Here is a 258437-nt window from a genome sequence, read left to right as displayed (position 1 = left end):
ATTCTATGTTGATCATAACGTCAGCCTAACGTCAAATGATCAACGTTTTTAAAACGTGCAGTGTGCACTTATCGTGGCATTGTGGAAACCGCACGCAACATCTCAGAACATTGCAATGTTCACTCCTTTGGGAAAATCTTATATATAAACTAGCGGTTAGTACCCGGCGTTGCCCGGGCGAAAAAGGCAGACACACACATGGACTTACAAACAGACATGGACCCATACACATAGAAACCCACTGACTTAGATGCATGCAAACACATATGGACTCACACACACAGACATCGACTTGAGAGACACATGTAGTTACATACACAAATCGACTCAAACACACAGAGTCACACATACATACATAGCCTGAACAACAACAACCGCCATTCGCCACTAAGTGGCAGTGACATCACCACAACGCTTGCGCCAGGCTATGTGCACCTTGAGGGCACGTGAAGTGTCGAACACCTGCTGGCAGGAGGTCACGGGGCAGACCCAGATGGCACAGGTCGACTGAGATGACTGGCAGATGCACCACCTGTGCCCTGTACCCTGCTAACTTGCTGTGCTTTAGCCACACGGTGCACCGCTCGTTCTTGTGAGCGTCGCTCTTCCACCCTCCGTTGTTGTTGGAGGCCGACTGCCTCCAACTGGCCTGTAGCGTCCTTCACGAGGCTCCTCCACAGATACCGACCTTGACACCACTGGTACCAGTCATCGACAAGTCCACTCAGCTGCACATCGTCCTGTAGCACATCACTCCATCTCTTCTCTAGCCCGTGCCGCGCCCGTTTAGAGACCTCTATCTAGCGGAACAAAAGTTGTTTAGTCATGCGGTGGCTGGGCATGCAGGCTACATGGCCCAGCCAACGCAGCCTTGCCTGGCCATGCAGGCTACATGGCCCAGCCAACGCAGCCTTGCCTGGCGTAGGAGGTCACCAATGGGACTTTGTCCAGATCCTTCAAGTATTTGTGAGCTCATCACATAATCCAGCTTGGTTAAACCCAGGATGGATCGTAGGCAGGCCAGCCTAAATGTTTGTAACCGGCGAAAATGTTACATTAGGGGGGTCCAAGTTTCGCAAGTGTACAGAAGGGAGGGAATGACCGTGGGCGAGACGATGTGGAGCTTCGTGCGGAGCGAGAGACCAGGTAGCTTCAACACAGTGTTACACAGCCGATGAAAAGATAATGCCGCTCAACTGATTTAGAGTGAGACCTCTGGTGTTAAACCGGAGCCGGTCATGAGTACACTGGGCAGATATGGGAAACTCTCCACTCTCTCCACAACTGGGCCATCACCAATTGTGAGTTATGGGGGTGGATTGTCCGATGGTATAAAATACCCAGGCAGGTGCTTAGTTTTGGTGGGCCTGATGGTACGGCCCCACCTCTTAGTGGCAAGCTCCAAGTTGAGCAGCAGCGCGTCCAACTCCTCTTCTGAGTGAGCATTAATTAGCAGATCATCGGCATACATAACGTGGTTGACCAATAGGGAGCCATCGATTGACCGCACCCGGGCATCGATGAGCCTCCCATTGTATCTGTACCAGATGTGAATTCTTCCGGTAGAGGCATTGAAGGCTTAACAAAGTACATGGTCCAAATATATGTAAAAGAATGTGGGAGGCAGTGGACATCCCTGTCGCACCCCAAGATGTACAGGGAGTGGCTCTGATTCACAGTCACGTAGTTTGATGTGGGGCCGCTCACCATCATGAAGGTCCTTAAGGTACGTGAGCAGAGGGTCAGGGACTCGAAAAGTACGAGGAGCAACCCAGAGCCCAGGCCTAATGATGGTATCATAGGCCCTGAGCAAGTGAATAGAGCACACATATGGACTAACACGCACACATGGACCTACAGGCACGCAACGAAATGGACTAACACTGACTAACATGGAGGCACGCACACACAGCGACGAACATACATGCACATGGACTGACACACACATATCAAGGCACACACACACATTGACTTAAACACACACACATCGAGTGACACACACACACGTACATAGACTTACAGAAACATTGACCTACGCACACACATATGGACTTACAGACACACACACAGGGACTTACACACACACACATGGACCCACGCACACACTTCGACTGACAGCCGCATATCGACTCACACATACATAGACTCACACACACAGACATGAACTTACACACACACATACATATTGACGCAAACACACACATGGACTGTCACACATAGACACATTGCCATACACACATCGACTGACACACATAGACTCCCACACAAACATACATGGACTGACACACGTGCATAGAGGCACACAAACATGGACTGAGACACACACATGGACGTACGCACACACATGGACGTACGCACACACACACATGTACGTACAGACACACACACATGGACTCACACGCACACATGGACCAAAAAACACACACATAGAAAGAAATGTACTTACACTGACTGACATGGAGCGGCGCACACACACACATTGACTCACACACACATGGCCGCAGACATGCACATCGACCCACACACACACGGACTTAGACGCAGGCATTATTACTGTGAAAGAAGTAACTTAATTAAAAAAGAGTAGTTTTCTACACACACACACCACGCACACACATTGACTTACGCACACACATACATGGACTTACGCACACACACCACGACGGTATGCACTATGACTACAGCAGTGCCTAGTGACTGTGGTGGAACCTGCTATCACAAAGGCAGTGCATACTGACAGTGGTGGTAGCGGCTATGACAAAAGCAGTGCATACTTACTGTGGTGGTAGCTGCTATGATAACAGCAGTGCATACTGTGGTGGTACATGGTTTAACAACAGCAGTGCATACTGAATGTGCTGGTACCTGGTATGATTACAACAGTGCATAGAGTGGTGGTACCTGCTTCCCCTGCAGCAGTGCATGTATACTGTGGTGTAAGCTATGATTACAGCAGGGCAAGCGACAGTGGTGGTACCTGCTATGAGTAGAGTAGTACATGCTGACTCTATAGCAGTATATATCGACTGTACAGTGGTACATGCTGACTGTATATAAGTATATTTAGTGACTCTATAGCACAAAGTTCACACGTGACAGAGTGCCGTGATGTGGCCGTGAGCTCGACTGAACACGCATCACGTGACAGGGTCCGTCCCTCCCACGCAATTGGCGTCAGTTGGTACGGTCGAGCTCGTGAAGTAAATAAATAATTAAAATAATAATGGCACTAAATCGCTAATTAAACGAATTTAAAGTTGACGGCTGGGAAAACGGAATAGCCTATAGCAAGCAGGGGGCTCGGGGCGTGCCACCCGGCAATTTTTTCCGGACTTGAACCCCACCGTTTGAGAGCCAAATCCCCCACAAGCGCGCGCACGTGGAGACTTCTTATATATGGGCTTGTAATTACCAACACGCTGTTCCGGCATCGGCGCATCCACACAACATCATGGATGCATGCCGGGTCCAAGCAAGAACATCTGCTGGACTACATAGTGACGGACCAGCGGATGCGAGCCCATGTCCTTGACACCAGGACCGACCGTGGATCTGATCTGCCCTCTGACCATCGACTAGTCATCTGTAAGATGCGCCTGCCATTCTTCCACTCCGGTGGTGGGTGTACACCCAGGACCCCATTCCAACCTAAAGTGGCCTGGTCTCAGTTATCTCATGAAAGTTGCAAACGAGAATTTCATCATCGCTTGCGGCTGGAATTGGCATCGTCCCCGACTCCTCCTGATGTCGAGGGTAAATGGGCGAGGTTTAGGACTGTGACTCATGCAGCTGCAATGGCTGCTTTGGGTACGCGGTCCAGACCTCCCCAGAGACCCTGGCTGACAGAGGAGGTGTTCAGGATGGTTGAGAAAAAGTGACAGGCCCACTGTCATTGGCTACAGAATCCCACGTCAGAGAATGAGGAGGCTTACCGCAGCCTTCGCTCGGAGGTTCGGAGAGCTGTGAGGCGCTGCAAGGATGGGTGGTGGTTGCGGGTTCCTGAGGAGATGGAGTCTGCCTCAGTGGCCCGTGATCACAAATCTCTATTTAACTCCATCAAAAAAGTAATCTGCAGCACCACACCTATTACCATCATTAGGGGAAAAAACGGTGATCCAATCTCCGACCCCCATGAACAGGTTTGCAGATTTGCTGAGCATTTCTGTGAGGTCCTGGGGGAGGGAAAATCCCTCAGCCAGGAAAACATCGTGGCACAAAGTGAGGATGACCCTGCTGAGGCTGCGGTCCCTCAAATATTGGAAGAAGAAGTCACCCCCTGTGAGTGGCTGGCTGAGGTGCCATCTGTTGAGGAAGTACTGAAGGCGATCCGGAGTCTGAGACCAGGAAAGGCAGCGGGCAGAGATGATCTCCCAAGCAAAATGCTGAGGGAGGGTGGCGTTTGTGCACAGACTGCCCTGTATGACATCATAACAACAGTCTGGACCACTGGACGGATTCCGCAGAATTGGAAGGATGCCCTGGTGGTCCCCCTTTTTAAGAAGGGGGACCGCACAGACTGTAACAACTACAGGGGCATCTCACTCCTCAGTGTGTCGGGAAAGGTCCTGGCAAGGATTATTCAACATCGCCTTGCCAGGCACGCTGAGGAGAGGCTTGCGGAGCCCCAATGTGGTTTCAGGAAAGGGCGGTCCTGCACAGATGCCATATGTTCTGTCCGTCTGCTACACCAGAGGTGTAGGGAATTCCAACAAGACCTACATCTCTGCTTTATTGACCTGGTCAAGGCCTATGATACCATCAGTAGGCCTGGGCTCTGGGTTGTTCTTCTTGCTTTTGGAGTACCTGACCCTCTGCTCACGATCATTAAGGACCTTCATGATGGTGAGCGGACCCGGGTAAAACTACGTGGCTGGGAGTCAGAGCCATTCCCTATACACCTTGGGGTGCGACAGGGATGTCCTCTGGCTCCCACATTATTTAACATCTATTTTGACCACGTAGTTCGTGAAGCCTTCAATAGCTGTACCGGGGGAATCTCCATTTGGTACAGATATAATGGGAGGCTGATCGATGCCCGGGTGCGGTCAAGGGATGGCTCCCTATTGCTCAACCACGTTATGTATGCTGATGATTTGGTAATAGCTGCTCATTCAGATAAAAACCAACAAGATCATCACAAGTTCGACCCCCCTAATCGACCCAACTAAACGTACCTCCCTAAAACCTTCTGCTGCAAGACCCCCTAGATTATATGGTCTTCCCAAGATTCATAAAGAAGGCACCCCACTACGACCCATCGTATCCACGATCAACTCCCCTACCTATAGACTAGCCTGTTTTCTGTCAGATACCTTGCTGCCTTTCACTGGCAAGACCACCTCAGCAGTACTTAACTCAGCCCAATTGGTCTCTATGGTCAAAGACGTTGTACTGTCCCCTGACGATATCCTTGTCTGCTTCGATGTGGTCTCTTTGTTCACCAAGGTCCCAGTACCTGATACCATTGAAATAATTGAAAATTTGGTCCAACATGGACTAGACCCCGATACACCTGCACTGGTTAGGCACTGCCTCAACAATACCTACTTTACTTAGAATGGCTCCTTCTACAAACAAAATGAGGGTACCCCCATGAGATCCCCCTTGTCACCAGTGATAGCCAATATTTTCATGGAGAAATTTGATTTAGACGCCATCCAGACTTCCACCCTCAGACCTTCCCTGTGGAAGAGATATGTAGACGACACTTTCGTCATTTGGCCACATGGCCTTTTCCTAGACCACATTAATTCCAGACACCCTGCCATCAAATTGACCATTGGATGTTCTTTTTGAGAGGAGACCTGATGGCTCATTGGGACATTCTGTCTACAGGAAACCCACCCACACAGATTCCTACTTGAAACCTGATTCCCACCACCACCCGATGCAAAATAATTCTCTCATCAAAACGTTATACCACAGGGCTCATTGCATTTCTGACCAACACCACCTGACCAGTGAATTAAAACATGTGCATCTGGCCCTCAAAAGGAATGGATACTCTGACCGTACCATCCGCCAAGCTGTTTCTCCCTCCATACAGAAACAACCACTTGATACTCCGATCAAAACCATCACACTGCCATATATAGCAGGCGTTACTAAAAAGATCTCCAAAATTTTAAACAAACACAAGATCTAGGTCCGGTTCAATACAGTACACAAATTCCGTGACCTGATCCCTTCCGTGAAGGATGTCATTCCTGACTTACAGTACCCCAGAGTTTACAGATTGATCTGCACCTGTGGTGACTGCTATATCGGGGAGACGAAACGACATGTTTCTGACCGAATTCGCGAGCACAAATCAAATTTGAAACACGGCAGAACGAATTCTTCTGCCGTAGCTGATCACTGTTACAACGCTGTGGGTGATCACGATATAATTTTCTCCGATACCAAGGTTCTTTGCAAACCCACGGGTTTTTATCAGAGATTTGTTCACGAGGCAATTCAGATTTACAAACACAGACACAATTTCAACTGAGAAGATGGTTTCAAATTGAGCAACCATTGGAAAGATGTTATAAATCGAACCAAACATTAAACTAATTTTCAATGGTACAGTATATTTTTTCAAGTAGTGGTATCCCAAACTTTCGCAGCTGCTTAAATTCCCTTTTCACACCATCAATATGTAAACTCCCCCTCCCCCCCTCGCCGGTCTGCACATGTTTCCCCCTCTCTACACCGTTCATCATGCTAAGTCCGCCAATTAAATGCTAATTTTTATGCTAATTCCTTTGTCAAAGCGCCTTATTTCCTCTCACACAGCTTAAAGGTCGCGGTCTGAGCTTGGCTGTGTTCACTCCAGCCCTGTCCTCGAGACAGTCTGGTCCCTTCACCTGATGAAGGCCACTTGTGTTGTGGCCGAAACGTCGTGAATTTTTTTGTTGTTTCATACTTTTACGTGACTTTACTGAATAGAACCAAATAGTGTGTGTGTGTGTGACTTGATATGTGTGTGTGTGTGTGTCAGTCCATGTGCATGTGTGTTCGTTGCTGTGTGTGCGTGCCTCAATGTTAGTCAGTGTTAGCCCATTTCATTGCGTGCCTGTAGGTCCATGTGTGCGTGTTAGTCCATATGTTTGCTTTATTCACTTGCTCAGGGCCTATGATACCATCATTAGGCCTGGGCTCTGGGTTGCTCCTCGTACTTTTCGAGTCCCTGACCCTCTGCTCACGATCCTTAAGGACCTTCATGATGGTGAGCGACCCCACATCAAACTACGTGACCGTGAATCAGAGCCACTCCCTGTCCACTCCCTCCCACATTCTTTCACATATATTTGGACCACGTACTTCGTTAAGCCTTAAATGCCTCTACCGGAAGAATTCACATCTGGTACAGATACAATGGGAGGCTCATCGATGCCCGGGTGCGGTCAATCGATGGCTCCCTATTGGTCAACCACGTTATGTATGCCGATGATCTGCTAATTAATGCTCACTCAGAAGAGGAGTTGGACGCGCTGCTGCTCAACCTGGAGCTTGCCACTAAGAGGTGGGGCCTTACCATCAGCCCCACCAAAACTAAGCACCTGCCTGGGTATTTTGTACCATCGGACAATCCACCCCCATAACTCACAATTGGTAATAGGCCAGTTGTGGAGAGTGCAGAGTTTCCCATACCTGCCCAGTGTACTCATGACCGACTTCGGTTTAACACCAGAGGTCTCACTCTGAATCAGTTGAGTGGCATTATATTTTCATTGGCTGTGTAACACTCTGTTGAAGCTACCTGGTCTCTCGCTCCACACGAAGCTCCACGTCGTCTCGCCCACGGTCATTCCCTCCCTTCTGTACACTTGCGAAACTTGGACCCCCTGAATGCAAAATTTTCGCCGGTAACAAACATTTAGGCTGGCCTGCCTACGATCCATCCTGGGTTTAACCAGGCTAGATTGTGTGATGAGCTCACAAATACTTGAAGGATCTGGACAAAGTCCCTTTGGTGACCTCCTATGCCAGGCAAGGCTGCGTTGGCTGGGCCATGTAGCCTGCATGCGCAGCAACCGCATGCCTAAACACTTTTTGTTCCGCCGGATCGAGGTCTCTAAACGTTCGCGGCACAGGCTACAGAAGAGATGGAGTGATGTGCTACAGGACGATGTGCAGCTGAGTTGACTTGTCGATGACTGGTACCAGCGGTGTCAAGGTCGGTATCTGTGGAGGAGCCTCGTAAAGGACGCTACAGGCCAGTTGGAGGCAGTCGGCCTCCAACAACAACGGAGGGTGGAAGAGCGACGCTCACAAGAACGAGCGGTGCACCGTGTGGCTAAAGCACAGCAAGTTAGCAGGGTACAGGGCACAGGTGGTGCATCTGCCAGTCATCTCAGTCGACCTGTGCCATCTGGGTCTGCCCCGTGACCTCCTGCCAGCAGGTGTACGACACTTCACGTGGCCTCAAGGTGCACATAGCCTGCCACAAGCGTTGTGGTGACGTCACTGCCACTTAGTGACGAATGGCGGTTGTTGTTCAGTCTATGTATGTATGTATATGTGAGTCGATATGTGCGTGTAACTCTGTGTGTTTGAGTCGATTTGTGTGTGTAACTACATGTCTCTCAAGTCGTTGTCTGTGTGTGTGAGTCCATATGTGTTTGCATGCGTCTAAGTCAGTGGGTTTCTATGTGTATGGGTCCATGTCTGTTTGTAAGTCCATGTGTGTGTCTGCCTTTTTCGCCCGGGCAACGCCGGGTACTAACCGCTAGTGTCACAATAAAATGCAACCCTAAAAATAACGCCAATTCCTTACCTGCATAAAATTGGTCATTAAAATAGATAATGGGAAAGTGTTTTTGTTTATATATTATTTACACATCTATTTAGAATACCCATGTAACAATACCAGTACTGTATAATTAATAATAACGATGACGATAGAAAATTATGGATGCCGATGACATCAATAAATGGTGAATGACAATGGATGATGTGAATGGTGGTGGTGAGAGCTTGCGGCGATTACTACAATTTCTCGCTTGAAATTGTGATTCCATTCTTGGAACTGAATACGAATCCTTGTGGGATTAATCATAGGACGAGTTGGCCTGTAACTACATCTGCAGCATTCATTGTTTTCCACTTGCGTACTTATTTTATTATATGCAGTTGTATCCTTTCATTATTCGGGAAGCATATGGTTGAACCACTTCTCAATATTCACATTTGGGTTTTTTTTTATATAACAAAATCACTACAGTGTGTGGGGCCTGCAGTATGTTGGGCGCCACGGTGGCGGCATGTTAACTAGCTTCCCTAGTATACAGGAGGTTGTGAGTTCGATCCCGACCCTGATGCCTGTATATTTGGAGTTTGCATGTTCTCCCCGTATATTTGGAGTTTGCATGTTGTCCCCATAGTCCATAAACTTTTCTCCGCGTCCTCCGGTTACTTCCCTCCACATTTACAAACGTGTGTTTAGAGTGTTTGCTGTCAATTTCCACATGATACGCCACTTCATTGAGATATCATTTTTGGTCAGATTTCTTCTGCAAAATAAAGCTAAGTGAGTCTTACCTAATAAAATAAAAATTAGTTTAGTTCATAGTTATATGGAGTAATTATGTTCTTCTTGGTCTCCCTGCCTCTGCCGTCACTCCCCAACAAATAAAAAATGCTTACACACAAGTTATTTTTAATCTCCCCTTTAATTCTCACATTTCACCTCTCCTTAAATATAAGGTGGGACATTGTCCCACCTTATATTGCTTCTCTCATCTCATTCCAAGCCACATCTCATTCCCAATCTTTTCTGTCTCTTTCTGTCCCTCCTTCTGCCAGTGCCCAATCCTGTTTCGGTCCAATTCCCCACCATAGTACCTCTCCACTGAAATAAATTTCCCATGTATATTAAGCATTCTCCCTCTTTAACCTCCTTCCATTCCTCTCTTGCTCATTCTCTTCCCTCTCCTCACACCTCCATTCCTTCCCGTTCCTCCCGTACCCTTTTGTGATCTCTTAGTAATCTCTATCACTGTCACTCCTTCCTCAATCCATGTGTAGTGGGTTCACTTGAGAGACACACTGATTAAGGAGGCAACACCATTTGTTCTACAACCACAACGGGGTAACTACACAAATGGGTCAGGTCTGTCGGCATACTGCCTGACCCACCATGCCGAGCACGAAGACCGAAGAGAAGACGTAGCACGGCGGGTTCCATTCCAGCAGACAGCCCCGATGCAGCCCTGGGACCCCCTTTTTATGCCCCTCAGCATGGCCCCGCTCTGCCCTCGGACACGCCCCCTTGCAGAACCTACTAGAAGGTTCTGGGTCACCTTCCACGTGTCCATTGCCTGGCTCCGCCCTTGGCCACGCCCCCTTCTGGAACTCACCAAAGGTTTTTGGGCCCTATAACGTGTCCCCTCTGTCACCTTTGGCCTACGTTCCATCACGCGCCCCTGCTGTCCAATCAGGCTATTACGTCCTCGATTCCCCCTACTCTGCCAGCCCCAGGAAGCTCTTCCACGACATCATATACTCTGCTGGCAGAGAGGGTTACCATACCCACTATTACTCTCTCTGTCAGTAGATGGCGCTAAGCACCGTAGTCACCAATTATATGTCACTGCACATGTGTAGTGGGTTAAATACAGGCGCACACTGGAACTTGGGAGGCAACACTATTTATTATGTAACATAACAATTAACACTTAACATAACAACTTAAGGTGATAGCCACCTTCCCAACTTAACTAACACGAGGATATTACATTACTGGACAAGGACAGCCCGACACGCTGCCTGGTCCACTAGCGGAGACCGGAGAGCTTCATCTCAGACTTGACACAGCAGAACAGCCCTGCTCTCCGTCCACACACCGCTTATATCCACTCTGGGGTGACCGGCCGCGCCCCAGGCCACGCCCCCCTTCCCGATCCTTCAGGAAGACCCGAACCCCAACCCTGTGACTCCCCTGGGACCCCTGGCCCCCCTTTATCCGGTCACGTGTCCTGTTGGGTCCATGCAGAGTGTCACGGCCTGACACGACCCCCGTGACACCTGCCTACAGCCCCCATACCGGCCCAATACAGGAGTGTCGTTCTACAACACATCACCCCCCGCCCCATGCAACACACAGCCATCCCGGCTGTAACGCAATCATTAAAACATTGAAAGGTGTGCCTCCAAACAAGCAACGTCAATAAATAACCGACGATCGATTATAAATACCGCAAGAAACATATGTACACATACCGAGAAGGGGGGAAGGGAAGAACGTATGGAACGAGGGGAACCAACAATAACCACATATACATCAAGAAGAACTGGTAAACCCGCTTACCCCACATAGGAATGTGACTGTTTGAACAACGGTGTAGGTAATCAACAAGGTGTGAGAGTCATGTACAGCGGCCAGCCTTCGAACGAGTTCACGTGGCCGAGCCCCCAGGGCAGGCGAGCACGCTCTCCCTTGAGGTCCTGGGCGAACTTCAAAAAGGCCCAAAAATGGCACGGCCCCTCCCCAGGAGTTGGGCAGCAGGACGAACAGGAGTGACGGACGGGCGCTCCACTCCCCCCTTCAAATCCACATCCGGTCAGCACAACTGGCGACTCCAAGGGTGGCAGGTGCAGGAATCCTGTGACGAGAAGAAACCAAACCTCCTGAGGCACAGCACCACGAGCCCACGCCTCAGCTCGTCGGACACGACAGCTACCCGGCCCCAGGGAAGTGGAGATGATCGTATTCCGCCCGGCAGAAGAAAAGAAAAACAAAAATACATAAATTCCGACGCGTTGGATGCACAACGAACACCCGTAATTGAACCGAAATCACACAACCACCCCATGGATGGCAGGGTCCCACACCACCCCGCCACCCTCCCATACGTAAGGTGGTGAGAAGGCGAAGACCGACATGTCATGCACCCATCCACACACACCAATTAATATTCCGGACGTCTATCTATGCCCCGGGTCGAGAAGTCGTACTTCAGGGTCGACCCATGTACTGGCTCGAGGTAGTCATGCTTCAAAGTCGAGGCAGCATGCTGTACTCCAAGGTACACCTCTGAACGTTTACAACATCCCGGGTCAAAGAAGTCATGCTTCGAGGTTGACCCATGTACTGGGCAAAGAAGTAGCACTTCAGGGATGCCCCAGTATCTACATTTTAAAGAAATATATATATATATAAAATTGACATGACAAAACAAACAAATCTGCCTGCTCTTGCCCAGAAATGGCGGCCGCACGTGCGAACCGCATCTCCGAGGTTTCCCACGCTCGCATCTCAGCATCCCTCCCTTGGGGAGCTCAATGGACATCATGTCACCTGTTCACACCCCCCGCCTTTCCGACGTGTCACCGCAGCCCATCGCATGCGTCGACCGTATCAGGGAAAATTTAAACCAGTCTCTCTCCAAGACTTGCGTTGCAGCAATCAGCTGTCCCAAACGAGCTGAGAAGACATATCGCTCACACATTCCTACTCGCAATGCAGCCTCTGGCTGCATGCAATCCAGCAGAGAGCGACGCCATTTGGCAGCTATTTACTGCTCCACACACCCTTGATCTACATAGAACCCAAGGGCCACCCTCGCACAAAAAAATTGTTTTTTTCGTTTGTCGAGCAACAACAAACAGGAACCGACTAGTAAGTTCAAATCATACTGGTCCTGTCAATCAAAAATCCGTCACGACATCAATCACGGGATTTCCACAGGTCTCAACACCCAACTCAGAGCAAAACACCATAAGCTCCCTGAGCCTCTGGTTCACTGTTTCAGACGCGCCTAGGAGTGTCTCAATCTCCGGCCGTCAGGTAAATCCCTTGAGCCATGTGAGCATACAGCCCACTAGGCTAGATACGCCACGGAGTGTCTCGCCTCCGGGCTGTCAGGTCAAGCCGTCAGCCATAGCATGACGGGACCACAACTCTCCGAGCCATGTGAGCGCACAGCCCACTAGGCTAGACATGCCACGGAGTGTCTCGATCTCCGTGCTGTCAGGTCAAGCCGCCAGCCATAGCATGACGGGACCACAACTCTCGCGTTAAACACGCAACACTCACAGGGCCATCCTGGTCAGGATCTGCGCCCCAAGATAGGCGACAGCCAGCATCACAACTCCAAATTACTGGCAGCATGTCACCATCTCAATTCAAAGGCTCCGTACCAATGATGGCAGAGCCGCAAACCAAGCAGTCATCCCACACACAATCGCAATTTCACACCATCACAACCCATACAACCTTGAATTACAATCCCCCAATGAATCGATCCACTTCAGAACCGGCACGCACAACCTGCAAAGTTCCCGAATGCCCAATGGTCACAACACTGCACCTCACAACCCGTATCTGCACAGAGAGGGACAGTTCATGGAGTACATGCAGTCCGTCCCCCGCACACACGAGCAACAAAGCTCCATACGGTCCGTACATTGGCAACAATCACGATCAAAGTTTCCCACAGTCACACATTGACAACAATAACGATCAAGGCTCCATACAGTATAGACAATAACAATTGCACTCCGCAACAACAAAAACGATGTAACAACGCGAATCTTTAACACGGCAACCCACGGGATATTAACGAAGCTCGGGACACCCACATAACCGAATTAATCATTAACTGCCCTCTGAAGATAATGATCCCGACGCCGTAATTAACAAGAACCAATGTTACAACGTCCATCCGCCACGCACCCAACCGGACTAACACATTCCGCAACCCAGCGAGTACAAGAAAAATAAAACACACACAACCCGGCACACGCAAGATGGGTGAAGTGACAAAGGCCGGGTTTATGTCATGTCACGACTCGCCTGGGAGGCTGTAAGGAGCGGAGGACGGCAGGGTGGAGACTTGAACACCGAGAAGGATCTTGGATGGTGAGCGCGGCATCCTCTTGTGAACCAATCCGGCTTCCCGCACTCGAACAGAAGACGGAGGCGCCACCAAGATGGCCGAAGATCTCCCTCCGCAGGTGTAGAAAATGGCGGAAACAGCATTTTGGCGGGAACCATGTCCCGACCGGCCGCGCGAATTTCCCACCCAGGCACCAGCAGCAGTAGCGGCGTCCTTTCCCTGCAGCTTCGGCGCTCTCTCTCTCTCGATAGTGGCGAAGCAGCGGCGTGATGTTCGTCCCGCAGCCCCGCCTGCAGTGTCATCTCTCTCCTTCACCGGGGCTGTCTGCCGCCGTCCCCGTCATGTGAAGACGTCCAAGTAAGTCGTTGTCTTCGTGCGCATTTTATACTAAACTAGAATAATACCTAGCAATTAATTTCCGCAACTTCTGACACCAAATGTAGTGGGTTAAATCCAGGTGCACACTGAAACTTGGGAGGCAACACTATTTATTAGGTAACATAACAATTAATACTTGACATAACGACTTAAGGTGATAGCCACCTTCCTAGTGTTACTATCTCACTAGGATATTAGGGGCCGTCCATAAATTATGTCACGCACCTGGGGGCGGGGGGGGTCAGACATTTGTGACTTTGTGTGACGAGGGGGGGTGGTTGAGAAATGTGACGTCACGTCAAAATGCGTAACTTTAAATAAATATAGACAACACGTTCTACTTAATTAAATAGACTTTTTAATAAATGTTTTCTCCTATTTCTCCTACAACATCAGAGTGCAGCGCCACATTAAATGCGCACTACAATAACAATAGTTTAAAGCAATTTGAAGCATGTTTTATTTGGGGGGGGGGCAGAGCTTTGTGACGCCATATTTCAGGGGGGGTCTGACCTTTTGTGACGCCATGTGACGAGGGGGGGGGGTTAAAAATCGTCCAAAATCGCGTGACGTCATTTATGGACGGTCCCTTACATTACTGGACCAGGACAGCCCGACACGCTGCCTGGTCCACTAGTGGAGACCGGAGAGCTTCATCCCAGACTTGACACAGCAGAACAGCCCCGCTCTCCGTCCACACACCGCTTATATCCACTCCGGCGTGTCCGGCCCCGCCCCAGGCCACGCCCCCCTTCCCGATCCTTCGGGAAGGCCCGAACCCCAACCCCGTGATTCCCCTGGGACCCCTGGCCCCCCTTTATCCGGTCACGTGTCCTGTTGGGTTCACGCAGAGTGTCACGGCCTGACACGACCCCCGTGACACCTGCCTACAACCCCCATACTGGCCCAATACAGGAGTGTCGTTCTATAACACTACACATGTATGCCCCTGACATCTAAATAATTATATTATGTCTCCATTTTTTAAGCTACGTCAAGCACCTTGGGTGAAAGTGCTCTGGTTTAGATTAGATGATCAAATGTGCATTCTATACCACCACCTTCCTATAATCTGGCTGGATCCATCATGATGGGTAAAGTATGAATAAAATAAACTCTTTTTTGCGATAAAATTTGACTTCAAACTTTCGTGACTGCAGGAATTCATATTCTTGTTTTTTTTCGGTAAAGTCACGTATATAGTAAATGATTTGTTTTTTAATAATAAAAATATATATTTAAATTTTACATTTTTATAGTCTATCTACGTGACTTTACCGAAATAACCGAGAATATTTTTTGCGATGTTGCTGTGCCCATTTTTTCTGCACTATGGGTTTGGTGGTGACACTCTTTATTTTTTGTGCTTTTCATAAAGGCAACGTTTTGCTCCAGTCATTATTCCATTTATATTGAAAGCTAACAGGAATAGTCAATTTTAGAGTTTGAGATTAATAACTCAAGGCCAATGGTTTATCCTTTTACCATCTTTCACCTAAGCACTTTAATATGTTGGATACAGTTAGTTTCATGCCTTTGCCCTAAACCTAACCAGATTGTTCATTCAGTGCTTTTTAATTCCAGTGAGATTTGCATTGGGACATCTTGTCAATTCAGGAGTGGATAGCTAACTCTTATGTGGCTTTTTAGTTAGCATCTGAGACACTAAATGATAACTGCATGCTTAGTAAAAATACATTGTCGACCACTAATCCCCACTTTGAGGTGCAAAGCAGTGATGTCTCGAGTGTGCCCTGGTACTGCATTCAAATTCACTCTTTTTCACCTACTTTCCTGAAGTGATGCATACAAAATACTCTCTGGGTTTGAAAAATTGTAAAATCGGTTACTGGATGCTCATTAACTTAAAAATGTACACTGAAATCCAAATTGGACGAAGTAGCTATTTTCTGCAGCAAAAATAGAACTCATTGGTGGCCATTTTGCTAAATGGCTGTTAACTTGGAATTCCTCGTGGCTAACATTTTTCGGAAAAGTTACACCATTGTGAATATCTATAGAAAGTGTCACGCTTGCATTACAATGTGAACGATTCCTGTTAAAAAAGCACTTATCTGCCTCACAATGAGCAGCTTTTTCTTTCCAAGCACTTCCAGACTATCCTGCTGACAGCCATGGCAACCCTACCTTTATTGGTAGTCCCTTGTGCAATAACTCCTTTACTTTACGTATTAAATTGTTATTAAGTACGATGTACCAATTAATAGCTGTTTATGTCTAGTTGCTTTGAAGTAATAATTACGCAAATAATGTTAATGTATACTTTACCAGCAGCTTGTGTCAATGCCAGCACGGCAGTAGCTAGACTTTACAGGTTATTTCGCTCTACGCGATAGTAGATGTGTTCCATTAATAGGGCGCACAAAACAAAACCGCACCAGGAGACCGCATTCACACATACCCCCTGGGGGTGCGATATGCACCTTTTTGGGGGTGCGAGACATGCCAGATTTTTTAGAATGTAAATCATTGAAACACAAACTAAGCACGGACACGTAAGTACAACAACTTAATTTCATAAAACCTATGTATGTATTAACATTATACATTCTTTAGCGATTGAGAACCAAAGGGGTGCAATGCTGCAGTAATGGTTGAGTACCACTGCTTTACACACACACACGCGGTTTACTCACCGTCACCAGCCTCTTCCATTCACCTCCACTGTGTGGCGCTCATTGGGTTTGTTATTCTTACCGTTACATGTTGTGGCTTGCCTCTCCAACACTTGGCCCTCCAACACACCGGTGTGCTGTACTAGTGACGAATTGGCATGTTCTGTTTACGTGACAACCCTCACTAATTGGCTGTGTCGGGTGTCAGCGACTTAAATGACACATTTATATATTTACGCGATCTAACTAAAAAAAAACTCTATTATGGAAATACTAAACTATACACTCATGTATTCCTTAGTCATTCCACAACAGTGCACAATATGTCTATGTGTCAGGACCAGAACTTCAGGAATGGTGTAAACCAGGTGTCGGCAACCTATGTCTCGCGAGCCAGATGTGGCTCGTTTGATTACTGCATCTGGCTCGCAAATAAATCTTAGCTGACATTTCTTAATATGATAAGTAATAAATAATTCCGCTGACATTAAAGTAAAACATTACAGAAATCACAGTGTTAAAAAGAACGTTTAAAATATAAAACATTCTCATGCATTTTAATCCATCCATCTATTTTCTACCGCTCTTGCCCAGGGTTGCAGGTGGCTGGAGCCAATCCCAGCTGTCCGACACCAAAACTCTATTTTTATTGGATAATGCGGTAGCCTACGGGTCGTTGTGAGGTCAAGAAGTTAACTTCCGTCCTTTTAATCAAATAGTTAGCTAGCTAATTTAGGCAGAGCAAACCCTTTTGATGAAGAAGATGGCAAAACGAAAAAAAAGATGAGGAGTACCGCACATTTCAGCACGAATGGACAGAAGAATTCGCCTTTGTGGAGAGAGCAGGTTCTGCGGTGTGTCTAATATGCAATGATAAAATTTCATCGATGAAACGGTCAAATATAAAGCGGCACTTCGACACACGCCATGCTACATTTGCATCGAAATATCGAGCGGGGGACAGCAGAAAGAAGGCATGCCAAGAGCTACTGTCCAGAGTGCAAGCTAGTCAGCAGCAACTCCGTGCGTGGACCAGACAAGGTGACGGGAATTCGGCTAGCTTTGCTGGTTCTTTAGCAATTGTGAGGAACGGAAAGCCATTAACAAATGGCGAGTATGCCTAAACATTCACGCTTGATGTGGCCAACGAACTTTTTAACGACTTTACGGATAAAGACAAGATAATCAAACGAATAAAATACATGCCTCTGTCAGCAAAAAACTGTTCACGATCGTACCATAATGATGGCAAATCAAGTGGAGGAAACACAAGTGAAGGACATAAATGCAGCGCCATACCTTTCCCTTGCTTTGGATGAGTCAACAGACGTAAGTCATTTATCCCAGTTCAGTGTGATTGCAAGGTATACTGCCGGTGACACACTGCGTGAGGAAAGTCTTGCTGTTTTGCCAATGAAAGGGTCAACAAGAGGGGAGGATTTATTCAAGTATTTCATTGAGTTCGCTAAAGAAAAAAATCTACCGATGGATAAGCTTATTTCGGTGTGTACTGATGGTGCTCCGTGTATGGTGGGGAAAAACAGAGGATTTGTAGCGCTTCTTCATCAACATGAAAAAAGACCAATCCTAAGTCTTCACTGCATTCTACATTAGGAGGCGCTTTATGCTCAAATGTGTGGCGAGCAGCTTGGTGATGTGATGTCACTGGTCATTCGGGTGGTCAACTTTATTGTTGCCCAAGCTTTAAATGATCGCCAGTTTAAGACACTGCTGGATGAAGTTGGGAATCATTATCCCGGTCTGCTTTTGCACAGCAATGTGCGTTGGTTGTCAAGAGGGAAGGTGCTCAGCCGTTTTGCGGCTTGCCTGAGCGAAATCCTGACTATTCTTGAAATGAAAGATGTTGAGCATTCTGAGCTAGCTAACACTGAGTGGCTCCTGAAGTTTTACTATCTTGTGGACATGACTGGACATCTGAACCAGCTCAATGTGAAAATGCAAGGCATTGGAAATACAGTCTTATCCCTTCAACAAGCAGTGTTTGCATTTGAAAACAAGCTGGAACTCTTCATCATGGATATTGAAACTGGTCGTTTACTGCACTTTGAAAAACTGAGAGAATTTAAAGATGCGTGCACAGCAAGTGACCCCGTTCAACATTTTGATCTCCAGCAGTTAGCTGGCTTCACATCTGATCTCCAGCTGTCATTCAAAGCACGCTTTGGAGAATTTCGTGAGCACACTCGTCTTTTCAAGTTCATCACTCATCCATACGAGTGTGCAATGGACAAAGCCGACCTGAGTTACATCCCTGGTGTCTCCATCAGAGATTTTGAGCTGGAAGTTGCTGACCTGAAGGCCTCAGATATGTGGGTGAATAAGTTCAAGTCACTGAATGAAGATTTGGAAAGACTTGAACGACAGCAAGCAGAACTGGCGAGCAAACACAAGTGGACAGAAATGAAAAAAACTTCAACCCGCAGACCAGCTGATTGTCAAAACATGGAACGCGCTTCCTGTCACAGACCACACACTGCAGCGTGTGAGTATTGCTGTATTGACCATGTTTGATTCTACGTATTCATGTGAGTAGTCGTTCTCACATCTAAAAAACATCAAGACCAACCTACGATCCCGTTTAACGGATGAAAGCCTCAATGCCTGCATGAAGCTTAACCTCACCACGTATCAACCAGACTACAAAGCCATCAGCAAAACCATGCAGCACCAGAAGTCGCATTAATGGAAGGAAGTATTTTATTTATTATTGGTTGTTTGTATAACAACGTTATTAAAAAGGATACATTCAGAGACATATTCTAAAATTGGTCTTAGTTAAAAATACACGCATTTAGTTGTATTCAGTGTTCAAAAATATTATATTGCTCTCACGGAAATTTATTTTAAAATATGTGGCTTTCATGGCTCTCTCAGCCAAAAAGGTTCCCGACCCCTGGTGTAAACTGTAAAGTGAGCTTCACAGAATATGTAATACAAAACATATTTGGAAAACAAGTGTATAGGTGATAGTGAATTTTGTAGAAAACTGCTAAAACAATGAGTCATAGGAAATCGGTATACATAAAATATACACTTATTCACACCTTGCAGTACAAAATAGCGATAGAGTATTTGGGAAGATCTAACCAGACTTTGGATAATCAATTGAAGTGGGAACACAAACACAAATTCACATGTGCCAAACATTTTCATATATATTTAGAATATCAGAATTATCTACCATTATTTATTTGGATTGAATCACATTTTATAGATCAGTGATTATATTCAATCATTCAGGCCATAAAATAATTAACATTAGGTGTAGTTTCATTCATGTTATTCTTTACAATATAATCACAATAAAATCACCAGGCAACTTCACAATTTCAGTGCTTCGCGCATCGCCCGTCGCCCCCACTGATGCCCTCTTCTCCCCCCCCATGTGTGCAGATACTACTGACCCTATTGTTTGTACAACTTTTTACCCCCACATTTGGGGGGGGGGGGAGTCCACTTTTTATAACTGACTCAGGCCTTCTAAGAGGCTCTTATAATTTAGTTGACTGACAGATGGACAGATAGAACGCCGGGATTTTATTAAAGATTTTGCCAGTAAAATATAGAGTGAGATAAAAGTAAATGTACTGTAAATGGATCATGATTATATAAAGTGAATGTGCAAACATTCATCGGGAAACAGGAGACATTGACATGCTTGTTGTTTAAAATTCAATGTGGACGAACGCAGGACCAACATGCCAAGCAGACAGTGACAAACACCACTTCTAAACTTGTAATGTTTGAGTGAACACTTTATTTTTTTTATAACACAGCAAGGTTTGCAAAGACATTTACAAAAGAGGCAATGTGAGGGAATTGCAAAAAGTGCGTGGCAAAGGAAATGTGAATATTCTTTGCATCAATATATAGTTGTGAACAAGTGAACTTGGCCAATACAATAGGCTTAAAATAAAATATACAATACTTCGATATGCCGCTCATCTCAGTTACCAGAATAAAATATTGTAAATGTAAATGCTGTGGATTTGCTCTCCAACACACCGATGTGCTGTACTAGTAACGAATTGGCATGTTCTGTTTACGTGACAAACATTACTTAATTGGCTGTTTGGGGTTGTGGCGAGCTTTAACGTTTATATTTACGCGATCTAACCCCACAAAAACTATTTTATGGAAAATAAAATATATAGACCCGTTTGCTAATCTCCAATAGGACCTTGCTTTCTAAATTGAATATTTTTCAATCTGAAAGTGTGCTTGATAGAGACCAAGATGAACAATCATATCCACATGGTCATACCAAAACAGCGCACAAAAGGTGTGTGTGTGTGACGGGGCTGATTTTTCATCGTGACCAGGTAATAGCAGAGCAGGATCGTGTGTCAGGCGATCATTGAGCATCTGCAGGGCACTGTGCAGCACTCCTCTCTGTCATGCACCTGCCGCTTTGACGCACGCGTCTCCACAGCAGCACTTTGAACCCTGCAATAAGGTAATCCGTCAGTACAATTATTTAAAAAAAAACATCATACCTTGTGTGTGTATGTGTAAATGGTTTAGTGTTGACCTACTCATTTACAAAATGGTTGTGCAGAATGCTGCAATTTGATGTTTAAAGCAGATTACTGATGCGGTATACATTATAACCACGGGCCAATAACATAATGTGTGTATACAATTTACTTTTACGATGTGTACTTTTGATATAAACTTAATAACTATTTTTTTTATATTCTGTGTATACTATAGTGAACTTGAATATTGCATTGTTATTCTGCGATGCAGTGTGATGTAAACACAGTCACAGGCTAATCGACTGTACTCTCTAGATGTAACTGGTACACGGTACGTACACCGTTAGATGCAATGCAGGGACCTTTGCTTGTTCAGTTCCACTGAAATCAGTGAGTGAAGCATTTACAGTTGAGGTGATTCGAAGCCAAATCCTTTGTGCTATGCTCGCATGGGCGTGCTCGTAGCGGTAGTAGATGTGTCGCTTGCGGAATCGTTTCTCATGGGACACTGTGCTCAGTGTACGTGTTTAGAGGTTTGCATCGTCGGTGAAATGCGAAAGGGAAAACTGGTGTCGCATTTTCAACTTCGCAGAATTCATACAAAAGGCTTGTCAACACGAAGTTCGTGTTAATTCAGAGTTGTAGTCTCGTAACATCCGAGCTGTTCGTCTAGAGCAGTGGTTCTTAAAATTTACTGCAGCCTTGCATCCCTTTGGTTCTCAATAGTTAAAGAATGTATAATGTTAATAAATACAGAGGTTAAATTTTGATTTAAAGCTTTCGTGACTGCAGTAATTCATATTCTTAGCTCTTTCGGTAAAGTCACGTTGAAGGGGAACAATAAAATAAAAAAATATATAAAACAAAAATTGTGTATATATTTTATTATTTTATTGTTTCCCTTCAACGTGACTTTACCACGTTGAAGGGGAACAATAAAATAATAAAATATATAAAGCAAAAATTGTATATATATTTTATTATTTTATTGTTTCCCTTCAACGTGACTTTACCGAAAGAGCTAAGAATATGAAATACAGAGGAGGTTTTATGAAATTAAGTCGTTGTACTTACGTGTCCGTGCTTAATTTGTGTTTCGATTATTTACCTTCTAAAAAAAGAATCTGGCCATGTCTCTCACCCCCAGAAAGGGCATCTCGCACCCCCAGGGGGTGCAGCGTGCACCCCAGGTTAAGAAGAAGAAGAAGAGCCACTGCTCTAGAGATAACTTGAGCAGTTTAAAGCCACAGCTGCGTGCGCTCTATGACTCGCCAGGAATGCGCGGATCTCGCCAGCTGAGCCTGGATAGTGCTCGGCGACCCAGCGTGGAGTTGTAATAACAGGTGCTGTAGGCTGCTGCGGGGCTACATTCGTCTGCAGCACGCTCCATTGTTGTAACGTACTGCCAACTCTATTTGCTCCCCACGTGTTCTAACCCGCGCTGACCGTGGCGGGGAAGTATGGTCAAATCGTCCCCCCCCAAGACCTACGCAGCAGAGTGTTTAGGGATGACCTCATCCAACAGCGGTTTGACAAAACGGGCTGTACATATAAGTGTACTGTGAGTGTTAAGGCCTTGAGATATTTGAATGGTGATGAGGTGGCATACGCGAGTCCGCAATGCGCATGAGCGCTTGGCTACAACTGTGAGTCGTGGCAAACGATGCAATCCCTTGTCTGTGTGATCGGGGTAACGCGCGCGTCCCTGCAGCCTCCGGTGATGGCAGTCGCAGCACGGAGTGGAGAATGAGAACGGGCGTTGAAATTGAATCAAATCTCGAGTCGAGTGAATGGTTAACATGCCGAATGGCCATCACTGTGTGTGGGAAGTCAACAGTGGTCCATGGGGGATTCTTCAAGTCTCTAAAGATTTAGATTATGATGCGCTTGGCCCAATTGTCCCATTGAGCAAGCTAATAATGGTCAACTCTCAACTTTCAGTGTGCTGCTGTTCAATCAGCTCTCAATGATCCTGCCTCATTGGGGGAGATAAGTCAGGATTAAAGCAAGCACGGATACTGTCAAGCAAAACACGGAATTCATCTTCTTTGGTTCATTCGGTAAAGTCACGTAGAATGAGAATAAAATAATAAATTGATAAAATAACACAATAATATTCTCACGACGTTTCGGCCACAACACAAGCGGCCTTCATCAGGTGAAGGGACGAGACTGTCTGGTAGGACAATTTATTATTTTATTCTCATTCTACGTGACTTTACCGAAAGAACCAAAGAAGATGAATCCTTGCAGTCACGAAAGCTTTAAATCGAAACAAAACACGGAACTTCGCCTTGCATCCCATCCTGCCCCTCCACCACCACCACCACCCACCCCCTCCCCTCCACCACCACCACCCACCCCCTCCCCTCCACCATCGCCGCCCCCCACCGACCCCCTCCACTCCTCACCATCACCCGTCCACCACCCCCGCCCCTCCACCTCGCCCCCACGGTTGCCCTCACCTTACAACCTCACGGATGCGTGAAGCTCGTAGCAGCTACGTGTACCCAGTGAAGTCCATAAATAAACCCGAACTGCATTTCGATATCATATCTACTTATAAAAAATAAACTACCTAGTTTATTTTAACTCCTGATTATTTTAAATATGTATGTACTGCAGTTTTGTGCTCCAGAAACGTGAACCAGCCATTCTCAATTTATTACGGTTTACTCTTGATTTGATTTATTACAGTTTGTTAATGTTTTCATTAAATTGATTTGCAATTGCAAACTATTACATTCTTTTTTTTTCTGACACGAATTCATGAAAGATATTTACATTTTTGACTTAGAACTTTCGTGACTGCAGGAATTCATATTTTTTGGTTCTTTCGGTAAAGTCACGTAGATAGAAAAATAATAAATAAATAAAGTGAATTAATATAATCAAAATAAAAACAAGATTATTTAATATTTTATTTTTATTTCATTTTTTATTATTTTTATTCACTTTATTTTTATTATTATAAAAATAAAATGTAAATACTATTTTATTTTGATTATTTTTATTCACTTTCTTTTTTTATTATTTTTCTATTAACGTGACTTTACCGAAAGAACCAAAGAATATAGATGTTTAAAATGTCTCATTTGTTTTTAATTATCTTCACACAGTTGTGGTATTTTCATTCGCGTTCGGCATTCAAATTAAAATACATGACAAGGACAAATGAAACTCCCCTGAACGTTGTGATGGCAATCGGTCTGATAATTAACCTAGCATGCACGGTACAAAGTGTGAATGAGCACAGTTACTCTGCAACTCGAATCATCCGCCCACAGATAATCAAGAGCCATAAGCCTTGAGCATTAATGTCGATGCTGCTGATGACCGTCATTTTATAATATTGCAAAAAAACCCGTTCAGTTGTTATTCCTATCAAAACAAGTCGGTATAAATAACATATTTGTAAACGTGACAATCTTTTTCAGGTGTTGGAAAATTTTGAAATAAAACGACCGTGTGGCCTCAGGCAAAACTGATCATGGATCACGTGTGCATGTACATTGCTTGTATGGGGCAATAACGCCAAGGACTGGGTGGAGCCTGCCTCTGGCAGGGAGAGCTTGTTAACTCCTCAGCCACCCACCTCTTGCCAGGATGAGAATGGCAGTATTTTTTCCCACCATACAGTAGCAGGGAGTTTATGGCATAGAGGACCCATGGATCTCACCAGATATGCTACCATATCCCACCCTCAGATGTCCCTGGCCTTACACGTCCGCTCCTTCATTCATGAACTATAAATTATGGAATTAGGCCATAATGGGCTGTGAATCAACCACTGGGGGGGGGGGGGGGGCACAGAAAGGCTTTTTGTACGTGCACATTGAGTTGCATCAGTTGACTTGAATAAGCAATTAAAAAATCTAGGTTTTGGAATAAAGGGACATGCGCATAATTGGAGGATATTTAATGATGGATAGGGTAAGATACTTGTAAGTTTGGAATTAAACGTGTAAAAATGTTGTGGAAGTGATTAACAACAGGAGGCTGTGGTGGATGGCATGCATGCAAGATGGTAAAAAGACAGTAGAGTGGACACCCGTAGGTGGACAACCAGGGGTAAAGCTCACGATAGAGTTTATCTTAGACTTGGTTTAACTTTGCAAAAAATATCGTGAAAGGAAGCAGTAATGAGATGAGGTGGCCTCGTACCAGTGACTATGTCACCGAAGACCTTGCCTTCAACAACACGTTTTCATTTTGAAGCAACATACATCAACCACTCCTAATCGGAAAGGCAAATGTCGTATACAAACTTTATCCTCCTGATAAACTGCAGAAATGAAAGCTAATGTCATGCTGCTGCACCGTGTTTTACATGAGCACTTGTCTGAAATAGTTTTTTTAAGATACAATTTTACACTCACAAATGTTATCACTTTTATGCACAGTTCAGGAGTAAGAAATGTTGGTTATTTCCAACACCGTAATTAGGTAAATACTTACATAGCCGCATAAAATATAGGTTTGAGAATATAATGATTCGTTTAGTGGCTAGATTTTGGGAGGCAATGAAACGTGATCTCCAACCGGAAACAAGAGACTCGGACAGAAGCCTTTTAGTGTATTTGCAATCTGATATATTTTGTTCTATAATTTAAATTATGGAGACAGTGTACAGCGGTCAACGGAACTGCGAAATTAATTTTCCTTTTTCATTACTTGTGTTTTGTTTTAAATCTATACATTTGACTCCATATTAGTGGATGTTGATAAAACCTGTGCTACAGTGATTATTAACATTGCCTCAGATTGTACAGGGAATATAGAATTGTGCTGTAAGGGTGCGGCCCTGAAATTACTGTTCCCACCACTGCTGGCAGACAAGCCAGCACGAGAGCGAGCTCTGGAGAGTATTTGGTCTACTATTCCAAATTGACCAGACGTGTTGGAAGAGCTGGGAGTATCGACACTTTACCACACGTGACCTACAGGTTGACTAACTGTAAGGTACCAATTTATACTGCTTGGTGGACAGAGGTGGAGGTTACAATTAAGAAACTTGCCTCAATATTTCAACTGCTGCAATTTAAGATAGATCGAACTAGCAGTCCAGAGGTTTGCTAGTCCAGTGGGTTCACCATTACACCACGGCGGATGCTGTTGTGCCATGTTACAGCTATGAGTTAAAATTAAAAACTCTCCAGTGTGCGAGTGAGGTCATCCAGAACAGACCATGCAACTTATAACAACGCAATGCCACAAATATGAAGAAGACATCACAGCGATGATACGCCCCGCTGCTCCTGACGCGGTTGTCTGACCTGACCACTTAAATGTGAAATTGTTGCTGTTGCTCTGCATGTACATCAGCCACACGAAAGAAGAAAAAAACAGCTGATCAACAAAGTTATATTTTTGGACATTGAACTTCATATCTGCTTTAAAAAAATGGTTACTGTTCAAAATACGTGGTTTTAATTATATTAGGCGCTATGGAAAGCAGCAATGTCGAGTATTAGTAATGCAATGTTTAAGGCAGAGTGTGTAGGTCATGCAGACTACATCATGTGAGATATCCACCCACAGCAATGCGGTGCCTGAAGGAGGCAGTACAGCATGAGAGTTGCTTTCCCTTGAATAATGAACGATATCTCCTGATGAGCGCGGATTTGTTTTTTACTCCACTTTACTTTTATATCCAAATACACTCGAGGATTTGGCCAAACATACAAAAAAGGACACACGAGAAAAGAATTCGAATTATAACCTAAACTGTTAGCAAATAGTTTAACACCGCTGTCAATGCAAAAATAAACAACATAGCTTTCAGTGTCCCTTATTGTATGAAGTCGGTGCTTAGTGATGTCGTTGCATAGAGGCCACCGGATGACTCAGGTCACATTTGACCATGTGAACACCAGTAGAGGCTTTACAGATATGACTACAGGTGGGATGTAACCGGAAGAAAGTTAATTAAGCGGGCGTCATGTTTAATGTTCAAGAATGACTTGTACACACACACACACACGTGAAAAAAGATCCTTGCTGTCACACACAATTGGTTTCCATGGTTGTGAATTCATAACAGCAATGGGATCGGCTATTCACTTAACACTGGCCCATTGTTAACTTTCCTTGTTCTCGTTACCCCTACATGTCAAAGGTTGGATCTCCATCCACCTTCAACAATTGTCCTAGATATGCGTATTCTGCTGTGTTTTTCACTTAATTTTAACGCAATTTAGAGTGCGGCACAATATTTCACAGACATAAATGACAGTGACTCTGAGGCGTGGAGCAAAGTTCAGTGTCACTTGAAAGCCGGGGGGAAATAGTTAGGGCATTTAAATGTCTCTTCAAAGTCGGTGGTGTCGATTGAATGCTGCTGACAAATTTGCAGGGGAATGGTGTTTTAGATGGCAGGAGAGGAAGAGATTCGTGATTCATGCTGCTGCAGAGAGTTCCGCTGTGAGCTATAGTGGGGGTGACAGGAGCGACGAGAGATACGGTGGACGACCGAAAGTAGAGGCACGGTGGCACAGGGAAATAGTCTGGTAGCTGGCCCTGATGGTGATGGTGGATAGCCAGTGGAGAGAGCAGAGGGAGGTGAGGGAACCTAGCCAGGGATGACGGACGCCGAGGACGACACCAGGGTGTGAGATGTTTTTACAACAGTTTGAGTTTACTTTATGAGGATCGAACAAGGACTGAGTTGCAGGACTCAAGGCGAGACCCGACTACGCTGCAGCCGAAGGAGGCCCCTGAGTTGTGTTTCAATTACAAACATATTCAAATGTTTTTGTACTTGTACATTACTTTTGTTTGCTCATATTCAACCTTAACCCACACGGGTGACCGTCTTTATTAAATGATATCATTTCCTGTGGTTAATTCCTATATCATAATCATTGGCATGAGAAAATATGAGATGGTTTAGTAGTTTCTCCATTTAGATTCATGCTTTTATTTGTGCAATCCAGTTATCAGAAAACATCGTCTAATATCGCTATGAATACATTTTTCCGAATGTTTGTCTTCATGTCTGGTAATTTCTTGAGGTAATATAAGTGTAGCTTTTCCATGTTATCTTTATAAATGTGTTATGATACTTAAAATATATCTTTCAGCCTTGGTTTGTGAAGCATGGATGGCTGCATCAACTTCTACTGAGTAAAATAATTTTAGAGTCTCCAAATGCTTGGCTGTTGATGAAACTAAGTGACATCAAAACTAGTCTGGGGTTTTACTATGTATAATACAATATCTATTCAGGAAGAAGAAGTTGAATACACGAAGACGGGGTGCCATGGTGGCGAGATGTTAACTACCTCACCTGGTATACAGGTCGTCAGTTCGATCTTGACCCTGATGCCTGTATGTTTAGAGTTTGCATGTCTCTCTCCCTGCAATCGCATGGATTTTTCTCCGGGTCATCCTGTTTTTCCCTCTAGAAACATAGAGTATTTGGCTGCTCTACATTTCCACATGATGTCACTTTGTTGAGCTATAAATTGTGGCCAGGTTACTTCTGAAGAAGAGCTATATAACTCGGTGGGTCTTACCTGGTAAAATATTTGTTTTATAAATATAGTTTTAATTTTTTATTGTTTTTGACATGTGGCCATGTCAGAATATGACTTTGAAAAGGACATTCAGACCCTCAACGTTGAGAAAAGGAGAAAGAGGGAGAGCCAGTACGAGACACGGTAAGAAGTTGTCATGGAAGACACGAGGCGTTACCGTGGAGATGGCGTAGAATTGAGGGGGGGCGGTGGACTCAGAAAGGGGACCCCACCTCGTGGCACAAACGCCCAGAAGAACAATTCCCCATAATGACCAATTTGTAACAAATTAATACCGTACCGTGAAATGCGTTGTTGTACATACATGCTGATGTTTGTTGAAGTTATGCAAATAATGTGGCTTGGGGCATGTATGTGATAAGATAATATTAGCTTCAAGAATTATACCCTTTGTGTGTTGTTTGTATCGTGTGTTCAAATAGGAATACAATGCCCTCGGCTTCAGCAGTGCCAAAGCCGGAGGAGGCCTCCAACGATGGGAAGGAGGAGGAGACGCCGGGCCTGAAAGACAACAGTACCGGCGTGGTGAGACATGCGACTCGTGCAAACAAAAAAAGATACTCATTTATTCCTTGCAAAAGGTATCTATTTGGTGTTTGAACATCTTAACACCTCCTGTTTTGTTGTCAGAAAAGGTAAAACCTATTCTTATTTTTCATATATACTTATTGAGTCTGCATACTGTAGATTAATACATTGTGCTAAACTTTATGGTCTGACTGGAAGCTATCACAGAAATGTATGGATGAGTAAGACGAAACCTTTTTTTTAAGTATTACGTAGAAATAAAAATCCCATGTTACAAGAGTTCAGAATGTATATATTCATACGTATATCTGATTTTTTAAAAGCAATGTAGTGGTGTAAAACAACTTAAAGGAATGTTTATATGGAAAAATAGTTCAAGTTTGCACAGCCATTGTTTGTTTACGCAGATGTTTATTTAGTAAGCATGCACAACAATAGAAGGAGTTGTTTTATACCAAGGCACATGGATGATAGTGAAAAATGTTGTGTTATGTCAAACGGCTGACATGGAGTACTGAATTTATTGACTAGAAGTAATGAACACGAATATAAAATGTAAAAACAATCTGACAGAGAGTTATTCCACTTTTTATTTTTCACACTTTTCAACTATGGTCCTACTGTAACTACTTGAACAGGGGGTCGTGATAATTATCGTAAAGATGATCCAATATAAATAAAATCGTAGTCTAAACGTATATATTATAAAATGTTTTATTCGGCTTCTGACATAATAAATTATCGCTGAGTAAGACGCTACTCAACCTCGAGTTGCCACATTCCTTCGTGCCTCTTCGCTCTCGCACTACGCTGCCTGTCTCGCTCTCCCGTGGACGGGCCGTCTTCACGAGCTGCCCAAACTGCAACCAACCACCCCGTGTCCTCGCCCTCACTTGACTTTTTGTATCTACCTCCTCCTTTCCCGGTATTGTTTTAGAGCGTTCTGTGTCCCGGCCTGACCTGGTCATCGTATTGCTCATGGTAACTCCCGCCATTCAGTCTTTTGCAAAATGTGTCCGTATGGTAACTCGGATATTCTCTCCGCAACATTTCCCTCCCGGCTCCTACACCTCCCCATCGCCCTGCTGTCTCGCTGCCGCTAACCTGCTCGCCAGCCCGGCTGTCCACCATTTCTTAGCAGTCGCTAGAAATGTATTTGTTTTCAGTCCTGTATTTTTTTCTGTTGTGATGGATTTTCCCAACATTTAACAGATTTACACAAACAGGGTGAAACTGAGCACTAGTTACTTCTCAAACTTTAACCCTTGATCCCCATCTAGTGTATTCCCGTGCGTGTGATTGGTGTGTGCTATGAAGATTGCAGAGATTTCATGTCTGAGTGGTGCGAGACCGTGAGAATGGCTCGCAGATCCTTTTCATCACCCCCCTCCCCCCTTCCTTGAGACAGAGCCGTCCTCGGCTCAACAACTGTGCGCCTCAGCCGGTCAAAGCCAACCGCGGCCGGGCGCATGTAATTTACACAAACAACAACAAAAAAGTGCAATGAAGGCAAAATTAACACAACGAAAATGTGCAATAAAGGCAAAAGAAACACAACACAATTCCCCCTCCGTCCCCTTGTTAACAAGTGTGCCGCCTCTGTCGCAGAATTCCCCCACGATCCGACCCCTCGACTGAACACAACAGGGTTGCAGGGATGCCCGTGTCCACAGCTGCGATGAGGCGGCGTGAGCATGAGCGGGTTAAGGGTCCCCATCCTGTGGCCAAGTCCTCGGCCAATGCTGCGGCTGCATCTTCAGCCACGAACGCCGATGGATCCGGTGCTGGCGTCCCGGTCACCTGTAGTCCTGCAGGGTGGACAGTGGCTGCGTTGTCAGTCAGACGCGTAGCAGGCCACGAGTGTGACAACCTCCTCCCACCCAGCCGAAGTGATAATGAAGGGGCAGCTCCGCCGCGACGTAACGTTTTAGCCTAGAGGGGTGAACGTACCACCTATATTTTCCCAACTGAATGCGAACACATTGAGGTCGCAATACCTGCACCACTGTGACCGGGCCCTGCCAGGGCTGGTGCAGTTTCGCTGACGTACATAACAGGACCTGCGGGCAGTGCAGCCAAGCCAGGTCACCCACTGCAAAGAGATACGCGACCGGCAGCTTAGCCCGCAAGCACTGGTTCGTAGCTTGCGCAGACGTGGATGCTGCCGAGGCCGCCACGCAAATACTTGAGCAAGTGGCGGAATGCAGCTGGCCAATCTCCCGAACGCGACGGGACAGGGTGCAACTGTGCCTCAATCGGACGGCTCGGCTGATGTCCATACATCAAGAAAAAGGGTGAGTATCCCATTGATGCATGCGGCGCCGAGCGATAGGCCGCCAAAACCACAGGGATGTGCAAATCCCAGTCTCTCTGCTGGTCATTGACCAAGTGACGTAGCATCCCCGAGATGGTGCAGTTAAAGCGTTCTACCATCCCGTTCGTTTGTGGGTGGTAAGGGGAAGTCCACACCTTCTTGACACACAGCATGTCACACACCTCCTGCAAAAGCTTGGAGGAAAAGTTTCTGCCCTGGTCCATCAGCAGCCGCTCAGGAGCCCCCTTGTCAGTGACATAACCATTTATAAAGGTGTCCGCTATGGATGCCGCAGTCTGGTTGGCCAACGGGCAGGCAAAGGGCCAGCGTGTAAAGTACTCCATCCCCACCAGTAGGTATATACTTCCTCGAGGAGTGGCGGGGAAGGGGCCCAATATATCTAGGGCCCCGAGTTCGTTTACCCGGGAAACTTTAATGGACTGCAGGGGAGCGCTTCCGACAGTCCGAGCATGCCGACACCCCATGGCAGATATCGGCAGACATGCCTGGCCAAAAATAGTGATGGCATAGCGTAGCCTTGGTGTTATGGCTACCTATATGGAGCAACTGTCGGGCGTGAACATTGGAGCATAGCTGACTCCGCAGGGAAGAGGGCACCACCAGGATTTTACGGTTCACAGTTGCATACCAGCGCATGAACAAGCCTTCCCACATGAGGAAAAACTTCCCCGATGTGGGGAGATCGTCAGCGCATGCCATCTCCACCAGGCGGTGAAGCGGTGCCAAAGCCGCGTCTGCCTGCTGCCGGTCCCTCCATTCCTGCAGGGTGAGCCCCAAGTCGCTATCAAGCAATACTGGTGGCCCCGCCCGGTCCATGTCCCTGGCGGACACCGGCGCCACGATCTCGGGTTGCGCTGCAGCCGGCGGTCTACAGCACGCAGATCCGTCGCCGCAGGCACACTTAACGGGGGCTGACAGTCTGGACAATGCATCTGCGTTCGTATGCCTGATTCCTTTCCAATGCACCACTCTATATGTGTACTCTTGCAGCCGCTCCAACCATCGGGCCATCTGACCAGTCGCTTGGTCAATGCGGAGTGAGTACGGCAATGCTGCATGATCCGTCTGAACAGTGAAGTCGCGGCTGTACAGGTAGGGCCGAAACTGCTGAACAAAGTGGACGACGGCAAGCAGCTCGTGGCGCGTAATGCAATACCGCTGCTCAGCCTGCGACAAGACACGACTTCCGTAGGCAATGACAACCTCTCTTTCCTCCTGATTCTGGGAGAGAATGGTCCCGATGCCGACGTTGCTAGCATCCGTATCCAGCAGGAAGGGAATCGAAAAATCGGGGTATGCTAGGGGTGGCGCTTCTGTCAGATGCTGGCACAGTGTCAAGAACGCGTCGGTCTCTGCCTGGCCCCAACGAAACGACTTTCCCTTCGCCGTGAGCGCATGCAAGGGCTTGGCGATGGCAGAAAAGTTCTCAACAAAACGGCAGTAATAGGATACAAACTCCACAAATCTGCAGACTTCAGGCATGGATGTGGGTGTTGGCCAATCACGGACACACGCCATTTTGTGGGGATCTGTCGCGACCCCCGACGCATTAACGACATGACCCAAGTATTTTACGGAGGAGCGAACCAGATGGCACTTGGAGGGTTTTAACTTGAGGTTTGCATCACAAATTTTTGAAAACACCTGTCGCAACCGGGTTAAGTGGTCCTCGAATGTGCAAGCGAATACGATTACATCGTCTACATAGATGAGACATTACTCCCACTGCAATCCCGCAAGTACCAACTCCATCAATCGCTGGAAAGTGGCAGGAGCCATCTGTAAACCCATCGGCAAACAATTGAAATTAAAGAGACCTTAAGGCGTTCTGAAAGCAGTTTTTGGTCTGGATTCAGCATCTAGTGGTAGCTGCTAGAATCCTGCCAAAAGATTTAGTGTGGAGAACATTTTTGCTCCTGCGAGTGCATCCAATGAGTCATCTATGCGCGGTAGCGGGTAGACTTTGTTGAGCCGCCTGAAGTCTATGCAAAACTGCAAAGATCCATCCGATTTCTTAACCAATACAACCGGCGCCCCATATGGACTTGTAGATGGCGATATGGTGTCAGACTCCATCATCTCTTGCGCTGCCCTCTGCACATGCTCCTTCTCACTAGGACCCATCCTATAGGCATTCTGCCGAATGGATGGCGCATCGCCCGTATCAATGTGGTGCTCCATCAGCGTCGTGTGACCAACATCGTAGGGACCCTGCGAAGTCACGCAACAAAGTCCTGAGCTTCCCCGAATCCTTTGCCGACAGATCGGTGTTTTGTGCCAGGAGCGCGTCTATCCATGACATATCCTCTGCGCTGACCGATGGACCATCCAAAAGCACATTGTTGACGGTCTGCGCCTCAGGGTCCGAATGCATGGGACTGACATTTGCAAACAAGGTCCCTTCCTGAACTGTAATGGGTGTGTCAGCCGTGTTAAAGACCTGCAAGAACAGTGGCTGATTCCTGCACACGAGCGTGTCAGCTGCTGCTAGGCAATGGCGACCAACTACCGACGGCACCGTGGAGACAATGAGTGGTGCATCCGACCGGGAAGTGACGAGTGGGGTGCGATATCGAAGCGGCACCAAGGCTTGCACACCAGGCGGGATCGAGACCATAGTCCCGACCAGCACCTGAACTCACAGAAGCTGCTTCCATTCCCCGTCTGGACTCAAGAAATACAAGTGACCCCCCGACGGGGTTTCGATGCAGCCTTCGTCCGTCAGAATGCGAAGGGGCATGTGATTCAACAGGTCCGTGCCCAGCAAGCAGGGAACCGTGAGCACATTGGAGACCAGTACCGGAGCCCGTACCTCCAGCTCCCCGATGCGGACCGGCACTACCACTTGGCCTATTTCCCCCATACTTCCCCCATTTGTGGCTATGTACCTTGCCTGAACTAGTGCGAGATGACCAACAAACCGAGCCTACCAACACGGACGTCCCAGCCACCACCCTTCTGGCCAAACGACGCCACTTATTAACCGTGTCCGGCCTCGGGCCCGGACCGTCAGCGGGAATTATAGCCGCCGCCCCGAGGAATGAGATGCATGATGGGGTGAACCTGGGGTGGATGGTTCTGGCCGGGTGTCCGAGGTGTCAGCACTCGCCTGAGTTGGAACGGCCGCGGACCGAGGCTGACAATCCCGGCAGATCGTCCCCGGTGCACTCATCTTGCTGTGGTATCCGTGGGCGATGTGTCCCTCACGACCGCAGCAATGGCAGATGACTTCTTCCGTGACCGAAGGATGCTCTCCTGCCTCGTGAGGTGCCCAGCGCCGGGGTCGGCGCTCCGCTTCCCGCGGGATCCTTGGATACTGCCGCAGGGCCGCCACCATCTCTCCCTCATCCTCCTCCACTGGCGGCGCGTGTCTGGTTGGGGGCCGTGGCAGCCCCTCGACATCACCGTGATTCTATGCGACGTGTGCCACACTTCGCGCGGGTCCCGCCATCTCTTCGTAAGCACAGAGATGTCATGCAACCCATAGCAAGGTGCAGGCTTCCCCCTCCACCACCGTCAGCATCACTCCCGCCTTCTGTGCCCTGGCAAGGAGCCGCTCCACCACCAGCGAGTTCAGGCCCGGCTCGTTGAGCTGTGGGAATGCGGCTTCTGGCAGCGTCAACAATTCCATCCTGAAGACCAGGAGCGATTCGGCAGCTTCTCGCTGGTGGTTTTTAAACTTCTGGTGCGCGCCGGACGGATGGTCGAACACCTCCACCATCTCCTTGTAGACACCCTGCAGGGATCCTTTTTTTGCAGGCGGAATCCGGTCGAACACTGCCAGTACAGGGTCGTCCAACACAGTGGGCAGCATTGTCAGGGCTTGTTACTCCGTCCACTTCATTGCCCGGGCGGCCGTCTCGAACCGGTGGACGAAAGCGCGCCATTCTCCCGATATGAACGCGAACCTCTGTATCGTGCACAGCTGGCGGCGCCATCCTAGTCCTCCCTCTGCGGGCTGCCTCGGCTGAGTTTCGGGCTGAATCTTGCTCCCGACCTCTGCCCTTTCCCCTTTCCTGGTCAGCTGCTCTCTGTTGCGCTCCAGTCGTTCATGTCCCCCGGTTGCCCATGCTGTCGGTGGATATCGGGAGGACAGGCCAGGGTCGGTAGCGTCGCTGGTGCTGCTCCATCCCCTGTTAGCTGCTGCGGAGTGCCTGGTCGGGAATGCTGACCGTGGCACCCGTCCCCTCGCTGGGGAGGCGATGCGGCTGAAGTTCCCCCCCGCTCGTTCGACCTCAGGACTCAGCAGGCGAAGCAGCGCGGTTACTGCCTCAAGAAGCTGATCCATCCTCCGATCCCTAGAGGATGATCTGTAATATGTTACTGAAATTTGTTACTGAATTTGGAAAGGGACGATGGGAAGGAATTCCAAAGTGGACCGGAGCGAGGGAAGCACAAAGAGAAGCAGCGGTGTTGGCAGAGCAGCAAGCTGCTACTTTTTACGTCCACCATCGGGCTCCAACACATGTCAGCCCATGGCGTGGCCGATGCTCTGTTGGGATGTGCCCTTACCTCTTCACAAGGTCGCTTCCCTTACAGTGCTTATTTAAAATCTGTTTCTGCAAGATGCCTTAGAGAGGGTTTTTTTGTTATGGTGGCTGAGCACAGGCTCAAAGGGCCAGAACACTAAGCAGTCAGCAACAAACAGCACTATTAAAATGGCATTAGATAAAATTGAACATGTTTGCATACATGTCATTACATCCTTGCGAATGATAATATCCCATCTCAAGACATTTTCCAGGTGAAATGTTACTGTAATATGTTACTGAAATTTGGTACCGAATTTGGAAAGGGACGATGGGAAGGAATTCCAAAGTGGACCAGAGCGAGGGAAGAAGCACAAAGAGAAGCAGCGGTGTTGGCAGAGCAGCAAGCTGATACTTTTTGCGTCCACCATCGGGCTCCAACAAATGTCAGCCCGTGGCGTGGCCGATACTCTGTTGGGATGTGCCCTTACCTCTTCACAGGTCGCTTCCCTTACAGTGTGTAACAAAATGATATACAACTTATTCACCAGCCACCCAGAATAGCATTAGACGTTGGTATACCCCCTTATTTTGCAATATATTACACGAATCCCCGTAAATCAAGGATTATCGGTGGTTCGTGACTGTCGCTATAATCCGTGGCACACTGTGGTGGATTGAAAACGCCTGGCAGACTGTAAACTGCCACAGTGTGTAGGGCCTAACGGAGAGCTGCAGAAGCGAAGTTGCAGGGAAAACGGGGCTTGCTATTTTTCCTGGTTTATGTTGCACACACGAGCCGTGCTGACACGATGTATTGAATATCAAGTCTTTATAATGCAATATATGGTTTAACATAAACCTATAGGCAGATTTGTGCCCATTTGGATCTGAGACAAAAATAACCACTCACTTGCCACACTTCCCCCGTCATCTGTAATTGTTTTTCTTATGGAGCCGCATGGCTAATTCACACCGCGTCGGCATGGAACATTTTTCACCGATTATAATTCTAACGTCCGCGGTGCGCCACAGATTGCAGAATCCCCAATATGGTCCCCCAATGTCAGACGTGGATCTTTGGATTCAAAAGAGCTGCTGTAGCTGCCTTTGGATATTGTCGTCACCGCAGCACGCTGGGCATGCACTGCAGTACGCTGGGCATGCACTGCAGTACGCTGGGCATGCACTGCAGTGAGTTTCCCGCGAGTTGCAGACCGGATTGCCTGGCAACTTCCATTTATAAATGGCTGCCAATTTATAAATACACTTTCGGGTGCCACGCAATATGCAAGTGGATGTATTGGCGGTACACCGGTGGTGCGTGGTATAAAAATATATGAATAGTTATTTCCCGCGATTCGCAAACCCTGGTCAGAAATATTGTGGGGTGGTGATGGTGCGTCAAAATCAGTTCTCGTGATGTTGAAGCAGTTGAAAGACGAACGTTTATGAGCTGCTGAACACGAAGTCTCACAGTATGTTGCCAAATAGCAGCAGCCAGCGCGATGACGATTGGCTGCTCCGTGTTCCAAAGGCAGGGTTGACTCCTCGTGCCCGAGACTTGGTTGGACGGTTCCTCAATTAATTTCCGGAATAAATTATTGGCGGACGGTGGCATGAAAAGAGTATGACTTAATAACACACGTTCGAATAGGAAAGCAGCTGCTGAATCTAAGGCAACTTCTGATGGAGAGTCTGCAGCTCACTCGAGGGGCAACAGCGACATCGTCAGACTGCTTTATGAGGACCTCGGTGTGTTATGCTGCACCGGTGGACCGCCAATACGTCAATATGGAAAAAGTGAAGTTTCAGTGCTATTGGGTGACACCCTCCTCTCAATTTGTTACTTTTGGTGTAAAAGTCATAAACTGAGAATCTCGTTCTACCCTGTTCAGAATCACAGGTTGCTCAGCGTCTCCGCTTCTTCTTCTTCACTGCACCGTGACTGTTTATTGGCTCAATCTTGATTTGAAGCTTTTGTGACTGCAGAAATCCATACTCTTTGGTTCTTTCAGTAAAGTCACGTAGGTAGAAAAAAAATCAATAATAAATTACGGCGTTTCGATCGCAACACAAACAATCGTCATCAGGTAGAAATATACAGCTGTAGAACTGCGATCGAAATGTCGTAATTTATTATTTATATTTCTACCTATGTGACTTTTACCAAAAGAACTAAAGAGTATGTTTATTGGCTGTAGTATATTTTTCACCGCCGCTGTGCGGCCAGTACATCCTGTGGGATTGTTTTTAAACTCGGGCAAATAAATGAAACGACGAGTCCGTGACCTTGAAACCAACAAACTTTAAGTTTGAGCGGCACCAAAATACTTACGTTTATATTTGATCATCACGAACTCTTTTTCTCCCCGTTTGTTGTAGGACTTGTTCAACTACACAACACAGATTATATGAAAATTGTACTGAACGTTATTGCTGACATTTGTCACCAACTTTTCCCAATTATCTCTCATTGCTTTCTGTCATTGTCTTAGTCTTTGCATCAGGTTGCTCAGTCGCATAATGTTGGACAGTCAACATGGCACGTGCAGCACGTATCACGTGCAGTGGGTGTGGGAAAAAGGAGACACGGTCATGTTGGAATTCAGTGGTCTGTGTGTACGCTACCTTGCAGGGCATGAAAAATCAGGATAACAGCTTGCTGATGGTGCCCCCGATGATTGCGTTGGAAACTGTTGCGGACTCTATCCAGGAAAGTGACAAGGACAAGGATATCCACCGCACCTTCTACACAGGCCTGCAAGTAAATACCGCACGCTCACATCGAGGACCTGAGTGCAAAATTAAACGCTTCGAAAGATGTGAGAGCGACGAGCACATGCAGAGCTGGGATAGTTAGAGTGCTATGAACTGCATGTAATCATTGGGAGCCCTTAAATTAATCACTGGCTCAAAAACATTAGCGTTTCAGTGGGGAGACAACTTAACTTTTGAAGATCTCAAAGGATCTGTGGAAAAGACCAAGACAGGGTGTGGACTAACATATAGCCTCGTGCTGAACATTATGCTGACGAGTATTGTAAGACTGATCACGCTCTCATCTCGTGAATTGGCATGTCACACTTGATATGAATAACAAATATAAATACTAAAATATTGAAAACTGAAATGAATACCGTCCCATTCGATGTGTTGATTATTGTCTTCATTGTTCTAAAGTCAAAGTTATTTCCTGATGCTCAAACAAGCATTGAGGCGGTGCTCATCTCCTGTTTACAGTCCTAAGCCAGTGTTGGGAAATCCACATTTCTATGGCAAGGTGAGTCTGTCCTGAGGAAAACCGCCATTGACTTCTCCACAAAGTGGCACTTATTTTATATCAATATTGGAGAGAAGATGGGCTGAGTCATTCGTCCCCCTAATCAGGATTTGAAATTTGTTGCAACCTTCCGCTCTATTGCTGAGCAACCTCGTCGGCATATTATTTGAGCGGAGTATTGTCTCTAATCTCATAATTGTTCAAGCGGAGGCTTTCTTTTCACTTTGCAGGTTTTAAATAACTTTGTGAGTGATGTAATGGACATCCCAAAGGGAGGCCCTTACATGCGGGATGGAAAGAGGCGGGTTGACTTCGTGTTGGCGTACCACTTCAAGAGGCACAGATCATTTCCTGGGAGCCCAACAAGTGAAGAAAACACTGCAACAACTTTGGAAGTCATCACTGCTCCAGCTGAGAAGTTGGAAACTGAAGACGAGTTGACCAAACGCACACGTTCCAGAAAGACGTCCGTGTTGGAGGAGGGCAGGGAGATGGGACTCAGCAGCCACCACCTTCTGGAGAAAGAGCAGATGATTTGCCGGGAGGAATTTGAGCAAAACTTAATGGATGCCAGACTTGAACTGGAATGGGATGAGGAAGTAAGTGTTTTCGTTTACACGAATATATTGAAGCATTGACGGTGGTTGATGATGTGTGCCAAACTTGCTGAACCAAAATTATCGTTGCTCCTGCCAGTTGTGAGGCTACCACGTTATATCCTCTGTATCACAGGTGTGCAATTTTATGCATAGACAAAGACCCCCCCGTATAGCCTGTAACAGACTGTTGGGACAAGGACTGTTAGCGGGCATCTATGAAGGCCGTAACGGCACACAAATACTCATTTGAGGCTGAGTCGACCTATGGGAGGCCCATGACCGGTTCAGATAATCGTCGCCAGGTTTGTAGCACAGCGCACTGACCTCTGCGCTACATGTAAGACGGGCATGCAACTGGGCGTGTGTGTGGATGTCGCTCTTATTAGGACCAGGCGGAGGGACATGGATACCTGCGGATCCATGCACCCTGGTTGGTCCTCATCAGGGAGGCCGAATTCCTCAAAATCAAGATGCCTACTAAGAAGGTGCGTTAACCAGCCTGTTCATAGACAGCTATAAAAAGAGATCCAGAGTTTATATGGTTCTTAGAACGTGACAAACCGATCCGTTAATTGGCATGTTCTGTTTACGTGACAAAACTTACTAATTGGCTGTGTTGGGTATTGGCGGGTTTAACGACAAATTTATATTTACGCGATCTAACCATAAAACCTGTATTATGTTTGATATTGGTCGCGAAAGCCTACTTGTTAAACCGTCTGTGTCATGTATATTTTATATAATGCATTTTGAATGTCGACTAAAAAAAATCGATATAAAATCCCACCAATATATTTTTAAATCAGCTCAATCAGATCGTCATTTTTTCTGTGAACATCCAACCTCTCACCACACGCTTCTGCGGCAAAATTCATGAATCGTTAATTTAAGATTTTTCTCGGAAAGTTTGCAACTCAAGAGCCTCGGGAAAATAATCAATTCCCGCCAATTCATCGCCACCCTTCGGGGCCAGAAAGTTGTGGCAGGAGGGTTAAATCCAGGAAGAGCCTCTTACGACATCGGAAAATAACTACGAGAATACTTCGTATGGTAAACACAACACGATAATGCAATTGCTGTGTTGTGGCACTGTGCATCCAGGTGTTTGAGATGAAGCAATCGTCGGGAGTGCTGCACGGGCTCGGTGCAAGAATCAACCATGCGCTGCAGCCCAACGTGCCTCATTCGCAGGAGGCTCTGTCCCAGAAGAAGCTCTCGTTCCCTTTCTCCAGAGACAAGCAGAAGCTGTGCGTGTGACATCATTCATAGTTTGCACGACCAAACATTGCTGTATTTGTTGAAGAAAATGTATTCTAAGCTCCGGATTAATTCTACGTTAAGTGATCCCAATATCTCTGCACGGGATGTATCGCCTTGTTTCAATAGCCACTTGCACGTTTATTAAATTATTGGAAAATTGTAAATACTTAACGGAATCCAAGCAAAGAAAATACAAGCTGCAATTTTTGGGAAAACAAATCCAAGGCCTGGCTTTCCTGTTTGTGCATTTAGTAGCAAATGAAACCTGAATTTGGCAACGTTATGTAAACACTCCAAAAAGGCAATACCGATCGGCATGTTTCAACATTGGATACATTTTAATTACATTCAGAAAGTTCACCATGGGCTTAATGTGGTGGTTTTAGGCTGTTATGTGAATTGGTCGGGATGAAATGTATACCATAAGTTTTTCAGGTCAGGAACTTCCGGTTTTGAGATATGTCCACTCTAATTTATATCTGATGAGGATTAATTATGCTAAGGTATATATCTATATACTGTATCATATTAACTTGCTTGTCTTTATGCAATGTATTTAACATGGGGTTTTTGTTGTTGCAGATTTGATATCAAAAGTGAAGATTCATTCTTTGACAGTGCCACGCGAAGCCGCATTGTAAGTTTTCAATGGTGTGAACCAAACAAAATTGAAAACAATTAAACATACACCTTATATGAATAATTTAAGTAATTTTAAGCTTACATGTTTTTGATCAGAATATTCTTTATCCCGGAGAAATCCGATGACCGTTGAAGCTCTTTTTCACAGCTGTCCAGTAGGGGGCGGGTCAGAAAGTTACAACAAACATGTCTTAATGTATTATTGAACATGACAGCAAAAACATGACGTAAGTCTGACCTTTATCACATGCTTTATTTTCCTTCACAAAATACTTAGTATTCTGTTTGTAAAAGGTTCTTACTTGAGCCGAAATATTATACCGAATGTTTAGCAGTATTGCTGGTTTTAATGAGCAAAAGCGTTGCACGGTAAAATATCAGACTAACATTTATCAAAGCAGTTATGACTCAAATTTATACATTTTTGTCTAGTGACATAGTATAATGCATCTCAAGCAATGAAAATCGAACAGTTAGGTTTATATATTATTCTTATTAATTTGCAGTTAATTCTTTTCTGGCATTTAACAAAAATATATGTTCACCATGGGGGATAGGGATCCATGTTTTTTTTCCAATCAACCAGGAGGCCTCATTGGTCGCTGCGACAGTGACTGCGGGAAATGCAGGGATGAGTAAGGGGCCAGGAGATTGGCCAATTAATTCAAAAGGGAAAAAAGTGGGAAAGGAAGAACGGGATCTGGAGGCGAAGAAAGAGAAAGAGGTGAAGAGAGGATTGGTGATTGAGGGAGCTAGGGTGAAGGTTAGGAGTAATTTTAGAAAGTTCAGGAAGGAGAGGAGATGTATGGGCGCGTTTCGTGAGCACGGGGATAACCAAGGGAGAGACGTGCGGCGGAATATATTGGAGGACGAGTGCACGCATGGTGTTGAGTACTATTGGGTGAATGTAGCATTCATGGGAAAGCAATTTAATGTGACACTGTGATAGAACTGCATTAGTGTTTTAAACTTTTATCTCACACGTGCAACTATTACAAGTTAAGTTAAATCTCACCGATAACTTTTCCTAGACCCCATGTAAAATATTTGGCAACGTTTATTGTGAAAACAGCGACAACATTGCAAATGTACATCTGCAGTCATGTGTTGCAAAATGTAAACTCACAAATGTGTCGATACTGCTCCTGTCTATCTCACAGGTCTTTGAAATTCTGAAAAGGGTCAAATGCACCAAAGGGCCTTACAAAATGGGTGAGTTCGTGTCAATATTGGCCATATCTACGTAAATTTCCAAAATGTTTCAAATACTGATTAATTTTAGCTTATAGTCAAAATTAGTCAAAACCTGTTCCAGGAATCATTATTCGGCAATCACTCTATTCGAAATAGGGAGGAGACAAACCCGATTTGAAGGATTACATGCCCACCAGCCTCCTGTCACGCACATCATTCACATGTCTCATGGAACTGAATGATGGATAAATGTTGAGGCCATCCAACCAATGAGCAAGCTGGAGTTAGGTTAAGGTCTTTTCCACCAATTACCACATCCCATCAATCAAATCCTGCACAAGACATACATACCAAATACTTTTATGCCCAGCTTATCAATTGAGAAAAGCCATTTGGTTCAGTGGAAGAGTAAGCCCAGCTCAATGCCAAAACAATTTACAAAACGGCACGGCTACGTTGAGGTCGCATGAAGAGAGTGGAAAAATACAAACAGAAAGTGAAGTCGGGCAAGGAGATGTGCTCTTACAAAGGTTTAGTCTTGATTTGAAGCTTTCGTGTCTGCAGGAATCCATACTCTCTGGTTCTTTCGGTAAAGTCACGTAGATAGAAAAAAAAAGAAAACACGATGTTTCGGTCACAACACAAGCGTCCATCTTCAGGTGAGAAAAAAACTTTACAAAGGTTATTTACAACCGCGGATATTTCTCTACAATGTAGAATTAAAGGTTTAACAAACACGATTGAAGAAATGTTCTGCTAAGATTAGCCAATGACACAGTCGTTGTAAAAAGTAGCAAACATTAATGACCAATATTACTTCATAAACACGATGTGGAGCGAGGGCACTACTTTCAGGCAGTTCTGGTTGGAAACAAAATGAGTAGAATAAAAGCAGGAAGTAGTGCCCTTTGGAAAGTTTAACATGTTAATGAAAAGGAGTGTGCGATAATTTGTTCAAGCAGTGCACACTGCATGCCATGACATGCGGACACTGACGGAGAAAACGAAACAAAACTGAAAAGTGCAAAGAATTCATGCAGACACACGCTCGATATTATCACTGAGAGACAAAAAAGGGGAACACGTGGATCGGTGAACACGCCCAAGGCAGAGACGTCATGTTAAGGAAAGTGAATGGACTTGGGCAGAACACATCGCTAGATGGGATGATGGTCATTGACTGATAGAGCCGATGGATTAACAGCCAAAGGTGAGAATACTTCTAAGAGGACCACTGCCGAGGCAGATGCAGTGATGAGATCCGTTCGTGTGCAGGAGTGCGATGGATGGCAGCACCGCTGGTCTGTGAGGGATGACAAACAGCTTGGGGAGGTCATCATCCAGCAGTGAATAGACAATGGCCGGTGATGGTGAATCTGTCTTTTTTTCATATTTTTGCAGGCATCACGAGTCTTATCGCCAACGGAGTGTATACATCTGCATTCCCGCTGCATGACGTAAGTAAAGCCGAGTCTCAAGCAGTGCATGTCGTTAATGCAGACATGATTCCTTGCAAAGGTTTTAGTTTGGTGTTTTAACATCTTAACACCTGTTTTATTGCCAGAAAGGGGAAAACCCTATTATCATCTCCTGTGGAGTATCTCATTATTCGGCAATTTACTACAAAGCTGTGCCACAGTACTGTCGTTTCTGTTCGAGGCATGGAAACATCCGGGATTTGATTACCAGTTGTCATAGCCCACCGTCGTTCTGCGTGCGGTCGGCATGATGCTCAATATTTATCTTCATGAACTGGGAGGTTCGCGCTTTTTTTTTCAATATTTTTTTCTAGACGAGCTTGATTTAAAGCGCTCTGGAAAGAGAGTATGTTTGCTGATCTTCAGGGATAGTTCGTGATTATAGAATGCCTTCCCCAATGACCTAAATTTACTTTGATTAATGTTTATAATCCACCCCGTTTTTGCACCGGGGTGTTATGCGGGATATTATGTACAGCAATTGAAGATGCCTTTGTATCCAGATACCGTCTAGACTGAAATTAATATTGATGTTACTTCTGGAATGCTCTGCGTGGATGTCTGACAAACCAATAAATACGTAGAGTTTAACGCACATGCTGTTTTTGCACAATTGTATCTGCTGCCCTATGAAGTTGTTTGGATTATACTGTAACTACACGGTACTGCAATAGCCTGTGCTATAGCATACGAAGTTATCACAATTGAAGTATGGTATGTAAGTGGGTCATTGTCCTATTGTCTTGTTCCTGGCTTATGTAGAGTCCTCTATTGCACTGGAGTGATGTTGTAATATTTGTTGGTGATGATTGCAGGGAGAGCTCCATGGCAGTGAAGTGAACGACAGAAAGGTATTGTTGCGTTTTTGGGTGCCGTACATTTCTGGCGAGTTCTCTGCACCTCCAGCCGAAATCCCCATTGCAGCTTTACAGTCTGTTCTATAACGCCGTAGTTGCGTTCCTGAAGAATATCGCGTTATAATAAATAATATACTCTATAGGGTAAATAAATAGTCCGCGATAACACGTGAGATGCGTATGCAGGCTGAACAAAGACTGCGTAGCATCTACAAGCATGCAGCAGCATCCCACAGCCCCGTGTGAGTCTACGCCGAGGCAGCTGCTACAACTGCTTAGCTCCACTCGCGCGACGTACTTTACATTCACTCGATCGCGTTATATCCAATTAGCATCCGCGTTATAAAAAAATGTGTCCCTAATACACTAATAGATTAACGTTATATATCCAATTCGCGTTATAAAACACGATATAGGCGAACAGACTGTATCTGAGATTTTGTGTGAAAGGTCCAAGGTCTTATGGCCGCACCGTAACACCGACACGTTAGAGAAAAAAAACCTCCAACTTTTTGAAAGAAGTGATGTCTTTCACAAATTTAAACTTTTGAAACCTATGAATAATATCGACTAATGTTGAGGTACACTGCATGAGTCAGTAGCGATGTCCTTGTCCGCTCATTGTGTTAACAGTCATGAACACAGATACGACTGTATTGTATTCATAGACGGTTAATACAGTCGCTTTACTTTTTCAGTACAACGATGACTTCAGAGCGTTTGTAAGACTGGTTTGCATTGATGTACAGTAGACCCTCGATTATCCACGCTAACGACGGGGAGGACGGCCGCAGATCATTAAAAATATATAAATTTTCTGCAGATCTCTATACATAGGTTTACATTAAGAACAAATACTAACGATCGGCCGATCGATGCACGTGCTCATTGGTAACACTTTCCTGCGCATAAGACTGCCCACTAAGTGGACAGCAGCAGAGCCACGCCAATAAACAGCAAACTCTGCCCACTTTTGTAAATATATTTCAACTACTGTACTGTAGAGGCGATCACGTGTATTTTGGATTAGCCGGAGCACATATTTGTTTAGTTTAAGCACTGTGTGACTTGTAATAGACATTTCGAAGAATAAAATTGTATAACTTTTAAGATTATTCATTTGGGCTGAAGGGAAAATTCGTGAGTTATTAATTTGTCAAAATCTCAGGTGTGCGGTGAATCTGCAAATCGAATAAACCACACGCGGATAATCGAGAGTCGACTGTAATTGCTTTAATTGTAATAGCACTTGTAATAAACCAGTGCCGTAGTGTGGATATTTGCAATTGTGCCGGAAATCATGTTTTGAGACGTGACCAAACTCGAATATGATCAATGTGCTCCTGTGCAGCTGCTACACGATGAATGGGCCAGCTATAACAAGTTCTACAAGTACCAGCCACTTGAACTCATCAAGTAAGGGTTTTCTTTGTGCCATAGCGGCTGTTTATTTTTGTGCATTTGTTTGCAATCCGACAAATCACACGTGCAAGATACTAAGGTAGACAGAGAGAGAGGGTGGCATTCGTCCCTCTTGTCATCTCTGTGATGAGCAGACCAATGATTACTCTATAGGAGTAATTTGTTGACCCACGCTCCATCAGGGAAAAAGATCAGTGATTTGAGTTTTCATGTGGACAAAATAATTACAGTGAGAAAATGTTACAGATCCAAATGGTATCGATATTATGTTATCCCTCATCACTATAGTTTTAAATCTTTGCATGTCTTGGCTTTCATACCTAGCAAAAAGTATGATTTTAAACAGCAGTCAGCAGTAGCCAAAAAAGGTTGAGAATGGCCGCTGTAGACAATCTGAGCTGGTGTGGGGTGGTGCAGGCCTCTTTATTCAAGCACTTTTAGAAGCGGGGGGGTGGGGGGGGCTGAATCAACAGAAATTGCTGCAAGACCCAGACACCCCGCAGTGCGGTGCCAAGGAGATGGCAGGACAACAAGCAAGCTGCTCACCGATCTGAATAAATGTTTAATTTTATCTCCATTCATGTGTTTATTTTGTTTCTCCTAATATGTCAGTTTCCTCCACGATGCAAAATGACTTATATTATTGGGCAAACATTCAATGTGCTAAAAATAAGTCTTGAGAGTCATTTTTTCAGTAAAGGGGTACTGAGTTACTCATGATTAAGAATCATCTTTCCTCGGTCAGTTGAGACCTCACCTATCACATGACGAACACGCATGATATGGCAAAGGGTGATATCACCTGCAATCAGGAAGGGATTTGCACGTGTTTAAGTTTAGGTGAGCAATGTGACCCATGTTTTAATTTCCTATTTTAGTTCATGGCTTTTCAGTTTGAAGTTCAATTCAATTGCGGAAATAAGATATTTAATTTTATAATGATGTTGGGATTGATATTCATTCTCCAAGTTTTACTTTTTATTATGCCTGATTGTCTTCCAGATGGTTAAAATGTTTTCACATTTCAGTCACTCATCACTAATGCTTAACGGTGAAGAGTACACGTGAATAATTCTGATAAAACATGAATAATGGAAAAGGGCATGTTTTTATTAAATTAGAATTATATGATTGTATATGTATGACACAAATATTACACATATCAAGAAATGCCTGGGTTTGATCCTATACTAGGGTGCCTTTCTGTGTGGAGTCTGTACGTCCCACCCTTGTTATCCTTTTGTCTCTATCGGTTTCCTCCCAGATAAAAAAAAAACATACATTCTAACTGGTACTGTCCAAACGTCCCAATGCTGAAAAGTTTGCCTGCACATTCCTCAGTTGGGTTTACTCAGCAACCCCGACTCCAAAAAACTTGGCAGGACTCTCCTGAAATAGTGTTGAGACTAGGTGAGGCTTTCCTGGGTAAACAAACAAAATTATATTAATACAAATATATAACGTCCACTACATTAATAGAATAAGTATTCAAATGCATGAGTTGCCACATTGTTGAACATAAAATTGTGTCTTATTATGATTCAGGAAATATTTTGGAGAGAAGATTGGCCTCTACTTTGCCTGGCTCGGAGTGTACACGCAAATGCTTATCCCTCCTTCCGTGGTGGGAATCGCGGTGTTCTTGTATGGCTGGCTTGCTGCTGAAAAAGACATTCCAGGGTAATTACATCTTATATTTTCACAATCTTGCAAAGGTGTCTTTCTATTGCCATCAGGTAAACTCCAAAACAAGGTTCGTTGTGCACTTAATATTTATCACCCATGGGCTTGCAACAGGATCACCATCACAGTCATTTCTTATACATTTCCGATAAGTTTCCTGCTGGGCAGATGTGTTTTTGGCAGTGAAATGTTACTGTTGTAAATGTACATCTTGACTCGACTATTCATTAAAAAAACGAAAGTAAATTTACGTCTTTTAAAGTGTTATGGTTTCGTTTTACTCAGTAGTGCTCTGTTTACCCTCCGGTAATGCGATGTCACGTGACAGATTCGAGACCTGTGTGATTGGCCAGAACATCACAATGTGTCCCACGTGTGACAAACTGTGCAAATACAAGCGCCTCAGTGAGAACTGCGATCGAGTGAGAAGTAGCCACCTGTTTGACAACATCACCACCGTCTTGTTCTCCATCTTCATGGCCCTCTGGGGTGAGCATATTTCAGAATTTTCACGTAAAAATGTGTTGTTAGTTTTCACTGGTATTCATACTCGATTACATCAAAGCATGCTGATTTGTTTTATGGAGGCCCTGTTTCATGTGTTTAAGGAAAGGTAATTTATCTTGATATTTTGTACAAAAAAGGTATTTTTTTACTATTTTGCAATTACGTGGTCATTTCTGTGCCAACAAATAGACAAACCAGTTAATTCCCATACTCTTTGGTTCTATTCGGTAAAGTCACGTAGGTAAAACAATGAAACAACAAAAATCACGACGTTTCGGCTACAACACAAGTGGCCTTCATCAGGTGAAGGGGACCGTACTGTCACGAGGACAGCGTTGGAGTGAAGACAGTCCAGCCCAGGTTGTGTCCTTTTAAGCTTGTGGTCGCGGCATCTTTTGAGGAAGGTCAGCGTTTCGATGAGCTGTGACTTCTTGTCCCGTTGTCTGTTGAAAGCTCTAACAGATAGGTGAAAGCCCTCCCCGTAGAGGTTATCAATTCTAGATTTGCAGCTTTTTGACTGCAAGGATCCATACTCTTTGGTTCTATTCGGTAAAGTCACGTAGGTAAAAATAAAACAACAAAAATCACGACGTTTCGGCCACAACACAAGTGGCCTTCATCAGGTGAAGGGGACCGTACTGTCACGAGGACAGCGTTGGATTGAAGACAGTCCAGCCCAGGTCGCATCCTTTTAAGCTTGTGGTCGCGGCATCTTTTGAGGAAGGTCAGCATCTATGAGGAGGGCTTTCACCTATCTGTTAGAGCTTTCAACAGCCAACGGGACAAGAAGTCACAGCTCATCGAGACGCTCAATGCAATTGGGAAATGTAAACCAGCTTCTCTTTTTTTCGTGTGATAAAAATCGTAACATGTGTGGTATATTAATGTCTCGCGTTACAATGATTAATGGGCCCTCACATTCGGGCGAAGTCTTCACCAGTAAATGTTACTCTCAACAATCTGTCTTATAAAGTGTTATTTTTATCTTTACCAATGTATTCTTATCCCCTATGATAGAAAATATTGCTTGCATTTGAATAACATGGCCGAAAGCCATGCCTCGTTTCAGGTGTATTTTGTGGCTTGGCTTCTATTCCATCCGTAACTTTGGCTTTCGGCCATTTTATTCAAATGCAAGCAATATTTTCTATCATAGGGGATAAGAATACATTGGTAAAGATAAAAAGAACACTTTATAAGACAGATCGTTGAGAGTAACATGCACAGGTGAAGACTTCGCCCGAGTGTGAGGGCCCATTAATCATTGTAACGCGAGACATTAATATACCACACATGTTACGATTTTTATCACACGAAAAAAAGGGAAGCTGGTTTACATTTCCCAATTGCATTTACCTAATTTACGTGATAAAATGCAACAAAAAAATATTCAAATAATTAATGTACATTGATGAGTGTGCAAAGAATTAGTAAACCCAATCGCCAATTGTACCAAGTGATCAAATGTTAGTGGTACAGGTGGTCATTGGTGTTGTAGCACACTGGTCATGCAATACAGAGCATACACGCATCATTTTACCTTCTGTTCTCATCTCACAACCCGTTGCTCATAGTGGATACCTTACATAGCACACAGCGTACACAGTGTGGACATGAGATATGGGCTCAGCCTTCATGCCAGAGTGGTCACACTAAAGTGGTCCTGTATCAGCTTTCTGCCTGCCTATCGATATCTGCAACTTTTGAAAGGAGGCCCTCTAGCGAAAACATAGCTATTGCAGCATGAAGCTCTATAGCTCTGGAAAAGACCAACAATGAATTTAAATTACCATTGTACCTGGCCATTGTAGACTATAAAAACACATTCAACTCCCAAGAAAAACATAAAAAAACATTTTTAACAATGGAACAGCCACACTAAGATTTCATGATGAAAGTCTCAACATGCATATTAAAAAGGGAGACAATATCTTTTCAGAACATTGGATTTGAGAAACAAAGGCATACATATTAATGGAGATAACAATTCACAATCTTAGATTTGCTGACGTTGCAGTCATTATAACGTCCAGCAGGAATGAACTGCAGGTTGGTGAAAAGGGTTGTAAGTGGGCAGGATCTTTTCCTATCTTTTTCCATTTATATATTTTATTTCAAACATTTTGTTGTGCAGACATTCTTGTTTGAAAAAAAAGAGGCTGATGCTAAAGGTTACACAGCCGTGGCTGGACAACACTCACACAAGTGAGAGTGTACCCCTGCATTGAAATTACAGGGACTCCTCTACTTACTCACATTCTACTTACGAACTTTCAGAGATACGAACAAACCTGTGAGTATGTCCAGTTGCCTGTTCGAAGAGAGTAGAGAGGAAACACGAGCACCAAAGGGAATTTGATTCTACATCTATAGAACATAAAGAACCAGTGGCATCTACAGGAGATTATACAACTTTTCAAGCCATTCTCCGTGTTTAGTGTAAACGTCGTACAACGTGTTTGGAATCGACAGGAGTAAAGTTGGACTTATGAACAAATCGTCTTACGAACAGAATATTGGGATCTAACTCGTTCGTAAGTAGAGGAGTCCCTTTAATGAACACGTGATGGTGCTCATCTCCCTTGGCAGTCCTGCGCCAGTGGTGGAAACTGCACAACGCAGCACTGTCATCGTTTCAAATACGCTACGATCATAAATTGTCACAATGGCCTGAGAACAATGAATTGAGCCCCCACCCTGTCTGTTTAAATGTTAAAGATGCAGGTCACAGCAACCCTGGTCTCCATGGTTAGATAACGCCACAATGAAAACACAACTCACTTAACATCCACACGTCTTTGCGCCCACGACGTCCATCACGTCACCAAATTGAGAATGTGACTTGTACAGCTGGTTGTCGTCGAGGATCGAGTTACCGCGTTGCACTCGCAGGCTGAGTGCGTTGGCAACAGTAAGACGTGTGTACACATTTCAATCAGAAGCACAGAAAAAAAGCTATTGATGATTAACAAAGACAAAAGAAGACTGTTATATGCAATATTTTTACATTTATTTTGTAATGACGTTGTCTAACCCTAAACGTATGTTACGTTTATTCATCATTGTTTAGGGGGATGTCTGTGCAGTGTATGATATGTTGCGAGCTGTACCTTAAGATGCATCACGTTTTGTCTGTTCTGTAGCAACCACTTTTTTGGAGCACTGGAAACGAATAGAGACCCGCCTCAATTACACATGGGATCTCAATGGCATGGAGGAGAGTGAGGTGAGATCGACCTGGTGGCGAGATGTTTTAACTACCTTGCCTGGTATATAAGAGATAGTGGGTTCGATCCCGACCCTGACGTCTGCTGTATATTTGAAGTTTGCATGTTCTTCCCGTGGTTGTGTAGATTTTGCTCCGGTTTTTCCCTGCGTTTATAGTATTTGTCTAATATAAATTTCGACACGATAAGCCACACATCTTTGAGCTATCATTTTTGATAGCCAGGTCGCTTCTGAAAAAGAGCTATATAGCTCAGTGGGACCTTACCTGGTAAAATAAAATAGAAACAATTTGTGTTTCTGCCATGTAACCACTGAGTCCATACTGAAACACACGATGGCCATATTTAATGGCAGGATTCGGGAATCCCCCCTATAACGCTGGATGATCCACGTTTCTAACAATCCCATGGTTCCATTAGCATTGGATCCCGTGCCAAATACTGATTGGTGAGGAATGATGGGAATCGCCCAGCACTAACCAGCATGCTAAATTGAAAACAAGAATAAACCATCCATTTGATAAACGTTGGCATTGTTTTATAATAATAGGTTATAATTCCTAGACTTGATTACATGCTATTTTATGTACAATCAGGTTATTATTCTTTTTGGAGGTTGTTAAAATAAGTAGCATTTTCTGGGTAAGTGGTTATCTCTTAAGGGAATGTGTAAATTCCAATAGTGGCTCATTCTTTCCATTGGAATATGCAGGTCTTCGGATTTCCTGTATAAATGAACCATTAACATGTCTTATGAACCCACGTAGATAATATGCAACGCTTTGGGCAAAGGCCCTTCTTCGTAGCACATCATAGAGAGGATAAGAGACTGCATTTTACACCATGGAGCCTCGTAAGAATAATGTTTAAAAATGTTCTGATGTAAAGTTTTTATTGATGAGTTTTTTGGTTTTTTATGCTTGTGCACATCTTCCATGACAATATCATCAAATAATGTTTCCAATATATTTACAATAATACATATACGTACACTCTTACACAGGGTTGATGGTGGGTTTTTTTTTGCACCCAGTCTAACTAGCCGGACCAGCCTGGCTCGCCGAGGTTTTGCTGTGTTATCATCCGTAAGTTATATTATAACCACAGGCTGCTTGCGTTATTTTTCCATCAGCAACAACTTCGGCCGGAGTATGAAGCCAAGCTGCTGGAAAAGAAAAGGAAAGTTGACATCAAGCTTGCAAAAACACAGGTCGGTCAAAGCCTATTTGTACTCATTTAATTGAAATACTTTGAGATGAGAATAATTAAACGTCATCATCATTCTCCTCAGCAGCTGCCAACAGTTCACTCCTGGGTGACGGCCACACCATGTCCTAATCAGCCTTCATCGTCCAGCTGATGCCACTATTATGCCTTGCTCCTCCAGACGAGCGCCCATCGCTCCTTGTTCCTCAATGGTCATGCTCTCCTCATGCATGTTCACTCTTTTGGCTGCCATTCCATCACCAGTCTCGTCCGTTGGTCATCTTCTTTCATTACGTATGCGATGGGTGTACGTCGAATTTCTTTCGCACCGCCGTACATAGCGAGCCGTGCGAAGCGGAGCTGCAGTGTTGAGTCGATGGGAATTGTTGAATCTGTGAGTAGCGTTATTCTATGGGCAGTATGCATGTATATATGTGTTGAACTTCTTTCGCGCCGTGCATAGCCAACCGTGCGAATCAGAGGTGCGGCTGGCTACGTACGACCAAAGCCTATTTACATCTCTTTTTATCCGTGTAAATCACAGCACGCATCTATGCATATTTGTATTCCATTTTCCTGGAGTAAATGTTACATAAATGTCACCTATTAAGAAATTTCAACACAAACCAAAAGTAATGTATAGTCATCTTTGGTTCTTTCAGTAAAGTCACGTAGAATGAGAATAAAATAATAAAATTGATAAAATAAAATAACACAATAAAATTCTCACGACGTTTCGGCCACAACACAAGCGGCCTTCATCAGGTGAAGGGACGAGACTGTCTGGAGGACAGCGCTGGAGCAGACCAAGCCACGCTCAGATCGCGACCTTTAATCTGTGTGAGAAGAAACAAAGCGCCTTGACAAAGGAATTAGCATAGAATTTAGCAATGAAATAGCTGAGTGATTAGCTTGTGACTGGTCACAGAAATGGCTATGTTAAAGTCAAAGCATACACATCCACAGAGGCACCCCTTGACAAAGGAATTAGCATAGAATTTAGCATTGAAATAGCTGAGTGATTAGCTTGTGACTGGTCACAGAAATGGCTATGTTAAAGTCAAAGCATACACATTCACAGAGGCACCCCTTGACAAAGGAATTAGCATAGAATTTAGCATTGAAATTGCTGAGTGATTAGCTTGTGACTGGTCACAGAAATAGCTATGTTAAAGTCAGCATACACATTCACAGAGGCACCTAGTACAAATCTTAATACCTCTCAAATCACGGTTAATGGTATGGTTTACAACATGGAGTATAACAGCGCCTCGCAGCTGTCTCTCTCCCCCTCCTCCGTTCCGACCATGGATGAACTCGTCCGTCTGAATGGGGCCCGTAGCTATCCGTGGTGCTAAAGTTGAGGGTAAGAATCCACCCATTTTTTCACCATATTGTATTGTGATATATAACGACTTATTGTTGGTAGCTTAGCTGATTGGAGAATATATAGAGTTTATTGATAACATTGAGGTAATTTATATTTTAGTTTTTTATTGGTTCACTATATAGTATTCATTATATAGTGTAGTGTATACCCAGTTACTGTCAATAGCTCAGATGTGTAGGCTTTGACTTCAACATAGCCAATTCTGTGACCAGTCACAAGCTAATCACTCAGCTATTTCAATGCTAAATTCTATGCTAATTCCTTTGTCAAGGAGTGCCTCTGTGGATGTGTATGCTTTGACTTTAACATAGCCATTTCTGTGACCAGTCACAAGCTAATCACTCAGCTATTTCATTGCTAAATTCTATGCTAATTCCTTTGTCAAGGCGCTTTGTTTCTTCTCACACAGCTTAAAGGTCACGATCTGAACGTGGCTTTGTCCGCTCCAGCGCTGTCCTCCAGACAGTCTCGTCCCTTCACCTGATGAAGGCTGCTTGTGTTGTGGCCGAAGCGTCGTGAGAATTTTATTGTGTTATTTTATTTTATCAATTTTATTATTTTATTCTCATTCTACGTGACTTTACCGAAAGAACCAAAGAAGATGAATCCTTGCAGTCACGAAAGCTTTAAATCGAAATTTAATGTATAGTCATTTATATTTTTAGAAGCTGCAGGAACCGTCAAAAGACTCGCACAATAACCGCTGGAAGAACAAGGCTGAGACCATCATGACGGGCAGCAGGATGGTGAGGAGTATGATCCGATATGTAGGATGAAAGTGATGCAGCATAAAACCACATTTCATTATCATTGACTTGAAATGTTACGTGTGTAATGATGTGTGCATGTCTGAGTGTGTATGGGCCATGTGGAGTTAATATGCCAGCCCTGGCAGAGACTGTATTGTCAGAGACTCAGAATCAGAATATTTATTCATATTGGAGGAATCCGATAAGCTATACAGCCCTTTTTTACAGACGTCCAGTAGGGGTGGATCAGAACGTTACAACAACAAACAAAAAAACACGACAGACGTTCAAAGTATAGGGAAGGTAAACAAATCACAAAGAAATACAAATAAAACGAAACTATTTTTATTTTACCAGGTAAAGATCACTGAGCTTTTAGTTTATTTTTTAGAAGCTACCTAGACACAAATGATAGTTCAACAAAGTGGGTTACCATGTGGATATTTATAGCATCCAAAGAATCTAAATAATCTAAATGCTAACTCTATGCATAAGTTAAGTGGGCGTGTGTATTCGTGTTGTGCGAGTACATGTATTATATAAAGGAGATCTCCATTTATCCGTGAGCATTGTAGGGTTCATGAAAACCCATATTACCCGCAACCCTTTTCCTATTATCCACAAATAGGGTTATGATCTGTTTGTGTGTCTTTGCGTGTATCTATGTCTTTGTCTGTCTCCCTCTTTGAGTGTCTCTGTGTCTTGTCTCTAGTTCTGTGTATTTATGTCCCCATCGTTGTCTCGCCTTGTGACAGAGAGACTCGGATATACAGAAAGACAATATTAGTAAAAACAGCATGTTGTGTACATGCTGTGCTTCAAAGACCCATTGCAGTGCAACTCCTATTACTTGTGATATTTTTGCGGATCATTATATCCACGGTATTGGTCCCCCATATCAAAACGAACAAGAGCAGTTCTGTATATGTGTATATGTGTTTGGGCATGCACTTGCCAGGACCTCCTTACTCAGCCGCACGAGAATGTTAGGCAGCCCCCTCTCCTCCACCACTGTTGGGGCTATGGTTGCCACCCTCGGGTTTGACCTGGGCAGTCTGGCAATTGGTATTTGTGTTTGCGTTGCAGAGATGGATTTGTAATGAGATCTGGTGGTATTGAGTTAAACTGTATTACAGGATGCTGCACACTTTTGATAATAGACCTAGCCTGAGAAATACTAATACGTCTGGGTTTGGTCTACAGTGGAAAAAGTGGTGACCCTATTCAGGGCCATACCCTCATCTGCACCCGAGTTTAAAGTGCCACTTCACAGCAACGGTTGAGGTGGAGTGGAATGCGAACACCCAGTGGTGAGAGCAGCTGCTCATGAATGATAAATGGTGGAATTTGGCCAATACAGGCCAGGATTATGCCACAACCAGACACATTAGCTGGTGTAAATTGTCTATGAATTGTGCCCTGTGAAACGTTATCTTACATATGCAGATACACGTCTATGCTTTTGTAAAAACACTTTTTTTTTATATTTATGACATTTGACAACAAAACTGTGTATTAATGACAGTTTTTAAAAGTGCACATCTGCAGCTTGACATAGCCAGATTATACAGAATTCTGTGCTCGTCCAAATTAATCCTGAATGAAATAATGTCATAACTTCCTGATCAACATTACTTGCAAATCAAACTCTTCAGCACAATGTCACATGAGGGTCAGAGCCATCCCTAGGGTATGGCGGATCGCGGCGACCGCCCCAGGCCCCACACTTTAGGGGGGGGGCCCAGCGACGATGTCACGATGTCAGATGTAATATTTCTGGTTTAGTTTGAAGGCATCGGGGGGTGGGGGGGGAGGCAAGCAGTGTGATTTGCCCCAGGTTCCACACCCCCCTATAGACGGCCCTGAGTAGGGCCCACTGCCCGGTTTATATACAAACAGTGCTAGGATCCCCTTGAAATGAGGTACAGCACAAGCCAGGACTTTAGATATCTGAGGTTTACCCATGAGCCTCCTCACAAAAGCCTCGCCACTCCCACGTGAACCACACTAAAGCATTATGTGTGTGGTGCCGATTGACAGACAGAGGAGTACGGGCTCAGTTGGAGAGACCAGCTCCCGAGTTTCCTCATCAACTGTTCCTGCATTTTATTCATGGTCAGTGACGTTACTTTTTATTGTGCACACATGTTTCCTTGTTATGTATGTGCATGCTCGGCCAATGAACGCTTTACGCACGTGCAGTGCCTTACTATTTAAAATTTTCATTAATGTGTCTTGTGTCCATATGCTGATCCAGTTACTATATAATGTGTTACATAAAATATTATACAAATCATAAGATAGGCATTATAGTCATCAAACTATAACGCTTGATCACCCGTGGTGGAATCGCCCTACATCATAGTTGGTGCATTAAAGCTCATAAACACCGACATGCTATGCATAGTATGTGCATTCAACAACAACAGCAACAACAAATCAACAGCAGCACAAACAAGAGCAACAACAACAGCATCAACAACAGCAGCAGCAACAACAACAATTGCAATAACAGCAGCAGCAACAACAGCAGCAGCAATAGCAACAACAGCAACAAAAAACAGCAGCAGTAGAAACAACAACAAAAATAGCAACAACAAAACAACAGCAGAAGCAACAACAATAGTAACAGCAACAACAACACATTTGCGATGGCGACACTGTGACATCTGCTGTTGCCCGACTGCTTGCGGCCAGGGTCCTGGTCTCGCGGGTCTCCGGCTGAGTTAGCCGAGCGGTCTGGTTAATCAATGACTGCCCCTCTTCCTTGGAGAACTTGAGGCCATATCGGGAACTTCTCTTGGCTTGCTGATTGGCCAAATTTCCGGTTCAAACGACTCGAGTCCCGCACCCACTATGCTACGATCTGCTGTGGAAATACCAACCCCGACCAGCCCGTATTCGTCACTTGTTGCAATTTCTCGCACCATGCTTGCGCTGCAGATCTAGTCAGTTCTTGTTCCGCCCTACATCCACACCATTGTGGAAGAGCGCCTTCATTGCCAAACCCTGGACCAGGGCTCCTCTTAACTTTTGAATGCTCTATCGTCAACAAGACGGCGCTGATCCACGATCTCATCAACAATTGTGGACTCGACATATTTGCCATTACCGAAACCTGGGTATATGATGACTCAGACATAATTAAGCATGAGGCTACACCTAAAGCATACACTATTGTACATCAGCACCGTCATGGGAAGCCTGGCACCGGCAGTCCACATTGTGGAGGGATCGCACCGATTCACCATGAAGTCCTGAGCGTCTCATTAACAATCACGTTACTGGAGCTGCTCCTTGTGAAAATAACCAATAGCATGCGGGGGCTTATGATCGTTGTCATCTATCAACCGCTGTCTTCACAGCTGTCATAATTATTTTCTGAGCTTTCCAATCAGCTAGACTGTGGGTCACTTGGCTCTCGCTACATAATCTGTGGTGACCTCAATTGTCCCGGACCAACCGGTTCTTATGGTAAAATCAAGAGTGATCTCACGGAGATTATCGACAGTCACAGTTTAACTCAGCACGTCAGCAGCGCGACATTTTGCGCTGCTGACGTGCTGGAAATATACTCAATCACATCTTCACATCCACTGATGCCGTAACTGTGACTGACGTTTTCAAAGATGTGGGTGTTTCAGATCACAGTCTCGTGACTTGCAAAGTGGCATTGCTGATTATACGCCCACCTGTCACAACGGTATCATACACAATGCTTTCCGTCAGAAGATCCGATCATGGTCCGTGTTTAAATCTTGGATCGACGGTCAATTAATTTGCAGCTCAATAAAAAAATTACATCAGTGCTGTTCTTGATGAACTCGTGCCCATCCAAATATGCACAAAGAGAACAGGGAACATGCACAGTAATTGGCTCTCACCGAAGGCGATCGCAGCGAAGCAGATATGGATGAGGCTGGAGTGTCTTTGGAAGAAAACTGGTTGTGAGACTGTCCAACTCGCTTATAGAGTGGCCTGCAGATCTGCCAACTGATTCATTATTGAGTCTCACAGATCGTTCTATGTTCTTCGTGTCAATGAGTCGACTGGCAACCCCGTGCTCCGTGGCGCGTCGTGCAGGGCCTGCTGCAGTCCGACCGCCCATCAACTAGTCAATCCGGTCTGTGCACAGTACTTGCAATGTTCTTTGCCAATAAAATAGTGACGGTCAAAACGGTAGTTTAAAAATTGAAGGCAGCGCATTGTCCCGGTCTGGCATTTGAGTTTTATCAACCTGAAACCAATGCAAAACTCGAGACCCCAGCATCAACATTGGTGGTAGAGGTGTCGATGTTCATCGCACAGCTGCCAAATAAGACATGGCTAGTGGACTACATTCACACGTCAATTCTCAAATCATGCTCAGAGCCTCAGACGTCCTTGTGCTGCTGATTGTCCACCTGGAAAATCTTTGTTCAGCGAGGGCTGTTTCCCAGACTGGTTAAAAATGGCGGAGGTAACACCACTCCTGAAAAAAAGTTGTCGTGAGCCATAGTAACCCCGCAAACTATCGCCTGATCTCAAATTTGAGTACGATTTCAAGGGTCATTGAGCGCCTTTGTCTGTAGCGGTTACTTCTCCACGTCACAACAATGGGCAGATTCAACCCATTGCAGTCAGCACTCAGACAGCTCTTCTAATTATCACTGATGATCTCTACAAGATCATGGATGACCGGTACGCCGCAGCATTGGTTGCCCTCGATCTCTCAGTCGCCTTCGACACCATCGACCATGAGATACTCATTTGGCGGCTAAGGGCAAGGTTCAGTGTATCGGGTATGGCATTGGGGTGGATTGAGCCATACCTACATGGAATATGACAGTTTGTCAAGCTTGGTGGCGAACAATCATCCCCTATGCCATTCCAAGTTGGCGATCCACAGGGGTTCCATCCTTAGGCCATTCCGATTTTCAACATACTGCTTAATCCAAGAAAATCGGAGGTTCTGCTGGTTGGCATTCAAGGTCAGGTGAAAAGATTTGTGGGAGGATTAGGTGTGGTGGTTGCAGACTCCAGGATTCAGTTTTCTACTCAACTAAAGAGCCTCGGTATCATACTCGACCAGAATATGTAATTTAATTACCACGTGCAAAATATAGTCAGGTCCTGCAATTTTCATATCAAGGCTTTACGACACATTTGGCCACTATTAAGTCGTGACATATCCAACATGGCGTGTAGTATAATACTCTATGGGACGTCTGGCAAAAAACATGACCAAGCTGCAGCGTGTACAAAATTATTTGGCACGTGTCATGACGGGTACTGAAAAATCCGACCATGTCTGTCTGGCGCTAGCCGAGCTGCATTGGTTTCAGGTTGCCAAACGAGTACATTATAATTTCGATTTAAAGCTTTTGTGACTGCAGGGATTCATAAATAATAAAATAATACAAATAAAAACAATAAAATTATCATGACGTTTCGATTGCAACACAAGCAATCATCATCAGGTGTGAAAACCACAGCAAGAAAATTTGAAAAAAGTGGCGTTTTTTTCTTAACGTTAGCACCACTGGCGGTTGTTCAGACGGACGAGTCCATCTAGACTGCCAGTATGCTCACCGAGGTTAGGAACCAGGCTACAGTCTACATTATAGACTGCCAGTACACTGATCCAGGTTAATAACCATTGCTACAGTCTACATTATAGACTGCCAGTACACTCACCAAACTTAATAACCTGGTTACAGTCTATATTATAGACTGCCAGTACACTCACTCTGATTAACAACCAGGCTACAGTCTACATTAGTGTTTTTATTCACTTTATTTTTAATTTTTCTATCTACGTGACTTTACCAAAAGAACCAAAGAATAGTCACGAATATTTAGCTTCGTAAAAAATTGGTATCTGAAAATATAATTTAAAAACTAATTACATTTTGCATTTGGTTTTATAAAGTCCAGCACCATTCAGATGTTTAAAAATCACCAATCTATTCATTTAATATTCCATACAGTAAAACAACAGGAGCATATCTCTTACAGATATGCATAGTTTGCCTTTGATTTACGTTGTATTCTTGTTTACATTTTGTTTTGCAGGTTTTACTTTCATTTGCAATCGTGGTTGGAATGATATTTTACCGCATTACCATGAACGTGCTTCTGGCCAACAGTACTGACCCCTACTTAAAATCCAACCGTTCAGCTATCATCATGGCTACAGCTTTCCTCATCAATCTCGTCATTATCCTAATTCTGGATGAGATTTATGGCTCCATTGCACGCTGGCTCACTGTCATCGGTATGTAACCCACACGCGAGCACAGGTTGACACTTAGGGACAGATTCACATTTTCTACTATAATGAGCCAAGAATATCTGTGTGTCCCGCGTGTGATGTCACTCCACATCAGCCAGCCCCCCTCGTTAATAATCATGAAGAGGTGATGTCCTGACTTAAAGTTTCCGTGACTGCAGGAATTCATATTATTGGGTCTTTTGGTAAGGTCACGTAGATATGTTCAAAGAAAATAACAAAAATAACAAAAAAACTACGACGTTTCGATCGCAACAGAAGCAATCGTCATCAGGAGAAAAAAGATCGGGAAAGCTGCTGAGGCAGACTGTTTTAAAGTTTTGAAATGGGTATAGCCCAAGGGTCATGAACGAAGTGGGCGGGGCTAGTGATGTTAAAGTGAGAAATTTGCATGTAAATGTAAGGTCGGAGAGCTACCTCCACGACGACGAAGACGCGGAGGTGGCCATTGTATTGTGAGAGATTAGCATGTAAGATTGCAGAGCCACCACCACACCGAGGACAAGAGCGATGGTGGCTGTGTTAGTGTGAGACATTTAACCTGTTAATGTAAAACCAGAGTCGAAAATCAATACTGACATCGGAAGGTAGGATGGAAACATCACAGCCAGTTATGACTTAAACTGGTTAATAACGTCCTTCCAATGATTGATCAGTTTGTACCGGTTGAAATTGTGTCTGTGTCTATATATATATGGATGGCTTCATGAACGAATCTTTGTTGATAGCCAGTGGGCTTGCAAAGTACCTTCGTCTTAGAGAAATAAATTTCGTGTGAGCCCACCGCATTAATACAATGATCAGCCACGGCCGAGGTATTGGTCCTACCGTGTTTCAGATCTGCCTTGTGTTCAAAAACACGGTCCAGGACACGTCACTTAGTTTCCCCAAATAAACTACTGCCGCAGACACAGCTTAGTTTGCAGACGCCGGGGTATTGCATGCTAGGGATCACATCCTTCACAGGTGGGATCAGATCACGAATTTTATGTACTGTGTTAAATCGAACCTGGATATTGTGTTTGCTCTTGATTTTGGTAATCTTTTTAGTGACGCCTGCTATGTATGGCAAGGTGATGGTTTGGATTGGGTCTTGAGATGGTTCTTTCCCAACGGTTGGGGTGATAGTTTTACGGATTGTGTGGTCTGAATATCCATTCATCTTAAGAGCTTGGTGTACGTGTTCCAGTTCACTGGCAAGGTGATGACAGTCGGAAATACATCGAGCTCTATGGTGTAGAGTTTTGATGAGGGAATTCGTCTGGGATTGATGGTGGTAGGAGTCAGGTTTTAGGTAGGCATCCAATCCATATGGGTGGCTTTCTTGTAGACAGAGTGTCCCATTGAGCCATCTAGTCTCTTTTCAATTTAAACATCCAAGAATGGTAGTTTGCCATCCTTTTCCACCTCAATGGTGAATTTGACGGCTGGGTGTATGGAATTGATGTGGTTGAGGAATTGGTTCAGAGCTGGTCGGCCATGTGGCCAGATGACGAACATGTCATCTACGTACCGCTTCCACAAGGACGGACGTAGAGTGGATGCCTGGATGGCATCTGTCTCAAATTTTTCCATGAAAACATTGGCTACAACTGGAGATAAGGGAGAACCCATTGGGGTACCTTCAACTTGTTTGTAGAATGTTCCATTCCAGGTGAAGTAAGTGTTGGTGAGGCAGTGTCTCACCAGGGCCGGTACATCAGCATGCAGTCCTTGTTGGACCAAATCTTCAATGATTGCAATGGTGTCAAGCACATCAGCTTTGGTAAACAAAGAGACCACATCGAAACTAATGAGCAAATCACCTGGAGATAGTGAGATGTCCTTAATTAACGGTACCAAGTAAGCTGAGTTGAGTACAGCTGAGGTGGTCTTACCAGTGAATGGTTGTAATGTCTAAAGCAGAAATCGGGCCAGTTTGTAGGTGGGTGAGTCAATGGTGGAGACGGTAGGACTAAGGGGTGTCCCTTCTTTATGGATTTTTGGTAAGCCATACAATCTGGGTGGTCTAGCAGCATAGGGTTTTAAGGAAAACCGCTTAGTTGGATCGATCAAAGATGTCGAATCAGTGATGATGTTGTATGTTTTCGTAACGAGGTGGATGGTGAGATCGGAAATCGCTGCAATCCTCAAAAACGCTAAGACACCTATTAGCAACATCAGTAAAGATGGGCACTTTGAACTTTCTCAATTAAAAAAGAGATGACATCGTCATCCTCTCAGCCGACAAGAGCAATGCCACAGTCATCATGGACAAAACCACATACAATAACAAAATTCAGGACCTACTTCATGATGGTAGCTATACCAAAATTAAATGAGATCCCACCAACCGCCTCGTTACGGAAACCAACAATATCATCACTGATTCGACATCTTTGATCAAACCAACCAAGCGGTTTTCCTTGTTACGGAAACCAACAATATCATCACTGATTCGACATCTTTCATCGAACCAACCAAGCGGTTTTCCTTAAAAACCTCTGCTGCTTGACCACCCAGATTGTATGGCTTACCAAAAATCCATAAAGAAGGGACACCCCTTCGTCCTATCGTCTCCAGCATTGACTCACCCACCTACAAACTGGCACGATTTCTGTCTGAGACCTTACAACAATTCACTGGTAAGACCACCTCAGCTATACTCAACTCAGCTCAATTGGCATCGTTAATTAAGGACATCTCACTTTCTCCAGGTGATTTGCTCATTAGTTTTGATGTGGTCTCTTTGTTTACCAAAGTTCCTGTGCTTGACACCATTGCAATCATTGAAGGTTTGGTCCAACAAGGACTGAATGCTGATGTACCGGCCCTGGTATGGAACATTCTACAAACAAGTTGAAGGTACCCCAATGGGTTCTCCCTTATCTCCAGTTGTAGCCAATGTTTTCATGGAAAATTTTGAGACATATGCCATCCAGGCATCCACTCTACATCCGTCCTTGTGGAAGCGGTACGTAGATGACACGTTCGTCATCTGGTCACATGGCCGACCAGCTGCGAACCAATTCCTCAACTACATAAATTCCATACACCCAGCCATAACATTTACCATGGAGGTGGAAAAGGATGGCAATTTACCATTCTTGGATGTTTTCATTGAAAAGAGACCAGATGGGTCAATGGGATACTCTGTCTACAGGAAAGCCACCCATATGGATGCCTACCTAAAACCTGATTCCCACCACCATCCATCCCAGAAGAATTCCCTCATCAAAACTCTACACCATGGAGCTCGATGTATTTCCGACCGTCATCACCCAGCCAGTGAACTGGACCACATACACCAAGCTCTCAAGATTAATGGATATTCAGACCACACAATCCAATCAAAACCATCAGCTTGACATACATATCAGGGATCACTAAAAAGATTTCCAAAATCATGAGCAAACACAAGATCCAGGTTCGATTTAACACAGTACATAAAATTTGTGATCTGATCCCACTTGTGAAGGATGTGATCCCTGACATGCAATACCCCAGCATCTGCAAACTAAGCTGTGTCTGCGGCAGTAGTTACATTGTAGAAACTAAGCAACATGTCTCAGACCGTGTTCGTGAACATAAGGCAGATCTGAAACACGATAGGACCAATACCTCGGCCGTGGCTGATCATTGTTTTAATGCGGTGGGCTCACACGAAATTTATTTATCTAAGTCGAAGGTACTTTGCAAGCCCACTGGCTTTCAACAAAGATTCGTTCATGAAGCCATCCATATATATAGACACAGACAGCTTCAACCGAGAAGATGTGTACAAACTGAGCAATCATTGGAAGGACTTTGTTAACCAGTTTAAGTCATAACTGGCTGTGATGTTTCCATCCTACCTTCCGATGTTAGTAGTTATTTTGGACTCTCTGGTTTTACATTAACAGGTTAAATGTCTCACACTAACCCACCCACCGTCGCTCTTGTCCTCAATGTGTCGGTGGCTCTGCGATCTTACATTGACATGCTAATCTCTCACAAAACAATGGCCACCTCCGTGGCTTCGTCGTCGTGGAGGTAGCTCTCTGAACTTACATTACAATGCAAATTTCTCACTTTAACATCACTAGCCCCGCCCACTTCAATTATGATCCTTGGGCTACACCCATTTCAAACCTTTAAGACAGCCTGCCCAGCAGCTTTCGCGATCTTTTTTTTCCTGATGACGATTGGTTGTGTTGCGATCGAAACGTCGTAGTTTTTTGTTATTTTTGTTATTTTCTTTGACCTTATCTACGTGACTTTACCGAAAGACGCAAGAATAGGTGACGTCCTCCACATGGATCCCCCCTCATTAATAATCGTGAGTGGGTGACATCACTCCACATGTAGCACCCCCCCTAATTAATAATCATGAGCAGGTGACATCACTCCACATCGAACAGCTTCCCTCATTAATAATCATGAAGAGGTGAGGTCTACCAAATGGACACCTCCTTCCCCCATTAATAATAATTAGCGGGTGACATCACTCCACATGGGGGCGAGGCGCCTCCTCCCCCCTCCTCAGCGTCAGCTTACAACCCTCACTACAAAGGCAGAACCCTCACGTCACGTGACCTCCGCAACGCTATTGAGACATAGAAGTAAAAAGGACGTCATGATGAACAATATAATTTAACCTTTAATGAAATAAATCTGTCTAACCGCAGCCTTACAAATTGCACACGAATAGCTGCAATTAATATCACGTCGTGATCTGCTTTTCGCTTGCAAGTTTCAGATTTACTGAAATACACCCGTCCTTGGACGGGCAAAAGGCTAATCTTTACATAACGGGCGAACATGTTGCCTTGGCAACATGTCTTAAATTTTTGGCAGTGATGACACCAGCATGCTTGCACCAAAATTAGAAGAGACATTTGCCACACATGTGATTTGAGCTGTAGTTACACCTGGACGCCTATTTTTCAATGGTTTTACAAATGAGAAAACATTTCATGCTCTTTTCTATTTCAGTCTATTCCCTGTTGTCTTGTTCGACATTACATGGCATCATTGGCTATGAAACGTTTTATTTTATTATATAAACAATTATTTAAAAAAGCACACTAGCTACAATAATTGTTATGCTACAATTCAACAATTTTCCATTTTAAACCTTCAGTTTAGACACAGCACACATTACTGTATGAAGTTACCTTCTTGAGAATAAGCTTTAACTAGTTCATTTTCAAGAAGGTAACTTTATACTACCTCAACTGGTATACAGGAGGTAACTTTAACTGCCTCACCTGGAATACAGAAGGTCGTGGGTTCGATCCCAACCCTGGTACCTGTAATATTTGCATGTTCTTCCCGTGGTCGTGTGAAGTTTTCTCCGGGGCCTCCGGGTTTTCGCTCCACGTTTAGAGTATTTCGGTGCTACAAATGTCAACATGATAAGCCACTTCGTTGAGCTATTGTTTGTGGCCAGGTCGCTTCTGAAAAAGAGCTATGTAGCTCAGAGGGCCTTACCTGGTAAAAAAAAAAGTTTAACTTGCACGTGAACCTTAAACACGCTGTGCCACTGTCCTATGTTTGATTATACACGCATGACCGCATCATTCATTATTATTCATTCTTAATTATGCGCTCATGCGTGTACAGCTCCTTTGTCAATCCACTGCTGGATGAGGGTCTCCTTACTCTGTGTAAGTCGTGGGGGGTTATAGCCATGTCCCAGCTTGCTAGCGCTTTCAGTGATTTCTGGGTGCACTACCCAGAAATAAGCTCAAAGTGGTTCGATTAAATGTCGTACGTTTGGTGTTAGATTCGGTCGATAAAATGTTTCAGCCACTGCTGGGTCTTGGTCAGCATTTGATCATTTTAAATAGGCACGTATAATTAATCTATTGAAATGTAACAATCTTGTAGGGTGGTGGAGGGTTAATGACAATATATTTTGGCATAACACTACTACGTGGTCTAACCCACGAACACATATTGATGTCATTATTTCAACAAATGGATCATTGTATTGTCTACGGAAACCCACATTGCAAGCAATTACAACTGTACGACGATGACGATGGTGGTAGAACTGTGTTCACACTGATGGATGTGAATAGTCTTCAGCATTTGTAGAAGACTGCCCCCTTAATTTCGCTCGCAGGGCCTTATGGATAATCTCCGCTCAGGGCCGGCCGTCCATATAGGCGAATTAGGCGGTTGCCTAGGGCGCCAAGTTAATTCGGGCGCCAAATTCCAGGGGAAAATACAAATAAAAAATATACAAATAAAATAACGAAGATGTGATTATTTCAATTCCCGTGTGCTTACAGAGGGAATATGCATTATCATTCATTTCTCAACTTTTATGATATTTTATTGGACAGATGGACGGATGGACAGACAAACCGAATAATTATGCCTCTGTTTAAAAAATATGTTTACAAAAAACATGAAATGGAAAATAAGGGCAAAATGTTTCCCAGTTTAACAAATCTCAGCCTAGAACTGCCCTTTGGGTTTGGGAGTGTGGGGGAGCCGATTGCATGGCTCGCCTAGGGGGCGCCAGTTGCTGGCAGCTCGTGTCGGGCTGTCCCTGTCCCCGATGGCCAGATGAGCCCTGTGGACTCTCCACACCATGGCCACAACCCCAGCGTCCTGCGACTTTCATCTCTTTCCAGAGGTTCCAAAAACGGAAGAAGAATTTGAAACCCGGCTAATTTTCAAGTCCTTCATGTTGAAGTTTGTAAACTCCTATACCAGCATCATATACGTGGCCTTCCTCAAGGGCAGGTAAGTTGCAAAAAGTCAAATAAATATTGCGTTATTTTGTCACAGGTTTTATTTTAAACAAAAATGATCAACATTCATTTGAAGTTCATACATCGTCCTTATACAGTACTTGAATGTAGGTAATTGAAGAGGGAAATTGCTAAACAAATCGTTTGTAGTTGTTTTACATATTTGCTAATATTTTAGGCTGCGAATGTAGTTATGGCAAGAATTTAAAGATTTCAACAAAATAAATGAATTTGGTACTGATCATTGAATAATTTGTTCATGCGTTTGTGATATTGATAGCAGTACATCATACATTACAGGACATCTTCCAGTGTATGATGTTTTTTTTTACTTTGAGTTCGTTTTTAAGACTGTACAGTACTTTATTCACGTGTCATACTTGCCTCTGTTACAGAATAACCGGTTATCCCAAGAAATACTACTACATTTTACCTAATTATCGCATGGAAGAGGTATGAAATGTCACCTAATATTTTAAAGAGTAACTATCAATAAAATATCATGAAAATGCACACAGTTTAATATTTAACACTGAGGCAGAGTCTTTATATATTTGGTTAGGGATCTGTATCATCATCTTATTTGTTCAACACATTACCTACAAATATATGCATATGAAATGGAAGCTCTTGACTTATAGTTGTCAAATATTTAATTTTAAATCATTCGGATATCCAGTTTCCAAAAAAATTATCCTGATTTTCCCAAAAGTATTTGATTAACCAAACGATATCAGGTTCACACCACAGAGGATATGACAGGAGGGTTGATACCAGCACAAACACATTACGGATTACAGTGCAATGGAAACCTGTCTACACCGCATGTTTCAATCAACTGTTTCAATAAACTCCCCAACCCGCTGCTGTCTGCTCTGATACCCCTTTAGGAGGAGAAAAGGGGGGGAGGGGGAGAAGTGCCTAAATGCCCTCATGAATGCTCTTAAAAATCAATGCCCACTAGAGGAGAGGTAGTGAATGGGTTCCATGTTTGGTGGTAAGCCTCCTACCTGCCCCTTAGTTTTATATCCTCTAAAGCGGGAGTTTCTGAAAATGTATTGGCCCATTCCTGTAGTGTTCGGGGAGCATGCTCTTTCCATTGGTTATAATGGTGGGTTACATCATGACATTAAAAAATTAGGAATATTGTATTTTCCTCCCTGGAAAGGCCTTGAGGTTTTCAACCCCAACAGGGACGTTTCTGGTGAGGGTGAGACAAATCCTGATTTTTTAAAAATGTCCCTTGTAAAAAAGGTGGCGATTTATTCCGCGTGACAGACTAGTGCTGCTCAGGAAGTTATTGGCACGAAAGGCAGTGAGCACTCAATTTATATTGGTCAGTTTAAGAGACCGGAGAAAAGCAACACCTTCACAACCGTTGCGTTTAAGAACTGTGTTGCCTCGAGAGTTGCTTCAGTCGGCAACCAAAGGAACTTATCGAAGATCCTAAGAGTAGTAGGAAAAACATCCCAAGCTGGTAATCCCACTACTGTACAGGATTCCCTTCGCCGCAGTGTGCACATTCAGCAACTAGAACACAAAATGCATCGGCCACAGTGTTCTACGGTCATAACTAAGATTGTACACAGCATAAATGTGTAGTGAGTCCAACTGAGTTGCAGACGTTGTCTTGGGAGCAACACTATTTATTACACCAACTCAACACACGCATGGTTAGTTGGGCGTTGAACGCCCATCTAACCACGCTACGGCAGAACCAGACACGGTTCGCTATCCCGGTCCAGACCACGAGCTGGGTCCCGGATCACGTGGCTAGAGGCTTCTTCAACCCGATGTAGATCTTCACACTCTTTGGTTATATTCGCCCACCTTCTAGATCTCTCGAGCTTCCGAGAGCTCCTTTATACCATGTGACCACCCAACGGCCCCCGTCCACCGGTTGCCCCCCTCCAATATCATCCGGTCATGTGTCGGCAGGTCAACCGGCGTATCATGCCCCAACGTAACCCTGGCTGGCTGACGCTCCCTCTCGCTCCCCCACTGGGAGCCCGCACTGCACATTGTACGTGGTGCCACCGCGCTGACCAGTGCTCACCCAAGCCCTGATAGGGCTGGTACTACGCCCAGTAAGCGGGCTGCACATAATGACAACATCCGCCGTGGCTTTGCAAGCCTAGCACCACACAGTGACATTCACAGTCACTACAAAAGTATAAATTATGTCGTAGCCCCTTTCTTGATCATGTTAAACTTTCATATAGAAACTGTGGTCATGGTAAGTGCGATCATTGCAGAAGGAAAATAGTATTCATTCATTGTTTACACAAAACAGCATGGCATGACCTCAGGACTCAGGATGGGGTGGGTGTTATTTGCACAGCGTTGGTATTACCAGCCTTCTCAGTAATGAGTGAACATGAACTAATTATAAACTGGTGTTGCAGATAATGCAGTTGAACTCAACCTTGAGACTGTATAAACATTGGCACATACATTTATGTCCATAATAAATAACATTACAAAATGTTACTGTGTGCCTCACGAATCACTTTAGTAGAGTTACAAAAGGCCATATGCAGTCTCAATCCAGTGTGTTGCTAAAATTAAACTAAACTTTAGTTTTTTAAAATTAAGAATTAATAATAATGAATGATGCGGTCATGCGTGTATAATCAAACATAGGACAGTGGCACAGCGTGTTTAAGGTTCACGTGCAAGTTAAACTTTTTTTTTTACCAGGTTAGGCCCACTAAGCTATACAGCTCTTTTTCAGAAGTAACCTGGCCCCAAATTATAGCCCAACGAAGTGGTTTATCATGTGGAAATTTATAGCAGCCAAATACTCCAAATACAAGCTCCTTGTGCCCGCTATCAGTATTATTATTGTCATTACACTTGCTTACCAAGTTAAGATTCCCCGAGTCAGTGGGATGCCGGGGGGCGGGGGGGTCCTGCTAGGTTATTTTGCAGCAGAGGGTGACGAATGGTGTGTTTCCTAGTTGAGTAAATCACTTTCAAACGTGGACCATGATGCCGGCACACAAATGGGCCTACTCTTCTTCGAATGTCCTTGGATCTTTAACATCGACTGTGAATCAGATGCAATAACTTTTTATGGTTAATATACACCACAGTATTAACCAGGGTAAGCTCCCATAACCAAACTGTGATTCTCTAAAAAAAAGCTGCGGATGGAGTGAGTTCTGGTTATATTTATATATGTAACTATCACTTATAGCACTGGCAAAATCTAGACGAAAATTCTTCCTTGAAGATATTATTTCTGATGAACACCCACTGAGTGGTGTATGCTGTCCACAGTGTGCCCCAGGTGGATGTCTTCAGGAGCTTGCCCTGCAGCTCTGTATCATCATGCTGGGAAAACAGCTCCTCCAAAACAACCTGTTTGAGGTTGGCATCCCGTGAGTATGAACTCTGCGTGTGCACTTTTGCAATAAAAAATATTTGACCAGAAATCTCAAAAAAATTCCACCAACTTCATGTATTATTTATTCTTTATTGCAACTATATTCAAATAAAAGGTCGTTGCGTGAATGTGTATACAAAATGTGTTTTTAAAATGCAGGTTGCAAATTTTGGCATAATTTTATGACCGTTCTGAACCAGAGTGCATAATTTAATCCCCAAAACGATGCTTTGTAACTGTAATCAGGGTCAGAATGGTAACATTGGAATGTGTACAAAAAAAGCAACAAAGTAAAACAAATAACGCTATATTGTGCAACATTTGAGTTACAAAACGTTGCATGTTGTAAAGTTGCACCCTCTAAGCTTAGCTTCAGTGTAGGTTTGGCTATCCCCGCTCTTCTGAACAGAAAAATTAAGAAGCTCTGCCGCTATCTGCACAAGAAGGATCACCACAAAAAGGCGAGCCACCTAAAGGAAGAGGATGGGATGGAATTAGGATGCAAGGACTATGAGCTGGAGCCATTCACTGGGCTCAATCCAGAATACATGGAAATGGGTAATCAAAATGACTTACATACACCAGGTGGTATCCAATACACCTTCACGTTATCAGTTATTGATCTACAGCAATAGCTGCAATGTCACCCGCAGTATTCTCACAAACGTTGCTGCTATATGAATCAATTATTCAATGCATGTATCGTGCATGAGGTTCACATCATCAATGATTCAATGCATTCTCATATGCATTAAAACTGGTGCCCAAGGTAGTTGCTAAGACAAGTAAGGTAAAATACAACTGCGTTAATCAGCTAAGAAGAACAAATTCACACTCGGAAAACTTTAATCTGTATTTTTAAGCAAAACTAGAAATCTACATTTCTAATTCTGACTCTGATGTATTCAATGCATACCTGGTAACCCCTTATCAGTGCCTATCTTATTACATACCAATTCAGACCTATTAGTCACTCCGTGCTCTTATGCATGTCAAAGTTCATCCTACAAAGTCTCATCACAAGGGAGAAACACAAACACATAGACAAAACAATTTCCCCGTATTGAAACGGCTGATCGCCGTATTTCCCTGTACAAGAATACGTGTAAACCGTATGGATTGACAGCTATGTCAATGTAGTAATATTATGAACAAAAATAAATACTTAAAGAAACATTGGTGCCACAATACCAATTGTGATATGGGGACCCTTTCCACAAAGACGATCTGTAGGCAGGTGAAAGCCAAAAAGCTCCTATCACAGAAAACCAGCAAACAATGTCATAATGCTTGTACACATATGTACGGTATATTGTATACAAGAACCACTTCAAGATGTTCAACTCTATCTTTGACCCACATAAATTGTAATTGCTCATGGTTCTGACATGACCTCTACTTTTTTGACAGTATATTATTTGTGTGGATACATCCAATGGCGGAGCCAGGATTTTCAGAAAGGGGGGGCATCCCCTCCAGCAATGAAAAATGATAGGAGATGTTAGTGAGTAAGGACTTGTCCCTTGCTTTTTATTCGATGCGTGTGCGGCGATGGCGCAGCCATCGATCGAGGGTCGATTTCGAACCGTGTGTGATCGGCATCGCGCTCGCTGAAGGTATGCCTTTAGGGAAGTCGTGTACTATATACGCAACTGCGCACAATTCTATGAGTCACTTATAACTGATTTGCCGTTACTTATTGCCAATTATGGACTCGGACTATTGTCCTATCATCTCATAGAGTCTCTGGCACATAATAATATGCTACACAGTGGCAGTGGGGGTCGCAAAATGCCGATTTATTACTAATAAACCCCAATGATTCGAAAAAGTGATCCGATCGAAATTAGAGATTTCGATCGGATCATTAGGAGGGCACGTACCACCCTCCACCACCCCCCCCCCCCCCCCCCCCCCCCACTGGCTCTGCCAGTGGATACATCTTCAGTTCCTTGTTCGGTGATTTTAATTTAAGTGATGTTTTTTTACAATTAATAATATGGCAGACCTTGTGTTTTCTTGACCAGATTAAGCCTGGACCTAGAATTCCCACAAAGCTAGAAAAATGTATTCATCAAATGTGTAGAGGATGAGAAAAAAACGATCAAAACCATGTTTTTTCATTTTCAGTCGATCCGAGTTAAATTCGAAATGCCAAAAAAACAAATGATTCATTTTTTTAATTAGCCCCTTGTTTAAAGAAACAATAGTGCAGGCCTGGAAACTGTAACTTTCAAACCACACAAACACATGTAAAAATCACTCAGCCTTTGTTCATTATAAAAAAAGCCATCAGCAGTTCCTGAATATGTGTATTATGGTTCAGTCTTAGGTCACCACCAAAATACCGTACCTGTAAATCGGTCATATTTGCTCACAATTAACGTTTAGGGTGACCCAAGAGGACCACAATGCACTTCTTCAGGAACTGCTGATATTTTTGTTGAGTAATGCATAAACATGTTTCCATACAATTAGAATTGCGGGCTTTCTGCATCCCTCATGTTTGCCTTGTGCTGTGTTTCCAGTGATCCAGTTTGGCTTCGTCACACTGTTTGTGGCCTCCTTTCCACTGGCACCCTTCTTTGCGTTGTTGAACAACGTAATTGAGATTCGTCTGGACGGGAAAAAGTTTGTGACAGAACTGCGGCGACCCACAGCCGTGAGAGCCAAGGACATTGGTAAGTCATTTTACCGAAAATAATTTTAAGACTTCCAAGTGCCTCTGTTAATAGTAGGCTTGGTAAATGACTAAACGATGTGCCACAGAATGGGTACGTAAATAAATGCTCCATAAATCGTTAAATGATGGGCGAAGTTTCTCTTCCTCTTTATCACCTGCCGATTTTAGCCGCACGAGTGTGCGTGAGAATGAACGGAAAGGTACTGAATAACCAAAGTTACTGGAGTACAACATGAAGTAAACAGTTGAAAAAGTGTTAACGTATTGTAAAAAATACCAATTTAAGAAGGTATTTGAAACAAGGTTAGGAACAAAAAATAACCCAGATTAAAAAATACGGCAGACAGTATTGAAACACAATGTATTGAAAAGTAAGAGGATAGGATGCTGCATCGTGTACATGACAACTTAAAATCGTAACGTTTATGCTGCTAGGCCATCATGAGCAACCGCCAAAGGGGCTTGGGTTGGCCTTCATGTCCGGAAATAGTTTGGCAAATGGCAGTTCAATAATAATTTAAATCTACGGATATATATTTCTACATAGTGTGTGTATATATGTATGTATGATACCTCAGTTACTCTTTGTTTTTTTTCGGTAAAGTCACGTAGAAAGAGAAATGGGCATGTCAATGAGAGATTTGGAGTTTTCGTGACTGCAGGAAATAATAGAGCAACAGCACGAGGGGAGACAAAGAGAGAGAAAACACACAAATTTGGAAATGCAATGCAACACAGAGTCTTTGTGTTGCATTGCATTTATAAATTTTACTAAATCTCTCATTGACATGCTAATTTCTTTACCCCCCCCCCTCTCTCTCTCTGCACCCTCTCTCTCTATCTCTCTATTTAAGGCCTCGACACAGAGGTGTTGTTTCTCTGTGTGCCTATGTGTGTGCCTCTCTCTGTGTGTCTCTGTGTTATCTCTCTCTGCTTATGTGTCTGTCTATGTGTCTCCGTGTCTGTGTTTTGTCTCTTTCTCAAATGTAGCAATCTTTGGAAGAATGTAATCAACCAGGTAAGGTGTTGACTGTTATGTTAGCCGACTCTCTGTGTTGTATTGCATTATATTTCTAAGTTTACTAGGTTTGTTTTCTCTTTCATTTGTACCTGATGATGATTGCTTGTGTTGCAATAGAACCGTCGTATGCAATTATTTAATTTATTATTTTCTCTTTCTACGTGACTTTACCGAAAAAACCAAAGAGTAATTCCTGCAGCCACGAAAGCTCCAAATCAAGTTTGATACCTCAGTTGTTAAGTCTGGGTTTATATCCTGCAAAGGCTGGTGATGAATGTGGCTTTCATGTGGTATGCATATTTAACTTATTCACCTCGTTTGAAGTGCATGTGCTCTACGCATGTTTATTGAGTGGGTTTACATGTTGTGTATTGCAGGTACATGGTACGTCATCTTGAATGGAGTAGCCAAGCTGGCAGTGATCATTAATGTGAGTGCTCACCACAACCATGTAAAAAAACCCCATCATTTTCCATGATAATTCTGCTCATGTTATATGAATATAATAAACAATTATATGATCCGAAAATGCATTTTTACATTTGCATTGCCAATATATGTACGGTTAACAAATCTAAATCAAATTCCCGTGCTTTCTATATCTGGTTTACTTTTATAGTTAAAATTCTGAGATGTGATGTACACTGATGCCTATTTTACTGAGGGCGACATTGGCACGTAATATAAAGATTCATTGATTGACGGATGTGTCAGAGGAAGGATGTCTGTATCTGTTAATAGCCAGGGCAGAAATCAGAGCGACCTTTGTGAAACTCCATGGGAGTGGTTTGATTCAGCCACTGAGATGCCGATATGTACAATTAATTTGCGTGGGCATTTTTGGGGTTAATTAATTTTGAGTCTATCTGAGTTAAATTTGAAATGCCAACTTTGTATTTATGAACTCCTTTAAAGGAAAATAAATTGTATAAGTAAATGTTTCAGAGCTCAATTTTAAGTGGCACGCCACTTGCAACTGTGCATACTAGGCAGCCTCCACTGCTCTTCATGCCGTAGATCACTAGCACTGCCTCGTATGCCTAAGAAGCAGTACTTCATTTTTTGCTATGGATTAAGGTGCAGTCTGTTCTATAAAGCGCTAGTTGTGTTCCTGAAGAACACTGCGTTATGGAAAAATCGTATTATGGTAAATAATATGTAACATAGGGTTAAGCACAGTCTGTGATAACACGTGAGATGCGTATGAAGGCTGTACAAAGACTGAGGCACGTGGGTAGCATCTAGAAGCATCCAGCAGCATCCCGCTCCCATGTGCAATGCCACATCGAGTTAGCCGCTACAACCGCTTATTGCTACTCGCGTGTCGTAGTTCCATTCACTCACAGGCATTACATCCAACTAGCTTTTTGCCTGTCCAAGGACGGGTGTATTGCAGTAAATCTGAAACTTGCAAGCGAAAAGCAGACCGCGACGTGATATTCATTGCATCCATTCGTGTGCAATTTGTAAAGGCGTGGTGACACAGACCTATTTCATTTAATAGTTATAATCCCTTGTTCATCATGACGTCCTTTTTACTTCTATGTCTCAATAGCGTTACGGAGATCGCATGACGTGAGGGTTCTGCCTTTGTAGTGAGGGTTATAAGTTGACGCTGATGCGCCTTGCACCCTCCATGTGGAGTGACGTCACCTCCTAATTATTATTAATGGAGGACGGAACCTGTTCATGATTACTAATGAGGGGGGCTGGTCGACGTGGAGTGACGTCACGCGCATTACACACTGACATTCTTGGGTAAATATAGTAGTACATTTTAATCCGCGTTATAAAAAAATGTGTCCCCTAATACATTAATTGCGTTATGTCCAATTCGCATTATGAAAACAACATGTAGCGTTATAGAATAGACTATTTCACCAGGGTTAATCCCTCGAAATAGACCATCTTGTTTAAAAGGGTATCTGATATATTATTTTATCAGGCAACAGTTCTGGGATATGAGGGAGCAAGCGAGGGCTTCACCATTCTGGCGAATTGCCGATGATGCTGGATGTAATTACCAGCGGAAAGTCGTACTTAAACTGTAAATGTTGTGGATTCACTCTTCAACACACCGGTGGGCTAAAGTAGTGAACTATTTTGTCTTTTGTCAACGTGACACTTTTTTGCTGATTGGCCGTGTCGGGTGGTGGAGGGTTACGACACATTTATTAATAACGCGATCTAACCCAAACACCTTTATTATGAAAAGGGCAATCTCCTGTTTACTATGGGAGTTCCAAAAAATACAATTCTAAATATGAGACCGATGGCACAATTGGAATATAAATAGCAAAGTACGCAAGAAAAAATACGGGCTACATTACAGGAGACCCTTGAATATCGCAGGGGTTACATTCATGTAAAGTGCCGGGAAATCCAAAACTGCGATAGCCTTACCTCAATAATGAATTTCGGTAAACGGTAACCAAAAATAGTCATCACAATTGAAATAAGTACTGCGTTGTATTACAAACAAACAAAACATAAAAAAATTCAAATAAACACAAAGACCCTTTACAAAAACATTCTTAAACAATAAATAGGAGTATAAATACTGAATACTGTTCTTACCCATGATGATCACCCAAAGCGGGTGTGTGTGTCTTCTTTGGTTCTTTCGGTAAAGTCACGTAGAATGAGAATAAAATAATAAATTGATAAAATAAAATAACACAATAATATTCTCACGACGTTTCGGCCACAACACAAGCGGCCTTCATCAGGTGAAGGGACGAGACTGTCTGGTAGGACAGCGCTGGAGTGAAAAAAGCCACGTTCAGATCACGACCTTTAAGCTGTGTCAGAAGAAACAAAGCGCCTTGACAAAGGAATTAGCATATAATTTAGCATTGAAATGGCCGAGTGATTAGCTTGTGACTGGTCACAGAAATGGCTATGTTAAAGTTAAAGCATACACATCCGCAGAGGCACCCCTTGACAAAGGAATTAGCATAGAATTTAGCATTGAAATAGCTAAGTTAAAGCATACACATCTGCAGAGGCACCCCTTGACAAAGGAATTAGCATAGAATTTAGCATTGAAATAGCTGAGTCATTAGCTTGTAACTGGTCACAGAAATAGCTATGTTTAAAGTCAGAGCATACACATTCACCAAGGCACCTAGTACAAATCAAACAAGAGAATTTAGCATTGAAATAACTAGGCGAATTTAGCATTAAATAACTGAGTGATTAGCTAGTGACTGGTCACAGAAATGGCTATGTTGAAGTCAATGTCTACACATCTGAGCTATTCACAGTAACTGGGTATACAATACAATGTATAATGAATACTATATAGTGAACCAATAAAAAACTAAAATATAAATTACCTTAATGTTATCAATAAACTCTATGTTCTCCAATCAGCTAAGCTACCAACAATAAGTCGTTATATATCACAATGCTATATGGCGAAAAAATGGGTGGATTCTTACCCTCAACTTTAGCAACACGGATAGCTACGGGCCCCGTTCAGACGGACGAGTTCATCCAAGGTCGGAACAGAGGAGGGGGAGAGAGACAGCTGCGAGGCGCTATTATACTCCATGTTGTAAACCATACCATTAACCGTGGTGTGAGAGGTATTAAGAGTCAATGCTGGTGAAAGAGCTGCGGTCTGAAGGTCATTGTAAAATACAATTAATTAAGAACGTAAATGGTTTAAAACATCTTTCCAATGGTTACTAAGCCAGAATCCATCTTCTCGGTTGAAATTGTCTCTGTGCTTGTATATGTGAATGGCCTCATGAACGAATCTCTCATGGTAGCCGGTTGGTTTGCAAAGAACCTCCGTCTTGGAGAAGTCAATGTCATGTGTGTGTGTCTGTGCGTGATTGGGGAGCGGTAGTGCTACAGTTATCGTGCTGCGCTAGGAACCCGGAGACCCGAGTTTGATTCCTGCTCTCGCCCAAAGACCATTGACGATGATTTGAACCAGTCTTGGGCCTCCTCTAGCTCGGTTCAGCCTTAAATGAGTACCCACTGCGATGTGTAAATGTCGCCACTTGGGAGACAAAAGCGGGACCCGGGCGTAGTGCTGGCCACCCATCCCTTTGTGTTCTGTGCCAGCCATAATAGGTGCTTGCTAACAGCATTTGCCCCAACAGTCTGTTAATAGGCTATATGGGGGTCTTTATTTCTGTCGGCGAAATTCTTGCACTGCAAAGGTTGAGGTGCCATCGACTGTCTCGCCCACCCCGCACCGCCCCACCCCACAGTATCAGCCAATGATACCGTAATTCCGGGTACAGTATACCCACAAAAGGCCAAAACTAACCCCTGCAATAGCTAAATTGATATACAAAGAGGTTGCCTACGATCGGTCAAAACAATGAAAGATAAACCGGCCATATACAAGGATCTCCTGTACTGTGGATTTGTGTGTATGGTGAGCATTTTTTGCATACCTGTTCTCTCTCGATTCTCATGTAATCTACTCTTGTGTTCATGTTGCAGGCCCTAGTCATTGCCCTGACTTCAGATTTTGTGCCACGGCTGATCTACATGTACTTCTACAGTCCTGATGGATCGCTGAGAGGCTACGTCAACTACACATTGTCTTACTTCAATGTGTCAGACTACGCACCAGGCATTATAATCGAGAGCAACTACACACTGTGCAGGTACAAATAATTCTGGTAATTGTGGAGGATATTAAATATAACGTATAGGTTCTGTACTTCATTGCGTTTTTGTATTGAGTTTTTCTTGAGAGAAAATTTTACTCTTGACTTAAAGCTTTCGTGACTGCAGAAATTCATATTCTTTGGGTCTTTCGGTAAAGTCACGTAGATAGGTTCAAAGAAAATAACCAAAAACTATGACATTTCTATTGCGACACAAGCGTTCAACATCAGGGAGAGGGAGTTAGCTTCTAAAGGTAAACTGTTTATAAAGGTTTGAAATAGGCATAGCCAAAATGTCAGCAGCCAACGTTAATGTAAATGATGGGCAGCGACCACGACGGTGGTGGGTTTTCCCACCAATCAAAGGGCTGCCCAGTAAAAATTAGCATGATAATGTAAGATCGTTGAGCGGCCTCTATGGTGGCTATGTTAATGTGAGAGATTAGCATGTTGATGGGAGATTGCAAAGCAAAAACCTCGAGCTCGGTGAGCAAGGTGGCTGTGTTAGGGTGAGAAATTTAACCTGAATAGAAAATTTAACAGCAAAAATTCTGATTCACGATATAACCTGAAGGAAATAAAAACATTGCTTTATTTTATATTAACATTTGTATATACAGTCCATTCTCCTATAACGTATGTTTTCATAACGCGAATTGGATATAACGCGATAAATGTATGAGGGAACACATTTTTTATAAAGTGGATGCGAATTGGATATAATGCGATTGAGGGAACAGAACTACGTCGCGTGAGACGGAATAAGCGGTTGTACAGCTGCCTCGGCAGGGGGGATGCTGCTGGGTGCTTCTAGATGCTACCTACGCACCTCAATCTTTGCTCAGCCTTCATATGCATCTAACGCGTTATTGCAGACTATGCGCTACCCTTCTTCCCTATAAAGGTCATGTTTTGGCTGTTTGTCTGTCTGTATGTGTGTGGACACACCTTGTGACGCATTTAACTACTGGCTTTACGTTTGAACAAACTACACACGTACGACGTGATAAGCCCACCAACCGACAAATCGCGATTTATTTTTCCCATCTGTCAAATGTAAAGTAGTTCAATTAACCATTTATTCCTATGTATTATTATATTACTACGCTGAGCGCACACCAAAGCACGCATTTACGCATGCGCAAGAACGCTGACTCGTGGTTCCTATAGCAACGCACACACGCGATCGGTGGGGGAGGGGAAAAATTATCATTCATGTAATAAATGCAAAAAAAATACACAACGCTGAGGTAAATTCTTCACAGTGTGATGTCCTCTTCTCCCCCCCCACCCCAATGTGTGCAGATACTACTTTAGATACTACTATAGTCAGTACATACTACTGTAGAGCAGGTGGGGGGATGGTGCCACCTCGGCCGGCTGGGCAATCTCGGCAAGGCCGGGGTCTCTGCACGGGACTAGGCCTCACCACGGCACTATTAACTTAGTACTGCAGAGTCGATATATACTATTATAGAGTCGGTATATATGACTATAGAGTCGGTAGCTACTGCTGTAGAGTAGGTAAATACTACTGTAGAGTTAGTATATACTCCTATAGAGTCAGTATATACTACTGTAGAGTTAGTAGATACTACTACAATCAGTATATACTACTGTCGAGTTAGTAGATACTACTACAGTCAGTATATACTACTGTAATGATAGTAGACACTACTACAGTCAGTATATACTACTGTAATGATAGTAGATACGACTATATAGTCAGTATATACTAATGTAGTGATAGTAGATACTACTACAGTCAGTATATACTACTGTAGTGATAGTAGATACTATATAGTCAGTATATACTACTGTAGTTATAGTAGATACTACTATTCAGTATATACTACTGTAGTAATAGTAGATACTACTATATAGTCAGTATATACTACCGTAGTGATAGTAGATAGCACTACAGTCAGTATATACTACCGTAGTGAAAGTAGATAGTGCTACAGTCAGTATATACTCCTGTAGTGATAGTATTACAGTCAGTATATACTACTGTAGTGATAGTAGATAGTACTACAGTCAGTATATACTACTGTAGTGATAGTAGCTAGTACCACAGTCAGTATATACTACTGTAGTGATAGTAGATATAACTACAGTCAGTATATACTACTGTAGTGATAGTAGATACTACTACAGTCAGTATATACTACTATAGAGTTAGTAGCTACTGCTATAGTCAGTATGTACTACTATAATAAAACACTTCCACGACAACTGTTGACTGACATCCTTTTTATTAACTATTGCACAGCTCCGCTCTCTCTCTCAGGATGGCTTCCCTCTCTCTCTACTGCCGTGACACGGGCTCTCCCTCTTCCATCGTCGCGGCGCGTCTCTCTCTCTCTCCACACTCGCCGCTGGCCGGTGGCGCGCTGGGAGGAGAGAAGGCTTCGCTGACAGAGCCCGCCACATGGCCGGTGATGAGTAGAGGTAGGCGATGATGCAGTCCGGACTCCAGGCTTCCCACACCGACCTCGAGTCCTCCCACTGCCTCTCCTTATATTCCGGTCGGCGAAGCAAGCTCCGCCTCCAGCCACGCCCCCTTGTGGAACCTTCCCAAAGGTTCCCGTACCTTTGGCCCAGATGGAACCCTACCGTCTGATTGGGTATTAGTTACCCAGTGGTGACTATGCAATTACCCCTCGTCTTCCCTTAGATGGCGCTCTCCCATTACATCACCCCTCCCCCCCCCCCCCCCCCCCGTAATGAAAAGACTAGCCATCCCGGCTATGAATGAACCCGAACAAGTAATGGGAGAGCGACATAACCCAGGTGGCAACGAGCACAAGAGCACACGTACAAAGAAGAGTTCATGAACGACCATGAATACAAGAACAAGGAAGTAAGGTGAATATCCAACACAGGCAAAGGCACATATGAACATTAACGATATCGGGGCATCTTTGAACGGGTCCGCGACGCCGGACCATCCCTTGCATCCGTGTCCAGCCTTGCATGGGTCGGGTAGGCAGAAGTCAGGGCGGTCAGCGGAAGGGTGGTGGAGTCCGTCGCTGCTGGGCTGGATCGTGCAGGGTCGGCGTCAGCAGCAGTAGCAGTCAGGGGCTCGGCAGCTGCATGGGAAGATGTTGGGCCGTCGGCAAAGGAGTCAGAGCCGGAGCAGCAGGCGGAAGTGGCCAAACCGGCCACACCTGAAGCATGTGACAGCGGCCGGCGAACTGCCCCGTCGTCACCCCGACGTGGGCCGTTGAACCCCCAGCAACGTTGAACGTTGCCCCGACGTCGATCCCAACGAGGAACAGCCACCGCAAAATCACCCCCCGCAGGCGCATTGTCTGGATTGTGGACGGCTTTTGCTGGCGACCAACCCTTTGGCTCACCGTCGCGAACAGGATCACCCGTCCATGCAGCCATCTGCGTCCAACATTGTAGGTTCTCGTGCACGTTCAGGCATCTGGCGGCCCATCGAGACGTCTGCGGCTAATGACCGCAAGCAGGCAGAACCACCCCCATGTTCCTTGCCAAAGCCAGCATTCTTCCCATCATCAGCGAGTCGAGGACTTCTTGCTTGACATCGGGGTAGGCGGCCACAGCCAACACCATCAAAGCGCTACGGTAGGCAAGGGGGGTTTCGGAACTCCCCCGCCTACGCTGCATGAACTTTCGTTGAGTATTAGAAGGCGGTTCATAGACCTTTGCCATTTCCGCCTACACATCTTTCAACGTTTTCTTCTCAGGAGGAATCGATCGAAATACCGCCAGCGCGTCGTCATCCAAAACGGTCGGCAAAGCGACCAACGCCTCTTCCTCCGACCAGTGCACTGACGGGAACGCCGCCTCGAAGCGCCAAGTGAAAGCGCTCAAATCGACGCCTGCAGCGACGAATTCCTTGACTTGAGGAAGACGACGACTGAGCCCTGCTCCGTTCCGTCCAACAGCAGCAGCCTCCACCGGCTGCACACCACGCGGCTCCACAGAAATGGCAGACTCCAACCATGCCTCAACAGCGCCGCGCAAGATGGCGGCATCCTGACGCGTGGTCTACATAGCGTGTGTAATGGCAGACAGCTCTCCCGCGCCTGCAATGGCGACCGTCGACTCCGCAGGGGGACCCTCCGAGGTTCCATCCCAAAGCCTCTGCTCATCACCCCTCGGCAAACCCTTCTGTGGGGGCCCCGTCACCATAGACGACGCGACAAGCGACACCAGCTGGAGAAGCACCGTCTGGAGCGAGTCCAGCTGCTCCGCCACCTGTTTCCAGCTGTCCTCTGCCCATTGTGACGAAGATGCCGCAGCTGCGCCATCCGTCTCTGACATGGTGATTTCACCAGCCATGGTTCCTGTAACCGGGATCATGGATCCCGGGGTCGGCAGGTCCTGGGTCCCTGCCTCGTTGTCGTCAGAAGATGCCACAGGTGGGCTCTTCTTCTTGAGATGCTTGGACATTTCGCTTTCAGTTGTACTCCCTTGTCTGTAGAAGGACCACTTCTGACTCCAGTTGTAATAAAGCACTTCCATGACAACTGTTGACTGGCGTCCTTTTTATTAACTACTGCACAGCTCCGCTCTCTCTCTCCGGATGGCTTCCCTCTCTCTCTACTGCCGTGACGCGCGCTTTCCCTCTTCCACCGTTGCGGCGTGTCTCTCTCTCTCCACGCTCGCCGCTGGCTGGCGGCGCGCTGGGAGGAGAGAATGCTTCGCTGACAGAGCCCACCACATGGCCGGTGATGAGTAGAGGTAGGCGATGATGCAGTCCGGACTCCAGGCTTCCCACACCGACCTCGAGTCCTCCCACTGCCTCTCCTTATATTCCGGTCGGCGGAGCAAGTTCCGCCTCCAGCGGTATGTACAGGAACCTTCCCGAAGGTTCCTGTACATACCCACTAGCTCTGCCCGTTACCTTTGGCCCAGATGGAACCCTACCATCTGATTGAGTATTTACCCAGCGGTGACTATGCAAATTCCCCTCGTCGTCCCTTAGATTGCGCTCTCTCATTACCCTACTGTAGAGTTAGTAGCTACTGCTATAGTCAGTATATACTACTGTAAAGTTAGTAGCTACTGTTATAGAGTCGATATATACTATTATAGGGTCGGTAGAAACTACTGCAGTCAGTAGAAACTACTGTAAATTCGGGAGATACAGTGAGGGAAAAAAGTATTTGATCCCCTGCTGATTTTGTACGTTTGCCCACTGACAAAGAAATGATCTGTCTATAATTTTAATGGTAGGTTTATTTGAACAGTGAGAGACAGAATAACAACAACAAAATCCAGAAAAACGCATGTCAAAAATGTTATAAATTGATTTGCATTTTATTGAGGGAAATAAGTATTTGACCCCCTCTCAATCAGAAATAATTCTGGCTCCCAGGTGTCTTGTATACAGGTAACAAGCTGAGATTAGGAGCACTCCCTTTAAGAGTGTGCTAAAAGGCACCTGTCCACAGAAGCAATCAATCAATCAGATTCCAAACTCTTCACCATGGTCAAGACCAAAGAGCTCTCCAAGGATGTCAGGGACAAGATTATAGACCTACACAAGGCTGGAATGGGCTACAAGACCATTGACAAGCAGCTTGGTGAGAAGGTGACAACAGTTGGTGCGATTATTCGCAAATGGAAGAATCACAAAAAACTGTCAATCTCCCTCGGCCTGGGGCTCCGTGCAAGATCTCACCTCGTGGAGTTGCAATGACCATGAGAACGGTAAGGAATCAGCCCAGAACTACACGGGAGGATCTTGTCAATGATCTCAAGGCAGCTGGGATCATAGTCGCCAAGAAAACAATTGGTAACACACTACGCCGTGAAGGACTGAAATCCTGCAGCGCCCGCAAGGTCCCCCTGCTCAAGAAAGCACATATACATGCCTGTCTGAAGTTTGCCAATGAACATCTGAATGATTCAGAGGACAAGTGGGTGAAAGTGTTGTGGTCAAATGAGACCAATATGGAGCTCTTTGGCATCAACTCAACTCGCCGTGTTTGGAGGAGGAGGAATGCTGCCTATGACCCCAAGAACACCATTCCCACCGTCAAACATGGAGGTGGAAACATTATTCTTTGGGGGTGTTTTTCTGCTAAGGGGACAGGACAACTTCACCGCATCAAAGGGACGATGGACGGGGCCATGTACCGTCAAATCTAGGGTGAGAACCTCCTTCCCTCAGCCAGGGCATTGAAAATGGGTCGTGGATGGGTATTCCAGCATGACAATGACCCAAAACACACGGCCAAGGCAACAAAGGTGTGGCTCAAGAAGAAGCACATTAAGGTCCTGGAGTGGCCTAGCCAGTCTCCAGACCTTAATCCCATAGAAAATCTGTGGAGGGAGCTGAAGGTTCGAGTTGCCAAACATCAGCCTCGAAACCTTAATGACTTGGAGAAGATCTGCAAAGAGGAGTGGGACAAAATCCCTCCTGAGATGTGTGCAAACCTGGTGGCCAACTACAAGAAACGTCTGACCTCTGTGATTGCCAACAAGCGTTTTGCCACCAAGTACTAAGTCATGTTTTGCAGAGGGGTCAAATACTTATTTCCCTCATTACAATGCAAATAAATTCATAAAATTTTTGACATGCGTTTTTCTGGATTTTGTTGTTATTCTGTCTCTCACTGTTCAAATAAACCTACCATGATAGACTGATCATTTCTTTGTCAGTGGGCAAACTTACAAAATCAGCAGGGGATCAAATACTTTTTCCCTCACTGTAGTACTGCAGAGTCGGTAGATGCTACCATAGAGTCAGTACATACTGCTATGGAGTCAGCAGATACTACTATAGAGTTAGTGGTTACTATTATAGTCAGTAGATACTACTATAGAGTCAATAGATGCTACTATAGATTCAGTAGGTACTACTATAGTCATTACATACTACTGAAGAGTTGGTAGATATGACTATAGAGTCGGAAGATACTATAGAGTCAGTAGATACTACCGTAGAGTCGATAGATACTACTATAGTCAGTAGATAATACTACAGTCAGTAGATACCACTATTGTCAGTATATACTCCTGCAGAGTCAGTATATACGACTAGAGAGTCAGTAGATACTGCTATAATCAGCAGATACTGCTATAGAGTATGCAGATACTACTATGGAGTCAGCAGATACTACTGTAGAGTTAGTTACTTCTATAGTCAGTGGATACTACTATATAGTCAGTATATACTATATAGTCAGTAGATTCTACAGTCAGTATATACTACTGTAGAGTCGGTAGATACGACTATAGAGTCAATAGCTACTGCTATAGAGTCAGCAGATACTGCTATAGTCAGCAGACACTACTTTAACGGTAATAGTTACTACTATTGTCAGTTGATACTACTTTAGAGTCAATAGATACAACTATAGATTCAGTAAATACTACTCTAGTCATTAGATACTACTGTAGAGTCAGTATTTACTACTGTAGAGTTGGTTGATACTACTATAGAGTCGGAAGATACTACTATTGAGTGAGGAGATACTACTGCAGTCAGTAGATACCACTACAGTCAGTAAATACTGCTACAGTCAGTAGATACTACTGTCGTAACATCGGGGATGTCACTCTTTGGTGCCGGCCCGGGAAGGCCGTGGCATGCAATGTACTTACGTCGCGGACAGCACCAGGTCGGGGTAGTACCAGCCCTAGCGGCGCTTGGTGAGTGCTGGGATAGCGCAAGCACCACGCATAGTGTGTAGTGCGGGCTCCCACTAGGGGGAGCGGGAGAGTGTCAGCCCAGGGACAGGTTGCCCCGGGCCATGGCACTCTGGTTGACCCCGTAGACACGTGATCTGGATTGTCCACAGAGGAGGCCCCAGGTGGGGGGGGGGGGGGGGGGGGGGCTAGGGGGTGATCACGTGTCCAAGGAGAGCTTTCGAGAGGGATCAAGAGGGAGCTAGAAGGCTCAAGAAGGCGGGCTGGGCTGAGGATGGAGCAGACCCCAACCCGGGGGGATATAAGGTGGGTCCCTAAGAGGGACCGGGGTCTCTTCGTTCTACAAGCTGGAAGCTCCATGTCGACAAGCTGGAAGCTCTACGTCCTACAAGCCATCAACACGTGGCCGTGACCTTAGTGAGGGTCCGACCCTTCGTAGCTGTAACTCTTACGTATAGTGTAGTTAGCTGGGTGGGTCACCACCCTAGACTCTATCTGGTAAAGGGGCAGTTACCTCTTTGTATATACGTGTTACAATAAATGTGTTGCCTTTAAAGAATAACGTCTGCGACTCAGTTGGACTCACTACACTACAGTCAGTAGATCCTACTACATTCAGTAGATACTCCTATAGAGTCAGTAGATACTACTGTAGATTTAGTAGATACTACTGTCAGTAGATACTACTATCGCAGTAAATACTACTACAGTCAGATGCTGCTATTGATTCAGTAGATACTGCTGTAGAGTTCGTAGTTAGTACTACAGGGTGTTTAAAAGTTATGGACCCGATTTGAAATCGTTATATATCTGCAACCACGAACCGCCTATGAATGAAACTCTTACCACTTGAAAGGGCGGGGAATAGAGTTTTAAATGATTACTGCTAGATGTCTCTCTCAGCGCAGGAACAGCCCCTAGCCTCAGTCATTCACAAGATGGTGACCCCGCAACACAAGGCGTTCTGCAGTTCAGCAATTCCGAATCCATAATTGCAATGCAGCGTGCATTTCAATGGCGTTTTGGCATTGATCCGCCAATGTCAAAGAGCATTCGTCGTTGGTACCGACAATTTGAGGAAACAGGATGTTTATGTAAGGGGAAGAGCACAGGGCGACCACGCACCTCAGAGGAAAATGTGAGAAGAGAGGCGTTTGGGACGAATTCAACTATCGTCTTGATGTCCGTACAGCAGGTGGAGGGCACATGGAGCATTTATAAAATGGCTAGTAAATTTGATAACTCATTAAACCGTTTGTAGTAACATGTTGCCATCGTGAAATATACAGCTTTGAAATTGGGTCCATCTTTTAAAAAAACCTCTGTATAATCAGTGGATACTACTATAGTCAATAGTTACTACTATAGAGTCGGTAGATACTACATAGAGTCGGTAGATACTACCGTAGAGTCGGTAGAAACTATTATAGAGTCAGTAGATAATACTCCAGTCAGTAGATACAACTATAGTCAGTATATACTGCTGCAGAGTCGGTAGATATGCCTATAGTCAGTAGATACTGCTATAGTCAGCAGATACTGCTATAGAGTATGCAGATACTGCTATAGAGTCAGCAGATACTACTATGGAGTTAGTAGTTACTACTATAGTCAGTATATACTACTATGGAGTCAACAGATACTACTATAGATTCAGTAGGTACTACTATAGTCATTACATGCTACTGAAGAGTCGGTAGATATGACTATAGAGTCGGAAGATACTATTATAGAGTCAGTAGATACTACCGTAGAGTCAATAGATACTACTATAGTCAGTAGATAATACTACAGTCAGTAGATTCCACTACATTCAGTATAGACTGCTGCAGAGTCAGTAGATACGACTATAGAGTCAGCAGATACTGCTATAGAGTCAGCAGATACTACTATAGAGTTAGCAGATACGACTATAGAGTTAGTAGTTACTACTATAGAGTTGGTAGATACTACTGTAGGATCAGTAGATACTACTACGGTCAGTAGATGCTACTGTAGGATCAGTAGATACTGCTACGGTCAGTAGTTACTACTACAGTCAGCAGTAACTACTATACAGTCAGTAGCTACTACTATGCTCAGTTGATAAATACTGTACAGTCAGTAGATGCAACTGCAGAGTCAGTAGATACTACTATAGAGCCAGATACTACAGTAATGCCAGATACTACTATAGAGTCACGAGATACTACTCTTTTGTATGTAGGGTGTTTCGGTATATATGCCTAGGGGGGGGTAAAAATATTTTTTGACGGGGGGGGGGGGGGGGGGTAGGAGGTCGACAATTTTCGGAAACCTTTTAGATCACTTTATATTACTTTTCGATTCAGGACTTCTGAAAGCCTCTTATAATTGTGTTGATGGATATATGGACAAACGGAACGCCGGGCTTTCACAATAGCTTCGTATTTGTGTATGTACATGTTATGTTTTTGAGAGAAGTTTTTAAATATATTTCCCCCCGGGCAACGCCAGGTACTTCCTGCTAGTATATTATTTATTACAACGTGATTTTACCATAATGCGGTGTTCTTCAAGAAGGTAACTACCGTGTTATAGTAGAGCAGACTGTATATGCCAGATTGCAAATACGGTTTTCCAAATACAGCAGTGTTGCACAATTGCAAAGCATCTTTTTATAATAAAATCACGGTGTTCCATTTGTCAACTAAATTATAAAAGCCTTTCAGAAGGCCTGAATCAAAAAGTTATAGAATGTGAACCTCTCCCCCACCCGCATCTCCAGATGTGGGGGTAAAAAGTTGATCCTACACGTTTACAAAATTTGTCGACCCAAAAAAAGAATTTTATTTCGTAGGCAAATATGCCTACACACCCTATATACAATAGTTAGTATTATCTGCACATATTGGGGGGGAGGGGGAGAAGAGGACATAAGTGGGGGCGACAGGCGAGGCGTGAAGCCCCCCACAGCACTTAGGCCGCCGAAATTCTAGTGTGTTAAAACGCTAATGCCAAATGTATTTACCCGTTTGGTGGCACTCTAAAAAAATGCTCGTGTCACAATCGGAGGTTTCTGAATGTAAATCCTAGTCTAAGTGCAGCTCGGCCTATCCCTCGGACGGTGGCCTACAGATGGTACCACTTTGTGGGAAGAAAATTATTGTCTTTCGGAGGTACTGGCATCCACCACAGGAATGTGGAATATCCATCGTGAACATAATCTTGAGTTTTAAGTACACGTTCCTTGTCATCGTGTCGAGGAAATTGTATAAACAGAAGCTGCATCAATAAAATACTTCACACCCTATTTTATCAATTCACAATATATTCTTACTTATTTCAGATGAATAGTATAAGTAATTCCAGCTTTAAGGGAAACGAAATGAATCCTAATGCTGTTGCAGAGACCATTTAATGGAAGGGCTATAATAGATATACAATTTTAACGTTGCCAAAGTGTTGTCTTATTAAGTTCTGCTGTGAATATTAAAGTAGAGTGAATTGCTTACTTTGCCACGAATGCTCGGTTGAAATGTGATTGAATTGGAATGTTTTTTTGTTAAAATTAATATTGGTATATTTTTCAGGTTCAGGGACTATCTAGAGCCACCCTGGTCTGATCACCCCTACCAGTACACCAAGACATATTGGATAATTCTGGCTGGTCGGTTGGCGTTTGTTATTATTTTTCAGGTGAGTACACATTCAACGTGCATATGGAAGAGTTAAGTTTCACTTTTCCGTGATTGCACCTTATTATCAATTTGTTGTTTTATGTATAAAAGTCAACAGCAGAGAATCTCGCTCTACTCTCTTCATGGATGCCGATCCTATTGACTACGTTGACCGTCATGAAATATTTTCAACTCCATTGAGCAACCAGTAAATTTGGAAGGGTTGTCTTCAAACTTGCAGTGCTTCAGTTGACCAGGCAACTGAATAAAATCAGGAGGCGTGACCTTGAAAATAACACACAAGTTTTGAGTGGCACCCATCTTGGTTGCGGCCTTGATGGCTAATTTATTTTAATATAAAGTAGCCGGCTTAACAACTGTTTATACAAACAAGTATGCTAGAATTTTGATTTCCTAGATGTCCAAAAATATATCAAACATTGTAAAAAAATGTGAATCACAGAGTAGTTTACACTGCATGGTTATGTGAAAGATAAAGTATATAATGAAACCCCAGAAAGCTTGAGCGCGATCTTCAGCAGCACAAATGTCTTTAAAACAATAGAAAACTGGGTGTGCTTTTCTTAAACTTGTATACGTAGGAAATCTTTTGCATGCGGTCATTGATGGAGCAGTGAAGGAAGCAGGGCATTGGGAATTCAGAAGGGAGTTTATGGTATTGCATTGAAAATATAGTTTTGGTTCCTGGAACCATGTGGTTGGGTTAGAATAAAGGTATGTTCGTTTTCCTGTAAGAGCAGATTAACAGGGGTTTACCTGAGTCTTCCACATCTGAATTAATATTTTCATAACAATCTGTGGTTTAGAGACTTTCATGACAGTTGATAACGTTTAAAAATCACAGCCTGAGGTGGCTGGAGCTGCTAAGCTGTGGCCCCACAGCGAAGTGTTTTGTTCATGTGTTGTCCATATACATTTGCCATCGTAGCATATTTACCTAGCAGGACAAAACTAGGACCCAAAATTATTCTTGTTATAGACCTTGTGATGTTTTTAGCAGCTCACTTGAAAGCCACGAAATGTCCATGAGAAGCCCTTCCCTAAGAAACATTATGAAGTTGTTGTTTTACAGAATCTTGTAATGTTCCTGAGTAACATGCTGGACTGGATAATTGAGGACATCCCGTCAGACATCGAGGACTGCATGAAGAAAGAGAAGCTGTACTTGGTCAATGTCTTTCTGAAGGAAGAACAGGATAAGATGCAACTGCTCGAGTCTTTGATAGGCAAGAACAAGGACAACTGCAAGAGCAGTAGCAGCACTCGAAGCAGCGTGAGACAACTGCAGGAGGTCCAGCAAAAGGAGCGCAGCAACTCCCACAAGTCTCTCCATGGCTTTCAGCTGTCCAAAAGGATCTCCAAAGAATGAGCACAACACACAAACACACACACGTGGTAAATTTTGATTTAAAGCTTTCGTGAGTGCAGTAATTCATATTCTTAGTTTTTTCGGTAAAGTCACGTTGAAGAGAAACAACAAAATAATAAAATATATAAAAAACAATAAAAAATTCTCACGACGTTTCGACCATAACTCAAACGGTCATCTTCAGGTGTGTTGGTTTGCATAAAATTGTCTCGGACCGCATTCGTGAACATAAAGCAGACCTTAAACACGGTAGGACCAACACCTCGGCCGTAGCAGATCATTGTTCTAATTCAGTAGGCTCACATGCCATTGACTTTTCCAAGACAGAGGTTCTTTGTAAGCCATCTGGCTTCCATGAGAGATTCGTTCATGAGGCTATCCACATATACAAGCACAGAGACAATTTCAACCGAGAAGATGGATTCTATCTCAGCAATCATTGGAAAGATTTGATAAACCATTTCAGTTCTTAATTGATTGTTCACGCTTACAGTGGCTTTCAGACAGCATACATTATAAAAAATTTCGTCTCCCCCCTCCTCTTTTCAAAAAAAATATAGATGGACTAGTCCTGGGCAAACTGCCAAATCGCTGCGCGTGACGCTAACGTTTTTTTATAAATAAATAAATGCGCCGTTTCAAAATAAATTTATGCAAACCAACACACCTGAAGATGACCGTTTGAGTTATGGTCGAAACGTCGTGAGAATTTTTTATTGTTTTATATATATTTTATTATTTTGTTGTTTCTCTTCAACGTGACTTTACCGAAAAAACTAAGAATATACACACACGTGGTGTTTTGCAAATTGTAAAATTATATCCCTGGACCTCAGTAAAATTATACGCTTTTGAGGGCACGCTTAAAGGAATAATTTTAACATAACCCCAGAGGTTTTTACAGACAAAATTATAATTCGTAGTTGAATTTCGTTGAGGCTATGTAACGATCTGCGTTGCAAGACCCTTTTCAGTCGTAAGACCCTCCACCACCAGGTATTGCCCACTGAGCTATGTAGCTCTTTTTCAGAAGCGACCAGGCCACAATTGAAAGCTTTACGAGATGGCATATCATGTGCAAATGTATAACGGCCAAATCCTCTAAATGCATGTTTCTAAATGTGGAGGGAAAAACCGGAGGATTTGAACAAAAAAAATCCACGTGACCACGGGGAGGCAAACATGCAAACTCCAAATATGCAGGTGTCAGGGTCGGGATCGAATTGTTCTTCAACTTACCTGTTAACTAGATAATAATTTCACTTTAAAAGCTTGTACACATACGTTTCAATTAAATCTGTTGGGCTATGTCGGGTGCTGGAGGGTCTTAAGACTGAAACTTGCATGACCGAACCCAAAAATCTATTATAAATCAGTAATTGTTTGAATTATCCCTCTGATGCGACATGACCAAAAATTATTGCTTAAAGTGGCTTATGTGGAAATTTATAGCAGCCATATACTCTTAAGCACGTTTCTAAATGTTGCGGGAAACACCGGAAAAAACGGAGAAAATGCCACACGACCACGGGGTGAGAGAGACAAGCAAACTCCAAATATACAGTAGGCGTCAAGGTCGGGTTCGGGATCTAACCCACAAACTCCTGTATACCAGGCGAGGGAGTTCACATCTCCTCACCGTGGCGCCCAGTTATGAAAAATAGAATTCCAGTGCATTAATGTAGATGGGCGAGACAACATTTTTATTGATAAGAAATGGGTTGAGTTTCAAATTCTAACACAGCAACAGTACGTCCGAGTTCTTGATTGGTGTTTTATATCGTAATCTTGTTTGAAATAAGGTTGTGCTAAATGGGCCCCCATTCTGTCTGTATGATGCAGTTGCATGTTTCCTTGTGCTTACCTGACAAGTCCATGCTTTGGATAAAATGTATCAATCTTGTTTTTGAGGAATATGTTTGTGTATGAATAATGGAACGACTGGTTACGTGCAAAAAAATATATATACGGTTCCTATGCGTGTCATATTTCATATTATCGCTGTGTTTAGTAAGAGGAAAGTGCATGTATTGAGGTTTGAGATATTAGACCTAAGAAAGTGTTGTTTTTGATTGTTAATGTTTTCAATCACCATACTCTTTTATCAGCATTATATTTTATAGGTAAATTAACACACGTATAGAGGTCGTGTCAATTTTCCTGTTATTGGGAAATTTTTGCAATTAATTTTGCACTTGTTACTGGATATTTTATAACTTTTTAGAAAATGAAATGCTCAAGCTTGACATGGATTACTGTATTTTATTACCTATGAGTGTTTCAAAGGCACCGTATCATATGTTTCTGTCACATCTTTCAAAAACAGCAGTATACATTTGGCATACATAGTACAGTGAGGGAAAAAAGTATTTGATCCCCTGCTGATTTTGTAGGTTTGCCCTGACAAAGAAATTATCAGTCTATAATTTTAATGGTAGGTTTATTTGAACAGTGAGAGACAGAATAACAACAAAAAAATCCAGAAAAACGCATGTCAAAAATGTTATACATTTATTTGCATTGTAATGAGGGAAATAAGTATTTGACCCCTCTGCAAAACATGACTTAGCACTCGGTGGCAAAACCCTTGTTGGCAATCAGAGGTCAGACGTTTCTTGTATTTGGCCACCAGGTTTGCACACATCTCAGGAGGGATTTTGTCCCACTCCTCTTTGCAGATCTTTTCCAAGTCATTAAGGTTTCGAGGCTGACGTTTGGCAACTCGAACCTTCAGCTCCCCCCAAAGATTTTCTATGGGATTAAGGTCTGGAGACTGGCTAGGCCACTCCAGGACCTTAATGTGCTTCTTCTTAAACCACTTCTTTGTTGTCTTGGCCGTATGTTTTGGGTCATTGTCATGCTGGAAAACCCATCGACTACCCATTTTCAATGCCTTGGCTGAGGGAAGGAGGTTCTCACCCAAGATTTAACGGTACATGGCCCCGTCCATCGTCCCTTTGATGCGGTGAAGTTGTCCTGTCCCCTTAGCAGAAAAACACCCCCAAAGCATAATGTTTCCACCTCCATGTTTGACGGTGGGGATGGTGTTCTTGGGGTCATAGGCAGCATTCCTCCTCCAAACACGGCGAGTTTAGTTGACGCCAAAGAGCTCCATTTTGGTCTCATCTGACCACAACACTTTCACCCAGTTGTCCTCTGAATCATTCAGATGTTCATTGGCAAACTTCAGACGGGCATGTATATGTGTTTTCTTGAGCAGGGGGACCTTGCGGGCGCTGCAGGATTTCAGTCCTTCATGGCGTAGTGTGTTACCCATTGTTTTCTTGGCGACTATGGTCCCAGCTGCCTTGAGATCATTGACAAGATCCTCCCGTGTAGCTCTGGGCTGATTCCTCACCGTTCTCATGATCATTGTAACTCCACGAGGTGAGATATTGCATGGAGCCCCAGGCCGAGGGAAATTGACAGTTCTTTTGTGTTTCTTCCATTTGCGAATAATCGCACCAACTGTCGTCACCTTCTCACCAAGCTGCTTGGCAATGGTCTTGTAGCTCATTCCAGCCTTGTGTAGGTCTACAATCTTGTCCCTGACATCCTTGGAGAGCTCTTTGGTCTTGGCCATGGTGGAGAGTTTGAAATCTGATTGATTGATTGCTTCTGTGGACAGGTGCCTTTTATACAGGTAACAAGCTGAGAATAGGAGCACTCCCTTTACGAGTGTGCTCCTAATCTCAGCTCGTTACCTGTATAAAAGACACCTGGGAGCCAGACATTCTTCTGATTGAGAGGGGGTCAAATACTGATTTCCCTCATTAAAATGCAAATCAATTTATAACAATTTTGACATGCGTTTTTCTGGATTTTTCTGTTGTTATTCTGTCTCTCACTGTTCAAATAAACCTACCATTAAAATTATAGACTGATAATTTCTTTGTCAGTGGGCAAACGTACAAAATCAGCAGGGGATCAAATACTTTTTTCCCTCACTGTAGTAACTGATTAAGTAAAAAAACATGTTTTGTCACATGAGGGTAGATTCCAATATTTTGGCGAATTTACCCTTCTGAAGCAACACTTAAGGTCTTTACATAGAGTGGCAAATGTAAAACATTCGACGTAATACGAGCGCACATGTATTTTTTCCCCCTGAAAGTGTAACACATCAACACACGATCAAACGTCCTTGCATTAAACTTTTGCCTGTGAAATACACAATATTTTCTGACCTGTGTGTAATATGGTCAATGGCAAAGTATGCCTTGTATCCACATGTGTTTTTAAAAATGTCTACATCTCATCGCTGACCACTGCGTTGAACAAAATGTGCAGGGCACATTGACTTTCTGGTTTTCTCCTTTAAATGAATACGCTTTTTCACATTCCTTTCAAAGACAAAATATATTTCGAAATAAAATAACGTCAATGGACTATCTACAACAGCCTCTTCTTTGCACAGCACCCCCATGGAAAATAACTTGGCAAGGACAACGTTCCAGTTATGAAGCAGAAGGAAGTTTACTTAAGTTTTACAACGAAAAGTTGTACGCAAAAACGCTCTGCAGTTTTCACACACACGCAAAATGTTAAATCGCACCAGAGAAGGTCGGCGAGATGGTGAAATATATTTACAGTGTAAATACATGTGAGGTGGGTCAGTCTTGACTTTCGCCTCCAGGAAGGCAACATTCGAAAACTTACAAAATTCCAAGACCAGATTTCGTCTAGGAGGAGGTGCAAGTGCACCGGCACTGTCACAACTTGTCTTGTCAGAAATTTGTTTTCATCCTCACCCTTGTAACATTTTACAATGGCTTTAAATAAAACACACGAGTTGGACAAAAGTCTGGGCTGAATTTATCTTGGGCAGTGGATGTGACGAAAACCAGATTCCAGGGCAAGAGCCGGAGCAAGGAGAAATCGAGTAAACGGAGTCGCAAAGAACAACGCAATGGCGTATGCAATGTTTTTTTAGGGTTAGGAGGCAATTGAAACCAATCCAAGAGTAAGACTAAAGTTAACTGCAGTCAAAAGTACTTGGTTAGGTTATAAAAAAAGCAACACTACAAGGATTTAACTCAAATGTAAGAGGAAATGCAAGGTACCAGTCAAATATCAAAGTTATTTGAAGGCTAGATCAAATCAAGGAAAAGGCACGAGTAAAATCTTAATCCTGATTCCAGTTAACCCAGATGCCAGCCTAGAGCTTGTGAAGTCTATCAAAGTCTAATCAAGGGCAGGGGGCTACGTTGGTCACTCTTTGGGGCTAGTTTAGATGCAGTATCCTGTAGCAATACATTTGGAGTGCCAATATATTATCTCCTTTGGTTCTTTCGGTAAAGTCACGTAGAATGAGAATAAAATAATAAAATTGATAAAATAAAATAACACAATAATATTCTCACGACGTTTCGGCCACAACACAAGCGGCCTTCATCAGGTGAAGGGACGAGACTGTCTGGTAGGACAGCGCTGTCCTACCAGACTGTCTGTGTTGTGGCCGAAACGTCGTGAGAATATTATTGTGTTATTTTATTTTATCAATTTATTATTTTATTCTCATTCTACGTGACTTTACCGAAAGAACCAAAGAAGATGAATCATTGCAGTCACGAAAGCTTTAAATCGAAATATATTATCTGTCTAGTGAGTAATTTTGAATATCTATTGCTCATTGCCATGATGCTAAAACTCTGCACACTTTACATATTTTAGCGTACAAACCACGATTTTAATACGTAGACCAAATTTCAAGTGTTATTATTTTCATGCAAACACTGCATATAGCACTAAAGGTAATGATTATGCAATGGAAATCAGGCAGCATGCAAAAACCAATGTATTAATCTAATGTGATTATTCTATTTCAATTATTTCGTAAGGCTGCGTTAGTCGTGGCACACAAACGCAATTAACGTAAAACTCACATTCGTCAATAACAGTGCCTTGAAATACAAATAATAAATGGGCAACTTATATAATTGCCCGAAATGTCACCTGTTATATATTGGTATGTGTTGTTGTTTTTGTATGATCTAATGACCTTGTTTATTGGCCATGTTCACTGCATGCCTTGGCCCACGCTGCTTTTGGTCCATTCTTGCATTGCTACTCTCCCTTTATTAAAAGTAGATCCGTGATGTTATAAATTGGTCTGATACGTTCAGATGGGAGCATTTGAAAGACCGCTCGGGACTATGCTGCCACCGGGGGAGGTCGGAGTGTCCTCCGTTTCCGAGCACAGCCAACTCTGGTGTCACGGTTTTAAATCCGTTCACGCCAGGCCCTGAGTGCAGATCAGTGCAGTCCACTACGGCCAGGGTAGTCTACAAATACCTATACTTTACTTACTGCAATGGCAGCAGCATCATATATAAGTGTACGTACATGATTAGGCATGTGACAATTCTTTGATTCATGAATAAAACTCAACACTATCGCCCTAAAATGAAAAAAATATATAAAAGGCGACGTTTCAAGCAATGGCCCTTCTTAATAGTACATACGTGTTTAATGCACTTTTTAATCAATGAACATTAAATACAAATTGTATATGGATTATATGCTAATGTGCACCTTTAGATTATTTGAGAGAAAATAACGTATAAGACAATACAAGCAAGTAAAACATTACATTAAATAATTACTGGGGGGGAACGGTTACATTCCGTGTAGCCCAGTATGTTTACTACATAGTATTGACTTTCGCTGCAATATCAAGAAAAGTGTGATGCAGGAACAAGAATGGAGGGAAGTAGAAAGCACGACAGGAGGTGTGACGTGGTTAGGACAGCATCAAAGGACTGACGGAATTATTTAGATGTTAGAGTGTCCGTCTATTATGTAAAATGTAAGGTATTTTAGAGTGTGCACAAACTCGAGAAGTGAAGGTAAAAGAGAGAGATCCAGGAAAGGCTGATCTTTAAATATATCTCAAGCCAAGAACACAAAAGCACCAGTAGATTGCATAACTTGCACGTGTGCGAGATGGAGGAGGGCTGATCTCCACGAGACTGGTGACTAAGGGGAAGACCTCATGAGACCAGATGTGGGAGACTGTCGCAATAGATGTTGGAGGTCACGCGTAGCGGGTGAGGTGGCTTTAGCAACGACGACATCTCTTAATGTCCTTGTTTTTTAGATTATAGAAGTATTTGAAGTTCGAAACAATGACGGGTACTGGTAGAGAGATGGTGAGCACTCCAGTGATAGCACATAGCGCACCCACGATCTTGCCTCCCACCGTCATGGGCCACATATCTCCGTAGCCAACCAACGTCATTGTGACCACCGCCCACCAGAAGGCGTCTGGGATGCTGCTGAAGTGTTTCTGCGGGTCGTCAGCTTCCACGTAGTAGATCGCACCGGAGAATATTACCACAGCGACGAAGAGGAAAAAGCTTAGCATGGCCAACTCCCGCAGGCTGGCCTTCAGCGTCAGCCCAAGGATTTGCAGATCTTGGCAGTGACGAGACAGTTTGAATATTCGCAAGACCCTTACGAGGCGTATGATCTTCAGCAAAGGTTGCCGGGTCTGATCTTGCTGTTGCATGATCTCCAAGACAACCGTGATGAAATATGGCATTATTGCCAGGATGTCGATCGCATTCATGAAATCCTTCATAAAGGACGTCTTGCTTGGACAGGCGTAAAAGCGAACGGCAAGCTCAAATATGAACCAAACAACACACGCCGTTTCCAACATGAAGAAAGGATCGAGATTGTAGATACTTGTTCGAATGCTGAACTCGGTACGATTGGCATGGACTTGATTATCTTTGCGAAATTGTGGCAGTGTCTCCAAACACATGACCGTAATCGACAGTATAGTCGTCACAAACGACATGAGGGATAACATCTTTGCAGCGATGGAACCGTCTCGCGATTCAAACAAGCGCCATACGTGCTGCTGAAAGTCTTTTCCGTGCACGTTTTCCTCTTCAGGGGTGTCGAGTGTATTCTCTCCGTACTTTGCAACGGCTTCTTCTCCGAGTTCGTAGAATTCTACCTCCTCTCTGAAGACATCCGAAGGCACGTCAACAGGCTTGCAAAGCCTTCCCCCAGACTGGTAGTAGAAGAGGATGGCATCAAAATTGACGTGGCTTCTGTCAAAAAAGTACTCGTTTTGGAGTGGGTCAAAATATCGCGCTCGCTTGTCCGGGTGGCCCAGGAGCGAGTCTGGGAACTGGTCCAGCGTCTTCAACTGCGTCTCAAACCGTTCTCCGGACACATTTATTACCACTCGCTGCAAATCACCACGCGGAGGTGTGACCGCACCCTCATTCCGCAGACGGGCGAGCGGACTGGCCCCATTGGCACGCGATGCCGCTTTGTGCTTCACCTTTGGCTTGCAGCGGCCGAAGGTCGCAGGCACGGCCCCCGTTCCCTCGCCACCTCGCGAAGCGAGGGCATCCCCCTCATCTACGCGCATCGTTCTTGCCGCCTTCGAAGTCAACTCACAAAGGGCCCCCCCTTTTTAGCAGCTCTCTCAAGCGGCGGCTGCAGATGTTGGTAAGCGGCAGCAAGCGGTTTTCAACTCCCTCTGCGTACGAGAGCAGTAAATCGACATGCTCCTGGAGAATGCCTTCTATGACCGGTGAGGTTTGTGGAAGGTTATACGCTGTCGACCTGGGCAACATATGGCAGGTGAACAGTTACTATTGTGCCCCCTTGTAAATAGGCATGTGAATTATTTATGTCTTGATTGCTGGCTATGGGTGTTGACATTCAGGGTAATTATCCCTGTAAAAAGTATTGAACATACAACCAACATGAAGCTAGAATGACATGTACAATTTTACATGCAGCACTTGTACTCGCATACTTTTGTATTTTGATAAGGTGTGCCAAAGTGGTAAATACAAACTTTACAATTATCGCTTTTCATGGAACATCCACGCAATTTCACCGTAAGAATTTTACAGCTCTACAATACGTTCACATTTTCATATTCTTTGGGTCTTTCGGTAAAGTCGCGTAGATAGTTTCAAATAAAGTAACAAAATAACCTATCTACGTGACTTTACCGAAAGACCCAACGAATATGAATTCCTGCAGTCATGAAAGCTTTAAGTCAAGATTTACATTCACATTATCACAAGTCAGCTGTTTCTTTAAAACTATTTTTAAAAAATGTACACTGCATATTTTCTCAAGTATTTATAAACATTACCCTTTTTGCTTTACACATTATATATGATTTAAATTATCAACACAGACGATGCGGGTTTGTCCACCTGGATCTTTGTTTGGGCATTTTGACATTTAGTTTGCGAGGCTGGAAACTTGTGACCGTGAGGTGCACTTTGATAAAATAACGCTTTTTGGCTGCGATCAGCAGTGGCACAGTTACAACTGTAGATGTCATGGGTGTTCGGACTCATGACACTCACAGTAGGAGCTTTAGATGTGGCTAAGAGACGCATGTTGCAACTCTGGTCAGCGCACACATTTGACACGCACACACATTCCCAGTTAGGCAAACATACATTCACGTAGCACATTCAGCACACATGCACATACTGTCAGAACAGTCACAGTCAGAATATAGTCAGCACACACATGGTCATCATGCATATTCAGTCAACAACCACTGCACACAACTGCAAATTATATTACACACCACGCCACTGCCACGTGCTGCGAAAGCCCCTTGCAATGCCTGCTTTTTATCATTTGATATCTTAAATGCATTATTTTAATGAACTTACACAGCAGTAGATTGCATTACACAGGGTTTGCCAGTACATCGCATTCTGACAACAGTAACCAATGAAAGCATTCGCCAATAACGGCTCGCCGTAATCTTTGCAATAAACAATAACCACCCGGAGCCATTGCCTCCTCCAGGGGTTGGCAACCTGTGGCTCCGGAGCCGAGTACGGTGGCGCTTTAAGGACTGCTGCTTCGTGACGTTAATTATTAAGGAACCATCGTCTCGTATTCACCAGTGCTCTTGAAATAGAGTTTGTTTTACCAAATTTGAGAAAAATAGCTCTTCCTGTTATTTGGGTTGCCAACTCCTGGGCCTAGTCAATGACCCCCCCCCGACTTCTAAATTAAAACTAATTATTTGGTGATGTTGCTTTGGCAGTGGTGCACAAGCACAAATACAAAGAAGAGCGCAGTGCATTAACATGTCTTTAATACAAATACAGGCCTAGTTCATAATTAACAATGTAATAACAATACAAACAAAATGTTCAAACACATTATTCATATGAAATCCATATAAATTTTACATGAACATATTTCATTCCTAATGCGTGTAACAATGCACGTAAATCTTTCACTGGTTTCACACTTTGTTTTTACATTTTCTCTAAAAAAAAGCTATCTGAATAAAAGCACACCCTTCCAAATTGCCAGTTTTTGCAGTGTCTAGGCCACCATTTGTGGGACACAAAGAACTCTTGAGTTCACCGAGGCATCATAAATAGCGCCAAGGGGCAAGTGAGATGTCCTCCCGTGAGGCCAAGGCCTCACTCCAAAATAGCAAGCTCACGCACGCTCTTGGTTTTTTGCCGCTTAGCCTTGTAATCTGGACGAAGCACCTCCAACTTCCTTTTCTGCGCCTCCACCTTGTTCTTGTGCTTCTTCATCTTCCTCCGGGCAGCTATTTCCGGATTTGCAACAGCCTTCAGGGCACACCGAAAACAATAAAATGTCATCACACGCTATGAAAGAAAACGGGTTGGAGTGACTTATTCCGCTCAAGCTTTCTTTATATTGCGGAGTAAATAATTTGAAACATTATTTTAACATTTACAATAAGCCAGCAATAGTTTTTTTTATAATAATGTAAATATTATTTATTAGATAATAGTGCATCACAAGCCATTGATTAGCATTTCCATAATTGTGGGGCCACCTGAACCGTTGTGTTGGGGCCACTGTGGCAGCGATTCACCGCGAGGGAGGAGAAACTGAACTTGCGTGGCCAAAACGATATTTGCTGGTGCAGGGGACCAGACCCCGCTAGCGCGAGGGCATGGACTAAGAGTCAAATAAATTCTAATGTAACCCTTTCACATTCTGAATGTACAATAAAGATTAAACGAAGATAAAATAAAAAAATATGTGTGTCGAACAAAAAGCTGTCACTACGTTGTTTTTGTGCTGTGTTTTCAAGGCAGCTGGCCCACATTGCTGGTTTCGGACTGAGCAGCTAGCCCCTGACAGGCGGCAGCTTCGTTAGCCAGGGTAATGGGAGTAAGTGGTGTACTTGACGTGTTTGCAGTCACGTCGGGTCCAAGTCATGAGCGAGAAGCAATTTATAATTAAACTAGTGGGCAAATACATTTATTTTAGATTTAGTTGTGCATGGTTGATCTGTAATTCAGATAAAAGAAACAACTGAAGAATAAAGTTTTTGTTATACTCATCATGCACTTAGATTATTTTAGGATTAGCAGCCCACTGGTCCATCCATCTGGACATGAATAAACAATTCTACTGGCAGCACTGAGCCAGTGGCTTTAGTTCAAAATTCCTATTATGGAAGCCAATATCTCCACAAAAAAGTCAGTACAGTCATCCCTCGCCAACCAGGAGGGTTAGGTAGGCAAATCTGCAGTTGGTAAAGTTCAAAGCCTATGGGAAATAGGTGGTTAGGGGAACCATGGCCGTGGTGAGACTCGCCATAGCTTAACGAATAAAATACAGTACACTACACAATAACGTAAAGTGTGCAAGACGTTCAACGTGCATACATACATAACATAAATATTACATTAAGTTTACATACCTTTAAAATTAACGATGTTGACGATCACAATGAGATGATGGGGAAAGGGGTGGTTTAGAAGGAGAAGGGGCTCAGCGCACTTAGCACCTCTTCCTCCGGGTCATCAATGACCAATAAACAAAAACAAAGTATGCGGTTGCGATGCGACGCGGTCTGTGTGCTACGAGAATCGCAACAAAACAGATGGGACAACTGATGAGCTACGCAGCGCCACGGGTGGCCATGGGTGGCGCTGTGACGCGGAGGAGAACCACACGGCCCCATGAAATTTGTAAAACGAGAGTTGCAGACTTCGTGCTTACCCGGGGATACTCAAATTTCCAGGCCGCGGTTGGGTAAATTTGTATACAATGCTAAAAGCATGAAATCCGTGGTTGGCAAGGGATTGCTGTTTATGCTTCCGACCAAGTGCTACATATTTTGATAGTCCCGGAACTCTGACCAAAATTTGAACTCGGAGCCTTCCGATGGCGAGTCAGGGAGCCTGCTCAAATGCCAAGTAGTAGCATTAATGGGATTTGCGTGGTCTGCCAACCCCGTCCATGCACGTAGGCATTCCTGACCTGTTGAGCCCGCTGAACTTTGCGCTCCGTGCGCTTCTGGTTGGCCTGCTTCTGGACACTGCTGTAAGCCAGTGAGAACTCCTCCACCCCCACCAGACCCTTCAGCAACTCGATGATCTCCTGAGACAGGGTCTTCAATGTAGGATCTGTAAAGCATGAGTAAGTCAGCACCTATAATGTATAGTACACAAACAAGATGAACTAAGAGATTAGGTTTTCCACTTTTTTTCTGGCAACAAAACAGGTGTAAAGATTTTGATTTAAAGCTTTCGTGACTGCAGTAATTCATATTCTTAGTTTTTTCGGTAAAGTCACGTTGAAGAGAAACAACAAAATAATAAAATATATATAAAACAATAAAAAAATTCTCACGACGTTTCGACCATAACTCAAACGGTCATCTTCAGGTGTGTTGGTTTGCATAAATTTATTTTTAAATAAATAAATGCGCCGTTTAAATAAATAAATGCGCCGTTTAAAAATAAATTTATGCAAACCAACACACCTGAAGATGACCGTTTGAGTTATGGTCGAAACGTCGTGAGAATTTTTTAGTTGTTATTGTTTTATATATATTTTATTATTTTGTTGTTTCTCTTCAACGTGACTTTACCGAAAAAACTAAGAATAGGTGTAAAGATATATTCTTAGTTTTTTCGGTAAAGTCACGTTGAAGAGAAACAACAAAATAATAAAATATATATAAAACAATAAAAAATTCTCACGACGTTTCGACCATAACTCAAACGGTCATCTTCAGGTGTGTTGGTTTGCATAAATTTATTTTTAAACGGCGCATTTATTTATTTATAAAAACGTTGGCGTCACGCGCAGCGATTTGGCAGTTTGCCCAGGACTAGTCCATCTATATTTTTTTAAAAGAGGAGGGGGGAGACGACATTTTTTATAATGTATGCTGTCTGAAAGCCACTGTAAGCGTGAACAATCAATTAAGAACTGAAATGGTTTATCAAATCTTTCCAATGATTGCTAAGATAGAATCCATCTTCTCGGTTGAAATTGTCTCTGTGCTTGTATATGTGGATAGCCTCATGAACGAATCTCTCATGGAAGCCAGATGGCTTACAAAGAACCTCCGTCTTGGAAAAGTCAATGGCATGTGAGCCTACTGAATTAGAACAATGATCTGCTACGGCCGAGGTGTTGGTCCTACCGTGTTTAAGGTCTGCTTTATGTTCACGAATGCGGTCCGAGACATGGCGTTTGGTTTCTCCAATGTAACTACTACCACAGAGGCAGAGACTTTTCCAAGACGGAGGTTCTTTGTAAGCCATCTGGCTTCCATAAGAGATTCGTTCATGAGGCTATCCACATATACAAGCACAGAGACAATTTCAACCGAGAAGATGGATTCTATCTTAGCAATCATTGGAAAGATTTGATAAACCATTTCAGTTCTTAATTGATTGTTCACGCTTACAGTGGCTTTCAGACAGCATACATTATAAAAAATGTCGTCTCCCCCCTCCTCTTTAAAAAAAATATAGATGGACTAGTCCTGGGCAAACTGCCAAATCGCTGCGCGTGAGGCTAACATTTTTATAAATAAATAAATGCGCCGTTTAAAAATAAATTTATGCAAACCAACACACCTGAAGATGACCGTTTGAGTTATGGTCGAAACGTCGTGAGAATTTTTTATTGTTTTATATATATTTTATTATTTTGTTGCTTCTCTTCAACGTGACTTTACCGAAAAAACTAAGAATATGAATTACTGCAGTCACGAAAGCTTTAAATCAAAGGTGTAAAGATGTTAAAACACTCAAATGAAACATTTTACAAGGAATCATGTCTGCATTAACCACAATACTTGTGGTCAGAATGCAAAAAAAAAACACTGATAATATATGCATCGTCTTTTAAACTGATTGGTCCACACCAGAGACAGCTTTCTTTGGAGCCTCGTCTCAGAGGACGCCACTGCATTAAAAGGAACAAATGTATACACAAGTTGATGGCTCCAAAGAAAGCTGTCTCTGGTGTGGACCAATCAGTTTCAAAGACAATGCATATATTATCAGTGTGTTTGCATTCTGACCACAAGTATTATGGTTAATGCAGACATGATTACTTGTAAAAGGTTTTTTGTTGCCAGAAAAAAGGGGAAAACCTATTCTCATATGTTGGTACTGGCAAAGGAGGAATATTATTTCACGTGATGACGATTGCGTGTGTTGCGATCAAAACGTCGTGATATTTTTATTTTTCTATCTACGTGGCTTTACCAAAAGACCCAAACATTATAACATTAATTACTCTTATAAAAAAAACTCCCAACAATCATGAATAACACTGCATTAAAAGGAGCAAATGTATACACAAGTTCATCTTGGTTCTTTCGGTAAAGTCACGTAGAATGGAAATAAAATAAAACATAATAAAATAAAATTCTCACGACGTTTCGGCCACAACACAAGTAGCCTTCTTCAGGTGAAGAAACAGGACTGTCCAGAAGACAGCGCTGTCAGTCCTGTTTCTTCACCTGAAGAAGGCTACTTGTGTTGTGGCCGTAACGTCGCGAGAATTTTATTTTATGTTTTATTTTTATTATTTTATTTCCATTCTACGTGACTTTACCGAAAGAACCAAGAAGATTAATCCCTGCAGTCATGAAAGCTTTGAATCGAAAAATATACACAAGTTGATGGTTTGGGAAATGTCCCTTTTTCATAGCACATAGGTCAGTTGATGTTATTTGTTTTTGTGCACGATTGTCAATACAGCCACCAAACTTTTTTGTAAGTACTTAAGCTTATTATACATGTAAGTTATATTTAATTCTAACATAGAGGATCAGAGCCCCAAAGCCAAGACTAGAATACCAAAAAATCAAGGGTAATGCCATGGCTATTAAAACATATACCTTAAGGCAGAAACTTCCCTATTAGAGGAAAACATCAAAATAATTGGAAAAATGTAAATGTACTTTTTGTAATTTTCTTGTAAAGCACATCCTTACATGCATTTGTGCCAAAGTTCAGATTTCTAGCCTTTCTAGAAATCACACCCATCGTTTAGGCACCACTGTCCTACTTACAAAAGATAAACAGCAGACGAACCACGTAACAGACTGTTTGCACTCACCGTGCTCCACGTATGTGCTGTGCAGCTCACGGTGGAGCGGTCTCAGAATTATCGCCAGGAATGGAGTTGTTTTCTCTTTTCCCAAGTCTAAAGCAATCGCCGCGAAGAACTTAAACACACACGTTCTCTGGAACAGGAGAAGATTTAAAGAGATTTCCAACAACATTACGATATTGCTTTAAAATGGTGTAATTCATAGAAATGAGACCTTTAAAATGGTTAAAAATCAAATTAAAAAAATACTAAATACAATCACACTTAAACAGATACATAGAGTACATTAAATAAATTACCTATCCATACCTCTAAAGTTAAAATCTCAGAATACTGGCCAAGTGGCCTTCCAGATATGTTAAGCAGCGGCATGTCAAAACTGACATCTCTGGACCAGTTTCAAACTTCTGGCGCTTGTCAGCAGCCAGACATGCCAAACAATTAACGCTGGTTAGTGAGAACGGCAAGCTCAAATATGAACCAAACACACACGCCGTTTCCAAAATGAACAAGGGATCGAGATTGTAGATGCCTGATTAAACTTATGCATGTTCCCGGACTTTGGTAAAGCATACCATGACTTACAACTGACCCTTGCTATATAAGATGCAGCACTGGAAGCATTGACAGCAGTGGGCAGCTGTTGATAATCCAAACAAATCCATTTTCCATGGAATACTAATGATCGACCGATCGATGCGCGTGCTCAGTGATAACACTTTCCTGCGCCCGCGCAGAAGATTCAGTCCACTAAGTGGACAGTAGCAGAGCCACGCCAATCAACATCAAACTCCACACATTGTTGTCAAGAAATGCAACTACTGTACTGAAGTGGCGATCGCGTGGATTTCAGTTTAACCGGAGCACATATTTGTTCGGTTTAAGCACGTGACTTTTAATAAACATTTCTAAGAATAACAATGTAGAACTGTTTTTAGATTATTAATTTGGGCTTAAGGGAAAAATCCATGAGTTATAAATTTTTACCCTCTCAATACTCTGCTCTCAATACTCTGATAGTGCGCTGTTTTTGAGTTGTACGCCTTTTGGAGTCATCTGGTCCAACACCATTGGAGACTAGGCTCTAAGAAAAGCTGTCTCTCGGGTGTGGACCAATCAATTTCAAGGTCAGTGTATATCATTATCATAGTTGTCTCTGTGTTTGCATTTTGACTGCTTGTGTTGTGGTTATTGCAAACATGATCCCTTGTATAAAGGTGTCAGTTTTGGTGCCAGATAAAAGGGTAAAAACCTATTAATATATCTTGCTACTGGCAAAGGAGGTCTCATAAAGTTACTAATTTATTTCAAAATATCAGGTGCATGGTTAATCCACAAATCGGATAAACCGAATTCAGATAATAGAGTCCACTGTATATCAAATAAATCAGCTGGAGCTTTGATTTTATAATATTGTGAACAAAAGACAGGTGTTAACTGCAGCGTCACACACCTTCAGGGACACTAGTGGGGTGTTGGCAGCCTCCTTCTTGGCCATGAAGCACAGCCTCTTCATAAGCCAGGTTAAACAGGCTTGGTTTTTCTCAGTGGTTTCTGAAACAACAGCAATTGTTAATTAAATGCAGCGATCAACATATACGCTAAATAATGTACACTGACATTGTATTCTGCCTATGAGAAAGCATTGTGCCCGTTACATCCATGTATGATGTTTTGGCTGCTTCAAATAGACTTGAGCTTTACTTTTTTTTACTATTTTCATTTTACCAGGTAAAGCCAACTGAGCTCTATAGCTCTTTTTCAGAAGCAACCTGGCCACAAATGATAGCTCAACGAAGTGGCTTATCACGTGGAAATTTATAGCAGCCATACTCTAAAGGCATGTTTTTAAATGTGGAGGGAAAAACTGGAAGACCTGGATACAAATCCATGCGACCACGGGGAGAGAGACATGCAAACTCCAAATATACAAGAGATGTTAGGGTTGGGATCGAACTCACGACCTCCTGTGTATCAGGTGAGGTAATTCACATCTCTCCACTTAGGCCTCATGGTCAACAGACAGGATCTGATCATATAAACATGTATTACAGTAAATAATAATCGCTTAACCACATGCAACAAATTACATTTCTGCTCATGCTAGAGGAAAGTCTCTCTCTCTCTCTTGTTCGTCCATCATAGTTGATGATGACCATGGCACGTTTGTCATTTTGTTGGGTATTGATGAGTGCACAGATGGCTGAACAGGCCAATCCGAGCCCGGAATTCTCTGTGGCACACTGGACAGGTCAGGCAGGATTTAGTGCTCTGAGGTGCAGCAACAAGTCCTTCCTTGGTAGATTTGCGCTGCTGCCTCCTCAAGATAGCCCAGGAGCTTCTCCTGCTCTCACAGAGGACTGCACCATCTTGTACTTTTCTTCTCCAGGCAGGTCGGTCCTGAGCTAGGGGTTCCCAGCTTTTCAGGTAGAATCCAAAGCTCTTCAAGGAAGCTTTAAGGGTGTCCTTGTAGCACTTTTTGGGGCCACCTTGCGCTCGCTTGCCATTCTTCAGCTCGCCAAAGACGACTTGTTTTGGCAGTCTCGCGCAGGGCATTCTGGTCACGTGGCCAGTCCATATAAGCTGTTCCTTCGTAAGCAAGGTGTGGATGCTGGGGATATTGGCCTTGCTGAGGACTTCCGTGTCAGGGATTCTGTCTTGCCACTTAATCCTTAGCAGTTTCCTCAGACAGTTCAAGTGGAGATGGTTCAATTTCTTGGCATGGTGCTGGTAGACTGTCCAGGCTTCGCACCCATACAGAAGAGTTGGTAAGACAACAGCCTGGTAGACCTTCAGTTTTGTCTCCTGCTTGATGCCAGTCCTTACCCATACCGAGTCACGTAGACGTCCAAAGGGTGCAACTGGCCTTGACAATCCTGATGTTAACTTCATCATGTGTGCACAGCGCGAGACAGAGTACTACCAAGGTAAGTAAACTTGTCAACGGCTGAAAGCTTTTGCCCATTCACAAAGATGGTGGGCTCAGTGTAGGGTTTCCCAGGGTCAGGTCGGTATAGGACTTCAGTCTTCTTTGTGCTGATTGTTAGGCCGAAGTTGTTACAAGCTGATGAGATCTGTATTTGAGCCAGCAGCCAGAGCACAGTCATCAGCAAACAAACGTTCTCGAACAGTGACTTCCTCCACTCTAGCTTTGGCTTGCATCCTCCGCAGATTGAATAGCCCATCGTCAAAACGGTAGATGAAGCTAATCCCAGTGTTGTGGTTCTGAAATTAGTCTTGCAGCATGGCAGATAACACCATGCTGAAGAGCATTGGCGCTAAATTGTAGCCTTGCTTCACCCCATTTGTGATTGGGAATGGATCAGAGAGTTATTGCTGGTCTCTGACGCTAGCCATCATGCCATCATGGAGTTTGCGCACGATGCCAATGAACTTGTCTGGACACTCATACTGGCCATGATCTTCCATAGGCCCTCCCGGCTGACTGTGTCGAATGCTTTTGTTAGATCAACGGAAGCCATATATAGATCGGCATTTTGTTCCTGTAACTGCCGGGCAGTAAATACCATGTCAGTGGTTCCGTGGTCTTTTCTGAAACCACACTGACTCTCAGGTAGCAGACCCTGGACTAGATGGACAATTAGGCGGTTCAGAAGGATTCTTGCCAAGTTTTGCCAGCGATTGATAGCATGGAGATGCCTCTATGGTTGTCGCAGGCCTGCCGATTGCCTTTCCTCTTATAGAGATGGATGATAGAGGCATCCTTGAACTTTTGGGGAACGGATTCTAATTTCCAGAGACTGGAAGAGGTCAGTCAGTTTTTTGGCTAAGCGAGGCCATACAGCCTTGTAGATTTCTGCTGGAATGGCATCGGATCCTGGAGCTTTGCATGATGAGAGGGGGCTTATGGCTTTGCTGGTTTCCTCCATGGATGGTAGAACAGCAAGGGACTGGTTTATTTCAACTTGAGGCAGTCTCACAATTGCCTCCTCATTTATGCATGATGGCTGGTTGAGGACTGCGCTGAAGTGTTCAGCCCACCTTGCAAGTATTTTGTCTTTCTCTGTGAGGAGTGTTGTTCCATCTGCATTCAAGAGAGGTGAAGTTCCTGAGTGTTTCGGACCATAGACCTGCTTGAGTGCATCAGAGGCACTTGGTGTTGTTACGGTCAGCGTAGGACTGAATCTCCTCAGCTTTTGCGCACAGCCAGGTGTCTTGCATGTCTCTGAGTCTCCGCTGGACAACCCTGCAAATGTTGAGGAAGGTAGTTTTCTTTAAGCTTGAGCTGCTGTCATTCAGATAGACTTTATGCAGGCGATGTTTTTCGTCAAGGAGTGCTTGGATTTCTGCATCGTTCTCATCAAACCGATATTGATGTGTACGTATGGGAACACCAAGTGATTCAAGGGCTGTAGAATGCAGCACGGTCTTAAGAGCAGTCCAGTCTGCCTCAGCGTCTGTATGCTCGAAGCTTAGAGACTCGAGGTGATGGTCTAGAGCCTCAACAAAGGCCAGTCTGGTGTGTTCCTGTTGTAGGCGAGTGATGTTAAGACGCTTGACGTCTTTTTCCTTGTGGGCGTCTGGGAGGCTTAATCCGGATATTAAGTTTGGAGATGATGAGACGATGGTCAGTCCAACATTCAGCACCACACATTGCCTTGGTCACCCTGACATCGTGCCGGTCACTCCTCCTCATGACGTAGTCAATCAAGTGCCAGTGGTGTGAACGAGGATGCGTCCATGAAGTTTTCTTGCGCTTTGATAGTTGGAATATTGTGTTGATGATGAGCAGGTCAAATTCAGAGCATGTTTTCAGCAGCAGAAGGCCATTGCTGTTACATTTTCCAATGCCATGTGCACCTATGACTCCATTCGATGATTGATGGTCACTTCCAACTCTGGCATTGAAGTCACCAAGTATCAGGAGTTTGTCAGAGCTGGCTGTGGCAGCAATAATGACTTCCAGGTTATTATAAAACTTGGTTTTGATCTCGTCAGAGTTGGTCATGGTAGGGGCATAGGCACTGATGATGGTGGCCTCCTTTTTACCCATTAGATGGAGCTTTAGGGTCATTAAACGGTCGTTTATACTCTTGGGTAGGCTTGCCAGTTGGTTGATCAAGTGTTTTTTTTACTGCAAAACCAACACCAGCAACACGTCTCTCCTACTGGCCTCTTCCGCTCCAGAAGAATGTGTAACCTGCACCCACTTCAGTCACCTGTCCAGTATTGGCCAGTTGGGTCTCACTAAGGGCAGCAACATCCACATTATATCTGGCTAGCTGCCCACGAGGGCGGTGCGTCTCTCAGGTCTTTTTGATCCGGATGTGTCCATCAAAGTGTGCACATTCCAGGCGCCAACCGTGAGTGGTATCACTTTGGTCTTTTTCATTTTATTTGTTTTTCGACTGCAGGTATCCCCCGCCAGCTGCGGTAGGCTGGCCAGGATGTTTTGAAGCAGGCAATGTTTAGGGTACCTTTTCTAACCCTTTCCTCACTATGGAGGTGACAGTATGATCCTGAATAGGGCCGTCAGTCACTCAGGGTGCTGCCAAACTTCACTGCTGCTTCAGTCCAGTGAGGGAACGACCAATATCCTGAGCCGCCTGCGTGCAGGTTTGCGGCTACAGCTTCCAGCATATCCGTGCCTGCTGCTTCGTCGCTCACCCATCGCCACAGGACTTGGACGATGGTAAAAAAGTGCCATGACTTGCGCAGAGAACTTGGATTTAAGTGAGGGTGATTTGCGCAGCGTCAACCTCACTCTCTTGACCAGCCCCATCTGTACCGAGTGGCAAGACGTAATCAAGACGACTGGAGATGGTCCTGGTTGCAGTGGAAGGTCCAAAGACCCTTTTGGTGGAATTTCCAGCACCAGGGGTTCCACACGCCCAAGCTCAGACAAGCTGAGTTTTCCGGGTTCGTTAACCGCCGCCCGGGGTTCGGCATTGGCAGCTGCTGACTGTACCGACTCACTAGGGATGTTGAGCCTGGTGTGCACCTACGGTAGCAGCTAGAGGGCTGGCCCAGATGGAACAAGCCTGAGGCACAACTAGCTGGTCAGAGAAAAGTAGGTTTCCTCTCATGTGCGGGGTGGGTGCTTGAATGGATTAAATTATCCATCCCAATGGTGGAGACGAGTCGCCTCCATAGGACCACCACCCGCTTGCTTCCCAAAGAGTGGAACCCAATTTGTTGCCTTTTGCAGAATGAAGAACTGCGTTGACCCACAACCGAGATTTGTTGTATTTAAATGTAGGTGTTGAATCTCATTGCGTCTTCAGGCGCTTTCTCTGGCGGGTCCTGCTCTACCCAATTCCACTAATTAACCTTTTGGGACGTAGGAAAAACCACACAGGCAGATTTAATCTATTTCTGTACTTGCATCTGCTGACCACCTCGCATATGCGAGTCGTTTGCTCTAACTAGAGTGCCACCATTTTGTTTCTAGTCTTCCTAGATCCAAGGGCTGGCCACGAGTTAGACTCTCCTACACCACAGGGCACCGACTTCTGCAGTTCCTGCGATTTGTCCCACGCTGAGCCCTGTCCAAAGCAACGTCATCAATCCAAGCCCTTCTGGGTCTGCCTTGGCCTCACTTACCCAGAACCAAGCATTGAATTACCATCTCCAGGCAGTCTCCCAGGTTCTCTCAGTATGTGCCACACAATATTGCATTTTGTATAGGACTATGTGTAAACTAAATCTTTTATTTTACCACTGAGCTATATAGCATTTTTTCAAAAGTGACCTGGCAATCACAAATGATAGCTCAACGAAGTGGAAATGTATTGCAGCCAAATACTCTAAATACATGTTTCTAAATGTGGAGGGAAAAAACCAGAGGGCCCGGAGAAAAATCCACATGACCACGGGGAGAGATATGCAAACTACAAAGGTACTAACGTCAGGGATGGGATTGAACCCACGACCTGCTGCATACCAGGCGAAGTCGTTGGCATCTCACCACTGTGGCGCTCCAGTAACCACTGCTATAATGCAAAACCAGGGATACACGTGCCTCCCAAAGTTCAAACAATAACCCAAGCAATACTTGCATTTATAAAACTTGTTTAATTTATGCTTACCCGCTTCTTTTCCTCCATCTCCTTCCTCTGCTCCGTCCTCTTCCCCATCCATGTCCATGTCTGTCCGCAAGTCTGTCCTGACCGCCGTGGGTGGTGTCAAGTCGGCATGCAGCAGGTACATCACTCGCGAGAGGAAGATCAGATTCTTCACCACCTATAAAAAACAAACAAACCTTCAGGTAAAAGATCCACATTCTACTACATTTTTATTTTTAATCAAAATGCAATACTATCACAACAATCAGAGCTTTTATTCTTTATTAAATACATATATGGCTGTTTGGAATGACTACTTGGTGACAATGTCAAGGTACACCGGCTGATGTTAGAAGCAAGAGCTTCTTGACAACAGTGGCTTGGTAGTCATCAAGACTAATACTACAGTGACAGTCCCCAACTTACAAACACCCGACTTACGAATCAGCTTCCATGAAATATATATTTAACATTGACTTAAAACACGAACTCGCAAACTTAACCACGGAACTATTTTGTTCAGTGGAGCGATCCTCCATGAGATGTAATGAGTCAGCTTCGCACTGAGAGAATGTGTATGAAGGTTGAGTGTGCACGTGTGTACGTGCACGTGTGCGTGTATATTTTTGTGCGTGCGTACCCCCATGTGTGTTTGTGGGGAGTGGTAATGCAATGATTAGCTTGCTGCGCTATGAACCTGGCGACCCGAGTTTAATTACCATTCACGGCCAACACTGGTGACTCGCCACCGGGGAATCAAAGGCATTGTGGTAGCCACCCACCCCCTCATGTGCCATGCCAGCCTTCATAGGTGCTTGCTAAAATAATGTTCCCCAACAGTCTGTTAAGGCTACACAAAGGATCGTTGTTGTGTGTGTGTGTCTGTCTGTGTGTGTGCAGAGCCAGGAGACTGAATCCTTACCCCTGGGGCTCCTCCAGAAACAACGGTGCGGCAAAAACAACCCCCTACCTCCTCGTTGGTGCCGGATGGCAACGCTGTGGTGAGCAGCGCCGTGGGGAGCGGGCCAATTTAGATTGGCCATTCGCGTCATGGCATTTGTAACCACCACAGCAGCCAAATGGGGGCTCTGGATGGGTGCGAGGGGCTTGTAACCCCTCCACCTTCAATGAAGTACCACTAAACCACGATTTAAAACTTTAAGCTTGTGCCGGAGGCCCCGGGGGGACAGGCGTCTATGACGTATCCTGGCCAAACCCCATTTGGCGCAGCCAGGAGACTGAATCCTTACCCTCGGGGCTCCTCCAGAAACAACAAAAAACCACTACGTGTGGCCACGTGAAATATTCGAATGTTCACTGCGGAGCAGAGGCTGCCACTCCTCTGTCAGGAGCTGGACCGGAACCGCCTGGACCTCTGTGGTATTCAGGAGGTCCAGTGGACCGGCTCTGGCTCCTGCCACCATGAGGGGTGGACAGTCCTCTTCTCGGGGCAGGAGACTGCCAAACAACAGGGAGTGGCTCTTCTTCTGAACAAAAGAATGAAGGGGGCGTGGGAGCGTGGCGGTGAGCTGTGGGAAGCTGTAAACCCTAGGCTACTTTGGGCTTGTCTTCCCATCAACCAGAGGCGAGGAGTGGTGGTCGTGGTTACTTATGCTTCCACCGAATATGAACATCCGTGAAGGGGTGCAGGCAAGGCCGATGAGTCAGATGCCTTCTATGACCTCCTGTCACAGGTGCTAGCTAAAGTGGCCCCTCGGGATAGAGTCATCTTGTTGGGTGACTTCAATGTCTGAGTTGGTCATGATGCTGGCACCTGGTCTGGAGTGATTGGAAGACATAGGCCAGATCAGCTCAATAACAACGGTAGGAGGCTGCTATATTTGTGCAGCCCATGGGCTTGTAACTACCAACATGCTGTTCCGGCATGGGTGCATCCACACAACATCATGGTTGCATGCCGGGGCCAAGCAAGAACATCTGCTGGACTACATAGTGACGGAACAGCAGATGTGGGCCCATGTCCTTGACACTAGGACCTACCATGGAGCTGATCTGCCCACTGACCATCGACTTGCCATCTGTAAGATGCGCCTGCCATTCTTCCACTCCGGTGGTAGGTGTACACCCAGGACCCCATTCAAACCCATCGTGGCATTGTCTCAGCTAGCTGATGAAAGTTGCAAGAGATAATTTCATCATCGCTTGCGGCTGGGGTTGGCATCGTCCCCCACTCCTCCTGATGTCGAGGGGAAATGGGCGAGGTTTAGGACTGTGGCGCATGCAGCTGCAATGGTTGCTTTGGGTACACAGTCCAGACCTCCTCAGAGACCCTGGCTGACAGAGGTGTTCAGGCTGGCTGAGAAAAAGCGACAGGCCCACCTCTCATCGTCTACAGCATCCCACGTCAGAGAATGAGGAGACTTGCCACAGCCTTCGCTGGGAGGTTCGGAGAGCCGTGAGGCACTGCAAGGATGGTTGGTGGTTGCAGGTTGCTGAGGAGATGGAGTTTGCCCCAATGGCCCGCGATCACAAATCACTCTTTCCATCAAAAAAGTAACCTGCAGCGCCACACCTATTACCATAATTAGGAGAAAGAACAGTGATCCAATCTCCGACCCCCAGGAACAGGTTTGCAGATTTGCTGAGCATTTCCGTGAGGTCCTGGGGGAAAGGAAATCCCTCAGCCTAGAAAACATCGTGGGACAAAGTGGGGATGACCCTGCTGAGGCTGCGGTGCCTCAAATATTGGAAAAGTCACCCCCTGTGAGTGGCTGGCTGAGGTGCCATCTGTTGAGGAAGTACTGAAAGCGATCCAGAGCATGAGACCAGGAAAGGCACCGGACAAAGATGATCTCCCAAGCAAATTGCTGAGGGAGGGTGGCGTTTGTGCACAGACTGCCCTACATGACATCATAACAACAGTCTAGAACACTGGATGGGTTCCGCAGGATTGGAAGGATGCCCTGGTCGGTCCCCTCTTTAAGAAGGGGGACCGCACAGACTGTAACAACTACAGGGGCATCTCACTCCTCAGTGTGCCAGGAAAGGTCCTGGCAAGGATTACTCAACATCGCCTTGCCAGTCACGCTAAGGAGATGCTTGCAGAGCCCCGAATGTGGTTTCAGGAAAGGGCGGTCCTACACAGATGTCATATTTTCTGTCCGTCTGCTACAGCAGAGGTATAGGGAATTCCAACAAGACCTCCATCTCTGCTTTATTGACCTGGTCAAGGCCTATGATACCATCAGTAGGCCTGGGCTCTGGTTTGTTCTTCGTGCTTTCAGAGTCCCTGACCCGCTGCTCATGATCATTAAGAACCTTGATGATGGTGAGCGGGCCCTATTGCTAAACCATGTTATGTATGCCGATGATCTGTTAATTGCTACTCACTCAGAGGAAGAGTTGGAGGTGCTGCTGCTGAACCTGGAGCTTGCCACTAAGAGGTGTGGACTTACGATCAGCCCCACCAAAACTAAGCACCTGCCTGGGTATTTTGTACCATCGGACAGTCCACCCCCACAACTCCCAATTGGTGAAAGGGCAGTTGTGAACAGAGTGGATTGTTTCCTATACCTGCGCAGTGTGCTCATGACTGGCTCTGGTTTGACAACTGAGGTCTCACTGCGAATCAGTCGAGCAGCATTATCTTTTCATCAGTTGCGTAACGCTGTGTGGAAGCTACCTGGTCTGTCTCTCCGCACGAAGCTTCAGGTCTTCTCGGCCACAGTCATTCCCTCCTTTCTCTACGCTTGCGAAATGCAGACCCCCCTAATGGAATATCTTCGCCGGTTAGAAACATTTTGGCTGGCCTGCCTACGATCCATCTTGGGTTTAACTAGGCTGGATTGTGTGAGGAGCTCACATATCCTTGAAAGATCTGGACAAAGTCCCATCGGTGAGCTCCTCTGGCAGGAAAGGCTGCGTTGGTTGGGTCATGTAGCACGCATACCCAGACACCGCATGCCTAAACATCTTTTGTTCGGCCGGATCGAGGGGGCTAAATGGGCACGGCACGGGCTAGAGAACCGATGGAGTGATGTGGTATAGGAGAATGTGGAGCTGAGTGTACTTGCCGATGACTAGTACCAAAGGTGTCAAGATCGGCCTCTGTGGGGGAGGCTCGTGACAGGCAGTTGGAGGCAGTCGTCCTCCAACGACAACGGAGGAAGGCTACTTTGTGTTGTGGCCGAAACGTCGTGAGAATTTTATTTTATTATGTTTTATTTTTATTATTTTATTTCCATTCTACGTGACTTTACCAAAAGAACCAAGAAGATGAATCCCTGCAGTCACGAAAGCTTTAAATCAAAAAATGCTCCACTTCCGACAAGCAAGCCAGCGTCAGGACTCAAGGCAAGTGAAAATACGTTTTTATGTTACTTTAATTTATGTTTTATTTACTATACAATCTCTATTCCAGTATTATATGCAAATGTACAATATATATAATTTACGAGTTTAACAGTTCTTCACTTTTTTGTTGAACCTCAACATACTGTATAACACTGCCCCCGCATGGACATTTAAAATACAGTACACTATTGTGTTCTGACTTACGAATCGTTCACGACTTACGAACGGGCCTCAAGAATGGAAGTCGTTCGTAAGTCCAGGACTTCACATACATTAATACGCTGCATCTTACTTGGGACTGTGTGTCAAAACAGATCAGCCTCTTAGAAAGCAAAATAGATAAGCAGACATGTATCCTTCGTAAAATTGTCTCTACATATCAAAAACACAAGTTATTACAAAACCTGTCGGCTGCACAGCTGAGAGTGCATACATTCTTACAAAGCAGGCTGATGAGCAGACAGGTAAAAGGCAAGGGAGTGGGAAGTGACGGACATTTGGAGAACAGGAAGGAACATTTAAAGTGAAAGTGTTTGGGGACGTATTAATTGCTTATCAGAGTTATGTTTTTTGTTTGCATTTCGACCGCAGTTATTGTGGTCAATGCAAACATGACTCCTTGTAAAAAAGGTGTCAGTTTTGTTGCCAGATAAAAGGGTAAAAAAACAATTAACATACGTATATTTATGCGATCTTACCCCCAAAAAAAACTCTATTATGAATAATATTGGTTGCGAAAAAGCCTACGTGTTAAACTGAAATATTAATTACTGCTTTGCTGCTTGGTCTGATCAAGGAAAGTTAATTTTGCTGACTTGCTATGAACTCAAAAGAGTTTGTTCTACCTTATAGTGGGTAGGAGTGGTGGCTCAGTGATTAGCACACCACGCTATGAACCTGTTGACCTCAGTTTGATTGCCGGCCATTGCTAACAATCTTAGCAAGTGAGATCTGAAGAGTTCCCGAGCACTCCCAATGAACAAATGCGCACGCGCTAGCACGGTGAAGTATGGTCAAACAACCCCCACAACCAAGAATGTGTAAGGGAGGCCCTCAATCAGCAAAAGATTGACCAAGAGCTGTATATTTCGCAACATATATAGTCTTCTTGGTTCTTTCGTTAAAGTCACGTAGAATGGAAATAAAATAATAAAAATAAAACGTAATAAAATAAAATTCTCATGACGTTTCGGCCACAACACAAGTAGCCTTCATCAAGTGAAGGAACAGAACTGTCGGGACGACGGCGCTTCAATAAACACTGCTAAGCTTCGCAGCGTCTTTTATGCTGGGTGGGAGGAGCAGTGCGCCTTGACAAAGGAGTTTACATATCAACAGAAAAATTTAGCATTGAAATAGCTGTGTTAAAATGTTGGATTAGCAGGGTGTTAAAGTCAGAAATTAGCATGTAACTGGGAGATTAGCATGATGTTAATGTGAGGGATTTGCATGTAACTGGTCACGGAAGTAGCTATGTTAAAGTCAGAGTTTACATATCAAGAGGCATTTAGTATATTGACGCTAAAGAACTGCAACTACCCAACTATCATACAATAAGCCGATGTGAAAGAACTAAGTATAAACTACATCAATATAATAAACGTACTCAATATATTCTTCAATAAGTTGAGCTATTAACATAGAGTAACTGGGTATACACTACACTATATAATGAATACCATGAGAGATTCGTTAATAAGGCCATCCACATATACAAACACAGAGACAATTTCAACCAACAAGATGGATTCTGGCTTAGTAACCATTGGAAAGACGTTATAAACCATTTTGGTTCTTGATTGATTGTATTTTACGGTGGTTTTCAGACCACAGTCTATTCGCTGACACTGCCTCTTAATAATACCTTTCACAAGACGGTCAATGGTATGGTTTATAGCATGTTGTATAAGAATTAATAGTATAACAGTATAATGTTTAACATAATTCATAAGGCAATATATAGTATCGTAATTGTATAGTGAATATACAGCAGTGTGGTATACAGTAGGGTTGGTAGAATAATACATAGTATAATATTACAAGTCTAATAATTTATAGTCTAAAGTATAGGGTAGTGTATAGTAACGCATTGTATAATCCAAGGGTGGGGTTTGTCTATGGCAGTGTATATTACAGTGTATAGTCGTGTAATGTAGAAAAAAGTTTAGTTGGAGACATATCAATATAATGCATAATGTTAGAGCTTACATTGGGCTGTGTATACGATATTATACAATGTAGTTTTGATTGGAAGGTATAACATTGTAATGTATAGTAGTCTAGTTTATAACATAGTTGTAACGCAACACAGGACAGAGAAGCGCATCGTGGCTGTTTCTCCCCCCTCCTCCATTCCGAGCATAGATGGACTCGGCCGTCTGAACAAAGCTCGTCGCTTTCCGTGGTGCTAACGTTGAAAAGAAAAAAAAAGCCACCTTTTTTTCGACACAGAATTGTAATGTATAACGTCTAATTGTTAGTAGCTCAGCTGATTGGAGAGTATATTGAGTTCATTGATAACATTGATGTAGTTTATATATATTGTATCAGTTTACTATATGGTATTCATTATATAGTGCAGTGTATACCCAGTTACTTTATGTTAATAGCTCAACTTTTTGAAGAATAAATTGAGTACATTTATTATATTGCTGTAGTATATACTTAGTTCTTTCACATCGGCTTATTGTATAATAGTTGGGTAGTTGCAGTTCTTTAGCGTCAATATACTAAATGCCTCTGTTGATATGTAAACTCTGACTTTAACATAGCTACTTCCGTGACCAGTTACATGCTAATCCCTCACATTAACATCATGCTAATCTCCCAGTTACATGCTAATTTCTGACTTTAACACCCTGCTAATCCAACACTTTAACACAGCTATTTCAAAGCTAAATTCTTCTGTTGATATGTAAACTCCTTTGTCAAGGCGCTCTGCTCCTCCCACCCAGCTTAAAAGACGCTGCGAAGCTTAGCAGTGTTCATTGAAGCGCTGTCGTCTCGACAGTTCTGTTCCTTCACCTGAAGAAGGCTACTTGTGTTGTGGCCAAAACGTCGTGAGAATTTTATATTATGTTTTATTTTTATTATTTTATTTCCATTCTACTTGACTTTACCGAAAAAACCAAGAAGATGAATCCCTGTAGTCACGAAAGCTTAAAATCGAAACATATATAGTGTTATGCAACAAACCTTCTATTGCTTTTGTTCATGTGGGATTATTACATGAATGATTTTAAATGGGATTTCGGTACTTGGGTGATGTCAGAGAATGGTACAGTGCAAAGACTGCCAGTTACCTGCTCTCCAAGGTCTGGACTCAGGAACTTGGACTGGAGTTGGAAGCAAAATGCTTTGACAAGCTCCTTCACCTGTGAACAGACACGGCGCATGAGCTGAGAATCATGACCAAGAACCACATTAACATGAAACGTCATCTTCAAGGCGGAACTGGTGGACACTTGTGAAATGGGCATGACTCCCTCCCAATCGTATCAGAGACAATTCCTTAGATTGGCTTCCAGAGTGGGCAACTGCTCAACAGGTAAGACGCATATTCTTTGGTTTTAGTCGGTCAAGTCACGTAGATAAAACAAAATAAAAGAAAATAATTAAATCACGACGTTTCGGAGGCAACACAAGCTTCCGTCTTCAGGTGGAATAGTCACAGCAAAAGATCTGTGGAGAGTACACAGCTCTGAGACGATCGGGTTTATATGTAGAACGAATTCTTCTGCTGTGGCTGATCACTGTTACAACGCTGTGGATGATCATGATATTGTTTTCTCCGATACCAAGGTACTCTCCAAACCTATCGGTTATTATCAGAGATTTGTCCACGAGGCCATCTAGATATACAGACACAACTTCAACCGAGAGGATGGTTTCAAATTGAGCAACCATTGGAAATATGTTTTAAATCATGTCCAACGTTAGCTGCCTTTTAATTGTACAGCAATTCTCAGTGGTGGTATACCAAACTTTAGATGTTTCCTCCGCATGTGGTGGCAGTCCACCACAGCCTTCCACTCAAACCCCCCGGCTGCTTAACAATAAGGCGACTTGACTCAGCTCTCACACCCACCCACACCCCCGTTCTAACTCCTCCCTCCACCCCCTTTACCTCCACATGTGTTGGCAGTCCACCACTGCCTTCCACTTTTGTCTCAGCCCTCCCACCCACCTACCCCCCTTTCTGACTCCTCCCCCCCACCTTAACCTCCGCAGTTGTTGGTAGTCCACCACAGCCTTCCACTTTAGACTCAGCCCTCACACCCACTAACGCCCCCTTTCTGACTCCTCCCCCCCCCCCCCCTTAACCTACATATAAACCCGATCGTCTCAGAGCTGTGTACTCTACACAGATCTTTGCTGTGACTATTCCACCTGAAGATGGAAGCTTGTGTTGCCTCCGAAACGTCGTGATTTAATTATTTTCTTTTCTTTTGTTTTATTTTATCTACGTGACTTGATCGAATAAAACCAAAGAGTATGAATCCTTGCTGTCACGAAAGCTTCAAATCTAGAGGTAAGACGCATGTTCTCACGCACATATTCACCTCGCTGGCTGTGCGTTCCAGCATGTACAATGAAAGTTTGACGCTTCATAAATACTAAAAATACTTTAGTTGCAGTAAAGCGCAAAACACCACAACAGAAACATGGTCTCATTCAAATGTACGCCTGACATCACAGTGACATCAGTGTGCTATGGTAATGCACTTGTGTCCATAACTTCAAAGTCTTTATCTCATTAATGCAGATTAAAATACAAATCAGACAGCCTGGAAAACATGGCCTAAGTATCTAAAGCAAGCAATTGTTTTTTGGATCTTGTTAATCTCCCCAATCTCTCTCCCTAATCTCTCATTAACATAGTGCTAATCTCCCATTAACACTACTGCTATGTGTATGTGCGGAGACAGTACTCTCATGCTACTCTCTCTCCATAATCTATCCCTAATCTCCCCCATTAACACAACTGATGTACTTGCATGTGGGGATGGGACTCCATTCCAGCTTGCACTACCCCCCTTTAAACATATATAACCCTTTGTAGCAGCTCTCTCGCTGTGTTCTTCCTAGTTCTGCAGTTCTACTGCTGGGTTCTATTTCGCATGATGATGATCGCTTGTGTTGCGATTGAAACGTCGTGATATATTACTTTTATTTGATTTTTCTACCTACGTGACATTACCGAAAGAACCAAAGAGTATTATGATTCAGTATGAAAGCAAAGTTACCAGCACAGAACAATACAGGCATCACACCCAAAGAGTAGGCGCATAAGATTGGGGTAGGTCCTACCAGACAGCTACACTCCACAAGTTATGCACTGTCACAAAGGTTAAGCCTAATAAAGTCCTCCAGCAAAACGCCTCCATCAAGGGAGTTTCCAAAAAAGACCAACACTCTAGCAGTCAGAAGAATGCCTTTGGTCATCAGAGGAATGTGGGAGTGCATCAGAGGCTACAACGTTCTTCAGCCATGCACTTTCCAATGGCGGTGTTGGTCTGATCTATGCCGAGTGTTCAAGTGCCCAACGGACTTTAATGCTTTGAGTGATATTGTTGCTGTGCCGCAAATCTACAATAGTTTTGTCAGATATTTTCCCAGAAAAAGCTCAGAGTTACAAGACTCCAGTCAGCGTGGGTCTCTGCAATGGGAAGCAGCTGGCGTACCCGGCCACAACTCACATGCGCACACACGGATAACACCCAGATCTCTGCACAGATAGCTTCAAGAAATGGCTTGTTGTCCTGCCAGCTGAGTCCTGAGCCATCTTGGAGAGTGTAAATGTTGCATCCAAATATTAAATAAACAGATTCTGCAGCAAATAAATTATTTGTCACAGATTTTAGAAAATGGAAACTGACATTCATTGCAAATATGGTTTCAATAAAAAAAAACATCACGAATAACAAAACTCCACCCCATGAAGACGAGCCGAATATTTGCAACTTTTAAGAAAGCAGGGTTATACCTTGGTGTTCAAATCATGAACAATGAAGTCCTTTTTGGATGCCGATGCCGTCTCCAGTTGTTTAGCTTGTGCGACGAGTTCTTCGGGTTTCCACGCAGCAAAGAGCAGTCCAAAGAGCTGGCACGCGGCCAGGCGAACCCAGGAGTGCGGCTGCTGCAGGTGAGCCTGCACGCTCGCTGCAGGTCCACAATCGCCAGACACATAACAAAAAACCCAGGTTACTGTGCCTTACTTTTGATTCATCAATGACAAACATTCTGTCGGGTGGCTTGCACTTTTTTCATAACTGCACCCGGGATCATGGATTTTTGCTTGTTCACCAGCGACATACTTGGGCTGCACTGTACTTAACTGAGGATGTGCTCAACCCTAACATAGACGGATAGATCGCTCTGGGCGTCCAGGTGCCATAAAAACCTGGCTTGCAAGAAGGTGATACCGCAAAATTGCAGACTGACATCATGTGTGCCTTCTGCAAGGGTTTTTTCTCTGTGTACCCATTGTCTCTGACATGTATGAACACTCATTAATTAACTGAAAACATCTTCTGTATTGAGGTCTGCAGAGCTTGGGCAACTGTTGGCACCGACAACAGTTGCCCAAGCTCTTCTCGCTCGCCTGTGGTTCCTTAGATTTCGAAATGCAATTGCATGAATCTGATATATAAAACTAGACATTATTATTGTAAACATGTCAGTGTTTTTCTGAATTATTATTGATAACTAGCGGTTAGTACCCGGCGTTGCCCGGGTGAAAAAGGCAGACACACACATGGACTTACAAACAGACATGGACCCATACACATAGAAACCCACTGACTTACACGCACGCAAACACATATGGACTCACACACATAGACATCGACTTGAGAGACACATGTAGTTACACACACAAATGGACTCAAACACACAGAGTTACACACACATATCGACTCACACATACATACATAGACTGAACAACAACAACAACCGCCATTCGCCAGTAAGTGGCAGTGATGTCACCACAACGCTTGTGGCAGGCTATGTGCACCTTGAGGCCACGTGAAGTGTCGAACACCTGCTGGCAGGAGGTCACGGGGCAGACCCAGATGGCACAGGTCGATTGAGATGACTGGCAGATGCACCACCTGTGCCCTGTACCCTGCTAACTTGCTGTGCTTTAGCCACACGGTGCACCGCTCGTTCTTGTGAGCGTCACTCTTCCGCCCTCCATTGTTGTTGGAGGCCGACTGCCTCCAACTGGCCTGTAGCGTCCTTCACGAGGCTCCTCCACAGATACCGACCTTGACACTGCTGGTACCAGTCATCGACAAGTCCACTCAGCTGCACATCGTCCTGTAGCACATCACTCCATCTCTTCTCTAGCCTCGATCCGGCGGAACAAAAGGTGTTTAGGCATGCGGTGGCTGGCCATGCAGGCTACATGGCCCAGCCAACGCAGCCTTGCCTGGCGTAGGAGGTCACCAATGGGATCTTTCAAGTATTTGTGAGCTCATCACACAATTCAGCCTGGTTAAACCCAGGATGGATCGTAGGCAGGCCAGCCTAAATGTTTGTAACCGGCGAAAATGTTGCATTAGGGGGGTCCAAGTTTCGCAAGTGTACAGAAGGGAGGGAATGACCGTGGGCGAGACGACGTGGAGCTTCGTGCGGAGCGAGAGACCAGGTAGCTTCAACACAGTGTTACACAGCCGATGAAAAGATAATGCCGCTCAACTGATTCAGGGTGAGACCTCTGGTGTTAAACTGGAGCCGGTCATGAGTACACTGGGCAGGTATGGGAAACTCTGCACTCTCCACAACTGGCCCATCACCAATTGTGAGTTATGGGGGTGGATTGTCCGACGGTACAAAATACCCAGGCAGGTGTTTAGTTTTGGTGGGGCTGATGGTAAGGCCCCACCTCTTAGTGGCAAGCTCCAGGTTGAGCAGCAGCGTGTCCAACTCCTCTTCTGAGTGAGCATTAATTACCAGATCATCGGCATACATAACGTGGTTGACCAATAGGGAGCCATCGATTGACCGCACCCGGGCATCAATGAGCCTCCCATTGTATCTGTACCAGATGTGAATTCTTCCGGTAGAGGCATTGAAGGCTTAACGAAGTACGTGGTCCAAATATATGTAAAAGAATGTGGGAGGCAGTGGACATCCCTGTCGCACCCCAAGATGTACAGGGAGTGGCTCTGATTCACGGTCACGTAGTTTGATGTGGGGCCGCTCACCATTATGAAGGTCCTTAAGGATCGTGAGCAGAGGGTCAGGGACTCGAAAAGTACGAGGAGCAACCCAGAGCCCAGGCCTAATGATGGTATCATAGGCCCTGAGCAAGTGAATAAAGCACACATATGGACTAACACGCACACATGGACCTACAGGCACGCAATGAAATGGACTAACACTGACTAACATGGAGCCACGCACACACAGCGACGAACACACATGCACATGGACTGACACACACACACATATCAAGTCACACACACACATTGACTTACACACACACATCGAGTGACACACACATAGACTTAGAGACACATTGACCTACACACACATATGGACTTACAGACACACACACAGGGACTTAGACACACACATGGACCCACGCACACACATGGACCCACGCACACACATGGACTCACACAAACATAGACTCACACACACAGACATTAACTTATACACACACACACATACATAGACGCACACACACACATGGACTGTCACACATAGACACATTGCCATACACACATCGACTGACACACAGACTCCCACACAAACATACATGGACTGACACATGGACTGAGAGGCACACAAACATGGACTGAGATGCACACATGGACGTACGCACACACATGGACGTACGCACACACATGGACATACGCACACACACACGTACAGATACACACACATGGACTCACACACACGGACCAAAAAACACACATAGAAAGAAATGTACTTACACTGACACGGAGCGACGCGCACACACACACATTGACTCACACACACACATGGCCGCAGACATGCACGTCCACCCACACACACACATGGACTTAGACGCAGGCATTATTACTGTGAAAGAAGTAACTTAATTAAAGAGTAGTTTTTTTTTTATACACACACATACCACGCACACACATTGACTTACGCACACACATTGACTTACGCACACACATACATGGACTTACGCACACACACCACGACGGTATGCACTATGACTACAGCAGTGCATACCGACTGTGCTTTCCCTGCAGCAGTGCATGCATACTGTTGTGGTAGCTGGTATGATTACAACAGTGCATACAGTGGTGGTACCTGCTTTCCCTGCAGCAGTGCATGTATACTGTGGTGTAAGCTATGATTACAGCAGGGCAAGCGACAGTGGTGGTACCTGCTATGAGTAGCGTAGTACATGCTGACTCTATAGCAGTATATATCGACTGTACAGTAGTACATGCTTACTGTATAGCAGTATTTATGGACTATACAGTAGTACATGCTGACTCCATAGCAGTATTAATGGACTGTACAGTAGTACATGCTGACTGTATAGCAGTAGATATCGACTGTACAGTAGTAGATACTGACTGTATAGCAGTATTTATGGACTGTACAGTAGTACAGGCTGACTCTATAGCAGTATTTATGGACTCTACAGTAGTACATGCTGACTCTATAGCAGTATTTATAGACTGTACAGGAGTACATGCTGACTGTATATCAGTATATTTAGTGACTCTATAGCACAAAGTACTCACGTGACAGAGTGCCGTGGTGTGGCCGTGAGCTCGACTGAACACGCATCACTTGGCAGGGTCCGCCCCCCCACGCAATTGGCGTCAGTTGGTACGGTCAAGCTCGTGCAGTAAGTAAATAATTAAAATAATGCCACTAAATCGCTAATTAAACTAATTTAAAGTTGACGGCTGGGTAAACGGAATAGCCTATACCAAGCAGGGGGCTCGGGGCGTATCACCCGGCAATTTATTTCGGACTTGAACCCGACCGTTTGAGAGCCAAATCCCCCGCAAGCGCGCGCACGCGGAGACTTTTATATATAAGAGAAGATGTACGCAGACAACACCACCCTCATTGGGCTGATCTCTGGTGGGGATGAGTCTGACTATAGGTGGGAAGCTGACAACCTGGTGACCTGGTGTAGCCAGAACAACCTAGAGCTAAATGCTCTAAAGAAGTTGAGATGGTTGTGGACTTCAGGAAGACTAGTCCCACTCACCCCCATCACCCTGTGCGACTCCCCAGTCAAAACTGTCACGTCCTTCCGCTTCCTGGGCACTATTCTCTCCCGGGACCTCAAGTGGGAACTGAACATCAGCTCCCTCACCAAGAGAGCTCAACAGAGGATGTACTTCCTACGGCAGCTGAAGAAATTCAACCTGCCAAAGACAATGATGGTGCATTTCTATACAGCAATCATTGAATCCATCCTCACCTCCTCCATAACCGTCTGGTACGCTGCTGCCACTGCCAAGGACAAGAGCAGACTAAAGCGTATCATCCACACTGCTGAGAAGGTGATTGCCTGCAATCTACCAACCCTCGAGGACCTGCACACCTCGAGGCCAATGAGGCGAGCGAGAAAGATTGTGGCCGATTCCTCCCACCCTGGACACTCTCTGCTCCAGCTACTCCCCTCCGGCAGAAGTATATATATTTTTTCTTTTCTGATTGTGTGTTAATCTGTGTTTACCCCGGATATTTTAAAGATGGCAATTCTCCTGCGGTGTATCATACTGCTGTCCCTCCCCGCCATATCTAATGCCACAATCAACTCTACAAACGGCTACCCTCGTTACTTTGCGTCCATACTTGTTGCTCGAATTGCCACTACACCTGCAAATGAAACAGCTCAAAGACACTTCTACACTCCATCATTGTATCCTTTTAAACCCTATCTTTGTCCCATTACTTCACCAGCACTCCTTCCAAACTTCATTCTGCTCTTAAAAATAACACCATCTGCGAGCTGCTGCCATTCGTCCAAGGTTCGCCGCTCTTCATCCTTTCACAGAAAATACTTGTGCAAACTATTAATTCTACTTTTCTTATTTCTGGATGGTATTGAGCTTCATCCTGGCCGAAATGTAAAGAACTCGTATACTTCTGTAGATTTTTCTGGCAGAAAAGGTGTTGGTGTTCTACATGTCAACATCAGAGGGCTTGTGATTAAATTAAGTCAACTAAAACTAGAAGTGCCAAATCTTGACCCGGACATTTTTTGCCTAACAGAAACATTTCTCACTCCTGCCGTCAATGACTTGCAGATTACGATTGACAAGTACAACCTTTTTCGGCTTGACTGAGGATCTAAAGGAGGTGGAATTGCCATCCATGTTCGTAATACTATTGCATGTTCACCAGCTCACTCCTTGTTTAAAAAATGTTGCTTTGAAGGTCTGGCTCTCAGAATAACTCTCCCAAATAATCAACAGATATTGGTAGTGTGCTGCTATAGACCGCCTAGTGGGAAGGATGTTGCAGCTGCATCTGCACTGAGAGAGCATTTTGGGGGCCTCCCTCAAGGTGAAATAGTTTTAGTGGGTGATCCAAATTGGAATTGGCTAAACCCGCCGGCCGTGGCCACAAATTTTGCAGATGAATTTAACCTGCTTCAATTAATAAATGTCCCCACAAGACCCAACCTAACAAAATCTGGGACAGTCATCTCTGCTTGACGTCCTATTGACAAATGCCTCTCACAATTTCGCACTGACTAGTGTTCTGGGTAATAACCTTAGTGATCACTCCTTCATTTTTGGGGTGGGATCATCAGCCAGACCCAAAGCTCCCCCTAAATTGGTTGAGAAGCACTCTATGAGACACTTCAGCACTCGGGCATTTACTAATGATATGCTTCACTCGGATATTGACAAGATCTGTGATATCCCCCAACCTGACTACGGCTTGGGAGACCTTCAGGTACACGTTTCTCCAAATTCTTAACAAACATGCTCCGTTGGTTAGATTTAAAACTAAAGGCAATCGCCCACCATGGTTTGATCCTTTGATTACAAAGCTCATGAAAACTAGGGACAAGGCAAGGGCATGTGCTCAGAAAAGTAATTTGGTCAATGACTGGCTAGAATACAGGATTTTAAGGAATAGATGCGTCAAAAAAGATACGGCATGCAAAAAATGCCTACTTTTCCTCCACTCTCCTGGAATCACGTGGAAATGCAAGGATTTTTTGGAAAATAATCAAATGTATCGAAAAGGCATCCAAAACGGATAATCTGCCCATTGAGCTTAACCGAAATGGGGAATATTTTTCAGATCCCAAAAAAATAGTTGACAATTTTAACCTTCATTTTTCTGAAGCTGGTAATCTTTTTGATAATGTATTGGGAGTCACCCCTGCTCATGCAAATTCCTACACCCCTGTTCAAACATTAAACGAATTTAGTTTCCAGCCAATCCACGAAAGTAATGTTCTGAAACAACTGTCCTACCTCAAAGGGTCCTCCTCTACCGGAGCAGATAGTATTCCCGTCTTTGCTCTACTAACTGTTGGTCATTTAATATACAAACCTATAGCCCATATTTTCAATCTGTCCATCAAAGAAGCATCAGTTCCTCTAGAATGGAAACATTCCTATGTCCGTCCACTTCACAAAGGAGGCCCCCTAAAGATGATCCAAATAACTACCGACCTATCTCAATTTTGTCCCCGATGATGAAAATTTTTGAAAAATTATTGAACTACCAAATTAGCAGTTTCCTGTCCACCAACAATCTATTACATCTAAAACAATCTGGGCTCCGAAAATAATACAGCACCACATCTGCTGCATTAGACTCTCTGAATCAAATTTACAGTAGCCTTCATAATAAGCAGTACTGTGCCTGTCTTTTTCTTGACCTGTCCAAAGCTTTTGATGCAGTAGACCACAACACCCTGCTTAGTAAACTAAGTTGCCTTGGTTTTTCCGAAAACACAGTACAATGGTTAAAAAATTACCTCTTTTCTCGCACCCAAACTGTATTCACAGATGGTTGGAGGTCAAACAGTTTTAAGATAACAAAAGGGCTTCCACAGGGTTCCATCCTCGGCCCCCTCTTGTTCTCTCTTTATGTCAATGACTTGGGCACTGACCTGGATCATTCCAGGGTAAATCTTTTTGCAGATGACACGATACTGATTACTGCTGGCCGCTGTCCGGATGATGTGATTGCTAAGCTCCAGGGTGATTTAAACAAACTACAACATCAGCTAGTTGCTCTTAAACTAGTCCTGAATACCTCCAAAACCAAGGTCCTATGCTTCTCACCGGGACTAAAGCAGGAAGTTATTTTTCCCCAATTACATTCCTTAAATAATTATCAAATAGAGCAAGTCAAGATCTATAAGTATCTTGGGGTCATCCTGGATTCAAAACTGAATTTTGAAGATGACATTGATTATATTGGTAAAAAGACAAAAATAAAAATTGGTTTTCTGTATCGACACAAGCACTGCTTCCCCCCACTGTTCCGTTTGGAATTGATAAAAGCTACCATACTGCCTCTACTTGACTACTGTGACATCGTGTATAAATCAGCCCGAAGTACTGTACTGAAGAAGCTTGATTCCATCCATCACTCGGCCTTAAGATTTGCATTGAACTGCCCATATAGGACTCACCACTGTGATCTCTACATTGGGTCAAACTTAACATATCTTAATGTTCAACGGCTTGTGCACCAGATCTTATTTATTCACGATGTACTTACAAAAAAATCCGCACACTACCTGCTGGATCTCCTCTCTGTTTCAAACAACAAATTTGACCTCAGGTCTTCGCTCATTTACGAGCTTCACATTCCCTATTTCCGTACAAAAACTGGAGGAGGGCCTTTGCTATTGATGCCCCCAGGGTCTGGAATGCTATTGCCAATAAACTGCAACTTGAATCACTACCAATGAGATCGTCTCTCAAAACTGCTCTAGAGGAGTTGTACACCCCTAGCTGTCACGTTGCAAGTATGTCTTTATTTTTTGGTGATTTCCAAAAGTTTTTGGTTTGGACGTGTGTTTTATTGTAGTACGGAGTTAGACTGATGGCCTTAATCTAAGTTTTTTTGTGGTCTTTGTTGTTATTTGACTTGCATCCCACTGGGATCTTTTGCATACAGCATTGGTGTATGGTACTTTTTTTTTCAGGAATATTTTGGCTGTTTTTTCATGGATTTTCTGTTTGCACAGTCACATAGTCAATTTAAGATGTTTTCTTGTTCGTTTTTTGTTTGTTGTGGTTGCACCCGATTCAAGAACTGAATGGCTCACAGGGCTATACCAAAATAAAGAATAAATAAATAAATAAGAAGGCTGCGGTCCATCAGGACCAAAACCTCACGACAAAAAAACAGTTTCTTCCCATCGGCTGCTGGCCTCTTCAACAAGGCCAAGGGCTTACACTAACATTTTATCTACAAAATGACACCTTGCCATCTTTAGACTGTTACCCTATTTGTATTTTTAGATTGTATCTTACAGCTACTTTATATTAAGATTTAAGATTCCTATATGTTGAATGTATGCACCTTTCTGCCAAAGTAAATTCCTTGTCTGTGCGAACTTTCATGGCGAATAAAACCCCTTCTGATTCTGATGACAGAATATATTGAAATTTATATGGCTGCTTATGTTTAAAAATCAGATAAATATGCTGACCATAAATGCATCATACTTTGCTGCTACACTTTAAAACGTGACATTGATATTTCTTAACTTGACTTTTTTGTGGAAGAGTAGGCCAAAGTGCTCTCGAGAGGCACTCTAGAGCTCACTCGTAGAAGCGCTCCTGCAATCAGTGGTGTAATAAAGACATTGCAGGGCTGTCCCCCTTTACCAACGGTATTTTACAAGATAATAGGGTTTCCCCTTTTTTCTGGCAACAAAACAGGTGTTTAGATGTTAAAACACCAAACTGAAACCTTTTACATGAAATTATGTCTGCATTAACCACAATGCTTGTGGTCAGAATGCAAAAAAAACCTCTGATAATATATGCATTGTCTTTGAAACTGATTGGTCCACACCAGAGACAGCTTTCTTTTGAGCCTCGTCTCCAACGGTGTTACACCAGAGGACGCCAAAAGGCGTACTTTATTTTACATCTTGCAACAGCTTTTCTTGCTAGAAACCGTGAGAATTGCCACGACACTGTTCTCATTTTCCAATTGTGTGAAACGGCAGCAGCACCCCCGGTGTGAAACCGCAATGGGCGTGGACATCAATGCATAACCACGCGGACTGCAGAAAACTACGTGCACGCAATACAGCTACTGCGCTCTGCAAGGTACCACACATCGCAGAATCTGCAACATGGCAACCTCGCAACACGTCTTGCATAATTTACCTATATTACTTTACCGAAAAAAACAAAGAGTATGAATCTTTGCAGTCACGAAAGCCTCAAATCTAGAATTAATGTCCCTTGTGTCAAGGCACCCAAAACTGGGCTCAAGAGAAAATAAAAGCACTGAGTTCGTTCAAACATCGAAGGGCCACGGCAACACCCTTCTGGATCGTGACAAAGCTCACCGGGTCCAGGGAAAGTGGAGAGCTCTGAAGTGAAACTGGTGGTGATGGTATCATATGTCATAAACAGAAGCATGTCGACTTACTTTGGTTCAGTATGTTTTGAATACAAGAAGATAATAGATGCACCATGCCATTGTAAGGCTAACTATACCAAGCATACCAATGCTATAAAGCCATCTGTCTTTCAAATACCTGAACCCAGCCACAATCTCCGTGACACTGACTTCTGTTAAAACATAATTTAACACAAGACACAGTGGCTTTAGATTGATCCTTATAACAATAATCATTTGAGTGTAAATTTGATATCATGAGTAACAAAGCCGCTTCTCGCCACAAACCCTGGCGTAGAGTCATGTTCGACAAGGTCTAGGACCGACCGCTCTCACCCCAGATGGTGTTCATATTTTTCCTGTGCGTTGCCGAGGTGACCGCAGGGCAACCCTTTAGGATCTTGGACAGAAGCGTCAGAAGGGCAAAGAGCAGGTGGTCGGCAGCATTTTCCTGCGTCTTCTTTTCCACCTGAACAAAAACACGCAGAAGTTGCTACTGATACCATCCAAGCAAATACATATACGACAAAATATCACTTGTATTATGGCCACAAAATGCATATGTTGAAGAGATATTTAAATCTACACAGGCACTTTTCTAATTCGATTCAACTGCAGAAATGAGTAGGGGTGTTCGAAGGAAACTAAAATCGATGGTTCGAATGAAAAGGTCGACAGTTCGAATGAAAAGAGTAGAAACGCAACACACATGAATTACATGAAATAATGGGACAAAAGCTGAAGGAAGGGGTTTACAGATTTAAATTAGTTGTTAGAACACACCTTTTTCTCAGGTACCCACAGGAAGAAAAGTAAATGCTTACATTCTCGTGATTGCTGGGCTGCAGGTCTTGCGCTATGCAGGGCAGCAGCGATGTCAGACGACGGTCAAATTCTGCGCCCTCCACCTCCACAAACAGCCCACACGCGTGCGCTGCCAGTTGCCGCATGGGCACCTGTGTAGACGTGAACGCGTTTAACACTATACACCAGTGGACACTTATTTATGCAGGAGTCACACTGAATGGCACAACTCTTTTTCAGGATGGTCCTGCATTGGGTTTTTATTTCAAGATTTTTAAGCCAATTTGTCAGCATTTATACCAGTTGGCGGAAACCGGAGCACCTCGAGAAATACACAGCATGCAAAAGTGCAACACTCTATCCCTGTACAGATGGAAACAGATGGTTATGAGTCAATTTGTTGTATTTCCTTCTCCTAGCGAGCCAGGGTATATGTATGGGGGCACTTCGATGTCCATGACAAAGGAGTTTCACAACGTTTATGCGATCCACCAACATAGGCATGCATAGCCACCGCTGAATACAGAATGCATAACTACATTAAACAAATCGAGCGACTGCTTAAAAGGTTGGCCACATGGAAATAGATAAACAATAACATGACAGAAGCTACCATAAAAAAAAACCCGTTTACTAAATAATTCCAAAATGTATAAGCAACAGCAAGCTGAATATGAAAAAACAAGAAAATATTGTTCTGACCTATTCTTGGCATAAAAAGGTATTCCATGATATAGCTGCTCATCCCAAGTAGTAAATGCTCTCATAGTGGCATTGCCTTTGTACTGTTCACCTTTTGGCGTTCTCTGGTCTGACACTGGTGAGACTAGGCCATAAGAAGGCTGTCTCTGGTGTAAGCCAATCAGTTTCAAAGACAACACATTAAATTTGATTTAAAGCTTTCGTGACTGCAGTGATTCATATTCTTGGTTCTTTCAGAGCATGTTGGTTTGCATGTGTGTGGTTAATGCAGATTTTATTCCTTGCAAAAGATATCTATTTGGTGTTTGAACATCTTAACACCTAATAATAGGGTTTTTCCCCTTTTTTCTGGCAACAAAATTGAAACTTTTTTACGAGGATTTATGTCTGCATTAACCACAATACCTGCAGTCAAAATGCAAACAAAAAACATACTTTAATAATATATGCATTGTCCTTGCAGGTATTGTGGTTAATGCAGACATGAATCCTTGTAAAAAGGTTTCAGTTTTGTTGCGAGAAAAAAGGGGAAAAACCTTATTATTATATTTTGGTACTGGCAAAGGTCTAATGATGTACATCTTAACACCTGTTTAATTTCCAGAAACGGTAAAACCTATTCTTATTTTTCATATATACTGAGTCCGCATACTATAGATTCATACATTGTACAAACCTCATGTTCTGACTTTTGCAAGCTATCACAAATGTATTTTATGGATGATAGTGAGATAAAATCCACTACCTTTTGGAATAAATCTGAGTGTAAATTTAACAGAAATGTATGGATGAGTAGGATCAAATCTTAAAAAAAAAATTCACGTAGAATCTTAAAATTGTATTTTCTTCATACTTTAAGACTGGCAAAAAAGGTCTCATGACAGAGCAAGCTGAATGTTGAACTACAAGATCCTTATCCTCACCTTCCAACCAATCCACGGCCTAGCCCCTCCTCTTCTCCCTATCTCTCTGACCTTCACCCAATCACGCCCAGCCCACTCCCTTCACTGACTGTGGCCTCCCCCCCTCCTTGATCCCAAGGATCTACTACGCCGCTAAGGGATGGCTTTTCTTTGTTAGCCACAACACCCCCACCCCACTGGAACCCTAACCCCCAAGAAACTCTGCCTGGTCCCCTATTTGCTTACACGTCTCTCCTCGAAACGTTTCCTTTGTGACCTCACGCTTTCAGACCCACGCAATTGGTTCTTTTCTCTCACTCGGTGCCTTCCCATTCCCACCCCGTTCTCGTCCTGGGTACTTCTACGCTCTCAGACGCTTGTTGCCTCATGGCTGGATTACAAAATGTAAGTTGTTGTTGAAAAGTTGCAAAGGAAAGCTGTGTTGTCTCTCTGCTTCTGTGTCTGTCTGTGTGTCTCCGTGTCTGTGCTTTGTCTCTCTCAAATTTAGTTATACCTGATGACGGTTGCTTGTGTTGCAATCGAAACGTCGTACTCTATCATTTAATTTATTTTCTTTCTACGTGACTTTACAGAAAGAACCAAAGAGTAATGCTAAATCCAATTACATGTCAAGCAAGTATAAAGGAGTCGTGAAAGAAATAAAGTTGAACAGGACGGCAGTAATGATGCAAGGAACACGTCACAAGCTGCTTCAAGGGCAGAAATTAGATTAAGTTGTGGAAGGCAACTGCAATAATACAGACCAATGCATCGTCACACCTCATATACTAACCTTCTTTCTTTTAAACCAGGAGGTTGCAAGAGAGAAAAGTGAGTCGCGCTTCTCTGCACTGATCTTGGCGAGCAGCGTGCGGGCAGCCAAGGCCGCCATCTTGCGGCAGCGTGCCGAGGCGTCGTTCACCAGCATCAGGGCGAGTGGCAGGAAGAACAGACTACTCGACTCAAGCAGCAGTTCCTGCGGGAAACTCTGGAAGATGCTGACGAGCATCTCCAGGGCAGAGTCGCGGCCCGACTCGTGTTCGTACCTGAAACGCAGAGCATGAAATAGTTGTAAAGGGCACAGTCGAACCTCTGCACGAACCCTCACAGTAGACATGCAGACGGCAATACAACACAAACTCAAGTTTTGTACCGAAGTTGTGTGCTAAAAATGTTTATGTTCTTAATTTTTTGTTGATTGCAACATCGCCAATAACGGGGATGTGCTTTGGTAAGTTGTCATCATGCAAATCTGGTCATTACTATTACAAACAAATAACAAAAGTTTTAATAAACACTATTGGTGTTAAATGAAATTTGGAATTTTATATCATATACTGCTTCTACCAAATGTTAATTTCCTTTGTGAAATTTTATTTTATAGTGTACACACGAAAGTGGAATTGGGCCGCTTTAAACATAACTGTATTCCTGCATGTCTAAATTCAGGTGCAAAGCAAGTATCTTTCTGGTACTATTTAAAATAATGTTGTATGTATGTCAAACTTCTTTCGCACCATACGCTGCCAACCGTGCTAAAAAAACAACTCAACTAGTGATACATATTGAACACTTAAGTGCCATTAAAAGAAGCCAGATTATACCCTTTGGTTCTTAACTGAAATAACTGTGTGTGGACAACACTATCTGAAAAAAAATCATTTCAACTTTGCACATTACCACAAAATTTATATTGTCTTCAGAAATAAAATAAAAACTCGTAATAAGGGATGGCTCATCCACTTTGTATTAAAATTGGTGATTAACAAAAACATACGTGAGCTGTGAAACGATGAACTCCAGGTGTTCACCAAGCTTCTTCCCCAAGGGGTAATCCATTATGAATGTCAGGTACACCTACAAGACGTGTGACAAAAACATTCAAAACCATTAAACAGCTGAACGCAAATAATGTAACCTCTCTACGCAAGTCAACCGGGATGTTTTGGCTTAAAATTAATGCAGTTAAAAAAAATACGTCACTAGATGAATAAAAAAAAATATCCATTAAACATGGAACTGCAAGCAAAAGGTGACCCTGCACAAATCATACAAAAGTTAATCGAAGCATGGGTAATGCTACTGCATGAGCGGAATGCGTTCACTGCACGGTAGCCGCCTTTGCAGGGAACCACCACCACCGTGCGCACAATGGGGTCGTGTTTCTGTCAGAATCAAAATATTTGTTTATACTGGAGGAATCTGATGAGCTATAAAGCTCTTTTTCACAAATGTCCAGTAGGGGCACAGGGTAAGAACGTTCCAACAACAGTACAAAACACGATACGAGTGTAAAGTACAAGAAAGGTAAACAAATCACCCAAACACATACAAATACAACTAAACCATCCCCATCCTACTAGGGAAAGCCCACTGAGGTATGAACTTATGTTTCAAAAGCAACATGGCCACAAATGATAATGCAACAAAGTGGCTTATCATTTGGACATTTATAGTCTAAACGCATGTTTCTAAATGTGGATGGAAAAACCGGAGGACCCGGAGAAAAAATCCACATGACCAAGGGGAGAACATGCAAATTTCAAATATACAGGCGTCCGGATCAAAACCCCAACCCTCCTGCATACCAGGCGAGGAAGAAAACATCACGCAACCATATATAAGTTCAAATTGCATAATCTATTCGGAAAGCTTCGGAAAGGCAGGAAAACAATAGCAAAAACAGTTCCAGACCATACCAAGACAATGCACAGTCCCTTAATTAAAACATTTACATTAAAATTGAACTCTCAATTCATGTTAAGGATTCATTTACAAATCACATTTTAAAATGTGCCTGTATTACTGTGCGCCCCACCTGCCGGCACTGTACGCGCACCGCCTCCGCCTGGTCCGTGATGGCCAGCTCCGCAACTTTCGTCATCACTTCGTGCATTTCCGGAACCATGAGCCGTCGCTGGACAATGGCCTGTGTGCAAAAGGGAACACGGGGGAACGCACGAAAACACTTGCATTTACGGCAACTCCCTCCTCGGGCACTGTGTCGCGACTAATGCCATTGTCTAAAAACCAAAAATATTTTTCAAGTTGTGACTTGCACAGTTTTAATTCTCTCTCGGAGAGAAAGAAATAGGGTATAATGATTCAGCAATGTGGGAAATCAGACAAGCGGGAAGGGAGCCAGAACAATGATTTCGACTTTTAACGTGTCTCACAGCAGTATCTTCTCGCTCTCCAAGCGAGAGAACGGCTCAAGAGGCCCAAGGAACCACAGACGAGTGGGAAAGGCAGCGGAGTCACAGAGGGTCCACCAGCACCCATTTCCTCCAAGCTCTGCGGTCCTCTATATATTACGGTGTCATCAGTCAATGAATGATGAGTGTTTACTTGTAGGTGCTAAGAAACCAGAGCATCCGGAGAAAACTCACATGTGCAAGGGGGGGCAACACTATCCCATACAGACAGAATAAGTGTTCCATATTTGTTGTACCGCCTCCTCCTGGCAAGCCAGCGAAAGGCACCTCCTCGACACAACACGGGAAGGGGGTTGACAAACACGACGGAGAAAACCAGAGTGCCCGAAGATAACCCACATGCGCGAAGAGGGTAATAACAATCCCAGTACAGATGTAAATGTATACACATGCTGTGCTGCCATTATACCCTGACAAGTCTTAAATTGTCTCCCCACACGTTCACGGACCAGTTGCGACAGCGCAGCACTGCGTGAGGAACAGTTTCAGATGCTATATGAAGAGATCACAATGGTTCATGAGTGCCACGGCCCTGCAGACCACAACTTAAAACGTTATAATATACAGGAAGTGCGTACATTTGCACACCCTACTGAATTACAGCTCATAAATATAGTACATTTCTACGGTTTGCTTCATTGCCACTACTTCACTTGTGTAGTGACATCGCGGGATGCCACTGTGTAGTGCCCTAGGGAGGCACGGCATGCGGTGTATTGACATCGCGGATACCACTATGGTGTGGGTGTAGTACCGGCCCTAGAGGGGCTCGGTCAGCGCTGATTGAAAGCGCTGGATAGCACCATGCTTGGCGTGCAGTGCCAGCCCTACATAATAGGGTGTGGATGTGCCGGCTGAAGAAATGAGGTCATTATCGGCCATGGCACTCTGGTTGACCCAAGAGGACACATGACCGGTTAAGTCTACAAAGGGGCCCTAAGTGGGGCCTAGGGGTGGTCACGTGGGCAGGGTCCTGATCCTGCTCGAGGATTCTGGAAGATGGTCATGGCCAAGGGCGGAGCCAGCCACGCCGCAGAGAATATAAGCCGGGTCCCCCAGAGGGACTGGCGTTGGTGTTCATCCTGAAGAAACCTTCGTCTACATTCTACGTTCTACCGAGTCTCCAATAAGTGGACCTGGACCCGAGCTGTGGTCCAGTCCGTAGTAGCTAGTTACGTTGTAATTAGTGTAGTTAGCCTGGTGGTCACCACCATAGGTTGTTATTCTGTTAAAGGGCAGTTACCCTGTGTGTTGGTGTTAAATAAATGTGCTGCCTCCAAGAGTACGTCTGCAACTCAGTTGAACCTACAACTGGTGTCAGAAGTGGCCAAACGTTATTTTATTAGTAACATAGCCGAGTTAGGTTATGTTTACGTGACGCAGACAATATACCAGGACGTCGGACGACGAAGACGAAATTCCTCAAACAGCCCCGGGGCTGGCGACCCCGGAGAAAGGGAGTGAGGCGCCGTCGGCAGAGCATCGCGTTGCCCATCCAAGCGACAGCTCATCGCCGTCGGGGAAGGAGTACCGCAGAGCCCGCTCCCGCCTCGCTGAACTCCTCGAAGCCGTGGCGTCGATCGTCGCGGAGCTCGACCGCGAAGAGCCAGCGGTGGAAGAGAGAACACCGGAGCTGCGCGGGATCGAACATCCCGTTGCTGTTTCCCGCCAACGGGAAACCTTTGTGGTGCAGCCAGCGCAAGTGGCCGCCATGTTGCTCGCGGAGCGGAGTTAAGAGCTCACCAAATCTGTGACTGCGTCGAGTTCGCCTTTTGACATTCCATCTCTCAGGCGAAGACTGCCCTTTGTTAAACAATTTTCCGCCGCCAGAGGCGACTGGGTGGCCTTCAAGCGCAGATTCATGACAAAGTGACTTGGCGGGGTGGACGGAGGCAGAGGCGCTGAGAGCGCTGCCCGCCGTCAGAGAGGGCCACGCGACATCAAGCATTTGCTCAAATGGCGTCAATCTATGAACCGCCGTCAAATGTGTGGCACAAGTTCGCTGCGCGGGGAGGAGGGAGGCCGAGACGCCTTCCGTAGCGCACTATTGGTGCTACGAAAGGCTGCCTTCCCGAAAATGGACCACGATGGAGTCGACTCGCTGGTCCTCGAGAGATTGTTGACGTTGGCAAAGGACCCCCACATCGTACTGCCGGCCATCGACGAAGACGAGTTGTCTTCTCTCAAGGTTGCAAGATGCATCCAGGCACACCTGCTCTTGCAACAACATAAGGAGTTGTCGGCACACGATACGCCCGAAGAAGTGGAGCCCGTCCAAGCCAGTGCATCGACCAAAGGCGGCGGCTGGCGAGGGGTTGGCATGGTGCGACGATATTAACAACTTTGACGGCGAAAGACCTCTCCACACCCTGGGAGCGGGCTTGTCATGTGCTACAAACAAGTGCGGCCTGTTGGGACATGTCTCGTTGGGCTGTCGCGTGCCACGACGACGCCTCCCCGGACCACCGCCGTCGTCCGCCCGACCGTCCTCCATTCCACTACACCCGAAGGCGAGTCGCGACACATCACAGACTCGGCCCCTGAATCCACCTCACTCATCGCGTTTAGTCGGTTTTCATTCCCATTGTGCATCGGTGCGTGAGGGTTCGCAATTTGCTCGGGCTGACTGGCCCCTCCGACCGTGTCAGTGGTCGGAGTTGGCTCATAGAGTGGCTGCCGCGACCGCAGGTTCATCCTCCGTTATCAGATTGATAGAGGGGGTTGAAATCAGAATGCTCGTCGATACTGGTGCGTCAGCGACTATCATTTCCGAGTTTATTTTTAACATCTCGCCCCCTAAAAGTCGTACCCAGTGCTCCGTCGGGGCTCCGTGCTTTGCCGCAAACGGTGGCTCATTGGGCATCATTGGGAAAATAACAGCGGAGGCGTGCATTGGAGATATCAAATTGACGGGACCAGTTCTTGTATCGAGGTCCATTGCTATTCCTTGCTTGCTCGGGACTGATTTTTAGGGAAGATGACCCTGAAAATGTTGATCAATAAAGGGTGCCTTGAGTTACCATCGGGCCGTCGAAAAGCCTTTTTGCCTTCTCCCACGCAATTGTGCACGGCCAACACTACCGTGCAAGCACTTGCGAGTAAGACCGTAAAGATTCCCCCTGGCGCGCAAATGTTGGTTCCTTTACAATTGCGCAAGACGCTAGACCAAGAAGCGACTGCGGGAGGAATCTTCTTGGGTTCCTCAAATAAAGCCATTCGTGGGTTGACGTTAGTAGGGGCCCAGACTCTGGTGTCCAATGATCAGGAACCGTTCATTCAGGTCCTTAATGCAGGATTGGACACGTCTGTCATTCAGGAGGGCACCGTACTAGCTCATGCGTTGTCCACGCTTCACGAAGGAAGCATTGTTGGCAGTGTGGAGGTCGTGTTGAATATGCGGCCGCAAAAGGATTCTGATGAGAAGTGGATGGATACGCTTTGTTCCGAAAATGCGGAATTGTTCGAGTCCCAGAGGGGGGAGCTGAGGGCGCTCTTGCGTGAATTCTCAGATGTGTTTAGCAAGGGAAAATTGACATCGGCCACACTACGCTTTTGAGTCACCACATCGATACGGGCGACGCCGCTCCCATCCGGCAGAACCCTTACCCGGTTGATGAAATATTGGCCACCAATATCTCGCCGTCCACCAGCCTGTGGGGAGCCCCGATTGTTCTTGTTAAAAAGCAGGATGGTAGTTTGCGCTTATGTGTTGACTTCCATAAGCTTAATGAGATCTCTGTGACTGATGCGTACCCTCTTCCTCGAATGGACGATTCCCTGGATGCTCTAGCAGGAGCACATTATTTGTTTACTTGTGACCTATCCTGATTTAGGCAGTTGTCACTAGATGAAGGCTCTCAGCCCAAAACAGTCTTGAATACATCACAGGGCTTATTTGAATTTAATCGGCTTCCGATGGGTCTTCATTCCGCGCCAGCTACGTTCCAGCGATTGATGGAACTGGTTCTAGCTGGCCTCCAGTGGGACTCGTGCCTGATATATCTTGACGATGTTATCGTTTTTAGCCGTACGTTTAAAGAACATCTCGAACGGTTACATGCTGTCTTTCTTAAAATGCGTGCGGCGAACCTCAAATTTAAACAGCAGAAGTGTCACCTGCTCCAAAAATCTGTTCGATATTTTGGCCACATAGTCAGTAAATAAAGGATAGCGACGGACCCGGACAAAACCGCGTGTGTTCGTACTTGGCCGACCCCCACGTCGGTGGGGGAGGTGCGGAGTTTCATAGGATTTGCGTCCTATTACCGCCGTTTTGTCGCCGGGTTCTCCACTATCGCCAAACCTCTCCACACAATAATGGCAAAGGGTCAGTTCCATTGGGGGGAGGAGGCCACATTTGTTGCGCTCCAAGACGGCATGGTGAACGCCTTTCCCCTCCGCTACCCCGACTTTGCCTTGCCGTTCATCCTTGATACAGATGCTCGTAACACCGAATTGGCACTGTTCTGTCTCAAGTTGTTAGTGGCGTCGAGAGTTTTCGCATATGGCAGCAGTGCTGTTTCCGGCCGAACAACGGTGCCATGTCACACGTCGGGAACTTTTGGCTATTGTTTTTTTTTGTGCAACAGTATCGCCCCTATCTTTATGGCAGATGCTTTGAAGTGCGTTCTGACCATGCAGCGCTACAGTACGCACTGCGTACTGAGCAGCCGTCTGGCCAACTTTCACGTTGGTTGGAAGTCCTCCAGGACTATTCCTTTACTGTTTCATATCGCAAAAGTACCCGACACACAAACGCAGATGCCCTGTCGCGATTACCAACGAGCGACGGGTGCGCATGTTTTTCGGGCTCGTGGCGTTGTCAGGCGCCTGCTGAGGACTCGCCCCCTGCACTTGTGGCGTCGGCCGAGATTGACACCTCTAGGAAAGCCGATGGTCCCGTGGCGCGTGACACCATTATTGGCTTGGACCATGCGGAGTGGGGGCGCCTCCAGGTTGAGGATGCTTCCCTGCTTAAGTTGCGACGCCGTGTCAAGGAGGCGGAGGGGGATGGGGATCGACGGGGTGTAGCCTCTGTCATCCTCAGAGGCGGATTGCTCATGCATTGGGACTGAGGGTTGTGCCATTACGACATTATCGTGCCCACTGCCCTACGGGGTAGTTTTATCTGGGCAGTGCACGAGCGACTGTTGCATAAGACACTAGGCACACTTAAGCTCGATTTTTTCTGGTCTGGCATGGCAGAAGATTTTGCTAATTTGTTGAAAGGGTGTGTGCAGTGCGCGCGGCGGAAACCCTCGTCTGAACCCTGTTGTCCACTGTTGCAATCCATTCAGGTCTCCCGCATAAATGAGGTGGTTGCTCTTGATATCCTTGGTCCATTTCCCACTACACCTTGTGGGAATGCGCGGCATAGCTGTCTCGATGTTTTAAGTAAACGCGACTATTTTCAGCTCGCTCTTAAATATAAAGCAGAAAATACATCTGTTTGTGTGAAGCAGAAAAACTCTGGAACGCTGAGCTGTGAAGTGATGACATTTGCACAGCTAATGTTGTCCGGAAATTCTAAGGGAACGCGACAATTTTCAGCTCTAACGTCATACCCTATCCGAGCGGCCTAAATCGTTTAGCATACTTCCAAACATGCTACAAACTTGAAATTTGCCATGTGGGTAGCTTCCAGACTGTACACAACGCTAAAAGTCTAAAAAGAGACTTTTGTATTTTGGGCGGGGGGCGCAATAATCTCCATATATATAAAAGGCAAAGTTGTAAATATGTGTGTCTGTTCAAAATGTTTAGCGTACTTCCTGACATGCAAACAAACTGGAAATTTGCCATGTGGGTACTTTCCAGACTGTACACCATGCAAAAATTCTAAAAATACACTTTTTTGGGGGGGGGGGGAGCTCAATAATGCATATATATTGCATGGCAAGTGAGCTGTGACGTCAAATCTGTCATGTGACCCGCGCATGCGGAAGCGTCGCGCAGTGTGCCTGCTCACGTCACGCACCCCCCCCCCAACCCTCCGCGAGTAAAGTGCCATACAAATGTGTTGCAGCTCTAAGGCATTCTTTGCGCACTGGGTAGTAAAGCTAGTGCATGTAATATATTGCACAGCAAGTGAGAGGTGACATCACATCTGTCATGTCACCTGCATGCGGCAGCGGTATGCAGTGTGCCTGCTAACGTCACGCATTCCCCCCCCCACGCTCCGCGTAGGCCGTGTATTAATCCAAGACAAGAATCCAAGTGTCGGGCGAAGCCGGGTAGTAAAGCTAGTATATTACATTCTAGAGTATGTAGCATGTACAATATCGATTGTATTTAGAATTTTTTAGCAATTTAAAATTGATTTTTAATTAGTCAACCTGATGCAGCCAAATGCAAAATCTTGTGAGGCGAAGTTTTACTAATGCTCTACAACTTTAAGCAATAGATTCCTGCACAATTTGATGCATGCATCATGAGCGAAATAATCGATGTGAATTGCTGAATTGGTCTATCATTACATGCCTGGTATTCAAACTGTTTAAGAGATCCGAAGCATTCAGTCCTAGTTGGTTAAGATTTGACATCCTAGCCCATTGCAAATATCAGTCACATTGAATTGCATCCCTGCTCACCACATAGGCTACTCGCCGGCACTCGTCCCCTTCTAAACAGTTTCTGGGCATTGAATTTCTAAATAATCTCAACTCACAAAACCTGTCCATACGTCGTTGGTGATTAACTGTGAGCAGCCAAAAACAGGTATTGCGATTTCTTGCACCCAACATACATAATGTGCATGCATAATTGATGTACGTTGTGCATGCACATTATGTATTTTGATAACCTTATAAATAACCCAACCGGTAATGGTCATCCATTGTAATTTGTATGCAAACATTAACCCTCCCCCCTCTGGTCTTCACACCTGATTGGCTCACAAATGACGACATCACATTTACCACCCTATTTAAAACCGAAACAGGACGGTTTCTTCACAGCACTGACTGTCGCCTGATGATGCTAGTTTTAATTACTGGCGAAATGTCACGATACTCGAATTGTAAATGTTGTGGGTTTACTCTCCAACACACAACCGGTGTGCTGAACTAGTAACGAATTGGCACGTTTTGTTTACGTGACAAAACTTACTAATTGGCTGTGTCGGATGGTGGCGGGTTTAACGACATTCATATTTACACAATCTATCCCAAAAAACACCTGTAATAGATTACCTTAAGGAGTCCGAAGGCTGTGGCCTGGCGAGATGAATCATGGATGTCCTCTTCCGCATACCCCAGCAGCACCTGCAGCTGCTTCTCCGTGAGCTGGCTCTTCTCCATGTGGCGCACGAGCACCGTCATCACCTGAGGCACGCAAACCCACAATGACCCCTTCCAATGTTACTTTCCGTCTGATTTAAAAGGATCTAAATGCTAGCACGTCTAAACGTGTAGATTGTTCGATTAAGGGTGTCTAGCATCAATGATTGCTCTCTATGGTAATGCTAAAAGGAAGACAAATAAAACCCAAACTAACCTGTGTTATGGACTTGGTAATAAAAACACTTCACCTTTGCATAAGTCCATGATAATTATAAAACAGAAAGTGCCTTACTTTATAATTTAGTTTTATTTTCATGTACAGGCCATACCCCGGGTTATGCCCAGGATGTGTTCCTGAAAACCAGAACGTAAATCGAAAGTACTTAAATTGAAGCAAAGAGATGGGATGGTGGATTGTAACGTAGTACACAACCTACGCGTAGTAGTAGGTACAACTACTAGAGATGGGATCGTGGATCGTAACATGGTAAGTACCGAAACAGGATGCTCAGTAACCCATTGCCCATCTATGCTTATTATGCAGTTCAGCATTGTGCTCAGTCTACTGCCCACATGAGCGTTTATAGCCATTGGTAAACAGATTATATATTCGATCTTGACTTAAAGCTTTCGTGACTGCAGGAATTCATATTCTTTGGGTCTTTTGGTAATGCCACATGGCTTTACCGAAAGACCCAAATAATAGATTATATATTACTCTTTGGTTTTTTCGGTAAAGTCACGTAGAATAATAAATAATAAAACTACATAATAGCGTACGACGTTTCGATTGCAACACAAGCAATCATCATTAGGTAGAGAAGAGCTAAATTTCTATCACTCTATTAAATTTCACACTTAACTAACAATTTAGCAATCTTTGAAATAGTGTAATCAACCAGACCATGCGTTAATTGTGTTTTGACCGACCGTCTGTGTTGCTTTATATGGTTTCCAAATTTTGCTAAACCCTGTTTTATTTAGTGTGATGCTCCGTCTCTCTGTATCCCCTGGTATATCTGTGTTAATTCCCTCTACTTAAGGTCTGTATATATATATCTGCGGTTATGTGTTTCCTCTACCTGATGATGATTACTTGTGTTGCAATCGAAACATCGTATATTATGTAATTTTATTTTTTCTTATTTCTACGTGACTTTACCGAAAAAAACAAAGATTAATTCCTGCAGTCACAAAAGCACCAAATCGAGTTTAAATAATAACCCCACTTGGTACACGTGAACTGTTGCCCACTTCACGCTTCACAGCACCTCACCAATTCGCACAGTGAAGCGAACTGTGTGGACAGTCTCGTAACAAAGAGCCATTAAATAGGTATCACTCGGCGCAGCAGCTGAAGCAATGGACACGTGTCTTAATTCTCCACACACATACCGTGATTCAATAAATGGGTAAATCTCAGTTAGCCAATTGGAAGGTCATGTGTGCTGGGGTCAACCGTGGGTAACTAATACAACCTCTTCTGAGACATCTGGCCAGCATGAAAACATCAGCTAAAATACACTCAAGAAGCTCTCTATAGAATCCCCTTCTAGTAGAGGCCTTTCCGTCTGCAGTGGTGACATCAGCCAGCAATTGCAGGGCTACACCTGTTACTTTTATGCAGAGGATCATAGGCTCGTTTGTTCACTCGACGCACAGCAGCGAGGTGCAGCGCAGCGCCTGACCTTGAAGCAGGAAAGGATCATCTCGAAATTGTCCCCCTTGGCAGCGCCGGCACACGCATAGTTTTTGAGCAGGAGGAAAAGCTGCTTGGTGAGGCGGTCGGCGAGCCTCCCCAGGGAAGGGAGGGGGCAGCGCAGCGACCAGGCCAGACACCGCAGGGCGCTCGCCACCACCTGCCAGAGGAGACACAGGGGGGGGCGGGCAGTGTGGCAGAGGGGTGGAGAAAAAAAAAAGACCAAAAAGGGAAGTTTTGAGGGATGGGTCAAGAAGAACGGATGAAGGGGCAAAAACGATGGTCAGGTGGAATGGTGAAGGGGCAGTAATTTGTGGTCACGATTCGATTCAATAATTAATTACCGTGCATTACAGCATCTCTAGTGACTGTATACAGCATATTGAAATCATAAGCATTCACAGATCATTTAAAGCATGTATCATCATAAATAGATATATGATTTATATATTTGACTCATTGTTATACCCTGAGTAGAGACAGAAATAGAGCACTGGGGGTGGGCGGCAAACATTACAGGATGAAATCACATTTTTAACATTTTTAAACAGTTTCTGGGCAAAGGCCCCAACATATCTAGACGCCAGTAACAAATATAGAATGGGAGATTTCAAAGTGGAGCAGTGCAAGGAAAGAAGCTAAACGATTTGCGTTGTGACCTGCAAATGGAGTGAGTAGGTGAGTGCATGGTGAGTGGGTATGTGTTGTGACCTGCAGTGGGGCGAGTGAATGGGTGAGCGAGTTGTTGGGATATGTAGCGTGGTGGCTGAACAAGGTATGGTTGAGGTGAAACAATCTTTTAGGCTGAATTCCTTGACATGGCTGAAGGAATCAATGAGAGAAGTTAATAGCTGCAGTAATTTTGGTCGTAGTGATAGAAGAGCTATAGGGAGGCGACTAGCCGCCGGTGAGCAAACGACAGGAGCGAGTCCGCGAGTGCTGCAAGTGGCAGCTCTACTTTGTGGGAAGGCACGGGCACCTTGACGTGTTTGGAGTCCAAACAGTCGCACAGCAGCAAAACAAACGGGTCCACCATTTCCAAGACTTTCTTCTCAGTAATTTTCACCTTTGACCTCTTCAGTGTCAGATGCAAAACCTGAAAATTAACAAAAACAAATTACTTCAGCGAAGCACGCACTTAAGGCAACGATGGAAATATCGAGAAACGAGCTCACAACATGAATAATAAAATCACTGAATTATAATTTATTTAAAAATATATATAATTAACCTTTTAGGGAATGCACCAAAATACTGCAGATTGTAATCACTGCAGAAGTGATGTGGAGGCGTAAACAACGCAACCCCCCAGGTGGCTTCTTTGTTTTACTTCATGGCCGTAGCAAAATTTAGAGAATGCGGAAATTAAATTTCATCAATCTAAATGCATCCATAATTTGTCAATTGCGTTCACGCAAAACTTCGTAAACCGAATGTTCGTAAATCGAGGTATACCTGTACTTCCTATTTATTTAAAGTATGCCTTTTGTTGGTACTTATTATGGTTCAAGTTCAGGTTTATTTTGTTTAACCAGGTGAGAGGATAGACTGATTTACAAGAGTGACCTGGGGTATTATTCTACCAGTAGGGGGGCGATGATTGCTGCTGTGTGTAATCCCATTTGAGTCGTTTGCGGGAAATCTTCAAATCGGGACCCTGATGCCAGCACACAACGGCCCACTCTTTTTAATGACGTCACGGGATCGTTCATGTCCACTGTGAAGCAATGGCGCGTTGTACGAGAGTTCTTACACCTTCGGTATGAACCAGGGCAGCCGCTGGCTGTGAGCCTCTGCAAAAAGTGGTGAACGCGCAATCCACCAGGTTGCGTCACCAATGCAGTCGGACTGAACACAAGGTCGAGGGAATGCGACACCTTTGTGAAGTTTGCTCCAGTTCAGTTTCATTACTGCAAGTTGTTCAAAGCAATGGCAGGATGAGTTGAATAGAGGCCTATTTATAGTATAGGATGCCAAAATAAAATTGGTCTTCTTTGAAAGACACTTTATTGTCTGAAAGCTGTTATTAAAATCAGATTAGTCAAACATGCTCTGGCCATACATAATTACTCGGATGGTGGAGGATTCAGTTGCAACATGAGAATGTCATATCGGCATGCCTGCTCTATTGTGCGGCTGCCAGACCTCCACCGGTACACGCGCTCACGGGCGGGCGCAGGTCTGACAACCGCGCGGTGGCGCTGGCGCGCAGTGAGACGCGAAGCATGCCGACAGACCTGCAGGCCAAACTCCACCAGGATGTGCACGTTGGTGCGTGCGTTGACCGCCGCCTTTTCCCCGCCGCGCGTTGGGGTCGGAGGCAGCAGCAGGCAGCTGGGGGGCCGCGAGTTCGGGGCCGAGAGCGCTGCTACGCGGTCCTTACTGCACTCCGCATACAGCAATCGCACGCGCACACACAAACACGCCACGTCATTAACACGAACTTCAACATGGTCCTTTGGCACACGAAGTGCTGTAACCGTACGAAGATGAACGTATCACGTACATTTCATAAGCTGGCGTTTATTGATATTGTTTTCTACAGGGAGCCACTACTACGGACTGCACAGCTGTATGAATGTTGTATCTGTGCCAGAAAGTCAGCGGCACGTATATTGTGACGTTGCAATGTCTGGTAGATAATCTTCTAATCTATGAAAGGCATTTTTTGTCTGTCTGTGTGTGGCCGACACTTGCGAGGGATTTGGTTCGCGAACAGTGGGGTTTACGTTTAAAAAAAGTACCCAGGTAGCACAGCATAAGCCCCGTGGTGAGCCAGTGCTATTCCGAATTCGTGTCCGTCACCTTTAAAGTACTTTAATTAGCGATTGAGTGCTGTTTATTATTATTTATTTATTACCTTGCGCCTCCGGGCACGCGCAAAGCACGCATCTGCGCCTGCGCGCTCCTACCAAGGCACACGTGTTAGGTGGAGGACAGGGGGAATTCTCATTCATGTTTACACTGTGCAAGGTAACACAGATTTACAGCTCCCTTCAAACATTTATTACCATAACTGTTTACTCATTACTATTCCTGTTATTCAATATTTCATGACAAGGGATTAGTTCATCTACGTAACACGATTTTTAACCCTGAGTACTAAGTGCTACTTTGAAATTGTTATATACAAAATGGCTATTATTCTTCACAAACTTTGCTTTTGCGACCACGTCATTATGTGAGGGAATGACACTTATGCACAAGTTCTCTTTGAAAATAGGTACAATTCTAAATGTCACTGTCCTGCTCACAAAAAACAAGTTTGAGGGGAATAATCGCCTTTTCTGTACTCTTGAGGCATAAGCAGCCACGTAATATCACTTACAGGGGCAAACAAATAAATATACGAAATGCAATTACGTCTTCATTCTAACATATTTACACTTGCCCCCTCAGTACAGGGGTTGGAGCAGTGACATTATGTCAATTAGGCTTAATTGGTGCGCATCTGCTCAGTTACAGGTAGGATAAGTTGATTTATTATTCGTTGACTTTAATTTATTTACTGCTTTTGCTAGCGGCAAATGTTTGCACAAAAATGGCGGAACACCATTGTCACTCTTAATTACTTATTATACACGTGTGCATTTCCCCTCTTCCTTGGTTCTTTCACTAAAGTCACTTAGATAGAAAACTATAATTTAAAAACTTAGTAAATATAAAAGTAATAATGTGTGCGTCGATGTGTATGTGCGCGTCGATGTGTGTGTGTGTCTGAGTCGATGTGTGTGTAAGCCGATGTGTGTGTGCGCGTCGATGTGTGTGTGAGTCAATGTGTGTGTGAGTCAATGTGTGTGTGAGTCGATGTGTGTGTGAGTCGATGTGTGTGTGGGTCGATGTGTGTGTGTGAGTCGATGTGTGTAAGTCGATGTGTGTGTGTGCGTCGATCTGTGTGTGTGCGCGTCGATCTGTGTGTGTCTGAGTCGATGTGTGTGTAAGTCGATGTGTGTGTGTCTTTTTTGCCCGGGCAACGCCGGGTACTTCCCACTAGTATTATTATAGTTTCATCTGCATTCTCGTTTCATGTTCATATTACATACATAGATGAGCATATGGACATGAATAGTCACTGCATACATAAACACACTTGCACACATACCAATTCATGCGATAGCGCAGCTTCAATATTCTCAAATTCAAAGTGATTTCCTGCTCATTCACGTTGTAGTTCCATACCTGTCAACCCATACGGTTTACCCGTATTCTTGTACAGGGAAATTTAGTTCAGGTCCATACGGCGTACAGCCGTTTCAATACGGGGAAAACAAAACATTGTCTATTTGTTTGCGTTTATCCCTTGTGAGTGGACTTTGTAGGATGAACGTTGAGATTTTTAGGGCACAGGGTGTCCAATAAGGTCTGAATTGATCTGTAATAAGGTAGGCACTAATATGGGGTTTACAGGAATGTAGTTCATCTCCTGGAAACTCCACAATGCTGTGGTGGAAAAGAATCGATTCACGGGACAAGCACTGTTGAATTTCCCACCAAGTAGTCCTCATCTTTTTGACACCTCAGTTCTGATGGGCTGAGTCGACCCCCAACAAGCATTTGAACTCACAACCTTAAGATTGCAAAGCACTTATTCTACTGCTAAGCCATTCACCCATGGTTCAATATTGCTCGAGGTTCAGAGCCAGCTGAATGCACCTTAAAGGCTTCTTGAGGTTCCACATTAATGCCCAAAACTCCAGTAACGAGAGCGATATAGCAACAGGAATTTACCTATTTGCGGTGAACTCATGTTTGAAGGCTTTAAACCAACATTTGCCATATAACACTGGAAGCTTTGGTCTACATGTCAATAAAAAAAACAGCAACAGTGAATACAGGCACCCCTCGATATAGGGAACAGATACGTTCCTGAAAAATAATCTGTAAAGCAAAATTCCGTATTTCGCACACTATTTTGCCATTGACTTCCATTAGGTAATTGGAGATGCATTCTTATTGAAAATATTTGAGCCCCAAGACGTGGTAATAAATGACACTTAAAGCAGAAAATATTTTTATGCACCACAAAATGTGCACAAGGACAATGGGGACATTGCTCGATTTTTCTCCAAAATGTAAAAAAAAGAAAAATTTAGGGATTAAAAATCCCATAAATGCGAATTTCATATAGCGTACATTGTATTTGTTCCTTAATGTGCGAGTTGCATTTTAGCGAAATTCCGTACATTGAGAGTTACCACGTAATGAGGGGTGAATGTAATTAAAGCTGGTGAAATGAAAAAAAATATCCTGACTGTGGAGTCGACACTTTCTTGCCAGGAATGCGAACACAGTGAATCTGTTGGTAAGTAAAATCTATTTTATTGACTGAGTTGGTGACTGCTTTGTTTAGGTAAGCAAGCCAACAAAGGGAAGTTAAACAACAAGGCCAAGCAAGTTTTTTTTTAGCGGACACTGCACAAACCTGGCTTTCTTGATGAGGATGGGCAGACTGTCCGTGATCATGGCGTGACTCAGCAGGAGATAGGTGTCTCCCGTGAGCTGGCAGTTCTCGAGCAGACCCAGAACCAGGCGGCGCAAGCACTCCTGCACCTTGTGAGCCACTTTGTGGCTCATCGTGCCCTCCAACACCTGTTGCCGCCAGCGTTGGGTTACATTGCTGAACACCACACAAACCCAACCTAATCCACGTGGATATGTGCATACTCTGGATATGAGTAGAATGAATGAATGGATGGAATGACCCAGTAACATTTTGCAAACAGAGTTAACCCCTAACTGGAGTTTAATTATCACTACTTTCCAATTCCGAGTGAAATCTAGTAATCTTGTCACAAAGCCATCTGGCTACTTTAAAATAATCAACCAGCAAATTATTTAATTCATGTAAGGACCTCTTAAAAATTTCAAGTCACACATTTAGCCATCTATTGAAACAAATTACTTGGTCATACTGCGTGGAGTGGTGCACAAGCACAAACAACACATTCATCACTATAACACCGCCTTAAAAGCAAACAAATACGCACAGTCCAAACTTCTTCCTTCGGATTTTTCTTTTTACGAAATTCAATTATTCGCGATTTTAGATTTGTATACCAATTTAAACATTGCACATTTTGTCCTTCAACAATTCGCGATTTGACAACATCGCATCATGGGGGAGGGGGTACTGTACTTTCGTAGCATAGCAGTGGATTGTGGGCCACGTGAAGATTTTACTCTTCAAGTGCCTATGCCTTTCGTGCTACATTTGCCTGATTTGTCGTGTTTTTTTTGTCGATCATGGCATCGAACCATCAAGTGAGGGGAGAAAGTAAGAGAGCAAAACAGGCCGAAAAAAGTGAGGAGTTTAGATCAAAAAGTGTAGTTTTTGGGCGGACTTGCGCTCAGGGTGATTGGTGCGTTGTCTGCTTTTGGCCGCCATTACCTGGTACACGAGTCAACAGTCGGATAAAGAAATAAATAGGCAATCGGGGAAAGTGTGGCCGAGGTAGTTATCAGCATCACACCACCATCGTCATCCAAGGTAAATAAAACTTCCAAATTGACAGTATAATTTATGTATGTTATTATTTCAATTTAATTAAGTATACAGAAGTTATTTGTGTACAGTACAGAATTAATGTTATGAAACATTTGAATTTTCTCCTGTATGTTCAGTCGACACTAGAACCTAACCTACTTTTTACCATATATAATCACCTTAGCTACATTCACAACGTCTACTTCTGCGCCGATTTTCGAGAACCTAAGCCTCACGGATGTCGAGGCCTTACCGTGTATATGTAATAGGTGACATATATACATTTTCCCTCCAGGCAGTTCATCTATTGAAACAAGTAGTTTAATTTTCGATTTAAAGCTTTCGTGACTGCAGGGATTCATCTTCTTGGTTCTTTCGGTAAAGTCACGTGGAATGGAAATAAAATAATAAAAATAAAACATAATAAGATAAAATTCTCAAGACGTTTCGGCCACAACACAAGTAGCCTTCCTCAGGTGAAGGAACAGAAGGAACGACAGTGCTTCAATGAACACTGCGAAGCTTCGCAGCGTCTTTTAAGCTGGGTGGGAGGAGCAGAGCGCCTTGACAAAGGAGTTTACATAACAGAAGAATTTAGCATTGAAATAGCTGTGTTAAAGTGTTGGATTAGCAGGGTGTTAGAGTGAGAAATTAGCATGTAACTGGGAGATTAGCATGATGTTAATGTGAGGGATTAGCATGTAACTGGTCACGGAAGTAGCTATGATGAGGTCAGAGTTTACATAAACTACATCAATGTTATCAATAAACTCAATAAACTCTCAAATCAGCTGAGCTACTAACAATAAGACGTTCTACATTACAATTCTATGTCGAAAAAAAGGTGGCGTTTTTTTCTTTTCAACGTTCGCACCACGGAAAGCGACGAGCTTTGTTCAGACGGACGAGTCCATCTATGCTCGGAACGGAGGAGGGGGGAGAAACAGCCACGATGCGCTGCTCTGTCCTGTGTTGTGTTACAACTATGTTATAAACTAGACTACTATACATTGTAATGTTATACCTTCCAATCTAAACTACATTGTATAATATCATATACACAGCCCAATGTAAGCTCTAACATTATGCATTATATTGACGTCTCCAACTAAACTTATTTCTACATTACACGACTATACACCATAATATCCACTGCCATAGACAAACCCCACCCTTGAATTATACAATGCGTTACTACACACTACCCTATACTTTAGACTATAAAATATTAGACTTGTAATATTACACTATGTATTATTCTACCAACCCTACTGTATACCACACTGCTGTATATTCACTATACAATTACGATACTATATATTGCCTTATGAATTATGTTAAACATTATACTGTTATACTATTAATTCTTATACAACATGCTATAAACCATACCATTGACCGTCGTGTGAAAGGTATTAAGTGGCAGTGCCAGCGAATGGACTGCGGTCTGAAAGTCACCGTAAAATACAATCAATCAAGAACCGAAATGGTTTATAACGTCTTTACAATGGTTACTAAGCCAGAATCCATCTTCTCAGTTGAAATTGTCTGTGTTTGTATATGTGGATGGCCTCATGAACGAATCTCTCATGGTAGCCGGATGGCTTGCAGAGAACCTCCGTCTTGGAGAAGTCAATGTCATGTGAGCCCACTGCATTATAACAGTGATCTGCCACGGCTGAGGTGTTCGTCCTACCGTATTTCAAGTCTGCTTTATGTTCACGGATGCGGTCCGAGATATGTCGTTTGTTTCTCCAATGTAGCTGCTACCACAGAGGCAACTTAGTTTGTAGACGCCCGGGTACTGTATATGTCTGGAACCACATCTTTTACAGATGGAACCAGATCACGGATTTTATGTACTGTTTTGAATCGGACCTGGATCTTGTGTTTATTCAGGATTTTGGAGATCTTTTTTGCGACCCCCACAATGTAGGGTAAGGTGATGGTTTTGAATGGCTCCTCAAGAGGATCCTTCTTCATGACTGGAGTGGTGGCTTTGCGGATTGTGTAGTCGGAGTAACCATTAGCCTTGCGAGCTTGGTTTAAGTGCTTGAGTTCACTGGCAATGTGTTCCTGGTCGGAAATGCATTGGGCTCTATGGTATATAGTCTTGATGAGGGAATTCTTCTGGGATGGATGGTGGTGGGAATCCGGCTTTAAGTAAGCATCCGTATGGGTAGCTTTCCTGTAGACAGAGTGGCTCATTGAACCATCAGGTCTCCTTTTAATTAGGACATCCAAAAAGGGTGGCTTGCCATCTTTTTCGACTTCCATGGTAAATCTGATGGCTGGGTGTATGGAATTGATGTGGTCGAGGAATTGGTTTAGAGTAGGCCGGCCATGTGGCCAGATGACAAAAGTGTCATCCACGTACCTCTTCCATAAGGTCGGGCGTAGAGTGGCAGTCTGGATGGTGTCAGTCTCAAATTTCTCCATGAAAACGTTGGCTACAACCGGAGATGGGGGGAGCTCATTGGGGTGCCCTCAGTTTATTTGTAGAAAGTTCCATTCCAGTTGAAGTATGTGTTAGTTAAGCAAGATCCAGGTCCGATTCAACACAGTACATAAAAATCCGTGATCTGGTTCCATCTGTAAAAGATGCTGCTCACCAGGGGGGGGTACATCCGTATGCAGTCCTTGATGAACCAAGTCTTCAATGATTGCGATGGTGTCAGGTATAGGAACTTTGTGAATAAGGAAACAACATCAAAACTGACAAGCAGTTCGTCTGGGACAGGGAAATACACTTGATTGTCGATACTAGGTGAGTAGAGTTTAGTACCGCAGAGGTGGTTTTTCCAGTAAAAGGCCGCAGGATTTCAGACAGAAAACGAGCCAGTTTGTAGGTGGGGGAGAGGATAGTAGAGACGATGGGATGAAGAGGTGTATCTTCTTTATGTATCTTTGGGAGGCCATATAATCTTGGTGGCCTGGCCGCAGAAGGTTTCAACGAGAACTGTTTGGTTTGATCAATTAATGCTGTTGAAGCAGAAATTATTTTGTTGGTTTTATTAACGAGGCTGTTGGTGGGGTCTCTTCTGATTTTTGTATAGCTGCCATCGTTGAGTAGTTCCTGAATTTTGTTGTGGTGCTAACGTTGAAAAGAAAAAACTGCCACCTTTTTTTCGACATAGAATTGTAATGTATAATGTCTTATTGTTAGTAGCTCAGCTGATTGGAGAGTATATTGAGTTTATTGATAACATTCATGTAGTTTATATTTTAGTTTTTATCAGTTTACTATATGGTATTCATTATAGAGTGTAGTGTATACCCAGTTACTTTATGTTAATAGCTCAACTTATTGAAGAATAAATTGAGAACATTTATTATATTGATGTAGTGTATACTTAGTTCTTTCACATCGGCTTATTGTATGATAGTTGGGTAGTTGCAGTTCTTTAGCGTCAATATACTAAATGCCTCTGTTGATATGTAAACTCTGACTTTAACATAGCTACTTCTGTGACCAGTTACATGCTAATCCCTCACATTAACATCATGCTAATCTCCCAGTTACATGATAATTTCTGACTTAACACCCTGCTAATCCAACACTTTAACACAGCTATTTAAATGCTAAAAATTCTTCTGTTGATGTGTAAACTCCTTTGTAAAGGCGCTCTGCTCCTCCCACCCAGCTTAAAAGACGCTGCGGAATTTCGATTTAAAGCTTTCGTGACTGCAAGGATTCATCTTCTTTGGTTCTTTCGGTAAAGTCACGTAGAATGAGAATAAAATAATAAAATAACACAATAAAATTCTCACGACGTTTCGGCCACAATGCAAGAGGCCGTCTTCAGGTGAAAGGAACAGACCTGTCGGGACGACAGAGCTTCAATGAACGATGTTAAGATTCATAGCGACTTTTAAGCTGGTTGGGAGAAGTGAGGCACCTTGACAAAGGGGGTTTACATATCAAATAGCTGAGGTTTTAGCTTGTGACTGGTCACAGAAATGGCTATGTTAAAGTCAAAACCTACACATCCACAGGGGCAACTAGTAATTCAGCATTGAAATAGCTAAGGATTAGCTTGTGACTGGTCACAGAAATAGATATTAAAGTAAAGGCCTACACATCCACAGAGCTTCAATGAACGCTGTTAAGATTCGTAGCGACATTAAGCTGGTTGGGAGAAGTGAGGCACCTTGACAAAGGGGGTTTACATATCAAATAGCTGAGGGATTAGCTTGTGACTGGTCACGGAAATGGCTATGTTAAATTCAAAACCTACATATCCAGAGGCAACTAGTAATTTAGCATTGAGATAACTAAGAAATTAGCTTGTGACTGGTCACAAAAATAGATGTTAAAGTCAAAGCCTACACATTCACAGAGGCACCTCGTACATGGACGCCAAAGGGAGCTGCAACAACTCAACTGTCATACAGTAAACCGATGTGAAAAACCTAATTATAAATTACATCAATATAATAAATGTACTCAATATATTCTTCAATAAGCTGAGCTATTAACATTAACTGGGTATACACTACACTATATAATGAATAACATATAGTAAACCAATAAAAACTAAAATATAAGCTACCTCAATGTTATATCACAATGTTATATGGTGAAAACAGGTGGATTCTTACCTTCCACTTCAGCACCATGGACAGCTACGAGCCCCGTTCAGACGGACGAGTCCATCCATGGTCGGAGCGGAGGAGGAAGGAGGGGAGAAACAGCTGCGAGGCGCTGTTATACTCCATGTTATAAACCATACCATTAACCGTGGTGTGAGAGGTATTAAGAGTCAGTGCCAGCGAAAGAGCTGCGGTCTAAAGGTCCTCGTGAAATACAATTAAGAACCGAAATGGTTTAAAACATCTTTCCAATGGTTACTAAGCCAGAATCCATCTTCTCGGTTGAAATTGTCTCTGTGTTTGTATATGGGGATGGCCTCATGAACGAATCTCTCATGGTAGCCGGTTGGTTTGCAAAGAACCTCTGTCTTGAAGAAGTCAATGTCATGTGAGCCCACTGAATTATAAGTGATCTGCCACGGCAGAGGAGTTCGTTTTACCATGTTTCAAGTCTGCTTTATGATCGCGGATGCGGTCCGAGATATGTCGTTTGGTTTCTCCAATGTAGCTACTGCCACAGAGGCACTTTAGTTTATAAACGCCCGGGTACTGTATGTCTGGAACAGCATCTTTTACAGATGGAACCAGATCACGGATTTTTATGTACTGTGTTGAATCGGACCTGGATCTTGCTTAACCAACACATACTTCACCTGGAATGGAACTTTCTACAAACAAACTGAGGGCACCCCAATGGGCTCCCCCCTATCTCCGGTTGTAGCCAATGTATTCATGGAAAAATTCGAAACTGACGCCATCCAGAATGCCACTCTACGCCCGACCTTATGGAAGAGGTACGTGGATGACACTTTTGTTATCTGGCCACATGGCCAGCCTGCTCTAGACCAATTCCGCGACCACATCAATTCCATTCACCCAGCCATCAGATTTACCATAGAGGTCGAAAAAGATGGCAAACAACCCTTTTTGGATGTCTTAATTAAAAGGAGACCTGATGGTTCAATGAGCCACACTGTCTGCAGGAATGCTACCCATACAGATGCTTACTTTAAACCGGACTCCCACCACCATCCATCCCAGAAGAACTCCCTCATCAAGACTCTATACCATAGAGCCCAATGCATTTCCAACCAGGAACACATTACCAGTGAACTCAAGCACGTACACCAGGCTCTCAGAGCGAATGGTTATACTCCGACTACACAATCCGCAAAGCCATCACTCCAGTCAGGAAGAAAGATCCTCTTGTGGAGCCACTCAATACCATCACCTTACCCTACATTGCAGGGGTCACTAAAAAGACCTCCAAAATCCTGAATAAACACAAGATCCAGGTCCGATTCAACACAGTACATAAAATCCGTGATCTGGTTCCATCTGTAAAAGATGCTGTTCCAGACATACAGTACCCGGGCGTTTATAAACTAAAGTGCCTCTGTGGTAGTCGCTACATTGGAGAAACCAAACGACATATCTCGGACCGCATCCGCGAACATAAAGCAGACTTGAAACACGGTAGAACGAACTCCTCTGCCGTGGCAGATCACTGTTATAATTCAGTGGGCTCACATGACATTGACTTCTTCAAGACAGAGGTTCTTTGCAAACCAACCGGCTACCATGAGAGATTCGTTCATGAGGCCATCCACCTATACGAGAACCTTCAGACCGCAGCTCTTTCGCTGGCACTGACTCTTAATACCACTCACACCACGGTTAATGGTATGGTTTATAATATGGAGTATAACAGCGCCTCGCAGCTGTTTCTCCCCTCCTTCCTCCTCCGCTCCGACCATGGATGGACTCGTCCGTCTGAACGGGGCTCGTAGCTGTCCGTGGTGCTGAAGTGGAAGATAAGAATCCACCTGTTTTTTACCATATAACATTGTGATATAACATTGAGGTAGCTTATATTTTAGTTTTTATTGGTTTACTATATGGTATTCATTATATAATGTAGTGTATACCGAGTTAATGTTAATAGCTCAGCTTATTGAAGAATATATTGAGTACATTTATTACATTGATGTAATTTAGAATTAGGTTTTTCACATCGGTTTACTGTATGACAGTTGAGTTGTTGCAGCCCCCTTTGGCGTCCATGTACGAGGTGCCTCTGTGGATGTGTAGGCTTTGACTTTAACATCTATTTTTGTGACCAGTCACAAGCTAATCCCTTAGCTATCTCAATGCTAAATTACTAATTGCCTCTGTGGATGTGTAGGTTTTGACTTTAACATAGCCATTTCCGTGACCAGTCACAAGCTAATCCCTCAGCTATTTGATATGCAAACCCCCTTTTGTCAAGGGCCTCACTTCTCCCAACCAGCTTAAAGTCGCTACGAATCTTAACAGCGTTCATTGAAGCTCTGTGGATGTGTAGGCCTTTACTTTAACATCTATTTCTGTGACCAGTCACAAGCTAATCCCTTAGCGATTTCAATGCTAAATTACTAGTTGCCTCTGTGGATGTGTAGGTTTTGACTTCAACATAGCCATTTCCATGACCAGTCACAAGCTAATCCCTCAGCTATTTGATATGTAAACCCCCTTTGTCAAGGTGCCTCACTTCTCCTAACCAGCTTAAAGTCGCTACGAATCTTAACAGCGTTCATTGAAGCTCTGTGGATGTGTAGGCCTTTACTTAAACATCTATTTCTGTGACCAGTCACAAGCTAATCCTTAGCTATTTCAATGCTAAATTACTAGTTGCCTCTGTGGATGTGTAGGTTTTGACTTTAACATAACCATTTCTGTGATCAGTCACAAGCTAATCCCTCAGCTATTTGCACAAGCTAATCCCTTAGCTATTTCAATGCTAAATTACTAGTTGCCTCTGTGGATGTGTAGGTTTTGACTTTAACATAGCCATTTCTGTGACCAGTCACAAGCTAAAACCTCAGCTATTTGATATGTAAACCCCCTTTGTCAAGGTGCCTCACTTCTCCCAACCAACTTAAAAGTCGCTACGAATCTTAACATCGTTCATTGAAGCTCTGTCGTCCCGACAGGTCTGTTCCTTTCACCTGAAGACGCCCGCTTGCGTTGTGGCCGAAACGTCGTGAGAATTTTATTGTGTTATTTTATTATTTTATTCTCATCCTACGTGACTTTACCGAAAGAACCAAAGAAGACGCTGCGAAGCTTAGCAGAGTTCATTGAAGCGCTGTCGCCCCGACAATTCTGTTCCTTCACCTGAGGAAGGCTACTTGTGTTGTGGCCGAAGCGTCGTGAGAATTTCATTTTATTATGTTTTATTTTTATTATTTTATTTCCATTATACGTGACTTCACCGAAAGAACCAAGAAGAAGTAGTTTAATGTAGCATGCAGATATTGGTTTGACATTGCCTGAGTGAGCAGAATAGGTGGTGTGGCACAGAACCAAGCGTGTCGTGCTCACCTGCTTGAGTGGGTGGATAAGGGCGGCAACATGGCTGCAGCTCACAAACTGTCCCAGCAGCTCATAGGTGTCGTAGCTCTTGCAGCTACGAGCCTCCATGCTCTTCCGCACGATGCCCTGCACCTCCTTCTCCTCAGCAACTTCGCCAAACAGCTCGTCGTTACACACCTGTCAGGATGGGGTAACCATGTACAGACATGGACAGACACGCATACACATCCGCCAATGTACAACAAGAAGTCAGAGTGATCTCGTGCTCAAATGAGCACTAAAGCGGTGCTCAATTGCTGTTTACACCCTTTAAGCCAGAAATCGAAATTCCTCATTCCTTTGGTAGGAGTGTGACTATGAATAGGACAACCACTGTTGATTCTCCCACAAAGTGGTGGTCATTTTATTTAACCAGGAGGGATGATGGGCTGAGGCAATCCCCAAGCATAATTTAAAACTTGCAAGCTTCCGATTGTGAGGCGCTCACTACAATGGACAGCCACGTAGCTGGATAAATGTACCCTCACAAACAATTGATCACACACGTGGAGAAAACTAAACAAACGCAGATTCAACATCACTTTATGTGAGAAGCCAGAGCAGCCATGCCTGGCCACGAAAGTTGCTTCAGTGTAATATATAACATTCCTGTAAGTGCTGTAAATACAGGCCAACTGATGTTATTGATCAATAGAAAATGCGGGAAACTGACCAGTGACGCAGTGATGATGATTATGACGAGTGATAACGATAACACCATCAATCTCTGCCAAAATCCACCTCATTGGGATTATGGAAGTGTTAAAATGTTATTGTTGCACTTGCAACGGATGCAATTATCTGGCTCAGACACCCCAATATAACATTGTAGTTGTTGATCGATATAAACATCAGCCCATATGGAGAAACAAGAGTTGCATTAATTACATATTTAAGGTTCCTATAACAGTTACCCGTGTAGTGTTGTAATTGTACTATAAGTGTTAGTTTTAGTGTGTTTGAAAGTGTAAGACAGTTGTGGTTCTTACGAAAAGCCAGAGTGGACTTGTGAAAATCACTGATAAATGCAGCAGTAACCTGTTTGCTCCTAAAGTGAACTATAAACGTGTGTTCATTCCTGCTTAATCTCATTTTGTGGCCCTAAAGGCCATGATCCACTTGGGCAATCGTTGTTGGCAATAATCCCTGGCAATGCCTTAACCGTCAGCCACTATGGCAACTTGGGTGGTCAATGAAATAGTGACAGAATTCTCTCATACCAATCAAAGCAAGCCTTGATGAAACATGTGTATGCTGAACAATGATTGGTCTACACTGTAAATTAACCTTTTGATTAGGGATGGAATGGACCTAGAACTAGTCACTAGTTGATTAGGAATGGGATAGACCTCAAACAAGCCACTAATTAAGGTGACAGTCAACTGGTCATTCAGTCAGTCCTTTATGCAGTCCATTTTTACCAGTCAGCCAGTCACTCAGTTAATACATTACTATAATATAAACCAATCAGAAGGCTTTCTCTTTCACCCATCCAGATCCCACTCATGGAAAGTTTGGTGGCTGCCAGGTGAATAAAGTGTGACGTCATCAGGCAGCCACGTGTGCTCCGTCTCAGATCTCATTGGACGTTGTTGTTCCAGTTGACGATTAGGGAGGGCAGCAGCTTGATCGGGAATTGTTCCGATTTTGGGCAATGAGATGAGTACAGTTGGAAATGCTGCGGCAACCATTGGTGGTGACGATTGCCGGCAACAATTGCCTGAGATTTCCCTGACTGGATCATGGCCTTAAAAGGGAGTGGTGGAAATTTCACATCGTCTCCCCATGAGACAACCACTGTTGTGGGCCAAGCTGACCTTTGGCTTGGATTTCAACTTGCAAACAATCCTAAACACACTCCCGAACCAGCCAGATGCTTTTCAATATAAACGTGTCTCAAGATCAAGAAAACAAAACGGATGACTTTGTTAGACCGGGTCAAAAGTTTACAGAGTCCTTGCCACAGAGTTACACGTCACTTCTAGTCAGTACTTCAGAGTCACCGGAGACAAAGTGTCAGCTGTGGAGGGAACTGCGCACGTTACCTGAACGAAGATGTTCACGCAAGGATCCAGCTGTCCCGGCTGCATGTTGGCCGTAAGGCTCTTCAGGAGATAGTGTGCTGTGAACGACATTACGTGCAGCTGCAACAAAGAAACACAGAGGCCGTGTGTGAGCAGCACTGATTATTGAGAGGAATACTGGTGGTTAATGCTTATTGCACAAACACAGCAGCACCACGTCTCCCTATTCTGATTACACAGAAGTTTAACATACATACATAAACTACATATCAGTGGTTGGCAACCTGTGGGGTGCACTAACCCAACCCTTTATGAGGGGCGCAGACCGTGAATGAGAGGAACGTCAGTGCTACGTTGTGGTGACAAGACACACTAATACGCAATAGGACAAATCGCATCGAGGTATTAACATGTAATCTCTGTATTGGGACCGTAGTAATGCTAGTTGTGTGAATGGGGTAGGTGGTGGTGGGGGGGCAGTGGTCCTGATTGGGGAGCCACAACACCAACAAGGTTGATAACCATTTTAATGTGAATTTTTGCCTGAATTAACAAAAGGTTCAGACAATAATTCCTCCCAGTGAATGGTCATAAATTACAGATGGGCATGGAGAACCTCCCACAGTGTACGAATGGATTCCTCCTCCAAGCACGTGCACGCACAAGCAAATACAACAAATGACATGAAAACATCACTTGCAAACCATGTAAACTGAATAACAAGCAATACATTTTAATGTGCACTTATGCACGTGCTTGGAGGAGGATTCCTCCTCCAAGCACGTGCTTGGAGGAGGATTCCTCCTCCAAGCACGTGCACGCACAAGCAAATACAACAAATGACATGAAAACATCACTTGCAAACCATGCAAACTGAATAACAAGCAATACATTTTAATGTGCACTTATGCACAGCAAAAGCCACTTAAAGCGTGCTCCCAGCACTTTTGAATTCCAGCTTTCCAAAAGTACTCCAACTTGCTCTTATCCAGTCATGGTTTTGATTGAGTATTCATCAATGCTATAATGGAGCAAGTGTGAGTTGTTTTACTCTCTCCAAAATTTTTGATCACATAACATTTGTGAAACATTATTATTGAATTAAGTGTAGTTTTTTTTTTTAAACGTCAGTACAAATGTTGATTTAAAATTTGGGAAACATTACATCCGGTTTTGTACACCGGACTTAATGCGACACGTATTTACGACACGTATACAGTATAAGACCACCATTGATCGATTGACTACAACAAACTTAATTTATGACCCATCATCCAACATGACTACACATTTGAACTGTGATGTTTCTACTATGAAATCTTTTTTTCAAAAGTTAAAGGTCACCCTTTTTCCCCTTACTTTTGTTCCTCTTCCCTTGCCTTCCCATTTCCCCTTAAAAAAAAGTCCATGCTCCCGCTCACAGTCTCTCCGCTGGCCGGGTGGTGAGCCCATTTCTCTCTCTCTCCCCCAACCCATATAAAAGTACCTTAGCTTAGCCTTTACAGGTTACAATTGAAGCCCAAAGGCCCCCCAAGCCCTCCGTAGGACCTAAGAGATGAGGGCCCATAGGGCCCGAAATCTTCAAATTTACCTAACTAGAGCCTGTTTGGATGCACGTCATGTACAGCATCCAGCCTGTGATGCGAAGGGGTGTAATAATTTTATCCATATGCAGAATGTGTAACATGATGCTCGCAGGGTGCTGTGTTTAACAAAGGATGTGCTATGGAAGGCCTTCATGTATAGTCGGTCTGCTACTGCTCTACCGGCCAGAAATGCCCAGGGGATAAGTGTGATGGATGACCTGCGTTGCATCTGGCCCCCTTAAAAGCAAATAATCTGGATGCGCGGTGCTACAAAGAGGATCTGGAAATGGAGTTCAACTGACTGGTGGAGTTTATTCATAAACTGGTGAGGCTGTAAAATATAATAAAAATATAATTAGCCACGTTATCATACGTAACTGCCTCACTCTCTACTTTGCAACCTGGCCAACACTGCAGGTGGCCGGTAAAGCAGTATCGGATGGGCTACACATGCACGGTGTGCAACGTGCGCTGAAAGCCAAGCAAGAGGTGGGCTACAGTCTGTGGGATGTAGTGCAGTGTAGTGTTATGGGTTGTTGGAGAAATAAAGGGCAACCTGGAATCCCCTTGTGAGCGTGGACTTCAACTCCTGCAGAACATAGGGCAGATGGGAAGGGCCCAAGGCATCCGCGATCTTGATGAGGACCCCACGAGCCACATCTCGCACCTCCTGCAGCCGGTTCCTCAGCATGAAGCAAACCTTGAGCACCACACTGTGGCCACCGCACACCAAAACAACCACAGTCTCACTCACATTCTCAAGGTTCAACAAGTACAAACTTAAACACGTTTCTCCTGGCCAAAAATTCCTTTATCTGCAAAATCAATGTATGCAAACATGCCTCCCCCTGGGTTTCAAGGCACCTTTGAGCAATGGCTCTATAAGAGTCCTGGAAGTAGACAATAAGCAACAGCCTGCGTTTTTATTGGCAGAGGGCAAATGTTATTTATATTATGGATATTTAAACAAAGTTGAGTTCTATCCTTAACTCAGACATAACCCTCTTATACCAGCATATGTTGTTGCTAGAACAGGTGTTTAGCTTACGCATACCGTCGCCATCTCTCATGATCCTGCAATGTAATAACCCACCCAGGGCCTTGCACACCACGAGCCGATGCCAGCGCTGCCATCTTCTCGGCGCACTTCCTCCTTTGGCTGCCTCTCCGGCATTGTTCTCAACTCTCAGCAATCATCCCCCTCCTAGTGCCGAGTCAACCTGAAGCCCACTTGCTTTTCTTCATAGTTTGTCTTCAAATTGCATGTCCTTTAATCCATGCATGTAATTTCAAGTACACGTCTCTCCATCTATTTGCGCCCTTTTCAGTTTGTTTCCATTCCTTAATTATTTGTTCTAAGTTCCTTCCAATATGCATGTCCCACTTCAGAATCAGAAGTTCAAATTACCCGATTAAAGCCCATTGAACCATAAATGGCGACTCGGATGGCAGACAACAGCAGCAGCGGCCCTTTGGGATGAATTTGAATGCTTTCCGAATGAATTAAGAGTGACTATTTTTGTTCTAAAATTACACTTTCCCTTCACCTATTCGGTACAGGGCAGCCCCGTTTTGAGGCGGTAACATTTCGTTTGTCATGCCGCATTCTCGGGCGTTCACACGAAATGGCATTGCAACCAAAAAGACACCGCCTCAAAACGTGCCCAAAATGCCCTCGCGGTCTCCGTGCGAGTGTGTCCCCCGCCCCCCCCCCCCCACAACCGACGTTCTTAGCGAAGTGGCCAAAATGCAAGATGCAGTAACTACACGCACGACTGCAAATATGTGGGCGTAAAAAGAGGTTAGCGCGCAAGACATTGCAAAGGGTTGTTAACGAACAGTGGACATATTAACAATATTCAAGGGAGGCTTTTCTGGCCATAGGGTAAACAAACATCTCTCCAGGAGTCGTTTTGTCAATTATTTAGGTACCCTTATTTTTCTGAGACTAAATGGATACCATTCATGAAAGGATCAAATGCATGAACAATCCAAAAGTTGTGTCTGTAACTAATAGCACTGCCAGCATAACAGAACTACAGAGGACAACTCCACCTGGTAGCCTTGTACAAGAGTAATGTCTGTAATTTGTGAATTAGGATCAAAAGATTCATCAAGCTTCTCACATTCAGTCATTACGTGAACCATATTGCAAAAAAAAAAGTTTGCACTAAATATTTTAGGGAAATTTAATATTTACTTTACATCCTCATTATTTGGGTAACATTCCAACCTACACAGCTGTCATTGGCACCTGATATCTGGTGGCAAAATGCTACGAGAAGTCATGCTGTAATTTAAAAACGGTCGATTTGATAGATGTGATACAAAAAAAAGCACATATGATAATTTATGACCCATTCTCAATCCACTGTTGAAGGGCTCCCGCACACCACGTTGGTCAGGGAGTTGTTTGACCATACTTCACCACAATGGTCACTGTCAGTTTGTGAAGGGAAGCCCAAGACTGATTAAAACATTTCTCTCCCCTGATGTTAGCTTGTGGCTAGGAATGAAAATCAGATCGCTGTTTATAGCGCAGTGCACTAACCACTGCGCCACAACTTCATCCTATACAGAGCCCTGTATTTATATATATACAGAGAAAACATACATTCTGCATAGTTGAGAGAAACAGGAAACCCAAGACATTAAAAGCCTTCCAGCCCTGCAATTCCATGGAATTGGGAAAATAATATTCTAAGTGTCTCCCTTATAATTGTATGAATGCGGGCTACCATTTACACACATGTCATAAATTTCATAGAAAGCCAGGTTGGGCTGCCCCACCTGGGCAAGTTTGCCTCCAAGACTTTGCTTGGCAAGGCTTGCAGCAGCTTGACCACGGCGAGCGCGAGCGGGATGCGAGCCACCTGCTCCTCGTCCACTCCTCGCGTGCGCACTGCCTTGTGGTCCATTTCTGCCTTGCTCTACACAGCGGGGGACACAGCGGGGACACCATGCGCTAAAACACGGCCCAACGCCACTCACACAACGAAAGACCCCCAGCAGTGGGAATCGGTACGCGGATTATTGCAGAACGTGGCTCACATCCAGCCCGCCTGGTGTACAAACGCATGTTTATGAGATATACTGCACAGACCTTACACAGCACAAATTATACAAAACAAGTCTTTTAGCATACAGCATCAACCACACGGCTACATGATATTCCATGTCACGCACAACGAGAAGATAATCAGTATACCATACCATACGTAACCTATATAACACAACAGTTGGTATGCAAATATGCATGGAGGCAAACTTGGCCTTCAAATGGAATAATTTAACAAATGCATTACTTACATTCTTGGTGTAATCTTTCCACAAATATATTATCACAGCATCTTTTTTTGAACAATGACTTGACCACGTAACAGAATGCATTTTGAACGAAGAGCATAAATACAACGTAACACTTAAAATACTCATATATCTAAAATAATGTCTATAAACAACAACAATAAATGTGGCATAAATACTGTATTGGACATTGGCCACGTGCCCTCATACATGATTGCTGTTCCTGTGCTGTACAGCGTCCGGTTCCAAGGACAGATCCAGTGTGGCCACCTTGACTCACTCTGGTGGCGAGGCAGGCGAGCAGCTTGGGTAACACGTTGGCGGTGATGGTCTGCTGCACCTGCTCTTGAAGCTGCTGCCCATTCAGGCAGTGCGAGCGGACAGCAGAGGCAGCAGGGGCAGCAGCATCACCAGCCACCTCACCACCCAGACCCAGGGCCTGGGTGCTGCCTTCCTCCATGGGCTCAGCAGCCTCGCCTTCTCCACATGCAGCCTCCTCACCGAGCAGCGTCGCATCGTCTACATCCTCTACTTCCATCGCTGCCTCCACAGCGGCCGCTGCGAGATGACAACACGGGATTGGCTCTCGGCTCAACGAAAAATATTTCACGTGGAAGCTGATGTGCAAAACACAGCTACTTCCTTGAAGAGGAATGTAATTTACAATGTTTGTACACATGTCATTGTTTGCTCTATATGTGCGAATCAACAACTTTGCCAAGAAGATGTTCCATCAAGGGATTTTCCACGTGAAATATTAAAATAAAAAATATAAAAATAAGTATGACTTCCATAGATATGTAGTGGAGTAGGAAGGTGTGCTGGGGAAACTGCGCGATTGTATTGATCACACGGACAGTGTGGGGTTATTTGGGGGTTAGCCTATGGAAGGCGCAAATAGCGTGGGTCGCCTTAGGACAGGCACGTACAGAAGCTGAAAGGTGAGGTAATCGGTTGGGCCAATTAAGGTAGACGAGAAGCAACGGCGGTGATTGGCTGGGACTGTTGCCGGGGCTGGAGAGGCGCCGGGATGTCTGAGAGGAGACAGCTCGTGGATGACGCGTTGTGTGCGGAGGCACTCGGGCCAATTAATTAGCAATAATGTGAAGGGGGATAAATTGGGAGGAGACACAGAGTTGGGGAGTCAGAGCTGAAGAGAATTGGGAGTGGGAGCTGAGGAGAGTTGGGGTCCGGAGTTGGAAGCCAGGACTGTGTGTAGAGTTAGCGGAGCTGAAGAAGACGGAACAGTTAGTAGTGGAGTGAGCGTAGAGTTAGCGGAGCTGAAGAAGACGAAGCAGTTAGCAGTGGAGTGAGTGTAGAGTTAGCGGAGCTGAAGACGGAACAGTTAGCAGTGGAGTGAGCGTAGAGTTAGCGGAGCTGAAGAAGACGAAGCAGTTAGCAGTGGAGTGAGCGTAGAGTTAGCGGAGCTGAAGAAGACGGAGCAGTTAGCAGTGGAGAGAGCGTAGTAATAGAGGAGCTGGGGACGAGGTGTGCGGAGACAGAGAAGTGAGATTGGGTTTCGTTGTGTGCGACGACGCTGTATAGCAGAGGAGCTGAGGAGGATAGCCAGCAGTGGAGAGAGCGTAGGAATAGAGTTGAAGAGGTGTGTGCGGGGCAAGCGATGTGATACTGGGAACCAAGGTGGTGAGCGAGAGGGGCGAAGCACGGCGAGCGAGCCGTGGTGTCCAGGATACGGTGGAGTGTGGAGAACGCGTTAAACGATGAAAATAAAGAAGTGGTTGAAGAAAGACAAAAGCTGTTCGTGTAAAGTTTAACCACTACAGATATACAGAAGTGGCCACTCACAAATCGGTTAGCACGCGTGGCTACCTACGGTGCCAAATAAGTTCAGCATAGACATACATCGTTTTTATGTTCGTGTACAAACACGATGAGTGAGAGAGCCGGAGACACGAGCGCAGCAAACGATGCACTAGCAACACCTGCTGGACAGTCTCTGTTCCCGTTTGTGCCGCTTACAGAACCTTACCTGGAGATTCCCGAATGCTCTGCTCCGCCTCTCTCTGCAAGGTCTCAAGGTCAAAGTGGAAGGCGTCCAACACAGTTATCAGCAAGCTGCACACACAGAGAGAGAAAAATGCACACGTATGATGCGTACAATCTTTGTTGGTTAGAAATAAATTAAAACTCGCCCATTTTATCATCTCCTAGGCAACAATAAAAATACACCATAGCTCCCCCAAACCGAGTGTGAGCTGGAGAGCAGTAACGTGGAGGGGCGCGAGGGGAAGGGGGATTTGTGGGGAGCATGTGTTTCCATCCGTGAGTGTAGACAATGGCAGAGAAACACCTCTCTGCAGTGGTCTTCCAGTTCACCCACATCATGAAGGGCCATTCCTAAATTGTGAGCCCTCTATATACTTCTCTGTTTAAAGGCAGTGATTATAATAATGGCAACCAGTGCCTTATTTTTTTATTCTCACCAATTACACAGCCGACCTCATGTGTCCCCAGCAAATACAATGAAATTACCCACCACACAGCGCTGTGGTATCGTGTGCAGCTCCAAACACACTACCTGATCGCCAGTTTAAGTTCCAACTGTGTAGTCTGCAGCAGGTGAATGTAGTGCCGCAGAGTGTAGAGGTAGGGCTTCCAGGGCAGGTGCCTGCAGATGGCCCCCAGTGCGTCCACACAGGCCTCCACCACATTCTCTTGCTAAGAAACAAAAAGAGCACAACTCAGTCTGTGCGCACCGTCAGCATGGCAGAGCTCCGAATAAAAACAGCTGCTCGAATACAAAAAAAAATAACTGTCATGTGCGTTGGACAACATATTGCGTTCAACGTGTCTAACAAATTACACCTTCAACAACAAAAATGTGATGTGGCACGCCATCATTTGTCCCCGGCGTTTTCATTGGCTGGAGGTCACGCACCGCCCACCACGCTCGCCAATTGGCTCCCTCCCCCTTACTGTACGTCTGGTTCTTGACATCAGGAGGGAGGGGCCAGCATGCGGTGAGGAGGGGCGGGGCTGCAGGAGGGGGGCGACTGGGGGTCGTCATGCAGGACGGGGTCGTCACGCAGGAGGGGGGCACCCAGAGGTGGGGAAATGGGGACGGGAGGCGTCGCTCAGTAACGGCTACTTCCTCGTGTAGAAACGTAAGTAATTTGTAGATTCAGTTAAGTCATTCATATGGGCCATCCATGCCCGGTGTACCGTTAACTTCTGGAAAGGACAAGACCATTGTCATTATGCATTTTCATAGTGCAGACAAAACATGTATGTTCTTCAGATCGTTGTGCATTCTTGGCTTTGGGTTCGACAAGGCCTCCATTTACAGGTATTTTTCTTTAACCAAAAAATTATCCTTGGGAGAAAGCGTAACGATTCACCCTTCTGGCAAATTCAAAACCACGTCACAATATCTAGGGTCAAGAATCAATCATTATTTGAATATTGCGGCGAATGGAAAATTACAACATGCTCTGCGACTTTGTTCCTGCGCCGCAGTTACCTTGGAAAACTTCGGGTTGGCGAGTGGCGTGGTGGCAAAGGGCATTATGAAGCTCTGCAGCGCAGCGGCACAGATGCGGAGCGAGCCGTCCTGCAGCTGCCTCGCCACGCGCTTCAGTGCACGTGCCCGCCGGTACACCTGCATGGGAGGTGGCGGCCACAGTGTGACACAGACATATCGTCGAGCAAGCACGCATTTCAACACATTTCAAGCTTAAGAAGAGCACCCTACTAAATTACATGATCTAGAGCAGTGGTTCTTAACCTGGGGTGCACGCACCCCCTCGGGGTGCGAGATGCCCTACCTTGGGGGTATGAGAGATGCCAGATTTTTTTCAGAAGGTAATTAATCGAAAACACAAATTAAGCACGGGCACGTAAGTACAACTACTTTATTTCATCAAACTATTGAGAACCAAAGGGGTGCAAGGCTGAAGTAAAGGTTAGGAACCACTGGTCTAGAGGAAGTGAGTTCCCACATTTTCTGGACCACAGGTCGCTGTGAACCCTCAAAAAATGTTTGCGTACCACCGTGCGTAGTAAATTACATGGTGCTTTGTGGAATTTTCTATTCATCTGCAATGGGTCCACGGACCACTTTACATGGCCGTGCAGAGCACCAGTGGTTCACAAACCACAAGTTGGGAACCCACCAGTCTAGAGTTTGCATTTGAGTGGCAGCTTCCGTGACCATTAACCAATTAAATGCGCATAAAGAAAAGGCACAATTAATACATATTATTCCAAAAAGAGTGCCCGCTTTTAGTGGGCATTGCAATGATACAAAAATTCTGGAGAAAGCAACAGCAGTCAAACAAAAGTCAACAGCATTCTCTATGAATGAAGCTAATACCACTTAGCTACGTATAATGATATACAAAAGGAGCTATGGTGAACAAAGTTAATGGCATGAAACAGCACGGACGAACGGTGCTCCCCTGACCTGGATGTGACGCATGTTCTCAAAGAAGTCCGCCTCAGGGTCCGGATCAGTGAGTGTCACAAGGTCTTGGAACTCGACACGGTGTGGGAACATGTGCACCAGGCAGCGTAGCAGGCCCACATACTCGTGCAGCACATTCTGCGAGTTTCAGGTACGCACAGGCGACAACAATCACATGCACACACCAGCAACAAAGACAAAGATCCCCCGTATAGTCTTTAGTTATATTCGGTAAAGTCACGTAACAAAAAAAACAAAAAATAAAAAATTCACGACGTTTCGGCCACAACACAAGTGGCCTTCATCAGGTGAAGGGACTGTGCTGTCATGAGGACAGCGTTAGAGTGAAAACAGCCAAGCCCAGGTCGCGTCCTTTAAGCTGTGTGGGAGGAAGCAAAACGCTTGACAAAGGAATTAGCAGGTCGCGGTCTGAGCTTGACATTGTGCAATCCAGCGCTGTCCTCTGGACAGTCTGGTCCCTTCACTCACTCTACTCACTCCACTTACTCACTCCACTCACTCACTCCACCCACTCACTCCACTCACTCTACTAACTCCACTCACTCACTCTACTAACTCCACTCACTCACTCTACTAACTCCACTCACTCACTCTACTAACTCCACTCACTCACTCTACTAACTCCACTCACTCACTCTACTAACTCCACTCACTCACTCTACTAACTCCACTCACTCACTCTACTAACTCCACTCACTCACTCTACTAACTCCACTCACTCACTCACCTCACTCATTCACTCTACTCACTCTACTCACTCACTCCACTCACTCTACTCGCCCCCCCCCTCCCTGCTGCTGGTCCGTCATGGTCCCTACCCGCTCCTGGTCCATCATGGCCCATACACCTCTTACCTATATCGTGCTAATTTTTATGCTAATTCCTTTGTCAAGCGTTTTGCTTCTTCCCACACAGCTTAAACGACGCAACCTGGGCTTGGTTCTTTTCACTCCAACGCTGTCCTCATGACAGCACGGTGCCTTCACCTGATGAAGGCCACTTGTGTTGTGGCCGAAACGTCGTGAATTTTTTTGTTGTTTTTTTACGTGACTTTACCGAATAGAACCAAAGAGTATGGATCCTTGCAGTCACGAAAGCTTTAAATCTAGAATCCCCCGTATAGCTTTAACTAACCGTTGGAGCAGGTGCTGTTAGTGTAGCACCTATAAAGGCTGGCACGGCACACGCCATTGTCTCCTGAGAGACAATATTTACTCATCGCACCAGGTACTCATTTGAGGCTTATTTGACCAAGAGGAGGCCCAGGACCGGTTCAGATAACCGTCACTGGTGTTGGCCATGAGTGGGAATCAAACTCGGGTCATCGGGTTCGTGGCGCAGCGCGCTAACTATTGTACTACCGCTCCCCACACATCATACACTCACACACCAGCAATCAACATCACCCACCATTCGCCATTAAGTGACGGTGACGTCACCACAGCACCTATGCCAGGCCAGGTGTACTTTGAAGTGTCGAAGGCTCGCTGACAGGTCACGGGACAGACGCAGGTGCCATGGGTTGACTGAGATGACTGGCAGATAAACCACCTGTGCTCCCCACTGAAAACGTTTTAGCTAACTGTTGTGCCGCTCGTTGTTGTGAGCATCACCCTCTGCTGTTGTTGGAAGGCGACTGACCAGTTGCGTCCTTCACAAGCCTTCTCTACAGAGGCTGATCTTGACACCGCTAGAACTCGTCATCGGCAAGTCCAATTAGCTCCATATCGTTTCATACCATATCAATCCATTTCTTCTCGAACCTGTGCTGTGCCCGTTTAGCCCCCTCTATCCAGCCAAACAAAGCTGCTTGGGCATAAGGTGGCTGGGCATGCGGGCTACATGCCCCAGCCAACACAATCTCGCCTGCCAGAGGAGCTCGCTGATGGCACTGTGTTCAGATCTTTCAAGGATCTGTGAGCTCCTCACACAGTCCAGTATGGTTAACCCAGGATGGATCGTAGGCAGGCCAGCATGAATGTTAAAAACTGGAGATGTTCTTTTGAAGGGCTCCACGTTTCGAAAGCACAGAGAAGGGAGGACATAAGTGTGGCCATTAAGACACAGAATTATGCAGTTTATGAAAAGATAATGCCTCTCGACTGGTTCAGTGAGACCTCTGCTGCCAAACCGGAGCTGGTCAAAAGGACACTGCCCAGGTAGGGAAAATTCTCTACTCTCTGCACAACTGCCCCATCACTGTTGAGGAGTGGAGGAGATTGAGTATTTAATGACATAAAATACCCAGGAAGATGCTTTGTTTTTGTGGGATTAATTGAATGGTGCCATCTTTAAATAGCACACTCCAGGTTCATCAGTAGCATCTCCAACACCTTCGCAAAGCATGATTGAACAACAAGGAGTGATGTCTTGACAGCACCTCGGCATCAATCAGCCTCCCACTGGATCTGTTCCAGATGGAAATTCCTCTGGTACAACCATGGAAAGCTTCTCAGACTACACGGTCAAATATGTTAAAAACAGCAAATGTTATAGGACATCCCTGTCACACTTCAAGGTGAACAGGGAATGGTTCTGACTCCCGGGCCACGCGGCTTTACCAGAGCCTGCCCACTATTGTGAAGGTCTCAAATGATTGTGAGTAGAGTGTTAGCAGAGGGATTCCGTAAGTATGCATAACCCAGAGCCCTGGCCTATAAATGGTCTCATAGGCCTTTAATTGTCAATAAAGCAGATATTAAGGTGCTGTTGAAATTCTGTACACTTCTGCTGGAGCAGACTGATAGAGAATATGGTGTCCTTGCAGGACTGCCCTGGTTTGAAACCACATTGGGGCTCCGCAAGCCTCTCTTAATCAACAATCAAACATGTACACATGGATTTACTCTCCAACACACCCGTGTGCTGAACTAGTAACTAATTGGCACGTTTTGTTTACGTGACAAACCATACTAACTGGCTGCGTCGGGTGTTGGCGGGTTTAACGACACATTTATATTTACGTGACTTAACCCAAAAAAAACACTTGTGGATATAGAAAAATCTCTGAGCGATTCTTATTAAAATTATCTACCCCTCTTCCACATATATTTAGGCATAAACGATTAAGACAAATATAAGAAAAAATATTAAAAACAACGGCTGCCACTGTGGAAAGGCGTGGAGGTGTGGAGGCGGTTGCTACTGCTAGAGTCGAACCTGCGTCTGGGACTTGAGACCGCGCCGCACAGCAACGAGCAGCGTGCGGGTGATGACCTCTCGGAATTCCTCCTCCGTATGCGAGATGATCGACAAGCGCTGCACCACCGTCGCGAGGCACAAGCTGGCGTTGTCGGAGAGGGCCATTTCAGTCAGCTGGGGAAAGAGATGCAGGTAGGGGGGGTGGTACACAAGAGGGAAATTTAAGTGGGGTGCAAGGGATTGCATAACCATGGAGCAGGTGTTAACAAAAAGGGTCACATTGCTTCTCTTTAAGCTATAAAAAAAAACCCGATAAAATCTTTTATTTTACTAGGTAAGGCCCACTGAGCTACATAGCTCTTTTTCAGAAGCGACCAGGCCATCGCAAACGATAGCTCAAAGTGGCTTATCACAAGGAAAATACAGTGAAACCTTGGATTTCAAGCATAATTCGTTCTGGAAATGTGTTTGTATTCCAAAGCACTCGTATATCACGCGAATTTCCCCATAGGAAATAATGGAAACTCAGATGATTTGTTCCACAAAATACCTTTTTATATTTTATTTATTTAAATTTAATATAAAGTAATCAAATTTATTAATTAAATTTAATCGTGGCTGGTGTGCGGGAGACGAGAGAGAGGAGGGTTATTGTGTACAGTTACTAAAGAACAGTGGCTACACTTGGACGCAAAATAAAAAATGCTTTACGCACACACACGTGGTCACAACACTATAGTAAACAGTATACGCTCGCACTGATGTTGACTATACGAGTGAGGCACGCCGACTGAGACCGAGCATGGGAGACGATTACCCACAATCCCGCAGCGAGAGAGAGAGAGAGAGAGAGAAGAACCATCGGCTCAGTTGTGATCACGTGACGCTCGGCAGACAAAGCGTATACATGGTACTCGTAAATCCTGGCTCGTTTATCAAGTTAAAATTTATTACAAATTTTTGCTCGTCTTGCAAAACACTAGCAGACCAAGTTACTTGCAATCCAAGGATTTACTGTACTCTAAATGCACGTTTATAAATGTGGAGGGAAAAACCGCAGGACCCGGAGAAAAATCCACGTGAACAGAGGGAGAAAACGCAAACTCAATATATACAGACGTCAGGGTCAGGATCAAACCCACAACCTCCTGTAAACCAGGCGAGGTAGTTAACATCTCTTGACGGTGGCACCCGAACGCCATAAACATTTAAAATCAACAGCCTCCATAGCACGAAACCACATAATGACAGTAGCACACACACACATTGGCTACCTTGTGGAACAACAGCAGGTGATGCTCAGTTACCATCAACTCCATTATCTGCTGAATATTCTCTGCACCACAGCCCCTCCCCCCTCTTTAATCGCCATGGGACCAAAGTCCTCAGTTACAAAGACTTCAGGTGAAAACCTAAACAATTTACAGCCCTTTATCAACCCACTGCTAGACGACAGCCTCCCCACACAAACGACATCACCATCCCCACGCGCCTTGCTCTGATGGTGCAATATAAGTCGCTCGTAAATACGAGCCGAGTGTTCACGCTCGACGCACCTGTATGGAGTAGAAGCAGTTGTGCAGGAGTGGCAGCAGATAGTCGCTGTCCACCTTCTCCATGCCAGCCACGTACTTTGTGGCCGCCTGGAATGCCTCGAGGCGGATGTCAAAATTGATATCGTCGAGATGCCTGCGATCAAAGGCATTCATCTGCAGCACGCACACAAATGCACACACGTGCACACACATGTAACAGAGGCAAACAGTAGTGTGCACAGCCGAGTTCAAATACAAAAAGCGAATCAAACAGATTATTTGGCTCTTTCGGTAAAGTCACGTAGATAGGTTCAAAGAAAATAATCAAGAAGCAAACACACTGAACAGTATTAATTACCTACCGCATAGGCACAATTTGAGTCAAAATAAATTGCACTGTTAATGACTATAATTTATGTACAAGCATAGATGTTATCTAAGGTACTGTATGATACTTTAACATCTGTAAAATGGATACAGGGAAGAAAATACTTTGGGGAGTAACAATCCTTCAGTACAAAAGGTTTTTTTGGGTTAATATCGCGTAAGTATGAATGTGTCGTTAACCCACCACCAGCCGACAAAGCCAATTAGTAAGGTTTGTGATGTAAACAAAATGTGCCAATGAGTTATTAGTTCACCACACCAGTGTGTTTGGAGGGAATTCTGGCAAAATAACCTGATGAAGCTGGTTGTAATTACCAGTGAAACTCATCATCAAACCGATTGCAAATCTTCACACATCCATCCAAACTATAACCAGCCAGGTGGCGCCATGGTCAGAGTTCACGGCTTGTGAGACCAAGTTAAAAAAACAATTGAGTCCATATGGTTCCTCATCCCTCTAGGGGTCAATAAAATAACTCAGAATCAGAATACGTATTTAAACTGTGGGAGTCCAAAGTTGCTGTCCAATGGATTGATTCATCCTTGACATTGTAATTTGGAATTTCCACTCTCGAACCAGGCTACAGATTGGAAATGTGTGCCTCCAAACACATGTTGACGAATAAAACCACATTGACAGTTTTAATGAACCCTACAGTTCCACTGTCTTTAGTCCAAAGCGCAAAGTCATGAGGCTAGTGCATTTTGTCCCAGTGAGCATTTTATTTTCACGGAAAAGGATAGGGAATGCAAGACGGTGCTTACTGTGTAATATCGTACATGACTGCACACACAAAAAAGATAAGTAAATTGATACTGAAACAACAGTCACACTAAAGTTGTTCCTAGAGGGAAAAAAAATCCCACGTGCCAGACTTGCATATTCAAAATATAAACATAGTTCAACATTCGTTTTTTTTCAATATCCAGAACATATATATTTGACTCACCTATTCATATTTTACAGATTATAGCAGAGTTGATATTCCGGCTATGTCACCACCCACACCTAACAGAGTTCTAGTTGTTAATTTTTTTATGTTGATTTATTTATTTCCCCTGACCAGGAAGTACCCCATAGATATTTATAATTTATAACAGCGTGTGACAGTTAAAAAAATATGCTCTGAGCTCAACAGAAACATTTACCTTATCAGCCATATGAATCATTTGGCGGGTCCCCGGGGTTCCGCAAAAATCAGGTCAATAATTATTATTTTTCAGTCCGCCCACTCGTGATCCCGACAGTAACGCCCCGCCTGCCCAGACTCGCGCCAACAAGCGCCAGCAGGCGGCGATCAACACGATGGGCGCCACCCCACCGGCCAAACGCAATCCCGGGCGTCCGCCACAGTCACGCGTGGCGACAACGCCCTCCGGTCAGCCGTCAATCCTCAGCTTCTTTGCCAAGGCGAGCCCGTCCCCGTAGTGAATTTAACGTGTTTACGTAATTTTTCAACTTTTTACGAAACTTAGTGCCCCGAGCAGCTTTCGACGAGGCCAATCGATTGACACTAGTTTTGTTGTCGGTAAGGCAAGACTCGTGTCGCTACGCGGTTTTTCCCACCCCGGGGCAGTGATGGGACCCCGGGGTCCTGCCAATTGCTTCATGTCTGATGCTAAGAATGTCATGAGAAAGTAAGCAATTTTCTGTGTTATATTTATTGGCCTCTTTTGTCATTATCAAGATAGCCATAAATACAGGAGGTGTCAAGACGTCCAAACGCCAAAAAGACAACTATTACAAGGCATCGAGTCTGCATTAGCGACACAGTTGAGGTAAAATATGCCAACAGGGAGCCTGAGAGGCTGTCTCTGGTATAGGCCAATCAGTTCCAACCTGAGTTCGTAAAGGATAAATGCATATTTGTTTGCACTTTTTACCACATGTATATGTTGTTTGTGCAGATGCAATGCCTCGTAACAGGTGTCTAGTTGGTGATTGAATATCTTAACCTGTATTTATGCCAGAAAAGGTAAATCTTTTTCTAACATTTTTCCTTGTTCCTTAAGCCACTGTTTGTTTTTGGTAGCAGTCACTCTTCACATACCTGTACAATGACTATGCACAAAGGCAGTCCACGACTTACGAAGATCTGCACTTACGAACCAGCTTCCATGAGACATATATGTTTACATCGACTTGCAAACGCAAATTCGCACTTGCAAACTGAACTGCAGAACGATTTTGTTCAGCGAAGCGATCCTCTGCGAGAAGGAATGAGCCACAGCAGCCCGCTGGGAGTGAGTGTTTGTGAGTGTGTGTGAAAGTGAGTGTACGAGCGTTACCTAGTGTGGTGTGTAAACATCACCAGCGGTTAGCGCCCTGTGTTACAAACCTGACGACCCGAGTTCGATTCCCGCTCACGGCTTACACCAGTGACGATTATATAAACTGGCCTTGGGCCTCCCCTAAGTCGACTCAGCCTCAAATGAGTACCTGGTGCAGTATGTAGAGATATCGCCACTGGGGAGCCAAAAGCGGTCAGGCGTGGTGTTTGCCACCCACCCCTTCGTGTATCGTGCCGGCAACAGTATGTTAAGGCTATAAGGGGGATCTTTGTCTTTGTACACTAATGACACATACCTTTACAATGACATCTGTGATGTATGTGACTGTATTGTCCAGTTCCCCAAGGGTCTGTGAAAAACAACACATTCGCAAAAAAACGCCATCAATTAATACAACCAAATAATCACAACATACAAATTATTCAGATTTGATGTCCTTACAAGAATGTAGGCCCTTCTCACAAATAAGGAGGTATAACTCAAGCAACACATTTAAAAGTGAGCAGAGTAAATGGAATAAATGAACAGACAATATTTCCTACTTCCCATATCTGTCTCTCCAGATAAAAAAGTTAAAGTATTTTTTAACACATCCATCAGCCACACGGCCTTCTGGAATTGCGTTTTTATATCAGTGTAAAGACAGTACGGAGCGATAGTGGGACAATATGCTTCCCCGGGACCATGGTTACTCATGGACTTGCTAATGATGATTGATGAGACAAACGTTGACAGGGTCACGTGAGGGGAGCACGGGATCCAATGGCGGGGAAGTGTAATAAGGGCGGAGATTGACAGAGCAGGTGCGGCGAGGAGAATTCGAGAATAGGGGCATGGCCTGACCGGGCGAGGCATGAGAGCCGTCGTGAGCCGGACCCTGGGGGGCTGTTGGTGTGGGGAATCGCTGTCGTCGTCGTCGCCTTGGAACGGGTCGTCTCTATCGTCTTCGTGATGTCTCGAGACTAGAAGCTATGTTGTCCCAGAATAGTGTCGTCTAACTAACCAAGTGTATATAGTCACTCGTGGTTACTCGTTGAGTTGTCAGTGGACTTTATTCCAATAAATATACGGAAAGACAAGACGGTGTCTCTGAGAGCTACATTACAGCAGTATTGATTTAATGCAAGCAAACTCTGGATCGCTTTTGACATTTAAGTGTCTCGTCAGCAGAGGCAGGCTTGCTTGAACCAATGCTGGTAAAACGTAAGATGTTTATTAAAATGCAAGGACCCTCTCCGAAAGATACGGGTCCCAGTTTGACGCAAAACTATCCAATACATAACACAATACCATCACAAAGCGTCGTTTGTGAATGCAATGAGATTACCTGGAAGACGGCAGAGAGGGCCTGTCGAGAGAGCTTGTTTTGGAGGCATGACAGGAGACATGCCAGAGGCTTGAGGTAACTCCCAGGAACAGAAACGCGTTTCAATAGGTTCATGATTGTCTCCAGGATGTCCACCTCCATGTCCTGCAATCACATGAATACAGCCAGCAATGTCAGCTTAGTAGTAATCCTAGTCAAGTCAAAGTATAACAGCTTAGGATGCGCGCGGTCTTGGATAATTTCATATTGACTTGTGCGTCTAGAAACCTGTCCAAGGTTGGCTTTGGAGAGGTAGGGCACGAGCAGACCGATGAGCAGAGAGCTCTGCTCCTCGTTCACCACGAACTTGCTCACTCTGCGAAACCACAGTTCCAATTACCAACATGTCAGAAGAGAACCTGAATAACTGATGAAAAAACACAAGCCAGATAAAATGAAGTGGGAGACTTGTAACATGAATGTGAACTGCACATCGAGTGCAATATACATTACAGGCAGACATTGCTTAGCGCTACCCCGTAGAACGCAATCTTTGTCCTAGAGAAATTCTTTTTTTTAAATGAATAAAATCCCAAAACCTAAAAAGTGCTTACGCGTGAACGCAGAGTGCAGGCCGAAGGAAACACAACAGTCAACATCTTTATTTACATTCACTCAGCCAATGAAAGCGACGTACACTACTGAACCAAGCAGCGTCCGCCACTTACAGAGCTATATAGCTCTTTTTCAGATGTGACCTGGCCACAAATGATAGATCAACGAAGTGGCTTACCATGTGTAAAATTATAGCAGCCAAATATTCTAAACGCATGTTTCTAAATGTGGAGGGAAAAACCGGAAGACCTGGAGAAAAATCCACATGACCACGGGGAGAACATGCAAATTCCAAATATACAGGCGTCAGGGTCAGATTTGAACCCACGACCTCCTGTATACCAGGCGAGGTAGTTAACATTAACGTTTCGCCACTGTGGCGATTCTATTTGTGCTCACTTCTCCAGGAACGCACCTCGAGTGCTAAGCAAGGTCTGCGTGTAATTGCTCCATGATGTGATACGTAACATTATAATATGATTTGAACATAACATTGCATAGATTAAAAAATGTATTCTTACATGCTTGATTTGATGTATTTATTCTGAGGCTGAAGACTGTATTTTAGTAGGTCCAGCCACAAATAAATCACTTTGTGAGAAATGCATAAAAAATACTCCTTTACAGTGATGTGTATGTGTGAAATTCCAATAAATGTCATGTTAAATGGGACTGATTTAATGTACTGTTATATACTTGCCAAACAAGGAACCAAAGTATAAAAAATGGTATTATAACAGCCATCCCAAAACTGTGTTGACCAGACTGTGACAAACGTAACACAATGAATGGAACACTTGTGCAGCAAGACTAATAAGACTTCAACTGTGATTACTGCCTGTTATAAATCATGGAAACATGATTTTCACTGTTTCATGACAACACAGTAAAACATGCTATTCGGAATGAAAGAGCTCATTCAGATCTATAAGAGTGCCTCTTCACCTCATCATGCCACTGAGTGCATAATTGGAATTAGTACTGAAATTGCATCTATATGTTTTAATATTTTATACTGTATATACTCAGACGTCATTATAATAAACAGGATGTTCTGTCTGCATTGGGACAGCTTGAGGGCAAAAAACACACTGTACAATCGTATGTGTATAAACTAAACTATTTTTTATTTTACCATGTAGAGCCCACTGAGCTCTTTTTCAGAGGCGACCTGGCCATGTGTGAATTTACACCAGTAGCCAAATAATCTAAAAGCACGTTTCTAAATGGAGGGAAAAACTGGAGGGCCCAGAGAAAAATACACACAACCACGGGAAGAACATGCAAACTAGGAATATACAACCAGGCATCGTCTGGCCGGGATCGAACCCACGACCTCCAGTGTACCAGGAGGAGATAATATCTTGGCACCGCAGTGCCCCATAGTAAAGTCATACCTACATATGTGGTCAAGTAGAACTGAAAAAACTATTTTAAAACTATATATTAAATAAAAACTAGAAATATTTGACATGTCAAATTGCACTCAGGGTCGAATAATTAACTTTGAAATTGATCGACCATAACATGCCATGCAGTCAAGGTTGCCATTCAATTGTAAGACAACAGCATGGCTTGTTGAAACTCTGCAAAGGTCCTTTTACGAGTGAACCTTTGCATAAGATTCATCCGGAGTACAAACCGAGACAAAATGTTGAGGTTCTTGGAAACTTGATCGTGGAATTTTTTGCTGTTCATCTTGTCACGGTCCTTGACGACGCCCGCCAGGTACTGGAGGATGCCCGTTACGTGTGGTAATAGCAGCCGTGTGCCCAGCTGCAGCCGTGTCCCATCTGCAATGGGGGACAAAAGGCAGCGATGATTGCAACGGCTTCTCATCATCGGTTCTAATTCTCTTTCTGTGGCGTCCTGTGATATTTGAAATGTCTTAAATGGTCAAAAACACGTTAACATTATTTGTTGATGCTGTGTTGGTAATAGTGCACGACCACAAAAAAACTCCAAACATTTGACAAAAAAAATCCTTAAAATTAAAGATATAAGAGACATTTCACAGTCAATGGCCCTTTGTTATCTTATATATAAAAGTATCCGCGTGCGCGCTTGCAGGGGATTTGGCTCTCAAACGGTCGGGTTCAAGTCCGAAATAAATTGCCGGGTGGCACGCTCCGAGCCCCCTGCTTGGTATAGGCTATTCCGTTTTCCCAGCCGTCAACTTTAAATTAGTTTAATTAGCAATGTAGTGCCATTCTTTTTTAATTATTTACTTACTGCACGAGCTCAACCGTACCAACCGACGCCAATTGCGTGGGGGGGGCGGACCCTGCCAAGTGATGCGCGTTCAGTCGAGCTCACGGCCACACCACGGCACTCTGTCACGTGAGAACTTTGTGCTATAGAGTCACTAAATATACTGATATACAGTCAGCAAGTACTCCTGTACAGTCTATAAATACTGCTATAGAGTCAGCATGTACTACTGTAGAGTCCATAAATACTGCTATAGAGTCAGCCTGTACTACTGTACAGTCCATAAATACTGCAATACAGTCAGCATCTACTACTGTGCCGCCGATTAATACTGCTATAGAGTCAGCATGTACTACTGTAGAGTCGATATCTACTGCTATACAGTCAGCATGTACTACTGTACAGTCCATTAATACTGCTGTGGAGTCAGCATGTACTACTGTACAGTCCATAAATACTGCAATACAGTAAGCATGTACTACTGTACAGTCCATTAATACTGCTATCGAGTCAGCATGTACTACGCTACTCATAGCAGGTACCACCACTGTCGCTTGCCCTGCTGTAATCATAGCTTACACCACAGTATACATGCACTGCTGCAGGGAAAGCAGGTACCACCACTGTATGCACTGTTGTAATCATACCAGCTACCACAACAGTATGCATGCACTGCTGCAGGGAAAGCAGGGACCACCACAATATGCACTGCTGTAATCATACCAGGTACCAGCACATTCAGTATGCACTGCTGTTGTTAAACCATGTACCAGCACAGTATGCACTGCTGTTATCATAGCAGCTACCACTACAGTTAGTATGCACTGCTTTTCTAATAGCCGCTACCACCACTGTCAGTATGCACTGCCTTTGTGATAGCAGGTTCCACCAGTCACTAGGCACTGCTGTAGTGATACCACAAACCACCACAGTCGGTATGCACTGCTGTAGTTCAAGCAGGTACCACCACAGGCCGTGTGCACTGCTGTAGTGAAAGCAGGTACCACCACAGACGGTATGCACTGCTGTAGTCATAGTACATACCGTCGTGGTGTGTGTGCGTAAGTCCATGTATGTGTGTGCATAAGTCAATGTGTGTGCGTGGTGTGTGTGTGTAGAAAACTACTCTTTTTTAATTAAGTTACTTCTTTCACAGTAATAATGCCTGCGTCTAAGTCCGTGTGTGTGTGGGTCGATGTGCATGTCTGCGGCCATGTGTGTGTGAGTCAATGTGTGTGTGTGCGCCGCTCCATGTCAGTCAGTGTAAGTACATTTCTTTCTATGTGTGTGTTTTTTGGTCCATGTGTGCGTGTGAGTCCATGTGTGTGTGTCTGTACGTACATGTGTGTGTGTGCGTAAGTCCATGTGTGTGCGTACGTCCATGTGTGTGTCTCAGTCCATGTTTGTGTGCCTCTGTGCGTGTGTCAGTCCATGTATGTTTGTGTGGGAGTCTATGTGTGTCAGTCGATGTGTGTATGGCAATGTGTCTATGAGTGACAGTCCATGTGTGTGTGTGCATCGATATGTATGTGTGTGTATAAGTTCATGCCTGTGTGTGTGAGTCTATGTATGTGTGAGTCCATGTGTGGCTGTCAGTCGATGTGTGTGCGTGGGTCCATCTGTGTGTCTAAGTCCCCGTGTGTGTGTCTGTAAGTCCATGTGTGTGTGTAGGTCAATGTGTCTGTAAGTCTATGTATGTGTGTGTCACTCGTTGTGTGTGTGTAAATCAATGTGTGTGTGTGACTTGATATGTGTGTGTCAGTCCATGTGCATGTGTGTTCGTCGCTGTGTGTGCGTGCCTCCATCTTAGTCAGTGTTAGTCCATTTCGTTGCGTGCCTGTAGGTCCATGTATGCGTGTTAGTCTATATGTGTGCTTTATTCACTTGCTCAGGGCCTATGATACCATCATTAGGCCTGGGCTCTGCGATGCTCCTCGTACTTTGAGTCCCTGACCCTCTGCTCATGATCCTTAAGGACCTTTATGATGGTGAGCGGCCCCACATCAAACTACGTGACCGTGAATCAGAGCCACTCCCTGTACATATTGGGCTGCAACAGGGATGTCCACTGTCTCCCACATTCTTTTACATATATTTGGACCACGTACTTCGTTAAGCCTTCAATGCCTCTACCGGAAGAATCCACATCTGGTACAAATACAATGGGAGGCTCATTGATGCCCGGGTGCGGTCAATCGATGGCTCCCTATTGGTCAACCACGTTATGTTGCCGATGATCTGGTAATTAATGCTCACTCAGGAGTTGGACACGCTGCTGCTCAACCTGGAGCTTGCCACTAAGAGGTGGGGCCTTACCATCAGCCCCACCGAAGCTAAGCACCTGCCTGGGTATTTTGTACCATCGGACAATCCACCCCCATAACTCACAATTGGTGATGGTCCAGTTGTGGAGAGTGCAGAGTTTCCCATACCTGCCCAGTGTACTCATGACCGGCTCCGGTTTAACACCAGAGGTCTCACTCTGAATCAGTTGAGCGGCATTATCTTTCATTGGCTGTGTAACACTGTGTTCAAGCTACCTGGTCTCTCGCTCCGCACGAAGCTCCACGTCGTCTCGCCCACGGTCATTCCCTCCCTTCTGTACACTTGCGAAACTTGGACCCCCCTAATGCAACATTTTCGCCGGTTACAAACATTTAGGCTGGCCTGCCTACGATCCATCCTGGGTTCAACCAGGCTGAATTGTGTGATGAGCTCACAAATACTTGAAAGATCTGGACAAAGTCCCATTGGTGACCTCCTACGCCAGGCAAGGCTGCGTTGGCTGGGCCATGTAGCCTGCATGCCCAGCCACCGCATGCCTAAACACCTTTTGTTCCGCCGGATCGAGGCTAGAGAAGAGATGGAGTGATGTGCTGCAGGACGATGTGCAGCTGAGTGGACTTGTCGATGACTGGTACCAGCGGTGTCAAGGTCGGTATCTGTGGAGGAGCCTCGTGAAGGACGCTACAGGCCAGTTGGAGGCAGTCGGCCTCCAACAACAACGGAGGGCGGAGGAGCGATGCTCACAAGAACGAGCGGTGCACCGTGTGGCTAAAGCACAGCAAGTTAGCAGGGTACAGGGCACAGGTGGTGGCGAATGGCGGTTGTTGTTGTTCAGTCTATGTATGTATGTGTGAGTCGATATGTGTGTAACTCTGTGTGTTTGAGTCCATTTGCGTGTGTAACTACATGTGTCTCTCAAGTCGATCTCTGTGTGTGTGAGTCCATATGTGTTTGCGTGCGTGTAAGTCAGTGGGTTTCTATGTGTATGGGTCCATGTCTGTTTGTAAGTCCATGTGTGTGTCTGTCTTTTTCGCCCAGGCAACGCCGGGTACTTCCCGCTAGTCTTAACTATAAATGTAATTTTTTGTCATCTCTCTGTGTGTCCGTCTGTGGACGAAACTTGCCAAGGATTTGCCTCGCGAACCGTGGGGTTTACATTTTAAAAAGTAGCCAGGTACCACGCGATAAGCCCCGTGGTGAGCCAGCGTGATTCGATTTTCCCATCCGTCACCTTTAAAGTAGTTAAATGAACGATTTAGTGTTATTTATTTGTATTTATTTACTTTCTTACATCGCTCAGCGAGCGCCAAAGCACGCATTTGCGCATGCGCGACAAAGCTGACCGGGGGTTGCCTCTAGCAACGCACACGCGTTCGTTGGGAGGGGGGAAAAATTATCTTTCACGTTAAAAATGCAAAAAAATAAACAACGCCGAGGTAAATTCTTCAAAGTATCATGTCCTTTTCTCCCCCCCACACCCCAATGTGTGCACTTACTACTATAGGATCGGTAGATACTAATATTATAGCGCTTAGATAGTGGCGGCCCAGCCCCCAGCCTGCCAAGGTGCCACCTCGGCCGGCTGGGCAATCTCGGCCAGGCCAGGGGCTCTGCACGGGACTGGGCCTCACCACTACAATCTGTGAAGTTAGTACTATTAAAGATTGACTTAAAACTTTCCTGACTGCAGGAATTCATATTATTTGGTAAAGTCACGTAGATGGAAAAATAATAATAAAAACTTACGTTAATAAAAATAAAATAACAATATTAAATAAAACCACTAATGTAGACTGTTGCCTGGTTCTGATTCGGAGTGTACTGGCAGTCTATAATGTAGACTGTAACAATGGTTATTAAGCTCGGTGAGTGTACTGGCAGTCTATAATGTAGACTGTAGCCTGGTGATTAAGTTTGGTGAGTGTATTGGCAGTCCATAATTTAGACTGTAGCAATGGTCATTAAGCTGGGTGAGTGTACTAGCAGTCTATTATGTAGACTGTAGCAATGGCTATTAAGTTGGGTGAGGGCACTGGCAGTCTATTAATGGTTATTTTTTTATTTTATTAATTGTATTCATTTTCTTAATTATTATTTTTCTATCTACGTGATTTTACAGAAAGAACCAAAGATTATTATTATTATAGATTTAGTATAGCTACTACTACAGCCAGTACACACTGCTAAAGAGTTAGTATAGCTACTACTACAGCCAGTACAGACTGCTATAGAGTTAGTATAGCTACTACTACAGCCAGTACAGACTGCTATAGAGTTAGTATAGCGACTACTACAGCCAGTACACACTGCTATACAGTTAGTACAGCGGCTACTACAGCCAGTACACATTGCTATACAGTTAGTATAGCTACTATTACTGCCAGTACATACTACTGTAGCTATCGTCGCTACTACTAAAGCCAGTACATACTACTGTAGTTATAGTAGCTACTACTACAGCCAGTACATACTACTGTAATGATAGTAGATACTGCTATCGAGTCGGTAGATACTACTTTCGAGTTCGTTGATATTACTATAGTCAGTATATACTGTAGAGTTAGTAGCTACTGCTACAGAGTCGATATACACTATTATAGAGTCGGCAGATACTACTGCAATCCGTAGTAACTACTGTAGAGTCACTAGATACGACTATAGTCAGTAGTTACGACTATAGAGTCAATAAATACTACTGTAGAGTCGGTAAATACGACTGTAGAGTCGGTAGATACTACTGTAAAGTCGGGAGATACTACTGCAGAGTCTGTAGAGGCTACTGTAAAGTAAGTATATACTGCTATAAAGTAGATACTACTATAGAGTTAGTAGTTACTACTATAGTCCGTGGATACTACTATAGAGTCAGTAGATACGACTACAGTCAGGAGATACCACTACGGTCAGGAAATACTGCTACAGTCAGTAGATACTACTGTAGAGCCTGTATTTACTCCTATAAAGTCAGCAGATACTACAATAGAGTCTGTATACTACTATGGAGTCAGAAGATAATCTTGTAGAGTCAGTAGATACTACTGTATGGTCAACAGATACTACTGTAGAGCCAGATACTACTGTCAAACCAGATACTACTAGAGTCACTAGATACTACTCACTCTGTTGTATGCAGGGTGTGTAGGTATATATGCCTACGGGGGGGGGGGGGGTAAAAATATTTTTTGAGGGGGAGGTCGACAATTTTCGGAAACCTTTGAAATCAACTATTTTCCCGCCACTTTCTATTACTTTTTTTCCTTGGTTCTTTCGGTAAAGTCACGTAGAATGGAAATAAAACAATAAAAATAAAACAGAAGGATTTAGCAATTAAATAGTTGTGTTAATGTGTTGGATTAGCAGGATGTTAAAATCAGAAATTAGCATGTAACTGGGAGATTAGCACCACGGAAAGCGACGAGCTTCGTTCAGACGGACGAATCCATCTATGTTCGGAACGGAGGAGGGGGGAGAAAATTCAGCATTGAAATAGCTGTGTTAATGTGTTGGATTAGCAGGATGTTAAAGTCAGAATGTTAGTGTGAGGGATTAGCATGTCGGTTTCTTTTTTCTTTTTAACGTTAGCACCACGGAAAGCGACGAGCTTTGTTCAGAAGGAATAATCCACCTATATTCTTGGTTCTTTCGGTAAAGTCACGTAGAAGGGAAACAATAAAATAATACAAATATAAAACAATAAAATTATCACGACGTTTCGACTGCAACACAAACAATCATCATCAGGTGTAAAAACCACAACAAGAAAATTTGAAAAAAGTGGCGGTTATTTTTAACGTTAGCACCACGGAGAGAGATTTGACAATTTGTTCAGATGGACGAGTCCATCTATGTTCGGAAAAGAGGAGGGGGGAGACGAAAAAATAATGGATGCGGTCTGAAAGCCACCTTAAGCATGATCAATCAATTAAGACCCGAAATGGTTATTAAAATCCTTCCAATGATTGCTAAGCCAGAATCCATCTTCTCGGTTTAAATTGTCTCTGTGTTTGTATATGTGGATGGCCTCATGAACGAATCTCTCATGGCAGCCGGATGATTTGCAGAGAACCTCCGTCTTGGAGAAGTCAATGTCATGTGAGCCCACTGAATTATAACAATGATCTGCCACGGTTGAGGTGTTCGTCCTACCGTGTTTCAAGTCTGCTTTATGTTCACGGATGCGGTCCGAGATATGTCATTTGGTTTCTCCAATGTAGCTGCTACCACAGAGGCAACTTAGTTTGTAGACGCCCAGGTACTGTATGTCTGGAATCACATCTTTTACCGACGGAACCTGATCACAGATTTTATGTACTGTGTTGAATCGGACCTGGATATTGTGTTTATTCATGATTTTGGAGATCTTTCTTGTGGCTTTGCGGATTGTGTAGTCGGAGTAACCATTAGCCTTGAGAGCTGCTAATCCAACACATTAACACAGCGATTTTAATGCCAAATCATCTCCCCCCTCCTCCGTTCCGAACATAGATGGACTCGTCCGTCTGAACAAAGCTCGTCGCTTTCCGTGGTGCTAATCTCCCAGTTACATGCTAATTTCTGACTTTAACATCCTGCTAATCCAACACATTAACACAGCTATTTTAATGATAAATTCTCTCCCCCCTCCTTCGTTCCGAACATAGATGGACTCGTCCGTCTGAACAAAGCTCGTCGCTTTCCGTGGTGCTAATCTCCCAGTTACATGCTAATTTCTGACTTTAACATCCTGCTAATCCAACACATTAACATAGCTATTTCAATGCTAAATCCTTCTGTTGATATGTAAATTCCTTCGTCAAGGCGCTCTGCTCCTCCCACCCAGCTTAAAAGACGCTGCCAAGCTTGGCAGTGTTCACTAAAGCGCTGTCTTCCCGACAGTTCTGTTTCTTCACCTGAGGAAGGCTACTTGTGTTGTGGCCGAAACGTCGTGAGAATTTCATTTTATGTTTTCTTTTTATTATTTTATTTCCATTCTACGTGACTTTACCGAAAGAACCAAGAAGATAAATCCCTGCAGTCATGAAAGCTTTAAATCGAAATTACTTTTTTTATTCAGGACTTCTTCAAGCCTCTTATAATTTTGTTGACGGACAAATGGACAGACAAACGGAATGCCGGGCTTTCACAATAGTTTAGCACTTGTGTATGTATATGTAATGTTTTTAAGATACATTTTTTTTTCTCCCGGGCAACGCCGGGTACTTTCCAATAGTAGAATATAACTGGAGAGGCCAGAGAGATAGGGTTGATAAGAGTGAAAGTATACATATGACACCATGGGGCCTGACAAACAGTTTTACATAGGCAAATGAATAGTTGCATAACTTTCCAAATAGGTTGTTGCAACTAATATTACAAGTCATGATTGATTTATGGGTTAGGCCACATAACGATCTTGCCAAATTTGTTCGTACCCTCCACCACCCAACATAGCCAAACAAATGTAACTTTCAAGTGAACAAGCGTTTAACGCACCAATTAAAATTACTATTCAACTTACCGTTGAGCTAATACAACCATAATTGGCAAATTAAATACATGTAAGTGTGATCATTTCATTTGTGTAGCTATACCAGGTTGTGGAGGGTCTTATGACACAGATTTAACAAGTAGTTATCTTTCGATTTAAAGCTTTCGTGACTGCAATGATTCATCTTCTTTGGTTCTTTCGGTAAAGTCACGTAGAATGAGAATAAAATGATAAATTGATAAAATAAAATAACACAATAATATTCTCACGACGTTTCGGCCACAACACAAGCGGCCTTCATCAGGTGAAGGGAGCGAGACTGTCTGGTAGGACAGCGCTGGAGTGAGAGAGCCACGTTCAGATCACGGCTTTTAAGCTGTGTGAGAGGAACAAAGAGCCTTGACGAAGGAATTAGCATAAAATTTAGCATTGAAAAGACTGAATGATTAGCTTGTAACTGGTCACAGAAATAGCTATGTTAAAAGTTAAAGCATACACATCCGCAGAGGCACCCATTGTTAAAAGGAATTAGCATAGAATTTAGCATTGAAATAGCTAAATTAAGGCATTCGCTTGTAACTGCTACAGAAACAGTTACGTTGAAGTCAGAGCATACACATTCACCGAGGCACTTAGTACAAATCAAAACAGGAGAATTTAGCATTGAAATAACTAGGCGAATTTAGCATTGAAATAACTGGGTGATTTGCTGGTGACTGGTCACAGAAATGACTACACATCTGAGCTATTCACAGTACTATATAGTGAACCAATAAAAACTAAAATATAAATTACCTTCATGTTATCAATAAACTCTATATTCTCCAATCAGCTAAGCTACCAACCATAAGTCGTTATATATCACAATGCTATATGGCGAAAAAATGGGTGGATTCTTACCCTCAAATTTCCGTACCACGGATAGCTACGGGCCCCGTTCAGACAGACGAGTTCGTCCATGGTCGGAACAGAGGAGGGGGAGAGAGACAGCTGCGAAGCCCTAGTATACTCCATGTTGTAAACCATACCATTAACCGTGGTGTGAGAGGTATTAAGAGGCAATGCTGGCGAAAGAGCTGCGGTCTGAAGGTCATCGTAAAATTACAATTAATTAAGAACAGAAATGATTTAACACATCTTTCCAGTGGTTACTAAGCCTGAATCCATCTTCTCGGTTGAAATTGCCTCTGTGCTTGTATATGTGAATGGCCTCATGAACGAATCTCTCATGGTAGCCAGTTGGTTTGCAAAGAACCTCCGTCTTGGAGAAGTCAATGTCATGTGAGCCCACTGAATTGTAACAGTGATCTCATTCTACGTGACTTTACCGAAAGAACCAAAGAAGAAGTAGTTATCTGTAAATCTGCTGCTCGTCGTATGTCGAGGTGTGGAGTTACTTGAACATGTGGCCAAGAAGCATAATGCGATGCCGTACCGGGGAGACTGGCAGGTGCGGGGAGCACGCAGCCCTGCGTAGACAGCGCTGAGTCCGTCTCTGTGGACTCTGGGTCAGGCACGGTCAGCAGGTTCTCGGCAATGTCGAGTACGCACTGGGCCGTGGCTGGGCTCAGATTCTTGGCTTTAAGCAGTGCATACACGTTGGGCAGCACACTGCACTCGGGACGCTCTGGGTGCTCCTTGGCTAAGAGTGGGATGAACCTGCAATTACACACCAAGGAAAACACCACACAGTTAGCAGACTATACCAACATTTTGGCAACGTAGTATATACAATAAGTGTTAGATAGTGTAAGTGTCAAATCCAATCCAACTATTGGCGTCCTTTATTTTGGAAAGATATTCATATATTATTATGCCAATCGTCATCATCCGCCATCATCAATCACTCCACTGCTGGATGAAGGCCTCCACAAGCTGCCACCACTTCTCCAAATCTTGTGATGCAACAATCCGACAATATATCCAGTACAGTACATGGTGCAGTGGTATTATGGAACTTTCTATTAATACACATGTTTAATACATTTCAAGTATGTATTTTTGTTTTGTTTACTCAGGTGGCAACACTGGTCTTAGTTCATTACAAGATGGTGAAAGTGCAGAAGAAATCTCAATGTGTTGTGGTTATCTGAAGAATATTGGAAGAGAGTGTGCTAGGGTCCACGGACAGGAGGCACCATTTGAGAAGACGTTACGAGCACAGTTGAACACTTGGTAGGTCGCCAAAGTTTCAAGGCCCTCTGACCTAACCATTCATTTTTTGGAAAATTATCAAGAAGCGTACAAAATAAAGCTAAGAATTATGGAAAAAAAAGATTGAGAGTTGTGGATGGAAAGTTACTGAAGAAATATTGCCGAATCTTTTTTGATGAAATTTCCAGGATAGCCTACAAAATTTCAAATACACTAAGAGAAATTAGGTTCAAAAGCATAACCAGAAAAGCATGCATTATCCTGCATTTTAAGGCATACTTAAAAAGAATAACATTATTTGTGATGATCATACATTACTTTCCATCCAGGGCCGGAACTTTACAATCACCCTATAAAGTGCAAAAATTTCAAAATCTTGTAACTATCGTGACAGATTGTAAATGTATCCAAACATTTATGAAATGAAATGACAACGATTAACACTAAATTTGGGCAGCCCTATAGTGAGAAGTAGGAAGAGTATGTGTTTGAGTTAGATGGTGGCTTAACACTCACTGCAGTATTTGGTGTATGTGGCTTCACTCAAACATTGCAAAAGACAACTCTGGAACCGATCAAATCTCGTAGAAGTGGGCACAGAACTAAGAAATACATTGGTATATAGTGGGACTCGGTGAGGTGAGGAGGACCAGGAGAGCACCACAGATTTAAACCGATAACCTGTTCCATGTCAGAGGCAGAGAAGACCACAATTACAGAGTACTCTAACTGTTCATCAACCAGTGACCTTAAAATAAAAAATATATATAATAGACATTTCAGGCAATGGCCCTTCATAGCACGTACTCGGTCTCATAGTATAAACATACACTCTATAGAGCACATAGCAAATAAATACAGACTAAATATGTCACCCTCAACATCAATTTGTTTTCTCTTAAGGTAATGTTGTTGACAAATGTGTTGCATTTTTTGTTCACTGAGCTTGTGCGCCACCACAAATGCAGCATCCCAAATAAGTTGCGTCATGAAAGAGTAGGATTATTAGTGTCCATGGGAGGCAAACGTAGAGTTTTCCTCTTCAAGCAGCCGTTAGGACAGTTTCCCAGCCCTCTTGTCAATACTGCTGGATGTTCAAGGTTATCAATGAACACTGTGCACTCATATTTTAGGTTTATAATTCCCTCATTATTTATATTTAATCGAGTAATTTTGATGTCCGACAAAGCTTTGATTGGTTCCAGAGTGATCCAGCCTCACACTTTGAAGGCTCGCGCAATGACTCACCTTGGAATCTGGCTCCACATTTGTACAAGTTTGAGTAGCGGCGTAGGGGAGTACTGACTTTCTGTGGACAGGCGAGTAATCTAAAAGGAACACACAAAGGCACACAAGATTAATACTTTATTATTTGGCTATATCATTGTAATCTAATCCAAAAAAACAAGAGCAAAACATCCCTGGCTTAATAATTGGGAATAGCACCAGATCATGTAATATGTTGCTTTACCCAGTGCTGTGTTGGAGGGCCATGTATCGAAGCACCAAATGTGACACGCCATATATCTGTTGCTTTTTTTATAATCGTTTAACAGTACAAGTAACATGGGTTTTTTAAATAAAACACCTAGGATTTTAATCTCGGATAATATAGTCACGTTGAAAGTCCACAAAACGTAGACAGAAGTAATGCACCATATAAAAGTTATCTGCCAATTTTCTTATAAATCGATTCTGTTTTTGTGAACAATGTGAAACAGCATTCTACATTTTTGTCACCATAGTCAGCTGCCAAGTTGACCAAGTTGTGTTACCTTCCCCTTCGTGGCTACTCGTACAATTGTGACGACACCACTTGCGCTTCGCACTGGGTCGCGGCGTTTACAGAGTGAAGTTGAATTATGTGGGTGAGGGTCATTCAACTGTAAGAATGGCCAAGCGACGAAGGTAAGTTGGAATTTTATATAAAAATGACCCATCACAGAATTATCATATATAAAAGTCTCCACGTGCGCGCGCTTGCGGGGGATTTGGCTCTCAAATGGTGGGGTTCAAGTCCGAAAAAAATTGCTGGGTGGCACGCCCCGAGCCCCCTGCTTGGTATAGGCTATTCCGTTTTCCCAGCCGTCAACCTTAAATCAGTTTAATTAGCGATTTAGTGCCATTCTTATTTTAATTATTTACTTACTGCACGAGCTCGACCGTACCAACTGACGCCAATTGCGTGGGGGGGGGGGGCGGACCCTGCCAAGTGATGCGCGTTCAGTCGAGCTCGTGGCCACACCGCGCACTCTGTCACGTGAGTACTTTGTGCTATAGAGTCACTAAATATACTGATATACAGTCAGCATGTACTCCTGTAGAGTCTATAAATACTGCTATAGAGTCAGCATGTACTACTGTAGAGTCGATATCTACTGCTATAGAGTCAGCCTGTACTACTGTACAGTCCATGAATACTGCTATGGAGTCAGCATGTACTACTGTACAGTCCATAAATACTGCTATACGGTAAGCATGCACTACTGTACAGTCGATATATACTGCTATAGAGTCAACATGTACTACTCTACTCATAGCAGGTACCACCACTGTCGCTTGCCCTGCTGTAATCATAGCTTACACCACAGTATACATGCACTGCTGCAGGGAAAGCAGGTATCACCACTGTATGCACTGTTGTAATCATACCAGCTACCACAACAATACGCATGCACTGCTGCAGGGAAAGCAGGTACCACCACAATATGCACTGCTGTAATCAAACCAGGTACCAGCACATTCAGTATGCACTGCTGTTGTTAAACCATGTACCACCACAGTATGCACTGCTGTTATCATAGCAGCTACAGCCACAGTCAGTATGCACTGCTGTAGTCATAGTGCATACCGTCGTGGTGTGTGTGCGTAAGTCCATGTATGTGTGTGCGTAAGTCCATGTGTGTGCGTGGTGTGTGTGTGTAGAAAACTACTCTTTTTTAATTAAGTTACTTCTTTCACAGAAATAATGCCTGCGTCTAAGTCCATGTGTGTGTGTGGGTCGATGTGCATGTCTGCGCCCATGTGAGTGTGTGAGTCAATGTGTGTGTGTGCGTCGCTCCATGTCAGTCAGTGTAAGTACATTTCTTTCTATGTGTGTATTTTTTGGTCCATGTGTGCGTCCATGTGTGTGTGTCTGTACGTGCATGTGTATGTGTGTGTGCGTACGTCCATGTGTGTGTCTCAGTCCATGTTTGTGTGCCTCTATGTGCATGTGTCAGTCCATGTATGTTTGTGTGGGAGTCTGTGTGTCAGTCGATGTGTGTATGGCAATGTGTCTATGTGTGACAGTCCATGTGTGTGTGTGCGTCGATATGTGTGTGTGTGTGTAAGTTCATGTCTGTGTGTGTGAGTCTATGTATGTGTGAGTCCATTTGTGGCTGTCAGTCGATGTGTGTGCGTGGGTCCATGTGTGTGTGTAAGTCCCTGTGTGTGTCTATAAGTCCATATGTGTGTGCGTAGGTAAATGTGTCTGTAAGTCTATGTATGTGTGTGTGTCACTCGATGTGTGTGTGTAAGTCAATGTGTGTGTGTGTGCCTTGATATGAATGTGTGTGTGTGTGTGTCAGTCCATGTGCATGTGTGTTTGTCGCTGTGTGTGCGTGCCTCCATCTTAGTCAGTGTTAGTCCATTTCGTTGCGTGCCTGTAGGTCCATGTATGCGTGTTAGTCCATATGTGTGCTTTATTCACTTGCTTAGGGCCTATGATACCATCATTAGGCCTGGGCTCTGCGTTGCTCCTCGTAATTTCGAGTCCCTGACCCTGTGCTCACGATCCTTAAGGACCTTCATGATAGTGAGCGGCCCCACATCAAACTACGTGACCGTGAATCAAAGCCACTCCCTATACATCTTGGGGTGCAACAGGGATGTCCACTGTCTCCCACATTCTTTTACATATATTTGGACCACGTACTTCGTTAAGCCTTCAATGCCTCTACCGGAAGAATTCACATCTGGTACAGATACAATCGGAAGCTCATCGATGCCCGGGTGCGGTCAATCGATGGCTCCCTATTGGTCAACCACGTTATGTATGCCGATGATCTGGTAATTAATGCTCACTCAGACGAGGAGTTAGACACGCTGCTGCTCAACCTGGACCTTGCCACTAAGAGGTGGGGCCTTACCATCAGCCCCACCAAAACTAAGCACCTGCCTGGGTATTTTGTACCATCGGACAATCCACCCCCATAACTCACAATTGGTGATGGCCCAGTTGTGGAGAGTGCAGAGTTTCCCATACCTGCCCAGTGTACTCATGACCGGCTCCGGTTTAACACCAGAGGTCTCACTCTGAATCAGTTGAGCGGCATTATCTTTTCATCGGCTGTGTAACACTGTGTTCAAGCTACCTGGTCTCTCGCTCTGCACGAAGCTCCACGTCGTCTCGCCCACGGTCATTCCCTCCCTTCTCAAAACTTGCGAAACTTCGACCCCCCTAATGCAACATTTTCATCGGTTACAAACATTTAGGCTGGCCTGCCTACGATCCATCCTGGGTTTAACCAGGCTGGATTGTGTGATGAGCTCACAAATACTTGAAAGATCTGGACAAAGTCCCATTGGTGACCTCCTACGCCAGGCAAGGCTGCGTTGGCTGGGCCATGTAGCCTGCATCGCCAGGCAAGGCTGCGTTGGCTGGGCCATGTAGCCTGCATGCCCAGCCACCGCATGCCTAAACACCTTTTGTTCCGCCGGATCGAGGTCTCTAAACGGGCGCGGCACAGGCTAGAGAAGAGATGGAGTGATGTGCTACAGGACGATGTGCAGCTGAGTGGACTTGTCGATGACTGGTACCAGCGGTGTCAAGGTCGGTATCTGTGGAGCCTCGTGAAGGACGCTACAGGCCAGTTGGAGGCAGTCGGCCTCCAACAACAACGGAGGGCGGAGGAGCAATGCTCACAAGAACGAGTGGTGCACCGTGTGGCTAAAGCACAGCAAGTTAGCAGGGTATAGGGCACAGGTGGTGCATCTGCCAGTCATCTCAGTCGACCTGTGCCATCTGGGTCTGCCCCGTGACCTCCTGCCAGCAGGTGTTCGACATTTCAGGTGGCCTCAAGGTGCACATAGCCTGCCACAAGCGTTGTGGTGACGTCACTGCCACTTAGTGGCGAATGGCGGTTGTTGTTCAGTCTATGTATGTACGTGTGAGTCGATTTGTGTGTGTAACTACATGTGTCTCTGAAGTCGATGTCTGTGTGTGAGTCCATATGTGTTTGCGTGCGTCTAAGTCAGTGGGTTTCTATGTGTATGGGTCCATGTCTGTTTGTAAGTCCATGTGTGTGTCTGCCTTTTTCGCCCAGGCAACGCCAGGTACTAACCGCTAGTTACATATAAACCTGCTTTTCAAAGGATTCAGAACGCATCAACTCGCTTGCATACTTCTGAATTCACGCGTGCGTTTATTATGTCCATTTATCACACACAGACTCCGTTTACCAGGGGCCAGAAGAGTGCCTGGAAGACTGCCTCCAGCTCGCCAGCAGAGAACGCGTACGCATCGTTGTCTTCAAAAAAGTGCAGGAGGCTATCCTGGCCCAGGCGTCGCAGCCGCTTCACGAGCGCGACTGAGCGTGGTTGCACCTGCAGGCAGCCAGGGTCACAGCGCCAATGGCAGGCACGCATCAGTGATACGGGCTGCGCAGGGCCCACAATGCAACAAGGGCACTCACAATAACCAAGCAGCTTCGGAGTAAATCAGAGGAGTCCGCCCACCTGGTAAAATGCGCCACCAATTTGGTCACGCCGTCACATGACAATGGCGAGTAAAGTGGCCTTGCAGAGCATCGCTAGAAGAAACTCTTTTCCAAAGTGTTAAACATGTCACAACTGTAGTCTCACTCTGCATGACCGAATTTACAAAAACGTACTAAACTAAACGTATTAACATTAGCTGCCCCGCCCATGTTGCTGACACACTTGAGCTACGCGCATCTCTAAACCTTTATAAACAGTTTGCCTTAAGACCACCCCCCCCCTTTTCCTGATGACGACCGCTTGTGTTGCGATCGAAACGTCGTGCTTTTTGTGTTTATATTAATTTTATTTTTTATTACTGAAAGAACCAGAATAAGTCTACATTATAGACTGCCAGTACACACACTCAGGTTCAGTTTAATAACCACTGCTAGTCTACATTATAGACTGCCAATACACTCATCAGCTTAAAAAACAGGCTACAGTCTACATTATAGACTACCAGTAATCTCACTTTTTATGATTATAATTTTTTCTATCTATGTGACTTTATTGAAAGAACCAAAGAATATGAATTCCTGCAGTCACCAAAGTTTTAAGTCATATACGACAACCATGTTTAATTATAATCAGTGTTCAGAATTTGTGAACGCACAAACTGTCCAAATATTTAAACACAAACTATCCTTTTACATGAAGGAACATATTGGTGGCCTTCTCAATCATGCTACTAACCCTGAGTGTTTACTGGATTACAACCCATACCTGCGATTAGCACGGGTGGCTCCGTACGGTACGAAAGAAGTTCAAACATACATACGTAGATACAAAATCAACGACGAGTTTGCCAAGAGGGTTCAACACATTAAATATCGTGTTGTTCCTTTGCTGGGGGGGCAGCCTACCTGATCGCGCTGATCCAGAATGTGCGAAAAGGCTGCCACCATGCACAGAAGGATCTGCAGCAGCTGTGACAGGTGGCCATGGAGCAGGTGGCCCACGTTGGCCATGAGCGTGTCGACCGTGTTGAGAATGCCGTGCTGCCGGCCCAGGGGAATCACGGAGCCCAGCTCCAGCTCCTGCAGAGTACGTGTCACTGCATGCTCGCACGAGCCTGCGTCCACCAGCGGCAGCGGCAACGGCATCATCATCACATGTGCCAGACGCCACACACGTCCAGTCTCAGACACCATTAAACTTTCTCTTCAACGAACAAAAGATAACGATTTAATAAAACGGACTGTTGTCGCTTTCATCACGGGGGATCGGCCTTATCGTCTTGGAAGGCTGGGAAGGAACTTGTATATCTTCGCCGTGGCTACTACATCGACGGCTCCTATATAGTCAGTCAGCTATATAGTGAACGTCGTGTAGCAGCAACATAAGAGTAACACAGTTGCATGTAGTCAACCTGCGTCCACCTGATAACATGTCATCGAGTCGGATGGACTGTAATATGTAATAAGTATATATATAACTTAAGCAAGACATCGTCTCTGAGTACTACATTACAAATGTGTACAACTAAGCACAGTTGAGACATTGAACACTGACATACTTTAACACTGGCAGCAAACCCGGTTGAGAGTACAACAGAGACCACCAGAATAGGTGGCGTCGAGTCATTGATTTCATCTGCTGATCCATACGTCGAGATGAACGAGAATGCAACTGGCGAGGTGCCACTGTACGAAGGGGGTTCGCAGAGCGGCAGGCGAGTGGATCTCACCCTCCATGAAAGTGGCGACAGGCTCCAAGAGGAGGCGCACAAACATGTGCATCTCCTCGGGCAGCGAGCTGGCCAGGAAGCGCAGCACGATGGACATGCGCGTGGTGGCCCCAGCGCGGCCCTGCGTGCGGTTCCCCGTCTTGCTCATCATGCGCCCGTACAGGATCCTGCAGGTGCGGCACACGCACAGTACCAAGACAAAGATCCCCCGTGTAGCCTTAACAGACTTGGGGCAAGTGCTGTTCATGAGTAGCGCCTATGAAGGCCAGCACAGCACACGAGGTGGTGGATGACCAGCACCACGCCCGGTCGCTTGTATCTCCCCAGTGGCGATGTTTACACACTGCACCAGGTACACATTGGGAGCTGAATATACCTAGGTGAGGCTCAGAACCGATTCAGATAATTATGACCAGTGTTTACCACGAGTAAAAATCGAACCCGGGTTGTTGGGTTCGTAGCGCAGCGTGGCATGAGCCACTGCACTCCACACGGTACACACACCACATGGCACGCATGCACAGTAGCGCGCTAACCGCTGTGCTCCACGCAATACAAGCACTGCATGGCATGCTCGAGGCCCGTGCCACGTGAGGCTGGCTCGAGGGTAGCCATCTATGAATTGCCCAACTCTTTAGTCTGGGCAAGTTGAGAGCAAGCCAATGAGAATTGTATTCGTGTGACTGTAGCAAGTTACAAAGAATCAAAACTAAGTTAACAATGTGCGAACATCATTAGACCTCCATTACCAGTACCAAAATGTAATAATAGGGTTTTTCCCCTTTTTTTCTGGCAACAAAACTGAAACCTTTTTACAAGGATTCATGTCTGCATTAACCACAATGCCTGCAGTCAAAATGCAAACAAAAAACATACTATGATAATATATGCATTGTCCTTGAAACTGATTGGTCCACACCACAATCAGTTTCAAGGACAATGCATATATCATAGTATGTTTTTGTTTGCATTTTGACTGCAGGTATTGTGGTTAATGCAGACATGAATCCTTGTAAAAAGGTTTCAGTTTTGTTGCCAGAAAAAAGGGGAAAACCCCTATTATTAATGTGCAAACATTTCCACATTTTTTACGAATATAAGATTAGAGGACTTATTTACTGCACATCATGTCTATCCATAATTGGTATTTGGACCACATAAAAATGCCTAGCTCTCTTTGTAGGTCAACGGAGGACATGATGAAGAATAAACTGACGAACACCACTTTCTACAAGACAGGAAGAAGAACGTTACCAAATATCAGAATTACCATTCGGTCATGTTTAGGGGGTCACACAGATGTTTATATGTTTTGGGTAAGCGGTCACCAGAAGCGATTTTGGTTTAAAAAAAATGGCAACTCTTATTTTTTTAAACAGATTGTAAAAGCGCTCCACATGGCACATGGGTTGAAGAGATCACCTCAATAGAACAGGCATGAGCTCAGCGCGGTCGTCAGCCTTCACGAGGCCAGCTTCCTCCGACACGCTGAAGTGCACAATCTCGTCCTTGAAGTAGCGGTCCTCCAAGAGCCGTTCCAGTCTCTCTCTGCACAGCACACCCGTCGCTCAGCCACGTGACTTCATAACACCCCCCCCCCCCAACGATTGAACACGCAAATGAAATGCAATAAAAACAAGACATCATTGATCCAACCAAAAAATAAAGGTAAATGTCGCACACACGCGTTGTGCACACACAGAAGCTGCACATTTTTGATACCTGTAGGGCAAGAGATACTTGGGTTTGTAGGTCAGCAAGCACGCGAGAACCACCTTCTGAACATCCTGGTCCCGATGGCACAGCAACTGTGAATGGAAAAACCTTTTAGAATACTTGTAATCATTATCAGACAAGATCCATCCACTGCTAGATGAACGCACGTTTATCGTCACCACCCCTCATGGTCCTGCGATGTAATAATTAATCTCTCTACGAAACACACGCATCGCTCCATGCGTCTCTGCTTCATTTTTAGCTTTTGTTCCAAGTGTTCTTGTCCACTACACGTCATGGCAGGTAATATTCATGGATTGAAAACTTTTTTCTGTTTACGTAATGATACGTTGCTATAACAAGTCAATAGTATTTGGCCCTTGCCAGGAGTGTTACAGTTTTTACTTTGGTCTTTCATAATCGCCCAAGGAATGAACAGGCTGCCATAGTAATTGAATCATTTACAACAATATAAACTTGCTGAGCAGCATGGGCACTGAACTAACCAGATGCTTGCCTTCATATGATGATTGTTGCCATTACTCTTTAGACACAATTAAGTCAAAAAGTAAACAAGTTAGTTGTGCATCTGCACTATTTAGCTTTCATAAATAATAACCCATGTCCCATGTGGACATCAGGACTACCTAAAGCAGACATGTTAGAAAGGATGGTGAGACAGTATTCCCTCATTATTCGCAAGGGAGGTTCCGGAGATAATCGTGAATTGCACATTTCACAGATAATGATGTTGGCCTACAGCTTAGAAAACTTCTCGATCTCTCTCATCTCTTTATCTCGTCACTTCCTCTCTTATCTCCTTCTCTCTCATCACTTTATCTTATAATTTTCTCTCGTAGCACTTTATCTCTCATCACATTCTCTCTCATCACTTTCTCACATCATCTTCTTTCTCTCTCTCTCGATGCAGTCGTGTAAAGTTCCAGATGCGATTCGTGGATAGCCAAAATTGCGGATAGCAAGTTCGTGCAAAAAGAGGGAATTTGGTCTACTTATTTGCGTGTGAACATGAGTATGAAGCCACTTTTATCATTATAAGGATCAATTTTCACTTGAGTGATTTAAAAAGTAACGTGTGATTTCTACAGAGGATGAGGAGAAAACCCACCTGGTAGTAAAGATCACGAAGCTTGGACTCCAGGTAGAGGGCCCTCGGATTGCTGAACTTGGAAAATACTTTGAGATGGGCCACCAGCTCTCTAGGAGACACCAGACAAGACAATTTTCTACTTGTTTAATGAGCACTGCATGCCAGTGTCCATGTACTACTTGGAAACGGATTTTAGACAGTTTAGATATTCCATTGAATCTCTCTACTCCTTAAGTTAAACTTTAGCTTTCATAACTTGATTTTTTGCTTTATTTTCACACCGCTGCCAAGGCGAGTGAGAGTGAACGTGCACGATCTCCAACTTCAAATGCGGAAGATCATGCGACTCAATGACAAGCCGCAAGTTATGGTTACGGTTCAACCCAGCACTTCCTCCCTTGGGGAAGTCGATAAACAAAGCACCACCAGTGAGAAGTCAACAGTGAATGTTCTGAGTATAAATTATCCCGCATCATAGGCGTTTGGTATTTACGCCACTGGCTGAGAGTAAGAACCCTCGGTTGTCGAATTATATAAGGGTATTCTTCTAAGCGTACTTTGACCACAATAACACGATGCCACTCTACTACAGATGATTAAAAAAAAGCCCGACTGAGGTCACCGAAGGAGATCCCATCCATTCCTAACCAAGCTCATTGTCAAGATAAACTATTCGAATGGTGAGCTGAAGAAACAGGATGACCCAAGTTCTCCCTCACTGAATAGAACACGTGGTCACCTGACAGCCGCACGCCTTGGCTTTTTTCTGAAAGACTTCCTCTTCTGCTGCACTTGTTGAGCCTCTTCATCCTTTTCATCCTCCTCCTCATCATCGCTCTCGCCCTTCCACGCGGCAGATGTTTCTGCCGACTCCTCCTCCGTCGGGGTACTCGCACAGCCCTTCTTGCGCAGATTTTCGGTGGGAGCTACGAGGAGATCTGCTGGGAAGTATTCCTGGCTGCGTGGGCACGCCACACATTACGTCCCATCAATGTAAATTAGAAAACACAAAAAAATGCCTTTGCTGCTACCAAAGCATAATAACGTAGCAAAAATGACATCACAAAAAAAATTAGGCCCACAATTGAGAAAATATGAAGAGGATGGACGCGCCTAGCTAGGATACATACGGCACATGTTGAACCTGGACACTTGTGTAGTGAGTCCAACTGAGTCGCAGACGTTATTCTTCAGAGGCAACACATTTATTGTAACACGTATATACAAAGGGGTAATACCGCCCCTTAACTACAGTGAGGGAAAACAGTATTTGATCCCCTGCTGATTTTGTACATTTGCCCACTGACAAAGAAATGATCAGTCTATAATTTTAATGGTAGGTTTATTTGAACAGTGAGAAACAGAATAACAACAACACAATCCAGAAAAATGCATGTCAAAAATGTTATAAATTGATTTGCATTTTAATGAGGGAAATAAGTATTTGACCCCTCTGTAAAACATGACTTAGTACTTGGTGGCAAAACCCTTGTTGGCAATCACAGAGGTCAGACGTTTCTTGTAGTTGGTCACCAGGTTTGCACACATCTCAGGAGGGATTTTGTCCCACTCCTCTTTGCAGATCTTCTCCAAGTCATTAAGGTTTCGAGGCTGACGTTTGGCAACTCGAACCTTCAGCTCCCTCCACATATTTTTTATGGGATTAAGGTTTGGAGACTGGCTAGGCCACTCCAGGACCTTAATGTGCTTCTTCGTGAGCCACTCCTTTGTTGCCTTGGCCATGTGTTTTGGGTCATTGTCATGCTGGAATACCCATCCACGACCCATTTTCAATGCCCTGGCTGAGGGAAGGAGGTTCTCACCCAAGATTTGACGGTACATGGCCCCGTCCCGTCCATCGTCCCTTTGATGCAGTGAAGTTGTCTTGTCTCTTTAGCAGAAAAACACCCCCAAAGCATGTTTCCACCTCCATGTTTGACGTGGGGATGGTGTTCTTGGGGTCATAGGCAGCATTCCTCCTCATCCAAACACGGCGAGTTTAGTTGATGCCTAAGAGCTCCATTTTGGTCTCATCTGACCACAACATTTTCACCCAGTTGTCCTCTGAATCATTCAGATGTTCATTGACAAACTTCAGACGGGCATGTATATGTGCTTTCTTGAGCAGGGGGACCTTGCGGGCGCTGCAGGATTTCAGTCCTTCACGGCGTAGTGTGTTACCAATTGTTTTCTTGGTGACTATGGTCTCAGCTGCCTTGAGATCATTGACAAGATCCTCCCGTGTAGTTCTGGGCTGATTCCTCACAATTATCATGATCATTGCAACTCCACGAGGGCGATTGACAGTTCTTTTGTGTTTCTTCCATTTGCGAATAATCGCACCAACTGTTGTCACCGTCTCACCAAGCTGCTTGGCAATGGTCTTGTAGCCCATTCCAGCATTGTGTAGGTCTACAATTTTGTCCCTCAGATCCTTGGAGAGCTCTTTGGTCTTGGCCATGGTGAAGAGTTTGGAATCTGATTGATTGCTTCTGTGAACAGGTGTCTTTTATACAGGTAACAAGCTGAGATTAGGAGCACTCCCTTTAAGAGTGTGCTCCTAATCTCAGCTCGTTACCTGTATAAAAGACACCTGGGAGCCAGAAATCTTTCTGATTGAGAGGGGGTCAAATACTTATTTCCCTCATTAAAATGCAAATAAATTCATAACATTTTTGACATGCGTTTTTCTGGATTTTGTTGTTGTTATTCTGTCTCACCGTTCAAATAAACCTACCATTAAAATTATAGACTGATCATTTCTTTGTCATTGGGCAAACGTACAAAATCAGCAGGGGATCAAATACTTTTTTTCCCTCACTGTAGATACAGCCGGGGGTAATGACCACCCAGCTAACTACACTATACATAGGGGTTAAAGCGACGAAGGGTCGGACCCTCACTCGGGTCCCCGGCCACGTGTTGATGTCTCTTCGGACGTAGGACGTAGAGCTTCCAGCTTGTAGAACAAAGTGACCACGGTCCCTCTCAGGGACCCACCTTATATCCTCCTGGGTCGGGGCCGGCTCCGCCCTCAGCCCCGCCCACCTTCGCGAGCATTCCAGCTCCCTCTCGATCCCTCTCAAGAGCTCTCCCTGGACACGTGTCTATGGGGTCAACCAGAGTGCCATGGCCTGGGGCAACCCTGTCTCTGGGCTGACAGTCTCCCGCTCCCCCTTGTGGGAGCCCGCACTACGCGCTATGCGTGATGCCCGCGCTATCCCAGCACTTACCAAGCCCCGCTGACGGTGCATCGGACACCGTGCTGTGCTAGAGCCTGCCTCACACAGCAACCCACACGGTGCTATCCGCGACGCAAGTACATCGCATGTCACGGCCCTCCCGGCCGGCACCATACAGTGACATCCCTGATGTCACTACATTTGCATTGAAACAAACAAATATATATAGCTACATGCATCAGGCAAAGAAGGTGTCAACATTGGAAAGACTTAAAGAAGGATGCTGCCATTTTAGCTGGCAAAAAATAGTAGACCCCCGATTTTATTTTGGACCAACATGAAGATGGGTGTTCAAAGAGCAGAAAAATAAACAAAAATGCAAAAAAATACATAGAATCATAACCAGAATAACATATCCGAACGTTAGCTCTCTGGGTATTGAGAGCTGATAATGAACCCTAACATCTTTAGTCTGTCTAAAGCTGGCTCTATGAGCATTCGGATTTACTACTGGACCAGGGAACATCCTTTAGGCTGATAAATTAACTCCTTTAAATTCCAAGGGTGCCACCTTAGTCTGGCTCAAAGAGCCTCAATAGTTAACCATGATTATTACGACTGTAATGCTCTGTTAGTTAACGCTACCATCACTGTGTACACTCACAATAATTTATTTCAGCCCGTACATATGTTTGCTATAGAAATTGTAACCCAATCCATAAAACATCAACAGGTGGTGCACAAGAGTGGAGAGAAAGGGCACTCTTCAGTTTTTGAACAGCAGGCCTCAATAAATTCACCCATCAGCCTGCCCTATTGTGACCCCTACTCACGAGATTTTTCATCACTTAAAACTAGTTTGCCTCCTTTCGCGCCTACGTGGAATATAGCCAATATAACCAGGTCATAGAACGTTCTGGTCACAAATGGCATGAGCAATGGGCCACGTATTTGGGAGTTCAGGTCGATTTATAAGGTAGGACTAATCAAATCCAGTTACTTGCTCACTGGCAGTCAGTCACTTCCTTATCACTCTTCTATCACTATTACTCCCAACCATGACTACTGTTCCATTCAACTTTCTTCTTGATTCCTCTACGCACATTGAGGAATCTGTCTACCAGACTGTTTCATCTCATACCCCTCCAGTTCTCTTTTCCAAGCTCATTTAACAACCTAACTTTATCAATTCAAGAAATATATTCACCGTTACCCATTACAACTTTAACAGTGTTTGGGGGCCTTTGGGCCTGTGCTCAGCAACTGTTAAAAAAAATACAGATGTTAGCGCATGGCTTCCCACAGTAGCACCAACCTGATAAAGCGGAGTAGCAAAGGCGAGAGATCTCGAGAATGTGGCTCCACCCTCTCCGGAAAATCAGCCATGGCCTTCCAGAGATGCAGGCGGAAGTTCACATGATCTTGCCGCTCGGGGGACACTGTGAGCGCCAGCTTCTGCTGCCAGCACAGACGTTCAATGCTGCCAGAAGCTCCGTTTGGTCCAACAGCTACATCCTCTGTTTCATAATCATTGTTCAGACTTTCGCGTAATATTCTCTCTGAGGATGTTTGGGGTGGAAAAAAACACAACACATAATTGACAATGTTATTTGGTATTGCTGCGTTGTGCACAAGCGCAAATGACAACAGTGGTACGCATTTGTGAGCAACAGTGGCCTTTACAAGGAAACAGTGAATAGACAACACTTCAGGCAATGGCCCTTCTTCACAGCACAATCCACAGCACATGAAGAAGGGGCATTTGTCCGTTCACATCATCAATTGAATAATTGATATGTAAAGCATAACATTGCTCAAGAACTAGGATGACATACGTACAAATTATCATTTATTTGGCTCCACTGGTTGGGGGAGGGCTTCACGACAGAAAAATTTGGCCAGTTAATTTCTAGAGCCTAACTCAAAAACATCTGTTATCAATAATATTGGTTGCAAAAACATGTGTTAAAAAAAACATAACTCAAATAACATTACACTTTTATTGAAGCAGATGTTCAGATAGTGCATGAAAATGATATTCAGAAACTGTTAGGAAATATTACGAAAATACATCGTGTTTACACTGTACACATGGCTTAATTCGTCACCTCAAAAAACAAACCATAAAATGCACTCATTAAGATACGGGGTTATGTGGATGTTTATTGTAAATATAAAGAAATGGCTGGACTTTAACGACCATGAAAATGATCATAGACGGCACTAAAGTAGGCAGCACGTGCATAAGATAGAACGCGCTAGCTTGGAAGTGGCAGGAATGGAACCAAGGGCAGATATGTTGCTTTTAAAACGATCCCACGGACTGTAAATAATTTAAGCGTGAACAATGACAGGGTTGGGAGAAATATGGACACCTTAAAAACAGTTCAATGTGCAAACTTGATTTGAAGCTTTCGTTACTGCAGGAATTACGCTTTGGTTCTTTCAGTAAAGTAGAATTTTTTAAATTAAATAATAGATTACGACGTTTCGATTGCAACACAAGCAGTCGTCGTCACGTAAACTAAACATCGTAAATCTATTATTTATTGATTTTCTTTCTACGTGACTTTCCCGAAAGAACCAAAGAGTAGCTCAATGTGCATGTTAGCAGCACGGTATGCAGTGCACAGTGTGTGCCAGGGTGTACATTGTACAGACCACGGAAGAGGCTGCTTGCCATGAATGTGGATAGATTTGTGCATGTAGAGTATAAGTGGTGCAGCATGTGCTGGGCAATGCCACTGGTCCCTTGCAAGCCGTACCATTCTGAGAGGCTGCAAGTTCCAGCTGCTCCTCAAATACCTCCCAAAATGCCTTGCTTTTCATTTCCCGAGCATGCGAACTGCCAAACAAAATAACCACTCTTTACACCACAACAATAACAAATATATAGAAATGGTGAGATTGGAAAAAAATTCAGAAAAGTAACTCAAGAAAATAGACATCTACTAATACTCTATTACCATTTTTAAATACAGTAAACCCTCGCTAAGCGTTGGTTCTGGATTAGCGAGTTTTGCATATTCGCGAGTTACTAAATGAAAACTACAGTAAAACCTTGGATTGCGAGTAACTTGGTCTGCGAGTGTTTTGCAATACGAGGACATTTTTTAAATAAATATTAATTTTATAAACGAGCGAGGTCTTGCAATACGAGTACTACGTATACGCTTTGTCTGCCAAGCGTCACGTGATCACAACTGATATACGATTCACGTGACTTTCCCGAAAGAACCAAAGAGTAGAGTTGTCTTTTTTGTTTGCATTTTGACTGCTTGTGTTGTGGTCATTGCAAACATGATGCCTTGAATAAAGGTGTCAGTTTTTGTGCCAGTTAAAAGGGTAAAACCTATTCCTATATCTTTTTTCTGGCAAAGGAGGTCTCATAATGTTAATGCTCACCCCGAGCCCTCAATACTCTGATAGTGCGCTGTTTTTGAGTTGTACGCCTTTTGGCGTCTTCTGGTCCAACACCAATGGAGACTAGGCTCTAAGAAAAGCTGTCTCGGGTGTGGACCAATCAAATTCAAGGACAGTGCATATTATTATCAGAGTTGTCTTTTTTGTTTGCATTTTGACTGCTTGTGTTGTGGTCATTGCAAACATGATGCCTTGAATAAAGGTGTCAGTTTTTGTGCCAGTTAAAAGGGTAAAACCTATTCCTATATCTTGTTTCTGGCAAAGGAGGTCTCATAATGATATACGATTGCTTTGATATACGAGTGCTTTGGATTACAAATACGTTTCCGGAACGAATTATGCTCGCAATCCAAGGTTTAACTGTAATTCTCTATTCGCGACCCGCTGGATTCCCGTATTACGTGAATGTACGTAGTGGCAGACCACCCTCAGGCACGCACAGAATGTTGTTACATTGGAAACTGTCTGTGAAGATTAGGCACATACTCTCTGCTGCCCGCTCAGTCCTCAGTCTTATAATGCATTATTTATTTATTATAGTCATTGTTATGAACCATTTACCCCTATGTTCACACGTACCAGGAACATAACCACATTTTTCCCATAGGAACAAAGTTTCTGCATTGGCGAATTCTGCACTTGGGAGCGTTTTCAAGAACTTAACCGTCGAGGATAGAGAGGAGGGTTTTGACTATGTCAGAGCCACAACATTATATTTCTGTGACCAAAGTCTTATTTGTGCCAACAGAAGCATACACAATTTTAGCGATAGGGCTACGGTAGAGGTTGTAGCAATTAGGCCAAGTGGCTTGCAGTTTACTGTTTTAAGAATGGAACAATAGCTCTATTTCACCACTGATGTGGATGTAACTTGCAGAATATGACCAACTCTTCACGTGTTTACCAATTTTATTTCACTGCTGATATTTGCAACACAAAAAACACACATTATCTTTGATTATGTGCAGTGGTAATTACCTGATGAGTTCCACAGCTGGATCCCAGAGCATGCTGAAGTTAATGTACAGAATCCCAATCAAATACCGCAACGCCACCTGAAAACAGAACAAAGCATTCGTCACACAGCATGGCGACATGTCAAATACGTGAAATATAACTCTGCTAATATATTTTACATGCCTCAGCTCTGCCTATAACACACATATAACCTCATAAAATAACCATACCACACTGAATACCAGTAAGTGAAACGTTTCAGCAAATTGTCTGTGATAATCTCATTCACGCGAACTAAAATGCAATGATAAACACACTATTCTAAACAAAGTTTTCCTGGCTGGATTCCTGGCACAAGGCTAAGTGCACATGTGAGGCGATGTCACCCGTATCCCTCTGTGCTGTGCCTGTTCGCGCATCGTACGGACACCGCGCCTCCCCCTACCCACCCTCCACCCTGCCACATATCCCGTGCATATGTGCGGGATACACTATCCTCTATAATACTATATTAGAAAAGGAGGGGGGGCGGCTAGTTTAAAAACAAAAACACACCTTTTTAAGGGTTTGTAACTCAAGAGTGCAATTTCCACAAAAACTATTTTAAAAATCTAAGTACAAATTCCTGAGCAATGTTAAGCAGACCGGATGATGATTTGGAAAGATGGTCAGAGCATGTGACCATCCCTCAATTGGCTCCATGTTAAAGAGGGAAGTAAACAGTGCTGGTTCTGTAGAATGGTCCCCCTGCCATAGAAATGTGAACTTTACACCAGTGGCTCAGGGTCGTAAAGGGAGATGTGAAACCATTTCACACACTTTAGCGAGGAAACACATTGGCCTTTCATCACTAAATTGCTGAGCAAGAAAGGTACACATTTATGAAAATTACGCAGACACCAACAAAAATGCCCGCCGCCTGCCCCACTGTAAGTGCCGCCGTGCGGTCTGCACACGAATCAACGCGTTCACTGACAGTGATATTTACAGCAGAAGATGGTGCTTGCGCAATCCTTCGCGCACATTTCAAATATCTGCACGTGATTCACGCCACAGCCTGCTTCCCCCCCCCCTCACATCCCGAAAGGCTTCCACATCCCCCCTCCTTCCCCAATCAGGTGAGAAGCGCCGGTGTGTATACACGACCGCCTAAGCCGAGAGAACGGCTTGGCCGCCGTACCTGTTGGTAGGGTCCCTCCGGGATGCAGTCTGACAGCAGGTCGTAGCGGAGCTTGCGCATATGCAGCAGCTTCTCACGGTATTCCGGCAACGTGGGCTCCACCAGCTCTGCTCGCAGGCAGATCTCAAACACGCTTGTCTGCTTCGACGCCTCCTACCCCCACCACATCGCAACACAAACATCAGCGTCGATTTCACCTCCGTACAAGACTTGACAAAAGAGGACGCTTTGTAAAAGTATGCAGATTATTTGGTGATGCTGTTTGGCAGTGGTGCACAGACACAAATAATGCCTTAAAATGGAAAAATATAATAGGTGACTTTCGGACAATAGCCCTCCTTCAGAGCATAGATAGGGAGGCCAGAGACATGGAATGGAGAGACGGAACTATTCACTCCATCTCTCTGGAGCTATTCACTCCATTTCTCTGGCCTCTCAGGTCCTTTGAAGAAGGGCCATTGCCCGAAAGGTCCCTTATTATATTTTTCCGGAAGGCAGCGTTATTGACGAATGCATTGAGTGGTTATAAAAGTTAAATCTACTTACCGCCACTATTTGTTAATTCTGAACAAGTGTGTATGTTATATTCTTAGTTTTTTCGGTAAAGTCACGTTGAAGAGAAACAACAAAATAACAAAATATATATAAAACAATAAAAAATTCTCACGACGTTTCGACCATAACTCAAACGGTCATCATGAGGTGTGAGTTATGGTCGAAACGTCGTGAGAATTTTTTATTGTTTTATATATATTTTGTTATTTTGTTGTTTCTCTTCAACGTGACTTTACCGAAAAAACTAAGAATATGAATTACTGCAGTCACGAAAGCTTTAAATCAAAATTTAAAGTGTGTATGTTGTATATAGAATGGCTGGTGTGTTGCAGGCACACTAGCCACTGCTTTGATTCTCTCCCAAAAACAACACAAGTGTGTGATTATATTCTCAAACTCTTTCACGGTGTGCTCTGCAGCACTATATTTGTCTTATTTCCTACAAAAGCTAACAATGTGTATATATACATTTCAGTCATTACTTTGCAGGGCCAATCTCAAAACATGAAATGGCTGATGATGTATAGGCTTGATGTGAATATTTGAGTGAGGCGTAGAGTAGGTTCTACATAAGAATACAGTAGAACCCCTCTTAACAACCACCCCTGTTAACGACTAATCGTTTAACGACGGGCCTCCAAAGAGCCCAATGTGTTCGCATACCGACCATTCCCCTGGTAACGACGGGCTTTGTAGGTATAGTCATTATTAATGCATTAAGTAACAATGTTCATTTTAATGTTTTTTGTTCATAACGTTAGTATCTTCATGTAGTAATATCCACTGTTTAAATATTACAAAGTACGTTTTTTGGGTGAAGGGTAACCCTTAGATCCTATCGGAACGAATTAAGGCTTGAACGTGTATTTCCTATACTCGCTTAATAACCAAATCGCTTAACGACCGGTTTCGTGGAACCAATTACCATCGTTAAGAGGGGTTCTACTGTACAAGTGCTCCTGGCCGACTGGCTGGGAAGGGCAGATGGAGGGTCACGTCCAAAGGAAGTGTGGGGTTGCTCGTTATCTTGAAGCTAAAGAGGAGATCACACTCCCTCTCCATGTGCAGTCTCTAATCGGCGGGCACCAGGTCGTGCGGGGTTTGACTGGACACCCTAAGCAGGACTGTGGTTTAATTACAAACATCTTAAATACAAACATCTTGCATCTTCCCATAAATAAGGCATTTTTGGGTCAATCACTCCTAAGTTCATTGGATAAATATTCCAACCACGCTAACCACCGATGTTATAATTAAATGTTGAAGTAGGGAATTTTACCTCATCAACCTTGTGAAGATTTACTTCAAAATTATTTAGTATTCTTAGGGTCAGCAGACGCACCTATGAGAAGAGACAAATACAAATATAATTGCAGCAAAGATCATTTGCAAATATCCATTGTATATGTAAATTACCACAAAACAATGTCATTATTGAAAGGTAAACATAATTTAATATATTTTATATAAATGCTTAAGGATTTAAACACGTACTTTGGCAATAGCTAGTTTCTGTGTAAAGGAGGTATTTGACCATAAGCTAGGCTATAGCAACATTTTGGATAAGGAAGACATGTGATCTAAATTAGATTTGTATGTCACAAGAGCCCCATTACCATTGTTCCCTTGCCTTCGCGATGAGCAACACAATAAATGGACATGACGCCTCTTTCCCAGATCGCACCAGCCACAAGGCCTCCGAGGAGTGGCCGTTTTCAGCAACATTGGTTTAATTCAAGCGATATTCAGTATCTCATCAGCAGTGCTCTGCTTATTTAAACCAATGCTCTGTTAGAGGCGTGCCCTGCATTGATTCAGCTACACAAGACGTGTTTTTCCTTCATTTCTAGAAACAGATTAAGGTACCCTTGCACAGGAGGAGGAGAGATTTTTCTCAAGCGGAGGAAATATCTCCAGCAGATGCTGTGCTGAGAGCAGGTGGTGCTGCCCTGTCAGCGCCAGCCTCGTGTAGCACAGGTCGGCCAGCAGCAGCACGGACAGCTCGCTGGGGAAACGCCTGGAGAGCAGATCCACGGAGTTAAACACCCATTCAAAGTTACACACCCATTCATAGAGCCACACACACATTCATAGCGTTACACACCCATTTATAGTCACACACCCATTTATAGAGTTACACACTCATTCATGGTTACACACCCATTGATAGAGTTACACACTCATTCATAATTAGACTCAATCAAAGAGTTACACACTTTCTGCGGGGTGGACAACTGGTGACCTCTGATTTTCAATACAAACGTGCTAACCATTATACCACCACGCCACAATAAGCAAAGAGCAGAGTTGTCCTGGTGAACAGAGTGAGTTTCTTACTGCACCAGCGTGATGACCAGTGGGCAAGGCAAGACAGCAAGCACATCCACGTCCTCCGTCAGGCTGAGCAGCGACGAGACAGCCTGCCTCAGCACAAACAGCAAAAGCCCTGCACGCGGCCCGAAAGAAACGTAAGAGAGCAATCGGTTACTTGAATGCCCCCACAGCGTGGGTGAATATCACACTAAGAAGCCGGCGTATCTCCAGAAGGTGTATTTGAAAAGCTGTCAGCACCAACACGAGGGCAGTGATGGTATGCATACAACAAACATGGAATTTAAACATGCGCAAGGCATTTGGAAGAAGTATTAAAAACAAATACTGGCCCAATACAGCTGTCGACATTACAACAAAAGTAAAAATGACAGTGTTATCGGGATGGGGTCACGAATAAGAAAATCAGAAACACGAGATTCTCTTAAACTGCGCAATAAATCCAAGTGAACCAGCGTAACATAACATGTAATGACGATTTTCATTACATGTATAAATACCAACTCCCAATGTTGATTGGTATGTGCACCCAAGAATCAGTGCATGTACATCCCAAGTGCAAAAACCATTGTGCAGCCAAAATTTAGTTGTCATACGCAAACCCATTGACGTTCAATCTTTCTGGGTTTGCCCGGCAGTCATCATCGGTTTGATGTAACGGCCATCAACACAAAAACAAAGACTGGGCTCTGCTCTATTGTTAGTGGCAAATTCTGCAGCCTTTCATAGGGCAAGATCACACAGGTCCCTCATGATGCAATCTCATGAGGCCGCGTCACCAGGTATTATGGTGCCCATGTTCGAAATGTATCTGGGCTCATCAAGTTTTACGTTTCAAGTTTCGTTTTGTTTCATTTGCAAGGGTGACCCTGGGTCACCAAAATTGCAAAAGCAAAACGAACAAAAGTACAGCAATGAGGTAAAGCCATCAGAACAAACACAAATAAAAAATTAGCACATGAAAAATCTAAAATATTGCAAATATTAATCAATGTTAAATGAAAGATAAATATTCAATTTCCTGCAGCGCAAACAGCTCGGGAAGATTGGCTCAACACGGCAGAGGTGATATCTACGTTACTAAAGAGAAGAACTTTCCTTTCCCCTGTACAAATAAATCTAGGTGATGTGACCATATTTCTAAAAGCCATAAAGTATTGAAAAATTGTGCAACAGCAGCGATCTAAGCTTTCCTCTCCATTATTTAACGCCACAGCAAATCCTTGCAGACACACGGCAGAAAAAAAATCACAATTTCTTTGGCCTTAGCAGATTATAATAATCATAAAAAGATGAAGGTGAGGGAAATTTTATTTCCGAAGTGCTAGATTTGTCATGACGACAAAGTGATCCAATCAAATAACTCACAAATATAATAAAGTAGGCAGAAATATATCAGTCTTCTTGGAGAGCATTAACAGCACAGGGAGCCTCAGAACAAAATGCACTAACAGACACAGAACATACAAAAAACAATGCTTGGGATAATATTCACATGTTAGAATGGCTATTGGCAATCAATATTATACAAATATCACCTGATATTGGCTCGCCTTGGCTTCTGACCACAGCTACTGTTTTATCAATGAGCTCGGAGATGTCATTGACAAACATCTTCTCAAGTGGGCTGTGAGAGAAAGGGGCATTGGTAGTTAAATGCACACATTACATATAATATACTCATACCTTACGAGACTTCTCACTAAATGGTGACTTCAATGACCTTCCCTGGAGCCTTTTCTCGTTATCATAATGCCAGTATTAAAACACCACACCACTTAATGAAGACGATGGCCAAGAACAGGCTGTGCAACAATAAAGACTGCCCCTCCATTCCAGCAGAATCTGCAAGTTAATTTCACAGAATAAAATGCCAAGCTATCATTCTTTTACAGCAAGAACAACCAATAAAACATTGGCATGTGCAGGATTTCCATGTATTATCATCACAACTCCCGTTGAATTACACAAACGTTTAAACCGATGTATGTATCAGTTACACTTATTATGCAATAAATAACAAACAGAAACAATAACAATCACAACCACCGACTCATTCCATCGCATATACAACCCCACATCCAGCATAATGGTGAGCACGGGCACACATGTTCACATTTCTGCATGTGCCACCGAATGCATTCATTGGCATACCGAATATGTGGAAGCACAAGGAGAGTGGCCCAGAGGAGAGGCAGCCGCTCCTCCCAGCCGTCACCTGGCATCTCCAACAGCCCCAGCAGGTACTCCGCTACATTCAAGTATGTCCCCTGCTCCTCCACCGCACTCTTTCCCTTCTTCAGGGCGCTCCTGTCAGCATCCAAGGGACGAGGCCTTTCAAGTAAATTACCGTTCTGCCTTGTCGTGATACTCACCAATTGAGCCTTGATGGCAACAATCACAACCGGGCTATACATAATGCAAATTGCATCTGTTTATTATGCAATTAATTCAACGAGGAAATGGAACCATTAAATCAGTTTGTGTGCTGGTGCTGCATAGATGTTTGCAGCGTGGAACTGTGCCAAGTGCCACTTGCTTTGGAGCAGCCTTCTTCATGCGGCAGTGGTTTGATTGTGGCTAATGATAGATTATGGACTCGTTGATATATAAATGCATGACAAACTCACAAGACTTGTTACTAACGTGGACCAAATACTGGAAATATGTTGCTGAGGTAGAACTCTTAATGTGGAGCGAATGTCCAAGGATAACAGAATTGGAGAATAAGATTTACATATCTAACATGCATCGATACACTTTCCTGCAGTGGAGTTTTCATGTTTCCACATGATGCATTTACAATGTATCATAAGCAAGATGTCATCGTGCTGTGTGGATGAGGCAAATCGCTTCACCTTCGCTGTTTCCCCAAGAAGAGGAGAGGATATTTCTCAAAAGGCATGGAACCATCAGTGGGCGGTGGGGCTTTCCTTAGCACAAGATGGGCCAAGAGGCCCACAGCCATATTTGATTGGTCTTCCTGACCCTTCAGGAAGGAACACTCCAGGTACTGCAGCAGTTGAGGCAAAAAGCGCTGCACAATGAGAAAGGAACAGAATCAGTATGACTTGTGTATCCACCATGGTTGCTTTATGTACAACAAATGAGGCCATAATTTACTTTGTCACTGTGTTATACAGCAATCCCTCGCTAACCGCGGACTTGTCAACCATGGAATTCATGTACACACGGTTTACTATTACCTGTTTACCAATATACCAAAAGTGGCCTGGACGTTTTGATGACCCGCAGGTCGGTAACACCCATTTACAGATTTTGCTGGGTCACGGTTCTCCTCCATGCCACAGCACCACCCGTGGGCCACCCGTGGTGCTGTGTAGCTCTTCAACTGTCCCCTCTGTTTTGTTGCGATTCTCGCAGCACATAGACCACGCTGCTAGTGTTGCTGGTGGTGCTTCTAAAAATGAAAAAGTGTCCTATATGCCGCGCAGCCATAACTGCTGATGGCCGTCACTGTGCCTGCCTCCTCGTCTGTGCCTGCTTCTGTGCCTGTCTCCTGGCCTGCCCACTCATCTGTCATTGATGAACCAAAGAGGGGGAGGATGAGCTGAGCTCCTCCTTCTAACCATCCTTTCACCCATTATCTCATTGTGACCGTGTTAAGTTTTTGTATTTAGTTTGTCGTCCTTCCCCAGCATCTGATTAGCACGGTTGGCTATGTACGGTGCGAAAGAAGTTCAGACATATCGTCATTGTCATCATCGTCATCATCATGGACGTCTATCATCAATATTCAAGGTATGAAAAAAGTAAATCTAATGTATGCTCGTCTTATGTTATTGTGTAATGTATTCAATTTGTGTTTAGTGACTAAACAGGCAGCTTAGTTCAGATATTATGAGCCTGACCACAGCTGGTTCCCCTAACCCCCCCTATTTCCCATAGGGCCCGGAACCTAAACCCCGAAGTTTGCGAGGGATTGCTGTACACTTAAAATCAGGTTTGGGAAAGGATATATTTTTATTAAAGTGTATGTAACAAGTTATTATGTTCTCAAAGTATACAAAAGAACAATGTTGTTCAATCATAGTTGTTATTCCAGCTTCGTGAGCATCGAAACATTACTACACAATTATCAAGTCAATGGGACAACCACTCTTGACTTCTCAAAGGGGTCCTCTTTTTACCTACGGTGGCTGCCCGATGGACCGAAGTGAACCTAACCAGGATTTGTACTCATAACCTTCCAAAATTGAAAAATTCAGCTGCAATGCTAAACAGACAAACTATAATCTTTGTTTGTTTCCGGTAAAGTCACGTATAAATAAAAAACAATAAAATAACATAATAGCGCACGACGTTTCGGTTGCAACACAAGCAGCCATCATCAGGTACAGAAGAGCCAAATTTAAGAGAGAGGGGAAACACACAACCCCAGATGTATACACAGACACTCAAGTAGAGGGAACCAACACCGACACAATAGGGGACACAGAGAGAGAAGCACACCAAACAGACAGAGTTCAGCAGAATTTGGAAACCATATAAAGCAACACAGACGGTCGGTCAAAACACAACCAACGCATAGCCTGGTTGATTACTCTATTTCAAAGATTGCTAAATTGCAAGTTAAGTATGAAATTTAAGATACAGACGGCACACACACACAGACATTCAAGTAGAGCGGACCAGCACAGGTACAAGCACACAGTGAAGTCGCCCCAAATAGGCAGAGAAGGCAAGGCTGAGAGACAATGGGACACATTAGCATGAGAAGGCAAGGCTGAGAGACAATGGGACATTTTAGCATGAGGTATGCATAGAGCAAAGTGGAGCACGGCAGCAAACATTCGGAAGCACCAAGACCTACACACAGGCAGAGACAGCACAGAGAAACAAATCCAAGCACAGACACAAAGGCAGACACACAAGCAGAGATAACACACAGACAACACAAGACAACACAAAGACAGACACAAAGATACAGACCTTATACCTCCCCGTAGAGGCGGTTTAAACTTGGTTCGAAGCGTTCGTGACTGCAGAAATTAATCTTTGTTTTTTTTTGGTAGTCACGTATAAATAAGAAATAATAAAATAACATAATAGCGTACGACGTTTCGGTTGCAACACAAGCAGCCATCATCAGGTACAGAGGAGCTAAATTTACGAGAGAGGGAAAACACACAACCCCAGATGTATACACAGACAAACAAGTAGGGGGAACTAACACCGACACAATAGGGGACACAGAGAGAGAAGCATACCAAACAGACAGAGTTTAGCAGAATTTGGAAACCATATAAAGCAACACAGACGGTCGGTCAAAACACAATTAACGCATAGCCTGGTTGATTACGTTATTTCAAAGATTGCTAAATTGCAAATTAAGTATGAAATTTAAGATATAGACGGCACACACACACAGACATTCAAGTAGAGCGGACCAGCACAGGTACAAGCACACAGTGAAGTCGCCTTAAATAGGCAGAGAAGGCAAGACTGAGAGACAATGGGACATATTAGCATGAGAAGGCAAGGCTGAGAGACAATGGGACATTTTAGCATGAGGTATGCATAGAGCAAAGTGGAGCACGGCAGCAAACATTCGGAAGCACCAAGACCTACACACAGGCAGAGACAGCAGAGAAACAAATCCAAGAACAGACACAAAGGCAGATACACAAGCAGAGACAACACACAGACAACACAAGACAACATAAAGACTTCTCATGCTAATATGTCCCATTGTCTCTTCTGTACCTGATGATGGCTGCTTGTGTTGCAACCGAAACGTCGTGCGCTATTATGTTATTTTATTGTTTCTTATTTATACGTGACTTTCCCGAAAAAAACAAAGCTCAATTCCTGCAGTCACGAAAGCTTCGAACCAAGTTTAGACAAACTATACAAAATATAAAACTCAGAAATGATGCTGTCCCAAAAATCCTTATCTTAGGGCACCACATCCTAATCTCTTGTCCTAAAAACGTGGCTGCAGCGTACACGTACCTGCTCAAAATCTGGCACGTCAAACATTTCCAGGCAGAAATTAATCACAGTCTCCTGGCTGCAGCTGCTTTCAAACACCTGAAAGAGAACGCACACAAAGCTATAAAAAAAACAGAAATCCAAGCGCATTAATTCGTAATTATATCATAAATCACTACGGGTACGTGAAATACCCGCACGGCCAAGCTGTAGTGGAAAAAAAAAGTGCGCGCAAAGGAGAAGGACTGACTGCTCGGAGGAGTTGCTCCACGGCGTGGCTGGGCAGAAACGCGTGCTCAGCCAGCAGGAGGGTGGACACCACCTTGAGCAGCGAGGATGCACGCTCGTGCGGCACTTGGAATCCCTCCAACAGCCTCACCAGCACCTGTTGATTGACATTTGTACAACTCCTTTAATCTCACACACATGAACACAAACTTCGTGCGTGTACTGGAACAAGTAAGGAGACCCTTGAATATCCGTGGGGGGGGGGGGGGGTACTGCGAAATTCCAATACCGCAATATCTAATACTTAAGCCTTACCGAAATTATGGGGTTAGGTAAAAAGGCAACCAAAAATAAACACAAATAAAAGAAGTTTGTTTTATAGTTTGGATTTAAATTAAAGGTCCAGTGGTATTATGGGGTGCACATGGATTACAACTTACGAGGCTGATCTTCTCCGGTTCTGTGACCTTCTTTCCACGCCCGTGCTTGAGCAATGTGAGAATGACCACCAGCAGCCTCTCCATCTGCTCCCAGCCTTCAGCATCACCGTCTCCAGCCAACATTAGGCTTAGCTTTGCAACAGCATCCTATGTAGATGAGCGAATCAAATGAAATCAATGTGCTTATGTAATACAACTGACATGTCACACTCAATAATCATGTACATCTGATCACACCCATTACATAACGAAATATACGCTGATCCAAAAAAGCACTTGTGTCCTTTTGCAATGAGAGATAACTTATATAAACGAGTGATTATGTTAAGGCATACCAGCAGGGAGTCCCAAACCACCGGGCAGTGCTCCTTGAGCATGTGGTCCCCTACCCACTGCACCATCTGGCACAGCGAGTGGCTCACATCCGCCCAGGGAAGAGGAGGCCCCACCTTCGTTCGGGGTCCCAGCTTCTCCAGCATTATCGGTAGCACCTGAAGCATGCAAACGGTGGTCCAATACGTTCCCTTATGAATACCAACAATCTTGTGCCTCACAGCAAGAATAATTACCTGGGTTTGATTCCTGACACTGGGCACCTCTCTGTGTGTGGTTTGTATGTTCTCTGCTTAATTTGCTCCATTTCCACCCACAGCTAAACATATATGGCATTGGTGTTGGCCAAATATCCCAGTGCAGAACCCTCCTGAAAAAGTCTTCAGACTCCAAGTGGTTTTTGTTTTTACAGTACGTAAAAAATAACAGAAAACATGACGTAAGAAAAGTTTCAAAAAGATTAAGTGCTTCTTGTCTGTGATTATGTGAGGAGGATCAAATTTTTATTTTGGGAATGTTGGGACCTAGAAAAGGGCGTGGTCCCTACAAATGATTTCCTCACTGAACTATGTGGGAGAGCTAAGGAGGGCAGTTTAACACATAGGCTTTCGCGACCAATATTATCCATAATAGGTTTTTGAGTTAGATCGCGTAAATATAAATGTGTCGGAAAGGAAGGCACTTTAAACATCATTGGGATGTGAGATCACAAGCTAGCGGGAGTCACACCATTTCCAGGCATGCTGCTTCATATCATGTGATGGTTACGTCATGCCACGCAGAGCACCATCTAGAATGCAGTAGGCAGTAGTGTAAATGTGCCTTCATGAGCAACACACACACATACAAAGCCGTGTAATACTCATACGTTCAAACAGCATGTACGAGAATGCATCGCCAACAAGGAATATTTTGGTCAAATATATAAAACAGTCATAAGTTGCGAGTTTTATGTGAACTACAGCGGTATGATCGTACACTTTACATGAGAGGCGTGCGTACACGCCAGGGTGATACCCAAACCCCCCCCCCTCCTTAGCAGTGGAAGCACACCAGATGCGACTCACCCTGCCAGCGCAGGAGTGGAACTGCATGCGGACCCCCCTGCACATCTGAAACAGCAGGCGACCCAACCCATCGCGCTTGTCCGGGTTTTGCTCCAGGTCGGTAAACATCCAATCAAAGAGAGCGCTGTGGTCAGGAACCTGTTTATCGCATCGGTTACGACAAAAACGCAAAAGCATCGCTCATCATATAATCATTACACAATCATGGCACCCTATTTTGTCGACCAAGTGGAAAGGTAGTGTTTTTAACACCATTGCTGCTAAAGCAGCATGGAAAATATATACATACCTTTATCCCCTTTTTAGTAATTATCTGTATGGCTTTCCAAACTCAATATTATTCCATTGCGATTTCTAATGTCATAATAAAGTTTAAAGAAAGACTCTCGGTGCAGTAAAAATCGGCTTCTTTCAGGGCTAAAAATGTACTTGGGTATGTAACAAAACAGCTCCCTCCTCCATGAGCTGAGGTCACCATATAAAAAACCATGAGAATCACAATTTAGCAATACACCATTTACCTTTCTCATCAGAAAGGCGAAGCTCTCGGCTGCAAAATTTTTGATGTGTTCCTTCTTGTGTGCCAGAAGAGTACTGTACATACTGCACAAACACAAAAAGTGAAAATAAAGCTATATAGATTACCGTTTACGACCACAGCTATCCAATTATCAGCTCTCCAATGTAATGGTATAAGAATTATCAGCTATCCAATGTAATGGTATAAGAGCAAAGGATAAATTAAATACGGACAAGTTTTAGGAATTGAGAGCATTATACCTGAATGCCTCATTGATGTCAAATCAAATAATGAGGCCCAGAAATGAATCAGTCAGAAAACAATGGATCTCTTCAATACGATTCCACGCTGCAACATGGTTACCCATGAAGCAATGTGCCAGAAACATTTGAATTACTTTCCATACAAATGAGTTCGTGCAAAATACATTTTGAAGAGTTTGCCTGTTACCCAATAATTACGAAAGGGCAAGTACATGTCAATCTAAGACTTATCTGGAAACAATCTTAAACTGTAATTCTTAGCAGGCACCAATGGTGTACAGTACAGTTGCCCACTATTTTTCACAACTTCTCTCTGACCTATGTTATATGAAGGGCCACTGCCTGAAGCATTAAGTATTATTTTTTTATTTATTTCCTTTAAGGCCGTAATATTATTGACGACCATATAGAATTGAGGGGCAGACCTGTAGACATTCTGGATGTCCCGAATGAGGGGCTTCCACAGGTACTTGTAGAGGTAGGCGAGGCAGCAAAAGGCCCACTCCAGCTGGTCAGTGTCCTGCGTTTGCAATAGCCCCGTCACAATAGAAAAAAACTCGGGAAAATGAGGGTAGAAATCTGCCTGCAAGTCCCGGGCCAGCTGCACAACCAGACTGTTGAAGAAACACACAAGCGTGCACCGTTAGAGACAAAATCTGCACCATCACGCTGAAGACATTGCTCAGGGAACCTGTACAACTACAAAGGTGCAAGTGGAAATTCTGATTGTCTGGCAACTGTCACGATTATATTTTCAAAAATCATATTAAAGTGGTTTCAATATTTCAATGGAATGAAAACAAGTAAAAATGCACTCGTTTACATGGTCACTCATGTACAAAAAAATCCATGTAAAATGCTGAAAAAATCTCTCAATCAATGGCCTAGAGCCATTTACTGCGAATTCTGTCCAAAATTCTGACATCCAAGTCGGTGAATGCTCATCAATATATATAAAAGGGAAATTTGTGAATGTGTTGGTTCAAAATGTTTAGCATACTTCCCGACATGCAACAAACTTGAAATTTGGCATGTGGGACGCTTCCAGACTGTACACAATGCAAAAGTATAAAAGTAGACTTTTGTATTTTTGGGGGGGGGGCACAATAATGCATATATTTTGCACGGCGAGCGGTGACATAACATGTCATGTCACCCGCATGCGGCAGCGTTACGAAGTGTGCCTGCTGACGTCACGCATCCCTCCCCCCCAACCCTCTGTGTAGGCCGTGTATTAATCCAAGACAAGAATCCAAGTCCCGGGCGAAGCCGGGTAGTAAAGATAGTGACAGGATAAAAGTACGGCGTGGGCTTACTCCAGCAGTGGCTGTAAGGCCAGGCTGTTGGGTACTTGTAGGTGTGCTTTGAGGGCCTGGACAACAGCATTTTGGTGGTGTACCAGCTGGGGGAATGACTGGCACAAGCCATTCACCTCTCGTAAAAATGTACCTGCGAACACAAACCGTACATTATACAACCAATGCATACTTATACATGAACATTGGCAGGTATTAAAAAAGTCAAGTTACTTTGCAAAAGAGTATGGGGTATACCTTACCTGCTATAGTCACACAATAATTCAAGAAAAATATTTGTGATCATTTCAAGGTGATAATTAATTTTGAAACTTCTTACACGAAAATTACTGTTTAATGTAATGCATACCAAAATTTTCTGTGGCATTTAGATCCTTCCATTTTTGCAGTCCTTCGTAAAAGTATGTCTCCACCTCCTGAATCACAGAAACAGTACAGTTATACAATCTGAAAATAATGGTTCAGTGAGGACTCCATTTTTATTTTTCCAGCCAGAATATCCAAATACTCATTTATACCTTATTAGGGATAACGGCGATAAATAGTGCCTATAATCAGATGCTTTTCAGACTGTTACGTATTAACGTTCACTAAATTGTGCCAGGGATCAATAAAATGACAAAAAAACTTTTCTACATGTATGTATAAATACATATACTAGCTGATTCAGAAGCGGAAACGTGATGACTGGAACAGAGACAATGCCACTGCTGTCCGGATGAGAGGCCTCACCTCAGAGAGGCTGCCCGTGCGGTCGATCCTGTGGATCACATCGATGTTGACATTCGCCAAACGCTCTGCAAAGGTCAGGAACTGCGGAGAAAAGCGAGAATTAACTTTGAAACAGGATCGACTCATTTTCACTAAATATCACGGGCATAGCTTTTCACGCGAATGATAACATGTACTGGTTGATATGTAACGAAGATATTGGGTCTCATTTGTCTTGCCAACTGTTTAGCCCCATTGGGAGCCTCGCCGGCTTGATCCAATTGAAATCAAGATGACGGAAAGGCGACTGCCACCAGCATTTGGTAGAAAAGGGGGTAAATGTATCACCATTTTATATAAATTCGGCCAGTTTTACACCAACGTCGATGAGTAATTGTCACGGTAATACACGAATAGCGTCCTCACATCACATGGAATAAAAATAAAGTTTTTTTTATCATACCATGTGCAGGAATAGTTTTACTATACTTTTAATACGAGTTTATTTAGTAATACTCTTTAAATTATTGTTTGTTGTTCAACAGCTACTCTGAGGTAACTATCCATGTCTATTTAAAAACTGCTCAAAACAGTTTACATGTTTTATTCTCTCTTCAGGCCGTATTGTCTGAAGTGCAGTTTCCAACTCAAGCCCACATACAGTGTTATTAACGTATTTGTTTTCTCGGATAAGAGGCGTTGCACTGCACACTATGTTTCCGTTATAGGGCAATGTTAAGCAAGTAATCGAATACATATTAATTTATTTGTAATGTACAACTTAACCAGATGAAATTAGCCGTTGAAACACCGCTGCACTTACGCGAAACCTGTTTTCAGACTTGTGGTGGCTCGACTTCGTCTTCATTGTGGAGGCCATTCCGTTGCTCTGTAATCACAAACACGCAGCCTCATTCACGTGTCCAGTGGCCCGTGATCTTGCACCCTGCCTCTTATCGCATCTCCTTGGCCATAAACACTGCGTTGTTGGAATGGAATCTGTATTATCGTCAATAGCGGTATACCTTGTATCTATTATGAGGCCTTCAGTGGCTCTATGTATTCAATGAATGTTTCTGTACGTTGTTCGTAGGGTTTTGATATACAGTACCGCGTACCGGTGTCTCTCTGGCGATGAACCCTAGATGTGGTGATATACCTCTGAGTTGGTGAACCCTGTTCCCAGCTGAATCTCTGAGCTGACGAGCCTTCCGTTAAGAATCAAACCACACGAGGCCTATTCACACCCCGGCTCCTCCGTTCCCAACCGCGAGCTCCAACACGCACTGTACCGCGCGCTAGCTCCACGTGTGTGTACAGTGCCGACGTCACTTCCGAGGTGAGGGTAAGGGGGCGGGGCCTGCACGGAAACGGCGGGCCGCCGAGTACCCCCTCCCCCATCCGCACGACGTTACCGCGCCTGAGAGGCAGCAAGGATCAAGGCTGAATCGATTCCTCGGTTTCACCTTCTCCACATTCGATACAGATGACCGAATCCACGATTTTTGGATTCGAATGTAATATTTTTCTCTACAGGAATCGATTCTGAGTTAGATTCAGTTTCCACCCGCTCCCCCACAAATATAAAGACAGCTCTCAATATTCTTTGGGTCTTTCAGTAAAGTCACGTAGATGGTTCAAAGAAAATAACAAAAAACTACGTTTCGATCACAACAAGCGATCGTCATCACACAAGCGATCGTCATAAGGAGGAAAGATGTGTTGTGATCGAAACGTCGTAGTACCCAAAGAATGTGAATTCCTGCAGTCACGAAAGCTTTAAGTCAAGATTTTACAGCTATAAACTAAACTATTTTTTTATTTTACCAGGTAAAGCCCACTGGAGCTCTATAGCACTGGCTATCACAAATGATAGCTTAACAAAGTGTGGCTGCTCACGTGGAAATTTATAGCAGCCAAATACTTTCTAGATTTGAAGTTAGTAAAATTTAACAGTTCATAGTTCCATCTTATTTACCGGATACTAGTCTAATTTACCGAGTTCTTTACATCCTCAGCGCTCAGCAGTTTGGCTATTTTATTGCGAGTGCAACCATCCGTTTTGGCGGCAATCGGTCTATCCCTACTATCCCCCTCCTCGCGCACCTACAGCCCCGCCCACTCCCCCCATGTACAGCCCCGCCCACTTCCCCCATGCCCAGTATAAAACCCCCTTGACTCCGGCTTCTCTCCCACTTCAGTAAAATGTCTTGCTGTGGTTGTCACACCTGATCATGATTGCTTGTGTTGCAATCGAAACGTCGTGATTTAATTTATTTATCTTTTATTTTGTATTTTCTTTACCTACGTGACTTTATACTCTTTGGTTCTTTCGGTAAAGTCACGTAGGTAAAAATCAAATCATGACGTTTCGGGCGCAACACAAGTGCCTGTCATCAGGTGGAAACAACCCCAGCAATAAACAAATTGCTGAAATGGGAAAAAGGAGGCTGCTTGTGACACGAGGCTATATATATGTAAGAGGGGGGAAGGAGCCAGGGAGGAGAGATAGATGGGGTGCGGGTGTGGGGTAGGGGGGGTGGCGGAGTGCAAGCTCCACACAATGAGAAGTGCGACGTCCAACCCGAGCCCAAGCTCGACACAATGCCGGGGCTGGGAAGTGAAAGCTCCAACCCGAGCTCGAGCACAACACCTCCAACCTGAGCTCGAGTACGACAAAATGTCGCGTCTGAGAAGTGAGAGGGACTAGAGCAGGGGTCACCAAACTACGGCCCGCGGGCCGCATCCGGCCCGCGACGTCAGTCCATCAGACCCGCCGACGGTACTTGAATTTGGTTGATAAAACGTATGGAACATGAGACGTTGTGATACAATTTAAATATTATGTTTAGAATACTAGGAGATCTTCACGCGTGCGGAGACCTCCTGACTGCTATGTGCATTATATTTACTATTTTCAGTTTTAAATTATTGTATCTAGATTTTCTTGTTTATTGTAATGTTTGCTTATTTCGCGCCATCCCAAGTCCTTTCCTGGCTCGTGGTAGCTCCACCTACACTCTGACGTTACCATGGTTTCCATGGCGACGTCATGGCAACACGTTACCATGGTTTCCATGGCAACACACACAAACACGCATCTTTCCCGCCCCCAGATTTTCCGGCTGTCAACACAGGTCCGACGCTCCAGAAATATTTACTTCTTTTTGCCTGTCATCCATTTTATAGGTAGGTAACAAGGATTTCTTTGTTTGACAGTGATAGGTAAGTGAACTACAAGTGTGATTAGAGGTCATAAAGTAACAAACATAGAATAACAATGCCATAGAAGCCTCGTGTTATTACGAAAATATCCCCAGCTCAGAAATATTCCCCGGTCAAGGTGTTAATCGAGCTGGTCTCTAGGCTGTTTATTTAGACCCACCCTATTTATATATTTTGTAAACCTTATTATGTGATATATTCTATTACCAAAGGTACCTATAAACTTTATATGTACCTTTGGTGAGCCGTAGCTTCACCAGTGACCCCTGAATCCTCTGCTTTTCTTGTGTTTCAATAGGAAACAATTCAATGTCTTTGTCATTTTCAGATCCCGTTTTCTTCACCCTTCATTATGGCTACTAAGAAAATAAAAGTGGACGCCGAGTGTCGCGTTTTCAATGAAGAATGGGGAGTAAAGTACTTCTTTGTGGAAACAAAAGACCAGAAATCTAGTTGCGTAATATGCAGCGAAAGTGGTGCCGTTTTGAAAGAGTACAATCTTCGGCGTCACTATGAAACAAAACATCTATCAACATATTCAAAGTTTTCTGGAAAGTTACGCTCTGAGAAATATGAGTCCATGAAACGTGGTTTAGAAACTCAAAGAAATCTCTTCACGAGAAAGTTTGCTGAAAATAAATCTGTCACTCGTACAAGTTACAAAATAATCCATAAGATGGCAGAACGAGGAAAACCGTCAAAGAGTGTATGATGGAAGCAGCAAATGACTTGTGTCCTGAGAAAGCCGATTTGTTTGGAAGTATAAGCCTTTCGGCAAGTTCAGTTGTGCGGAGAACAGAAGAACTTGGAGAGAACATAGTGCTACAGATACGCGAGAAAGCTAGGGACTTGTTGTGGTATTCTCTGGCGCTGGATGAATCTACTGGTCTCTCGAGTACGTCACTACTTCCCGTGTTCATTCGTGGTGTCAATTTGGACTTTCAGATAATGGAAGAGTTGGCATCCGTTTGCAGCATGCATGGAACAACAACTGGAAAAGACATTTTCATGGAAGTGCAAAAAACTTTACAAGACTATAACCTTCAGTGGAATCAGCTTCGAGGTGTTACAGTTGATGGAGGAAAAAACATGGCTGGATTGAGGAAGGGTCTGGTGGAGTAGATCAGGACTCAGTTGGAAGATTTGTAAATTATGGGCGCTCTGTTCATACATTACATCATACATCAGCAAGCACTCTGTGGGAAAGACTTAGATATTTCTTGTGTATTGAAACCAGTCGTTTTTGCTGTGAACTTCATTCGGGGACATGCACTCAATCACCGTCAGTTTCAGGCTTTTCTTGAAGAAATGGATTCTGATTTCTGTGACTTGCCTTATCACACAGCAGTGAGGTGGCGCAGCTGCGGTAAAGTCCTGTTTCGTTTTTACAAGCTCCGAAACGAAATAGATGTTTTTTTCTCAATGAAAAAGATAGAGCTGATCCACAGCTGTCAGATCCTATCTGGCTGTCAAAGTTGTCATTTTTGGGCGACACCACATCCCACATGAATGAACTGAACTTGAAACTTCAGGGAAAGGATAACCTCGTCTGTGATCTCTACAGAATCATCAAAGGATTTCGGAGAAAGCTGTCATTGTTTGAAGCACAACTGGAAGGAGAAAACTTCTCTCATTTTCACTGTTTCAAAGAGTTTTGCGCTACAATCGCTGAAGATGTCAACCTCGATTTTCCGAAAAAGATTATTCGTGACTTGAAGAAGCATTTTTTTAAGAGATTTTCAGATCTTGACAGAATTGAGAGTGACATTCTTCTATTCCAGAATTCGTTTGATTGTAACCTTGATGATGTGCCAGTTGAACTACAGTTGGAGCTCATTGATTTGCAAGCAAATGACTTGTTGAAAGAGAAGCACAGAGAAGGAAAACTTGTTGAATTTTACCGCTGCTTACCTGATGTTGAGTTTCCGAAACTGAAGAAATTTGCCGCTGGTATGGCATCAGTGTTTGGAACAACTTATGTCTGTGGGCAAACATTTTCAAAATGAAGTATGTGAAGTCAACACATCGAACGAGATTGACTGATGAACATTTGAAAGCAATTCTCTTGATTGGATGCAGCAATTCCAAACCAAACATTGATGATATCTTGAAAGCCAAACGTCAGTTTCACAAATCTCACTAACTTTTTTTGCTGCTTAGTTTGTGCGATTCGGATATGTGCACACTAGGTCTGATGTAACTATCTTTTTTCTAACGTCGCCTTCTTTGATAACTTTTTAGTAAATAAATATGTTGGTTGTCTTTGTTTTTTGTGCATTGCACGCCATTCACCCATGATTAACATGGAATGCTAAACTTAGTTTTTTGTCTTTTTTCCCCGAGCTTTCGTTCTGGCTTGCAAGTATTGAACAGAATGATTATGCGGCCTGTGCTCGTCATTCTTTCAGTTATCAGGCCCACTGTCAAAAAAGTTTGGTGACCCCTGGACTAGAGGGTAGGAGGCTGAAGAAACTGGCTATGCGGATACGGAGGCAAACTATAAAGCAGTTAAGGTTTTACCTGGTTAATAACATCCTTCCAATGATTGCTCAATTTGTACCCATCTTCTCGGTTGAAGTTATGTCTATGTTTATATATCTGGATGGCTTCATGAACAAACCTTTGATAGTAGCCCAAAGGTTTGCAGAGCACCTTGGTCTCGGAAAAAACAATATCATGAGAGCCCATAGAGTTATAACAATGGTCAGCAACTGCAGAATAATTCGTCTTACTGTGTTTCAAATCTGACTTATGCTCGCGAATGCGGTCAGAAACATGTCGTTTCGTTTCCCCAATATATCACCACAAATGCAACTCAGTTTGTAGACACCAGGGTACTGTAAGTCAGGAATGACATCCTTAACGGATGGGATCAGATCACATATTTTGTTATAACTCTGTGGGCTCTCATGATATTGTTTTTTTCCGAGACCAAGGTGCTCTGCAAACCTTCGGGCTGCTTTCAAAGGTTTGTTCATGAAGTCATCCAGATATATAAACATAGACATAACTTCAACCGAGAAGATGGGTACAAATTGAGCAATCATTGTAAGGATGTTATTAACCAGGTAAAACCTTAACTGCTTTAAGGTTTCGCGAGTTTCTTCAGCCTCCTATCCTCCAGCCCCTCTCACTTCCCAAACCCGATATTTTGTCGTACTCGAGCTCGGGTTGGAGGTGTTCTGCTCGAGCTCGGGTTGGAGCTTGCACTTCCCAGCCCCAGCATTGTGTCGAGCTTGGGCTCGGGTTGGACGTCGCACTTCTCATTGTGTGGAGCTTGCACTCCACCCCCCCCTACACCACACCCACACCCCCCTCTATCTCTCCTCCCTGGCTCCTTCCCCTTACGTATGTATAGCCTCGTGTCACAAACAGCCTCCTTTTGCCCATTTCAGCAATTTTTTTATTGCTAGGGTTGTTTCCACCTGATGACGGGCACTTGTGTTGCGCCGGAAACGTCGTGATTTGATTTGATTTGATTTTTTACCTACGTGACTTTACCAAAAGAACCAAAGAGTATGGATCCTTGCAGTCACGAAAACTTAAATTCTAGAACTACGTGACTTTACCGAAAGAACTAACAGTACAGCTAAATACTCTTAAACGTGTGATGTTGATTCTAAATGTGGAGGGAAAAACCGGAGACAAATCCACGCGACCATGTGTTAAAGTTCAACAAAAATGGAAGCATTGTTAAACTCATGAATAATACATATTGTACATTTGCATATCTTCTTTCTTCTTCTAACCTATAAAAGACATTTTTTGTCTGCCTGTCCGTTTGTCTGTCCCTCTGTGTACGCGCGCTTGCGAGGGATTTGGCGCTCTGACGGGGGGGTTTACGTAGAAAAGAATTTGCCGGGTACCACACCGTAAGCCCCGTGCTTGGCATAGCTATTCCGTTTTCCCATCCCTAAACTTTAAGGTAGGTTAATTAACAATTTAGTGCGATTCCTCTTTATTTAATTATTTGTTTTGCCGCCTGGCGCGTGACAATGCACGCTCTTGCGCATGCGTGAAACGCTGACACGTGGTTGCCCCTGGCAACGCGCGCACGCCGTCGCTGCAGGGTGGACGCCATTTCTCATTCCCATTCTAAATACAAAAAAATGTACACGCGACACTGAGGTAAAATTATCAAAGTGTCACGTCCTCTTCTCTCCCCCCCCCCACCCCAATGTGTGCAATTACTATTATAGGGTCGGTAGATACTAAAATTATAGCGCCTACAGACGATTATTCTAGCACGGGCGTGGGGGGGGGTAGCGGCCCAGCCCCCAGCCTCGGCTGGCTGGGCAATCTAGGCGAGGCCCGGGGCTCTGCACGGTGCTAGGCCTCAACACGCCACTCTTGTCAGGTGAGGACTTTGTGCTATAGAGTTGATATACCCAGCGTTGCCCGAGGGAAAAATATATTTAAAAACTTCTGAAAACTTAAAAACATAACATACCAATTAAAATATATGACTCAGTAATAAAAAAAATTCAACCCGAGCGCGCCAAGAATCGATTCTTTAAATCGCGGAAAGGAATCAGAGATTGTAGATTTCTTTATTATCGGCCTATTCCCGTTTTAAAAACTTTCTTGCATGTCGCCAAGTATGTGTGGTGCCACCGCAGCGGAGCAACTCGGCCGGCACTACCCTCTCCTCGCACCCCCCCCCCCACGAACGCACGCATGCCCCACTAAACACTCCCATGCACCCCCATAGGGTCTCGAGGAGGTATCACCTGGTACGATGGGTTTTCACCCGAGGACCCCACTAACAGAGACGTTCCACGGTTTCCCCGGACCAGGAAATTGGCTGAGCCCTCCAGACCGTATTACATGGCGGCCCCCCAAAAAAGGGGGCATAGGGCTTTATAGGGCGGCCGCGATGAAGCATACACAACACGGGGGGATGGGACCTTCAGCCAGTACCCAGCGGCAGGGTAAACAGTGGGGTGGGAGGGAAAAACCCCGAGGCAGATAAGAGTTGATTTAAGTTGGAGGGAGCGAGGGAATTATCGATGAGTCAATGGCGAGGGACGCGGGTACAGAGACAATGGGAAGGGGGGGGGGGTGACGCGACCCCCCCCGCCCCCCCCAATGGCCAGAGCGCTCAGAACGGCCGCAAAGAGGATTCGATTGGATGCTCAGGATGACTTCATATGACTCGGGGATTAACGGGCTTTGGGAACTTGAGGGGGCAGGAGGGAGAATTGGGTCAGAGTCCTTCTGGAGCGGGGGAGAGACCAGCCGTCCTCAGCGTCCAGGCGACGCATGCGGGGTGGAGCTGAAAACGATCGGTCATAAAAAGTCCCCAATGTGAGCATCTTCCCCAGCCCCATCGGGCAGCTGAAGAGGTGAGTGGGTACGGAAAAGGGAGGCCAATTCAGTCAGCTCGAGCTCAGGGGATAGACGCACTCTGCGATGGGTAGGTGATAGGAGGAAGGGTGCTGGCTGGAGGGGGCCATACACGGGGGTCCCTATTCGCTCCTGGAAATAAATCTTAGCACAGACTGACGTTGTGACGCGTGGTGCATGTGTGCGTGTGAAGATCGGCGGGGCAGCGATTGGCGTAGGACGGTGTGTGGGTGACTATAAATTAGTGTGGGTGTGACGCGCGCACACATACAAAAAAATAATTAAATAGAGGGATAGTGCGCAGACATTAATTAATTGATTCCGAGCGCCATTGGCTTGTTGACACGACGGTTTAGTGGAAATCATTAATTAAACCCCACACAGCGAGTCAACCATTACGTAATCCACGTGGTTAGGACACGCGAGTGGGGGTAGGCACGTGCGTAATCAACCCCTAGGCGGGCTCGGCCAGCCGCTAGCTATATCGGTCCGAGAGGACCCTGGTACGGTGGGGGGGGGGGGCGGTCACCCGCTCGGGGGCGCGGGGGACCCCGAAAGACACAAACGCGGAGGGGACGGGGGTGGGGGAGGCAAACATCGCACCCCCCCCCCGCGCGTGGAGGGGGAGGGGGGCATCAGCCCCTACCAATTAGACGTGGCGCCCCCCCCGCTCGTGGAGAGTGAGGGGGGCACTAGCCCCCACCACAAATTGGTGCTAGAGGTGGTACGAACCCCCACATCCCCACGGGAAAGAGGCGTAGTACCCCATGCAAAAATAAGTTACGTGTTCACCGACCAGGGGACCTCTTCATGGAAAGCGCAACATCATAGGGGCTAAAGATATTAATTGCTGGACGGATGCACAGGCGTTACGCCAACTTACTATGAACCTGGATGAGCGGGCAGCTGACTTTGTGGAGGTCCTATCCACAAGCGCGCAAACCCCATTATAGGAGTTGATGCGCCGACTTGACCTGCGCTTCGGTGCGCGTGATGAGGAGGAGGAAAAGGCAACCTTAGAGGCGCGCTGCCGCCAACCCGGCGAGGACTTTCGTAACTATGCTGAGGATGTGCGCGCGCTAACAAAGATCGCACGTCTGGGGTGCACGACTGAGGTGATTGAGGACCTCGCCGCCAAGACGATCCAGCGGTACTTGGCTCGCACCTCGTGGTAGCAGCCCGATGTAAGCTGTGCACGTCTCCCCTTTAACACCCTTGTCGAGTGCGCGCGTAAATGTGAGAGAATTTCCAGTGAACGCACGCAGCTCCAGGGGCTGGGACGAGAGCGCCCCACCACGATCCTGCTGCCAGAGGAGGAAGAGGAGGAGGAGGGGCTCGCCAGTATGGTAAGAGGTCGGGCAAGGGAGCCTCCGGGATCCCGCGAGACAACCCCGGGATGGGTAGCAGGGCTACAGACTGGCATGGGAGATATAGCCGGCCAGGTGACCCACGTACACGAGGAAGCGAACCAGAACATGACCAAACTACAGTCTACAGTTGAGACCATTCAGTCCGAAATGGGAGAGCTGTGCTCCACAGTAGTGGGGCTAACTGGATGGGTGGCCCGATTAGAGGCAGAGTTCTATGCAGCAGCGTACTGGAGGGGAAATAGGGAGCGGGCGGGGGGGCTCCTACGGGGCTGCCGCCCTTCCCCGAGCGTATTACCTGTGCGACCGTCGAGGGCATCTCGTGAGAGACTGTCCTCAGATCGCCTGCACTAGACACGCGCCAAGGTTAAACTCCAACGCCCCCTAGGGAGTGGACCAACTAGGGGTGCAATCGACACGGTCCCAACACAAAAAGATGATAATAATAATGGCGGGCGAGTGACCTCCACACAGATTCCGGCAACAACACCCAAGGACGCGGTGAGGACGGGCGACTCGCTGCGGGAGCTGGTGGCGGGAATCACGGGGGCCACGTCACTGGTAGAAGGGCAAGTGAACGGGCGGCGCACCCGGATTCTCCTGGACACGGGGGCGGTGGCCTCACTCGTGAGCGCCACACACTGCAGCGTGCTCGGGGTTGACGTGGGCCACCTGCAGGCCCCGGATCGCGCACTGCACACGGCGAGTGGAGCCGGGATGGGACTTCTGGGGAGGGTCACCTTGGACGCCAGGTGTGCACCCAGGAATTCTATGTCTCGAGTGTGTTGTGCTATGAGTGTATCGCAGGTACAGACCTGGAAAAGCTGGGGCTCAACGTGCAGCCATGCCAGCAATGTGCCACCGTGGAGGGCAGCGGGAGCGGATTCTGTTCCTGGGACCCGAGCCGAATCGCCCCCGCTTCGCACCCGTGGCCGCTACCCTGGTGTCGGCCGTCACCATCGGGCCGCTCGCCGAGATGCTGGTGCCAGTGGCAACCCGCTCCACCGACCCCACACACCGACCATCGGGCGAGGTAATGCTAACTCCTCACCCAGAGTTGGCGGCACGATACGGAGTTGTGGGGTCAGTCACGCTGGTAAACGCAGATGGGGGCCGACTTTATGCGGGTATTTAACCCACACAGTACCCCGGCAATGCTACGATGACGCACCACGGTAGCCACCATACACCCCCTGCATACGCGTCACTGTAACGACTCAGTGTTTGCACTCTGGACTGAGGAACCCGGTCGCCCCGAGGACAACCAGGACCTGGCCTGGCGAGTCGGCCCGACTCCCCAAGCCGAGGTCGTCCCCTTGCATGATGCGTTACATGTGCCTTAGGCAGATTTACCTTAGAGGGATGCCGATCAGCTGCGCGGGTTATTGCGGGAGTACGCCAACGTGTTCAGTGAGCACGATTCAGATGTGGGCTGGACAGACCTTGTTAAGCACCAAATTGACACCGGTGCAGCCCGACCCATCAAACTCCCCGCATACCGAGTGGGAGCACCTGAATGGGCCCAGATCAAAGAGGCAGTCGTGGATATGCTCCGTGATAACATAATCCAGCCCTCGGCGAGCCCCTGGTCTGCCCCGGTTCTACTACTGATGAAAAAGGATGGATCGACCTGGTTTTGCGTCGATTATTGAAAGTTAAATGCAGTTACCCTCGGCAACGCCTTCCCCATTCCCCGCATCGATGACACCTTTGACAGCCTTGCAGGGGCGCGGTATTTTTCCACCCTCGATCTAGCATTGGGTACTGGCAGGTGGAAATGGCGGAGGAGGATCGGCCAAAGACCGCATTTACCACCCCGATGGAACTGTTCGAGTTCCGAGTACTCCCGTTCGGACTCACTAATGCGCCTGCGACATTCCAGCAGTTGATGGAGTTGGTGATGCGGGGCTTGCAGTGGGAACAGTGCCTAATTTACCTGGATGACATGATAGTGTTCAGTAGATCTCTATCTGAGCACTGGTCCAGGCTGCGAGAGGTGTTCCAGCGACTGCGAGCAGCCCATCTCAAGCTCAAGCCGCGTAAGTGTTACCTTGCGCAGCGCGAGATGGGGTACCTCGGACACCGCGTGAGCGAGGCAGGGGTGTGCACCGATCCGGAGAAGGTACGCGCCATGGTAGAACGGCCGCGACCAAGGAATCTGATGGAGATCAGGTCATTTTTGAGGCTAGCCACTTATTATCGTCGATATGTGAAGGGATTCAGCGAGATTGCACGCCCCCTCACCCAACTCACATCCCCTAAGAACCCCTATCAGTGGACGGGAGCCTGCCAGACAGCCTTCGCCACCCTCAAAGACCACCTCACTTACACCCCCACCCTGGCTTTCTCCAATTTCACCACTGATTTTATTTTGGACACCGATGCCTGCAGCAGTGGGCTGGGCACGGTGTTGTCACAGGTCCAGGATGGGACGGAGCGGGCCATCGCATACGCTTGCCGGACTCTGTGCGGGGCCGAGCTGAATTACTGCGTAACACGTCAGGAACTGTATGCCGTAATCTTCGCGTGTAAGCAGTTCCGGCCGTATTTGTACGGCAGGAAATGTCGCGTGCGCACTGACCATTATGCTCTGCAGTTCCTCCTCACATTCAAGGAACCGCGGGGGCAGATGGCCTGATGGCTGGCGCAGCTGCAGGAATACAACCTGCAGATCGAGTACCGGGCCGGGCGGACGCACGCAAACGCGGACGCCTTGTCGAGGCGGCCCGCGGTGTGCGCCGAGACGAGGGCGGAGGAGGCCTGCCCGTGCTTCACGGGGGGGACGCTGCCGACAGGCAATGGCTCCCCAGGAGCGCGCTCAGACTAACCCTCCTCCGGTGAGAGAAAGTGCAGTATGTGCCACAGAGACCCCTGCAGAAGGAGCCCACACCCTGGGGCCCGACGTGCCGCTCAACCCTGCCGGGTCGGATCCAAGAGGACGTCGGCTGTGCATTCCCAGGCCTCGATGACGAGCAGCTGAGACACCCAGCAGCGGGATCCGGACCTGGCGGCGGTGGAGGCGGCCCTGCAGGAGAATAAGGTCGCCCTACCGGGACCCTGGAGTGGTTTGTATGCCCGGTTGTGTGTAGAGAACGGAGTGGTGCGGGAACTAACCGAAGCTGGGCAGCCAGGGTGCATCTGCGTTCCCGCCCAGGTGCGGCCCCAACTGCTACGGCTGGTGCACGACCACCCGCTCAGGGGCCATGATGGGGAACAGCGCACTCGGGAGACCCTGCGTCGCCAGTATCTCTGGCCCAAATTGGCGCAAGATGTGGCCGCCTGGGTACAGGGCTGCCACGCTTGTCAGCAGTGTGGGCAGAAACCGGCGCGGTACCAGGTACCCCTGAGACCGTTCTGCGTCAGTCGGACAAACCAGCTGGTTGGGATCGACCTACAGGGACCATTCCCACGATCCCACCAAGGCAACCGGTACATCCTCGTGTCGGTGGAGTATTTCACACGTTACCCCGTGGCGGTGGCCATCCCAGATAAAACGGCCCTTGGCGTCGCCCGGGCATTTGTGGAAAATTACGTGCTTAAACATGGGATCCCCGAACGAGTCATTACTGACCAGGGTAGTGAGATCGAGGTGGAGCTATTTCAGGCGCTGTGTCAGGAGTTCAGAATCCAAAAGGACCGAACTACGGCGTATCACCCTCAGGCAAATGGGATGGTGGAGCCTATGAAGCAGACCCTAGCTGGGATGCTCAAACGTATGGCTGCCGCCAATCAACAGGATTGGGATGAGCACCTCCCCTATGCCCTGACCCCGTTCCTAATGATGTTTGGTTGTGAGTCTCGCCTCCCAGCAGATCTGTTGTTCGGCGTTCCCCCGCCGCAACCAGAGGAAGGGAGCCAGCCTGTAGAGCACCTGATGGGAACCCTGCGAGGGGCCTGCGGCCAGGCCTACCAACAGGGGGAGGCCACACATCAGCGGCAAGAGCAGGGCACCCGGCCCCGCATGGAACTCCCCCTCTACTCAGCGGGCTCTAAGGTGTGGCTGCACACCCCGCGCGAAGAGGCTGGGCAGGTGGGGAAACTGACCACCTACTGGCGTGGACCCTGGACCGTGGTGCGGCAGATCTCCACCTGGACGGTTCTGATCCAGGGCGGGGAGAGGGGCTGAGAGACGGTGGTTAACGTCCGCCGATTATAACCATGGAGGGCAGCCCCGGCGGGAGAGACCCCCGCCAGTCGAGTACCCCGAAACTCCGGGATCCCCGCGCCCCCCATACTCGGGGGTTTCGCCCCGCACATGAGCCCCGAGGGACCCCAACCCCCGGGAGGCTCCTGCCAGGCCAGGAGGCGGCGGGAACGGCAGCCCCTAAACGCCTCTGCCCCTGAGTTTGTTCCCCAGCACGCAGATGCCGAGGGATGGAAGGACCCTCTGGAGTGGAGAAGGAGATCGCCGCTGGAGCCCCAGAGAATGGAGCCGCCACCCCCGAGACCGGCAACAAGGGCCAGGCGAGTCTCACGGACTCCGCGGCGCTACCTCGTGGGGGCGGCCCAAGCGAGGTGCTCCAGCAACCCGGTGATGGGGACGGACACCTTGGAGGGCTATGTGGTGCCACCAGAGCGGAGCAACTCGGCCGGCGCTACCCTCTCCTCGCACCCCCTCCCCCCACGAACACATGCATGCCCCACTAAACACTCACATGCACCCCCATAGGGTCTCGAGGAGGGATCACCTGGTACGATGGGTTTTCACCCGAGGACCCCACTAACAGCGACGTTCCACGGTTTCCCCGGACCAGGAAATTGGCTGAGCCCCCCAGACCGGATTACATGGCGGCCCCCCCATGAAGGGGGAAAGAGCTTTACAGGCTGGCCGCGATGAAGCATACACAACACGGGGGAATGGGACCTTCAGCCAGTACCCAGCGGCAGGGTAAACAGTGGGGTGGGAGGGAAAAATCTCTAGGCAGATAAGAGTTGATTTAAGTTGGAGGGAGCGAGGGAATTATCGATGAGTCAACGGCGAGGGACGCGGGTACAGAGACAGTGGGAAGGGGGGGGGTGACGCGACCCCCCCCCTCCGCCCCCCCAGCGGCCAGAGCGCTCAAAACGTCCGCAAAGAGGATTCGATTGGATGCTCAGGATGACTTCATATGACCCGGGGATTAACGGGCTTTGGGAACATAAGGGGGGCAGGAGGGAGAATTGGGTCAGAGTCCTTCTGGACCGGGGGAGAGACCAGCCATCCTCAGCGTCCAGGCGACGCATGCAGGGTGGAGCTGAAAACGTCCCCAAGGCGAGCATCTTCCCGAGCCCTATCGGGCAGCTGAAGAGGTGAGTGGGTACGGAAAAGGGAGGCCAATTCAGTCAGCTTGAGCTCAGGGGATAGACGCACTCTGCGACGGGTAGGTGATAGGAGGAAGGGTGCTGGCTGGAGGGGGCCATACACGGGGGTCCCTATTCGCTCCAAGAAATCAATCTTAGCACAGACTGACGTTGTGACGCGTGGTGCATGTGTGCGTGTGAAGAACGGCGGGGCAGCGATCGGCGTACGACCGTGTGTGGGTGACTATAAATCAGTGTGGGTGTGATGTGCGCGCATATACAAATACATAATTAAATAAAGGGACGCTTAACCGCGCCGCAAGCGTAGCGGAGCAGAGATTAATTAATTGATTCCGAGCGCCATTGGATTGTTGACAACGGTTTAGTGGAAATCATTAATTAAACCCCACATAGCGGCGAGTCAAACCATTACGTAATCCACGCGGTTAGGACACGCGAGTGGGGGTAGGCACGCGCGTAATCAACCCCTGGCGGGCTCGGCCAGCCACTAGCTATGTTGGTCCGAGAGGACCCTGGTACGGGGGGGGGGGGCGGTCACCCGCACGGGGGCGCGGGGGACCCCGATAGACACAAACGCAGAGGGGACGGGGTGGGGGAGGCAATCATCGCACCCCCCCCCCCGCGCGTGGAGGGGGGCATTAGCCCCCACCAATTAGACGTGGCGCCCCCCCCCCTGCTCGTGATGAGTGGGAGGGAGATCAGCCCCCACGTAATGGGGAGTGGGGAGGGGGGCACTAGCACCCACATATGCTTCACATTTCGAACAGACACACACATTCACAAATTTACCTTTTACATTTAAGATACATAAAGTCAGCATGTACTCCTGTCATCATAGCAGGTACCACCACCACAGTATGTACTGCTGTCATCAAAGCAGGTACCACCACCACCACCACCACAGTATGTACTGCTGTCATCATAGCAGGTACCACCACCACAGTATGTACTGCTGTCATCAAAGCAGGTATCACCACCACAGTATATACTGCTGTCATCATAGCAGGTACCACCACCACAGTATGTACTGCTGTCATCAAAGCAGGTACCACCACCACAGTATGTACTGCTTTCATCATAGCAGGTACCACCACAGTATGTACTGCTGTCATCAAAGCAGCCACCACCACAACAGTATGTACTGCTGCCATCATAGCAGGTACCAGCACAGTATGCACTGCTGTCATCAAAGCAGGTACCACCACCACAGTATGTACTGCTGTCATCAAAGCAGGTACCACCACCACAGTATGCACTGCTGTCATAGCAGGTACCACCACAGTATGTACTGCTGTCATCAGAGCAGGTGCCACCACAGTCGGTATCCACTGCTGTCATCATAGCAGGTACCACCACAGTATGTACTGCTGTCATCATAGTAGGCCCCACCACAGTATTTACTGTTTTCATCATAGCAGGTACCACCACCACAGTATGTACTGCTGTCATCAAAGCAGGTACCACCACCACAGTATGCACTGCTGTCATCATAGCAGGTACCACCACAGTATGTACTGCTGCCATCATAGCAGGTACCACCACCACAGTATGTACTGATGTCATCATAGCAGGCACCACCACAGTATGCACTGCTGTCATCATAGCAGGCACCACCACAGTATGTACTGCTGTCATCATAGCAGGTACCACCACAGTATGTACTGCTGTCATCAGAGCAGGTACCACCACCACAGTATGTACTGCTGTCATAGGTACCACCACCACAGTATGTACTACTGTCATCATAGCAGGTACCACTGTTGTATATATAGGCTTTTTTCCAACAATTCATATTAAGAATAGTTCTGCCATTTGTTTAATAATGAGAATCGATAAAAATGAATAAACAAAACAGCCTCAAACCCGCTACCTCCCACAAGCACCAAGCATCTGAAGGTCGTAAAAGGCCATTAAATAATAAACTCCGGGGCAAAGGGAGGTTAACGACGATCTGCAGAATCTCCAGATTGCCAAAGGATCGCATGCCATGACCTGCTTGGTGCTTTGGACAGTTCACAAACAAATATCCAGAATCACTGGCACGGACGCAGAGCACAGGGCAAACGAACATTTTAACTGATATATTTTTTTTTAATAAACGGGAAAAGTTTGAAGCTCGGCTATTAGAATAAGTCGACATTATAGACTGCAGTATTCCTTATTTTATTTCTTATTGTATCTTTCTATCTACGTGACTTTACCAAGAGAACCAATTACATGATTTCCTGCCATCACGAAAACTTAAGTCCAGCTAAGCTATATCTCTGACCTCGAGAATAAAAATTACGGATCCCTGGATGCAGACAGGGAGCAAAAGTTAATAAAACCCTTGAAATACCGGAGGTAACATCTAATGACATTACAAATCTTGGTTAAACATAAAACAAATAATAATCACAAGAGATTAGACCTAGGGTAACTCAAAAGAGATACAAGAAATAGGACAAACACACAAGACCAGATAATATGTATTCGATGGAATCAGAGCCTCCCCGGCCGCCTTTGTCTTCCAACAATTTGACACAAACACATGGTAGCTATAAAATACGTATGAAGGGAGAGTACCTCCTCTCCCTAATAGCAGAGACCACGAAGAGAGGGGTTGGGAATGCAAACAAACATAAAATGTGATGGTAAAACAGTCAGTCAAAGGTCAAAAAGGGGGGGGGGGCAATCAGGCGCGGAGTAAGCATCTGTTTTTTTCTCGCAAGAGACGCGCAGAGGGGAGACATTTTCAGATATAAACAGCAACACGACACACACATTTTTAAGCTCGGCTAGGGACAGCTCTGCAAGGAGGAGTGCTGCGAACGACAGAGTCTTGCAAAGGGGCAGGCTGGCTCCGGGGCATGGCCTCTAGATCAACCATGAGTGTCGTGTCTCACAGAGAGAAGGAACGATGTGTTGTTAAGAGCTGAGTTCGGCATGAACCGACAGAGTATCGCTGAAAGTTTAATTCTACATTCATTCTGATGTTTTGAGTCGCTTGCGGAATCGAGTATTGCGATAAGCTGTATTGTACTAAGCTATCAGAGTTGTGTAAGAGGTGTGCAAATACAATTTTCAAGTTTTGAGAGTGAGTGATCCAGCCAGGGACGAGCAGCTCACAGCAAGAGCCCTCCTGGAAGAAGGGTGAAGAGCACGAAAGTTGAGCAATGACAAAGCGCAGCCCTGAAGTAAGGGCGGGTGTCCGTGTGAAGCTGGCAGCTGCACGATCAGGGAGAGAGCAAGAGAAATGAGAGAGAAAAAGTAACGAGCGACGACAAGCAATCAACCTGGAGAAAGGGCAGAAAGCGCCAAGCATCGACCAAGCGAGCATCACAGAGGACCAGCAGCAGCGGATGAGTGACGAGAGCCATTGTGCATCGCCAGAGAGAACGGAGCAGTGGAAAGAGCCTGAGAGCCAGCGCAGCCCTGAAGTAAGGGCGGGTGTCCATGTGAAGCTGGCAACTGCACGATAAAGGAGAGAGCACGGAGCAGTGGAAAGAGCCTGACCAGCCGCCCGTGAGGAAGAGAGCGCCGGCGAGAGCGCCGTGGGATCGACCCAAACTCACACCGACCAGGACCAGCCGGGAACCAAGACAAGAGTGAGGAACGGCGACCAGCGGACAAGCTGCGGGCACTATCTGATGACGGATCATCAAGCACCGACGGCGAGCGTCGTGCCGACTTTTCCAGCCAGCTGTGGACAGAAACTGTGGCCGCCCCCGAGCAAGAGAGAGAACAAAGCCGTTTGTATAATCCTTCCCCACACTCACACCCTCACGAGGCATCGCCCGGCGTCTGCTTTACGCAAAGAATTGAACAAGTGGCAAAGAAGACACACAACACGTATATCGGGACAAATAATATTGTTCCAAAAAGTTATCTTTGTGTTTCAAGAAGGGTTGCCATTCCAAGGTGGTGCGTTAAATATCAACTGATCGTGAAGAACATTGCTGCCCATCGAGTTACATGAATACGATTGTAGAAGTATTTTAGTCATTCATTTTTGTTAATTGCATAATCTTGCCCATGAATTCATTGCCGTATACGTTTTGCCTTCGGGACATGTTTCTTTGTTGCCTTTGTATGCATTTTTAAGGACTTTTCCTCTCGCCGTGTATGCTCGCGTACTCTGAGAATTAATCGATTGTATTGTTACCCAGTTAACAAATGTGATCATTGAGGGATAAATGTATGGATCCATGAGGAGAACATCTCCAGGAGTACTGTGTTGACAATTCCAAGCATAAGAGTTCGCATATTAGAGTGTTAAGGTTTTGTGTAGAAATTTAAATTGCTTAACACAGAGGTGTCTGAGTGGTGCCTTCCTAAGTTCATGCGTAATAATCTTAATCAAAAGAACTGTATTCTGCGGGGAGATTTGAATTTGGAGACCTGATATAAAAACACTAAGACATAATCAGTAAATGTTAAAGCGAGAATAATTGTATTATTCCGGTTGATAATACGAACCTAGACAACGAAGCCGAGCTTAATCTAGCATACTTACATCACAACTGCATAACTTCATCCAATTAATTGAATGATCCCGATTAATAATACTACCCTCGATAACGAGGCAGGGCTTAATTATCATCACTGCATACATTAGCCTATTCACATACATTTACATAACTTAATACAATGACACCTCCATAATTAGCATAATTTATGCTAATTATGGAAGAGTCATTTCGAATAATTACGCAATTTTTTTAGAATTTCATTTAATTTAGATTATTTTAATTACATTTTCAAGACACGACATATACAACACCACCACCACAGTATACACTGCTGCCATCATAGCAGGTACCACCACCACAGTATGTAATGCTGTCATCATAGCAGGTACCACCACCACAGTATGCACTGCTGTCATCATAGCAGGTACCACCACAGTATGTACTGCTCTCACCATAGCAGGTACAACCACCACATTATGTACTGCTGTCATCATAGCAGATACCACCAATAGAGTATGTACTGCTGTCACCATAGCAGGTACCACCTCAGTATGTACTGCTGTCATCATAGCAGGTACCACCACCACAGTATGTACTGCTGTCATAGCAGGTACCACCACCACAGTATGTAATGCTGTCATCACAGCAGGTACCACCACCACAGTATGTACTGCTGTTATCATAGCAGGTACCACCACACTCAGCATATAATGCTGTCATCATAGCAGATACCACCACACTTAGTATGTACTGCTCTCATCATAGCAGGTACCACCACCACCACAGTATGTACTGCTCTCATCATAGCAGGTGCCACCACAGTATGTACTGCTGTCATCATAGCAGTGACCCCAGCCAGTATGTACTGCTGTCATCATAGTAGGTACCACCACAGTCAGTATGTACTTCTGTCATCATAGCAAGTTCCACCACCACAGTATGTACTGCTGTCATCAGAGCAGATACCACCACAGTCGGTATCCAATGCTGTCATCATAGCAGGTACCACCACAGTATGCACTGCTGTCATCATAGCAGGTACCACCAGTCAGCATGCACCACTGTCATCATAGCAGGTGCCATCACACTATGTACTGCTGTAATCATAGCAGGTACCTCCACAGTCAGAATGCACTGCTGTTATCATAGCAGGTTACCACCACAATATGCACTGCTGTAATCAGAGCAAGTCCCACCACTACAGTCAGTATGCACTGCTGTTATCATAGCAGGTCCCACCACAATATGCACTGCTGTAATCATAGCAGGTTCCACCACAGTCAGTATGCACTGCTGTTATCATAGCAGGTACCACCATAGCAGTATGCACTGCTGTCATCATAGCAGGTACCACCAGTCAGAATGCACTGCTGTCATCATAGCAGGTACCACCACAGTATGTACTGCTGTAATCATATCAGGTACCACCACAGTATACACTGCTGTTATCATAGCAGGTACCACCACACTCAGAATGCACTGCTGTAATCATAGGAGGTACCACCACAGCAGTCTACACTGCTGTAATTATAGCAGCCACCACCACAGTCGGTATACACTGCTGTCGTGATAGCAGGTACCACCACAGTCGGTATACACTGCTGTCGTGATAGCAGGTACCACCACAGTCGCGATACACTGCTGTCGTGATAGCAGGTACCACCACAGTCGGTATACACTGCTGTAGTGATAGCAGGTACCACCACAGTATGCATTGCTGTAATCATAGCAGGTCCCACCACAGTCCTTATGCACTGCTGTAATCATAGCAGGTACCACCACCATCAGTATGCACTGCTTTCGTGAAAGCAGGAAGCACCAGAGTCAGTATGCACTGCTGTCGTGAAAGCAGGAACCACCAGAGTCAGTATGCACTGCTGTAATCATAGCAGGAACCACCACAGCAGTATGCACTGCTGTAATCATAGCAGGTACCACCACAGCAGTATGCACTGCTGTAATCACAGCATGTACCACCACAGTCATTATGCACTGCTGTCAATCATAGCAGGTACCACCATGGTCAGTGTGCACTGCTGTAGTGAAAGCAGGCACCACTGCAGTCAGTATGCACTTCTGTTATCATCAAGTATCACCACAGTCAGTATCCACTGCTGTAATCATAGCAGGTACCACCACAGACAATATGCACTGCTGTAGTGAAAGCAGGTACCACCACAATATGCACTGCTGTAATCATAGCAGGTACCACCACAGCAGTTTCCACTGCTGTAATCATAGCAGGTACCACCACAGTCAGTATGCACTGCTGTAGTGAAAGCAGGAACCACCACAGTCAGTATGCACTGCTGTAGTCATAGCAGGCACCACCACAGTCAGCATGCAATGCTGTCGCGAGAGCAGGATACCACCACAGTCAGCATGCAATGTTGTAGTCGTAGCAGGATACCACCATGGTCAGCATGCAATGCTGTAGTGATAGCAGGATACCATCACGGTCAGCATGCAATGCTGTAGTCATAGCAGGATACCACCCCTGTCAGCATGCACTGCTGTAGTCATAGCAGGATACCACTATGGTCAGCATGCATGCTGTAGTCATAGCAGGATACCACCACGGTCAGTATGCAATGCTGTAGGCATAGCAGGATACCACAACTGTCAGTAGGCACTGCTGTAGTCATAGCAGGATACCACCACAGTCAGTATGTACTGCTCCAGTCATAGCAGGATACCACCACAGTCAGGATGCAATGCTGTAGTCATAGCAGGAAACCACCACGTTCAGCATGCAATATTGTTGTGAAAGCAGGATACCACAACAGTTAGCATGTATTGCTGTTGTTAAAGCAGGTATCACCAAAGTATGCACTGCTGCAATCATAGCAGGTACCACCACAGTCAGTATGCATTGCTGTTGTTAAAGCAGGTAGCACCAAATTATGCATTGCTGTAATCATAGTAGGTACCACCACAGTCATGATGCACTGCTGTCATCATAGCAGGTACCACCACGGTCAGTATGCACTGCTGTAATAATAGCAGGTACCACCACAGTCACTATGCACTGCTGTAATCATAGCAGGTACCATAAAAGTCAGTATGCACTGCTGTTATAGCAGGTATCACCACAGTGGGTATGTGCTGCTGTAGTTAAAGCAAATACCCACCACAGTCGGTATGCACTGCTATAGTGATAACAGGTACAACCACAGTATGCACTGCTGTAATCATAACAGGTACCACGACAGTCAGTATGCACTACTGTAGTGAAAGCAGGAACCTCCACAGTCAGCATGCAATGCTGTAGTCATAGCAAGATATACTACTTACTCTTTTGTATGTAGGGTGTGTAGGTATAGATACCTACGCCGGGCTAAATATATTGTTTGAGGGGGGGGGTGTCCACAATTTTCGGAAACCTTTTAGATCAACTATTTACCCCACACTTTCTATTACTTTTTTACTTTTGCAAGCCTCTTATAATTTTGTTGGTGGTGAAATGGACAAATGGCCCACCGGGCTTTCACAATATCTTAGTATCTGTGTATGTATATGTAAGGTTTTTAAGAGTAGTTCTAAAATATTTTTTTGACCCGGGCAATGCCGGGTACTTACTGCAAGTCTAACCTATAAAAGGCTGTCCGTCTGTCTGTCTGTCCATCTGTCTGTCTGTCTGTTTGCGTACGCTCGCTTGCGGGGGATTTGGCTCTCGGACCCTGGGGTTCAGGTCGAAACTTTTTTGCCGGGCGACATGCCCCGGGTCCCGCGGTGGGAATAGGCTATCCCGTTTTCCCATCCCTAAACTTTAAAGTGGTTAAAATCGCGTTTTGGTGCGATTCATTTTTATTTATTTATTTTTACCGACCGGCTCGCTGCTGCGCTAGCACAAAACGCTGACACAAGTTGCCCCTGGCAACGCACTCACGCCATTGCCGGATGGTGGGGGCCATTTCTGATTTGCGTTCAAAATGCAAAAAATTAACACGCAACGCTGAGGTAAATTCATCAAGGTGTCACGTCCTCTTCTCTCCCCCTCCACCCCAATGTGTGCACTTACTATTATAGGCTCGGTAGATACTAAAATGATAGCGATTGAATAGTATTATTGTAGCGTGGGGGGGTTAGCGGCCCACCCCCCACCCTCGGCCGGACATGCAAATCTCGGCGAGGCCGAGGGCTCTGCACGGTACTAGGCCTCGTCATGGCAACCTGTCAGGTGAGTACTTTGTGCTATAGAGTCAATATATACTGCTCTAGCAGGAATATATATTTAAAAAAATCTGAAAACTTACAAACAACATACAAATTAAAAGATAACTCATTAATTTCATTTAAAATAAAACCAAAGCACGCCAAGAATCGATTTTTTAAATCGCGCAAAGGAATTGAAGGTTGTAGATTTCTTTAGAATCGTCTTGAAGCGACGACGCGCAACAGAAACATCCTGGATAAACCAGCAAATCTTTAAAAAAAACGTATTACAACGCTGTGTGCTCAAATCCCAGTGTGATGCAAGTCAAACAATAACAACCATAAGATTGATAAACCATATGTTTTTTAAATCACCAAAATGAAGCGAGAGAAACTGTAATCTTCTTTGGTTCTTTCGGTAAAATCACGTAGAATGAGAATAAAATAATAAGTTGATAAAATAAAATAACACAATAATATTCTCACGACGTTTCGGCCACAACACAGACAGTCTGGTAGGACAGCGCTGTCCTACCAGACAGTCTCGTCCCTTCACCTGTTGAAGGCCGCTTGTGTTGTGGCCGAAACGTCGTGAGAATATTATTGTGTTATTTTATTTTATCAATTTATTATTTTATTCTCATTCTACGTGACTTTACCGAAAGAACCAACGAAGATGAATCCTTGCAGTCACGAAAGCTTTAAATAGAAACTGTAATAATAGGAACTGTAATTTGTAGGGGCTAATGCCCCCCTCCTCACTCCCCATTAGGTGGGGGCCGATCTCACCCTCCCCACTCCCCGCGGGTGGGTGGGGTGCGACGTCTGCCTCCTCCACCCCCGCCCCCGACCGGGTGACCGGCCCCCCGCACCAGCAGTCACCTGGCTAGCGGCTGGCAGACCCCGCCTAGGGGTTAATTACACGCGCGCCCTCCCCCCCACTAGCACGTCCTAACCGCGCAGATTAAGTAATATGATGAGACTCGCTGCTGTTTGGGTTTAATTAATTATTTCCACTAAGCCGTTGTGTCAACAAGGCGAACGCCACGGAGGTTACTGATTAACTCGCTGGCAGCCACCGACGCTCCGGAGTGGTCCAGATATGAATGAATTAATCGGCCCTCGCGTGGTACCCACCCACTGATTTTCTCTGCGCGATACCCGCGCGTGTCTCACCGTTAATACCACGGTTCTCGCATGTACACGCGCTGGCGCGGGCAACCGTTTATATTTTAACATGAGCGCATCATACACACACTGATTTATAGTCACCCACACACCATCGTGCGCCGATTGCTGTCCCACCACTCTTCACACACACACATGCACCACGCGTCAAACATCAGTCTGTGCTAATGGTTTATTCCCGGAGCGAATAGTGAACCCCTGTTTATGGCCCTCTCCAGCCAGCACCCTTCGGACAGCGCTTAACCTCCTATCACCTAGCAGTCGCAGAGTGCGTCTATCCTCCAAGCTCGAGCTGACTGCGAGCTGGGCTGAATTGCCCCCCCCCCCCGTTCTTACTCGCCTTTCCTGCTGCACGATGGGGGTTGGGGAAGATGCCCGCCTCGGAGACTTTGCCTGGGCAATCGTTTTCAGCTGCACCCTGCAGGCGTCCCACGGACGCTGAGGGCGGCTGGTATTGTCCGCCACTCCAGAGGAACTCTGATCCAATTTGCCCTCCTTCCTCCCTTATTTTCCCAGAGCCCGTTAATCCCCGGGTGAAATGATGTCATCCTGCGCATCCAATCGAACCTTTTTGCGGCCATTTTGAGTGCTATGGCCGTTGGGGGGGGGGCGGGGGGGGGGCGTCACGTCATCCCTCCCTTTCCATTGTCTCTGTACCTTCGTTCCCCGCCGCTGACTCACCGATAATCCCCTCGGTCCCTCCCTCTGAAATCCTCCTATATGCCTAGGGGCTTTTCCCTGTTTACACTGCCGCTGGGTGCTTGCCTTGGGGTACCATCCCCCGTGTTGTGTATGCTTCATCGTCGCTAGCCTGTAAAGTTCTATGCCCCCTTTTTAGGCGGGCCGCCATGCAATCCGGTCTGGGGGGCTGAGCCAATTTCCTGGTCCGGGGAAACCTTGGAACGTCCCTGTTAATGGGGTCCTTGGGTGAAAACCCATCGTACCAGGTGATCCCTCCTCGAGACCCTATGGGGGTACATGTGAGTGTTTAGTGGGGCGTGCGTGCGTTTGTGGGGTGGCACCACATAGCCCCCCGAGGTGTCCGTCCCCATCCTGGGTTGACTGGAGCACCTCGCTTGGGCCGCCCCCACGAGGTAGCGCCGCAGAGTCCGAAGGACTCGCCCGGCCCTTGTTGCCAGTCTCGGGGATGGCGGCTCCGTTCCTTGGGGCTCCCGCGGCGGTTTCCTTCTCCACTCCAGAGACTCCTCCCATCCCACAGCATCTTGGGGCTGGGGAACAAACTCAGGGGCAGAGGAGTTTAGGGGCCGGTTGGGGTCCCTCGGGGCTCATGTACGGTGCAAAACCCCCGAGTATGGGGGGCGCGGGGATCCCGGGGTTTCAGGGTACTCGACTGGCAGGGGTCTCTCCCGCCGGGGCTGCTCTCCATGGTTTTAATCGGCGGACGTTGACCACCGTTTCTCGGCCCCTCTCCCCGCCTTGGATCAGAACTGTCCAGGGGAGATCTGCCGCACCACGGTCCAGGGTCCACACCAATAGGTGGTCAGTTTCCCCACCTGTCCAGCCCCTATGCGCGGGGTGTGCAGCCATACCTGCTGAGTAGAGGGGGGGTTCCATGCGGGGCCGGGTGCCCTGCTCTTGCCGCTGATGTGCGGCCTCCCCCTGTTGGTAGGCCTGGCCGCGGGCCCCTCTCAGGGTTCCCATCAGGTGCTCTACGGGCTGACTCCCTTCCTCCAATTGCGGCGGGGGAACGCTGAACAACAGATCTGCTGGGAGGCAAGACTCACGAACAAACATCATTAGGAACGGGATCTGTCCCATAGGTGTGTGTACCGTGGTGGCGTAGGCGAACAGGGCATAGGGGAAGTGTTCGTCCCAATCCTGTTGATTGGCGGCCGCCATACGTTTAAGCTTCCTAGCTAGGGTCTGATTCATACACTCCACCATCCCATTCGCCTGGGGGTGATGCGCCGTAGTTCCGTCCTTCTGGATTCGAACGCCCGGCACAGCGCCTGAAATAGCTCCACCTCGAACTCACTACCCTGGTCAGTAATGACCACGCTGGTTTCTGCCCACACTGCTGACAAGCGCGGCAGCCCTGTACTCAGGCGCCCACATCTTGTGCCAATTTGGGCCAGTGATACTGGCGACGCAGGGTCTCCCGAGTGCGCAGTTCCCCATCATGGCCCCCGAGCGGGTGGTCGTGCAGCTGGGGCCGCACCTGGGCAGGAACACAGATGCACTCCGGCTGCCCAGCTTCGGTTAGTTCCCGCACCACTCCATTCTCTACACACAACCGGGCATACAAACCACTCCAGGGTCACGGTAGGGTGACCTTTTCCTCCCGTAGGGCTGCCTCCACCGCCGCCAGGTCCGTATGCCGCTGCTGGGTCTGTCTCAGCTGCTCGTCATCGAGGCCCGGGAATGCACAGCCGACGTCCTCTTGGATCCGACCGGGCGGGGTTGAGCGTCCCGTCGGGCCCCGGGGTGTCGGCTCCATGACCGCCGGGTGGTCCACTGGGTCTCTGGCTCCTGCACGGGTCTCTGTGGCACATACTGCATTTCCTCTCACTGGAGGGGGGTTAGTCTCAGCGCGCTCCTGGGGGGCCGTTGCCTGTTGACAGCGTCCCCCCGTGAAGCACCGGTAGGCCTCCTCCGCCCTCGTCTCGGCGCACACTGCGGGCCGCCTTGACAAGGCGTCCGCGTTCGCGTGCGTCTGCCCAGTTCGGTACTCGGTCTGCAGGTTGTATTCCTGCAGCTGCGCCAGCCATCAGGCCATCTGCCCCCGTGGTTTCTTGAATGTCAGGAGGAACTGCAGAGCATAATGGTCAGTGCGCACCCGACATTTTCGGCCGTACAAATACGGCCGGAACTGTTTACACGCGAAGATCTTGACGGGTCACGCAATAATTCAGCTCGGCCCCGCTCAGAGTCCGGCTGGTGTATGCGATGACCCGCTCTGTCCCATCTTGCACCTGTGACAACACCGCGCCCAGCCCACTGCTGCAGAAATCGGTGTCCAAAATAAAATCAGTGGTGAAATCGGGGAAAGCCAGGGTGGGGGTGTGGGTGAAGTGGTCTTTAAGGGTGGTGAAGGCCGTCTGGTAGGCCCCCGTCCAATGATAGGGGTTCTTAGGGGATGTGAGTTGGGTGAGGGGCGTGCAATCTCGCTGAATCCCTTCAAAAATCGATGATAATAAGTGGCTAGCCTAAAAAATTACCTGATCTCCGTCAGATTCCTTAGTCGTGGCCGTTCTACCATGGCGCGTACCTTCTTCAGATCGGTGCACACCCCTGCCTCGCTCACACGGTGTCCGAGGTACCCCATCTCGCGTTGCGCGAGGTAACACTTACGCGGCTTGAGCTTGAGATGGGCTGCTCGCAGTCGCTGGAACACCTCTCGCAGCCTGGACCAGTGCTCAGACAGAGATCTACTGAACACTATCACGTCATCCAGGTAAATTAGGCACTGTTCCCACTGCAAGCCCCGCATCACCAACTCTATCAACCGCTGGAATGTCGCAGGTGCAT

The 258437-nt window shown here is 44.9% G+C and overlaps 3 protein-coding genes and 1 long non-coding RNA gene across 7 annotated transcripts; 1 reads left to right on the top strand and 3 right to left on the bottom strand.

Moving 5' to 3' along the window:
- Positions 1-20598: 20598 nt before the first annotated feature.
- LOC142924007 (uncharacterized) lies at positions 20599-42266 on the bottom strand. 2 transcript variants are annotated; one of them, XR_012941131.1, is made up of 3 exons: positions 42073-42266; positions 29262-29375; positions 20599-21304 (listed from the first exon to the last, which is right to left on the bottom strand). It is a non-coding gene; the product is annotated as an uncharacterized LOC142924007 (long non-coding RNA). The 2 variants fall into 2 exon arrangements; XR_012941130.1 differs by lacking the exon at positions 42073-42266 and adding an exon at positions 38545-38854.
- Positions 29301-97317, top strand: LOC116939820 (anoctamin-1-like). Its single transcript, XM_032948652.2, has 26 exons — positions 29301-29399; positions 38845-38973; positions 39720-40088; positions 40475-40573; positions 41190-41335; positions 41931-41985; positions 43151-43202; positions 44586-44641; positions 45478-45513; positions 46871-46935; positions 48487-48621; positions 48953-49113; positions 52275-52357; positions 53491-53568; positions 55620-55700; positions 57744-57818; positions 61758-61959; positions 68580-68691; positions 69095-69152; positions 71982-72082; positions 72497-72645; positions 74616-74768; positions 76169-76221; positions 80256-80422; positions 91609-91714; positions 92789-97317. Exons 1-26 carry the CDS (start codon positions 29304-29306, stop codon positions 93083-93085), a joined length of 3114 nt encoding a protein of 1037 aa, XP_032804543.2. The 5' UTR covers positions 29301-29303; the 3' UTR covers positions 93086-97317.
- A 219-nt stretch (positions 97318-97536) lies between these two features.
- On the bottom strand, positions 97537-103015 carry LOC116939819 (potassium voltage-gated channel subfamily A member 1-like). The gene has a single exon (XM_032948651.2). The coding sequence runs from the start codon at positions 101472-101474 to the stop codon at positions 100146-100148; it is 1329 nt and encodes a 442-aa protein (XP_032804542.1). The 5' UTR covers positions 101475-103015; the 3' UTR covers positions 97537-100145.
- A 155-nt stretch (positions 103016-103170) lies between these two features.
- UTP20 (UTP20 small subunit processome component) lies at positions 103171-231964 on the bottom strand. 3 transcript variants are annotated; one of them, XM_032948650.2, is made up of 63 exons: positions 231914-231964; positions 230739-230804; positions 229937-230017; positions 229554-229620; positions 229205-229337; positions 228314-228502; positions 227627-227708; positions 227106-227243; positions 226041-226196; positions 225706-225852; positions 225288-225422; positions 225059-225136; positions 221941-222119; positions 221237-221392; positions 220621-220709; positions 219089-219197; positions 218618-218768; positions 218031-218093; positions 216197-216349; positions 215038-215114; positions 213402-213481; positions 211952-212195; positions 208194-208412; positions 207473-207563; positions 206350-206435; positions 206050-206175; positions 204628-204794; positions 203804-204012; positions 202641-202784; positions 198447-198526; positions 196480-196703; positions 186723-186873; positions 184754-184841; positions 184487-184630; positions 183455-183508; positions 180502-180654; positions 178964-179119; positions 175784-175921; positions 174842-174979; positions 173900-174039; positions 173351-173436; positions 171641-171918; positions 170845-170984; positions 168611-168767; positions 166490-166588; positions 164415-164582; positions 155397-155563; positions 152212-152356; positions 150954-151070; positions 149964-150134; positions 148186-148317; positions 140599-140709; positions 139558-139637; positions 138574-138826; positions 136197-136328; positions 135709-135841; positions 125780-125955; positions 123096-123167; positions 115504-115657; positions 109908-110008; positions 108461-108587; positions 105353-105498; positions 103171-103680 (listed from the first exon to the last, which is right to left on the bottom strand). In XM_032948650.2, the coding sequence occupies exons 2-63, from the start codon at positions 230793-230795 to the stop codon at positions 103525-103527; spliced, it is 8373 nt and encodes a 2790-aa protein (XP_032804541.2). In that variant the 5' UTR covers positions 230796-230804; positions 231914-231964; the 3' UTR covers positions 103171-103524. The 3 variants fall into 3 exon arrangements, with proteins under 3 accessions (XP_032804541.2, XP_032804540.2, XP_032804539.2); XM_032948649.2 differs by lacking the exon at positions 231914-231964 and adding an exon at positions 231034-231347; XM_032948648.2 differs by lacking the exon at positions 231914-231964 and adding an exon at positions 231075-231347.
- Between the last annotated feature and the right edge of the window lie 26473 nt (positions 231965-258437).

The sequence above is a fragment of the Petromyzon marinus genome, chromosome 7 (assembly GCF_048934315.1).
Source record: "Petromyzon marinus isolate PM22_M1 ecotype Great Lakes invasive population chromosome 7, UKy_Petmar_22M1.pri1.0, whole genome shotgun sequence".
NCBI classification, from domain to species: Eukaryota; Metazoa; Chordata; class Hyperoartia; order Petromyzontiformes; family Petromyzontidae; genus Petromyzon; species Petromyzon marinus.
The sequence above is the reverse complement of the archived record's forward strand: the minus strand, read 5'-3'. Positions and strand labels throughout refer to the sequence as shown.

Coding starts and splice junctions, on each gene's coding strand:
- LOC116939820 (XM_032948652.2), top strand. CDS start 29,304: ATGCCCTCGGCTTCAGCAGTGCCAAAGCCGGAGGAGGCCTCCAACGAT. Junction 40,574..41,189: donor TCAAGATGCCTACTAAGAAG/GTGCGTTAACCA, acceptor CTGTGCATCCAG/GTGTTTGAGATGAAGCAATC. Junction 48,622..48,952: donor GCTGAAAAAGACATTCCAGG/GTAATTACATCT, acceptor GTCACGTGACAG/ATTCGAGACCTGTGTGATTG.
- LOC116939819 (XM_032948651.2), bottom strand. CDS start 101,474: ATGCGCGTAGATGAGGGGGATGCCCTCGCTTCGCGAGGTGGCGAGGGA.
- UTP20 (XM_032948650.2), bottom strand. CDS start 230,795: ATGGCCTCCACAATGAAGACGAAGTCGAGCCACCACAAGTCTGAAAAC. Junction 225,137..225,287: donor TGGAGCAACTCCTCCGAGCA/GTCAGTCCTTCT, acceptor GTTCTCTTTCAG/GTGTTTGAAAGCAGCTGCAG. Junction 180,655..183,454: donor TCACAGATGTCATTGTAAAG/GTATGTGTCATT, acceptor TGCGTGCTGCAG/ATGAATGCCTTTGATCGCAG.